The sequence below is a fragment of the Somniosus microcephalus genome, chromosome 13 (assembly GCF_052327205.1).
Source record: "Somniosus microcephalus isolate GS21.2 chromosome 13, FLI_Smic_1.0, whole genome shotgun sequence".
In the NCBI taxonomy this organism is placed as follows: domain Eukaryota; kingdom Metazoa; phylum Chordata; class Chondrichthyes; order Squaliformes; family Somniosidae; genus Somniosus; species Somniosus microcephalus.
The window spans coordinates 25,644,149-25,932,506 of record NC_140999.1 but is presented as its reverse complement, the minus strand read 5'-3'; the positions used below and the strand labels follow the sequence as shown (position 1 = coordinate 25,932,506).

At 44.7% G+C, this 288,358-nt stretch overlaps 3 protein-coding genes across 8 annotated transcripts; 2 read left to right on the top strand and 1 right to left on the bottom strand.

The window, feature by feature from the left end:
* Nucleotides 1-149,515: 149,515 nt before the first annotated feature.
* ap3d1 (adaptor related protein complex 3 subunit delta 1) lies at nt 149,516-237,223 on the top strand. Of its 5 annotated transcripts, none has more exons than XM_086004657.1 (35): nt 149,516-149,905; nt 178,337-178,432; nt 180,741-180,821; nt 184,551-184,631; nt 184,775-184,882; nt 184,989-185,118; nt 185,814-185,953; nt 187,559-187,632; nt 189,314-189,363; nt 192,870-192,919; nt 193,740-193,788; nt 194,689-194,834; nt 196,429-196,577; nt 196,773-197,003; nt 198,273-198,504; nt 201,196-201,341; nt 204,064-204,208; nt 210,421-210,492; nt 211,497-211,572; nt 212,356-212,543; nt 214,307-214,380; nt 215,744-215,767; nt 217,127-217,280; nt 218,920-219,051; nt 220,808-220,861; nt 222,312-222,389; nt 222,504-222,560; nt 226,243-226,383; nt 228,143-228,190; nt 230,936-231,125; nt 231,934-232,022; nt 232,110-232,195; nt 233,846-233,967; nt 235,217-235,296; nt 236,508-237,223. In XM_086004657.1, the coding sequence occupies exons 1-35, from the start codon at nt 149,810-149,812 to the stop codon at nt 236,604-236,606; spliced, it is 3,768 nt and encodes a 1,255-aa protein (XP_085860783.1). In that variant the 5' UTR covers nt 149,516-149,809; the 3' UTR covers nt 236,607-237,223. The 5 variants fall into 5 exon arrangements, with proteins under 5 accessions (XP_085860783.1, XP_085860784.1, XP_085860785.1 ...); XM_086004658.1 differs by having other exon boundaries at nt 149,517-149,905; nt 212,371-212,543; XM_086004659.1 differs by lacking the exon at nt 215,744-215,767 and having other exon boundaries at nt 149,517-149,905.
* Nucleotides 237,224-246,742: 9,519 nt separating this feature from the next.
* Nucleotides 246,743-258,451, top strand: LOC147108147 (uncharacterized). 2 transcript variants are annotated; one of them, XM_086004655.1, is made up of 5 exons: nt 246,743-246,928; nt 249,958-250,314; nt 252,979-253,299; nt 255,263-255,368; nt 257,425-258,451. In XM_086004655.1, the coding sequence occupies exons 1-5, from the start codon at nt 246,844-246,846 to the stop codon at nt 257,591-257,593; spliced, it is 1,038 nt and encodes a 345-aa protein (XP_085860781.1). In that variant the 5' UTR covers nt 246,743-246,843; the 3' UTR covers nt 257,594-258,451. The 2 variants fall into 2 exon arrangements, with proteins under 2 accessions (XP_085860781.1, XP_085860782.1); XM_086004656.1 differs by having other exon boundaries at nt 257,233-257,529.
* A 4,819-nt stretch (nt 258,452-263,270) lies between these two features.
* LOC147108146 (diencephalon/mesencephalon homeobox protein 1-like) lies at nt 263,271-282,367 on the bottom strand. The gene is made up of 5 exons (XM_086004654.1): nt 281,704-282,367; nt 278,315-278,553; nt 277,377-277,555; nt 272,158-272,437; nt 263,271-263,972 (listed from the first exon to the last, which is right to left on the bottom strand). The coding sequence occupies exons 2-5, from the start codon at nt 278,481-278,483 to the stop codon at nt 263,611-263,613; spliced, it is 990 nt and encodes a 329-aa protein (XP_085860780.1). The 5' UTR covers nt 278,484-278,553; nt 281,704-282,367; the 3' UTR covers nt 263,271-263,610.
* Between the last annotated feature and the right edge of the window lie 5,991 nt (nt 282,368-288,358).

Sequence of the window (288,358 nt, the reverse complement as noted above, 5' to 3'; positions counted from 1 at the left end):
GCTATTATGAGACAATTACACAGATGAAAGTTTGAAACTTCTTTCTTTGTATTTTTTAAATTAAATATTATGACTATCTGGTTTGCATATCCTCTCTAACTACTGCTCCATCTCTATCCTCCCTTTCCTCTCTAAGGTCCTTGAACATTTGTTGCTTCCCAGCTCCATGCTAACCTCTTCCAGAACTCCTTGATCAAATTCCTTCAGCTTGCTTTCCACCCCTCTTACAGCACTGAGGCCCCCCTGATCAAAATCACCTCTGATATCCTCTGTGTCTGCAACCGTGGCACATTGTCCATATTTGTCCTCCTTAATTGTCTTTGTGGCATTCAACGCAGTCAACCGTGCAATCCTAGCCAACCATCATATCCGGTCCTCTGTACCATTCCATGGCACCATCCTCATTGGCCAACATTGTAGCATGTCTGGTAGAAGGTAATGACAAGTTTCAAGCCACAGTTGACCATGACTGACACTGGATGTGGCATGCCATGCTGCGTGGTAGTTGCACGTGTCCTTGCAGCAGCTGGCTTTCTAATGACCTGGACTCCGTGAAGACAGTTCCCCATGGTCATTAAGTATGCCAAGGCCTGCAGATATTGTTGGTCACAGCTTGGTGGGTATGGTCAATCAGGGTAGGCTGTTGATCACCCTGGCATGGCTCTTTTCATGAAGTGGCAATGAAAGCATGACACACTGTAATTGGGATACTTCTAAGGAACTATATAATAGTACGGTTATTGGCCTTCACGTAATGCAGTGGCACCAGTAGGTCTGCTGTCTCAGTTTCCTTTGGGAAGAGGAGCCTCTGTGTACATTTATTGTCTATCAAAGAAAGGTATACTCACCGCTGTCTGAAGAAGTGGGGGTGTAGGTACAGACAGGCAGCATGACCTGTCTGCCATTATTTCTTTGGTCCTCATCTTCTTCCAAATACTGTATCTCAGATTGGAGGGGGTAGCCACAGTGGGAAAACCATTGGTTTGCTGGGAGTCAAATTTCTTTTATAGCTACTTGCACAAAGGCTCGTGAGAACCCCTGCTCCAGAAGAAAGAAATACAAAGTGGCTGATATATACTTAACGTAACTTTAATGTGCACTTTCCTTCTGTATACTTACTGCCGTCTAACAACCTGAAAGCCCATGTCATATAGGTGTGATTTACATGTGACATCCTGCATGATAGAACGTAGAGCAATGATATGGAGGATGTCTCCACCCCAAACTAATATTTAAATAAAACATCCACCTGTTTGAGGTGGGTGCATTCAATACCTCTGGCCACACCCTCCAGAAACTGCAAAGTGGGTGCCAATTTGACAGAATGGAACTCCTGCCTGTTTTCTGCTCCCAGCCACTTGATTTATGCTGGCAGAATGGGAGGCCAGGAATGGAAAATTCAGGTGAAACAGCGAGAATACAAAATAAATGGGAACAGTCTGCAGATAATGAGACAGGGCAGGACTCTGGGAGTTTTCGTAGAGAACATCTTTAAATTATCACCACAATGTAATAAAAAAAAGAGAAACTAGGACCTAGGGTGTATCGCTTGAGGGATAGACCACAGGTGCCAGGATCTGGTAGTTAATTTTCAAAAAGCCCTGCACCACTCGCACCTTGAGTATTGTGTACAGTTCTGAACATTGTACCACCTGAGGACATCCTGACCCTAGAGAGAGTACAAGGAAGGGTAACCAAGTTCATAAATATAATTGAGCATCTGAGATATGAGGAGAGACTGAAGGCTGGATTTTGCCAGCCTTGGGGAGTTGGGTTTGGAGGCTGGACTGCCAGGAAAATGGTAGAATTTGGGGGCGGGTGCCCATCTTGCCAGGAGGCGGGTAGCCGTCCCATGCCAGGTCCCATCTCCTTGAAAGGGGATTACAGCCCCTTAAATGCCTGTTAACAGATAAGAAGATTATCCCCATTTTGCCCACACAAGTACGGGCTTCCCAAAGGCTCGGATACCCACCAGGGTCACCGAGGCGAGTAGTGGGTCTGCGGGGGTCGGAGGGGTCCAAAAGTGCACTGTGGAGGTGAGTGATGGGTGCAAGTGTGGAGAGGTGAGTATCTGAGGTAAGTGAAAAGTGTTAGAAAAAGTGTATTTACCTTTGTTTCTTCCTGCAGCTTTCAATCGGTGGGTATGCAGAGAGTCTCGCACCTCCGCGGCAGAGATGACAGATGGCCGTTGCATTCTCCAATACAACAACCATCTAATTTCTACAAAAGAAAGAGGTTCGATGAGGCTTTGAATTCAAGAACTCATCAAACTACAGAGAATGTCAGTGTTTGACAGCTTCACAGAGCTGTCAAACGATGACAATTCATCTTTGACAGATGAAACGTCATACGTTGACGTTCTCTGTAACCGGCTTTCCCTTAATTGGCCTGCTAAACCCGCTGGGCGGGCTTAACAAGGTCAATCAAGGGAAAATAGCATGGGTTGGCCAGAAGTTGATGCAGACGAGACTGAAACCCGACAAGTGGGAAACCCGACAAGTGGGAGTCCCGCCTCCAAAAGCTGCCCATTGGCAAAATCCAGCCCTAAAGGTATCATGGATATTTACATTGGAAAAAAGGTGTTATAAAGGCGAGCTTATAACCTCCAAAACTGCAGGTCCCTGCTAATGGCTAGTCTGTATGCTTGCACAATGCAGAATTGTGTGAGATCCTTATTTGCACACACGATGGTGTTAATACTTCACCTCAATGTATAATTTACATCCCAGCAATTCAATGTACAAACAAGATGTATCGTGATTGAATCATTGTAAAATGATTATTTTCCAGTCATCAGCAAACATGTATCCTGAGTCAGCCCTGTGAGTTTATCAAACAACCCAGCCCAGAAATGCAAACAAGTTTTAAAGTCTGAAAGTTAGAACAATCCCACCTACTGGTTTCTGACACGTTCTCTCATGGGATTATGGGCTCTCTTGAGTTTTCAATTTGCAAACTATATAAAGTACAGGGATTTGCCCCTGCAGTTCATTGCCCTGGAAGATCATCATGGGAAATAACCTGAGCAATCGGTCTCACATTTCAAGCATGTGGGAGGTGCGGTGTGGGCGTAAAGTGGGAGCATCATAATCACAGTGGGAGGGTTGCATGAGGTTTAATTTAATCGTTTCTATTGAAATCAGCGGTTAAGAAAAGCAAAACATGCAGATCTGACCTGATCTTTAACCCTTAAAAAGTCACTACCGTTTTAGAAATAATCTGATTTAATTCAGTCATACATTCCTTGCCGTGGTTTATACTGATTTATATTGGTTTAAAGCCAGGTGATGAGTAGTTAGTGTGTTTTTTTAGTAACGTGTTTTAGTTTGTCCAAATGGACAATAGTGTCAGCTGTTCTCAGTGGGTAGCCTCTGAGTCAGAAGGTCGTGTGTTCAAGTCCCACTCCAGGGTCTTGAGCACAAAATCTAGGCTGACACTCCAGTGCAGTGCTGAGGGAGTGCTGCACTGTCGGACGTGCCGTCTTTCGGATGTGACATTAAACCAAGGCCCCCGTCTGCCCTCTCAGGTGAACTTAAAAGATTCCATGGCATTATTTCAAATAAGAGCAGTGGAGTTCTCCTCGGTGTCCTTACTAATATTTATCCCTTCACCAACATCACTATAAACAGATTATCTGCTCATTATCTCATTGCTTGTGGGACTTTGCTGTGCGCAAATTGGTAACAGTGACTACACTTCAAAAGTACTGAATTGGCTGTAAAGTGCTTTGGGGCATCCTGAGGTTGTGAAAGGTGATATATAAATGTAAGTCTTCCTTTTAATATATAATTTAAACAATTTCTTTCAATATTTTCTAACACCTGGCCGCACTGAGATTCATAAACATTGGTTTATTTGGCTTAATCTAATCTAGTACATACAAATGCACAAATTTAAGACATTTACGGGTATTTTGTAAGTATCTTGGGGTGTTTTACAACGTTAAAGGCACTACATAAATGCAAATTGTTGTTGTAAAGGTAAAAGTTGGTTGATCTGTTCCTTACATTTAATTTTTCCTGTTTCATCCCATCTTTCCTGTCTTCCTGCCATCACACTGGTCATTTTCAGCTGGGACGGTGGGACATTCTGAGCAGTTTTTCCAAGACTGCCATCAACATCATTCTGGTTTAATTTATGCAAGAACTGTCCTTTGTGGGTTGGCAGCAGTTTCCCAGCTGAGCTTTCCTCCCCCTGAGATGGAGCACATCACTTGTTTGTGGCACTCCTATTAACAGGCATAACAAGATCACTCGCAAGCATGAAACAGTTTTTATAATCGACAATGGTGAGATTCAAAGCTGGGTTTCCAACAAAGAGTGGGTGTGCAACTGTAACTTGCATTGAAGATAAATATTGTGAAATAATGGTGGTTGCTCTTCTGAGCTTGGAGCTGAGCAAGATTGGCGAGACCTTTATCTAACCCTGCAATAGCTGACCCAGGAGTACTTGATTTTGACACTGAAATGGGAACATTTTCAATTTCCCAGCATCAACTTCTCTCGCTTTGATGAACACAAGAATCACAATTTATTTCTTAGATTGCAATCAGGAAGATCCCAGATTTGACCAATGGTTCCTCGTCTAGTTAGTTGATCTTGAGCAGGGCAGTGGTGAGGTGTGACGTCTGGCCCATGCTCCTGGGCTGGCGAGAGGGCAAAATCAGCCGGTGTTCCTGCTCTTATTTGCTAGCCAGTGAACCCTGTCAGTACACGAATGTTGGGTGATGTCAGGATTGGGCTCAATTGTGATGCTTCCATTGTTAAAGTTGGCTTCCTACAGTCACTGTCTAGGCTCATGCATATCTGCTTGGGTGTGGTATCACAAGGCTGCTGACACCTGTAAGATTATACCCAGTACAGGACAAACCTTGTACATGCAATTCCTAACCCAGCTGGATTCATGTCCCCGAAGCATTAACCCTACTCGCTTGCTCTAAAGTGAGACCCACGGTCCCCACTACTCAGCAGTTTCATCTGCATATGCTTTACTTTGAGATTCTGCAACTCTTTTGTTTCCCATTCCCAGTGCTGGTCCAGCTCCTCTCCCAAAATCCCAAGCTCATCTTCTCCATATCCCCAAAGCACAAAACACTCCCGTTACCAGAAAACCGTAAGAAGCTGGAGAACAGTGACAGCTCCTCATAAGAACATATGAAACAGGAGCAAGAGTAGGCCAATCGGCCCCTCGAGCCTGCTCCGCCATTCAATAACATCATGGCTGATCCAATCTTGGCCTCAACACCACTCTCCCCAAACCCCTTGACTCCCTTGTAGTTCAAATGTCTGTCAATCTCCGCCTTGAATATATTCAATGACTCCGCCTCCACAGCTCTCTGGGGTAGAGAATTTCAAAGGTTCACGACCCTCTGAGAGAAGAAATTCCTCCTCATCTCCGTCTTAAATGGGTGACCCCTTATTCTGAAACTATGCCCCCTAGTTCTAGATAACCCCACTAGGGGAAACATCATCTCTGCATCCACCCTGTCAATCCCCCTCAGAATCTTATAAGTTTCAATAAGATCACCTCTCATTCTTCTAAACGCCAATGAGTATAGGCCCAACCTGCTCAACCTTCCATCACACGTCAACCCCTTCATCCCAGGAATCAACCTAGTGAACCTTCTCTGCACTGCCTCCTGATTGAGCCCAACAAAACACCTGACCTTGGATTCAGATCCATTGAGCACCACAGGTTGCTCGGGTGCAAAGGCTTTCAGGATTATGCATTAAACCTGAGATGAAGCGAATATAGTTATTTTCTTGCCTAATAGGACTTGCTAGATCCTGTCTCGTAATGCTTCAAATTAAACAGGCTCTGGTTCCTGGTTGGGTAAGCAGTCATTTTGATCCTGTGGTGTTGTTTTTGTATTGAGGCATCGCAACATGGTAAAATCAGTGGGCAGGATTTTCAATGGGCCGCTGAGGCGGGATTGGAGGCGTGTGGGGGGTTAAAATCTTGAAATCGGGGGGCACGAACCCATTCCACCCCCAACCCACCTCCATGCCAGTTTCAAAGGAGGCGAGTACCCGCCCCGCACTGGGACCCGCCTCCCCGAGGCGGGAAGGGGATTAGTGCCAATTAACTGCCTGTTAACAGATAGTTAACAGGCAGTTTTTAGCCTAATCCCTTTTTTCATTGTTGAAGTGTGGGATTCCCGACGGCTCCAAACCACGCCAAGTTAGCGAGGCGGGCCGTCGGGATGATGGGCTTGGAGGGGTCGAGATGTCCAGTGTTCAGGTGAGTGATGGGTGCATGAGTGCAGAGGTAAGTGTGTTTGGTGTGTGTAAAGTGTTTAAAGAAGTTTTACTTACCTTTACAGCCTTCCTTCCTTCAGGTCTCGGGAATCCCTCATCTCACCGGCACAGAAAGCAGAATGGCCGCGATCTGTCAAAAATTGCAGCATTCAGCTTTCTGTTCCGGAGAGATCTCTAAATCATCCTGAGAGGAAGGAATTAACCTGGAGTACAGATTGTCAGTGTTTGACAGCTTCAAACAGCTGTGAAATGCTGATATTTCATCTGTCAAAAGGTCTTGACAGATGAAATATCAATCTGTGACATCACCTGTTGCCGGGTGGCCCTTAATTGGCCTGCTGAGCCCGCTGGGCGGGCTCAACAAGGTCAATCAAGTCAAAATCGCATGGGTTGGCTAGAACTCAATGGAGGCGGGACTACAACCCCGAAAGTTGTAGTCCCGCCTCCTAACTGCCTCCTCAATGAAAATCCAGCCCAGTGAGTCCTTTATGTCCCTTCAATGGTTTATGTTATTGTTTATACTTAGGCGTTTTGGAGTGAAGCAAAGATATTAATGTTCTATTCTATTTAATTAGACAGATGGGTTAATTGTTAGCCAACAGCCAATTGGCATCTAGCTCATGGAGGGGGCCTGGGATTGTTGTTGTGATCCGAGCTCTGATATCTGAAGAGGGTCGGTTTCCTTTCCATGTTCCCAATAGCAATTAAGGTTAAATTAAATATTTTTAATGCTGACTACTGCTTTTGAGCACAAATTCATCAGTTTGGATGGTAAATTCAATTTGAGCCACCTGCTGCTGTCCAATCTGAATATGGGTCCGAATCCAGTTTGAAATTTCAACTCAAAGGGAGAACTCAGCATTAAAGTGATTCATTTACTGAAACTACTTTCACTATCTGGAGAATCTGACTGCTTCGTTGTGTTTTTCCATTTGCATAATCATTGCCACTGCTCAGGCATTAGGTTAAGCTAGTCACGCTGATGTGTTCTCATACTGGCTGCCTGTTGACAATGGAACCTGACTGCATCCACAGTGTGTATGTCAGCATATTGCATTCAGGGATCATTCCACATCACGATGCTGCCTCAGCATGAATCACCGTGTTCAGGAGAGGCGAGAAGAAAATTGGAAAAAAAGAACATTGTGGGTAGTGCACGATGTTGCTTTAGCAATGTAGTGTATCACCGACATGTAGCATGCAGCTTCATGTCCATGAGTCACCGTGCAATGAGCTTTCAATCGTGCCTGGCATTTGAAGAGGAGGGCTCTTGTTAGATAAATGCGTCCAGGTTGTTCTTGTGCACTTCCTCGTAGCTGGTTGCGGAGCAATGATTTTGGAGCAGTTGCCTGCCACTCTCCTGGCAGGGGAATAGTGCTATGTGTGGTGAGACCCAAAAGAAAAGAGAAAATAATAAAAACATAAAGTACAACGTGGAACCTTGCTGGACCCGAGCACAGGTTGAAGACAGGGCTATCATGCTGCAGCTCAATTCTTTGACCTGTGTCCGTTGGCGGTGTAGTCTTACAAAATTATCCTCGAGAGTCAACATCAAGCACTTGGAGGTCAGGTATAATATTGCTAAAGCTGCCCCTGCTCTGCCCCAACAATGTGCCTCAGCTGCAACCTCCGAACTACATCAGTATGACAATTTTCCATTTCCTACATCAGCCATCCTGCGACCTCTCTGAGTGAGAGTGCCAATTTATTGTCAATTTGAGCATTTTTGTGATACCCCTAGGAATTGGATTGAGTGCCCAAACCCATTTCAGGTATGATCCTACAGTTGCCAGAGGGGGAAGACTTTCATCACAACATCCTGGGCTGGAGTTTAATGCAGATCATTGTGTAACTCACAGCTTAGTCCTCCTATTTTATAATTGCATGTGAAACTATATAAAATATCACATTTTTGTGGGAACAGCATAAAGGGGAGATTTGCCCAAGTCTGTGGAATGGAGGGCAATAAGGTAGCTTCCTTCACAGGTATGCGCTTCAACCGGCCCAATTTTTCAATATTGTTTTTTAGATTTCTTTTTACTTATTCATTCTCGGGATGTGGGCGTCGCTGGCAAGGCCAGCTTTTATTGCCCATCCCTATTTGCTCTTGAGAAGGTGGGGGTGAGCAGCCTTCTTGAACTGCTGCAGTCCGTGTGTTGAAGGTACTTCCACAGTGCTGTTAGGGAGGGAGTTCCAGGATTTTGACGGTTTAGCAACGATGAAGGAATGCGATATATTTCCAAGTCAGGGTGGTGTGTGACTTGGAGGGGAATATTTGCTGCACCTTGGTGAGTTGGTGGACCTGGGCACAGACCCAGGAAGGTCTCCCCATAAAAACTATCATTGGGCCGGATTTTCCGATCGGAGGCTTCCTGCGGGCGGACGCCTCCGATCAGAAAAAATCTACGCACTTTCCTGCTGGCTCCGTAGGTCCCGAGGCTTGCGATCCTGGGCCTCTGCTCCATGAAATGCGCAGAGGCCCAGGTATCCTCGGGGCGCAGGCGGTTCGCAAGTGCCCCTGGGATCACATGGGCCATGAGGAACCAATCAAAGAAGGGAATCCCCCTTCACACTTTTGACAGGTCTCTGCGCACAGATCTGTCAAAAGTATGAATGGGGATCACATTTAAAAATACAGTTAAACATTAAATAAATTGTTTTAAAAAACATCACATATTTAAAATTAGTTAAAATTACATTAAATTAAATATTTTTAACAAAAATTTAATTTTTTGGAAAAAATAATTGAAGTTTTTTATGGGGCTAAAAATAAACGTACCTAAAAAATATAAATGATTGAAAAAAAAATATTTTATATTTTTTAAATTCTTATACCAGGCGTAAGATTTTTAAAGGTTTTCAGCGGGCGGAGGTTGTGCAGAAAGCGGAACTCCCTGCCCGCTGAGACCCTTTTCCCGGGCAGGAGGATTCTTGACAGATCGCAAGCGTCGGTTTTCAGCGCATGCGCTTCGCGTGCCTAAACCCAACACTTGTCCGGCCCCTACGGGCACGTACACACCCGTGGGGGGTCGGAAAATCCGGCCCCTTATTTCACAAACGTCTTTGAAATAACTGTTGTGTTTTGCGTGCCATTTGCAGAGCCAAAAACAATCCTCCAAAAACATAAGCAAACCAAGCATCCATGGAGCCCTCACTCACTTCATTCTTTATTTCTGAATAACTAAGTTGAGTCTTTCTTTCCTTTCCAAGTTCACATTGTCTTCAAGTTTAAATGTGTTTTGTGAAATCCTTTGACATATGGAAGATGACCGTGTCCATTTATAATTTCCTAAAATAGGGTCAAGGTATTTACAATATGTAGGCCCAGGAAATTACAGAACAGTGCACTGTGCCAGCATGTTTTCTTTTTAATCATCAGCAGTACTGCAGCTCCTCATCGGAAAGGTCAGTTTTCTTCTCCCCTATCCTCAGTCTAGTATTATAATCTTTCACAGGTTTTGGATTGGTTCCTGCGATCTTCTGAAACATCCAGTAGTTAATCTGAACAGTAAGCACATCACAGTTGCAGCATCTGAACCTGTATAAGCTGTGTCCTCCATTGTTATATCCCTAAGCTACATCCCTTCCTATGAAACAGCAGGCTATCCCTGCACCCATAGATTATTCCTCTTACAGTTTCCCTTAGCATATTGTTGCTGGTATCCTTGGGGTATCCCACATGATTTTCTTTGGCAGTTCGATACACAATCAATCCTCGGCATTTTAAATCATAGAATAACTTGCCAATCAAATAAAAAAAATGTTGGCCATGAAAGTATGTGTTGGTGCCGGCACTACAGGCTCCCTGAAGATTTATTTCTGGTGCAGATCTTTGTGTACTTGTTATGATGACTGAATAAAGGTTTTCAAACTGATATTGAGAAAAACAGCAGAAACATATCCAAGGTTGAGGGAAAAAAGGTACAACTATAGGTCACTAATCATTGAATTTTTGGAATGCAATTTTCATCTTATGCAAATATGTGCCGGTAGAAATACAATTGTGCACATCAGTGTGCACTGGCCAATATTTCACCACCGCCATTGTTTGTGGAAAACCTTATTATGCACTAGGTCATTTAGTATCACCAAAACAGTAATAAGGGTGATTGCTCACAGAAGAGTTACATTCCAACAACAACAACTTGCTTTTATATAGCGCCTTTAATGCAGTAAAATGTCCCATGGCGCTTCATAGGAGGTACTTTCAGACAGAAATTTGACACCAAGCCACACCAGGAGATATTAGGACAGATGGCCAAAAGCTTGGATAAAGAGGGAGGTCTTAAGGTACTCCCAAATCCCTCTGCTGATCCACAGCAGTGAGCCTACTTTCATTTAGTGCGTAATTACTGTTAGTTTATCAACCAAAATGCATCACATCACTCTTGATTTCTATCTACCACTTTTTAGCCCATTCTCTCATCTTATCAATGTCCCTTTGCAGCTTCCTTTTGTCTTCTAAGGAATTAACTATACTTCCTCTCATCTGCAAATTTCAACACCATTCCCGATAGGCCTATATCCAAATCCTTGATATACACAGTGAACAGAGGTGGCCCCAGAATTGAACCATGTGTAACACCACTACCCATTTCCAACCAGTCTGAAAAACTGCCCTTAACTCCAACTCTGTTTTCTCCCTTCTTACCAATTTTTAATCCAGTACGCTATCCTCCCCATAATTCCGTGCTTATGAATGTTCTCTAGTAATCTGCTATATGGTACCTTGTCAAAGGCTTTTCTAAAGTCCATATACACTGCATTCCTTCCCATCTACCATTTCTGATTCCTCCTCAAAGAATTCTATGAAGTTTGTCAAGCCCGTTTGTCCCTTTCAAAACCAGTGCTGGCTACTTCTAACTATTTTCTCTTTATTTAGATATACATGTTAATTTCATCCTTAATTAAAGATTCTCAAATTTTCCATACCACAAATTGGCCTGTAATTACCCAGATTAGCTCTCCAGTCCTCCAACACACATCCACAATCAATTGAGCCCTGAAATATAATTTCTAGGGCCTCAGCAACTTCCTTCCTCATCTCCCTCAGGATCCTAGGATGTATTCCATCAGGCCCTGGCTTTTTGTCTTCCTTTAGCCTAACTAACTTGTCTAAAATATTTCTTTCATCCATCATAATATTGCTCATCTCATTCTCAACCACTTCAGGATTCACCTCCTCTCTGATATCCTTCTAAACAGTAAAGTATGATGCAAAGTACTTATTAAATATCTCCACGTAGGTTCACAGTGGCAATGATTGTGGCATTCATTAAGTTGACAGCAATGTTCCTGCTGTGCTGCAAAAGAACATATACTTTTGTGCAACACTTGTATCCATAACAATGTCCATGTACCATCTTTTTTTTTAACCGAAAGGTCACAAGCTAAGGAGGTGGCAGCCAAGCTCCCAGGTCTGCAAAGCTAATCTCTGTACTTTATGTCATCCACAGTACTTGAAACAGGCTCCCAATCAAACATATCCAAGGCAATATTAATGAGTTTGAGGTGGGTACACAGACTGAGTCATTCATCATGGATGAGGAAGGAGTAAGCTTAGAGACTGAAATGTGATAAATCCATGAAGTGGAACAAGGACTCGAAGAGGCGAGGTAGTAGAATTAACACGAGTACTTTATTAACAACTGGGAAACACATACAGACAGGCCTGCATCCCGCATCCTGGCATTCCACCTTTGCTGACCTAACAGGAAGCAAACCCCTGACCTTAACAGGAAGCAAACCCCTGACCTTAGCAGCAGCATTGGCTACAGCACCACCTGGTGGATAACCTTAATCAGAACATCCCAGATTACTATATCTCTCCCCACTTAAGATTTCAGTATGAATTTCTTAACCAACAACCATTCCCAAGGGTCACATAAGAAGTCTCCATTCACCATGTTCCATACTTGACAAATCTAACAGGTCAGTATCAATCTCTCTGGTGGCTTGCAAGGCCTTTGTGAACGTCTGACAGTAAAGTCCCTGCTTGTTTGTGGTGAAGCCACCAGCTGCTCCTGAGCAGTGCTCGGAGTATCTGACTCTGCAACGATGGTTTTCTCTTGACAAATGGGTTCCTGTGAAATTGTCTCTGTCCCTGGTGGTGGCACCACAGATGCACTTGGATAACTGGGGGCAAACCTGTCCTCAGCCATTGCATCTGGAAACTTCATTTCAATTTCCCCTTGTCTGGTAAGTATCTGATCTACATGTCTGCGTACTACCCAACATGACCTTGTATGATACGGGACCGGTCATTGAGTCGATGAAGCCAGGAATCCACTTGGCTCCATAACTGAAATTTCTGGTAAGGACCGCATCGCCTTCTCCAAAACTTCGGCTCTTTGTTCTTTTGTCATGGTTCTCTTTTTGTTTGCTTTGTCTGTTTTCCATTTTCCTTTTTAGGTCTGGGTGGACAAGGTCAAGAGTGGAGTGTAGTCTACGACCTAATAACATCTCAGCAGGAGAGAGTCCTGTGGTGGATTGAGGTGTTATTCTGTAGCTGAACAGAACCTGTGACACTTTGGCTGCTAAACTCCCTTCTGCACTTTTTTTCATCATCTCTTTAAATGTTTGTACGGCTCTCTCCGCAAGTCCATTTGAGGACGGATGATATGGAGCCGAAGTCACCTGCGCTATGCCATTTTCCTCAAAACTCTTTTGTCTCTGCACTCACAAAACAAGTGGCATTGTCGCTTACCACGATTACTGAAGCTCCGACGCAGGCAGTCTATAGTAGTAATGGCGGAAGCAGAATTTACAGGATAAACATCCATCCATTTGGAATGTGCATCAATGATTATAAGGAACATCTTCCCCATGAATGGACCCGCATAATCTAAGTGCAATCTTCTCCATGGTTTATCTGGCCACTCCCAGGGGTGGAGAGGAGCTGCTGCTGGTGCCTTCCGGTGTTCCCGACAAGTGCTGCATGTCTTGACTAGATTTTCTATCTCCTCATCTAGCTTTGGCCACCACAAGTAACTCCTAGCCAAGGCTTTCATACGCGAGACCCCAGGATGACACTGATGTAGTTGCTCTAGGATAGACTGTCGTGCTGGCTGTGGAATAATCACTCGTGCTCCCTACAGCATGCAACCATTCTGCACACTCAGCTCTGTATTCCTGACACTGTAGGGTGTGAAGTCAGCCCCTTCCGGATGCTGTGGCCATCCCCTCACCACATATTCTCGAACTCTAGACAGTACTGGATCTTTACCTGTCCATGTTCTTACTTGCACTGCAGTCACAAGTGCTGTGTCAGTGTCCTCCAACATCAACACTCTGTCCTCTGGAGCTGCACGGATAGGTGTGCCTGGCAGTGGAAGACGGCTCAAGGCATCTGCGTTCCCATGGTACTTGCCCGCCTTGTAGACGATGACATACTCATATGCCCTCAACGTCACGGCCCACCTCTGGATCCGGGGTGACACCATCTGTGGAACTGCTTTCATTTCATTGAAAAGAAAGAGAAGAGGTTTATGATCAGTGCATATGGTGAACTTCCTGCCATATATGTACTTGTGGAACCTCTATAACCCAAACATTACTGCTAACCCCTCTTTGTCTAACTGGGAATAGTTTTTTTCCGCTGGTGTTAGAGTTCGGGACATAAACCCTCTTGGTCTTTCAGTTCCATCTTCCATGCAGTGTGAAAGAACTGCCCCTACCCCATAAGGTGAAGCGTCACAAGAGAGAATGATGTCTTTCTCTGCATTGTAGTGAACCAGCGCATCCGACGACAGCATCAGTTTCTTGGACTGTTCAAATGAAACCCCCTGCTCCTCTCCCCACTGCTACTGTGTCTCCTTGCACAGTAGTTTGTGAAGAGGTGCTAACACAGTTGACAAGTTTGGTAAAAACCTGTTATAATAGTTCAGCAGTCCCAGGTAAGCTTTTAACTCAGCCACATTTCTGGAGCAGGGGCGTCCTGCAGTGCTTGTACCTTCTCCTTGAGCGGATGGAGCCCGGTGGTGTCCACTCTGTGTCCCAAGAACACTGCCTCATTCCCCAGGAAAGTACACTTACTCCTCTTGAGCCGGAACCCTGCCCTCTCCAATCTCTGTAGTACCTCTCTAAGAGTGCTCAGATGCTCCTGGTTGGTTCTTCCCATCACCAGAATGTCATCCAGATAGATGGAAACATGTGGAATCCCTTGCAGTACACCTTCGATTGTCCTCTGGAAGATAGCTGGACTAGATGAAACACCAAACGGTAAGCGGTTATATGTAAACAAGCCCTTGTGTGTATTTATGGTGACATACTTCTTTGATTCGTCATCCAGTGTAATCTGCAAGTAGGCATGACTCATATCCAACTTTGTGAATTTCTTTCCTCCAGCCAGGTTTGCAAAGAGATCCTCTGCTTTGGGAATAGGATATTGCTCTAGTTTGGACACCCGATTGACTGTCAATTTATAGTCTCCACAGAGTCTTACCAAATTGTCCAGTTTTATAACAGGTACGATGGGAGCTGCCGATTCCGAACATTTCACTGGCTCCAGTATGTTCCCTCTCAATAGATGGTCAAGCTCAGCCTCTACCTTTGGCTTCATGGCATAAAGCACAGGTCGTTGTTTAAAAAACCTTGGCGGTGCCTCCTTGTCTACATAAATCTTAGCTGGGGGGCCATTAAATGTGCCAAGTTCCTCCTTGAACACATTCGCATGTTCACTCAACACTTCTTGCAAAGTCAACTGTTTGCCGCATCTATTTGATTTACTGCTCCCCAGTCTAATTTAAGTTCTTTTATCCAGCCCCGACCTAACAGGTTTGGTCTGGTACCTGATACTATAACTACAGGTAGCTGTTCCACTGTGTCCCTGTGTTGCACAGTTACATTAGCTGTACCTAATGTCACTACTCGTTCACCTGTATATGTTTTAAGATGCAGGGAGCAAGACTTTAACTCTGGAACTTTTGCACGGTTCCACAATTTTGAGTACTCTGCCTTGTTCATTATGGTCACACCACACCCTGTATCCACTTCAAAGTTCACCTTAGAGCCATTTACTGTCAGTTGCAATGTGATAGGAGCCACTTTTGGAATGTTCGCTAACATGCTATACATTATGAACATGTCCTCTTCTTCCTCAGCTTCCCCGCTGATGTGGTGTGCTCCATGTTTTTTCACTTCTCTTCCTTGGTTTTGCTTTCCTCCCCCTTTTGGTTTGGATTCCTCCACAGGTGATTTTGCCCTGCATGCTCGTTTTATGTGTCCTTGTTTCCCACACTTGTAGCACTTTTCCTCCAGAAACTGGCATTCACTCACCAGGTGATCGCCCTTGCATCTATAACATGCCTTCCCATGCTCATGTTGTGGTTTCTGATGCATGTTTAACTTGTGCACAACAACCTGACCTGTAACTTGCTTAGCATTAGCCCTGTCTGAACCCTGTATTTCTTTTACATCTCGGTTCGCTGTCTCTATGGCTTGAGCAAGTTCCAATGCTTTTTCATAAGTAAGCCCAGTCTCGGATAATAATCTGCGCTGTATTCGGTCATCCATTATTCCGCAAACTAGCCTATCTCTCAGCATTTCCTTCAGGTTGTTCCCATAATTGCAATCTTGTGCTAATTTACACAACACCGCTACATAGTTCATTACGCTGTCTTCCTCTTTTCTGTTCCTTGAATTAAACTTGAACCGCTGTACAATCTCACTAGGCTTAGGGTTGAAATGTTCTTTTAGCAAGGCCACTAATTCAACAAATGATTTGTCTCCAGGCTTTTCAGGATTGAGCAGATTCTTCATCAAGCTGTAGGTTTGGCTTCCCACTGAACTAAGCAGAATGGCTTTCCTTTTTCTGGCATCATTTATTTCATTTGCTTCGAGAGAAAAAAAACCCAACACTTCACAGTATTCCTCCCAGGTTTGTGCTTGAATATCAAAAGCAGAAACCGTTCCTACTGTGGCAGCCATGCTCTCTTCCAACTGGTAGCTAACCGTAGCTCGTGATTTTGTTGTTTAAGCGTCCCGGCAGACTTTTCTTCTTTATTCAGGGTCCTTTTGTTACCTCGTCGCCAAATGTGATAAATCCATGAAGTGGAACAAGGACTCGAAGAGGCGAGGTAGTAGAATTAACACGAGTACTTTATTAACAACTGGGAAACACATACAGACAGGCCTGCATCCCGCATCCTGGCATTCCACCATTGCTGACCTAACAGGAAGCAAACCCCTGACCTTAACAGGAAGCAAACCCCTGACCTTAGCAGCAGCATTGGCTGCAGCACCACCTGGTGGATAACCTTAATCATAACATCCCAGATTACTATACTGAAATAGGGCAGAATGTTTCTGGGCAATGTCCTGCAGGGTCACTGGCCCAGTTAAGTTGCTTTGTGATTACAGCCTCCCAGGTATGAATGTGGAAAATACTTCATGCGCACGATTGAGAGAAGTAGTACTCCGACTCACTGCAGAGCAAATTGATTGGTTGCAATTTCCACTGCTCATTAAGGACTGCTTGCCTGTTCTGATCAACAAGCAATATCAGCAGGATCTGCACTGGAGATCCCAGGCATGCAGGCAGCAAGCGTAATTGGATCATCTCTCAGAAGGGAAACCACTGATGATGTCGAGGCATTGGAGCCTAAAATCCAGGCTGCCTCCAACCATCAGGGAGGGATTCAAAGACCTCATAGAAATGCAATGGTCTGTGTTCACAAAGGCTGGTGGTGACCTTTGAGACTTAGCCTGCAGGAGTGGCATATGCGCGGAAGCACAGGAACAGACAGGTGGCTTTCAAGTCACTGCCAGTCCCTTGTCAGTTTCTGCCCCTGGACAAGAGACAGGAGAAATATATAGCATTAATGCCCCACAGTCAAAATAGAATAGGTGACATATGGCACACAGGCAGGGCCATCTAGATTTGTAACCTCTTGAGATAGGTGGCCAGTCAAATTACAAGCAGGTCCTCAGGAAACATCCCAGGAAGCCTAATCCTTCCAATAATCACTTAATGAACAAAACACAAAAAAGAACATGGCACACAAAAACACATAGGATAATGAATCAGCACAGTAGTGCACACAAGAATTCTTACATAAGAGAAGATGGTATGATATAAAGTCCCTTATAGTTTATATGGGGTAGCTTGTTGTGCACAAAGGACTGAATTGATACAATCAATGACCCCCTGGCTGTTGCGAAGCTCACAGAACTGTAGAACTGTGATACCCAGTCATGCTGTTGTTGCTGGTCGTGACAAAAGCAATACATTTGTTGGCCCTGTTGAATAATACACCTGTGACCTCCTTGATAGATCTATGGACAGCAAACTGGTTGACACTGCACCTGTCTCACTGGTGGCCCAGGAGGAGCCCAATGTATACAAATGAAGGAAAATGGACATTTTACAGAAGAAGCTGTTTATGTTTGGTGTACTTCATTGAAGGGACAGCACAACTCTGGTAAACTGTGTCCTTGAATCAGCCCAGCCTCCCGAGGAACTGCGCTTCAGTCATTTGCGAGAAGCTGTGACTGGGATGGTCGGCACAGCCTCTTACACTGACAACACTTTGACAGTGCACCTCATATACCACCTGTCATTAGGGGCAGTGCTTTCCGACTACTGCTGGTCCTTGGCAGCCAATTGCAGTACGAGTGGAGAAATGAATCCAGTACTCCATGTCAACAAAACAGGGTAATTGCAGATTAGCTATGCAACAGGTCACCTGTTTGTACATCCAAGTATCCTTTTATATCAATTCAGGATTGAAGTGAATGTTAGAAACAGGCAATAGAAACACGAGCCTTGGAAAACGGGATGAATCAAACTAAATAGCAGCAAGTTTAAAGCATAACTACAGCAGTATAGCTCCAAGAAACCACTTCCTCCCAGCAAGTATTTGACAACACCTTGGAAGTAAGCATGAAGTGTGGGCTACTTTGCCACCTGATATAACTGCAGTCGAACCCACAAATAATTCCAGTGTTCATTATAACGCCAACTATAATTTCCAGGCTTATAGATGTAGGCGTACACATATATGCCTTTACAACACTTTGGACCCTATCGCCAACTTAAATGATACAGTGTACCTTTATCACTTTTGTGTTAAACTGCATAACGAACAAACATTTAACTGTCTTCCAAGTATCTTGGCCAGATAATTGGGATTTATGGTGATGAGGAGATATACTCATTTACAACTGAAGAGACTGGTGAGTCCATTCCAGAGCCATGGCCCGTATTTTCCGATCGGATGCCTCCGATTTGGAAAAATCTACACCTTTACCTGAGGGCTCCGTAGGTCCGGACATTTCCGCTCCTGGGCCTCTCCTGGTGCGCGCGCACAGAGGCCCAGGTATCCCAGGGGCGCAGGCAGTTCGCAAGCATCCCTGGGATCACGTGGGCCATGGAGAACCAATGGAAGAAGGGAATTCCCCTTCACACTTTTGACAGGTCTCTCATCTTAGACCCGTCAAAAGTATGAATGGGGATCACTCAAAAAATACACTAAAACATGAAATACATTTTTTTTTAAATCACATTTTTAAAATTAGTTAAAATTACATTAAATTAAATATTTTAAACATTGAATCATAGAATCATAGAAAGTTACAGCACGGAAGGAGGCCATTTCGGCCCATCGTGCCCACGCCGGCCAACAAAGAGCTATCCAGCCTAATCCCACTTCCCAGCTCCTGCTCCGTAGCCCTGCAGGTTACAGCATCCCAAGTGCACATCCAAGTACTTTTTAAATGTGGTTAGGGTTCCTGCCTCTACCACCCTTTCAGGCAGTGAGTTCCAGACCCCCACAACCCTCTGGGTGAAGAAATTTCCCCTCAAATCCCCTCTAAACCTTCTACCAATTACTTTAAATCTGTGCCCCCTGGTTTTTGACCCCTTTGCTAAGGGAAACAGGTCCTTTCTATCCACTTTATCTAGTCCCCTCATCATTTTAAACACCTCAATTAGGTCTCTCCTCAGCCTCCTCTGTTCCAAGGAAAACAGACCCAGCCTATCCAGTCTTTCCTCATAGCTAAGATTCTCTACTCCCGGCAACATCCTTGTAAATCTCCTCTGTACCCTCTCTAGTGCAATCACATCTTTCCTGTAATGTGGTGACCAGACCTGCACGCAATACTCTAGCTGAGACCTAACTAGTGTTTTATGCAGTTGAAGCATAACCCCCCTGCTCTTGTATTCTATGCCACAGCTAATAAAGGCAAGCATTCCGTATGCCTTCTTAACCACCTTATCTACCTGGCCTGGCCTGCTACCTTCAGGGATCTGTGGACATGCATTCCAAGGTCCCTTTGTTCCTCTACACTACTCAGTGTCCTACCATTTAATGTGTATTCCCTTTCCTTGTTAGCCCTCCCCAAATGCATTACCTCACATGTTGTGTCGGTACCTTACTACCTAGACACAATTTAGGACTCAGAACTCAGAGATTCAAACATGAAGTGCTTTATTGGAAGGAAAGGAAGTTCTGGAAAGTTCCGAACAAAGAGAGCTAAACTTAACCGAGAACACCCAACCATTTATCTCCTGTGACAGCGCCACCACAGGTGGGAGGAGAACACACAATACATAACATTTCCTCCTCTTAAATGGAAGGTCCACATTATTCCTCAACAGGTAAGTTACTTTCAATGCACTCAACTAACCAAGGGTAGAGGTAGACTGCCTCAAACCCTGACTTTACCCTGGGGTTTATTCTGCCCCAGTCTTGTGGGTAAGTCGCTAAGCCTACAGATCCAAGCGTCTTGGAGGCCGCCGCTCTCTGACAGGATACCGGCGGTCATCGCTGGCTTCCACAGCAGTAGACATTGACACAGGCCTAGATGGAGAAGGTGCCTGTGTCAGTTGAAAGTCAGGAGTTTGCACAGGTGGAACAGTCTCTTTGACTTCCTGTGCTGGAGAAGAGCACTGTGGCAAGGGATGCTGGTTTGCGGTATCATCCGGAAACAGTTCAGGCCAACCAGCCATTGGAGCCTCTGTGGCTGTCTCTGCTCCTAGCAACAGTTGATCTATGTGTCTTCTCCAGACGACGTCCTCAGCAGTCTCAACCGTGTAAGACACAGGGCCCATCTGCGCGATCACCGTAGCAGGAACCCATTTCGGTCCAGTGTTGTAGTTTCGAGCTAGGACGTGCTCTCCCGGATGAAACCGTCTCTCTTTGGCTCTTTTCTCTCTCTTTTCAACTTGAGCTTGTTGTTGACGATGGACAACCTGCTCTGCCCTTAGAGGTTTGAGTAAGTCAAAACTTGTCGGCAACTGCCTCTTCATCATGAGCGAAGCGGGTAAAGTTTTGGTTGTGGCATGCGGCTCGTTCCTGTCGGACAACAGGAAGCTGTTCAGATGTTGGTGAATTGAGCCCTGACCTTGCGATGCCTTCAAGGTGTGCTTAAAAGTTTGCACGAACCTTTCTGCCTGGCCATTAGTAGAGGGATGATAGGGCGCAGACCTGATGTGTTGGACACCATTCACATGCAGGAAGGTTGCAAACTCCTGTGATACAAATTGTGGAGCGTTGTCACTTACGAGTTGTTCCGGTGAGCCATAACGGCTGAACATCTCACCAAGTTTCTCAATTGTTTTCTCTGCCGTGGTAGACTTCATCACAGCGACCTCCGGCCACTTGCTACGAGCATCTACAACCACCATAAACATCTTCTCTTTGAAAGGACTGGCGAAGTCCACATGTACTCGCTGCCACACTTCTGCAGGCCAATCCCAGGGGTGTAGGGTTGCCAGCTGTGAAACATTCCGGACCCTTTGACATGGGGAACATGTTTTGGCTTTCTCCTCAATATTCCCATTGAGACTTGGCCACCAGAAGTAGCTTCTTGCCATTTCCTTCATCCGAACCATCCCACTGTGGCCTGTATGAAGTTGTTGCAGCATAGGTTCCCTCAGAGGTGGCGGAATGATGACACGGCGTCCCCAAAGAAGACAACCTGCCTGGACGGAGAGCTCATTTCTTTTTGAAACGTAAGGTTTCAAACTAGGAGAATCTCCTATAGCTCTCCCTCGAATGACATCGTCCATTACCTCAGACAGGACTGGATTATTGCGGGTGTACCTTCGCACCTGAACTGCAGTGACAGGTGCTCCCTCCACTTGTCTAAAGTAGAAGATGTCTATCTGACGAGGCTCTGGGGGAGTAACAGGCAAGGGTAGCCTCGAGAGACCGTCTGCGTTGCCGTGCAAGTCTGATTTGCGATATTTGATGTCGTATGTGTGTCCTGACAACAGTAAAGCCCACCTTTGCATCCTGCTTGCAGCGAGAGACGGAATTCCGGTGTGGGGCCCGAAGATTGAAGTAAATGGACGGTGGTCCGTCAGGAGTGTGAACCTTCTCCCAAACAGGTACTGATGAAATTTTCGAATTCCAAAAACGATTCCCAAGGTCTCGCGCTCGATCTGCGCATAGTTACTCTCGGCCTTGTTCAAGGTGCGTGATGCGAAGGCGATAGGTTTCTCTTCACCCGAAGGCATGATGTGGGATATGACTGCTCCCACACCATATGGTGATGCATCACATGCTAGCTGCACAGGTAGCTTTGGGTCGAAGTGTGTCAGGACCTCCGATTTCAGCAATGCTTTCTTTGCTTGGGCGAAAGCTTCGTTGCACAGTTCAGTCCATTTCCATGTTTTGCCTTGACATAGCAACTGATGTAACAGCTTCAGCAATGTTGCTAAGTCTGGAATAAACTTCCCATAGTAGTTAAGTAGCCCCAGAAATGAACGTAACTGGCTCACATTCTGGGGTGCTGGGGCCTCCACGATCGCCTTGACCTTTGACGGCACCTTATGCAGGCCAGTAGCGTCAATCACATGCCCTAGGTACTCAACTGAAGACTGAAAGAATTCACATTTGTCTTTACGAACTCTGAGTCCGTACTCTTTCAGTCGTTGTAGTGTCGCATCCAAGTTCAGAAGATGATCCTCCTCATTTGTCCCAGTGACAAGGATGTCGTCCAGGTAGCACTGGACTCCTGGCAGTCCACTCAAAATCTGATCCATTGCCCTTTGGAATAGAGCAGGGGCCGACGTAATTCCAAACGGAAGGCGGCAGTACCTGTATAGCCCCTTGTGTGTCACAATTGTCAGCAGCTCCTTTGATTTGTCATCGACATGCATTTGTAGATAAGCCTGGCATAAGTCTATTTTGCTGAACTTTTGCCCTCCGGCCAGGCCCGTAAAAAGATCCTCAATGAGGGGAAGAGGGTACTGTTCCGCAGACAGCACCGGGATAATAGTCACTTTAAAATCCCCGCAGATTCAAACAGATCCATCCTTTTTCAGGACAGGAACAATGGGTGTGGCCCATTTACTCACGCTCACAGGCTCCAGGACTCCATTCTCGACTAAGGCCTCCAAGTTAGCCTCAACTTTTGGCCTAATTGCATAGGGTACAGGTCGGGCTTTGTGAAACTTCGGCTTGCTGTCAGGTTTAATGTCCAGTCTCACGCTGATCTTTTTCATGCTACCAAGTTCCCCATTGAAGAGTTCTGCATGTTTGTTTAACACTGCAGTCAGACCTGGCTCCCCTTTTGACATCATGCGGACTTCAGGCCAGTCCAGCGTGATTTTTTCTAGCCACGCACGTCCCAGTAGCGATGGGTAATTTCCCTTTACCACATATAGTGGCAGTTTTGCAGTCTGTCCGTTCAATTTAACTGTCACCTCAATGGCGCCTCTCATGGCCACAGGTTCGGTTCACCGGTATACGTCTTTAGCACAATGTTTGTTGGCTGAAGGGTAAGATGCTTTAGCATTTTGTTGTAGACAGTGTCTGAAACAAGGGGCACAGTCGCGCCTGTGTCCACCTCCATCCGCACTGATTGTCCCTCCACCAGTGGTGACACCCAGTAGCCATTTGAATCACCTGCAACCGTCAGTATGTGCACCTCTTCCTCCTCAGAGGTGTCGCTCCCTTCTGTTTTGCTTGTTCCATCATACTGCACTGAATGAACACTCTTTTTCCTCTCTTGTCCAAATACAGACATTTTGCTTCCATGCTTCCCAGCTCTGTCTGTTCTTTTTTTTACCTCTACAGGCGCGTTCAATGTGACCCTTTTTGCCACAATTTCGGCATTCCAGCTCCGTACACCAGCAGTCATCAGCGTGATGGCCCGTTTTCCCACAACGGTAACATGTGCCGTTCCGCGCACCTTTAGGCTCAGACAACACCTTGTGAACTCTCCCTGTTGAACTGAACTGGTGAGCCTTCTTTTCCGCCATCTCCATGGAGACACTAACTTCAATGGCCTTTTCAAGAGTAAGGTTGTCCTCAGTAAGAAGGCGCTTCTGTGTGGCTGCACTTTGCAGACCACACACAAGTCTGTCTCTAATGACCTCCTTGAACTGGCAGTGTTCCGACAACCTTTTTAAAGCAGCAATAAACATCGTCACTGATTCCCCCTCCTCTTGATTCCATTTGTGAAATCTAAATCTCTCAGCAATAACCAGAGGTTTTGGTGAAAAATGTGCTCCAAGAATTTCGACTAGTTGCTTATATGTTTTAGTTCCTGACTTATCTGGCTGCACAAGGCTGCGAAGTAAATTGAAAGTCTTCGGCCCCATTACACTCAAAAAGGTAGGCACGACCTTTTCGTTTGCCACCGCATTCGCCAAGACAAAATAGTCAAAACGTTCCGTATAAGCGCTCCATTGCTCCACATTTTCATCAAAATCACCGATGTTTCCTAATATAGTGGCCATCTCACATTTCAAATTTAAATTTCTGTTTACTCACTGCACCCGTAACGTACGCAGATTCATCCGCTCCTCATCGCCACTTTGTTGTGTCGGTACCTTTTTACCTAGACACAATTAGAACTCAGAACTCAGAGATTCAAACATGAAGTGCTTTATTCGAAGGGAAAGGGAAGTTCTGGAGAGTTCTGAACAAAGAGAGCTAAACTTAACCAAGAGAACACCCAACCATTTTTTTGCTGTGACAGCGCCACCACAGGTGGGAGGAGAACACACAATACATAACACTTACCTTTTTTTAAAGTATTTTAAAATTATAAATGAGTGAAAAAAAAATTATTTTTTATTTTTTTAGACTCTTATGCTGGTGAAAGCATGCCTTACACCTGCTTTTACCAGGCGTAAGATTTTTAAAGGTTTTCAGTGGGCGGAGGTTCTGCAGAAAGCAGAACTCTCTGCCCGCGGAGGCCCTTCTCCAGGACAGGTATGCGATCTGTCAAGAGGATTCTTGACAGATCGGAAGTACCAATTTTCAGTGCATGCGTTTCTCATGCCTGAAACCGGCACTTGCGAGGCCCCTACAGGTGTATACACAGCTCGTACGCACCTGTACGGATCAGAAAAACTTGTAAAGGTTATTAAAGAAGAATAGCACAGCAATAGCATTAAATGCGAGGTAAATTGGAGAGATTTTCCTGAGTCTGCACCCGGGTGCACTGGAGTGCTTGAGCACAGCACACTGAAAAATCGGGCCGGTTTCTTTACAGGCAAGAATATCGATATGTTTTTACTTTATTCTAATACAGAACAACGACAGAACTGCTAATATAAACAGAATTGATTTAAACTGTGTGCTTTTGCCTTCAATGACAATGATAGCATTGGAGAAGGATGAATTTCAGGGCCAAAGCCATTGTACTATAAGGATAGGCACTTATAGATTATTAAATAAAGAAGCTAGCTGGCATTAATGATAAAATATGGAGCTAAAAGGGTTGTTAGGTTAAAACACATAGGCCTAAAAATTGGCTAAAGCCCAAAAACGGGCAGTTTCACCACGGGCCGAGATTAACTCCCACTCCTAAAAAGAGCGCAGGGAGCACCGTTAGTTTGGTGCTGCCTGTTGATTTAAATGAGCGCAGTGCAGAACCTACCGTGCAACGCGCTCTTTCAGGCAGTACAATCAGCAGAAGGTCGAAGGTTTGGTCTAAACTATCTGTGCGGCGTTAGCAGGAAATCGCAATTTATGAAAGTGAAGTGTAATGTTTCCAGTTGCGTTTCTCGTGTTTTGTAGGTTGACAGAGTGGCTATGCAAGATAAATCGAAGCCTAAAAATACACTAAGCGGTCAGATTTTAAACAATGCAACCTGCCGTTTTGCTGAAATCCATGTTTAATTCAACTGCCGGCACTCTCAAATATTTAGCCGGCTAATTTGTCAAGTACAATTATTAATCAAAAAAAGTCATCGTTAACTGATTAAATGACTGCAATTTGTGTGGAATCATTCTAACAGTTTGAGGTTCCAAATACTTGGGAAGTTGTGAAAACTCCTGCTACATGTGCCATCAAATTCCTGATTACACAACAATGGCCCAGAAATTCGGGTCTCCACGCGTGAGTACGCATGGGGTACTCACCCGTAAGCCCAATGGAAGTGCCGGTTTCGTGCATGCACTGCGCATGCGCAGGAAACTGGCACTTCCGTTCCCCTGAAAGAAGGGGTTAAGAGGCGGAACGCGAGCGCGGGAGAGGCAGCGCGTGCGCATCGAAATTATGTTTTTTTTCCAGGTTTCTCCGGGAAGGTAAGTCTCCAGAAGTTAGACATGTAAAAAGCAGTCGTAAGGCCTGCTTTTAACAAGGTAAGTGGTGAATTAATTAAAATTAAAACATCTTTTCCACTGGTTTATTATTTTTAAATACTTTAAAGAAAGGTAAGTTTATTTTTAGCCCCATTAGAAAATGTAATTAATTTTTTCAAAGATTTAAATTATTGTTTAAAATAGTTATTTCATGTAATTTATAGTTTATTTTAAAAATGTGATTTTTTAAAACACATTTAAAAAAATTATTTGAGGTTTTAGTGATGTTTTGGGGCTTATAGTATTTATAGGTTTGACAGCCCTTCCTGTCAAACCTATGAACGAAGCATTCCCTGCTACCATGGCTCACGTGATCCCAGGGGACGCATCGAACTAACTGCGCCCCTGGGATACGCAAGTACTGCGCACCTGCAGTTGGAGCAGACCCAGGATCGCAATTCCATGGGGGCTCACAGCTCAACAGCCGGCGCGCAAGGTAAGTGCAGGTCAGAGGCTTGCACCCGCGGGATACCTCCAACCCGAATTTCTGGAATGTCAAAATTATTTGAAACAGTGATCAGTTAAGAATGCAAACCTGTCACAGATCCTGGGTTCAGTGAGGCTGCACATAATCTGCATAGTGATTGAAGACTTGTCAGAGATTTATAAAGCTCCTCTGCTTTCTCCTGGGTCTACGCGCTGGCAACGGCTGCATGCTTTGTGAGAGGACGTTAAAAAGAGTGGCGGCATCCAAAATCGCTCAGCATGCACCAATTTGGGTGTTGAATGCCAATTGACGTCATGCTCTTGATCATTAAAATATTTGAGGTGAGCGCAGGCAATGGCAGCGCTGCCGACCTGCCCAATATGGTGGCCGCTGCATTCCGTGCCAGGCGTAAGCGTAAGCGAGGCGGTCGCCATTTTTTCTTCAAAACTGGCCTTAATGGCCAGCGCTAAATGTTCCAATTTCTAGGTCATATGCTTTTAAAAGACAGGCTTTTTAATCACAGTAGGGGCAGTGTAAAAGAAGGAAATTAATGAAGTATTAATAAGGGAATAGGTTCCTTTTACTATAGAGATTGCAAGAGATAAGACATTAATGGATTGTACAACAATGGCTATAATTCAGGGAGTGCAAAGATAGGAAGCAAAAGTACAATGTCCCCAATCATTGTTCAGCAATCTGTTCAATGATGTACGGGTCATAAATGGGGCCATGATTAAGAAGTTTGCAGATGATACAAAAATTGGTCGTGTGGTTGATAGTGAGGAAGAAAGCTGTAGACCGCAGGAAGATATCAATGGATTGGTCAGGTGGGCAGAACAGTGGCAAATAGAATTCATTCTGGAAAAGTGTGAGGTACTGCATTTGGGGAGGGCTAACAAGGCAAGGGAATACTCAATAAATGGTAGGATACTGAGAAGTGTAGAGGAACAGAGGGACCTTGGAGTGCATGTCCACAGATCCCTGAAGGTAGCAGGACAGGGAGATAATGTGGTTAAGAAGGCATACGTGATACTTTCCTTCATTAGCTGAGACATAGAATATAAGAGCAGGGAGGTTATGCTTGAACTGTATAAAACACTAGTTAGGCCACAGCTAGAGTACTGCGTGCAGTTCTGGTCACCACATTGCAGGAATGATGTGATTGCACTAGAAAGGGTACAGAGGAGATTTATGAGGATGTTGCCAGGATTGGAGAATTTTAGCTATGAGGAAAGATTGGATAGGCTGGGGTTGTTTTCTTTGGAGCAGAGGAGGCTGAGGGGAGACTTAATTGAGGTGTATAAAATTATGAGGGGCCTAGATAGAGTGGATAGGAAGAACCTATTTCCCTTAGCAGGGTGATCAATAACCAGGGGGCATAGATTTAAAGTAATTAGTAGAAGGATTGGAGGGGAGTTGAGGAAAGGTTTTTTCACCCAGAGGGTGGTGGGGGTCTGGAACTCGCTGCCTGAAAGGGTGGTAGAGGCAGAAACCCTCATCACATTTAAAAAGTACTTGGATATGCACTTGAAGTGCTGTAACCTGCAGAGCTACAGACCAAGAGCTGGAAAGTGGGGTTAGGCTGGATAGCTCTTTTTCGGCCGGCACGGACACGATGGGCCAAATGGCCTCCTTCTGTGCCGTACATTTCTATGATTCTATGGGGGAAAGATTCGGTGTTGCCCCTTTTGGGGCACTAACGTCACCAGGGCACCCCAAAAAGATTAGCGCCTCTCTGCCTGAAATTCAGTTGTGGCACCCCAAGCAGAGGCGGAGCGTTACTGGAAACCGCTCCACCTCTTTCTTGGAGCGCTACAACTGAATATCGTGGCACTACGTGCAACAGCGCCACGCGCACCGGCACATAGCGCCGCGTCATTGCAGGCCTCCCTCCCTTAATTAAAGGGGAGGGGCTTAGTGCTGCACGCACCGGGGCCCTGCTGGACCACCGGGGAGCGGGGTGCCGTGAAAACAGCCCAGCACTCAAGAGAAGTGCTGGGCTGAGCGTCACGGCTGGCACTCCGAAGAAAAAAGGGGAAGGGGGCAGGTGCCCGACACCTGCCCTTTAAGTAGCGCCGCCGTGGCTGCAGAAATGCCACCCTGACCCTGTCGGACATATCGTCCAGTGATAGGTCAGGGGGCACAACCCAAGTTTGCAGTCAGGGTGCGAGCAGAGCGCTGCGCACGGTGATGATGTCATTGCCGGCGGCGCAGCGCTGCGGGGCGCTACCGGCTACCGCCGCCGCTAACCTCCCGCTGAATTTCGCAGGAGGCGTTAGCAGCACTGCGCCCGGGCGCCAGGGGATTTGTGCCCCTTGTTAGCGCCCCTGGGCAAATCAACCCAATTTTTCCCCCTATGATTCTATGATCAGTAAAATTGAACCCAGCAGGAACTATGAGACTGATATGAAACAAAGCTCTTTAGGAACTTTGGCTACCTTCAAGGCGAGGTAGTGTGAATAGGCTTGGATAAGCAACGCTTACGATTCCAGTTAAGTTCTTTACACATATGCTTTAGATGGGGGGCTAGCATGTACGGCTCTGTATGAAGTCTTAAGATGAATGTTTTGAAACAATAATAAAAGAAGTTAATTGTCAGACATATTACTGTCTCTAGCTTTTCGAATCTGTTGTTAAAAAGAGGGAGGAAGGAATTAGCCAACAGTGTGCACGCTGACCCACTGGAATTCCAAGATTGACTGTGCTCAGGTAATCCATTGCACCTGGGTGCAGACCCAGGAAAATCACCCCTAATAAACTCCGTTAGTTTTGTGTATAATTTGAGTATCTCACTTATCACTGCATCAGCTTCCTTTACACCACATGTCATTGTTTCTGTTAGATTCAGTCTCGAAGCATGTGATAACTTTCATAAAGCTAGTGGGAACTGTGGCCATACTGTCACTCCTAATATCTATAACTATAGATTCTTGCAGAATATCTGGTATCATTGTGTAACAATAAATAAGTGAACAAGCTAACAAAGCAAAACCCCAAGAGCCAAAAACTTGAAAATGATTAACCAAATAAATGACTTCAACATAAACCCTTGAATTTTGTTGTTGAATGAAAATAACAAATCCTGAAAGCTAAATCTAAACTATGAACATCCACAAATTCACAGTTAAGTGTTTGACAGGTTCTAAGGCTGATATATTTTATATTGCAATTCCAACAGAGCCCACCTCTATTATTCATAACCATCAGCGCAATCTCTGGGGGTTTCATCAGAATTTTGGCACTATTAATTGTCACTACGGAGAAGTTCTTAGCAGAGGCCCAGATGCTTCTCCACAGGCAGGGCGAATTAATGGAAGGGCTACCTCTGGGCCACTCTCACACACCTGTCAACCTCCTGTTCAAAGCAACATAGGTAGAAGATTTGTCTCAGCAACAGATGGCGTGTAGGACACAAACAGGGAAGAGGAGAAAATAATGGACTGAAAATGATGTTCAGTCCAGCTCCCGATGGATAATCTCAACAGTTTTCCGTTCCTGCTCCTCCTGGCCCCACAAAGAGAAGTGAAATCTTACCGTACGGGGACGTCACCTCCTGATCCTCTTCTGACTTGCTTTAGCCTGTCAGGAAAGTTGTAGCTGCTTCCCCACTTGGGCCCGAGTTAAAATGCCATCAGACCCCGATTAGCATAGTCAAAGAAGCATTCCGTTGGCTCAGAAGAGCTGGTTAAAATCAGAGACAGTGGGATCCAGGCAGCTTTCCAGCGGGTAGGTAGCCCAGGACATTTTAACTGCCCACCCACGTAGTTTCCGCCAGGCAGGAAGGGTTAAATTCCTTGTCAATGGCAAAAAGAAAGGCACAAAGTGCCAGCACAAAAAAGCTTAAAATCTCAATTCTCATATTGTGTTTTACATAAAGTTCACGATGGAAAAGGCAGTTTTTTTGAAACTCCAAATGGAAGACATCAAATGAATGAGGATGAGGGATTGTCATATGGAACAGATCACATGTGTAATGATATAGTACAGGATATGCATTAGGATTATAAATGTTCCCTTACTTCAATAAGTATCATTGGGCCCGATAAATGCGATGACTGATGTTATAACACTGTGGTGTATCGTATTATAGGTACATAAGAACATAAGAATTAGGAGCAGGAATAGGCCGTACGGCCCCTCGAGCCTGCTCCGCCATTCAATAAGATCATGGCTGATCTTCGACCTCAACTCCACTTTCCCGCCCAATCCCCATATCCCTTGCTTCTCCTAGAGTCCAAAAATCTATCGATCTCAGCCTCGGAATTGTGAGGAGTCAACGGCAGCAGCGGAGGAGGCAGATACAAATCCAGCCAATTCCAAAAGAACAGTAAAATCAAAGACTGACCTCACAGGACAGCAGGTCGGTGATTGGTGGGAGAGTATTAGCGTTCTATTCTCTCTAACTTAATTAGATAAACTAATTAATATAACTATAAATAATCGTGCGAATAAAGACTTTAACTAAGAGAGCGAGAGAAGCAGCCGGAGATAAAGATAGGCCCAACTTTTAAGACTCTGAGGGCGAGAAATTCATTATAGCCCAGGAATGGGCGGTATCATTAGGAAAGTTGGCGAATTCACGCCAGGCGCTAATGCTTTAGACGGCACACAAAATTAGTGCTCACTGCTCAAAGAAATGATTGGTGCGCTAACTCAAGTCTTTAAGCCCAAGTTTATTGGCGTTACACACAAAGGGTGGACCAATATCAGGTGCAGTCTAATCGCAAGACATGATTGCCACAGGATTTTTTCAGTTCTTAAAGGGGAGGTTCATTGCTGCTGCAGAACCTCATTTTCAGCATTGCTGGCTGTGCAGCTGCCTCACAAAGCAATAGCAGGTCAAGGAGAAGGAGCCGGAGGACTGAAGCAGCTGTACTCATGGCAGATCCACGCCCCAGGGAGAGAGCCCGCAGATTCTGTGACAAAGCTTTGGAGGCGTTGGTGTTCGCTGTGGAGAGACAGAGGGCGGTGCTCTACCCAACAAGTGGCAGGAGGCCCTCACCGCAAGTGTTCCACACCATGTGGAGGGAGGTAGCGCAGCACGTCTCAGGCAGCACTGTGGTCCCCAGGACCCACACACAGTACAGGAAAAAATTTAATGGCCTCACTCGGGTGGTCAGGGTGAGTCAATGCTTCAACAAATGCTACATATCACCATCTGTACCACAGTCTTCACACATCACCCAAAGCACCACACCCCCAGCACTCACCTACCAATAATCTCTACCTACCAACGCTCACACCCACATCTCACACCTTGCACATAATGACAGCTATTCAACTATGGCAGGCACATCACCCAAACACACTGCTCCACACTCACTCACACACTTTCCTTTCTCTTGCAGGCCAAGGTGGCTCACAACAGTGGGGAGCAGGAGCGCACAGGCAGGGGACAAGCCAACACCCAACAACTGTCTGCGCTGGAAAATAGAGCGTTGCAGATTATTGGGTGGTAGGCACCGCGGCCACCGATGACATTGACCCTCTTGGGGACAACAACGGTATGTTCATCCCTACTCCTTCTTCTCACATACCACTTCCCCCTCACCCCACAAACCTTTTACACTTTCCAGCTAATGATGCTGTATGCATGCATTTCTCCCTTTCTGCCCCCTTCCCCTCACCTTAACCTGACTCTTGTGCTTTTATGCTTTCAGATAATGAATAAGCACCTGAGCAGCCTGTCCCTGAGGGCACCAAAAAGAGCGAGGTGGGAGAAGAGGAAGAGGAAGAACACATCGCGTCACTGTATGTCTCACCCGCAGGCACCAGCTCAGATACTGGCACTATGCATTCTTTAAAGGCTAGGATAGTAGTGGGATCTGCACAGGGTGAGGCACCGGGGACAAGTGGGCTGCAGCAAGGCCAGGGGGAAATAGTAGCTCGGGAGCCAGCTCCCCGGAGGGTGAGTTCACACGAGTTCTGCTGCACAGGACTCAGATGAGGACCTCGATGAGGAGGCGTTTAGAAGAAGGGTGATGGGCATGCACACGGAGATGATAGATGCAATGCCAAGGGTGCGCGAGAGCCTCTCGGCAATGATAAGGAGTGTGGAGGAGTCCATCTCCAACATTGCACAAGGCTCTGTGCACACCATGGAGCCCATCATTTCCAGTCTGCAAAGGGTGGTAGACTCTCAGAGAGACCGTGGTGACCCAGACCTGGTGCCGCGTGTGATGGGCAAACTGGCAGCTTCCATTGCAGCACAGGTGGAAGCGACGCAACATTTTACTGCTGTAATGCAGTCTATGCTTGGTGGCATCCAATCTCAGATTGCTCTCATGCAGTCTCAGCTTGATGCCACTGCTACCATCATGGCTGGGTCTATGACCATCGACCGGGGCTTTCACAGTGTCACAGCAGGCCAACAATCTGTGCTCCAACAAGTAGCTAGGGATGCTGAGTTGCTACCCCGGGGGAGTGGCAGTGGGTCAGTGGAGCAGGAACCTGCTGTCCTCTCTCAGGATGGCAGCATTCCTGCTCCCACCGCTGCCACTCCGCCATTGCCCTTGTCACTGCCTGTCATCCAGCCAGCCCAGACTGCTGCCGCCCATGTTGAGGTGGTGCTGTATACAGCTGGGCCTTCCAGGCCCAGAGCTGGTCAAGGGTGTCCTGCAAGGCCATCTGAAGTCCCCCACATGGACATTCAGCGGCCTTCCACCAGGATGTGGTGCGCAACAGGGATCTGGGGTTTAAATAATTGGAACCGCAATCTAATGAGGCGGTCATGGACTGCTCTTCTGGAAGGCCAATAGAGTGGCTGCCTTCATCCCTTGTTCCTGTTCCTCCTCCTCCTCGTTGTCCTCCTCATCTTCCTCCTCCTGAAGTTGTCCCGCAATCCCTGGTGGCAAGGGCTGGGCCCTCATGATGGCCAAGTTGTGGAGCATGCAGCAGACCACCAAGAAATGGGACACCCGCTCCGCCGAGTACTGGAGGGCTCTTCATGAGCGGTCAAGGCAGTGGAACCGATGGTCTGCCCGATGATGTCCCTAGTGGCAGCATGGCTCTCATGATATGAGTGCTGGACAAGAGTGTTGGGGTTACAGAGGGAAGTCATGAGCCAGGTGGAGAGCGGATAGCCCTTGTCTCCGACCAGCCTGCCGCGAGCTTGATGTGGTGGCTGGAAAAGTGCTGGCACAGGATGAAGGCATCATGGCTGCTACCATGAGCGGGCATTGACATTGAGGATTAACTGTCTGTGGTCGCACACCAACTGTACATTAAGTGAGTGGTAGCCTTTGAGGTTACAAAGATCTCAGGATTGTTATGCAGTGCCCGCAAAGCCACATTGGTGCAGTGAATGGCACCCTGCACCACGGGGAAGCCCACTATCCTGACAAAACCACATGCAGGCTCGTCCTGCTTCTCTCTGGTGATGGGGAAGGAAATGTAATCCCTTCTCCTACTGTAGAGAGCCTCTGTGACCTCTCGGATGCAGCGATGGACAGCGAACTGCGAGATGTTAGCTATATCTCCTGTTGCAGACTGGAAGGATCCACTGATGAAGAAATTGAGGGCAACAGTGACCTTGACTGCCACTGAGAGAGCCGTGGTTGCCCTGATCTGAGGCTGGAGATCTGGTTGCAGGAGGTGGCAGAGTTCTGTGACCACCTCCTTGGTGAAGCGGAGCCTTCTAATACACGCTCCTTGCTTAATTGGAGGTAGGAGAAATGATCTCAGAATACCCTGGGAGGGTAAGGCCTCCTGTTGAGAACCCTGATGGCCCTCCTCCTCCCTCTGGCCACATGTTCCAATCTTTCTCGCTGCCTCCGCTCCCCATGCTGTAGATCCTGGAGGGTGAGGTCGACTACAAGTACAGCCCCTATTAATGTAACCAAGTGTAGCAGTTTGATTTTTTTAAGAATAAATGTAGCTACTTTTTAGTTGCCACAACACTCCTGATACTAAATAATGTTGAAATTACAGAATGAGACTATTGCAGTACGTGAAACTAACAAGAAAGCACTGAAACTCCACTAACCTACAGCTGTGACTCATTACTGATGATCTCTTTAAATAACGTCCCTTGAGCCGGCTTCCTGTTGCTTCATGCCAGCTCTCCCTGTCGCTGTTTCCTCCAGGCGCTAAGGTAGGTGGCAACAATCAATTTCGTAGATCGGGTGGTCAGTGAGCATTGCACACCCACTGACGTCACGATCCACCTAGCGTTGAGGCTCTTGGCGATAACTGTTAGCTGCGGTATTGCGGGGGGGGTAGGGATTTGGCGTGCGCCATTGGAGTCGCCTCGCCCTGGCGATAATGCTTTAGCTTCCCATTAGCGCCATCTGCTGGCGCCATCTGCTGGTGCTCAGGTACTGAATCACATGTGCAGGAAGTGTCGTCAGCTGGAGGAGCTCAAGCTCCAGGTTTTGGAGGTTGTGCAGCAGCTGGGGTCTCTGCGGTGCATCCATGAGGCTGAGAGCTACGTGGAGAACACGTTTCAGGAGGTGCTCACCTCACAGCCTAAGAGAGTGCAGGCAGAGAGGGAATGGGTGACCGTCAGACAGACTAGGAGAACCAGACCGGTAGTGTTGGAGTCCCCTGAGTGCATCTCGCTCTCCAACTAGCACTGAGTACTGGTAAGGGTGATGGTTCCTCTGGGGAGTACAGACAGAGCCAAGGCCATGGCACCACGGATGGCTCAGCTGTACAGGTGTGGGGGAAGGAGAAATATCAGGAAAGCGATAGTGGTAGGGGATTCGATAGTTAGGGGAACAGACAGGCGTTTCTGCGGCCGCAGACTTGATTCCAGGATGGTATGTTGCCTCTCTGGTGCCAGGGTCAAGGATGTCACTGAGCGGCTGTAGAACATTCTGAGGGGGGAGGGTAAACAGCTAGAGGTCGTGGTCCATATCGGTACCAACGACATAGCTAAAAAAAGGGATGAGGTCCTGCAGTCAGATTTTAGGGAGCTAGGAAAGAGATTAAAAAGCAGGACCTCAAAGGTAGTAATCTCTGGATTACTCCCTGTGCCACAAGCTAATGAGTATAGAAATAGGAGGATACAGCAGATGAATGCGTGGCTGGAGAGATGATGCAGGAGGGAGGGCTTCAGATTCCTGGGACATTGGGACCAGTTCTGGGGAGGTGGGACCAGTACAGGCTGGACGGGTTGCACCTCTAGAGAGCTGGAACCAATGTCCTTGTGGCGGGGGTTTGCTAGTGCTGTTGGGGAGGGTTTAAACTAATTTGGCAGGGGGATGGACACCAGGATGTACCATTAGAAAGGAGAAACAAAGTACACAAAGGATGGGGAGCCACAGATAGCACTAAAGTAAGAAATAGTAAGGTATTAGGTGCGGTCAGACTACGAGAGAATACAAGAAGGTCTAAGATAGGTTTACAGTGCATGTGTGTAAACACACAAAACATAGTAAACAAGGTTGGTGAGCTGCAGGTGCAAATAGCCACATGGGAATATGATGTTGTGGTGATGACGGAGACCTGGCTCAAAAAAGGAATTGGTTTTAAATATTCCTGGATATAAGATGTTCAGGAAAGATAGGGAAGGAAAGAAAGGAGGTGGGGTGGCAGCATTGGTTAAGGAGAATGTTACAGAGAGGATGTCCTGGAGGGGTCAAGGACAGAATCCATTTGGTTAGAGTTGAGAAACAATAGAGGTGCCATTACACAACTAGTGAGAAAGATATAGAGGAGCAAATTTGCATGGAAATTACAGAGAGGTGCAAGAACTATAGAGTAGTAATAATGAGGGACTTCAATTATCATAATGTAGACTGGGATAGTAATAGTGTAAAGGGCAGAGAGGGGTAGAATTTATTAATTGTGTTCAGGAGAACTTTCTTGATCAGTACGTTTCCGGCCCAATGAGGAAGGTGGCATTGCTGGATCTGGTTCTGAGGTGGGCCAAGTGGAGCAAGTGTCAGTAGGGGAACATTTAGGGAACAGTGATCACAGTATCATAAGGTTTAGATTAGCTATGGAAAAGGACAGGGAGCAAAGTAGAGTAAAAATACTTAATTGGAGGAAGGCCAATTTCAGTGGGATGAGAACGGATCTGGCCTGGGTAAATTGAAATCAAAGATTGGCAGGCAAAACTGTAATTGAACAATGGGCTGCTTTTAAAGAGGAGATGGTTTGGGTGCAGTCAAGGTACATTCCCACGAGGGGGAAAGGTAGGGCAATAAAAGCCAGAGCTCCCTGGATGATGAAAGAGATAGAGAGTAAGATGAAGCAGAAAAAGAAAAAAAGAGGGGAAAAGAGAGAGTATGAGAATAGATTGGCAGCTAACATAAAAGGGAATTCAAAAGGCTTCTATAGGCTTATAAATAATAAACGGGTAGTAAGAGGAGGGGTGGAGCCGATTAGGGACCAAAAAGGAGACCTACGCATGGAGGCAGAGGGCATGACTGAGGTACTAAATGGGGACTTTTGAATTCCCTTTTATGTTAGCTGCCAACTATACTCTCTCTTTTCCCCTCTTATTTTCTTTTTCACTTCCCCTCTGAAGTTTCTATATTCAACTTGACTCTCACTTGTATTCGCGACCTGACATCTGTCATACATGCTCTTTTTCTGCTTCATCTTACTCGCCATCTCTTTCGTCATCCAGGGAGCTCTGGCTTTTATTGCCCTACCTTTACCCTTTGTGGGAATGTACCAAAGAAGAAGATGCTGCCAAAGTCATAGTGAAAGAGGAGGTAGTGGAGATACTGGGTGGGATAAAAATTAATAAAGAGGAGGTACTAGAAAGGCTGTCTGTACTTCAAGTTGATAAGTCACCAGGACCGGATGGGATGTATCCTAGGATGCTGAGGGAGGTTTAAGGAGGAAATCGCGGAGGTACTGGCCATAACCTTCCAATCCTCCTTAGATACGGGGTGGTACTAGAGGACTGGAGAATTGCAAATGTTACACCCTTGTTCAAAAAAGGTTGTAAGGATAAACCCAGCAATTACAGGCCAGTCAGTTTAACCTCAGTAGTGGGGAAGCTTTTGGAAACGATAATCAGGGACAAAGTTAACAGTCACTTGGACAAGTGTGGATTAATTAAGGAAAGCCAGCGCGGATTTGTTAAAGACAAATCGTGTTTAACTAAGTTGATCGAGATTTTTGATGAGGTAACAGAAAGGGTTGATGAGGGCAATGCAATTGACGTGGTGTATATGGATTTCCAAAAGACATTTGAACAAGTGCCAGATAATAGGCTTGCCAGCAAAGTTGAAACTCTTGGAATAAAAGTGAGAGTGGCAGCACGGATACAGAATGGGCGAAGTGACAGGAAACAGAGAGTCGTGGTGAACGGTTGTTTTTCGTACTGGAGGAAGGTGTACAGTGGTGTTCCCCAGGGCTCTGTTACTAGGACCACTGCTTTTCTTGATATATATTAATGACTTGGACTTGGGAGTACAGGGCACAATTTCAAAATCTGCAGATGACGCAAAACTTGGAAGTATAGTGAACAGTGAGGAGGATAGTGAAAGACTTCAAGAAGACATAGACAGGCTGGTGGAATGGGTGGACATGTGGCAGATGAAATTTAATGCAGAAAACTGCAAAGTGATACATTTTGGTAGGAAGAATGAGGAGAGGCAATATAAACTAAAGGTTACAATCCTAAATTGGGTGCATGAACAGAGAGACCTGGGGGTATATGTGCACAAATCGTTGAAAGTGGCAGGGCAGGTTGAGAAAGCGGTTAAAAAAGAATACAGGATCCTGGGCTTCATAAATAGAGGCATAGAGTACAAAAGCAAGGAAGTTATGATGAACTTTTATAAAACACTGATTCGGCCTCAACTGGAGTATTGTGTCCAATTCTGGGCACCGCACTTTAGGAAGGATGTGAAGGCCCTAGAGAGGGTGCAGAAAAGATTTATGAGAATGATTCCAGGAATGACAGACTTCAGTTACATGGTTAGACCAGAGAAGCTGGGATTGTTCTCCTTAGAGCAGAGAAGTTTGAGAGAACATTTGATAGAGGTGTTCAAAATCATGAGGGGTCTAAACAGAGTAGATAGAGAGAAACTGTTCCCATTGGCAGAAGGGTCACCAACCAGAGGACACAGCTTTAAGGTGATTGGCAAAAGAACCAAAGGCGACATGAGGAAAAAAAATTTACGCAGTGAGTGGTTAGGATCTGGAATGCACTGCCTGAAAGGGTGGTGGAGGCAGACGCAATCGTGGCTTTCAAAAGGGAATTGGATAAGTACCTGTGGTGATTATTCTTGTTTTATAAGAAGCATTGTAATTGGTTGCCTGTTTTCCTGCCTTGAGATATATGCTGTCAACTTATTGGTTAGTTGATTCCATGTGACCTGTGGTGGCCATCTTAAATTCAGTTCTCTACAGTTTGGTTGAGACTGGGTGCTCAACATGTACTTGCTGGTTTTTTAAGGTTAATAAAGCCTAGCTTTTGAAAGGCAATCTACTCTTTATCTCAATTTATTAACCTTATATTGAGATACTTTATTGATAAGCTCACCAATCTTAGGTAGGGGGTACGCATCTAATTGAGTATACCTGTTAATAGTTTGAGAGTAGTCTATCACCATTCGCTTCTTATGTCTCTCATTAGTGGTGACAACTACCTGTGCCCGCCAGGGCGAAAAACTAGGTTCAATGATTCCTTCCGATAAAAGACGTTGAACTTCAGAATTAATAAATTCTTTATCCTGACTGCTATACCTTCTTGACTTGATAGCAATTGGCTTACAGTCCGGCATCAAATTGGAAAAAAGTGATAATGGAGAAATGAATAAAGAAGTTAATCCACAAATAGACAAAGGTGGCTTGGTTCCTCCGAAAGAAAGACTGAGGGACTCATGTAATAGAAGCACATCATGACCAATCAAAATGTCCGCACAGAGATTAGGCAGAACAGATAGGCGTATATCAGTATACGTATTACCTAGGAGAATTAATTTCACAAGGCAACAACCAGCTACTTGTGAGGTGAGAGTCGTCTGAGCCATACACACCTGATAAGAAACAGGCGAAATTTTCAAACGCTTCTCCCTCACAAACTGAAGACTTATAAAGCTCTCAGTACTGCCCGTATCTATAAGGGCCTTCACTTCTAACCCATTAACTTGGGCCATAACTATAGCTTTGTTTAGGCCATGGGAAAAGGCGGCAGAAACTGATGCAAATTCCCAATATGCTCTGTCTGCGCCCGGTGTAAACCGAATTTCTTTAAGCCTCAACGAGCTCATCTTATAAAGGCTACTTCTCCCTTTGAACGCCTGAGCATTGATTTTAAGGGGCCTCTTCCTTCAACGACTCAGAATCGATATATATTTACTGTTGTGGATGAGTTTTCAAGGTTCCCTTTTGCTTTTCCTTGTGCAGATGTATCAGCTGCTACAGTTATTAAATGTCTGACTCAACTTTTTGTCATCTTTGGGATGCCTGCGTATATCCATTCGGATCAGGGAAGTTCTTTTATGTCTTCCCAGTTGAAGGAATACCTCCAGAGTCGGGGAATTTCTACTAGCAGAACTACCCCGTATAATCCCCAGGGTAATGGATAGTGCGAACGATACAATGGGGTGATCTGGAAGGCAGTTATGTTGGCTTTGACATCCCGGAACCTTAAGAATACACAGTGGGAAATGGTACTGCCTGATGCCCTGCATTCCATTAGATCATTGCTTTCAACGGCTACTAATGTGACCCCCCATGAAAGGCTCTTCAACTATCCGCGGAGATCCACTACGGGATATTCGGTACCTTCATGGCTTACTATGCAGGGACCTGTGCTGCTCCGACGCCATGTTAGACTGTCAAAGTATGATCCTTTAGTGGAGGAGGTGGAGCTATTGGAGGCAAATTCCCAATATGCTCACATTCGATTCCAAGATGGGAAAGAAAGTACGGTTTCAGTTAAAGACTTAGCTCCTTGTGGTGGCCAGCCCTCTCCTGAGGACATTAACAATAGCCATAATTCAGATAATGTTGATGTCGTCACAGATACTACGAACATTTCCAATCCTATTGCAGATACTTACAATTCTCTTAGTCTGCCCCTGATGGATGTTCATGACCCTCCCAGTCTACCTTCTAATGGGACTTCCAATCTGGAAACCGTTGATAATCGGGATATTGATAGCCTCCCTGCAGAAGATATTTCTGTGTCTCCTGGTGTGGGAGGGCAAGGAACTCCACCAAGGCTAAGAAGGTCGACACGAACAAGATATCCGATCGACCGATTAAAAATGGACTTTTAAAATAATTAGTAATTTAATAGTAAAATTTTAAAATTGTTGAAGGCATTATACATGTATTGCTCTAGTCATAAATAACGAATTGTAAACTGTAAAGGCTACCTAGGTTGAAGTATATTTTAAAAGGAGGGGTGAATGTGGTGATTATTCTTGTTTTATAAGAAGCATTGTAATTGGTTGCCTGTTTTCCTGCCTTGAGATATATGCTGTCAACTTATTGGTTAGTTGATTCCATGTGACCTGTGGTGGCCATCTTAAATTCAGTTCTCTACAGTTTGGTTGAGACTGGGTGCTCAACATGTACTTGCTGGTTTTTTAAGGTTAATAAAGCCTAGCTTTTGAAAGGCAATCTACTCTTTATCTGAGTACCTCAAGGAAAAAAATTTGCAGGGCTACGGGGAAAGGGCGGTGGAGTGGAACTAGCTGAAGTGCTTTTGTAGAGAGCCGGAACGTGCTCAACGGGCCAAATGGCCTCCTTTAATGCTGTAACCATTCTATGATTCTATAGCCGTGATATTCCCTACCTCGGCGGGCAACTTTGGTGGTGGGTCTTGGCCCTGCTGCTGGCTCCATCCTGGCCTCTTACATGACTTCCCCCTGATTGGGCTTGCTAAGCCCGCCCAGCGAGTTTCCCAGCCAATTGAAGGAAGCGGGTCTGATGACATCATTTATGACGCGTCATCAGACGGTTTCCTTAAAGGGACCATGCGCAATTTCAGTTTAACATTTGTGCTGTCGGTGTTCTACAGCATTGAGGTGCTGCAAACACTGACAAGCACTGCACAAAGGTGCAATGGGCTGCACCGAGGCTCTCCTTTGACTCCCTCCATATGCTTATGGAGGGAGTCACAGCACACAGGGAGGTTATCTTCCCTTCCAATGGACAGAAGAGACCTCCCCAGGAGACCAACGCAGCCTGGTTGCACATTGCACAGGAGGACACAAGCAGGGATGCGGTCAGTTACTGCAAAGCCACACTCAACCTCATCCTGCTGTGCCACTCATCACATTCCCATCACTCTGCCTTCCCTACCCTACTCCTGCACATCCTTACTCACACCAACTTACCTTGCACCTTCACCCATCCCTCTCTACCTACATTAGCACTCCCCCAGCTCACTAGCCACCCCTCACGCTCACCCTCATCCTAGTCCAATCATACCAATAAACAACACACAAGGGTAGACACTTGTGTGTTTTAATCAATGTTCATGTGAAGTTTCTGTTAATGTGCTGTCAAACATTGGAATCTTTATTTTCAACGCTTTTCTTTCTTGGACAGATTTGTGTGCACCTTTGAAGGTGTGTTAGTGAGTTGCATTGAATGGTGAGACATAACGGTACCCCACCGCGCCCCCCCCACCCCCCGCGCGCCCCACCCCACCCCCGACAATGCAGTCAGTTGATGGGAGCAGCACCCATTAGGCTGTAAGTCTCTTTAAAGTGGGCCCTGCTAGATTGACCCGCTTCTTTATTTTTAAAGGGGCATTGCTACTGTTGCTTTATTTCTGAGCAGCTGATTGTTTCTGCACTGCTTTGGTCCTGTCGTATAAATGAAGTTATTGGAACCTTCCTGATTAGGTACTTACAGCTGTACTGCATCTTTTGTCATTGACTGTACAACTGTAACTGTTAGAGAACTTATGACCATCTGGCTGTGGGTATTCCTCTGGGCACACTTCTCTATTTACAGGTTCTAGAGGAGGAGAATTATCAGAGGCGACCTGCCAGACAGGTGAGATTGCATCTTAAAAACTCTATTTAGATACATCCTTACACTGACACTCATGTACACTGGATCAGGATTTCTTATCTGAACCTGTCTAAAGAAACCTGCTTGTGCTGACTAAGGTACCTGCAGGAATCCATCACTGAACACTGTGCACTCTTGCAGACTTGGAGACCAGTTCCAGCACAGGGATGGCTTTGTCACTTCCTATCAAGGATACAGCTGCTTTGAACTTTTATACAGCAGGCTCATTCCAGGCAAGTGCGAGAAGTCTCAGTGACATCTCAACCTTCGGTCCAAAATTGCCTCAAACAGGTAACTAGTTGCCGGGGTCAGGGATTACATAGTTTCTCCTGTGGAAAGCAGCCAACAGCAAGAGCCCTGCACTTCTACCGCTATGGCTGGATTCCCACGAGTGAAATGTATAATTGACTACACATGTGGCCATATGTGCTCCTAGCCCAAACGCAGCTCCATTCATGAATAGAAAGGCCGATTGTTCCATCAATGTGTAGCTGGTGTGTGACCACAGGAACTGGACCATGATGTGAATGCACATTCCCTTGACAGCTAGGTTGAGTCTGTATGGTTAGTAGATGCTCAGCCATCTACTCTCCATGAGCACCAACAGGAGGAGCAGAAGTGGAACTTGCAGTAATACACCCTTCAAAAAATAGCTGCACATGGCAAGGGATCACACTGAAATCCAATGATGTAGTCCTGTGTGTGAGGTAATAAATTAGCGAATAAATAAGGATATAAATATTGAAAAAGGAAAGGATACTAGCTATGAGCTTGGGGCAGGCCTCTCAATTCAGCCTCCTTCATTCCCTCTATAGCCTCCATGATCACGATGACCCTCTCCTCAGAAAAAACTTTTGAGTATCCTGATCTGCTACCTCTGCTTTAGGTGGACAGGTGGCAGATACAGGGCCGTCAGTAAAGCTGCAACCATTGACTCCTCCTGAGAAGAGGGTCATTGAGGGTCACGTTAAATGCAGCCTTCTCCTGCAAGCAGATATAAAAGTGGATTGTGACAGGAGTTGCACTGAAGTGCCCACATCAACAGCCACTTGATGTGAGTGTGTGAACATGCAGCTGTAAGAAAGCTTGTGCTGGCTTAGGCCTCGGTGCTTGATATTTGGCCCATTTAATGGCCAGTTGTGGCAGTACTGTGACATGGCAACACAGCCCAGTGAAACAGAGCAAAATGAGCATGCCTATGCATTAACAAAGATCAGTAGTTGGCAACAATCCCTGCACTCTCCCTCTCTGAGGCTGTACCAACTTCAGTGAGAAGCAATAAAGAACCTTGGTAAGGTAGCCTATTACAATACTGTCACATGTATACTCACTTACCTTGGAAATATTGTGTAAGCCATCAAATTTATGTACTCACCTGCTCCCAAATTTGGGCCATGGGTGAGGAATTTCGGCCTCAGAACTTTGTAATTAGAACTTGAACTCTTGAATGCTACTGAATATCGGGCTAGAAATTCGTTATAGCCAAGGAATGGGAGGTGTCAGTAGAAAAGTTGGAGAATTAGAGCCAGGCGCAAATGCTTTAGATTGCACGCAATATTTGTCTTCACTGCTCAATAAAATGATTGAAATCCTAAATCAAGTCTTAAAACTCAAGCGCATCGGTGTTAGACTTAAAGGGTGGACCGATATCAGGTGCAGTTTAATCGCAAGTCATGATTGCCAGAGGCTTTTTTTCACTACTTAAAGGGGAGGTTCGTAGATGCTGCAGCACCTCATTCTCAGCATTGCCGGCTGTGCAGCTGCCTCGGCAAGCAGAAGTAGAACCAGGAGAAGGAGCCGGAGGACTGAACCAGGTGTGCTCACAGCAGGTCCACGCCTCAGGGAGCGAGCCCGCAGATTCTGCGATGAAGCATTGGAGGCATTGGTTTTTGCTGTGGAGAGACGGAGGGCAGTGCTCTGCCCGGCAAGTGGCAGGAGACCCTCGCCACAAGTCTTCCGCGCCATGTGGAGGGAGGTGGCCCATCTCGGGCAGCACTGCAGTCCCCAGGACCAACACCCAGTGCAGGAAGAAATTTAATGACCTCACTCAGGTGGTCAGGGTGAGTGAATGCTTCAACAAATGCTACATACCACCATCTGAGACATAATCTTCACACACTGCCCAAAGCATCACACCCCCAGCACTCACCCAACAACATTCTCTACCTACCAACACTCACACCCACATCTCACACCTTGCACACAATGACAGCTATTCAACTATGGTAGGAACATTGCTCCACACTCACTCACACACTTGCCTTTCTCTTGCAGGCCAAGGTAGCTCACAACAGGAGGGAGCAGGAGCACACAGGCGGGGGACAAGCCGACACCCAACACTGTGTACGCTGGAGAATCGAGTGCTGCAGATCATTGGGCGCCAGGTGGTGGGCACTGTGGCCACCAGTGACGTTGACTCCCTTGGGGACAACAACGGTATGTTCATCCCTACTCCTTCTTGCATCCCACTTCCCCCTCATCCTACAAGTGTTTTGCACTTTCCAGCTAATCATGCTGTATGCATGCCTTTCTCCCTTCCTGCCCCGCTCCCCTCACCTTAACCTGACTCTTGTGCCTTTATGCTTTCAGATAATGAGCGAGCACCTGAACAGCCTGTCCCTGAGGGCACCGTAGAGAGCGAGACGGGAGAAGAGGAGGAGGAAGAACACACCGCATCACTGCATGTCTCATCCGCAGGCACCAGCTCAGATACTGGCACTACGTGTTCTTTAGAGGCTAGTATAGTAGCGGGATCTGCACAGGGTGAGGCACTGGGGATGAGTGGGCTGCAGCAAGGCCAGGGGGAAAGGGTAGCTCGGGGCCAGCTACCCGGAGGGCGCGTTCGCACGAGTTCTCAATGGGGAGGTGTTTAGAAGAAGGGTGATGGGAATGCACACGGGGATGATTGGGGCAATGGCAAGGGTGCCCGAGAGCCTCTCAGCAATGTTAAGGAGCATGGAGGACTTCGCCTCCAACATTGTACAAGGTTCTGCGCACACCATGAAGCCTATCATTCCCAGTCTGCAAAGGATGGTAGACTCCCAGAGAAACCGTGGCAACCCAAACCTGATGCCACGTGTGATGAGCAAACTGGTAGCTTCCACTGCAGCACAGGCAGAAGTGACGCAACATCTTAGTGCTGTAATGCAGTCTATGCTTGGTGGCATCCAATCTCAGATTGCCCTCATGCAGTCTTAGCTTGATGCCATGCAAGCTCTGACAGCTGCCATTGTGGCTGGGTCTACCACCATCGACCGGGGCTTTCACGGCATCGTAGCAGGCCAGCAATCTGTGCTCCAACAGATTGCTAGGGATGCTGAGGTACTGCCCCAGGGGTCAGTGGAGCAGGAACCTGCTGTCCTCTCTCAGGATAACAGCATTCCTGCTCCCACCACTGCCACTCTGCCATTACCCTTGTCACTGCCTGTCATCCAGCCAGCCCAGACTGCTGCCGCCCATGTTGATGTGGTGCAGTCTACAACCGGGCCTTCCAGGCCCAGAACTGGTTGAGGGCATCCTGCAAGGCCATCTGAAGTCTCCTGCAAGGCCATCTGAAGTCTCCTGCATGGACACTCAGCAGCCCTGCTGCAGCCACTGGGCCAACATTTCATAGGAGCATTAGAGTAGGCAAAGGCACAGTAATGACAGGCACTAAAAGATTGCACAAGGGTGAATAGTTAATATTTTTGGTGTAAATATATGTTCACTGATTTTTGATAAATTTATTGATTCATGTACCATTCTTTTGTGGTGCTAGTCATTTCAGCTTTACGTTGTGATACGGCCTGCGAGAAGAATGGAATGATGGGGATGGGCTTTAAGTCATCCTGGTGTGAGGCTGGAGGTCTGTTTGGAGGAGGTGGCAGAATTCTGTGACCATCTCCTTGGTAAGGCGGAGCCATCTAATACACTGTTCCTCGCTTAATTGAAGGTAGGAGAAGTGCTCCCGGAATACCCTCGGAGGGTAAGGTCTCCTGGTGAGAGCCCTGATGTCCCTCCTCATCCCTCTGCTCACATGTTCCCATATTTCTCGCTGCCTACGCTCCCACCACTGTAGATCCTGGAGGGCAAGGTGGCATGCCAGTAAAGCCCCCATTAACGTTAACAAGTGTAGCAGTTTGAATCATTGAAGAATAAATGTAGCTACTTTTTAGTTGCCAGAAGACTCCTGATACAAAAGAACCTTGAAATTACTGAATGAAACTGTTGCAGTGGGTGAAACTGACAAGAAACCATTGAAACTGCACTAACCTGATAGCTGCGAGTGATTACTGATGATCCCTTTAATAAACATCCCTGGAGCTGGCTTCATGATGCTACATACCAGCTCACCAAATCGGTGTTTACTCCAGGTGCTGAGGTAGGTGGCGACAATCAATTTAGCAAATCGGACGGTCAGTGAGCTTTGCACACTCACTGACGTCACGATCTACCTAGTGCTAACGTTCCCGGCGATACCTCTTACCAGCGGTGCTTCGGGGGGGACCAAATTTGGCGTGCGACGCTGGATTCACCGCGCCTACTGGCGCTAACAGGAGGCATTAAGGGGATGAATTTTTCCCCCATCATGTTTTAAAATCTTAATTAAATTTTTCTTTTTTCATTTATACTTGGATTACAAAGAACCCTTTTCCTGGGTTTTGCAATTTGATATGAAGAGGAAGAAAAATGAAGAACTCAAAAAGTACATTTTAGATGAAGTTAATAAAGCTTGAAGAATTGGTTGAGTGATAGGATTTTAAAGAGGTAGGCCTACAATTTCGATGGCACTCGCCCATTTTTCAGGCAGAGAACAGGTACCTAAGCATCCAATATGGCGGCTGGGGCTTGAGCATTCATTACGCGCTGGTCGTGCGCTGCCCGCCATATTGGTCAAGGCAGAAAAAGAGGCATCCAGGGTCTGTGCCTAAAACAAGCGTTAAGCCCTTTGCCTATGTAAATAAGAAACCTAACGACTGTTTTGAGGCCCCCTTTGCACAATTGGACTGCCCTGAACTCAGATTACTGCGCGGCCAGGCATGCACACAGCTTAGAGGGAGCATTAGGAGACAGCTCCTGGTTTTGATAACCACCGCTCCCATTGTTTCAGACAGCAGCTATTGGTAATGATTCTGCTATTGTCATATACATCTCCTCTAGACCCATCTTTTGGTTTTTTTATTTGTCCCATTACCATCTCCTTTTGCCTTGCACCATCATCCCTTATGTCATTCAATCTCATCTGCCTTCTACCCTATCACAGACCTTCCCTTTTGTTCTTTCCTCCCCTCCCCGCTTTCCCTGCCTCTGTACTTGCTTAAAACCTGTTACTTCGCCAACTTTTTCCAGTTCCGATGAAAGGTCATCCACTTGAAATGTTAACTTTGTTTCTCCCTCCACAGATGCCGCCTGACCTGCTGAGTATTTCCAGCATTTTCTGTTTTTATTTCAGATTGCCAGCATCCGCCGTATTTTGCTTTTGTATTCGTGATTCTTTTCTTGTTAGACTTCTTACGTACTGAGTGAGAAGTACTTCCTGACATCACCCCTGAATGGCCTAGCTCCAACAAACCAATTTCTAGGTTGTAGTATCCTTCTTGTTAGTCTGCACACTCTTCAATTCAACATGGTCTATATGAGAAATAGATTGGCAATGCAGTAGTCCCAAACAATTGTCCAGAAACATTGCAACTGATTGATCTTACCATGCGCTGTCACTCGATCTCATTAACTATTTTGCCTGAGTGGAACTATGACTGATGAAATGAGAATCAAGGCATGCTGGTAAACAAATGACGCAGCAGAAGCTGTGAAAATCTATGCACTTAATAGTATGTGGTTTAAAGCAGTGTTAATATTTAACATTAAGGTCATGGCTAAAGAATTGGGACCCTGAAAAAGTGCATTTAACCAGTATATGCATTTACCAGAGTTTGCTTAAATGCATTTCTCTCGATTTGCAATTTGTCCAGGGATGCTTCTATGAGAAACGTTGGGCAGGATTTTCATTGGGCCGTGGAGGCGGGATTGGAGGCGTGTGGGGGGGTTAAAATCCCAAAATCAGGGGTCCCGACCCCATCCCGCACCCAACCCGCCTCCATGCCAGTTTCAAAGGAGGCGGGTACCCGCCCCGCACTGGGACCCGCCTCCCCAAGGCGGGAAGGGGATTAGTGCCAATTAACTGCCTGTTAACAGGTGGCTAACAGGCAGTTTTTAGCCTAATCCCTATTTTTAATGTTGAAGTGTGGGATTCCTGACGGCTCCAAACCACGCCAAGTTAGAGGAGGCGGGCCGTCGGGATGAAGGGCTTGGAGGGGTCGAGATGTCCGGTGTTTAGGTGAGTGCATGAGTGCAAAGGTAAGTGTGTTTGGTGTGTGTAAAGTGTACATACCTTTACTTACCGTTACAGCCTTTCTTCCTTCAGGTCTCGGGTGTCCCTCATCTCACCGGCACAGAAAGCAGAATGGCTGCGAGCTGTCAAAAATTGCAGCATTCAGCTTTCTGTTCCGGGGAGATCTCTAAATCATCCTGAGAGGAAGGAATTAACTTAGAATACAGATTGTCAGTGTTTGACAGCTTCAAACAGCTGTGAAACGCTGATATTTCATCTGTCAAAAGGTCTTGACAGATGAAATATCAATCTGTGGCGTCACCTGTTGCCAGGTGGCCCTTAATTGGCCTGCTGAGCCCGCTCCTGTTGACTCTGTTTCTCTCTCCACGGATGTTGCCTGGCCTGCTGAGTTTTTCCAGCGTTTTCTGTTGTTATTTTGCTTCTATGGCTTAATGCTTTACTTATTGAGACTTTTAGCATTATTATTGACCTTCCAAATTAAGTACAGGGCATTTCATAATGACGCGGATCAATGATTCTAGCAATACTCTGCTACTTAAGCTATGATAAAGTATCTAAAAACCACTCTATTATTTCTGAAATATTGTCAGTGGCAACATTAGGGTAGTAAAGGACACACCTTCTAAATGATATGTTCCTACTGCAAAATGATATATTCCAATCTTAGCTTGGCATTATATATGGACAACCAGAGCTTAATTTTACTTGATATGTAGCAGGTATTAACTTAAAGGCATGATGTACTGGAATTTTGAATAGCTCGCATTTTCCCAGTAGTGATTCAGTCAGCACCTTGTGGCTAATATCTGTAACCATCAGGAAAATGAAATATCAAACCTTTCTGGCTCCCAAGACAGAGTGTTACATACTGTACTATGATGCACAGATACAAATTCCATTGTGTGATTATTCGGCTATTCAGGAGTATAAAGCTGACTGTACAATTACCTAGCTGGAAAAACCAATCCAGCGGCTTGATAGCCTGCGATGACTGGCACTCCTCTTGACTCCTCAAAGCCTCGCCATCAACTACAAGCCTCAAGTTTGACCAAGCGTGGCATCAAGGAGCCCGAATAAAATTGAAGTCAATGGGAATCAGGGGGAAAATTCTCCACTGGCTGAAGTCATACCTAGAACAAAGGGAGATGATTGTGGTTGTTGGTGGCCAATTATCTCAGCCCCAGGACATTGCTGCAGAAGTTCCTCAGGGCAGTGTCCTAGGCCCAACCATCTTCAGCTGCCTCATCAATGACCTTCCCTCCATCATAAGGTCAGAAGTGGGGATGTTCGCTGATGATTGCACAGTGTTCAGTCCCATTCGCAACTCCTCAGCTAATGAAGCAGTCCATGCCCGCATGCAGCAAGACCTGGATGACATTTAGGCTTGGGTTGATAAGTAGCAGGTAGCGTTCATGCCACACAAGTGCCAGGCAATGACTATCTCCAACAAGAAAGAGTTTAACCACCGCCCCTTGACATTCAATGGCAATACCATTGCCGAATCCCCCACCATCAACATCCTGGGAGTCACCTCTGACCAGAAATTTAATTGGACCAGCCACATAAATACTGTGGCTACAAGAGTAGGTCAGAGGCTGGGTATTCTGTGGCAACTGTCTCAGCTTCTGACTCCCCAAAGCCTTTCTACCATCTACAAAGCACAAGTCAGGAGTGTGATGGAATACTCTCCACTTGCCTGGATGAGTACAGCTCCAACAACACTCAAGAAGCTCGACACCATCCAGGACAAAGCAGCCCTCTTGATTGGCACCCCAACCACCACCTTAAACATTCACTCCCTCCACCACCGGTGCACCATGGCTGCAATGTGTACCATCTACAAGATGTACTGCAGCAACTTGCCAAGGCTTCTTCGGTAGCACCTCCCAAATCCACAACCTCTACCGCCTAGAAGGACAATGGCAGCAGCACCTGCAAGTTCCCCTCCAAGTCACACACCATTCTGACTTCTTCATCACTAGGTCAAAATCCTGGAACTCCCTACCTAACAGCAACCTGGAATACCTTCACCACACGGACTGCAGCAGTTCAAGAAGGCGGCTCACCACCACCTTCTCAAGGGCAATTAGGGATGGGCAATAAATGCTGGCCTCGCCAGCGATGCCCACATCCCATGAACAAATAAAAAATAGTCAGAAATTGATGGAATATTCACCACTCACCTGGATGAGTGCAGCTACAACATCTCAACACCATTCAGGACAGAGTGGTTCACTTGATCTGTAATACTGCCATTGGAGTCATTTTCCACCCCCTCCGCCACATGCACTGTGGCTGCAGTATGTATGGTCTGCAGGATGCACTGTAGCAACACACCAAGCTTACTTCAACAGCATGTCCGCCTAAGCCTGCATTTCTCTAACAAAATAATGCAACTCCTTTAAGCCTATCCTGATAACTGGGAGTCCTGAGCCTAGGTATCATTTTGCTCACTCTACTTTGTACCTTCTGCAGGGCTCTGATATCTCCCACCATGTATAGGGACCAAAACAGGACACAAAACTCCAAGCGTGGACATATCAATGCCTTGTGCAGCCTAAGTGAAAGAGGAGGTGTTGGAGTTACTGGATGAGATAAAAATTAATAAAGAGGAGGTACTAGAAAGGCTGTCTGAACTTAAAGTTGATAAGTCACCAGGACTGGATGGGATGCATCCTAGGAAGCTGAGCAAGGTTAGGGAGCAAATCACCGAGGTACTAGCCATAATCTTCCAATCCTCCTTAGATACGGGGGTGGTGCCAGAGGACTGGAGAATTGCAAATGTTACACCCTTGCTCAAAAAAGGGTATAAGGATAAACCCAGCAACTACAGGCCAGTCAGTTTAACCTCGGTACAGGTAGACTATCCTTTCTCCGAAAACCTCGGGACCAGCCGAGTTTCGGATAAAGGAGAATTTAGGATTTCGGAAGGTGGGTCGGCAGGGGTCCGTGGGGGGGGTCGGCGGGGGTCCGCGGGGGGGGTCGGCGGGGGGTCGTGCGCACGACTTACGCTGACGCTCAGCGTAAGTCAGTCGGGGTCGGCGGGGGTCGGGGCCGGCGGGGTCCGCGGGGGGGTTGGCGGTTGTCAGGGCTGGCGGGGTCGGCGGCTGTCGGGGCCGGCGGGGTCCGCGGGGGGGTCGGCAGGGGGGATCGGCGGTTGTCGGGGCCGGCGGGGTCCGTGGGGGGGTCGGCGGTTGTCGGGGCCGGCGGGGTCCGCGGGGGGGTCGGCGGTTGTCGGGGCCGGCGGGGTCCGCGGGGGGGTCGGCGGTTGTCGGGGCCAGCGGGGTCCGCGGGGGGGTCGGCGGTTGTCGGGGCCGGCGGGGTCCGCGGGGGGGTCGGCGGTTGTCGGGGCCGGCGGGGTCCACGGGGGGGGTCGGCGGGGGGTCGTGCGCACGACTTACCCTTTATCCGAACTTCCGAAACCGGAACCCTCTAAAAACCGAAGGTTTTTTCGTTCGTACGCACGACTTACGCTGAACGAAAAAACCTTCGGTTTTTAGAGGGTTTCGGTTTTCGGAAGTCCGGATAAAGGGTAGTCTACCTGTAGTGGGAAAGCTTTTGGAAATGATAATCAGGGACAAAGTTAACAGTCACTTGGACACGTGTGGATTAATTAAGGAAAGCCAGCACAGATCAGTTAAAGGCAAATCGTGTTTAACTAACTTGATCGAGTTTTTTGATGAGGTAACAGTGAGGGTTGATAAGGGCAATGCGGTTAACATAGTGTATATGGACTTCCAAAAGCTCATCTCTACACCTTTCCAACTCAGCTACATCCTTCCTGTGGTGAGAGTTCCAGAACTGCATACAATGCTCCTGGTGTGGCCTGCATTCTATCATTCTGTGGGACAATGCATCAATACGTCAACCCACTGTATATTCTTAAGTTCTTGCATTTATCACTTTAATTACAAATCTTGTCACAGCCTCTTTGATATCAAGATTTGTTCTTCCAATTTATGTATGGTAATCAGTTAAGTGATTTGTAACTAGGATGTCAAGGGAGAGCTAGAGAAATTATGTGATTTGAGACTGAAAATGGCAACTAGACCAAATAAATGGCATTTAGAATGCATAAACCCAGGACCAGAAAAAGTTAATAAAATAAAAGAATTGTTTATTTTATTTTAACCTGGAAATCTTCATGCTGATATATTACTGCCTTCAGGATAAAGAGCAAGTAATGCAATCAAACATTCATACATTTATAATTGTTGCCTGCACACAGAGACAGTAACAGTTTTGATAGTAACTTTAAATATGGAACAGGAATGGTGGTTATGTTACTGGACTAGTGATCCAGACCTGGACTAATAATCTCATTTGACTTGAGTTCACATCCCACCACGAGAGCTGGGAAATTTAAATTCAGTTAATTAACTAAATCTGGAATATAAAAGCTTGTATCAGTAATGGTGACCATGAAAGTGACTGGATTGTTGTACAAACCCATCTGGTTCACTAATGTCCTTTAGGAAAGGAAATCTGGCATCCTAACATGGTCTGGCCACAGCAATGTGGTTGATTCTTAAATGGCCTAACAAGCCACTCAGTTGTACCAAACTGCTATGACAAAGTCACTGGGGGAGTACCTTTACCACACAGACCACTGTGGTACAAGAAGGCAGCTCACCACCACCACCTTCTCAAGGGCAATTAGGAATGGACAATAAATGTTGGCCTTGCCAGCGATGCCCACATCCTATGAATGAATAAAATAAACTTCTATGGCACAGTAAAAGTACAGATTTGAAATGTCAATTAATCTTCACCAACTGCATGGTCAATATGTTTCTTGTTAATGTTTTAAAAATGTATTGAAAAGTCAATTTCTGAGGGAAGGGGAAGGTAATAATTAAACCATAGTGTTTTCTTCAGTGCTGACATCACTTTGTGTATAAATTATACTGTTACATTACAATCTGCTTGGGACACATAGGGAGGAGCGCTTGTTTGCAAAACTGCTTATTTAGGCACAAAAAAATTAAAGATATGAAAGACAGTAAGAATCTGTAATCAGATATTTCCTGACAATTTTCTTGTGGCCAACTTGAACTCTTAAGTCCGAAGAATAAGCAGCTAAACTGCGGGACAGGAAATCTGTTCCATTTGATGACATTCAGTAGAATGGGGAGAAGGGAAATGAGATTGTACTATGGCATTAATCAAAACAGAAGCACTAATAGTCAAATGTAGCAGACAATTGTATAAGCATGATGTGAATGTAAACAACATTGGTACCGTAACAAAAAGCTTATGAATGACTACCTTAGAATGAAAGCATTGTGACTGCTGCCTGGGAAGCAGGCATTGCCTTGCATAATCTAGAGTTCCTGGTTGCTGACCAACATAGCAACCCCGGCAGTTGATGTAGGCCGTGCTGTTGTGTCTAGGAGCTCATAAGACCACATGGTACCACCAATGACCCCATGGATTTTCGGGAATCCAGCACTGCAATGAAATTGGGCAGCTTGTTCTATTCATTGCGAAAGGAAATGAAAGTGTTGACCTTGCTCAACAATGTAGCAGTTACCTGTTTGATACATCTATGGACAGCAAATTGGTTGATACTACAGATGTACCTACACTAGCCTGGATGGAGCCAGAGGCATAACATTTGAGGGAGAAGCTAATCTTAATTGCCATTGCCTCCTTGCTGCCACTGAAGTACAAGTTGTCTGCTGTTGTCCTTACAGCAGATGGCACAACGCTGCCATAAAATCTTGGTTCTTGTGTCAATGGTCTTGAGTGATTCAGGAGTCTTTGGGGTTGATTTAGGGTATACCTGGGGTCTCTTCCCACCTGCATGGCCTGGGATTTCTCGGAGCTTCCCCAGTAAGTGCAACCACTCATTTGCCTGAAGTAGGTGCAGGCCCAGTGTACCTATTCTTATCAGGCAGGAGGGGCCATTCTTGGCCTCCCACCTTATTCTGTGATTCTATTACTCATTCAGCACCCCAGCAGAGGGGCCACTTGTAGAAAGGTGGTGCAAAGAATTGCCCACATTACAAAGAATCTGCAGCTGTCCTGGGAAAAACTCCTGGCTAGTTCAGGATCTATGAATCGACGCACCTGGGGCCTATTTCCACCACCGTAACATCGCCCGTCTCCGCCCTTGCCTCAGCTCATCTGCTGCTGAAACCCTCATCCATGCCTTTGTTACCTCTAGACTTGACTATTCCAACACACTCCTGGCTGGCCTCCCACGTTCTCCCCCCGTAAACTTGAGGTCATCCAAAACTCGGCTGCCCATGTCCTAACTCGCACCAAGTCCCGTTCACCCATCACCCCTGTGCTCGCTGACCTACATTGGCTCGATTTTAAAATTCTCATCCTTGTTTTCAAATCCCTCTATGGCCTCGCCCCTCCCTATCTCTGTAATCTCCTCCAGCCCAACAGCCCCCACCCCGCAGAGATATCTGTGCTCCTCTAATTCTGCCTCTTGAGCATCCCTGATTATAATCACTCAACCATTGGTGGTCGTGCATCTGTTGCCTAGGCCCTAAGCTCTGGCATTCCCTGCCTAAACCTCTCCACCTCTCGATCTCCCTTTCCTCCTTTAAGACGCTCCTTAAAACCTACCTCTTTGAACAAGCTTTTGGTCATCTGCCCTAATTTCTCCTTATGTGGCTCAGTGTCAATGTTTTTGTCTTATAACACTCCTGTGAAGTGCCTTGGGAGGTTTTACTACGTTTAAGGTGCTATATAAATCCAAGTAGTTGTTGTTGTTCTGGCTGTTGGTCTCCAGCAGCAGGGAGAAGGGCCCAATCTCGAAGGCCTAGTCGCAGCCGCACACCCGAGAGGCCTGCAGCTGCAATCACATTTTCTACCTGATTTTTAGGTGTAAGTCCCGGCCAGGGGTTAGGCCTGCACCTAGTGTTCCCCCGGGCCTTTTACATGTCCCAGGGGGAGGAAAAATGTGAGCAGCTGTCCCCTCACAGTTGTCCACATGACAGAAAGGAAAATCTCCCCATATAATTTCTGATTTACATTACAACAGTGACTACACTTCAAAAGCACTTCATTGGCTGTAAAGCACTCTGGAAAGTGAAAAGTGCCATATAAATGCAAGTTCTTTCTTCTTTCTTCTTTCTTACTTTGGTCAGTATACAGTACAATGTAACAACTTCCAAATGTTATTTTTATTTCAGTCAGCATTCCAGTTCTACAGTGGGTTTTGCCACTAAAAACATTCCAGTGGCTATCACTCAGAGTTATTGCAAGATGCCGTCAATGCCAAAGCAAATAATCTGGGCTATTTTCTGTCATTGGAGTGTTACATTCACAGCAACTCTCAAAACTATGTGAAAGTTCTAACCTTTGAACTCAATATGAGTGCAATGTCAAGACAATGACAATAGATTGGGAGAGGGGGAAGTGCAGCGAGACCTGGGTGTCCTTGTGCACCAGTTGCTGAAGGTAAGCACGCAGGTGCAGCAGGCGGTTAAGAAGGTATGTTGGCCTTCGTAGTGAGAGGGTTCGAGTACAGGAACAAGGATGTCTTGCTGCAGTTGTACAGGGCCTTGGTGAGACCACACCTTGAGTATTGTGTGCAGTTTTGGTCGCCTTATCTGAGGAAGGATGTTCTTGCCATGGAGGGAGTGATATGCCTATCAATTAGTCCAATAAAAGGCGACGAGTTAAGAACGTAACTGAAGGTTTTTATTGGCTAAATAACAGAGCCCACCCTCGTGGGTGATCCGATCCAACAGGGAGGAATACTAGCCAGTCAGCTACCTTTATACCTGGGCAGGTAATGGGCGGAGTCGGAGGTGGTCAGCCCAGGTATAACAGTGCGACAAGAGGCGACCTCGTGTAGTGATGTGACAGTGAGAACAGTGAGAACAATATACAGTGATAACTATAACAGTGGTTTACCACATTCACCCCTTGTTTAGATTAGAGTCCGGCGGGGTGAAGTGTATTACCAGCTCTGGTATGTCAGTCTGTCCGGAGGCTTCGTTAGCCTCTCCGATCGTCGCAGCGGCGGTGTTACATTATCCGGTGTTAAAGCTGGTGTCTGCGTAGTCGGCAAAGGCTCGTGGGGTTCCGGCATGCCGTCTACCTCGGCTGGACTCGGGGGGTTGGGAGGGGGGGGTGAGGGTGCGAGGTCTCGTAAGGAGACAGTGTCCTCCCGTCCGTCTGGGTAAGCCACATAGGCGTACTGGGGGTTGGCGTGCAGGAGGTTCACCTTCTCGACCAGGGGGTCCGTTTTATGGGCCCTCACGTGCTTTCGCAGCAAGACGGGTCCCGGAGAGGTCAGCCAGGTTGGTAGGGTGGTTCCCGTAGTCGACTTCCTGGGGAAGACAAACATTCGAGCATGGGGGGTGGTGTTAATGGCAGTGCAAAGTAGTGACCGGATGGAGTGCAGCGCAATCGGGAGGACCTCTTGCCAGCGGGAGGTTGGGAGGCCCTTAGACTTTAAGGCTAAGAGGGTGGCCTTCCATACCGTCGCGTTCTCTCTTTCCACCTGGCCGTTCCCTCGGGGGTTGTAGCTGGTGGTCCTGCTTGCTGCAATACCCCTCTCCAATAGGAACTGACGGAGTTCCTCGCTCATGAAGGAGGCGCCCCGGTCACTATGTATATAGTTCGGGAACCCGAACAAGGCGAAGAGTTTGTTCAGGCATTTAATGACCGTGTTACTGGTCATGTCTGGGCAGGGGAAGGCAAAGGGGAAACGGGAGTACTCATCAACGATGTTGAGGAAGTACACATTACGGTCGGATGACGGTAGGGGCCCCTTGAAGTCGATGCTCAGACGCTCGAAGGGGCGGGTGGCCTTGATCAGGCTTGCTCTGTCCGGCTTATAGAAGTGCGGTTTGCACTCAGCACAGATCTGGCAGTTCCTGGTCATGGTCCTGACCTCCTCGATGGAGTATGGCAGGTTGCGGGCCTTAATGAAATGGTAGAGTCTGGTGACTCCGGGGTGGCAGAGGTCATTGTGGAGGGTCTGAAGTCTATCACTTTGCGCGCTGGCGCATGTAATGCGTGAAAGAGCATCAGGGGGGTCGTTCAGTTTACCGGGCCGGTACAAGATCTCATAATCATAGGTGGAAAGCTCGATTCTCCACCTCAAGATTTTGTCGTTCTTGATCTTGCCCCTCAGCTTGTTATTAAACATGAAGGCAACCGAGCGTTGGTCGGTGAGGAGGGTAAATCGTTTGCCTGCCAAGTAGTGCCTCCAGCGCCGTACTGCCTCCACAATTGCCTGGGCTTCCTTCTCGACCGACGAGTGTCGGGTCTCGGGGCCCTGTAGGGTCCTTGAGAAGAAGGCTACCGGCCTACCCTCCTGGTTAAGGGTAGCGGCTAGGGCGAAGTCGGATGCATCGCTCTCCACTTGGAAGGGGATTGACTCATCCACTGCGTGCATTGTGGCCTTGGCTATGTCTCCCTTAATGAGGGAGAAGGCCGCGCACGCCTCTTCCGTGAGGGGGAAGGATGTGGTTTTCAGGAGGGGTCTGGCTTTGTCCGCATAATTGGGTACCCATTGGGCATAGTAGGCGAAAAGCCCCAGGGTTCTCCTAAGTGCTTTTGGACAGTGGGGGAGGGGTAGCTCCATGAGGGGGCGCATTCTTTCGGGGTCGGGGCCGATGACTCCGTTCTCTACTACACAGCCAAGGATGGCAAGGCGCGCTGTGTTAAACACGCATTTCTCCTTATTGTAGGTGAGGTTCAGCCGTTGGGCCCTGTTGGATCGGATCACCCACGAGGGTGGGCTCTGTTATTTAGCCAATAAAATTGATATGCCTATCAATTAGTCCAATAAAAGGCGACGAGTTAAGAACGTAACTGAAGGTTTTTATTGGCTAAATAACAGAGCCCACCCTCGTGGGTGATCCGATCCAACAGGGAGGAATACTAGCCAGTCAGCTACCTTTATACCTGGGCAGGTAATGGGCGGAGTCGGAGGTGGTCAGCCCAGGTATAACAGTGCGACAAGAGGCGACCTCGTGTAGTGATGTGACAGTGAGAACAGTGAGAACAATATACAGTGATAACTATAACAGTGGTTTACCACAGGGAGTGCAGCGAAGACTCACCAGACTGATACCTGGGATGGCAGGAATGACGTATGAGGAGAGATTGGGTCAATTGGGCTTGTACTCGCTGGAGTTTAGAAGAAAGAGTTGGGATCTCATTGAAACTTATAAAATTCTAACAGGACTAGACAGACTAGATGCAGGAAGGATGTTCCCGATGGTCGGGGAGTCCAGAACCAGGGGTCACAGTCTAAAGATAAGGGGTAAGCCATTTAGGACAGAGATGAGGAGGAATATCTTCACCCAGAGAGTGGTGAACCTGTGGAATTCTCTACCACAGAAGGCAACTGAGGCCAATTCATTAAATATATTCAAGAAGGAGTTAGATATATTTCTTAAGGCTAAAGGGAGCAAGGGATATGGGGAGAAGGCAGGGACAGGGTACTGAGTTTGAATGATCAGCCATGATCTCATTGAATGGCGGAGCAGGCTCGAGGGGCCGAATGGCCTACTCCTGCTCCTATCTTCTATGTTTCTATGTTTCTATATCTTATGATTACATTCTCTACTTACTCCATATTAAGCTTTTTTTTCAAATGCCAGCGATGAACATTGATGGGCTAGAATGTCACTAGATAATTCTCTCTGCAGTAAGTGTGCCATCAAATTTGAATATTTTATTTTGCTTAGTAAAAGTGATGCACATTAAACTATTTTGCAGTTGTTGTTAACACTGCAATAATGGGCTAGATTTTCGTGGAGCTGTCAGGCGGGATTTCAGGCGTGTCGGGGGGAAAATCCCGAATTTGGGGGTCCCGACACCATCCCACCCAAAACCCCGCCCCACGTAAGTTTCAGGGGCGGCGGGTACCCGCCCCGCACTGGGACCCGCCGAAACCAGGCGGGAAGGGATTAGTGCCAATTAACTGCCTGTTAACAGGTAGTTAACAGGCAGTTTTTAGCCTAATCCTTATTTTGAGGGGTTTCGTGTGGGTTTCCCGACGGCTCCAAACCACGCCAGGTTAGAGCAGGCAGGCCGTTGGGTTGAAGGAGTTGGAGGGGTCGCGATGTTGGCGCTCAGGTGAGTGATGGGTGCATGAGTGCAAAGGTAAGTATGTTTGGTGTGTCTAAAGTGTGTAAAGAACTTTTACTTACCTGTACTTACCTTCACAGCCTTTCTTCCTGTAGCCGTCAGGAGCGCATCACTCAGCCAGAACTGAAAGCTGAACAGCTGCGATCTGTGAAAAGTGACAGCCTTCAGCTTTGAGTGCCGGTAAGAGTTCTAACTGAGTCTGTGCAGAATGACTCATGGTAGAACTCAGACTGTCAGTGTTTCACAGCTTCAAACAGCTGTCAAACGCTGATATTTCATCTGTCAAGAACTCCTGACAGATGAAATTTCAGTCTGTGACGTCACCTGTTGCCGGGTGGCCCTTAATTGGCCTGCTGAGCCCGCTGGGCGGGCTCAACAAGGTCAATCAAGGGAAAATCACGTGGATTGGCCGGACGTCGAAGTAGGCGGGTCAAAAACCCGAAAGGGGAAGTCCTGCCTTCTTCCCAACAGGTTCGGGAAAATCTACCCCAATGTCTCACTGTCAAAGAGACAGCTGGATAATTAGGAGCAGATTAATGGAGTTACTCAGATGTCTCCCAATAGTTGGCAGATTTTTATATTTTATATATGTTAAAGGGAGCTTTTCCAAGTTCTGTGAATACTGATTAACCCAATTAATGGAGGGAAATTGAGAGGCTTCCTTTCCAGGCGTGCACTCTGACCTGCCTGATTTTTCAATAGTATCATGGGTTTACAGGGCGAAGCTGGGTGAATGGAGTTGAGGTACAGATCAGCCATGATCTCATTGAATGGCAGAGCTGGCTCGAGGAACTCAATGGCCTACTCCTGTTCCTATGTTCCTATTTTTTCCATAGCCACAGCATCCAGGAATTCAAGTGTGCCCAGGTATAGATCCAAGAAAATTTCCCCAATAAAATCCAATAACCTCGATTCTTATCCTTTTTGTTCTATGGAGTCCAGCCATGTGTTCAAATTAAGAAGGTTAGACGTTGCTCCTTTCGTCCAATCCACCACTCACACCCTCTTTACCACCCAAGCAGATTCTCTCCCCATTCCTTGTTGGGGGTGGTTGTTTTTTCTGGTATAATTTCCATCAGCACAGTAGCAGGTAATCTACTTGTTACTAGGAATTCTGTTAGATCCGTGGTTCAGTGGATAAATAATCACACGGATGCTGTACATTAACAAATAACATGTCTTGACTGGAGGAGGGTAATCTCTAGACTGGGGTACAGAGGCATGCGCACAGCTTATATTCCGGTGTGGTCACTGCCGGTACTACAGTATACAGGAGCTGTAAAAAGTAGTTCTGACTTAAAGGCACATACACTACAATTCCTCCCTTTTTAGATTAATAATACCCCCTTAATATTCAAATAACAATTACATTTTTACATGTACATCCAATAACAAAAGTCCATTTATAGATTCAGTCTTGGGGCGGCTTCCTGACCCTTTCGGGATAGCGCCTTTCCAGAGGTTCTTGTTCTTGGTGCAGAGGCGATTCTGACCCCTTTTCATCGGGTAGTTCATCGGGTTCCACTGCTACTGGGTCTGAAGTAGATGCTACCGGTATGTCAGGTTCATCCCCAGGTACTCGAGACATGGGGTTGACACATTCCTGTGATGCTAAGATCTGATCGACGTGGCGTCTCACAATGTTCTCCCCGACATCCAATGTGTACATTAATGGCCCCTGCCTTGTACATATCGTTCCGGGTTGCCACTTCTCTGTTCGATAGTCCCGGGCCAAGACTGGTTGCCCTACATTGAAGCTCCTTGTCGGCTTCTCGTTGATGTGCTGGAACTGTTTGTCCTCAACATTTCTTCGCACATTTGGTCTGAGCAAGTCCAGACGAGATCTCAACCTTCGGTTAAAGAACATCATGGCCGGGGTCTGGTTGGTAACTGCATGTGTCACGTTTCGGTAGGCTAATAAGAAATTGTCCAGCTTATGCTGCAGTGGGATTTCCTCATCGCACATGGCCTTTATCGCCTTCTTAAAGGTTTGTACGAACCTCTCAGCCAATCCATTGGTGGCTGGATGATACGGGGCAGATGTGTAATGCTTTACCCCATTCCTTTTCATGAATTTTTGGAACTCGTCGGACACAAACTGTGGTCCATTATCAGAGCAGATCTGCTCTGGCAACCCGTTTCTGGCAAATATGGTCCATAGGACTGCAATCGTTTTCTCTGTAGTGGTTGAAGACATCTTTATCACCTCAGGCCACTTTGAATGAGCATCCACTGCTATTAAGAACATTGAGTCCATGAATGGACCAGCGAAATCAACGTGCACCCGTTGCCATGGAGAGGAGGGCCACTCCCATGGGTGTAGAGGGGCATGTGGTGGTGCATTTTGGACCTTCTGGCATCCTAAGCAGCTCTTCGTTAGGTCTTCGATTTGTTGATCGATTCCCAGCCACCACACATAAGCCCAAGCAAGGCTTTTCATTTTCACTCCCCCCAGATGACCTTCATGTAGCTCATTTAGCACTCTCTCCCTTAACTTGGATGGAATCACCACTCTGGATCCACACATCACTGTCCCCTGGCATACTGACAGCTGTTCTTCTGGATGAGAATGCTGGCAACAGTGAGTCGCCATGTGTTGGCCATCCCCTCACCGTCAATTCATATACCCGTGACAGCGTCAGATCATTGCGGGTCTCCTTCTCTATATCCGCGTTTGTTACTGGCAATCGTTCAATTATCGACGAATAAAATATCTCGATAGGGTCCACTGCTGGTGCTTCCTCCACCGTAGGCAGTGGCAGGCGCGATAGCCCATCAGCGTTCCCATGCTGTTTCGTGCCTTTATATTCTATTTCATATTGATTCGCCCCTAGAAACAGGGACCATCTTTGTAACCGCTGTGCAGTCATTACTGGCACTCCCTTCTTAGGATTAAAGATGGAGACAAGTGGTTGGTGGTCAGTCAGCAAGGTGAACTTCTGCCCATGCAGATAGTGGTTGAATTTTTTTACTCCCCATACTAGGCTGAGGGCCTCCCTGTCAATCTGGGCGTAGTTGCGCTCGGCTGAGGTTAGTGACCGAGACGCAAAGGCTACTGGCCTCTCCAACCCGTCTGGGAATTTGTGCGACAGCACCGCTCCAATGCCGTAGGGTGATGCATCACATGCCAAATGAATTGGTAGTGCTGGGTTGAAATGGGCCAACACCTCTTTTGATGTGATCAATTCTTAAACTTCTGGAAAGATCATCTACGTTCGTCATCCCACTTCCATGGTACCCCTGTTTGCAGTAGGGTGTTCAGCGAGTGTAATACCGTAGACAAATTTGGTAAGAACTTGTGGTAATAGTTTACCAGCCCGAGGAACGACCTCAGTTGTGACACATTTTCCGGTGCTGGAGCCTTGACTACTGCCTCAACCTTGTCAGGGGACTTATGTAACCCCTCTTCATCGATGACGTGGCCGCAATACGAGATCTGTTTCTGGAAAAACTCGCACTTGTGGCGATTAGCTCGTAGCCCATATTCCTTTAATCTGGCGAGCACCTTCTCCAAGTTAGCGAGATGATCACCGTCATTTTCGCCCGTGACCAAGATGTCATCCAAATAACACTGGGTCCCTGGAATCCCTTGCAGGACCTGATCCATCGCCCTTTGCCAGATAGCCGGAGCCGAGGCAACTCCAAACACCAGCCGGTTGTATTGATAGAGACCTTTATGGGTGTTGATCGTAAGGTAATGTTTCGAAGCTTCTTCTACCTCCATTTGCGAGTACGCCTGGGCTAGATCGATTTTGGTGAAGCGTTTACCACCAGATAGCGAGACGAAAATATCCTCAATTCGTGGAAGCGGATATTGCACCGTGTGAAGGACTGGGTTCACTGTCACCTTAAAATCCCCACAGATGCGGACCTTCTTTGGTTCCCCAGGCGTATTACTCAACGACCTCTTCATTACAGGAATGATGGGTGTAGCCCACTCACTCCAGTCCACTTTGGACAATACTCCTGAACGTTCCAACCCTTCCAGCTCTGCTTCAACCGCTGGTCTGATTGCATAAGGCACTGGTCTGGCCTTCAGAAACTTTGGGCTTGCATTTTCCTCTATTTTAATTGTTGCTGTTATTCCTTTTAGTGTTCCTAGTCCCTCCTGGAACACTTCTTTTGCGTCAGTTAGCATTTTTGACAGTCGTCCAGGTGTGACGTCGTCATCCTTTTTGGCCTCAACCTTCAGTGCCTGTATGGAATGCCAATCTAATTGTATCTTTCGGATCCATTCACGTCCTAGCAGTGGTGGTCCTCCATTTGGCAATACATATATATCCATTTTAGGTATTTCCTGACCTTTATATGTCACTTTCACCCTTATTTTCCGTTTGGGGTCGACTTTTTGCCCCATATACGTCTTCAAGACAATCTCTGTAGCTTTCAAGGGTATGTGTGAAAATAGCCGCTTGTAGTCTCTTTAATTTATGACTGTTAGAGCTGACCCTGTGTCCAATTCTGTAGTGTATGTATCCGTCTACCTTTAAGAGAACCATTGTATGTAACCGTTCACCTTTAAGAGAACTATTTTAGGTGTGGTACTACTTTGTTGGCTTCTGTATACTGTAATACCGACGGTGACCACACCGGTATATAAGTGCTGTGTCAGGATTTATTTGGCAGATTCGCCCTGACCTTCGAATAGTAAAGTCCTGTTTTAAGTTACTCTGGTAGTCTGTGTATTAATTAACTAAACAACCCACAGACTTTACAGTGGCGACGAGTCCGATCGTACCCTGCGGCAACAATACTTCCGAAGCAGTTAACGAGTGTCGAGAAGAGGCAACCGCCCTCGTCGTTCTGCTGGGAGAAAACTCGAGGCTGCAGAACTAGAAAGGAAGAAGAAGTTAGAGACAAAGACTTCCATCAGCAACAGGCACTGACTGTCCCTTCTGCCACGGTGAGGAGTGAGCCGATCAGCACGAGAAGCAAGGCGGCCACGGTGACTGTGAGTAAGGGAAAGTAAAAAGAATAACCGGAGGATAAGGGCGGTGCACTCGACCACGGTCGAGGGGGAAAGGAGCCGGACAGAAGTCAGGTCCAGAGGCGCTGAGACTGGGGCAGCGTGGAGCAAGGAAGCCGCGGTACAGACAGGCTGGGGGACGCAACGGCATCGTGAGACAGCTAGACCGCGACCGGCGAAAAAGGCCGGGCAGCGACCGAAGCCACGAAGCGCTGCGACCGGGAGCGTAGGCGCGGGAAGAGATAAACTCAGCCGCAGCCGGGGAGGGAAGCACCGGACTGCGAGAGGGCTGGGAGGCGCGATTGGGAGCCGAGTGAGCGGGAGAGGCAGAGCCGACCAAGGGGGAACTGAGCGAGAGCCAGTCCAGCGGCTGAAACTGTTCTCCGTCAACGGGGTGTACCCAGCGCCGGTAGAGCCGAGCGAGCGGGAGAGAGACAGAGCCCGAGCAAGGGGAACCGAGCGAGAGCCAGCCCAGCGGCTGAAACTGTTCGCCGTCAACGGGGTGTACCCAGCGCCGGTTGCCCTGCCGAGAAAAGGGAAAGCCCTGAAGCCGACGCGCAGGCTGTGAACCTGAAAGCCAGCGGCCGTCGCCCGTGGGGAAAGTGTACCCCTCCCGCTAGGGAAGAAACGCGGGAAGCCGCCATTAGGCGGGGAAGAAGACAGAAGCGGGAAACCGCCATTGAAGTGGGCGGGGAGAGAAGATAAGCGCGGGAAACCGCCATTTTCGCGGGAACCGCCATCTTGGAAAAAAAAATAAAAGAACATTTAAAGAACTAATTCGTGGTGTTATCAGGAAGAGAGGAAGATGCCTAAGCGTGGTAACATCAACGATTTTAATTCCGAGGTAGAAGACTGGGCCACGTATGTGGAACGCATTGAGATCTATTGTGAGGCCAATAAAATAGAAGAAGATGACAAAGCTATAACCTTGCTAAACTCGATGGGTGCGAAGACATACGGGCTCTTGAAGCATCTACTAGCACCAGCTAAACCGGCGGATCAGACTTTCGATGATATTGTGACTGTTCTGAAGGATCACTTGAACCCCACACCGTTGATGTTGGCGGAACGATTCAAATTCTATGCGAGAACGCAAAGGAAAGACGAAAGCAACGCAGAATACTTGGTCGAACTGCGTAGACTAGCGAAACACTGCCAGTTTGGAGGGAATCTGACAGAGGCATTGCGAGACAAGTTCGTGTGCGGGTTGTCAAAGGAAGGAATGCAAAAGCGACTACTCGAAGAGAACGACCTTACACTTGACAGGGCTGTCCTTATTGCAGCATCGCACGAAGCCGCAGCGAAGGGAACTGCGGAAATGCAGCTAAAGGCAGCGGCACTCAGTGTGGATCAAATTACCTCGAGTACAACAAAATGTTATCGTTGTGGGAAGACAACACACGACCAGAACCAATGCTGGTTTAAGAACCAGGAATGTAGGAAATGTGGCAAACTGGGTCACATAGCTAAGGTATGCCGGTCAGGGAAGAAGACCAACAACCAAAGGAAGCCATCACAGGAAAAGTACAACAAGGTACACAAGGTGGCTGAGAAGAGTTCAGACGAACAGAATTCGGACTCAGACCCAAACGGCCAGGAGCTGGGCAGTCTGAGAATTCACAATGTGAGTAAGGAAGCTGACCTACAAACTATCTGGGTCATGCTAAAAATAGCTGGAGTCCAAGTGAAAATGGAGTTGGACACTGGATCAGCTCTATCAGTCATAAATCGAAGGGATTACCACCGGCTATTCTCACATATACCCTTAAGAGATACCAAGTTCGTATTGCAGACATACACGGGGCATAAAGTATACCCCATGGGGAAGATAAGAGTCAAGGTGAGAGATGGGGGTAAAGAACACCCAAGAATGAACTTATACGTACTACCTGAGGGAGGACCACCACTTCTGGGACGGGAGTGGATCAAGAAAATAGACATGGAATGGCACTATCTAAAAGCCATAACGAGTGAGGACTCGGTGCAGACAATCAGCTCAGATTCTGAAACGGATGACGATAAGACCAACCCAAATATGAAAGACAAGGCTAAAATGGACTTGCCGACTAAGGTTGGAAGAACGAAGGCATGCATAAAGGCTTATGCTCCAGAGAAGAACAAAGTTTCAGAACAGAACTCCACCGAACAACGACAACATAGTTTGACAGAGAATTCTGAGTCTGTTCAGTTTACGGACATATCCATGACTGACGAACACCGAGCTCGGACTCAACTTTATTTCAAATTACGACAGCAAGCAGAACAAGTGAGTTACCGTCTCGAACAAGAGATGAAAACAATGAAAAAGTTCTATGACACCGAATGGGAGAATCTGGAAAGACAACAGAAGCAGCTAGCTCAAGCAGAGAGCGACCATAGAGCCATTGTGACCAATTACCGATCACATCTCCCTTATGCTGTTCAGGAGTTAGAATATTTGCAGGAAGGAGCAAATGAAGAGGAATCTTCAGGAAGCCAGGATTTTATTCCCGTTCTTCTCTACGACTCCTTACAAGCAGAGTTTGAGAAGTTGAAGGAACAGTATGAACAGGCCCAGGCTACAATCCTGGAGGGGATTAACTCGGCAACCTCCGAAAAGTTAGTTTCAGTGGAAGCATATGAGCAACTAAAGGTTGAACATGAGCAAGAAGTCCAAAGGCTGCAGGAAATTCTTGATGAGCTCAAGGCCAAGACAGACTCATCGGTAGAAGTTCCATCCATAGATGAGAAATTAGAGGTGAAAGACATGGCAGAACATGAAAGACAAGATGTCCAAGAACTCATAAAAATATTGAAGGAAACCCAAGACAAATATGAGGTGGCAATGACCGAGGTTCAACAACTTGAAGAACAGATTCAACTGGGAATCCTTTCAGTGGAAGAAAAGGAAACTGTAAGAAACACAGAGACTGTAAGAATGGCCCCTGAACATGAGCTAGAGAGCATCAAGGCGCAATTTCTCCGAGCGCTGAAAGCCAAAGTACAAGAGGAAAAGAAGGTGAAAGCATTGGAGGAAAAGGTGGATGAAATGGAGAAGACTCTGATCCACAGTGTTCCCGTGGAAGAGTTAACGGTCAGCCAACTCCTTCATATGCTGAGGGACAAGACTCTGCAATGGGAACAATCTGAACACGAGCTTCAATCTTCAAAGGGAAGGAGTTCGGAGCTCTCAAAAGTTATGGAAATAGCTGAGGTTGCAACACAGATTTTACTGGGATGCCAAAAGTACACTGAATCACGTCTATGTGAACAACAGAATGTTGAAACAGCTGCTCCAGTAGAAGGATTGAATAGCCCGATCAATCAATCCCCGATGGAAGGGGAAGTATTGAAATCACAAATGAGGTCATTAGTGAAGGATTTGCAGGAAACCCAGGAAGAGCGGGATGAATATGAACGCATGAAGAAGTCTCTTCAGGAAAGATGTCTAGGGAGGGAACAACAGTCGGCTAACGTCCAGTTGGGTAAGGAAGAAGTAGCAGGCCCTCTCGCTAGACTAGTTCAGGACGACACCGAATGTTACCATGACCTGTTGAGTGACACGGAATATTACGAGGACTTGGTCTGCCCAGCTTGTGATGAAAACTCCCAAAGTGCAGAAATCAGGATGAAGCACTTAAAGTCTAAGGAACATAGGGAGATGGTGGCGCTACAGATGGCAGCTGATAAGGGATCCCTGAGAGTCTCCAAGAAGCAGAAAAGAAAAAGACGAAGCAGAAGGTGATAACCATCTAAATCATTATCACTTCTACCAGATCATGTACGTGGGCCCTACGAAGGGAGCCAAATCAGTTGGCAAGTAGGAAAAATTACCAAGGCAGTCCAGCTGTTTGTAAAAGTCAGCACTGCTGGTTCAGCAGGACGGAAGTTCAAGCTGTTAAGTCAAGGGAAAGACTATTGGATGAGTCACGCTAGCAATGTGAACCGGCTACACCACAGAGATGTTGTTCGGACCGAGTCAAGACCAGAGACTGAATCTGTGAACTGTTCCCGCAGAGACTGAATCTGTAAACTGTTTCCCGCATAGATTATACCTGTGAATTGTTTTACATGAAGTTGAATATATGTTATGTTTAATGGGGGACTAAGTATGTTGTAAGCTAAAAAGGGAGGATTGTAGTGTATGTATCCGTCTACCTTTAAGAGAACCATTGTATGTAACCGTTCACCTTTAAGAGAACTATTTTAGGTGTGGCACTACTTTGTTGGCTTCTGTATACTGTAATACCGACGGTGACCACACCGGTATATAAGTGCTGTGTCAGGATTTATTTGGCAGATTCGCCCTGACCTTCGAATAGTAAAGTCCTGTTTTAAGTTACTCTGGTACTCTGTGTATTAATTAACTAAACAACCCACAGACTTTACAAATTCCATTTCCACTTGGACTCCGTCTATCTTGAGTGTAACCCAGATAGTCTGGTGATCCTCCATTTCGGTTACATTATGTAGTTTCAGACAACCCAGCTCCTTGCTTCCGGAGTCTGTGTCACTTTTTTGTTCGTCTGAACCACTGTCCATCACCTGGTATACCTTTTTGTACTTCTCCTGTGGAGATTTCTTACTGTTGGTTTTCTTCCCAGACCTGCAGACTCTTGCTATGTGTCCTGCTTTCCCACACTGTCTGCACACTTGGTCCTTGAACCAACAATCTTTCTGGTCATGTGTTGTTCTGCCGCAGCGATAGCACTTCCCTGTTCCATAGGTCATTTCGTTGGTGCCATATTCGTGCGGTCTCCGTTGTATCTCTGCAGCGCCCCTTGCGGCTGCTTCGTGTGATACTGCCATACTGAAAGATTTGTCCAGCGTAAGGCTCTTTTCTGATAGAAGCCGTTTCTGGGTTCCTTCACTTTGTAGCCCACACACAAACTTGTCCCTTAACGTGTCTGCTAGTCCCGCTCCAAACTGGCAGTATTTCGATAGCTTGCGCAGTTCCGTTAGGTACTCAGCATTGCTTTCGTCTTTGTGTTGGTTCCTTTTATGGAACTTAAATCGTTCTGCTATCAGCAGCGGTGTGGGGTTTAAGTGGTCCTGTAGGATTTCTACTATGCTTTCAAAATTCTTGTTTACCGGCTTCTCTGGGGTTATTAAATTTCGCAGTAACCCATAAGTTTTTGCACCCACGGAATTTAACAGAACCAGTGCTTTATTAGCATCTGGCACGTCATTCGCCCTGCAGTACACCTCAATACGTTCCACATATGTCGCCCAATTTTCGACTTCATTGTCGAACGTAGAGATACTGCCACTCTTCGGCATCCTTGGTTGTGCATTAACTATCACTAATGGCGCCTCCCGCGCTTCCCCTTCTTCTCCGCTGGCACAAAATGGCGTCTCCCGCGCTTTCCTTCCTTCCCACGCTCGCCCGTCTTCTCCGCTGCGGCTTCACAAAATGGCGTCTCCCGCGTTCTTCCTTCTTCTCCACGGCTCAATGGTGCCTCCCGCGCTCTCCCTGTTTCTCAGCAGCTCAATGGCGTCTCCCGCGCTCTCCCTGCTTCTCCGCGGCTCAATGGCGTCTCCCCTTGCTTCGCCCCGTGGACCCTGATCAGCCCGTGATCCCTGGCTGTGCTCTGCGCGTTCTTCTCTTGATATTTGTCGACGCCGCTCAGTCTAGAACCTGGCTGTTTCTTCCCCTCTCTCTCTCCGGTTTGCAGTATTTTCCCTCGACGCCGCTCGGTGATCAACCCCCGGCTGCGCCCTGCTCTCTTCACCCTCTTTCTTACCCCGTCGACGCTGCTTGGGAAGGGTCTGCTCTGGACCTGTCGTCGGTCTCTTACTGCTCGTTGTGGCTGGGGAACCAAGCCCGGCTCTCCACAGCCTCCCCAGCGAAGTTGGATCTCTGCCTGACTGCTGGGCGGTTGCTCGCGGTCGACGCCCGTGTTCCTGGACTCGACTATTTTTTTTTTATGTTGCAGGTAGATTCGAATCGACACTCGTCGCCACTGTTAGATCCGTGGTTCAGTGGATAAATAATCACACGGATGCTGTACATTAACAAATAACAGGTCTTTACTGGAGGAGGGTAATCTCTAGACTGGGGTACAGAGGCATGCGCACAGCTTATATACCGGTGTGGCCACTGCCGGTACTACAGTATACAGGAGCTGTAAAAAGTAGTTCTGACTTAAAGGCACATACACTACAAAAACTACAAATTGTACCAAGCATTCTGCAGAGAGCTACCGCTGGTAGTAAGTAATCACTACCCACCAAGAGGAATATCCAGGCAAATGTAGTTAACAATTCAGTATTTAATTATAATCCACCTGTTTCTCATGTTCACTGAAGCCCTGTCTGGTAGTTGACATGGACATTTCAGATCCCGTGGGACTTTTCGAAGAAGAGTTGGGAATTCTCTGGAATCTGGGCCAACACTGCTCCTTCAACCAACAGATTAATAGGTTAACTGGTCAGTCGTCTCATTGCTCTTTGTGGGATTTTGCTGTGCACTAAATTACTTTCACGTTTGCCTACATAACAATCACTTCAAAGCAGTTCATTGTGTATAAAGAGCTTTGAGACGTATAAAGGCGCTGTGTAAATGCAAATCTCTCAAAGTTTTTTTTCTCCAAATAAGTTGCTTTATCAGACACGACACAGCGATGTTGCCAAATATTTACTTGAGGCATGACAAATTTGTAGAAATTTTAAAATCGTGACCAAAACTGAAAGTCTGTTGAAGCCACTGCTGATGAGTATAAAACTAATACTGCACCCACTCACTTTAGAACGTATCGAGCGATAACATCAAGTAAACCCAGCCAAAATCTGACAGAGCACATACTGAAGTAGTTACAGATCCTTCCAAATATTACTTGCTCCTTACCACAGAATTATTATTATGTGATGATAGATCTCTAACACACAACGTTAATGCGGTACCAAACTTCGACAATTAACACAGTTTATAATGCCGTTGTGTAAACAGCCATGTTGGCTATTCAGATCTGAAGTTACATGATGTAAATGCTTTCAAGGTTTTATCAGCTGTTTTCTCTTAAGCTCAATCAGTATACAGTTCAGATGGTAGAGCTATATGCCCAGTGATAAATTGGATCTGACAGAGTTTAGCTGTTAATGTGCTTTGACATTTGCTGAGTAGGCGGAGTGCTGCAGCTATACAGCTTCCTAATGTGTGGAAAAAATGAATTAATGTATGTCCCAAACAACAGACTATATTCTCCTCACCGAACAGGTCAGTTTAAATCAATGTTGTGCTTTGGGGAAAAAAGGTGGAATATACATGACAGGAAGATGTACTTAATAATCGCAATTCGTCTATGCAGTGTTTTCATTTCCGCACACTTATTGTTACCGTGATAACTGAACATACATTCATGAATGTAAACTGATACCAGAATTTGATGTTGACAAAATGCTGCACACATTTTTTTTAAGCAATTGTAGTTCATTAAAGCTGTGGATGGTTCACCCAATATTTAAATCTTTCATTGTATTACTATTCAATCTAATATAATTAATGCACAGCCCAATTTTCCCCATGTGGTTGCCAACATTACTAACATAAGCACACAACACCGTAATAGCTGGCAGCAATGGACATCTACTGCTGCACACTTTGTAGTGATCAGGAAGTGGCTTTACAGTGTCACACTACGCATGAAGGCTTGGGCTCAATCATTTTCTTACGTCCAGTCCAACTGGTTTAGTCTGGATTTTATATAATAGGTATAGCTGTGAGTCATCAATTAATTGTCCAGCCTCTCATTGGCTGGTCACTTGACATACCTCCGTCTAATTTAATTATCTTCACACAATTCAGCAGAATTGCCATCAAACAATTTCAAATGTTTCAAAGTTTGCATTTACAATTGTTTTTAGAATTAGAATACTGTAGCTATATGACTAGCAACTTTTGCTGTCATTTTTATTTTTATAAATTTTTAAAATATCCATATTTGAACAGTGTACATTACATGCATTAATTCAATGAAGTCCTATTAAGTCCTATTAATCATGGTCAATAGTTTAGCATATCCAGGCCAAAAACTCGTTTGACCAGGAAGGATTCAGATCTGTGATGCCTTTGCTGATCTCAGCTGAGGTGATGAGGTGATGCTCAATAGACATCAGCATTCCTGGGCTAGGAAACAGGGGGAAAAAATCAGCCAGCGTTCCCACTCTGGATCAATGTCCAGTGACTCCTGGCAAGTGCATGTTGTAGTGTATGTACCTTTAAGGGGAGAACTACTTTTTACAGCTCCTGTATACTGTAGTACCGGCAGTGACCACACCTGTATATAAACCCTGAGTAGGGATCTGTACTGTTAGTTTTAGAGTAACCCTCATCCAGTAAACACCTGTTGATTGTTCCTCTGCAGTCTCTGTCTATTTCTTGAAGGACACCATACATCAAGATTCACGGATTTAACATTGACGACGAGTCGATTCGAACCTACCTGCAACTCTGCAGAGGAAGGCCGATTCCAGAGGCACGGGTGTCGACCATCCGGCGGAGACTCCAGCGAGGCGGGCTAGCAACAGGCTAGAGCCGACCGACGGCACAGGAAAAGGCCGAGCAGCGTCGACGGGAGCAGAGAGAGAGGGTAAAGCACACAGGGCACAGCCGGGGTTCAGGACCGAGCGGCGTCAACGAGAGAGGCGCGCAGGAAAACGCGCAGAGTGCAGCCGGTGTTCAAGGGCTGAGCAGCGTCCGCGGGGGAAGAAAGGAAAGCGCAGGAGACGCCATTTGAGCCGCAGCAGAGAAGAAGGGAGAGCGCGGGAGACGCCATTTTTGAGCCGCAGCGGAGAAGAAGGGAGAGCGCAGGAGACGCCATTTTTAGCCACAGCGGAGAAGAAGGGAGAGCGCGGGAGATGCCATTTTAGCCAGTCTAACCACACCCAGGGATGCCGAAGAGTGGCAGTGTCACAGCGTTCGACAATGAAGTCGAAGATTGGGCGACATATGTAGAACGCATAGAAGTGTACTGCAAGGTGAATGAAGTGCCAGATGCCAGGAAAGCACTGGTATTGTTGAATTCCATGGGTGCAAAAACGTATGGCTTACTGCGAAACCTAGTAACCCCAGAGAAGCCAGTGGAAAAGGATTTTGAAAGCATAGTGGCAATCCTACAGGACCACTTAAACCCCACACCGCTGCTGATAGCAGAAAGATTTAAGTTTCACAAAAGGAACCAGCATAAAGACGAAAGTAATGCTGAGTATTTAACGGAACTGCGCAAGCTATCGAAACACTGCCAGTTTGGAACGGGACTAGCAGATACTTTAAGGGACAAGTTTGTGTGTGGGCTTCAAAATGAAGGAACCCAGAAATGGCTTCTATCAGAAAAGGATCTTACGCTGGACAAGTCGTTCAGCATGGCAGTATCACACGAAGCAGCCGCACGGGGCGCTGCAGAGATACAACGGAGACCGCAAGAATATGGCACAAATGAAATGTCATATGGAGCAGTGAAGTGTTATCGCTGCGGCAGAACAACACACGACCATAAGGATTGTTGGTTCAAGAACCAAGTGTGCAGACAGTGTGGAAAAGTAGGACACATAGCAAGAGTCTGCAGGTCAGAAAAGGAAACCAGCAGCAAGAAATCTCCACAGGAGAAGTACAAAAAGGTACAGAAGGTGACGGAGAGTAGTTCAGACGAACAGAAAAGTGATACAGATTCCGGAAGCAAGGAGCTGGGTTGTCTGAAACTACATAATGTAATCAAAATGGAGGATCACCAAACCATCTGGGTCACGCTCAAGATAGACGGAGTCCAAGTGAAAATGGAATTGGACACAGGATCAGCCCTAACAGTCATAAACCGAAGGGACGACAAGCGGCTATTCTCATATATACCCTTGAGAGATACAGAGATTGTCTTGAAGGCGTACACGGGGCAAAAAGTCTACCCCAAAGGAAAAATAAGGGTGAACGTTATATATAACGGCAAGGAAACACCAAAAATGGACCTATATGTATTGCCAGATGGAGGACCACCACTACTAGGACGTGAATGGATCCGGAAGATACAGCTAGATTGGCATTCCATACAAGCACTGACTGTAGATGCCAAAAAAGATGACGACGTCACACCTGGACGACTGTCAAAAATGCTAACTGACGCACAAGAAGTGTTCCAGGAGGGACTCGGAACACTAAAAGGCATAACAGCGACGATCAAAACAGAGGAAAATGCAAGCCCAAAGTTTTTTAAGGCCAGACCGGTGCCTTATGCGATCCGCCCAGCCGTCGAAGCAGAGCTGGAAGGTTTGGAACGTTCTGGCGTACTGTCCAAAGTGGACTGGAGCGAGTGGGCTACACCCATCGTTCCTGTAATGAAGAGGTCGTTGAGTAATACGCCTGGGGAACCAAAGAAGGTTTGCATCTGTGGGGACTTTAAGGTGACAGTGAACCCAGTCCCTCACATGGTACAATATCCGCTTCCGCGGATTGAAGATATTTTCGCCTCGCTATCTGGAGGAAAACGCTTCACTAAGATTGATCTGGCCCAGGCGTACCTGCAAATGGAGGTAGAAGAAGCCTCGAAACAGTACCTCACGATCAACATTCATAAAGGTCTCTACCAATACAACCGGCTGGTGTTCGGGGTAGCATCAGCTCCGGCTATTTGGCAAAGGGCAATGGATCAAGGCCTGCAAGGGATTCCAGGGACCTAGTGTTATTTGGACGACATCCTGGTCACGGGCGAAAATGACAGTGATCACCTCGCCAACCTGGAGCAGGTGCTCACTAGATTGAAGGAATATGGGCTCCGAGCTAATCGCCACAAATGCGAGTTTTTTCAGAAGCAGATTTCGTATTGTGGCCACGTTATTGATGAAGAGGGGTTACATAAGTCCCCTGAAAAGGTTGATGCAGTAGTCAAGGCTCCAGCACCGGAAAATGTGTCACAACTGAGGTCGTTCCTCAGGCTGGTGAACTACTACCATAAGTTCTTGCCAAATTTGTCTACAGTACTACACCCACTGAACACCCTACTGCAAACAGGGGTACCATGGGAGTGGAATGACAAATGTAAATGAGCTTTCCAGAAGTGCAAAGAATTGATCACATCAAAAGAGGTGTTGGCTCATTTCAACCCAGCACTACCAATTCGGTTGGCGTGTGATGCATCACCCTATGGTATTGGAGCGGTGCTGTCGCACAAATTCCCGGACGGCTCGGAGAGGCCAGTTGCCTTTGCGTCTCGGTCACTAACCTCAGCCGAGCGTAACTACACCCAGATTGACAGGGAGGCCCTCAGCCTAGTTTGGGGAGTGAAAAAGTTCAACCACTATCTGCACGGGCAGAAGTTCACCTTGCTGACTGACCACCAACCACTTGTCTCCATCTTTAATCCAAAGAAGGGCGTTCTGGTGATGACTGCGCAACAGCAACAAAGATGGTCCCTTTTTCTAGGGGCGAACCAATATGAAATAGAGTATAAGGGCATGAAACAGCATGGAAACGCTGATGGGCTATCACGCCTGCCACTGCCTACTGCGGAGGAAGCACCAGCAGTGGACCCTGTCGAAATATTTTATTCGACTATAATTGAACGCTTGCCAGTAACTAACGCGGATATAGAGGAGACCCGAAATGACCCGACACTGTCTCGGGTATATGACTTGATGGTGAAGGGATGGCCAACACATGGCGGCTCACTGTTGCCAGCATTCTCATCCAGAAGAGAACAGCTGTCAGTATGCCAGGGGACCTTGATGTGTGGATCCCGAGTGGTAATTCCACCCAAGTTAAGGGAGAGAGTGCTCAATGAGCTTCACGAAGGCCATCTGGGAGGGGTGAAAATGAAAAGCCTTGCTAGGGCTTATGTGTGGTGGCCAGGGATCGATCAGCAAATCGAGGACCTGACAAAGAGCTGCTCAGGATGCCAGAAGGTCCAAAATGCACCACCACGTGCCCCTCTACACCCATGGGAGTGGCCTTCCTCTCCATGGCAACGGGTGCATATTGATTTTGCTGGTCCATTCATGGACTCAATGTTTTTAATAGCCGTGGATGCGCACTCGAAATAGCCTGAGGTGATCAAAATGTCCTCCACCACCACGGAGAAAACGATTGCAGTCCTACGGACCATATTTGCCAGGAACGGCTTGCCAGAGCAGATTTGCTCTGATAACGGACCACAGTTTGTGTCCAAAGAGTTTCGTAAATTTATGAAAAGGAATGGGGTAAGGCATTATACATCTGCCCCGTATCATCCAGCCACAAATGGATTGGTTGAGAGGTTCGTACAAACCTTTAAAAAGGCAGTAAGGGCCATGTGCGATGACGACATTCCACTGCAGCATAAGGTGGACAATTTCCTGTTAGCCTACAGAAATGCGACACATGCAGTCACCAACCAGACCCCGGCCATGATGTTCTTTAACCGAAGATTGAGATCTCGTCTGGATTTGCTCAGACCAAATGTACGAAGAGATGTTGAGAATAAGCAATTCCAGCACATCAATGAGAAGCCGACAAGGAGCTTCAATGTAGGGCAACCAGTCTTGGCCCGCAACTACCGAACTGAAAAATGGCAACCAGGAACGATATGCACACGGCAGGGGCCACTAATGTACACAGTGGATGTTGGGGAGAACATTGTGAGATGCCATGTCGACCAGATCCTAGAGTCACAGGAACGAGTCAACCCCATGTCTCGCGTACCTGGTGATGAACCCGATATACAGGTAGCATCTACCCCAGAAACAGTAGCATCGGAAGCTGATGAACCAACCGACGACAGGGGGCCAGAATCGCCTCCGCACCAAGAGCAAGACACTCAAGAAAGGCGCTATCCAGAAAGGATCAGGAAGCCGCCCCAAAGACTGAATTTATAAATGGACTATTTTCAGTTAATGTTGCATGTTAAAAGTGTTAATTGTTAAATGAATGTTATGGTACTGTTAATCTAAAAGGGGAGGAATTGTAGTGTATGTACCTTTAAGGGGAGAACTACTTTTTACAGCTCCTGTATACTGTAGTACCGGCAGTGACCACACCTGTCTATAAACCCTGAGTAGGGATCTGTACTATTAGTTTTAGAGTAACCCTCATCCAGTAAACACCTGTTGATTGTTCCTCTGCAGTCTCTGTCTATTTCTTGAAGGACTCCATACATCAAGATTCACAGATTTAACACATGTATGTGGATGTTGGGTGAGAATCACATTGAGAAGACAGTCAACAAGCCTGCCAGCACTCGCTGCATAAATTCACAAATTAAGATTGGGCACTTGGACAGTAACCAGAGAATGAGTGACAACCATTAAACCACAGCCAGTGTCTGTAGCTGCCTTCAGGAGAGGAAAAAAGGAGCCTGTTGGTCTTGAAAGAAGAAAGAAGGAATTCGCATTTATATAGCGCCTTTCATGGCCTCAGGACGTTCCACAGTGCTTCACAGCCAATGAAGTACTTTTGAAGTGTTGTGGCTGCAGTAATGTAGTAATCTGAGCTACAGCCAAACGTTACAGCCAATTTGCACACAAGTTCCTACAAATAGCAATGAGACAAAATGTATCCCTTTGAGGATTAGGGCTCATTGACGGTCATTAACTGCAGCTCAAGCTTCTCATTATGGCTCAGCTGGTAAAGCCAGTATGTAACGGAGCCATACAGACCTAAAGGCGGCAGGGGTGCCTCCCAATCTGAGCTCAAGTTGGTTGATCTCAGTTGAAGAGACAGTAATAAAACCTGGAGTAGAATTGCCACAGAAGATCTGCGGAAGCCCCAGAGAAATGGCCTTCTACTCTTTCCCTGGGATTTCTGCTGATCTTCTGCCAAAGTCATGGCAGGAGATTGGGAGAACCCATCTGAAAATTCTACATCCTTGTCTTTTCTCTTTGCAAACGTTGAGCTGAACTGCTGTGTATTTGTAACATTTTTTTCTTTTCAGATTTCCAGCATTTGCAGTTTTCAACAAAGTATTATTTCGCTGAGGCGGCAAAAGCAGACTCAATGCTAGGGAGGGGAATATCAGTCAGGGTTCCTGATCCCTATCCACTGAGCCCTGCTGGAAACTGCACGTGTGCGAATGCAAGGGGAGGACAGGATCAGACTCTGCTGCGAGGACCCGAAGAGTTAAATGGCCTGTCAACATTCAATATCCAGATTCACTCAGCAAAAAAATGTCCACAATGTCAGAGGGCGACCAGCACACGTGAAACCATACAGCAGCATCCACCAGGACTTTTAGAAGGGATGGTGGGGGCTTGGGGCACAGGGAGAAAATTGAACAGGGAGGAAGCCAAACAAAAACCAACCCAGTAGGTCAAGGCATCGTATGTAACGAGTCTTTCAGTACCCAACTCAAGTCCTTGAAATAAGCCTATCAGAATTTTGAGGGTATGATTTGCAAATTACTAGTCATTCTCCAACTCAAACCTTTCAGGAATTGTTCCTCCTGTTGTCCAAAACATCCAAGTGAATACCCACATATTCACCCCATTGAAGGAAGCGCTGAAGGCGTGCTTCAGCTTAAATGAAGAACTGGTCATGCTCTCTAATCCAAACGTTGGTGCCGACAGCCCTCTGCTCATCTGCCTCAACATAGTCTGTTAGTACCTCATGCCTGTGCTGCTTGCTTTCATATCGCTGTCCACTACCATACTTTCTGTCGGCCTGATTGTTTGGCTCTTTGCTTTCTTTGCCAGCAGGTGTTATAGAGTTTCCATGGAATGGCGGCACCAGGATTGCATTTGGGGATTTACAGGAGGGGTTTGTGCTTTTGAACAGTGGAGTAAATGAGAAACCCTGCTGATGAGTAAATGAGAAACCCAAAGGTAGAGCAGAAGTATGCTGGCGCACTGTTATCACTAACAAGGATGTCACTGGAACTACACTGTATTTGAATTCATTCGAGTGTTTCAATATTGAATCATTTAAGTTCCACTACAAGGTTCAAAGTTGAGCTCTGTTGATCAAATCATTTTGATGTTGTGAACAGAAAGCAAGATGGTGAGGCAGGATTTTAATGACCATTTTAAATACAGACTGTGAACTTTCACAGGTATACAAATTAGTAACTCAAGGAGACAATTTGCAAATAAACTCTAAACTTGTTCAAACCCGCACATACTATGGCATTTTTGGAAAGCTCTGTTATCCAATTGCGATTGTTCTGTTGCCCCAGCTTACTTTTGTCTTTGTTCTTTTGTCACTGAGTGTTTCTGTTGTTATGGGAGGATGTTACTGTAACTAAATAACAATGGACCTCAAACCAGAGAATGGTGAGCTCAAATCCCAGTCTCAACTGACATTCATGATCTCTTGACCTTTATTGAACAGTTTCTGCCGGTTCCTGGCTGAATTGTGTGACAGCAGAAGCCTTCATCTGGGGCTGGTGAGAAAAGTAAAACTGTCACAACCTGTTGTGCCTCAGAGAAACACAGGTCCTGCCAACAGATTATTGAAAAGAATAGAAAAAAGAAAGACTTGCATTTATATATAGATTACATAGATTACAGAGAAGATAGGAGCAGGAGTAAGCCATTCGGCCCCTCGAGCCTGCTCCGCCATTCAATGAGATCATGGCTGATCATCCAAACTCAGTACCCTGTCCCTGCCTTCTCCCCATATCCCTTGATCCCTTTAGCCTTAAGAAATATATCCAACTCCTTCTTGAATATATTTAATGAATTGGCCTCCACTGCCTTCTGTGGTAGAGAATTCCACAGGTTCACCACTCTCTGGGTGAAGAAATTCCTCCTCATCTCTGTCCTAAATGGCTTACCCCTTATCCTTAGACTGTGACCCCTGGTTCTGGACTCCCCGGCCATCGGGAACATCCTTCCTGCATCCAGTCTGTCCAGTCCTGTTAGAATTTTATAAGTTTCAATGAGATCCCCTCTCATTCTTCTAAACTCCAGTGAGTATAAGCCCAATCGACCCAATCTCTCCTCATATGTCATTCCTGCCATCCCAGGTATCAGTCTGGTGAATCTTCGCTGCACTCCCTCCATGGCAAGAACATCCTTCCGCAGATAAGGCGACCAAAACTGCACACAATACTCAAGGTGTGGTCTCACCAAGGCCCTGTACAACTGCAGCAAGACATCCTTGTTCTTGTACTCGAACCCTCTCGCTATGAAGGCCAACATACCATTTGCCTTCTTAACCGCCTGCTGCACCTGCATGCTTACCTTCAGCGACTGGTGCACAAGGACACCCAGGTCTTGTTGCACTTCCCCTTCTCCCAATCTATTGCCATTCAGATAGTGCCTTTCACAACCTCAGGGACTTCCCAAAGTGCTTTACAGCCAATAAAGTACTTTTTTTTTTAAGTGTAGTCACTGTTGTAAGAAACGCGGCAGCCAATTTGCACACAGCAAGATCCCACAAACAGCGATGTGATAATGGCCAGATAATCTGTTTTAATGATGTTGACTGAGGGATAAATATTGGCCCCAGGACACCAGGGATAACTCCCCTGCTCTTCTTTGAAATAGTGCCATAGGATCATGTACATCTACCTGGGAGAGCAGACAGGGCCTTGGTTTAATGTCTCATCCAAAAGACGGCACTTCCGACAGCGCAGCATTCCCTCAGTACTGCATTGGAGTGGCAGCCTCAATTTTTGTGCGCAAAATTCTGGAGTGGGTCTATGAACCCACAACCTTCTGACTCATAGGGGCAATTTTGTGAATTGAGGTGCGTTGGAGGCGGGACTGCTGCTTGTCAGGTTTCAGTCTCGCCTCCATTGAGTTGTGGCCAACCCACACTATTTTCCCTTGATTGACCTTGTTAAGCCCGCCCAGCGGGTTTAGTAGGCCAATTAAGGGAAAGCCGGTTGCAGAGCATGTCAATGTATGACGTGTCATCTGTCTAAAATTTTTGACCGATGAATTGTCATCGTTTGACAGCTCTGCGAAGCTGTCAAACAGTGACAATCTCTGCAGTTTGATAAGGTCTTGCATACAAGCCCTCATCAACCTTCTTTCTTTTACAGAAGTGAGATGGTTGTTGCATCTGAGAATGCAACGGACATCTCTTATCTGCAACACAGAGGTGCGAGACTCTCCGTATAGAAACCGACTGAATCCTGCAGGAAGAAACAAAGGTAAGTACACTTTTAAAAACACTTAGGACTTACCTCAGATACTCACCTCTCCACTTTTGCACCCATCACTTACTTTCACACCACAGTTTTTCACCCCCCCAACCCCCCGACCCCCGCAGACCCAGTACTCACCTCGCTGAGCTGGCGTGTTTTGGAGCCGTTGGGAAGCCTGCACTTGTGAGGGCAAAAAGGGGATAATCCTATTTTCTGCTTGTTAACACGGCTGGTCCCGAGGTTTTCGGATAAAGGATAGTCTACCTGTACCACAGAAGGAGGCCATTCGGCCCATTGAGCCTGTGCCAGCTCTCTGCAAGAGCACTTCAGCTAGCCCCATTCCCCCGTCCTTTCCCCGTAGCCCTGCAAATGTTTTTCTTTCAGTTACTTATCCAACTCCCTTTTGAAGCCACAATTGAATCTGTCTCCACCACACTTTCAGGCAGTGAATTCCAGATCCTGACCACTCGCTGCGTAAAAAAGTTTTTCCTCATGCCGCCTTTGGTTCTTCTGCCAATTACCTTAAATCTGTGTCCTCTGATTCTCGACCCTTCCGCCAATGGGAACAGTTTCCCTCTATCTACTCTCTCTAGACCCCTCATGATTTTGAACACCTCTATCAAATCTCCTCTCAACCTTCTGGGTTCTAAGGAGAACAACCCCAGCTTCCCCAGTCTATCCACATAATTGAAGTCCCTCATCCCTGGACACATTCTTGAAAATCTTTTCTGCACCCTCTCTAAGGCCTTCGCATCCTTCCTAAAGTGTGGTGCTCAGAATTGAACATGTTAGCCATTGCCTATCCATGACAGTGGATAGGCAATGCTAACATTTAAGGAATGAATGCATGAATTAAAACAGTTATACATTCCTTTCTGGTGCAAAAACACAAAATGAAAAGCAGCCAACCATGGCTAACATAAGAAATTAAGGATAGTATTAGATCCAAAGAGGAGTCATATAAAGTTGCCAGAAAAGGTAGCAAGCCTGAGGATTGGGAGCAGTTTAGAGTTCAGCAAAAAAGGACCAAGAGATTGATTAAGAGGGGAAAAATAGAGTATGAGAGTAAACTTGCAAGGAACATAAAAGCGGATTGTAAAAGCTTCTACAAGTATGTAACAAGAAAAAGATTAGTGAAGACAAATGTAGGTCCCTTACAATCAGAAATGGGAGAATTTATAATGGGGAACAAGGAAATGGCAGAGCAATTAAACAAATACTTTGGTTCTGTCTTCACGGAAGAGGACACAAATAACTTCCAAGAAATGTGAGGAAACCAAGGGTCTAGTGAGAAGGAGGAATTAAAAGAAATTAGTATTAGTAAAAAAATTGTGCTGGAGAAATTAATGGGACTGAAAACTGATAAATCCCCAGGGCCTGATAATCTGCATCCCAGAGTACTAAAAGAGATAGCCATGGAAATAGTGGATGCATTGGTTGTCATCTTCCAAAATTCTATAGATTATGGAACAGTTCCTGCAGATTGGAGGGTGGCAAATGTAACCCCACTATTTAAAAAGGAGGGAGCAAGAAAACAGGGAACTACAGACCGGTTAGCCTAACATCAGTAGTAGGGAAAATGCTAGAGTCTATCATAAAGGATGTGATAACAGGACACTTAGAAAATATCAACGAGATTAGACAAAGTCAATATGGAATAATGAAAGGTAAATCGTGTTTGACAAACCTACTGGAGTTTTTTGAGGATGTAACTGTAGATTAGATAAGGGAGAACCAGTGGATGTGATGTATTTGGATTTTCAGAAGGCCTTTGATAAAGTCCCACATAAGAGGTTAGTGTGCAAAATTAAAGCACATGGGATTGGGGGTAATATACTGGCATGGATTGAAAATTGGTTAACAGACAGGAAACAGAGAGTAGGGATAAATGGATCTTTTTCAGGGTGGCAGGTGGTGACTGGTGGGGTACCGCAGGGATCAGTGCTTGGGCCCCAGCTATTCACAATATATATCAATGATTTGGATAAGGGAATCAAATGTAATATTTCCAAGTTTGCTGTTGACATGAAACTAGGTGGGATTGTGAGTTGTGAGAAGGATTCAAAGAGGCTTCAAGGCGATTTAGACAAGTTGAGCGAATGGGCAAATACATGGCAGATGCAGTAGAACATGGATAAATGTGAAGTTATCCACTTCGGTAGGAAAAACAGAAAGGTAGAGTATTATTTAAATGGTGACAGATTGGGAAATGCTGATGTACAAAGGGACCTGAGTGTCCTTGTACACCAGTCACTGAAAGCAAACATGCAGGTGCAGTTAGGAAGGCAAATGGTATGTTGGCCTTCATTGCAAGAGGATTTGAGTACAGGAGCAAGGATGTCTTACTACAGTTGTACAGGGCCTTGGTGAGACCACACCTGGAGTACTGTGCGCAGTTTTGGTCTCCTTACCTAAGAAAGGACATACTTGCCACAGAGGGAGTGCAGCAAAGGTTCACCAGACTGATTCCTGGGATGGCAGGACTGTCGTATGAGGAGAGATTGGGTCAACTAGGCCTGTATTCACCAGAGTTTAGAAGAATGAGAGGGGATCTCATTGAAACGTATAAAATTCTGACGGGGCTAGACAGACTGGATGCAGGGAGGATGTTTTCCCTGGCTGGGGGGTCCAGAATGAGGGGTCACAGTCTCAGGATACGGGGTAGGACATTTAAGACTGAGATGAGGAGACATTTCTTCACTCAGAGGGTGGTGAACCTGTGGAATTCTCTACCACAGAAGGCTGTGGAGGCCAAGTCACTGAATATATTTACGAAGGAGATAGATAGATTTCTAGACACAAAAGGCGTCAAGAGGTATGGGGAGAGAGCGGGAATATGGTATTGAGATAGAGGATCAGCCATGATCATATTGAATGGCAGAGCAGGCTCGAAGGGCCGAATGGCCTACTCCTGCTCCTATCTTTCTATGTTTCTATGTTTCTATGCTCCAGCTGAGACCGAAACAATGTTTTATAAAGGTTCATCATAACTTCCTTGATTCTGTACTCTATGGGCTGGATTTTCATTCAGGAGTCGGGTTGGAGGCGGGACTACAACTTTCAGGGTTGTAGTCCTGCCTCCATCGAGATGCAGCCAATCCACACAATTTTCACTTGATTAACCTTGTTGAGCCCGCCCAGCGGGCTCAGCAGGCCAATTAAGAGCCACCCGACAACAGGCGACGTCACAGATTGACATTTCATCTGTCAAAATAACAACAGAAAATGCTGGAAATACTCAGCAGGCCAGGCAACTGTTAACAAGCTGTTAACTGGCAGTTAATTGGCACTAATCCCTTCCCGCCTCGGGTAGGCGGGTCCCAGTGCAGGGCGGGTACCCGCCTCCTTTGAAACTGGCATGGAGGTGGGTTGGGGGCGGGATGGCGTCGGGACCCCCGATTTCGGGATTTTAACCCCCCGCATGCCTCCAATCCTGACTCCACAGCACACTGAAAATCAAGTATACCTCTATTTATGAAGCCCAGGATCCCGTATGCTTTTTTAACCGCTTTCTCAACCTGCCCTGCCACCTTCAATGATTTATGCATATATCCCCCCAGGTCTCTCTGTTCATGCACCCACTTTAGAAATGTACCCTTTAGTTTATATTGCCTCTCCTCGTTCTTCCTTTCAAAATGTATCACTTTGGGAAAGACAGCATAGCAGGGGAGGTGGCAATGGGATCATAAGAACATAAGAACATGGAGCAGGAGTAGGCCAATCGGCCCCTCGAGCCTGCTCCGCCATTCAATAAGATCATGGCTGATCTGATCCTAACCGCCAATCTACTATCACTGAACCATCTCCTGAATCTAACAGAATTAGACACACGAAATAGGAGCAGGATCAGGCTACACGGCCCCTGGGCCCGCTCCGCTACCCACAGGGCCATGACCGATCCGAACCTAGACTCATGTCCAAATTCCTGCCCGTTCCCCATAACCCTTTATTCCCTTTACTTCTAGGAAACTGTCTATTTCTGTTTTAAATTTATGTAATGATGTAGCTTCTACAGCTTTTTGGGGCAGCATATTCCATGGACCTACCACCCTCTGAGTGAAGTAGTTCCTCCTCATCTCAGTTTTGAAAGAGCAGCCCCTTATTCTAAGACTATGCCCCCTAGTTCTAGTTTCACCCATCATCGGGAACATCCTCCCCGCATCCACCCGATCCAACCCCTTCACAATCTTATATGTTTCAATAAGATCGCCTCTCATTCTTCTGAACTCCAATGAGTAGAGTCCCAATCTACTCAACCTCTCCTCATATGTCCATCCCCTCATCCCCGGAATTAACCGAGTGACCCTTCTTTGAACTGACTCGAGAGCAAGTATGTCTTTTCTTAAGTATGGACACCAAAATTGTATGCAGTATTCCAGGTGCGGTCTCACCAATACCTTGTACAACTGAAGCAATACCTCCCTATTTTTATATTCTATCCCCCTAGCAATGAAAGCCAACATTCCATTGGCCTTCTTAATCACTTGCTGCACCTGCATACTAACCTTTTGAGTTTCATGCACCAGGACCCCCAGATCCCTTTGTACTTCAGTACTTTCCAGTTTCTTGCCATTAAGATAATAACTTGTTCTACGATTTTTCCTGCCAAAGTGCATAACCTCACACTTTCCAGTATTGTATTCCATCTGCCAAATCTCTGCCCACTTACTTAGCCTGTCTATGTCCCCTTGCAGGTTTTTTATGTCCTCCTCACTCACTACTTTCCCTCCCACAAACTTTGATATGTTACACTCAGTCCCCTCCTCCAAATCGTTAATATAGATTGTAAAGAGTTGGGGACCCAGCACTGACCCCTGTGGAACACCACTAGTTACTGATTGCCAGTCTGAGAATGAACCATTTATCCCAACTCTCTGCTTTCTGTTAAATAGCCAATCCTCTATCCATGCCAGAATATTACCCCCAATCCCGTGATTTTTTTATCTTAAGCAATAATCTTTTGTGTGGCACCTTGTCAAATGCCTTTTGGAAGTCTAAATACACTACGTCCACTGGTTCCCCTTTATCCACCCTATATGTTACTTCCTCAAAGAACTCCAGCAAATTTGTCAAACATGACTTCCCCTTCATAAAACCATGCTGACTTTGTCCTATTAAATTATGATTATCCAAATGTCCTGTTACTGTCTCCTTAATAATGGACTCCAATATTTTACCTACCACAGATGTTAGGCTAACCGGTCTATAGTTTCCAGCCTTCTGTCTACTGCCCTTTTTAAATAAGGGCGTTACATTAGCAGTTTTCCAGTCTGCCGGGACCTTTGCTGATTCCAGGGAGTTTTGGAAAATTATTACCAATGCATCCACAATCCCTACCGCCACTTCCCTCAAGACCCTAGGATGTAAGCTATCAGGTCCAGGTGATTTATCTGCCTTGAGTCCCATTATTTTACCGAGTACCACTTCCTTAGTGATTTTGATCGTGTTTAGCTCCTCCCCCCCTTTAGCCCCCTGTTTGTCCAGTGTTGGGATATTCTTAGTGTCCTCTACTGTACTGATACAAAATACTCATTCAGTGTTTTTGCCATCTCCATATTTCCCACCATTAATTTCCCGGTCTCATCCTCTAAGGGACCAACATTTACTTTAGCCACCCTTTTTCTTTTTATATAACTATAAAAACTCTTACTATCTGTTTTTATATTTTTTGCTAATTTACTTTCATAATCTATCTTCCCTTTCTTAATCAATCTTTTTGTTACTTTTTGCTGTCTTTTAAAGTTTTCCCAATCCTCTATCCTCCCACTAGATTTGGCTACCTTATATGCCCTTGTTTTTAGTCGAATACTATCCTTAATTTCTTTACTTAGCCACGGATGGCTGTCTTTTCTTTTACACCCTTTTCTTCTCAGTGGAATATTTTTTTTTTGGAAGTTGTAAAATAACTCCTTAAATGTACACCACTGATCATGTATCGTCTTACCCTTTAATCTATTTTCCCAATCCACTCTACTCAATTCCACTCTCATACCTTCATAGTCTCCTTTATTCAAGCTTAGCATGCTTGTTTGAGATCCAAGCTTCTCACCCTCTAATTGAATATGGAACTCAACCATGTTATGGTCACTCATTCCAAGGGGATCCTTTACTAGGACATTTTTAATTAATCCTGTCTCGTTACACAGGACCAGATCTAAGGTTGCTTGCCCCCTGGTCGGTTCAGTTACATACTGCTCAAGAAACCCATCCCTAATACACTCAATGAACTCATCCTCAAGGCAGCCCTGCCCAATTTGATTTGTCCAATTAATATGATAGTTAAAATCCCCCATAATTATAGATGTTCCCTTATTACAAGCCTCAACTATTTCCTGATTGATACTCCGTCCAACAGAGTTGCAACTGTTCGGAGGCCTATAGGCTACGCCCACTAGTGTTTTTTTCCCCTTATTATTCCTTACCTCCACCCAAACTGTTTCATTATCCTGATCTTTTGACCCAATATCATTTCTCTGCATTACAGTGATTCCTTCCTTTATTAACATAGCCACCCCATCTCCCCTTCCTTCCTGCCTGTCCTTCCTGATCGTTAAATAACCTGGTATGTTTAATTCCCAGGCATTGTCACCCTGCAGCCATGTTTCTGTAATGGCCACAAGATCATACCCATATGTAGTTATTTGTGCCATTAACTCGTCTATTTTGTTACGAATGCTACGTGCATTCAGATAGAGAACTTTCAAATATGTTTTGTGACACTTAGTTCCTGCTTTTGCCCTTTTTATTACTTTACCTTTTACTCCATACCTTCTGCCCCTTCCTGACACACTCTGGTTTTTAATTTCCCCACTGCTACCTAAGTCTATGACCTTCTCTGTTGTCATTTTTATTATTTGCTCTCTAGGAACCTCCCCCCCACTAGTTAGTTTAAAGCCCTTTCTACAGCCCTAGTTATATGATCCGCCAGGACTCTAGTCCCAGCACTGGCCAAGTGAAGCCCATCCCAACGGAACAGCTCCCTCCTGCCCCAGTACTGGTGCCAGTGTCCCAGGAAGCAAAACCCATTTCTCCCACACCAGTCTTTGAGCCATGCATTTAACTCTCTAATTTTATTTGTCCTAGCCAAATTCGCTCGTGGCTCAGGTAATAATCCAGAGATTATTACCCTTGAGGTTCTGTTTTTTAATTTGACCCCTAGCTGCTCATACTCCTTTAACAGAACCGGCTTCCTAGTCCTATCTATGTCGTTTGTACCAACATGGACCACGACAACTGGATCCACCCCCTCCCACTGCAAGTTTCTTTCCAGCCCAGAGGAGATGTCCTTAACCCTGGCACCGGGTAGGCAACACAGCCTTCGGGACTCTCACTCTCGGCTGCAGAGAACTCTATCTATCCCCCTAATAATACTATCCCCTACCACTACAACATTTCTATTTACTCCCCCCTCTTGAATGGCCCCCCGTTCCACGGTGCTGTGGCCAGGTTGCTCATCTTCCCTGCAGTCCCTGCTCCTGTCCCCACAGGGAGTAAGAACCTCGAACCTGTTGGTCAAGAGCAAGGGCTGCGGCTCCTCCAGCTCTACCTCCTGGATCCCCGTACCTGCCTCACTCGTAGTCACATCGTCCTGTCCCTGACCATGGGCTACATCTGAATTACTTAACTTCATAGGTGTGACCACCTCCTGATACACAGAGTCCAGGTACTTCTCCCCCTCCCTGATGTGTCGCAGTGTCTGAAGCTCAGACTCCAGCTCATCAACACGGAGCTGGAGTTCCTGTAGCAGCAGACACTTGTCACAGACGTAATCACCGTGAGCCTCAATGGGGTTCACCGGCTCCCACATCTCGCAACAGTAACACATCACCTGCTCCATTCTATTTAATTAATTACATTTTTTATTGTTAGTTATGGACACCCTCTGCCCGATTTTAGATGCTAGTATCCCCTTTAATTAATTGGATTTAAATTAAATCAATCCCTCTAGTTACACCAGTTAAATGGTTTACCAACAGTCACTCTGCACCAGAAAGGCCTTGGTACACCACAGCAACCTTAAAAACTATAAACCACAGACTTAAAGTTTTAAAACGAGAGAAATACTCCAACCAATCACCAACCTGTTTTGTGGTGACGTCACACCTTGAATACTTTTTACCTCTCTCCTTGCCTGAGATTGGAGATTGGTGAGGCCTACCTGAGCCTCTGGGGCCTCTTGTAGTCGCTCTGCCGCGCTGCTCCACCTCCACCCGCTGCCGATGCCGCACTGAGGCCTACCTGAGCCTCTGGGGCCTCTTGTAGTCGCTCTGCCGCGCTGCTCCGCCTCCACCCACTGCCAATGCCGCACGGAGGCCTACCTGAGCCTCTGGGGCCTCTTGTAGTCGCTCTGCCGCGCTGCTCCACCTCCACCCACTGCCGATGCCGCACTGAGGCCTACCTGAGCCTCTGGGGCCTCTTGTAGTCGCTCTGCCGCGCTGCTCCGCCTCCACCCGCTGCCGATGCCACACTGAGGCCTACCTGAGCCTCTGGGGCATCTTGTAGTCGCTCTGCCGCGCTGCTCCGCCTCCACCCACTGGCAATGCCGCACGGAGGCCTACCTGAGCCTCTGGGGCCTCTTGTAGTCGCTCTGCTGCGCTGCTCCGCCTCCACCCGCTGCCGATGCCGCACTGACGCCTACCTGAGCCTCTGGGGCCTCTTGTAGTCGCTCTGCCGCGCTGCTCCGCCTCCACCCGCTGCCGATGCCGCACGGAGGCCTACCTGAGCCTCTTGTAGTCGCTCTGCCGCGCTGCTCCGCCTCCATCCACTGCCGATGCCGCACTCCAGGGAAAGGAAAAGGAAGGAGTAATAGTTCGCACTCGAAATCTTGAATTTGATTTGTAACTTTTGATTGTTATTTCCAAACAAATGAGAACAAAAAATAAATGGAAAAAAAATACATCTGCACTGTTTAACCAGTGATAAACAATGTTTGCTGCCCTCTAGTGAATTGAATAACTGCAGTTTCTTGCTCTGACATGAACATTTCTGGTGATCATTCAGTGGGCCCGCAAGTAAACAACACCTTGAAACAACAACAGAAAATGCTGGAAACACTCAGCAGGTCAGGCAGCATCGTGGAGAGAAAAACAGAGTTAATGGGCAGGATTTTCATTGGGCCGTGGAGGCGGGATTGGAGGCGTGCGGGGAGTTAAAATCCTGAAATCGGGGGGCACAAGCCCATCCCGCACCCAACCCGCCTCCATGCCAGTTTCAAAGGAGGCGGGTACCCGACCCGCACTGGGACCCGCCTCCCCGAGGCGGGAAGGGGATTAGTGCCAATTAACTGCCTGTTAACAGGTAGTTAACAGGCAGTTTTTAGCCTAATCCCTATTTTCTTTGGTGAAATGTGGGATTCCCGACGGCTCCAAACCACGCCAAGTTAGTGAGGCGGGCCGTCGGGATGAAGGGCTTGGCGGGGTCGAGTGTTCAGGTGAGTGATGGGTGCATGAGTGCAAAGGTAAGTGTGTTTGGTGTGTGTAAAGTGTTTAAAGAAGTTTTACTTACATGTACTTACCTTTATAGCCTTCCTTCCTTCAGGTCTCGGGAGTCCCTCATCTCACCGGCACAGAAAGCAGAATGGCCGCGAGCTGTCAAAAATTGCAGCATTCAGCTTTCTGTTCCGGAGAGATCTCTAAATCATCCTGAGAGGAAGGAATTAACCTGGAGTACAGATTGTCAGTGTTTGACAGCTTCAAACAGCTGTGAAATGCTGATATTTCATCTGTCAAAAGGTCTTGACAGATGAAGTATCAATCTGTGACGTCACCTGTTGCCGGGTGGCCCTTAATTGGCCTGCTGAGCCCGCTGGGTGGGCTCAACAAGGTCAATCAAGTCAAAATCGCGTGGGTTGGCTTGAGCTCGATGGAGGCGGGACTACAACCTCCTACCCACCTCCTCAATGAAAATCCAGCCCAACGTTTCAGGTCGATGCCCCTTCATAAGTTCTGACAAAGGGTCACAGACCTGAAACGTTAACTCTGTTTCTCTTTCCATGATGCTGCCAGACCTGCTGAGTGTTTTCAGCATTTTCTGTTGTTGTTTCAGATTTGCAGCATCCGCAGTATTTTGCTATTGCAACAACACCCTGACTGGAACAGCATGGTCGCCAGTGCTTCATGCCTTTGATGTCAGCTTTTCAACTCTGTTTTCTTCTTACGATTTCTATCGGGATCCAGTGCAGGAGGCCATCACAAATGGTGAAGGCAATGAAGACACTACCAACAATGAGCCGTATTTTCCGATCAGAGGCTTCCTGCGTGCGGAGGCCTCCGATCTGGAAAAAATCTATGAACTTACCTGAGGTCCCCCGAGGTGCGTACGCTTCCGCTCCTGGGCCTCTCCAAACTCGAAATGCACAGGGCCCACGTATCACAGGGGCGCATGCAGTTCGCAAGTGCCCCTGGGATCACGTGGGCCATGGGGAGCCAATAGGAGAAGGGAATCTCCCTTCATACACTTGACAGATAGACCTGTCAAATATATGAATGGAGATCACCCCAAAAACACAGTAAAACAGAAAATATTTTTTTTTTAAACCATCGCATTTTTAAAATAAGTTAAAATTACAATAAATTAAATATTTTAAACAAAAATTTAATTTTTTTGAAAAAAAATGACTTACACGGCTAAAAATAAACTTACCTTTTTTAAAAGTATTTTTAAATTATAAATTATTTTACTTTTTTTCAACTCTTATGCTGGTAAAAGCAGGCCTTACGCTTTTACCAGGCGTAAGATTTCTAAGGGTTTTCAGCGGGCGGAGGTTCCACCAGAAAGCGGAACTATCCGCTCGCAGAGGCCCTTCTCCAGGGCAGGCGTCTGATCTGTCAGGAGCATTCTTGACAGATCAGAAATGCTGGTTTTCAGCGCATGCGCTTCGCATACCTGAAACCGGCATTTCCGATGTCCCTCCGTGTGTGTACACAGCTCGTACACACCCGTAGTAGGAATTGATGCAAACATCTGGAGAAACGGGAGGGGTCTAAACAGGTAATTGTGCTGCCAAGTGGCAGGAAGATATATTAAAGTGCCTCCACAGGCCTTTCTCTGGGTTCTGCAGAGCAAGCTGAGCTTTGGATATAAAGCTACTGTGGACAGTTTAGTGACATTAACTTCATCCATTTTTCAGCAAACTGCCACCACCCTATTTTTGACTCCTCTGGAAACCATCCAAGCAGAGGATAGTCAACGTTGTGCGAATTTAACATGCGTAATCTTGCAATTGAGTCAGTTATCCTGTGCTGGGGTGTAAATGCACACAAATGCGGCCAAGGTGTGATACCCGAGACCATGCTTCATTTGTGTAGTTCACTGAGATCCTTTATACGGGCTTCAGTATTGCTTATGGAGGATCCTCTAAGTGGAAGGATTGCAGATAATCACTGGACACATTCATTGTTTCAAAGTTTCGCTGAAGTTCCATATTGTTTTCTTTTATAACTTTAAACTTGCCACATATATTTCAGATTCTGCAAGGTTTCTATTGTTTCTCGTGTCCATGTATTTCTGTGAATAATAACAGTGGCTGTGGTCACTATGTTGCGGGATGCTGCTCTTACATTAGGACAGTACAAGCCTCTCATGGGAATATGTGTGGCAAGTTGAAGCAAATGGATTTGTATCCACCCATCATCAGCTTCCTGTGGTTTCCTGTAATCATTGGCTTGCTATCGCTGTTTTTTCTGTTGCTGTGTATGTGATAAAGAACATTTTCTGCAATGATTGTATAGTTCTGCTGGGGTTGCTGACTCTGCCTTTTAGAACGCTGTGCAGGAATGTGTCAATATTTGCAGAGGGTCGCCGACACAGAAAACTTTGAAAACCACTGCTCCCTTGAAATATGCAAAATAGGAAGCTGTATTGCCCATTATAGTGGAGGGGAGCCACCTAGTGGTGCAATGAAGAATCGCCAAAATATGTTTTTTTAATCAAGGCACCAGAACAAAGGCAAAAATAACAAAATAACAAAAGAAACATGAAATAAAAACAGAAAATGCTGGAAACACTCAGCAGGTCAGGCAGCACCTGTGGCAAGAGAAACAGAGTTACTGGGCTGGATTTTCTCAGCCCCGAGGAGGTGGGTATGGAGGCGGGACTGCCGGGAAAGTTGCAGAATTTGGGGGCAGGTGACAAACCGTCCTGCCCCGGGTCCCATCTCCTCGAGACGGGAAAGGGATTAAAGCCTATTAACTGCCTGTTAACAGGCAGAAAATAGGATTATCCCCATTTTTCGTTCCGAAGTGCGGGCTTCCCGACCTCGGGGAACCCCGCCAGGGTGTAGGAGCCGAGCAGGATGTCTGCGGGGGTCGGAGGGGTCTGAATGTGCGATGTAGAGGTGAGTGATGAGTGCAAGTGTGGAGTGGTAAGAATGTGAGGTGAGTGTAAAGTGTTAGAAAATGTTCACTTACCTTTGTTTCTGCCTACAGCCCTCAGCCGCTGTGGAGCCGGAGTCCTGACATCTCCATTGTAGAGATCACAGACTGGCTGTTGAATCCTCTGATACAACAGTCATCTGATTTCTACAAAGTAGAAAGGTTTGATGAGTCCTGAACACAAGGGCTCATCAAACTGCACAGAATGTCAGAGCTGTCAAAAGATGACATTTCTTTCAAAAATTCTTGACCGATGACACATCATACGTTGACGTGCTCTGTCACTGACTTCCACCTAATTCGCCTACTGAGCACGCTGGGCGGGCTTAACAAGGTCAATCAGGGGAAGATCCCGCTGGGTGGCCAGAGGCTGATGGAAGCGGGACTGAAACCAGGCAAGCAGCAGTCCTGCCTCCAACACGTCTCCATTGAGAAAATCCAGCCCAACGTTTCAGGTCGATAACCTATTGTCAGAACTTCTGAGCAATGTTCCCTGCAAATTTTTTTGGGGGGTGTGCGCGGTTCCGTGCATGTGCGGTTTTTCCATTGAGAAACCGGCAAGCAGCCTGTGGGGGACCTCAAGGCAGCTGCGCGGCCACCTGGCTAACCGGAATCATTGCTGCTGAGTATTTTCTGTTTTTATTTTGGATTTCCAGCATCCGCAGTATGCTGCTTTTGTAAAAGAAAGGTGATGTTGTTTTATTCATGAAGCAAAGGAAATGAAATGCAAATAATAAAAGGAACACAGGTGCACTGTACAATGTGGTTCCATCCTGCTCAAGATTTTGACCTGGAAAAATTTCAGCAAATCAGTCTCTCAAGATGTTACCACAGTTTAATCCTCAAGTTAGCGTTTGACCACCAGAGGGCACTCTTTACATTATATGTTTGAAAAAAAAAGTCGTGTAGATTTCAAACAAATTGCTGCAAAATTTGCATTTGAATGGTTTGCCTTTAAAGTGCTTTCTTTCTTTCCGGCACACCCTCCAGTGCACCACAACGTTTGAACATTACATTGCATAATGAGCAGTATTTGCTGATGCTGAAGTGACACATGAACATAATGGAGTAGAGTTTCCGCTTTGGACACAATCGGCGATCCGGGCGCAAATTGCACCCAAAATTGCGCTAGTTTTGAGAAGTGTTTTTCCCTCCAGTCTCTGCTCAAACTCATTTGCTTATCGCCGAAGGCAAAATCTGCCATGACCCAGCGTAATCGGGCAGCCTTTTAGAATGCAATATTTTTTTTAAATTTTGCTTTAAAAAATAATCCTTGATATATTTAAGAGTGGTAATTTGGTGCAGTTTGAGTAATACAGCTGAAGATGGGTTTATCACACAAAAATGAGGATTTTAATCACAGCGTCAATCCACCAGCTGTGAGTAACCCGATTTTAAATATCTGAAAATGACTTAAGAAAAACTATACAGAACCATTTGTTAGTTATATTGGGGTACAGTAGTCAGTTTCTTAGCAAATTTTTTAAAAATTCAAAAGTTTTTAAAACATGTCTATTAGTGTCCTTGCGCCTAAAAAAAAAGCTTCATTTGTAGCGCCTCCTCGAATTAGCCGAAACTCGCCATGGTGATTAATTCGATCGGGGGCGTGGCCAGTTTTACGGGTGGGGCCGGCTTCGAGCACGATGTTTTTTAAACTAGCGCAAAAGATCATGGAAACTCGAGTTGCACCGAACGTAATCTGTGTTTAAATTCTGCGCTCTTTTGCGCTGGTTTGGCCAATTTCGGGCGAATTGCGCCTAAAAAAAATCAGAGCAACCTAGCAGAAACTCCAGGCCATTATGTTTATGAGGAATTGGCTGCATGAAAAAGAGTTCGCCAAATCATTATTCGTTTGGGGACAGAAAGGATCTCGAAGAGTTGTGTGTTGCTTGTAGAATTTTTAAAAAATCTTTCTGTCCGCGTGTCACCCACGATTTAATTCTTTTTGTCTCTCTCTCTCTTTCGCACACTATCTCTTGTTTTCATCCCAACATATATGCTTGTCTATGACACTTTGGGCTAAAAGTTCTAGTTTCTCATTCATCCAGTTCTGCTTTAATCTCCCACTCCGTCACTCCGTTTCTCTCACTTTTACTTTCCTCCTGTTTCATCACATTCACAGAAACCCCACAGTGCAGATAGAGGCCATTTCGGCCCATCGAGCCTGCACCGACACATATCCCACCCGATCTCCGTAACCCCTACACCAACACATATCCCACCCTATCCCCGTAACCCCACGTATTTAATCCCCCTAACACTAATGGTCAATTTATCATAGCCAATCAACCTAACCCGCACATCTTTGGACTGTGGGAGGAAACCGGAGCACCCGGAGGAAACCCACGCAAACACGGGGAGAATGTGCAAACTCCACACAGTCACCCGAGGCCGGATTCGAACCCGGGTCCCTGGCGCTGTGAGGCAACAGTGCTAACCACTCCTTTGCTTCTTTTCTCCCTTCCACCTCTTTTTATTTTCCCTTTTTCTCTTCTATTTTATCTTACCAACAATTATTGCGCCGGTTTCTTGCCACATTCATGATGTCACATTATATATATAAAACAGTATGGCCTAGAAATTCAGTATAGCCACTTTTGGGGTGGTAAAGTCAGGCGGGCGCTAAAGTTAGCGCCCACCGGAAAGTGGAGGCCACTTCGCCGAAATTCAGTAGCTTTGGCCAAGGTGTTTGGGCGAGCGCTGAAACTGGCGTTGCACTCCTATCTTTAGGCGCTAAGCCGGCGGTGCGGACTGATAACGCCGAGGCCGGGCGCAGCGCAGGTGGGGTCATGTTTTGATTGACAGCAGACACCCTGACGCCGGCCAGCTCTTAAAGGGGGAAGGGTCGACTTTGTCTGCAGCCACGCCCTGGATAGTGGAGCCCTGCAGCTAGGCCTGAACACTGCTGGTGGACCCAAATAGCGCCTGAAGCCATGCAGAAGGCCCGTGAACGAGCGCAGCGCTTCTCAGAGCATGCTTTGAGGGTGCTGCTTAGGGGGTTGGAAAAGAACAGAGAGATCTTGTGCCCGGACAGTGGCAAGAAGGCTCCCAGGAGGCAGTACAGGAGAGCCTGGAGGGAAATCGCCCTGAGGGTGTCAGCCAACAGCAATGTCCCCAGGACTGCTGACCAATGCTGCAAGAAGTTCAACGACCTCAGTCGGTTGGTCAGGGTGAGTACCCTTTCCAGTGTCCTCCTCATCCTTGCATGTGCACTTCACATTATGGGCAAAGGGACCTCAAAGGCCTAATGGCCAGCCCTCCTCCCGCAGCTATGGCACTGGCATGATCATCAATAGCACTCTCTGCACTTAACACACTGGCCAAGCTATTCGACCATGGGAGGCAGTGCACACAACAACAGGGCACCACACTGTACTTAGAGGCCGTCCTTTCTCTTGCAGGCCAAGCTGGCGCGGAATTTGAAGAGCCAGACTGTCACCGGGGGAGGCCGTCCCCAGTTCCAGCAGCTCAGTCAGCTGGAGGAGAGCGTGGCTCGACTCGTGTGTGGCCGGGTGACTGGCCCCGTTGCTATTGGAGATGCCGACCCTGTGCTGGGACCCAATGGTAAGGACATGACCGTTTGGACCTCTCTGGTTCCCCTTGCACTTCAGATCTACATCCTTTGCCACTGTCCCACCAATGCGCATAATGGCACCACTCATGCCTCCCTCGCTGACGCCCTGTCCTCACTCTAAAGCTACTCTTGTGCCTTCCTGCTTTCAGCTGGTGAGGAGGAGGTCCCTGAAGCTGAGAGTGCCAGTCCCTCGGAAGAGGAGGACGACGAGGACCAAGAGGAAGGTGGCACATCGGGGGAACCCTCATCCGCGCCAGGGGATGGCAATGGAGGGGACACGTCTTGCCTGGAGGAGAGCCAGGGGGAAGTGTTGCAGGGGGGTGTAGCTCCTGGGCCCAGTGGCGTCCAGGCACGCGGGAAGGGTCGGGCAGCACGGCTGCCTTCTCCCCAGAGGGGGGAAGTGTTGCAGGGGAGGGCAGTTGCTGGGCCCAGTGGTGTCCAGGCACGCGGGAAGAGGCGGGCAGCTCGGCGGCCTTCTCCCCAGAGGGAGAGTCCGCCCTCCAGTCTGGAGACGGTCCTCGCCCAGGAGGTGCGCCTCCTTGATGAAATGTCCGCGGCCTCGGAGCGGCGCCACAACGAGTTCATGGGGGTTGTGGGACAGTTGCCTCAGGCCATTGAGTCCCTGGCTCATAGTGTGGCCAATTTCGGGGACTCACAGGCCAGGGGTGTTGAGCAACTCGCGGCAGCACAGGCCAGGGGTGTCGAGCAACTCGCGGCAGCACAGGACGCGAGTCGCGAGTTCATGAGTGGTGCCGTCCAGACACTGGCTGATCTGATGCAGGCACAGACCAGGGCAGTTCGCGCACTCACTTCTGCCACACTCGCTGTGTCACGGAAGCATCGCCAGGGCACCCGCCGCCCTGCTGCAGCACAGCGGTCTGGCCTTCACCAGATTGCTGCGCTTGCTGCAGTGCCAGGCCGGCCGAGTGCCAGTGCCTCTGGCGACCAGCAAGCGCCTGGCATCAGCCAGCTTGCCCCCATTGTTGCAGCTGCCACTGCCACTCCCCCAGCCAAGGTGCGACGAGCTGCTGGAGAGACTGATGCTGGCCAGCCACAGCTGCAGCAGTCAGCAGCCGGCCCCTCCAGGGCCGGACCTCGTCTAGGCCGACCCCCAAGGGCATCTGCCGTCACGCATTGTGCCCCTCAGGAGCCTTCCCCCAGCCTTGCAACACCCACAGGGCCCAGGTTGAAGTGGAGCAACAGGTCGGGCAGGGGCCGGAGAAGCCTGCACAAGGACTCGCCCTCTCGGCACACCAAGTAGAGTGTGTTGCCAACTGTTTTTTTTATATGGGGGTGTTTGTGTTCTGGAGGGGGGGGGCTTATTTTGGTAAGGCCAAGGATGAAGGCCAATTGGAAGGATAATTTTTGTTATTCCTCCCCAGGTTGTGGGAGTGAGATATGTTTTTGACTGTTTTTTGGGGGTCTTGTCTGTTTTTCTGTTTCATGTGGGAAGGGCCCTGAGTTTGTTAAATAAAGCTTTTTATTTATTCAGCTTGTCCAGGTGTCATGTTTCAAGTGGTTGTTGCGTTAACCGGCTGAGGGCTTGCGGAGCGGCTGCATTCAGGTGCGTTCATTGCCACAAGCCATTCCCTGACAGGGGGCCTAGAAGTGTCGTTCAATAAGCAGCCGGCGGACGGCCCTTGGACCTTGTGGCTCCCTCCTGGGCTGGTACTCCTCCTCCTCCTCCTCCTCCTCATGGTCCTCCTGCTCGTCCTCCTGAGGTGGTGGTCCAACGCGAGGTGGCAGTGCCTGAGTCCTGCGGATAGCCAGGTTGTACAGCATGCAGCAAACGACGACGAACTGGGAGACTCTATCCGGCGAATACTGTAGAGATCCGCCGGAACGATCCAGGCAGCGGAACCATTGCTTGAAGACGCCAATCGTTTGCTCTATGATGTTCCTTGTGGCTTGATGGCTTTCGTTGTATGCCTCCTCCGCAGGGGTCCTGGGCACGCGGAGCGGGGTCATGAGCCATGTACACAAAGGGTAGCCCTTGTCCCCAATAAGCCATCCCCTTGGTGGAGGCTGTGCCTCGAACATGTCAGCCACAGTAGTCTGGCGCAGGATAAATGCATCGTGGCTGCTTCCTGGAAAGCGGGCATTGACAGCTAGGATGCGCTGCCTGTGGTCACACACCAGCTGTACATTGAGGGAATGGTAGCCCTTCCGGTTGCGGTAATCCTCGGCATTGTCGATAGGTGCCCGCATAGCCACATGCGCGCAGTCAATGGCGCCCTGCACCATGGGGAAGTCGGCGATCCTGGCAAATCCGACTGCACGCTGCTCCTGCCTCTCTAGGGTCATGGGGAAGGAGATGAATTGGTGTCTCCTTGCGAAAAGGGCATCGGTGACCTGCCGGATGCAGCGATGCACGGCGAACTGGGAGATGTTCGCTATGTCCCCAACAGTGGCTTGGAAGGAGCCGCTTGCATAAAAGTTCAGAGCCACCGTGACCTTCACTTCCACCAACAGAGACGTCCTGCACATCAGCTGTGGACGCAGATCTCTGTGAAGCAGCTGGCAGATCTCTGCAACCGCCTCCCTTCTGAAGCGCAGCCTCTTAACACAATGCGCGGCAGTCATGGTGAGATAGGACACCTGCTGCCGGTATTCCCTGAGTGGGTAAGGCCTACGTTGCCGACGCCTGATGGCCCCTCTGCGTCTAGGCATGGCTGGCCCTCTCACACAGCGTCTGCGAGCCCTTCGCACATAATGCTGGAACTGAGGGTTGGAACCCCATGCAGCCCCCATAATAAACTTGCAAACAGTGAAATCACAATGAGTCTAATTTCCAAGCTCTGGCCAGAAGCCAAAAATACCTCTCCTATGTTGTCCCAAATCAGTAAGGTCTGTTCCTTGGTCTCTGTCCAGAAATCCAAAGCACTAAAGTCATTGCAGCAAAATGGCTGGCCTTTATAGTTCAGTCTAAATGCCCTTTAATTAGCGCTCCCCGAGGCCCGCAGGGCCTCTGCTGCGTTCCAGTTCACAGTTCTTAACAGTGCCACGCCCACATTGGGCGGGCGCCACTGAATTTCCGGTTTGGGGCGCACAAACAGCGTTGCACGACGAAATGACGTCATAAGCTGCGCGCGCAGCTGAGCGGGCGCAAACACTTTGCGCCGGCGCTAAATGTCAACTGAAGTTGGGCGTAGGTGCAGATCGGACTGCGCCCGGGCGCTAAGTGCCTAGCGCTGGAAATCTACCCCTCTTAAGGCGTTAACGGCTGACGAACGCTACTGAATTTCTAGGCCTATGTCTCTCTGTCTGTCTGTCTGTCTTTCTGTCTGTCTGTCCGGCTATACAATCAAAAGTTATAGAGCGTACCTACACATATGTTATATCAAAAGAAAGCTTATCATTAGGGGACTCTCATAGGCATATTTACTTTTTGGTTGGGCAAAAATTGTGCCAACGGTATCCAAAAAATGTTCAAAATTCCGCTCATTATCCACTCATTAGCATCAAGTGACGTGAAGGTTCATTGCGTGTGCGGGCGGGCCATCCTAGAGTCGAGTGACGTGACAATTGACCAATCCTACAGTTCAGTGACCTGAGGGTTGACCAATCGGTGCGTGTGTGGGCGGGCCTAATGCTTCTGAGTTGAGGTGAGTGGCCGCCATCTTGATTCCAAACTCTTCATTTCTTTTTCCCACTTTCTGCGTGTTTCTTTTCAAATCTAGATTTCCAGCACAAAAACAGTTGCTTTTAAAACACAAATTGTTTTTTAAAAAAGTTAATTAATTTGTAAATCTTTTTTCTAACCTCTATTATTTTCCTACCTTTCACCGTTTTTGCAGGCAGGCCTCGAAGCCTGGGCCTCTGTTGCCCAGCCACGCCCGAGCTACGCACCTCCCGTCCCGCTCAACAAGCGGCCTGCGATCGCCGCCATCTTTCTAAAGGCTGGCGGCGCGGGACTGAGGCGAGCGTAGCCATCGCCGCCATCTTAGTAAAGGCGGGCGGGGCGGGAGTCAGCGCACGCGTCAACATCGGCCCGGAGCGCGAGCGAATCGGCGGTCTTGAAGCCGGCTCGGGCGGGGGGCGGGGCTCGGGAGGGCGGAAAGGGGGGGAAGGGTTACCCCGGCAACCGGGCCCAGCCCTCTTTCACAGCCTCAAGCCGGCTCACGCCCGTTCCCGGGACTTGGCTCCAGTGCAGACCCAGCCGCAATCGGCGGTCTTGAAGCTGGCTCGGGAGGGCGGGGCTCGGGAGGGCGGAGAGTGGGGCTCGGGAGGGCGGGAGGCGGGTCTCGGGAAGGGGGGGAAGGGTTACCCTGGCAACCGGGCCCGGCCGTCTCTCACAGCCTCAAGCCGGCTCACGCCCGTTCCCGGGGCTTGGCTCCATTTGCGGCCGCGGGCCACTCACCCTCTCTCTCTCCTTCCCTCTGTCTCTCTCTCTCTTCCCCCCCACCCCTCTCCCCCGTCCCCTCTCCCCCTCCCTCTCCCCCCTCCCTCCCCCTCTCCCCCCTGCCCCTCTCCCCCCTCTCCCCTCTCCCCCCTCTCCCCCCTCCCTGCCTCACCCTCTCTCTCTCCCCCCTGCCTCACCCTCTCTCTCTCCCCCACTCCCTCTCCCTCTCTCTCTCCCCCCTCCCTCCCCCTCTCTCCCTCCCCCTCCCTCCCTCCCCCTCTCTCTCTCTCCCCCTCCCTCCCCCTCTCTCCCTCCCCCTCCCTCCCTCCCCCTCTCTCTCCCCCTCCCTCTCTCTCTCTCCCCCTCCCCCTCTCTCTCTCCCCCCTCCCTCTCCCTCTCTCTCTCCCCCACCCTCCCCCTCTCTCTCTTCCCCCTCCCTCCCCCTCTCTCTCTCCCCTCCCTCCCTCTCTCTCCCCCCTCGCTCCCCCTCTCTCTCTCCCCCCTCCCTCCCCCTCTCTCTCTCCCCCCTCCCCCTCTCTCTCTCCCCCTCCCTCCCCCTCTCTCTCTCCCCCTCCCTGCCCCTCTCTCTCTCCCCCTCTCTTCTCTCTGCCCCCTCCCTCCCCCTCTCTCCCCCTCTCTCCTCCTCTCTCTCTGCCCCCTCCCTCCCCCCTCTCCCCGCCCCCTCCGTCCCCCTCTCTCCCCACCCCCTCCCTCACACTCTCTCTCTCCCCCTCTCTCTGCCCCCTCCCTCCTTCCCTCCCTCCCTCCCTCCCTCCCTTCCTCCCCCTCCCTCCCTCCCCCCTCCCTCCCCCTCTCTCTCGGCCCCCTCCCTCCCCCTCTCGGTCCCCCCTCCCTCCCCCTCTCCCTCTCTCCCCCCTCTCTCTCTCTCCCCCCTCTCTCTCGCTCTCCCCCCCTCCCTCCCTTACTCCCCCCTCCCTCCCTTACTCCCCCCTCCCTCCCCCTCTCTCTCTGCTCCCTCCCTCCCCCTCTCTCTCCCCCCTCCCTCCCCCTCTATCTCTCTCCCCCTCTCTCTCTCCCCCCTCTCTCTCGCTCTCCCCCTCTCTCTCCACCCTCTCTCTCTCTCTCCCCCCTCTCTCTCTCCCCTCTCTCTCTCTCCCCCCAGTCTCTCTCTCCCCCCAGTCTCTCTCTCCCCCCAGTCTCTCTCTCTCTCTCTCTCCCCCAGCCTCTCTTTCTCTCTCCCCCAGTCTCTCTCTGTCTCTCCCCCTGTGGTGATTATTCCTTGTTTACTAAAAGTATTGTGATTGGTTGTTTGTTAACTGCCTCGGGATATATGTTGTAATCTCATTGGTAGTTGATGTCACATGATGTGTGGTGGCCACTTTAAATTCAGTTCTTTTCCAGCTTTTGTTGGGACTGGATGTGGAAAGATGTGCTGCAGATTTTAAAGTTAATAAAGCCTAGTTTTGGAAGGCAAATCTATTCTTTATTTCAATTTATTAACTTTATGTTAGAATGGAGCGATATCTTCAACCAGAACGATTCAAGGCTGACCCCAATTCTGCTGTGGTGGATGATAAATGGAAACATTGGTATTGTACATTTAAAAACTTTTTGGGCGTGTTGGATCAAGAGGCTCTAAATAAGCTGAATATGCTGATCAACTACATTGCTCCGGATGTATATAAATATATTCTGGACTGTAAAACTTATGAAGTGGCTATTTCTACATTGGAAAAGATTTTTGTTAAACCAAAGAATGAGGTATTTGCACGTCACCTTCTATCTGCCCGTAGGCAGCAGGTGGGAGAATCTTTGGATACTTATTTACAAGCACTTCAGTGCCTTAGTGTTAACTGTAATTATAAGGCCGTGACGGCTGAAGAATATAAGGAAGAATCGGTACGGGATGCTTTTATTAATGGATTACTGTCTAGATCAATTCATCAGCGGTTGTTAGAAAATAAGACTTTGGATCTTAAAAGTGCTTTTGAGCAAGCTTCTACATTGGATGTGGCTCAGAGAAGTTCGGATTCTTATGCTCTTTTTAATCGGCCTGCGACTATGGTTTCGGCAGTTTCGGATGAAAAGGAATTATGTGGACTTAATGGGAGTGGTTTACTAGATTCTGAAACAGTTTCTACCTTGGCGGCTGTTGCCTCTAGGATTCAGAAGTGTTATTTTTGTGGGAATATCCGGCACCCTCGTCTGAAGTGTCCTGCTCGGGAGGCTGTGTGTAGTAAATGCGGAAAGAGAGGTCATTATGCACGCATGTGCAAATCATCAGGTTCAATTACCTCCTCCTCTCCTGGTGTGGGAGGGCCCTCCTCTACCACCTCCTCCTCTGTGACTATTCAGCCTTTAGATAGGGCGTTTATTGCATCAATTTCTGCTGCATTTGCTCATGGCCTAAACAAAGCTATAGTTACGGCTCAAGTTAATGGGTTGGAAGTGAAGGCCCTTATAGATACGGGCAGTACTGAGAGTTTTATAAGTCTTCAGTTTGATAAGGAGAAGCATTTGAAAATTTCGCCTGTTACGTATAAGGTGTGTATGGCTCAGACGACCCTTACTTCACAAATAGCTGGTTGTTGCTTTGTGAAAATGATTCTTCTAGGTAATACGTATACTGATATACGCCTATCTGTTTTGCCTAATCTCTGTGCGGATATTTTGATTGGACATGATGTGCTTCAGTTACACGAGTCTCTTAGTCTTTCATTTGGAGGGACTAAGCCACCTTTATCTATTTGTGGATTAACCTCTTTATCCATTTCTCCATTATCACTTTTTTCCAATTTGATGCCGGATTGTAAGCCAATTGCTACCAAGTCAAGAAGATATGGTAGTCAGGATAGAGAATTTATTCATTCTGAAGTTCAACGTCTCTTATTGGAAGGAATCATTGAACCTAGTTGTTCGCCTTAGCGAGCACAGGTAGTTGTCACGACTAACGAGAGACACAAGAAACGAATGGTGATAGACTATTCCCAAACTATTAATAGGTATACTCAATTAGATGCGTACCCTTTGCCTAAGATTGATGAGCTTATCAATAAAGTATCTCAGTATAAGGTTTTTAGCACTATTGACCTAAAGAGTGCTTATCATCAGATTCCTATTGTTAAGAAGGGTCAACCATATACGGCCTTTGAGGCTGGTGGAAAGCTGTATCAGTTTTGCCGAATACCATTTGGTGTTACTAATGGTGTTGCTTGTTTTCAATGGGCAATGGATGCTTTTATAAGTGATAACTCCCTCTCTGACACCTTTTCATACTTAGATGACATCACAGTGTGTGGCAAATCAAGGGTGGAGCATGATTCTAATTTTAAAAGATTCCTTCAAGCTGCGGAAAAAGTTGGTTTAACTTTTAATAAAGAGAAATGTATCTTTTCGACTACTGAGGTAAATCTATTGGGGTATATTATCTCGGGAAACAAGATTAAACCAGATCCAGAACGTCTGCGACCATTGATTGATTTACCTTGTCCTACTAATTCTAAGGCTTTGCAACGAGTTGTTGGACTGTTTTCTTATTATTCTAATTGGATTGCAAATTTTTCACAGAAGATCCGGCCTCTTATTCGGGTTACGACATATCCTCTATCATGGGAGGCCAGGACATGTTTTGAGAATTTTAAAAAGGATATTTTAGGAGCAGTTGTGCATTCTATTGATGAGCAGGTTCCTTTTGTGATCGAGACGGATGCTTCTGATTTTGCAATTGGGGCTACTCTGAACCAAAATGGAAGACCTGTGGCCTTTTTCTCACGTACTTTGAACAATAGTGAAAAAAGACATTCTTCAATAGAGAAAGAGGCATACGCAATAGTAGAAGCATTGCGTAAATGGAGACATTATTTATCGGGGCGACATTTCACGTTGGTAACTGATCAAAAATCTGTGTCCTTTATGTTTGATGTTAAACATTTTGGAAAGATCAAAAATGATAAAATAATGAGATGGAGGATTGAGTTGGCATGTTACCATTTTGACATAGTTTATCGTCCGGGGAAGGATAATGTTGCTGCTGATGCACTGTCGAGGGCTTATTGTTCTGTGATTCACGGAGATATGCTTATTAATCTTCACAATGCCTTATGTCATCCTGGGGTTACGAGGATGATACACTTCGTACGCAGTAAGAATTTGCCCTTTTCAGTTGAAGACGTCAAGCGGATGACTTCATCATGTTTTATCTGCGCTCGGTGTAAACCGAATTTCTTTAAGCCTCAACGAGCTCATCTTATAAAGGCTACTTCTCCTTTTGAACGTTTGAGCGTCGATTTTAAGGGGCCTCTTCCTTCAACTACTCAAAACCGATATATTTTTACTGTTGTGGATGAGTTTTCAAGGTTCCCTTTTGCTTTTCCTTGTGCAGATGTATCAGCTGCTACAGTTATCAAATGTCTGACTCAACTTTTTGTCATCTTTGGGATGCCTGCGTATATCCATTCGGATCAGGGAAGTTCTTTTATGTCTTCCCAGTTGAAGGAATACCTTCAGAGTCGGGGAATTTCTACTAGTAGAACTACCCCGTATAATCCCCAGGGTAATGGACAGTGCGAACGATACAATGGGGTGATCTGGAAGGCAGTTATGTTGGCTTTGACATCCCGGAACCTTAAGAATACACAGTGGGAAATGGTACTGCCTGATGCCCTGCATTCCATTAGATCATTGCTTTCAACGGCTACTAATGTGACCCCCCATGAAAGGCTCTTTAACTATCCGCGGAGATCTACTACGGGATATTCGGTACCTTCATGGCTTACTATGCAGGGACCTGTGCTGCTCCGACGCCATGTTAGATTGTCAAGGAGGTGGAGCTGTTGGAGGCAAATTCCCAATATGCTCATATTCGATTCCAAGATGGGAAAGAAAGTACTGTTTCAATTAAAGACTTGGCTCCTTGTGGTGGGCCAGCCCTCTTCTGAGGATATTAACAATAGTCATGATTTAGATAATGTGGATGCTGTTACAGATACTACGAATGTCTCCAATCCGATTGCAGATAATTTATACTTCTATTAGTCAGCCGTTGATGGATGTTTATGGACCGTCCCAGTTTACCTTCTGATGGGATTTCTAATCCAGAAACCGTTGAAAATCGGGATATGGATAGCCTTCCTGCTGAAGATACTTCTGTGCCTTCTGGTGTGGGAGGGCAAGGAATTTCACCAAGGTTAAGAAGGGTACGAAGGTCGACACGAACATAGATATCCGGTTCGACCGATTGAAAATGGACTTTTAAATTGATAGTAATGTTTTAAAATTGTTGTAATATTATATTATATTGTTTTAGTTGAGAGATACTTAATACTTATGTGCAATGTTATTATTTGTTGTTGTTCACTTAGTATTGTGTCATGTAAAACAGTTTTACTCTTGTTGTGCATAGTTTAAGTTGTAAATAATTAATTATAAATTGTAAAGGTTATTTAGGTTGAAGTATATTTTTAAAAGGAGGGGTGAAATGTGGTGATTATTCCTTGTTTAGTAAAAGTATTGTGATTGGTTGTTTGTTAACTGCCTTGGGATATATGTTGTAATCTCATTGGTAGTTGATGTCACATGATGTGTGGTGGCCACTTTAAATTCAGTTCTTTTCCAGCTTTGGTTGGGACTGGATGTGGGAAAGATGTGCTGCAGATTTTAAAGTTAATAAAGCCTAGTTTTGGAAGGCGAAATCTATTCTTTATTTCACCCCCCCCAGTCTCTCTCTCTCTCTCCCCCCAGTCTCTCCTCTCTCCCCCCAGTCTCTCTCTCTCAATTTTTCAATTTCAATTCAAATCGCTTTATTGGCATGACAAGTTACATCTTATGTTGCCAAAGCATTGGAAAACATTCATGTTTGTTCACAAAAAATACAGATCTATCCATACAGTGTATAAACAGATATATCCCTGAGTGTATAAATATATACTTTCATATAATTTATATATACTCTTTTTCTTATATTTACTGGTTTGTCCCTCTGTTTATGACAAGCTGTAACATAGTGTGCCGCTAGTGTTATGCAATTTCTCTCTTCCCTAGTAGGTATGGGAGTTTTTGGTCGTCAATTCAAATTTCTGAATTCCGGGCATATTTTTGTGAATTTTGGGTAGAAATTCTCCCTTATGCCCTGATCTTTTCTACAAGCTGTGAGGAAGTGCATCCCTGTCTCCACCACTCCCTGACTGCAGTGAGAGAGCATATCCTGTCCTCTCTTGGTAGCCGGGTCTGTCTGTGTCTACCTTTTTCGATCGCCAGGTTATGTTCACTAAGTCTGTACATTGTCAAAGTTTTTCTCAGTTTGCTATCCTTTACCATGGTCAGGTAATCAGCCATGTTGTATTATCTGTTTAGGGCCAAGTAGCAAATGAGTTTGCTTTGGGTTTTTGTTGTTTCTGCCCAATATGACAGATATTTTTCCTTTTGCTTAGCGACGATTGTGTTGGGTCGAATTCTTTGTGTTACGCTGTCACTGTCCTGGTTTCTCTCCCCCAGTCTCTCTCTCTCTCCCCCAGTCTCTCTCTCTCTTCCCCCAGTCTCTCTCCCTCTCTCCCCCAGTCTCTCTCGCTCTCTCCCCCAGTCTCTCTCTCACTCCCCCCAGTCTCTCTCTCTCTCTCTCCCCAGGCTCTCTCCCTCTCTCCCCCAGTCTCTCTCTCTCTCTCTCTCCCCCAGTCTCTCTCTCTCTCCCCCAGTCTCTCTCTCTCTCTCTCTCTCTCCCCCAGTCTCTCTCTCTCTCTCTCCTAGTCTCTCTCTCTCTTCTCCCCCCAGTCTCTCTCTCTTCTCCCCCAGTCGCTCTCTCTCTTCCCCCCAGTCGCTCTCTCTCTTCCCCCAGTCGCTCTCTCTCTCTCCCCCCAGTCGCTCTCTCTCTCCCCTCTCCCGGTCTCTCTCTCTTCTCCCCCCAGTCTCTCTCACTCTCTTCTCCCCCAGTCGCTCTCTCTCTCTTCCCCCCAGTCGCTCTCTCTCGCTTCCCCCCAGTCGCTCTCTCTCTTCCCCCCAGTTGCTCTCTCTCTTCCCCCAGTTGCTCTCTCTCTTCCCCCCAGTTGCTCTCTCTCTTCCCCCCAGTCGCTCTCTCTCTTCCCCCAGTCGCTCTCTCTCTTCCCCCAGTTGCTCTCTCTCTTCCCCCAGGTCGCTTATCTCTCTTCCCCCCAGTCTCTCTCTCTCTCCCCCAGTCTCTCTCTCTCTTTCTCCCCCACTCTCTCTCTCTCTTCCCCCCCAGTCTCTCTCTCTCTCTTCTCCCCCCAGTCTCTCTCTCTCCTCCCCCCAGTCGCTCTCTCTCTTCCCCCCAGTCACTCTCTCTCTCTTCCCCCCAGTTGCTCTCTCTCTTCCCCCCAGTCCGCTCTCTCTCTTCCCCCAGTCGCTCTCTCTCTTCCCCCCAGTTGCTCTCTCTCTCTTCCCCCAGGTCGCTTTCTCTCTTCCCCCCAGTCTCTCTCTCTCTCCCCCAGTCTCTCTCTGCTCTTTCTCCCCCACTCTCTCTCTCTCTCCCCCCAGTCTCTCTCTCTCTCTTCTCCCCCCAGTCTCTCTCTCTCCTCCCCCCAGTCGCTCTCTCTCTTCCCCCCAGTCACTCTCTCTCTTCCCCCAGTCGCTCTCTCTCTTCCCCCCAGTCGCTCACCCTCTTCCCCTCAGTCACTCTCTCTCTTCCCTCCAGTCGCTCTCTCTCTTCCCCCCAGTCGCTCTCTCTCTTCACCCCAGTCGCTCTCTCTCTCTCTCTCTTCCAACAACAACATGCCCTCAAAAAAACCCTCGACACCGCCCGGGCACTTCCAGCTAGCCTATATATATAAAACAATATGTCTGTCTGTCTGTCGGTCTTTCTGTCTGTCTGTCCGGCTATACAATCAAAAGTTAAAACAGCGTACCTACACATATGTTATATCAAAAGAAAGCTTATCATTAGGGGACTCTCATAGCCGTATTTACTTTTTGGTCGGACACAAAAATTGTGCCAACGGTATCCAAAAAACGTTCAAAATTCCACTCATTATCCGCTCATTAGCATCGAGTGACGTGAAGGTTCATTGCGTGTGCGGGCGGGCCATCCTAGAGTCGAGTGACGTGACGATTGACCAATCCTACAGTTCAGTGACCTGACGGTTGACCAATCGGTGCATGTGTGGGCGGGCCTAATGCTTCTGAGTTGAGGTGAGTGACCGCCCATCTTGATTCCAAACTCTTTATTTCTTTTTCCCACTTTCTGCGTGTTTCTTTTCAAATCTAGATTTCCAGCAAAAAAAAAGTTGCTTTTAAAACACAAATTGTTTTTTTAAAAAGTTAATTAATTTGTAAATCTTTTCTCTAACCTCTATAATTTTCCTACCTTTCACCGTTTTTGCAGGCAGGCCTCGAAGCCTGGGCCTCTGTTGCCCAGCCACGCCCGAGCTACGGACCTCCTGTCCCGCTCAACAAGCGGCCCCGCGATCACCGCCATCTTTCTAAAGGCTGGCGGCGCGGGACTGACGCAAGCGTAGCCATCGCCGCCATCTTAGTCAAAGGCGGGTGGGGCGGGAGTCAGCAACTCGCGGTCAACGTCGACCCGGAGCGCGAGCGAATCAGCGGTCTTGAAGCCGGCTCAGGCGGGGGGCGGGGCTCAGGAGGGCGGGGAGGGGGGGAAGGGTTACCCCGGCAACCGGGCCCGGCCCTCTCTCACAGCCTCAAGCCAGCTCACGCCCGTTCCCGGGGCTTGGCTCCAGCGCAGACCCAGCCGCAATCGGCGGCCTTGAAGCCGGCTCGGGGAGGGCGGGGCTCGGGAGGGCGGAGAGTGGGGCTCGGGAGGGTGGGAGGCGGGGCTTGGGAAGGGGGGAAGGGTTACCCCGGCAACCGGGCCCGGCCGTCTCTCACAGCCTCAGCCCGCTCCACGCCCTTTTCCCCCGAGCTTGGCTCTATTTGCGGCCGTGAGGCCACTCACCCTCTCCCTCTCCTTCCCTCTGTCTCTCTCTCCTCCCCCATCCCCTCTCCCCCCTCCCTCTCCCCCCTCCCTCCCCCCTCTCCTCCCCTCCATCCCCCTCCCCTCTCCCCTCTCCCCCTCTCTCTCCCCCCTGCCTCACCCTCTCCTCTCTCCCCCTCTCTCGCTCCCCCCTGCCTCACCCTCTCTCTCTCCCCCTCTCTCTCTCTCCCCCCTCCCTCCCCCCTCTCTCTCTCCCCCTCCCTCCCCCTCTCTCTCTCCCCCCTCCCTCCCCCTCTCTCTCTCCCCCTCCCTCCCTCCCCCTCCCTCCCCTCTCCCCCCTCTCTCTCTGCCCCCTCCCTCCCCCTCTCTCCCCTCTCTCTCTGCCCCCTCCCTCCCCCTCTCTCCTGCCTGCCCCTCCCTCCCCCTCTCTCCCCGTCCCCTCCCTCCCCCTCTCTCCCCACCCCCTTCTCCCCCTCTCTCTCTCCCCCTCTCTCTGCCCCTCCCTCCTCCCCCCACCCCCTCCCCTCCTTCCCTCCCTCCCCCCCTCCCTTCATCCCCCCCTCCCTCCCCCTCCCTCTCTTCCTCCCCCCCTCCTCCCCTCCCCCCTCTCTCCCTCTCTCTCTCTGCCCTCCCTCCCCCTCTCTTCTCTCTGCCCCCTCTCTCTCTCTCCCCCTCTCTCTCTCTCTCTCCCCCTCTCTCTCTCTCCCCCCTCTCTCTCTCTCCCCCCCTCTCTCTCTCTCTCCCCCTCTCTCTCTCTCCCCCCTTCTCTCTCTCCCCCAGTCTCTCTCTCCCCCCAGTCCTCTCTGTCCTCCCCCAGTCTCTCTCTCTCTCTCTCCCCCCAGTCTCTCTCTCTCTCTCCCCCAGTCTCTCTCTCTCTCTCTCTCTCTCTCCCCCAGTCTCTCTCTCTCTCTTTCCCCCAGTCTCTCTCTCTCACCCCCAGTCTCTCTCTCTCTCTCTCCCCCAGTCTCTCTCTCTCTCTTCTCCCCCAGTCTCTCTCTCTCTCTTCTCCTCCCAGTCGCTCTCTCTCTTCCCCCCAGTCGCTCTCTCTCTTCCCCCCAGTCTCTCTCTCTCTTCCCTCCAGTCTCTCTCTCTCTTCCCCCCAGTCGCTGTCTCTCTCTCTTCCAACAACAACATGCCCTCAAAAAAGCCTCGGCACCGCCGGGCACTCCAGCTAGTACAGTATATAGCAGCGGGGAGTGGGCTGGGCTACTGAAGGAATCGAGAGACCAGGAAAATGTTCTGAGATGTCATTGGATGAGCGGAGAATGATCAATCGCTTTGGTCGCAAAGACTGTTATCTGATCACTGAAGCAGCTTTACAACAAAGCAGCACAAGAATAAGGGGTCGCCCATTTAAAACGGAGATGTGGAGGAATTTCTTCTCTTTGAGGGTCGTGAATCTTTGGAATTCTCTACCCCAGAGAGCTGTGGAGGCGGAGTCATTATTGAATATATTCAAGGCGGAGATAGACAGATTTTTGAAAAACAGGGGAATCAAGGGTTACGGGGAACTGTCAGGAAAGTGGAGTTGAGGCCAAGATCAGGTCAGCCATGATTTTATAGAATGGTGGAGCAGGCTCGAGGGGCCAAATGGCCTACTCATGCTTCTATTTCTTATGTTCTTATGTAACTGTACTCTTGCCACTGACTCCATCCTTCTCCCCGGCCACTGTCTCAGGCTGAACCAGATTGATTTTCAGCGTACTATTTGACCCAAGCTGAGCTTCTGACCCCATATCCTCTCCATCACAAGGACCACCTACATCGACCTTTGTAACATCACCCATCTCTGGCCCTACCTCAACCCACCTGCTCCTGAAAACCTCCCTCATGTGTTTGTCCCCTCCAGATTTACTTACTTCAATGTTCTCCTGGCCAGCCTTTCATCCTCCACCATAAACTTCAGCTAATCGAACACTTTGCTGCCTCTATTCTATCCTGCACCAAGTCCTGTTTGCCCAAATCTTCTGTCCTAGCTGACCGATATTGGCACCCAGCCCCTGAACAGCCTTAAATTTAAAATTCTTATCGTTGTATTTAAATCCCTCCGCGGCCTTGTCCCTCACTATTTCTATAACCTCCTCCATCCCGATGAACGCCCTCCCCCACACTCTCTGTTCCTAACTCAAGTCTTTTGTGCATCAGCCTTCTTTAACCCACCATTGGCAGCTGTGCCTTCAGCCTGGCTAGGTCCAACTCTCTGCAATTCCCTTCATAAACCCCTCTTACTCAGCGCCACCCTCTCGGGCTTTAAGGCCCTCCTTAATACCCACCTCTGACCAAGCTTTTGATCACCTATCTAATTTCCCCTTCTTTGGCTTGGCGTCCATTTTTCCTCACAGACGCTGTGAAGGGCCATACAAATGCAGGATGTTGTTGCTGTACATCATACATCACCGAAACACAAAAATTGTAATGATATAAATTAATTTATTTAATAGTGCGTTTTGTTTAGTAAGTTTAGAGTTAATGGCCCTGGAATTCCACAGGGTTTCTACTGGGTTCTACTGGTGTCCTGCCGTAACTCTGTCAGAAGACCGGTGGAACTCCTAGGGGTATGGCGTAATTAACTGAAAACAGAGCAGGGGGAGACTGGTCGAACCCCTGTGGAATTTCATGGCCAGTATTACAGCAGTACAATTTGGACAGGTTAGGTGATTGGGCAGAAACATGGCAAATGCACTATAATGTGGATAAATGTGAGGTTATCCACTTTGGTGGCAAAAACAGGAAGGCAGATTATTATTTGAATGGCAATAGATTGGGAGAAGGGGAAGTGCAAAGAGACCTGGGTGTTCTTGTGCACCAGTCGCTGAAGGTAAGCATGCAGGTGCAGCAGGCGGTTAAGAAGGCAAATGGTATGTTGGCCTTCGTAGCAAGAGGGTTCGAGTACAGGAAAAAGGATGTCTTGCTACAGTTGTACAGGGCCTTGGTGAGACCGCACCTTGAGCATTGTGTGCAGTTTTGGTCGCCTTATCTGAGGAAGGACGTTCTTGCCATGGAAGGAGTGCAGCGAAGATTCACCAGGCTGATACCTGGGATGGCAGGAATGACGTATGAGGAGAGATTGTGTCGATTGGGCTTATACTCACTGGAGTTTAGAAGATTGAGAGGGGATCTCATCGAAACCTATAAAATTCTGTCAGGCCTGGACAGACTAGATGCTGGAAGGATGTTCCCGATGGTCGGGGAGTCCAGAACCAGGGGTCATAGTCTAAGGATAAGGGGTAGGACATTTAGGACTGAAATGAGCAGGAATTTCTTCACCCAGAGAGTGGTGAACCTGTGGAATTCTCTGCCACAGAGGGCGGTGGAGGACAGTTCATTAAATATATTCAAGAAAGAGTTGGATATATTTCTTAAGGCTAAAGGGATCAAGGGATATGGGGAGAAGGCAGGGACAGGGTACTGAATTTGGATGATCAGTCATGATCTCATTGAATGGCGGAGCAGGCTCAAAGGGCCGAATGGCCTACTCCTGCTCCTATCTTCTATGTTTCTGTTTGATTAGCTTTATTTTTCTAATATTGGTATTATTTTCAGCATGACAGTGTGTGAGCTGAAAATAAACACAATCTCTTGGCCCAGGGAGACGAGAACTTCCCTGGAACCGTCAGCAGTCTAAGTGTTAAGCTGGTGCTATATTCGCTGCAGTACTCTGCATCTCTCAGCACTTTAGAAAATGCGTTACCTCATCGTACAATGATAGCCAGGATCTTCCAACATTTTTGCATTTGATGCACAATTTTATTGATACAAACTATTCAGCTTTAGATGATGACCTCCTGTGTGACTTCTCCTTCATTATTATTTTCCATTCCTTATCATCAGTCACATTCATTTGCGTTGGTCAAATTTCTGATTTCCACCCCTTACAGCAATAAGTTTAAATAATTTAGGCAAACATCTGATTGGATGTCTTAGTTTACCACAGGCGTAAGTTAACATGCAGTGGATTAGAACATGCAAAGTTATTTGCTTTCCAGTAATTATATGTGGCTACCACTGGAAGGCTGTCTAAAATGCCTTTATGCCCAACAGTCTGAAAATAGGCCTCTTTAAACCTTGCTGTGTGAAGCTAAGCTTTTTATTTTGCAATGTTTTAAGATGTTCCTATGCAACATGAGTGAAGTGTAGCAGCTGCAACATATTTTTAGTTTTAATTATCACTTCTCTAAACTGTTGTTCCCAGAACGTGTAAAGTCACAATCAGGATCGTTTTCAAATGAATTCAAGCTGTGCATATATTTACAAAAAAATTCAAATCGGAAATCATTATAAATGATGACTGTGCACTGTAATGGGTTTAAAAACTAACCTTTCACCACTAGACGCAAGCTTCCTTCCCTCTCTGCCCAACCCTCTCTGCCCAACCCTAGATATACTTGCCATAGAGGGAGTACAGCGAAGGTTCACCAGAATGATTCCTGGGATGGCAGGACTGTCGTATGAGGAGAGATTGGGTCGACTAGGCCTGTGTTCACGAGAGTTTAGAAAAATGAGAGGGGATCTCATTGAAATGTATAAAATTTTGACAGGGCTAGACAGACTGGATGCAGGGAGGATATTTCCCCTGGCTGGGGGGTCTAGAACGAGGGGTCATAGTCTCAGGATATGGGGTAGGACATTTAGGACTGAGATGAGGAGAAATTTCTTCACTCAGAGGGTGGTGAACCTGTGGAATTCTCTACCACAGAAGGCTGTGGAGGCCAAGCCACTGAATATATTTAAGAAGAAGATAGATAGATTTCTAGACACAAAAGGCATCAATGGGTATGGGGAGAGAGCGGGAATATGGTATTGAGATAGAGGATCAGCCATGATCATATTGCATGGTGAAGCAGGCTCGAAGGGCCGAATGGCCTACTCCTGCTCCTATTTTTCTATGTTTCTATTTAATTTCTGCTCTGTGCCTCTTCCTCCTGCTCCCCCTACCTTTGGCTTATTCCTAACACTCCCTACTGCCTCCTTTTATCTCTGGACTACTGTACATACTATCCTCCTTCCAGTCCCCTACTGATGTCCTTCGGCCATCATGGTCCCTCAATCTAGAATTCTCTTCCTAAACGTCAATGCCTTGTCTCTCACAACCCTCAACTGCCTCCTCAAAAGCTATCTTTTCAACCACACCTTTGGTCACCTCCTCTAGGTCTTCTAATCCCCACTCTGTGTCCAACCCATCCCCTCTGTGAAATATCTTTAGATGTTTTTCTAAATTAAAGACTGTATAAGTTGCATTGGGGGTAGTTTTGACTTTGGGCGTTAGTGTAAAACGGGTGATATCGGATCAGCCGACCATTGTACATCTCTCCCGGCTGAAGTCAATGGAAATAAAAATCAGGAGAGATGTATAACGGGTGGCTGATTCACTATCACCCGTTTTACACTATCACCCAAAGTCAAAATGACCCCCATTGAGTTGGAATCCAGCCCAGATTGATAGGACGAATATCGTTTCCCACTACTAACGGTAAGGGTCATTTGATATGAGGCTGGGTGATTTCAGTCCAGTTCTCTGCAGCTGCAGGTTCACAGCACAACATTAATTTGTCACTAAGTTAGCAGTTTCAATCAGAAGTCAAAAATGTAAATATCATACTGGTTCATTTGAGGTTGGCCTTAAAGCAACTTGTTGGACAGTATTGTGGAACTTAACTCTGCATTTAACTCATGCTGCACCTGACCTGTGAGTGCAAAATGGTGAAAATGTTTGATTTCACAGTGTTGACTGCCTTTTCCCCGAAAAGTACAAAATTCCCCTTCTCCAGTTCATTACTCAATGAAAACTCACCACAAATACAGAAATTGTTCCTAGATTTTGCTGCGAACAAGGTGATAATGGCAGCAAATGTTAAATTGATTGATTTACCCCCACACGAATGTGGCATTTGCCTCTTTCATTACACTGACAGCAGTCCAAATGTCCAATTTCTTTGCCTTTCTGAGTCACTCGGATGTCTACCACACAACCTCAGGGGTCAAGTGTAAAGGTTAAATCCATGTTACCTTTAATTTGCTTATATTTCATAGGATTACGCAGGATATACGGCACAGAAACAGGCCATTCGGCCCAACCAGTCCATGCCGGTGTTTATGTTCCATTCGAGCCTCCTCCCGTCTTTCCTCATCTAAATCTATCAGCATAACCTTCTATTCCCTTCTCCGTCATATGTTTATCCAGCCTCCCCTTAAATGCATCAATACGATTCACCTCAACCACTCCCTGTGGTAGCGAGTTCCACATTCTCTGGGTAAAGAAGTTTCTTCTGAATTCCCTATTGGATTTCTTGGTGACTATCTTATATTGATGGCCTCTAGTTATGCTCTTCCCCACAAGTGGAAACATTCTCTCTGTATCCGCTCTATCAAAACATTTTGAGTTAATGTTAATAATAGAGCAAAGTGTTTTGATTTAGGATTTATCCACCATTGAGGATACAGAGCTGAGAAAAAACCCTTTCCAAACCTCACGGCCCACAAAATACAAATAGAACAAACCAGTGTATATGAAGTTTAAGCACAAATTGGATTACATTGCCTGGTCTTTGGAGACCACATTACCATGTGACCCCAGGGTTACAGTTTGGGCACCCCCTAGATTAGGCCACACCATCAAATACAAACTGTAATACAGCAAATTAATAAATCTGAGCTAGAATTTAGATTTTTGACTGATAAAAACAAATCTGGTGGCAAGCACTTCAAAATGTAGGCTGCCCCTGCAAAAATCAAGAAATCCTGGAAGAAGTAAGATTTATGTTGTCACAGAGGGTCTAAAAACAGCATAAAACCACACCTGGTACCACACAAAGCCCTCCTAAACCGAGGGAGACAAGGGGCTGACTCTACAAGGTCTTCTCCTTGTGTATTTTAATAATATGAAAATTCAGCTGTTTTTCCATTACAAGATGACTCCCATGTCCATGAGATTTCTGACCTTAGAGCTCTTCTCTTATCTCAGCTCCCAACATCTCCAGTCTGCATTGAAAGCCTGTCCTTACAAAGAGGATGAGGATGTAGGCCCTGACTGGAAGCCCAGCACCTTTCTATTTAAATCAGATATTTTTTGGGAACCAGACTTTAAAAACACCGTGCAGTGTAATATGTCAGGAAAGGAGGTGGCAAGTCCTCACGCTCCATTTTAACTGTCCCCTTGACTGGTTTCTGCCAGGCTGTCGGGGGAGGGGGGCGGTGGTGGGGGTGGGGGGTGGTGGGGAGAGGGAGAAGCTAAAATGGAATCCATTATAACAAGGACTATATTTTCCCATGAGCATGTTCAGCAGGGAGGATTTAATCACTTTTGCTGTATTTATCACCAGTTCTACATATCTACTCGGTACAAATGATTGGAGATAATTGCAAAGTCAGAACAGTGGATGTGAGAAGCGCTGACATCACAAGTAGAAACAGTTGGCCTTCCAGGAGTTTGTGCCAATAGATATTAACCGGCGGGGTCCTCTTTAATTATGCTTGGGGCTCCGATGATGTCACTGGGGCCCAATCTGCTTAACTTAACTTGAAGCCTGAGCAGTGAAGAAGAAGTGCCTTCGCCGCCAGGCAAAACCTGCGAGTAACCCGGGCCGGCCACTCACTTTGCCTCGTTTCTGCCCGGGAATTAAAATTGAGCCTTCGATTTTGCCTTTGAATGGAACATACATGTGAAACTGTCTTACTTGCTTAATTTGTTTTACAATATAGTACAGAAGCACTTCTCTTTTTCTAACTTCGGTCAAAAGAACCAATAAATAAATAAAGCAGGGCAGCAGAAGGCCCAGTTACATTTTCAAAATTCCACACTGGTGGTTGACGTAAGAAAACTACTAACACTTGGTTTGAGTATAAAACAAGGCTTTAATCAACTGTTTCACAACCATGAGATTCTAGTTACATCACTAGTTCCTGGTTACAAAAACATCCTGAGCAAGCTGGGCCCACGCCCGAGTATTTATACTTTCCCTGGACGGCGCCCCCAGCAGGCCGCCCAGTGTTATCCCATGAGTCATTTCTACATGAATGGCAAGATTCATGACATTGGTATTAAGGTAAACTTACTGTCACGCTGGTATTAAACTGCTCTCACAATCACATTTACTCTGATACAGGAACACTTAGACCTGGGCTTGATATGCATTTGGTGCACTATATATTGAAGCAGCATCTGCTCCACAACTACTGAAAAATAGGAGGAGGAGAAGGTTGAAAAATTACCCAGCTGGTAGAATTGATATGTTAAATTCTAATTATATCTTTTTTTGAAAGATAGTGCCTGAGCAGAGTTAGGCTATGCAGACAGATGTTCACTGACCTAGATACCATGTCACAATTCAGAGCGATTTACAAACTCCCTCTGTAATGGCATCTGCATTAAAAATGGATGTCCGCCTTTTTATTCAGTCTCAAAGTTTTCTCCCATTTTTCTCCGCTCTGGTCTCCCTGGACCATGGACCACCCATGACCAAGAGCCAGCACAGGCACGGCAGGCCGAATGGCCTCCTTCTGTGCTGTGAGTTTCTGTGATTCTTTCTATGAGGATGAGCAAATGATTCCCAGGCTTCATGCAGTCCAGCTTTGAACCAGCTACCTGAGGTGCCAGGAGTGGCCAAGGAATGACTCTTTACCGAATGTTTCCTTTCTCCTGGATTCTGCTTATCACCTTTTTAAAAACAATACATAACATCATAAACTCACTGGAGTCACGTATCGCAGTTAAACCCCACCCCTCCAGGGCCCATGGTGTTGGATATGCTGGGCCTCCCACACCAGCTGTTATTTTCTGTGCTACAAAAAAATGTTGCCTCCGTCCAGTAGTAAGTGTTCTTCTGAGATTGGTGCAGAGGTGTTTTTTCATGGAGCAGAGTAGAAGAAGATTTTGTTAGATCCGTGTAACTTAATGTTGTGTCCTTCAATAATCAGACAACAGACTGCAGGGAACGATTCAACAGGTGTTTACTGAATGAGGGTTACTCTAGAACTAACTATACAGATCACTACTCAGGGTTTATATACAGGTGTGGTCACTGCCGGTACTACAGTATACAGGAGCTGTAAAAAGTAGTTCTCCCCTTAAAGGTACATACATTACAATTCCTCCCCTTTTAGATTAACAGTACCATAACACTCATTTAACAATTAAATATCAAACTAATTACAATTAACACTTTTAACATGCAACATTAGCTGAAAATAGTCTATTTATAAATTCAGTCTTTGGGGAGGCTTCCTGATCCTTTCTGGATAGCGCCTTTCCTGAGTGTCTTGCTCTTGGTGCGGAGGCGATTCTGGCCCCCTGTCGTCGGTTGGTTCATCAGCTTCCGATGCTACTGTTTCTGGGGTAGATGCGCCCTGTACGTCGGGTTCATCACCAGGTACGTATGGGCGAGGCATGGTGTTGACTTGTTCCTGTGACTTTAGGACCTGGTCAGCATGGCGTCTCACGATGCTCTCCCCAACGTCCACTGTGTACATTAGTGGGCCCTGCCGTGTGCATATCGTTCCTGGCTGCCATTTTTCTGTTCGGTAGTCGCGGGCCAAGACTGGTTGCCCTACATTGAAGCTCCTTTTTGGCTTCTCATGGATATGCTGGAATTGCTTACTCTCAACATCTCTTCGTACGTTTGGTCTGAGCAAATCCAGGCGAGATCTTAACCTTCGGTTAAAGAACATCATGGCTGGGACCTGGTTGGTGACTGCATGTGTCGCATTCCAGTAGGCGAACAGGAAATTGTCCACCTTGTGCTGCAGCGGAATGTTGTCATTGTACATAGCCTTTGTTGCCTTCTTAAAGGTTTGTACGAACCTCTCAGCCAATCCATTTGTGGCTGGATGATATCTGCTCTGGTAAGCCGTTCCTGGCAAAAATGGTCCGTAGGACTGCAATAGTTTTCTCCGTGGTGGTGGAGGACATTTTGATCACCTCAGGCCATTTCGAGTGCGCATCCACGGCTATTAAAAACATTGAGTCCATGAATGGACCAGCAAAATCAATATGCACCCGTTGCCATGGAGATGAGGGCCACTCCCATGGGTGTAGAGGGGCATGTGGTGGTGCATTTTGGACCTTCTGGCATCCTGAGCAGCTCTTTGTCAGGTCCTCGATTTGCTGATCGATCCCCGGCCACCACACATAAGCCCTAGCAAGGCTTTTCATTTTCACCCCTCCCAGATGACCTTCCTGAAGCTCATTGAGCACTCTCTCCCTTAACTTGGGTGGAATTACCACGCGGGATCCACACATCAAGGTCCCCTGGCATACTGACAGCTGTTCTCTTCTGGATGAGAATGCTGGCAACAGTGAGTCACCATGTGCTGGCCATCCCTTCACCGTCAAATCATATACCCGAGACAGTGTCGGGTCATTTCGGGTCTCCTTCTCTATACCAGCGTTAGTTACTGGCAAGCATTCAATTATAGTCGAATGAAATATTTCGACAGGATCCACTGCTGGTGCTTCCTCCACAGTAGGCAGTGGCAGGCGTGATAGCCCATCAGCATTTCCATGCTGTTTCGTGCCCTTATATTCAATCTCATAGTGGTGCGCCCCTAGAAAAAGTGACCATCTTTGTAGTCGTTGCGCAGTCATCACCGGAACACCCTTCTTCGGATTAAAAATGGAAACAAGAGGCTGGTGATCAGTCAGCAAGGTGAACTTCTGCCCGTGCAGATAGTGATTGAACTTTTTCACTCCCCACACTAGGCTGAGGGCCTCCCTGTCAATCTGGGCGTAGTTACGCTCGGCTGAGGTTAGTGATCGTGACGCAAAGGCTATTGGCCTCTCTGAGCCGTCCGAGAATTTGTGCGACAGCACCGCTCCAATGCCGTAGGGTGACGCATCACATGCCAACCGAATTGGTAATGCCGGGTTGTAATGGGCCAATACCTCTTTCAATGTGATTAGTGTTTTGCTCTTCTGGAAAGCTCGTCTACATTCGTCACTCCACTTCCATGGCACCCCAGTTTGCAGTAGGGTGTTCAGTGGGTGTAGTATTGTAGACAAATTTGGCAAGAACTTATGGTAGTAGTTTACCAGCCTGAGGAACGACCTCAGTTGTGACACATTTTCCGGTGCTGGAGCCTTGACTACTGCCTCAATCTTCTCTGGGGACTTATGTAACCCCTCTTTATCGATAACGTGGCCACAATACGAGATCTGTTTTCTAAAAAACTCACATTTGGGGCAGTTAGCTCGGAGCCCATATTCCTGCAATCTAGTGAGCACCTGCTCCAGGTTGGCAAGGTGATCACTGTCATTTTCGCCCGTGACCAGGATGTCGTCCAAATAACACTGGGTCCCTGGGATCCCTTGCAGGACTTGTTCCATTGCCCTCTGCCAAATAGGTGGAGCTGATGCCACCCCGAATACCAGCCGGTTGTATTTGTAGAGACCTTTATGGGTGTTGATTGTGAGGTATTTTTTTGATGCTTCTTCTACCTCCATTTGCAGATACGCCTGGGCCAGATCAATCTTAGTGAAGCATTTCCCTCCAGATAGCGAGGCGAAAATATCTTCAATCCGCGGAAGTGGATATTGTACGGTGTGAAGGACCGGGTTCACTGTTACCTTAAAGTCCCCACAGATGTGAACCTTCCTTGGTTCCCCAGGCGTGCTGCTCAACGACTTTTCATCACAGGGACGATGGGTGTAGCCCACTCGCTCCAGTCTACTTTGGACAGTACACCTGAATGTTCCAGACTCTCCAGCTCTGCTTCGACGGCTGGGCGGATCGCATAAGGTACCGGACTGGCCTTAAAAAATTTTGAGCTTGTGTTTTCTTCAATTTTAATCATCGCTGTCATGCCTTTTAGTGTTCCGAGTCCTTGCTGGAACACTTCTTTCACGTCAGTTAGGATCTTTGACAGTCGCCCAGGTGTGACGTCGTCATCCTTTTTGTCAGCCACAGTCAGTGCCTGTATGGAATGCCAATCTAGCTGTATCTTCCGGATCCATTCACGTCCTAGTAGTGGTGGTCCTCCATCTGGCAATACATATAGGTCCATTTTAGGTGTTTCCTTGCTGTTATATATAACGTTCAACTTTATTTTTCCTTTGGGGTAGACTTTTTGCCCCGTGTACGTCTTCAAGACAACCTTTGTACCTCTCAAGGGTATATGTGAGAATAGCCGCTTGTAATCCCTTCGGTTTATGACTGTTAGGGCTGATCCGGTGTCCAATTCCATTTTCACTTGGACTCCTGCTATCTTGAGCGTGACCCAGATAGTTTGGTGATCCTCCGTTTTGATCACATTATGTAGTTTCAGACAACCCAGCTCCTTGCTTCCGGAGTCTGTATCACTCTTCTGTTCGTCTGAACTACTCTCCATCACCTTATGTACCTTCTTATACTTCTCCTGTGGAGATTTCTTGCTGCTGGTTTTCTTTCCCGACCTGCAGACTCTTGCTATGTGTCCTACTTTTCCACACTGTCTGCACACTTTGTCCTTGAACCAGCAATCATTATGGTCGTGTGTTGTTCTGCCGCAGCGATAGCACTTCACTGTTCCGTATGACATTTCATTTGTGCCATATTCTTGCGGTCTCCGTTGTATCTCTGCAGCGCCCCGTGCTGCTGCTTCATGTGATACTGCAATGCTGAAAGCCTTGTCCAGCGTAAGATCCTTTTCTGATAGAAGCCGTTTCTGGGTTCCTTCACTTTGAAGCCCACACACAAACTTGTCCCTTAAAGTATCTGCTAGTCCTGTTCCAAACTGGCAGTGTTTCGATAGCTTGCGCAGTTCCGTTAAATACTCAGCATTACTTTCATCTTTATGCTGGTTCCTTTTGTGAAACTTAAATCTTTCTGCTATCTGCAGCAGTGTGGGGTTTAAGTGGTCCTGTAGGATTGACACTATGGCCTAGAAATTCAGTTGTTTGCGCCAGCCGTTAGCGCCAGAAAAGGGTATATTTCCGGCGCTAGCCACTTAGCGCCCGGGCGCCGCCGGATCTGCGTCTACGCCGAAATTCAGTTGGGATTTAGCGCCGGCGCAAAGTGTTAGCGCCCGCTCAGCTGCGCGTGCATCTTATGACGTCATTTGGGTGTGCAACGCCGTTTGTGCGCCCCAAACCGGAAATTCAGTGGCGCCCGCCCAATGTGGGCGTGGCGCTGTTAAGAACTGTGAAGTGGAACTCAACAGAGGCCCTGTGGGATTCAGGGAGCGCTAATTAAAGGGCACATCCACTCACCCATAAAGGCCAGCCATTTTGCTGCAATGACTTTACTGCTTTGGATTTCTGGACAGAGAGCAAGGCACAGAGATTTCTGATTTCGGACAACATAGGAGAGGTATTTTTGGCTTCTAGCCAGTGCTTTGACATTTGCATCCTTGTGATTTGGCTGTTTGGAACTTTATAATGGGGGCTGTATGGGGTGCCAACCCTCAGTTGCAGCATTTTGTGCGAAGGGCTCGCAGACGCTGTGACAGAGGGCCAGCCATGCCTAGACGCAGAGGGGCCATCAGGCGTCGCCAACGTAGGCCTTACCCAGTCAGGCAATACCGGCAGCAGGTGTCCTATCTCACCATGACTGCGGCGCATTGTGTGAAGAGGCTGCGCTTCAGGAGGGAGGTGGTTGCAGGGATCTGCCAGCTGCTTCACGCAGATTTGCGGCCACAGCTCATGTGCAGGACATCTCTCTCGGTGGAAGTGAAGGTCACGGTGGCTCTCAGCTTTTATGCAAGCGGCTCGTTCCAAGCCGCTGCTGCGGACATAGCGAACATCTCCCAGTTCGCCGCGCATCGCTGCATCCGGCAGGTCACCGATGCACTTTACGCGAGGAGACACCAATTCATCTCCTTCCCCATGACCCAACACAAGCAGGAGCAGCGTGCAGTCAGATTTGGCAGGATCGCGGGCTTCCCCATGGTGCAGGGCGCCATTGACTGCACGCATGTGGCTATGCGGGCACCTATCCACAATGCCGAGCATTACCGCAACCGCAAGGGCTACCATTCCCTAAATGTGCAGCTGGTGTGTGACCACAGGCAGCGCATCCTAGCTGTCAATGCCCGCTTCCCAGGAAGCAGCCACGATGCATTTATCCTGCGCCAGACTACTGTGGCTGACATGTTCGAGGCACAGCCTCCACCAAGGGGATGGCTTATCGGGGACAAGGGCTAACCTTTGTGTACATGGCTCATGACCCCGCTCCGCGCGCCCACGACCCCAGCGGAGGTGGCATACAATGAAAGCCATCAAGCCACAAGGAACCTAATAGAGCAAACGATAGGCGTCCTTAAGCAACGGTTCCGCTGCCTGGATCGTTCCGGAGGAGCTCTTCAGTATTCGCCGGATAGAGTCTCCCAGTTCGTCGTCGTGTGCTGCATGCTCCACAACCTGGCGATCCGCAGGACTCAGGCACTGCCACCTGACATTGCCCCACCACCTCAAGAGGATGAGCTGGAGGACCATGAGGAGGAGGAGGAGGAGGAGCAGCCTAGGAGGGAGCGACAAGGTCCAAGGGCCGTCCGCCGGTGGCTTATTGTTCGACACTTCTAGGCCCCCTGTCAGGGAATGGCCTGGGCCAATGAACGCAGCTGAAGGCAGCCGCTCCGCAAGCCCTCAGCCGCTTAACCCAACAACCAGTTGAAACATGACACCTGCACATGGTGAAAAAATAAAAATCTTTATTTCACAAACTCAGGGCCCTTCCCACATGGAACAGCAAAACAGAGAAGACCTCCAAAAAACAGTCGAAAACTTCTGTCACTCCCAAAACCTGGGGAGGACTAACAAAACTTCCACATGCAAATGGCCTTCCTCACCGGCCTTACAAAAAAACGCCCCCCCCCCAACACAAACACCCCCATAAAAACAAACAAGATAATGCCCCCCAGAACAGAAGCCCCCGCATGACCAAAACCCGCGCTCGCCACACTCTACTCGGCGTGCCGAGAGGGCGAGTCCTTAGAGAGCGTTCTCTTGCCCCGGCCCAACCTGCAGCTGCGCCTCAAGCTGGGCCCTGAGGCTGGGGCAAGGCTGGGGGAAGGCTCATCAGGGCGACAATGCGTCTCGCCAGATGCCCTTGGGGGTCGCCCTACACGAGGGCCGGCCCGGGAGGGGCCGGCTGGTGGCTGCTGCAGCTGTGGGTGGCCATCTTCAGTTCCTGCAGCAGCTCGTCGCACCCTGGCTGGGGGAGTGGCAGTGTCGCCTGCACCAATGGGGACAAGCTGGCTGATGGCAGGCGTGCGCTGCTCGCCAGAGACACTGGCACTCGGCCGGCCTGGCAGGGGAGCAAGCGCACCAATGTGTTGGCCGCCAGACCGCTGTGCTGCAGCAGGGTGGCGGCTCGCCTGGCGACGCCTCCGCGCCAGTGCGAGGGTGGCAGAAGTTAGTGCCCCAACTGCCCTGGCATGTGCCCGCAGCTGCTGTGCCAGTGTCTGCCCAGCACCTCTCATGTGGCGACTGGCGTGCTGCGCTGCGGCGAGTTGCTGCACCCCCCTGTCATGCGCTGCCACAAGTAGGTCCACCCCCCTGTCGTGCGCTGCCACAAGTAGGTCCACCCCCCTGGCGTGCGCTGCCGCGAATTGTTCCAGGCCCCTGGCCTGTGATTCGGTGAAAGCCACCACACTATGTACCAGGCTCTCCATGGCGCGAGGCATCTGCTCCACCACCTGCATAAACTCCACGTGGCGCCGCTCCGACGCCGCCGACATGTCGTGCAGGAGGCGCACCTCCTGGGCGACGTCCGACTCCGGACTGGAGGGCGGACTCGCCCTCTGGGCAGAAGGCTGGCGTGGCGCCGGACCCTTGCCGCGTTCGGCCACCCTACTGGGACCAGGTTCTCCCCTCCCCTCCACCACCTGCCCCCTCTGGGCAGAAGGGCGGCGTGGTGCCGGACCCTTCCCGCGTGCGTCGACGCCACTGGTACCAGGTTCTGGCCTCCCCTCCACCGCCTCCCCCCTCTGGCCAGAAGGCTGCCCTGCTGCCGGGCCCTTGCCGCGTGCGTCCACGCCACTGGTACCAGGTTCTGGCCTCCCCTCCACCGCCTCCCCCCGGCTCTCCTGCACGCCAGACGTCTCCCCTCCATTGCCATCTGCTGGCGCGGAGGAGGGTTCCCCGGAGGTGCCACCTTCCTCCTGGTCCTCCACGTCCTCCTCCTCCGAGGGCCTGGCTCTCTGTGCTTCAGGGAGCACCTCCTCCTCAGCAGCTGAAAGCAGGAAGGCACAAGTGTAGCTTTAGAGTGAGGACAGGCCGACAGCCAGGGAGGCCGCAGTGGTGCATTATGCGCATTTTGCGGTCAGTGGGGAAGGATGTACATCTGATGCGCGAGGGCAAGGAGAGAGGTGCACCCGGTCATGTCCTTACCAGTGGGTTCCAGTACAGGGTCCGCATCGCCGATCGCGACAGGGCCTGTCACCCGGGCACGCAGGAGTCGTGCCACCCTCTCCTCCAGATCAGTCAGCTCCTGGTAGTCGGGACGCCCTCCACCAGTCGCTACCTGGCTCCTGGCGTTCCTCGCCAGCTTGGCCTGCAAGAGAAAGGAGGGCCTCTAAGTACAGTGTGGTGCCCTGCTGCTGTGTGTGAGGCCTCCCATGGTTGAATAGCTTGGACAGTGTGCTGCCCTGTTGCTGTGTGGGAGCCCTCCCATGGCTGAATAGCTTGGACAGTGTGCTGCCCTGTTGCTGTGTGGGAGCCCTCCCATGGCTGAATAGCTTGGACAGTGTGATAAGTGCAGAAAGAGCTTTGATTAACATGCAAGTGCCATTGCAGCGGGAGGAGGGCTGGGCATTAGGCCTTTGATGTCCCTTTGGCCCTAATGGGAGGTGCACATGCAAGGATGAGGGGGACAGTGGAAAGGGTACTCACCTTCACCATCCGACTGAGGTCATTGAATTTCTTGCGGCACTGGTCCGCACTCCTGGGAACATCGCAGTTGGATGAGACCCTGCGGGCAATTCTGCTCCAGGCGTTCCTGAACTGGCTCCTGGGAGCCTTCCTGCCACTAGCCGGGCACACAATCCGTCTTTTCTTGTGTACCCCATGGATGAGCACACTCAGCGCATGCTCAGAGAAGCGCTGTGCTCTGTCACGGGCCCTCTCCATTCCTCCAGGCGCTGTTTTGGCACACCACCAGTGCTGAGGCCTAGTTGCAGTGCTACAGCATGCAGGGCGTGGCAGCAGTCAAAGTTGACCCTTCCCCATTTAAGAGCTGGCCGGCGTCAGGGTGTCTGCTGACACTCAACACATGACCGCACCTGCGCTGCGCCCGGAATCGGCGATATCAAGCCGCATCGCCGGATTAGCGCCTGAACACTGCATTGCAGCGCCAGTTTCAGCGCTCGGCCAGAATCTGGTCCAACTTCACTGAATTTCGGCGAGTTGGCCTGCAGTTTCCGGCGGGCGCTAAATTTACCGAGCGCCCGACTTTAGCGCCCCAAAACTGTGCAAACTGAATTTCTAGGCCTATGTTTTCAAAATCTTTTTCTACTGGCTTCTCTGGGGTTACTAGGTTTCGTAGTAAGCCATACGTTTTTGCACCCATTGAATTCAACAATACCAGCGCTTTCTTGTCATCTGGCACTTCATTCGCCTTGCAGTATACTTCTATGCGTTCGACATATGTCGTCCAATCTTCGACTTCATTGTCAAACGCTGTGATACTGCCACTCTTCGGCATTTTTGGGTGTGGTTAGACTGGCTTAAAATGGCGTCTCCCGCACTTTCCTTTCTTCCCCGCTGCGGCTTAAAATGGCGTCTCCCGCGCTTTCCTTTCTTCCCCGCTGTGGCTTAAAATGGCGTTTCCCGCGCTGCTGCCAACGCCGCTCTCGGCGGTCCTCGCGGCAAATGGCAGCACCTCACGTTTTCCTGCACGCCTCTCTCCCCCATTGACGCTGCTCGGCCCTTGAACACCAGTTGCACTCTGCTCTCTCTCGTCTCTCTCCCCCGTTGACACTGCTCGGCCCTTGAACACCGGCTGCGCTCTGCGCTCTCTCGTCTCTCTCCCCCGTTGACGCCGCTCGGTCCTGAACACTGGCTGTGCCCTGTGCGCTCTGCCCTCTCTCTCTCCCCCGTCGATGCTGCTCGGCCTTTTTCTGTGCCGCTCGGTCGGGCTCTAGCCCGTCGCTGTCCGGGAAGGGTCTGCGGAGTACCTGTTGCCAGCCCATTTCGCTGGACCACCATGACTGGAAAGCCAAGCCTGGCTCTCGACAGCCTCCCCTGCGATGCTCAAACCTCCGCTGGATGACTGGGCGGTTGCCCGTGGTCGACGCCCGTGCTTCTGGACTCGACCTTCTTCCACTGTTCTCCAGGAGCGAATCCCTGGGAGGTGATGCAGAGTTGCAGGTAGGTTGGAACTTGCTCGTCGCCACTGTTAGATCCGTGTATCTTAATGTTGTGTCCTTCAATAATCAGACAACAGACTGCAGGGAACGATTCAACAGGTGTTTACTGAATGAGGGTTACTCTAGAACTAACTGTACAGATCACTACTCAGGGTTTATATACAGGTGTGGTCACTGCCGGTACTACAGTATACAGGAGCTGTAAAAAGTAGTTCTCCCCTTAAAGGTACATACATTACAGATTTACTCAGCACCAGGCCTTGTTAAGTTGAGAATGCTTGGTGCCAATGAAGGGGAAGTGTTCCATTCCCCACTCCTTGCTTTAAAGAATGGAAAAATTATAAAAAATATTAAAAGAATGCTGTGATTATTTAGTTACCCTCAATAAAATATTAAAGTCTGCTCCCTGAGAATGTGAATATCTAGAGCATTTTTTGTCAGTCATAAGGTCGTGGGTGCAAGCCCCACTCCAGAGACTTCAGCAAATAATACAAGTTCACACTTCAATGCAATTACTGAGGGAGTGCTGCACTGCCGGAGGTGCTGTCTTTCGGATGAGACGTTAAACCAAAGCCCCGTCTGCCCTCTCAGGTGGATGTAAAAGATCCCTTGGCAGTATTTCGAAGAAGAGCAGGGGAGTTCTCCCGGTGTCCTGGCCAACATTTATCCTTCAACAAATATCACTAAAACAGATGATCTGGTCATTTATCTCATTGCTGTTTATGGTACCTTGCTGAGCTCAAATTGCTGCAGCCTTTCCTACATTACAACAGTGACTACACTTCAAAATATACTTCATTGGCTGTAAAGCACTTTGAGTCACCCCGAGGTCATGAGAGGTGATATATAAATGCAAGTTCTAGCGTTCTAAAATTCTAACAGGACTTGACAGACTAGATGCAGGAAGGATGTTCCCGATGGCAGGGGAGTCCAGAACCAGGGGTCACAGTCTAAGGATAAGGTGAGCCATTTAGGACAGAGATGAGGAGGAATTTCTTCACCCAGAGAGTGGTGAACCTGTGGCATTCTCTACCACAGAAGGCAGTTGAGGCCAATTCATTAAATATATTCAAGAAGGAGTTAGATATATTTCTTAAGGCTAAAGGGATCAAGGGATATGGGGAGAAGGCAGGGACAGGGTACTGAGTTTGGATGATCAGCCATGATCTCATTGAATGGCGGAGCAGGCTCGAGGGGCCGAATGGCCTACTCCTGCTCCTATCCTCTATGTTTCTATGTTTCTATGTTCTTTCTCTTGTCTTGTGTGTAGATCTGCTAATCCCCATGTATTGAATATTATGCACAGTAAATGGATGTGAATGAGGTGCTGCCCTTTGCTTGTCTAGCTTCAGATATATTTCATTGTTTGCTCAGGTGAGGAGGAGTCACTGAGGGTGAACACTCGAGCAAATGCTCTTTCCTCTCATTTTTCAAATGGAGCTTTTTTTTCCCTAAGAACAAAAATAAGCAATGGCGATGGTTTGACTTTTTCCCCAGCAGGCATTGAACTGTTTCTCACATTTATTTTCTTTGCAAATTAAGGCCAACGGTCTGTGTACACAGTCCTGTTACAAGCATGCTGTAATTACTCAGATACCCACACGTGACTGATGCTGAGATGGGAAAGATAGCTCGTTCACATACAGCATTCAAATACCAACCTGATTCCAGCAGGCACTCCTCCAATCCTCCCTCCACCCCCACCCTCCCTCAGCCCATCTGGAAGCACGAGCCCCTGCTGTGGAGGAGGCCAGAATGTGTGCCATCTAGCTTTGTATGGCTGCACCGTACACATGGGATAATTGGCATTTTTCCTTCCACTTGCTATGTTGAATATACCTTTAGTTTTTTTTTGGAAGAGTAATGAAACGTGCCCTTCCTCTGCAGGGCTTAATAACAGTATTTGAACAGTGTTTGGAATCTGTCATAAGTCTGTCGAGCCACTTACATTTTGTTTTTTATATCTGAACAGACAATCTTTAACTCACGCCAAGGGACAGCAGGTGCCTTGCTTAGATGATTCTTCTCCAGAGAAGTGTTCAGATGTTAGTCGTTAATAAGAGGGTTTTATAAGCCTGAAAGACCTATCTAGCAAGAGATTACTTTCTCACAATTGAAATATTCCAAATATCTTACAATGTATAGATCTGCCTTTACTTAATGGCCAGAATAAAATAAAACAATAACTCTATCAGGTGGATTTTCTGCGTGCGCTTGTCACATCATTTTTTTAAATGTGGAATATAATTCTGTTTCCACTGGCAAAAAACAATAATGTGCAAAGCCATAGCTGATTGATACAGCAACTTAATAAAAATGCAGCCGCCAAAATGAGATCTTTATCACTGGCAGCATGTTTATAGAGTGAAATATTGAAGCACCAGGCCTGAAACTGCATACTCTCCTCGCAGTAAGCTCACACTCCTACACTTAGCCGTTTGGTTAAGTTCAAAATACAGTTATTAAGCTCTGCAGAGGAAGGGCAGTTTATTTTTTATTTAATCAAGATGCCCAGATTTAAACCGCAAATCAGAATATTAGAAGCTTAGAGATCTCACTTGTTCAATGAGGCAAATCATTTTACAGTATATAGTGAACAACACTTGAGTTGGAGCGACGCCAAATCGTTAATTTCTTGACAAAGGACCAAATCACTGCTGACATTTCAGGCACAAAAGTCACTCTTCATTTTCTGCCACTTAAAAGAAATTGACCCCCCACCGCCCTCCCATTTTAACCTAACCCACCTTGTTCGGGAAACAGGTCGGACGCCGGTTTTAAACCCCGTCTGAATTTCGCTGTCCATTGCCTTCAATGGAGAGTAAAACCGGATGGGATGTATAATGGCGTCTGGTCTGAACCCGCTCTGTTCCTGCCGGTGGGGTTCGGTTAAAATCAGGGCTCCGCTGCTTTCCTCTTCCCGTTCTTTTTCCTGCTTTCAGAAACTACTTTCTTCCCGGATATACTGTAACAGAACTACAAGCGTTTACTCAAAGGCACCTTTTGTGCTTCCTTTTCGCCTTGCTTTCAATCCAATGGTTCTAGCAGCAATTTTTCAAATGGGTCTACTGTACATCATGTATGGGATTTGTTTGCTCACCCCATTGTGACACCTCCCTTTAATTTTCCATGTTCCTTTAAATTTCACTGGCACACAATCTTCTGCTCTCACCTGTTACCTGGATCTGTGAACAATTATGCAAATGAGCTCAACCAGGAAATTTGAGTGCTATCGCATTTTGACATTCTGGCAGGAGTAGTACCAGTTCTTAAACCATTTGGAACTGACTTATACCAGTAGACAAAAGTTATGCCCTTTGTTCATGGGAAAGCAGACGAGGTATTGTTAGGTGTCAGTAGGCTCGAGGGGCCGAATGGCCTACTCCTGCTCCTATCTTCTATGTCATTATGGAGAACCTTGATGACTTTGTTTTGGAAAATGGCTTGTAAGTTTTATAATCTAGTGAATTCTGGTGTATTTACTGTTTCTTCTGCTACATTAGCAGTTATCAAATAGGAATGGGTGCTGAGCTGCTCTGCAACTTGCCTGCAGACATCATACCTGCACATTTCTGAGACAGTGATGGCATATGGAACTCGGTTAATTCAGCTTCTAAAAGGTGTTCATGTTTAGTTCATTCAATATAGGGGAAAAATGTGGTTGGTATCATTAGAGAGAGGGAAAGATACAGATTTCACTTAGCAACAGCCGGTGTTCACAACCAACCAGCCTTGGATATTTTCATGATAGAACATTTAGATTAGAAATGTTCTGTTATGATAAGAATGTCTAGAGACTAAAAGGTTTATGCTTACCACAGCAAGGCCACCGTGTTTTTACGTGCTTCTAACGTTGTTGATGTATGTTGAAGAAAATGTAGACTTGTGTCTCTGGACTATGCAGTAGCCAGAGACTACCATATTAGGCAATACCAGCTCTAGTTTGATAAGAAAACACTGTATAAATATAAGCTTTTTCCTTTGTTGAAGCAGCACGAAAAGACCCATGCCTAGGATCGCGTGTCTATTTGTTACTATACTCTGCTTGTAAATTGATTTTTATGCTGAAGTTAAATAATAAAATGATTGTAACCAGAAGACTAAATTTGTTACTACTCAAGTGAGTAACAGAACACTGTTTTAAGATAACAGACAGATGAATGGTTCTCCATAAGAAGCACATGCTGTAACTCTAAAGCAGGCAGCAGGTCTGCGCAACTACTCACTGACATAAAGCAGCACTCTTCCACGGAAAATACTGCTTCCATTCTCCACAGTACAGCAGCACCATTGGATATTATGCATCATTCCCCATGCCACATACGATCCTCCATTAGTCACCATCAGTCTCAATTAAATTATGTTACAGCAAATTCTTGGGCGAACCTGATGTGTAGTCTGTAATCCATGAGGTGGACCAAGAAGCAATCAGTGATAGTTGCTCCGTGGGTTGGATTATATTCAGAAGTGGACTCAATTCATTACATAGCCAGATGTTAAGCAGCCCAGCAATAAACAATTATATTCTCTTATATTGAGCCATGAGGAGAATCCATTATTGGAGCAAAATTCTATCTGGGGAAATTTATGAAGGAAATGGCAGTTTCCAGCCTCTATTCACAAGGTGTAAAATGTGTTAAACTCTCAGTTTGTTTACTTGAAAAGAAATGGCTGTAATGTGAAATGAGACCAATAGCATCAATCACAGTTCTTGTTGGCATCTAAACTCCTGGGGCAGATTGGAAAGTGCATTCTCCACATACAACATTTTGGCCCTTAGATTATGTCTCTATTCCTTAAAATAACATATACCAAAACAAGTTTCATTTTTGCCAAAAATGGTCAGCCACTCCCAATGAGAGATTGCTGGCAGGTCTGCTTCTTCCCTTCTCCTTTTCCTTTTTACTTCACTAATAAATAGTAAAAAGCCTTAAAGAGAGAGAGAGCACTCCCAAGGATGTGCTTTATTCCCAGGTTTAAAGGAACAAAATTGGACAGTGTAAATGTTAGGAGGACACAGAAAAATAACCTTACAAATTGTGGCATTTCCAGCTCCTGGGAAATCATGGGGTTCTACTGATATTTTATGAGTTGTTCAGCTGTTAGTGTTGGCTTGTGTGCCTGTCTATGACACATTCATCACTAAAATATCCCAAATATTAACAAATAGAAGGATGTCACATAGACATAGAATGTTATAGTTACTGGTCATTTGTGTTTTTTTTCATGTAAATTTGTCAATAAATACAGATTCCAAATGACTTTAGCTCAATCAGGACCTAATTTTTGTAATTATGCTTAACTCCATTTAACTTCACTCACAAAAAAAAGCTCCTAGCTTATTTGGAAAGAATTGATGTAGAATGAGCCGTTTGTCTGAGCGAGGTTTATGGTAGACGGGCTATAGAATTGGTTTGAAGATATCTTTGATTGGCAGCTCTTTTTGAGGTTAACATACAAAATCATCTGCTATAAACTCCACCTTCATGCGCTATATAGAATAAAACAGGATGGAGTCTGCTTTAATGATATTAATATTTCTTGTGACGCAGAAGACATTAATAAATGTTGAGAGATACTCTATTGTAACACATCCAGTCTATCTTTTACCCTTGATAAATATTTCAATTTGCAAGGTGAGTATCCCTCACCTTAGACTTTGTAAGTCAGCTGATCAGCCTCACCTGTGGAAATACTTATGATATGACATGGCTGACCATAACATATCGCTAAAGGGCACAGTCTTCATAAAGTGCTTGACAAACCTTTTTTGGTGGATCATCTTAGAACAATGTTGTTGCAGTACTTGTGTGGTGGTACAACAGTACAATTTTTTTCTTTTAATGTTAGTTATTAGCAAAAAAAAACTGCTCTATTTAATGTTTGTGTCATGATGATGGCTGCCTTCACTGTTCAGATTAACTATTGACGCTTTCAATTTGCGTGGGTGCTCTATCGGCTCAGGAGACTGGCGCGTAAGTTATAATTAAACTCACACACAGTTGTAATGGGCCAGAGCTGGTTATATTGGTGCAACTGATTTTCTGAGAACTCTCTCAGCTTTTGCACCCTGCGTTCACTGATTTTCAAAGTGTTGCACCTCTGCCATGTAACAATACACTAGTGGTTTCTGTTTTCATGCAATGGTTTCCCAGGAGCTGGAGATGCCACAATTCTCAAGGTTTTTTTTTCTCTGTGTCCTCCTAACATTTACACTGTCCAATTTCTTTTCTCTAAACCTGGGAATAGCGTGCATCCTTGGGAAGTGCTCTCTCTCTTTAATGTGAAAGCTTTTACTATTTATTAGTGAAGGGAAAAGGAAAAGAAGAGAAGAAGCAGATCTGCCAGCAATCTCTCATTGGGAGTGACTGACCATTTTATGGCAAAAATGTAACTTGTTTTGATAAATGTTATTCTCAGGAATAGAGCCATAAAGACAAATACATGGAGAAAATGTCTGGGTAGATGATGGAGATTTTGCAAACACTAGAACCCCTGGAAATAGCAGTGCTGCACAGTTTGACATACTCACCCATTAGGGATGGAGGTTAAAAACTTGACACATTCCTATAACATTTGAATCAGGTTGAAAAGTTGTTGGCAAACACCAATTAAATTCATTGGATAAAAAATTTGGTTGCCTAGAGCCCATTGTTTGGGCGCTATGGGTGTCAATTTGACTCAAAAATTGCGTCTGAGCAGCGTGTGCACACTTCTGGTGCGGTCCGCGCCTGACGCCATTTTGGTGAGGGCATTCGCATTGGCACTGGGAGCATGCGCCATAAATATGCAGAGTAGGCAGATTGTGACGTCAATCAGCGTGTAATGCCGATTTGACACCAGCGCTGCCATTTTTGACCTCAACGCTGGAGTTAACGCCCTCTCGTAACATCGCACAGCTGAACTTGCGTTCAGCAGCAGGAAGGACTCCCCACCAGCGCCATTTAAAGGGATCATCACCTACTTCCAGGTTAGTTGCTGATTGATTTCTACTAACTGTTGCTGAGTTTATAGAAGGGTTTGGTGCTTTCTGGACCTCTTTGAAGTTGCCTAACGTCTACAAGGAGTGGTGTGGCACATGTTAAAGGACTTGGTACTGACTTGCAAGGTTTCTGCTCAGACCAGTTGCTCCCAGACATGAGTGCAGTAGTTTGTATCTCCCTTGGCCTGCAGCATGACAGGGAGAATGATCACATACGACACAGAGCAGGACAAGCTGCTAGAAGGGACAGGAGGAGGAGGGGGAGAAGCAGCCATATCCTCTGCAAGAGGCCATATCCACCCAGGGCTTTCAGGGAGCAATTCTCCTACCTCAGCCTCAGCGAGGAACAGTGCATGCGACATCTCCATTTTACTAAGGAGGTGATCACTGAAATCTGCCACCTGCTGCAGGCAGACCTGTAGCCTCAGCCCAAGGCGAGGACGAAATTGTCAGTGGCTGTAAAGGTGACCGTGGCTTTGAACCTTTTCGTGTCGGGCTCCTTCCAGGCTGGAGCAGGTGACATCTGTAACATCTCCCAGTGCGCCGTTGATTCCTGTATAAAGGAGGTGATTGAGGTATGCAAAGAGAGCTGAATACATTTCATTCTCTCTTGCCAGAGAGAAGCAGGCGGAGCGAGCGTGCGAGTTTCCCAGGATAGCAGGCTTCCCCATGGTGCAGGGTACCATTGACTGCACACATGTCGCTTTGCGGGCACCGCATCTCAATTAGGAGATGTATCACAACCGGAAGGGATTCCACTCCCTCAATGTCCAGCTGGTGTGCGACCATACTCAGCGCATCATGCAGGTCAATGCCCGGTATCCTAGCAGAATGATGCCATCATTCTGCGGCAGTCCGCTGCACCATCAGCACTTGAGCAACCACAACAATCCAGAGGGTGGCTACTGGGCGACAAGAGTTATCCGCTGACCACCTGGGCTCATGACTCCGCTGCGCAATCCACGCACAGGTGGGCAGCGTGCATATTTATTTTATTTTATTTTTTTAATTCATTCACGAGATGTGGGCTTCACTGGGAAAGCCAGCATTTATTGCCCATCCCTAATTGTCCTTGAGAAGGTGATGGTGAGCTGCCTTCTGAACAACTGAATGGCTTGCTGGCCATTTCAGAGGGCAGTTAAGAGTCAACCACATTGCTGTGTGTCTGGAGTCACATATAGGCCAGACCAGGTAAGGTCAGTAGATTTCCTTCCCTGAAGGACATTAGTGAACCAGATGGGTTTTTACGACAATCTGGTCGTTACATGGTCACCATTACTGATACTAGCTTTTTATTCCAGGTTTATTTATTAAACTGAATTTAAATTCCCCAGCGGCCATGGTTTGAATTCCTGTCTCTGGATCATTAGTTCAGGCTTCTGAATTACTAGTCCCGTAACATAACCACTATGCTACCGTTCCCATATAACGAAAGCTATGCTGCCACATGGAATCTGATAGAGCAGACCATTGGCACCCTTAAACAACTTCTTCCTTCTTAGGCAGTCCCTCGGAACCGAGGATGACTTGCTTCCACATTAAAAACGAGCTCGCAGGTGGCTGATTAGTCCAATGCGGGAGCTACAGTCTCTGTCACAGGTGGGGCAGACGGTGGTTGAAGGGGCGGGTGGGTGGAGTGCTTGGGTTGACGTGTGCTCCTTGCGCTGCCTGCGCTTGGCTTCCGCTTGCTCCCAGCAAAGAGACTCGAGGTGTTCAGCGCCTTCCCGGATGCATCTCCTCCACTTTGTGTGGTCTTGGGCCAGGGATTCCCAGGTGTCGGTGGGGATGTTACACTTTTACAAGGAGGCTTTGAGGGTGCCCTTGAAATGTTTCCTCTGCACACCTGGGGCTCTCTTGCCATGCCGGATCTCCGAGTAGAGCGCTTGTTTTGGGAGTCTCGTATCGGGCACGCGGACAATGTGACCCGTCCATCGGAGCTGATTGAGCATGGTCAGAGCTTCGATGCTGGGGATGTTGGCCTGAGCAAGAACACTGACGTTGGTGCGCCTATCCTGCCAATGAATTTGCAGGATCTTGTGGAGGCAACGTTGGTGGTACCTCTCCAGTGCTTTGAGGTGCCTGCTGTACATGGTCCATGTCTCTGAGGCATACAGCAGGGCAGGTATCACTGCTGCCCTGTAGACCATGAGCTTAGTGCCGGGTTTGAGGTCCTGGTCTTCAAACACTCTCTTCCTCAGGCGACCGAAGGCTGCACTGGCACACTGAAGGCGGTGTTGGACTTCGTCGTCGACGTCTGCCCTTGTTGACAGTAGGTTCCCGAGGTATGGAAAGTGGTCCGCGTTGTCTAAGGCCTTGTCGTGGATTTTGATAATCGCGGGGCAGCACTGTGTGGCGGGGGCAGGTTGGTAGAGGACCTTTGTCTTACGGATGTTTAGTGTAAGGCCCATGCTCTCGTATGCTTCGGTGAAGGTGTTTACGATGGTTTGGAGTTCGACCTCTGAGTGAGCGCAGACGCAAGCATCGTCTGTATACTGTAATTCGACGACAGAGGATGGGACGACCTTGGGTCTGGACTGGAGGCGACGGGGGTTGAACAGTTTCCCATTTGTTCTGTAAATTAGCTCCACTCCAGTGGGGAGCTTACTGAGGGTGAGATGGAGCATTGCAGCAAGGAAGATTGAGAAGAGCGTTGGTGCGATGACACAGCCTTGCTTGACCCCAGTTCGTACGTGAATTGGGGGTCTGTGGTGGAACCGTTGGTCAGGATCACGGCTTGCATGTCGTCGTGAAGCAGGCGGAGGATAGTGACAAACTTTTGAGGGCAGCCGAATTTGAGGAGGACACTCCATAATCCCTCACGGTTGACAGTGTCGAAGGCCTTTGTGAGATCAAAGAAGGCCATGTACAGTGGTTGGTGCTGTTCCCTGCATTTCTCTTGTAATTGACGTGTGGTGAAGATCATGTCCATTGTGCCCCTTAGTGGGCGGAATCTGCATTGCGACTCTGGGAGGAGCTCTTCGGCCACTGGGAGAAGGCGATTGAGGAGGATTCTTGCGATGTCTTTCCCTGTGGCAGATAGCAGGGAAACTCCTCTGTAATTACCGCAATCGGACTTGTCACCTTTCTTGAAGATGGTCACAATTCCGGCATCTCTGAGATCCCCTGGCATGCTCTCCTCCTTCCAGATAAGAGAAATGAGTTCATGAATTCGCACCACTGTTGCTGCCATTATCATTCACACCTCATCTAGAGCCATCTTTTGTTTCTTAACTTGTCCCATTACCTCTCCTTTTGCCTTACACTATCATCCCTTTTGTCAGTCAATCTCTCCTGCTTTCCACCCTATCACAGACCTTCCCTTTGTTCTTTCCTCCCCTCCTCCCTGCCCCTGCTTAAAAATCTCTCCTCCCTGACCTTTTCCAGTTCTGACGAAGGGTTCGACCCGAAACGTTGACTGTGTTTCTTTCTCCTCGATGCTGACTGACCTGCTGAGTGTTTCCAGCATTTTCTGTTGTTACTTCTGCTACCTAGACTGCTCTGGAGGATTACATAGGGTTACATAGGATATACAGCACAGAAACAGGCCATTCAGCCCCGTCTTTCCTCATCTAAATCTATCAGCATAACCCTCTATTCCCTTCTCCCTCATATGCTTATCTAACTACCTCTTAAATGCATCTATACTATTTGCTTCAACCACTTCCTGTGGTAGCGAGTTCCACATTCTCACCACTCTCTGGGTTAAGAAGTTTCTTCTGAATTCCCTATTTGATTTCTTGGTGACGATCTTATATTGATGGCTTCTAGTTATGCTCTTCTCCACAAGTGGAAGCATTCTCTGTGTATCCACTATATCAAAACCTTTCATAATTTTAAAGATCTCGATTAGGTCACTCCTCAGCCTTCTTTTTTTCAAGTGAAAAGAGACCCAGCCTGTTCATCCTTTCCTGATATGTATACCCTCACATTTCTGGTTATCATCCTTGTAAATCTTCTTTGCACCCTCTCCAGTGCCTCTATATTCTGCCAGGACCGGACAGGCTAGATGCAGGAAGGATGATCCCGATGGTCGGGGAGTCCAGAACCAGGGGTCACAGTCTAAGGATAAGGGGTAAGCCATTTAGGACAGAAATGAGGAGGAATTTCTTCACCCAGAGAGTGGTGAACCTGTGGAATTCTCTACCACAGAAGGCAGTAGAGGCCAATTCATTAAATATATTCAAGAAGAAGTTGGATATATTTCTTAAGGCTAAAGGGATCAAGGGGTATGGGGAGAAAGCAGGGACCGGGTACTGAATTTGGATGATCAGCCATGATCGCATTGAATGGCAGAGCAGGCTCGAGGGGCCGAATGGCCTACTCCTGCTCCTATCTTCTATGTTTCTATGTTTCTATATCCTTTTTATAATATGGCGACCAGAATTGAATGCAGTACTCCGTGTGGTCTAACCAAGGTTCGATACAAGTTTAGCATAACTTCACTGCTTTTCAATTCTATCCCTCTAGAAATAAACCCTAGTGCCTGGTTTGCTTTTTTATGTCCTTGTTACTACTTTTAGTGATTTGTGTATTTGTACTCCGAGATCCCTTTGCTCCTCTACCCCACCTAGACTTGCACCCTCCCTATTTTTCTTACCAAAATGTAATACCTCACATTTATCTGTGTTGAATTTCATTTGCCAATTATATACCCATTCTGCAAGTTTACTAATATCTTCCTGTAATTTATTGCAGTCCTCCTCAGTATTAACTATCGTCCCCAATTTGGTGTCATCTGCAAATTGAGAAATTGTGTTTTTGATTCCAAATTCTAAATCGTTAATATAAATTGTGAACAACAGTGGTCCCAGAACTGATCCTTATGGAACACCACAACCCACCTTCTGCCACTCTGAATAACTACCCTTTACCACTACTCCCTGCTTTCTGTCCTGAAGCCAGCTAGCTATCCATTCTGCTACTTGTCCCCTGACTCCGCATTCTCTGACATTATTCATTAGTCTATTATGTGGTACCTTATCGAAGGCCTTTTGAAAATCTAGATAAATTACATCTACTACATTACCCTTGTCTATTCTCTCTGTTGCCTCTTCAAAAAATTCAATGAGGTTGGTCAAGCAAGACTTTCCCTTTTGAAATCCATGCTGACTATTCATTATTATATTTTTGGCTTCTACTTGTTCTTCTGTTTTCTCCTTTAGTAGGGATTCCATTATTTTTCCTACCACCAAAGTTAAGCTGACTGGTTCCCTGGACGTGTTCTATCTCCCTTCTTAAATATAAGTATTATGTTAGCTGTCCGCCAGTCCTCTGGCACTACACCTTTTTCTAATGAATTATTAAATATATGTGTAGTAATGCCTCTGCTATCTCTTCCCTAGATTCTTTTAAAAAGGTCTTTTACAAGATCTTGGTTTTTTGGGGGAAAAAAAGCTTTTCAGCCGAGACACCCACTTAACAAAATGTACCTTTCTCTGGATAAATATAAATATTAAATATCAAAAAAGGAGTAGGAACCCTAACTGAACTTTTTGCCCCTCCCTAATTCAGGAGCATATGAAGAGGAGTAGGCTACTCAGTCTACTCAAGCCTGTTCCGCCATCCAATTAGATCATGGCTGCCTGATCTGCAGGAGCTCTGCAGTACTCACCAGAGCACTTCTCAAGATTCATCATGGTCTGCTACATGCTCCACAACCTCGCCAGCAAGAGGGCACAGCCCTTGCCTCCAGGCATACGGTTACCAGCTGAGGAGGAGGAGGAAGAGGAGGAGGAGAAAGTGAAAGGTGAGGAGGAATCGCAAGAGGAGGAAGCGGGCTGTCCATGATTGTGATCATCCAACTGCGGTACCAGTGAAAGCAACCCCAATTCCACATTCAAAAGTAGTCCCACACCTTACATTCCCCTCTGTTACTGACCATCACAGTGTCCTCTTGGCCACAATACTGCAATAAAAGCCACCACAAAACAAACATTCCAAACCAATTTTATGAATCAAGCCATTACAATATTTCATTCAGAAGTCAATTAATCACCCTTGTGCATTTTCTTAGTGCCTGTCTTCAGCGTGCCATTGCCTGTCCTAGTGCTTCTACGCAGTGCTACCCCATTGACTGCAGCATGGCTGGTGGAAGACTTTCAGTGGGAGAAACAGCAGATGGCCTTGAAAGTCGACCTCTAACAGCTCTGGGCCTAGTAGGCCCGATTTATGACTGCACCACCTCGGCATGGGCGGGAGCAGTCAGAGCTGGCTGGCTGACAGGCAACAGCAAGGGCACTGGTAGAGTGGCAGTGGTGGGAGGACGAATGCTATCCTGAGAGAGGATGGCAGGTTCATCCTCTACAGAGCCACTGCCACTCCCCCGGGGCGGTGCCACAACAATCCTAGTAATCTGCTGGAGGACAGATTGCTGGACTGCTGTGACATCCTGCAAGCCCCCTTCAACACTGGTAAACCCAGCCATGATGGCAGCAGTTGTGCTTGCGCAGCAGCAAGCTGAGCTTGCATGATTTCAGTCTGAGCCTCCATTGTGGCACTCAGACGTTAGGTGGTTTCTGCTTTTGCTACAATGGAAGCTGAGACATCGGCCATCAGACGTTGCATGATGGTTGGGTCCACAAGTGTGATAATGGATCTGCCCACCCCTTCCACGCAGGAATGGATGGGCTCCAAGCTCTGAGCAAAGCCGTTTGGAGCTGGACTCCTCCGTGAAACTTGACATAGCATTCAGGCTTTCTGGCAGGCCTGCCAATGCACCAAGCATTTTGTTGTGCATACCCATCAGCTTTCTTCTGTAGGCTGCTCCATCGACATCCTCATCTGAGCCCTATGCAGCAGAACACATGTGCGACCTCGCTCTCTGGGGAACTGACAGCTGCACTAGACTTTCCCCCTGCCCTGGCTGCAGCCCACTCATGCCCGGTGACTCACCACATGCAGATCCTACATCTAAGCTGCCCTCTAAAGTCCGCACAGTGCCAGTATCTGAGCTGGTGGCTGCAGCTGTCAGATCGAGTGACGGTGTTTCTTCTTCATCATCACTCTCCTCTTCCTCTTGCTCTTGCACCACTGCCTGGCCAGGTTGAATTTCTTGGGTATCTGAAATGAGAAAGGGAGAAGGGTGGGGTTGTGGTGAGGTTGGGGGTCGAGGAGCGGTGGGGGTGGTGGAAAGCAAGAGGCGCATGCTTACACCATCTGCAGCTTGTAAATCAGAAGAGATTGTGGGATGAGGGAAGTGGGATGTGAGAAGGAGGATTAGGTATGAGCATACCATTTTGTTCAATGGTTTCAGTGCCACTGCTGGCCACAGCCTCAGTTACAGCCATTCCAATTATAGCGAGCACCGTCTCCTCGAGTGGGATCAGGATATAGAGGTGCACCTGTCCCACTCCGGTTAGGTGCCACTGCCAATGATTGTGTGCCACCTTGTCCTGCAAGAGAGGGAAGTGAGTGTGGTTCACTCTGTTTGGCTGATGTGGCTGTCATGGTTGAATAGCTGGCAGTGTGTGTAAGGTGTGAGATGTGGGTGTGAGGCTTGCAGCAATGGTAGGTGTGTGAGGATGAGATGAAGCATATGAATGTGAGGCCTGAGTCATGATTGGTAGAGATTGTTGGTAGGTGAATGATGGGGGCGTGGTGCATTGAGCAGTGTGTGAAGCTTGTGCTGCATTTTGTGGGATATGGGATTTGAAGATGAATTCACTGACCTTAACCACTTGTGTGATGTCATTAAGCTTCTTCCTGCACTGCATCCAGGTCCTCGGGACTACACTGCTTGCATTAACAGCGATGGCTATCTGCTCCCATTCCCTTCACAGCGTCTGTCTGGAGGGCCTCCTTCCCCTCCCTGGACAGAGGACACCTCTCTTCCTGTCCACCTACTGCACCATGGCCTTGAGCACTGCATCAGAAAATCTGGGGTCCTTCTCTCTGCCATGTTGCGCCATCTTCACTCTTCTTGTAGATCACACACTCTACAATGACTTCCAGCACCTGTTCTCGTCAAACTGCACCTCCCCTTTAAGAGGGGCAGGCTGGCTTTAAGAAGTGCAGGCTAGCTTTAATTGGTGCAAGCCGCACACAAACTTGGGCCCCCTGCTGAGCGTGCAGCCACTCAGCAGCGCTTTTAGCAGTGGGCTGCATGCCACTATCATTATAATTAACAGGCAGCACAAAGGTCGCATGCTGCCTTCATTCATTTCAACGGGCGTGGGGCAATCGGGCATCGCAATCCCCGCGCCCATTTTCAGGAACATGTTTAGCACTGGGATGTATGGCATTATCATTATAATTAACAGGCAGCACGAAGTTTGTGTGCTGCCTGCATTACATTGAAGGGGCGCGGGTTAATTGTGCATCACGATCCCCGCATCCATTTTCGGGGGCTATCGAATTTTTAGCCCATTATCTGGATGGGGCAATCCAAATAAAGCGGACCACAGTCCAGTTTTTATATTTTTTCTTTCCTGTCTTTATGACATTGACTCTCACTCCAGCATGGTTCCATGGGTACCAGCAACATTCCAGTATATCACTGAAATCAGAGTTTTCCATGTGTGAGCCTTGGCAGTGAGTGTGGCAGATTATTTGTCTGTGGAGGGTATCACAGCTGAGCCTGATCCTGTCCTCATCTGATATCCAAACAACAACATCAACAGGGGGTCGTTCAGCCAGATTGCCTGCCTCTCTTCCGCGGCCACGTTCGCGGCCGGGTGGCCCTGGAGATGGAGCACGCGGTGTCCGCCGGCACGCTTGAGTACTTCCGCGACCAGTGGGCGCCGCGGGGACTGGAGTGCGTTATCAACCCGGACAACACGATTTTAATTTAAGTTGTTAAGGTTCATTTAAAGTTTTATTAGTTACAGTTTATTTGTTTATTTTTCTTGGTTCACCAAAAGAGGAACAACAACATCAACTTGCATTTATGTAGCACCTTTAATGTAGGAAAAAGTGCACTTTCCCGCAAGAGTCACTTGATTGGAAGTGGAAGAAGAAACCCTGGATGATTTTTGGGACATTTCTTAGCCATGGGTCTGCAGTGTCCAATCAGCATATCTCTATTAGTAAGTAATTTGTTTCCTGCAGAGCTGAAGAGATTTATTTCCTGCTTGTCAAGATGCTAAACTGTGATAATAACTGGTCTGCTGTGATTGGTTCCATACCGTTCTCTGAAATTCATCAGCATCAAACAGTATGGGGCAGTTGAGAGAGAACATCAACATTTCTGTGTTTGTACATTCTTCTTATTGCAGTTTAACAAGTTGTTCAGTTATATGCTGGAGAATGGTTGATGGCATCCTAAAACTGCTTCCTTCCTCTTGTGTTCGCAATCTACGTCAATCTTGTTGATTATAAATCAAGGCTGACAAAATTGAGGAAATGTTGAATGAAATTCATGATTATGAAAAATACCACCAATTACAAACCCATAAGCTTAATTGTGTTTACTTTTAAGAACCACTACCTTTTTAGGCTTTTCACCAGATATTTCTCTCGTACCAAGATCATTCCTGCGAATCAGAGTTTGACTTTCACAGAATCACAGAAACCCCACAGTGCAGATAGAGGCCATTTCGGCCCATCGAGCCTGCACCGACACATATCCCACCCGATCCCCGTAACCCCTACATCAACACATATCCCACCCTATCCCTGTAACCCCACGCATTTAATCCCCCTAACACTAAGGGTCAATTTATCATAGCCAATCAACCTAACCCGCACATCTTTGGACTGTGGGAGGAAACCGGAGCACCCGGAGAAAACCCACGCAAACACGGGGAGAATGTGCAAACTCCACACAGACAGTCGCCCGAGGCCGGATTCGAACCCGGGTCCCTGGCGCTGTGAGGCAACAGTGCTAACCACTATGCCACCGTGCTGCACCGTCTTTATACAGACAATATCTGTCTTGCAATGTTGTGCAGTGGTTGTACAGAAATCCTTGCTACTGTAATAGCTTAGTGAAATTGACATGAGTCCTTTGTCTTCAGATAGCAGATAATAACTACTCTGCCACACTGAATGACTTCTGCTATAAATAATGAAGCAGCTTTATTAAAAGTAATGGTTAAACTGTAGCATAAAGTCACCCAGTAGGTTTCGCTCGGTTAAATAATTTCTAACTTATTCCTCCTAACATCCATAACATAATTTATACATCAACACAGAATCTCCATCATCTATCGTGATAGGCTCTGAAAGATTGGAAAAATGCTGCCTAGGATATACATCTCATACCCATTGAAGTCCAAAACTGGGATACGGGATATTAGAAGATATCTTCCGTAGTTATAGAAATCTTAGCCAATTAAAGCGATCATTTGTGGAATTCCACCCAGATGCTCAACTCAAACCCAGTTGCATGTGTTAACAAACCCTTTACATTAAATTGATTGATTTCAGGAAAGAAAGACTGACTTGCATTTATATAGCGCTTGTCACAACCACCAGACATCCCAATGAAGTAATTATTGAAGTGTAGTCACTGTTATAATGTAGGAAACACAGAAGTCAATTTGCACATAGCAAGCTCCCACAAACAGCCATGTGATAATGACCAGATAATGTGTTTTAGTGATGTTTTGATTGAGGGATAAATATTGACCAGGACACCAGGGAGACCTCCCCCGCTCTTCTTTGAAATAGTGCCATGGGATCTTTTACATCCACCTGAGAGAGCAGACAGGGCCTTGGTTTAACATCCCATCCGAAAGATGGCGCCTCCGACAGTGCAGCACTCCCTCAGTACTGCACTGGGAGTGTCAACCTAGATTTTTGTGCTCAAGTATCTGGAGTGGGACTTGAACCCACAACCTTCTGACTGAGAGGCGAGAATGCTACCCAAAGGACAAAGGAATCAGTGTGTGTTAAGTGGTTTCTACCTGTGTTTGCAATCAAAATGTATTTGAGCTAAGTGAATTCTCTTCAACTCGGAGAAAACAAGTCAGCAGAGATGCACAGGCAACTGAGAAATTATTTCCCAGTGTGCAGTAACCACATTTAAAGTGACCAGCCACATCTTATAAATAGATAGTAAGAAATGCAGACTTTATGATTTGAAAATGAGTGTGTGTCACCATAAATCTCAGTCATAAGAACATAAGAAATAAGAGCAGGAGTAGGCCATTCGGTCCTTCGAGCCTGCTCTGCCATTCAATAAGATCATGGCTGATCTTCTACCTCAACTCCACCTTACCACACTATCCCCATATCCCTTGGTTCCCTTAGTATCCAAAAAGCTTTTGATCTTTGTCTTGCATATACTCAACGACAGCCCTCTGGGGTAGAGAATTCCAAAGATTCACAATCCTTTGAGTGAAGAAATTTTGCCTCATCTCAGTCCGAAAACGGCCGACCACTTATTCTGATACTGCAACCCCTAGTTCTAGACTCCCCAGCCAGGAGAAACAACCTCCCAGCGTTTACCCTGTCAAGCCCCTTGGAGAATTTTAAACGTTTCCAGTACGATTTGGACAGGTTGGGTGATTGGGCAGATGCATGGCAGATGTAGTATAATGTGGATAAATGCGAGGTTATCCACTTTGGTGGCAAAAACAGGAAGGCAGATTATTATCTGAACGGCAATAGATTGGGAGAAGGGGAAGTGCAATGAGATCTGGGTGTCCTTGTGCACCAGTCGCTGAAGGTAAGCATGCAGGTGCAGCAGGCGGTTAAGAAGGCAAATGGTATGCTGGCCTTCATAGCGAGAGGATTCGAGTACAGGAGCAAGAATGTCTTGCTGCAGTTGTACAGGGCCTTGGTGAGACCACACCTAGAGTATTGTGTGCAGTTTTGGTCGCCTTATCTGAGGAAGGATGTTCTTGTCATGGAGGGAGTGCAGCGAAGATTCACCAAACTGATACCTGGGATGGCAGGAATGACGTATGAAGAGAGATTGGGTCGATTGGGCTTATATTTGCTAGAGTTTAGAAGAATGAGAGGGGATCTCATTAAAATTTATAAAATTCTAACAGGACCAGACAGACTAGATGCAGGAAGGCTGTTCCCGATGGCCAGGGAGTCCAGAACCAGGGGTCACAGTCTAAGGATAAGGGGTAAGCCATTTAGGACTGAGATGAGGAGGAATTTCTTCACCCAGAGAGTGGTGAACCTGTGGAATTCTCTACCACAGAAGACAGTTGAGGCCAATTCATTAAATATATTCAAGAAGGAGTTAGATATATTTCTTAAGGCTAAAGGGATCAAGGGATATGGGGAGAAAGCAGGGACAGGGTACTGAATTTGGATGATCAGCCATGATCGCATTGAATGGCGGAGCAGGCTCGAGGGGCCGAATGGCCTACTCCTGCTCCTATCTTCTATGTTTCAATGAGATCACCTCTCACTCTTCTAAACTCTAGGGAATACAGGCCGAGACTACTCAATCTCTCCTCACCGTCATAAACGTTCACCCACACTCACAGCCATTCTACCGTTCAACTGTCCCACTCGCAATGTCCCAATCTGAGCCCCACACAATCCAGCCAAGAGATGGCAAAAAAAATCAGCCAGTTCCACAGAAAACCGCACTGTGGCCAACCTCCCCATTTAGCAGGATAAGGTTGACAGTTCTGGAGAAAGGAAGATTGGGTGAGGCTGCAAACATTTTAAAAGGAGTTAACACACAGCCCAGGCTCCCACTGCCCTGTGCCGATACTGTGTGTGTGTGTACTTTTTTGAACAACCCATAAACAAATATAGTGTAACAAAAACAGCATTAAATGAAACTTAACAACTTAAATTAAAATTTGGTTTTCGGGGGTGATTATGCACTCCAGTCCCTGCGATGCCCACCGGTCGCGGAAAGCCTCAAGCGTGCCGGCGGACACCACGTGCTCCATCTCCAGGGCCACCCGGGCGCGGACGTGGCTGCGGAAGAGAGGCAGGCAGTCCGGGCCGAACGACCCCCTTGACCGCCCGCTGCCTGAACCAGTTGATGGCTACTTTGGCCAGGCCCGGGCGCAGTCCCACGACGAGGGGGTCCCCCCGGCCTGCTCCCCCCCGCACCGGGTGACCAAAGATCAGGAGCGTGGGACTAAAGTGCAGCCAAACATCGAGGAGCAGCCCCTTCAAATAATGGAAGAGGGGCTGGCTGCAACCTCTCATGTCAACTGTGGCCCAGTGAGTAGCACACTCACCTCTGAGTCAGAAGGTTGTGGGCTCATAGTCCCACTCCAGGGACTTGAGCACATAAAACTAGGCTGACACTCCGCTGCACTATTGGAAGTGCCGTCTTTCGGATGAGACGTTAAACCGAGGCCCCGTCTGCTCTCTCAAGTGGGCGTAAAAGATCCCACAGCACTATTTCGAAGAAGAGCAGGGGTGTTATCCTCAGTGTCCAGGCCAATATTTATCCCTCAATCAACATAACAAAAACAGATTATCTGGTCATGATCATAATGCCGCTTGTGAGAGCTTGCTGTGCGCAAATTAGCTGCCGCGTGTCCCACATTACGACAGTGGCTCCACTTCAAAAAAATAAGTACTCCAGTGGCTGCAAAGCACTTTGAGACGTCCGGTGGTCGTGATCAGGCGCTATATAAATGCAAGTCTTGCTCACACATTCCATATAAACATGGAACAGGGACTGCTCCAGGCTAGGCTGTGCGTGCGTGAGATGGGCTGAACCATCCCCTCCCCCTCTTCCTGTCCCGCAGTCGGTCAGCTGACTCCAGCCTGGCCGCCGCCATTTTCTGCCGCTCTCGGGCGACTGTGCGAAGGTGAGAGCGGCCCAGGGGCCGCGGGAAGCGCACTCGTTGGCTTACCCTCCCCGTTCTTATGTGTGGCCTATATCACATTTGGCATGTTTTAACAGCGTAGGGAGACGGGATTTAAAACGAACAACAAACAAAAAAAATCATATACAGAAACGAAAGCGGGGGGGGAGACTGGAGCGGCGATCATGGCTCTGAAAATCGTGAAAGGCAGCATTGACCGAATGTTTGACAAGAATTTGCAGGACCTGGTACGTGGCATCAGGAACCACAAGGATGACGAGGTGAGTTTGAGCTCGGCTGCAGCAAAAGCGTGGCCCCGCACTTCAGAGAGAAAAGAGGGCGAAGAAAACGCCACAAAAAAAAAGTAATTGCAATGAGATATGAAATCCGGCCGAGGCCTAGTCATGATAGCAACGGGACAAATCCGGTCTCTTCTCACCCTCCCTTCCGGGCCCGGCACTCGGGATAGTTTCTTTCCGCCTGTAAACTGAGCTGTGGGCTCGGCGCTGCTGCTCTCATTAACTCGCAGGAGTCTGCAGCTCCTCTTCCAACCCACATTTATTGTACGTGGCGTTTGGTTTCCTTGTCACAACAGGCATTGTTTTCCTTCTTTAAAAAAAATATGCTTAAGACTGCTGTAAAATAGTTCCACCCACCCCCCGCAAAGTAACATTTAATTTTGATTGCATTTGCAACTGACAATTCAGGGTCCAAGTGTGTTTTGGTCTATCAGCTGATGCTTTTGCTGACACTCAGGCGTTTGGTAACCCGATAGTCCAGGGACATGTGTGTTCAGCTTCTGACTTTGCCCTCGCCTCATTGCTCACCCAGTAATGCAAGAGTGTGCTTTAGATTTTAAATATTCTACATTTCTAAACAGGGTATGAAAGTGTATTCAACATCTTGAAGTGGTGTTGCACTCTTGAGTTTACATTTCAATTTGCTTTTGTCACAAATTCTGCAGATATATTTGTTCAGTGTATAAAAATGAACATGGTAATAAACACTATTCTGGGGTGTATTTGATATAGTTGTAAAACCCTTGTTGATAGCCTGATTACAGACTGGCGGATAAACATGGTGTGAGTACTGGAGTGTTTGTTTCCACCAGTGAAATTAAATGAATTACTCTCATAATCGTTGTTTGATATGCTGGTACTGTACCTGCAGTTGTTCTTTTTCACATTGCTTCAGCTACCAGCCAAATTAACCTGGTTGCCCACTTTATAATGCAGCATACAACAGTGGTTATCAACAGAGAGTTTCTGTACCTGCCTGAAAGCTTAAGCACTTAACAATGAGGTAAATAGCTCCCATCCACCCAAGCTCAATGAAGTTTAGCGCAGTGAGTCAAGCACATCTCTACTTGATCTGGATAGGCAGCCACCTTGTGCTCACTCTACTGTTACTGAGTTTGTATTTCAGTTTTAGGATCAAATGTTTTTTAAAATGGTGAATGGAATATTTATAATTTAATGTCTTTTGACGTGCCATTTGACTAAAGCATACAAATTTCAAGTAATCTTATTTATAATCTATTCACACCCATTGTATGTCAAGTCCCAACAACAATTACAGCATTCTTTGGAACACTGGCTGAAGGTTGAACCTTATCTATTCATTAAGGATTGCAGACTTTCAGAATAAGTACTTATGGTTTTCCCATTTTTGTCTTTCCCAGGAGGTTGTGACACACCATAGGGAAGGGTGAGGTGGGTTTAATGGTTTGCATAGTTTGCTCCATGTTGAGATGGTGGACCAGCTGGTCTTTTCCTGTCTTTTCTCGTATTTTTATGTTGTATGTAAGTTTGACAGGAATGTTTTTCATTATAGTCTATGTGTAATCATCAGAGATGGAAACATTCCATAGCAGTGTAAGGCAAATGCTTTTTGGGAGTTGGGGATTGGTGAATTTAATCAGAGTTGGAGAAAAGATGTATGAATGCCAGAAAGAGAGTGCATGTCTAGCAGCACCAGTGAAGATGAGAGGGGGGGTGTGTTTGGAAGAGGAGGAGAGAAAGAAAGATGGGCTGTCTTTCTGGAGCTTCTGCTTATGTTAATTTATTAAATAACAGAACAACAATAATATGCAAGAGATAACATACAAATTGTGTAGGTCAAGTCAGAACATACTAATACTGTTATGAAAATCAGTATATGTTGTAGTCCAAATTAAAACGGAATTGCCAACAATAAATTGATATATAGGTTTCCAGTCATAACTTTTGTTGATGAAATAGCATTGCATTTGGAGTAGCTGTATTCATCTGAATTGTTGTATGATCCTAAAAGTTATAAAGTCACCAGCAGCAGCGATATCCAAATTGCAGCCCTTAATCCCCAAGTCCTAGTAATCTAGCTTCGAAGCCAAAGCAATTCAATCCTAGTAGCACTTAGATTTCTTATTTGCTGGTGTCTTCTGTTTCAATTTTGTGGGCCTGGAGGTTTGGAAAGGGTGGTTTTTAGTACTTTTGCTTTATCCGGTGAATAAATTCTACAAATTGAAATATGCAAATGATTTGGAATATAAAGTTTGAAAGCATGTAGGTCTCTGTAGCTCCATGCACCAATGGTTCTACAGAGCAGAGGGAAATACAGGGACCTGCAGAAAGGAAAAGGCAGTGGGGTTAGCTTTTGATTGCTCTTGCAAAGCACCAGCTGAAACGCGATGAGCCTGTGCTGTGAAATTCTGTGGTTCTTTGCAGCCTACAAAGACAAAAAAAAATCCTGGATACTACTGACCAACTGTAACATTAAACTCTACTCTGAACAAGCAGTATGCAGTTGCATCAGCTGTATTGAAAACCGTTTAAATTTAATTGACATTCTGACTGCGAGTTGTGTCCATAAGAAATAGGAGCAGGAGTAGGCCATTCGGCCCCTCGAGCCTGCTCCGCCATTCAATCTTGGCCTCAACTGCACTTCCCTGCCTGCTCCCCATAACCCTTGACTCCCCTGTAGCTCAAACATCTGTCTATCTCAGCCTTGAATATATTCAATGACCCAGCCGCCACAGCTCTCTGGGGTAGAGAATTCCACAGATTTACAACCCTCTGAGAGGAGAAATTCCTCCTCGTCTCTGTTTTAAATGGGCGACCCCTTATTCTGAAATTGTGCCCCCTAGTTCTAGGTGCCCCCACGAGGGGAAACATCCTCCCTGCATCGACCCTGTCAAGCCCCCTCAGAATCTTGTATGTTTCAATAAGATCCCCTCTCATTCTTCTAAACTCCAATGAGTATAGGCCCAACCTGCTTAACCTTTCTTCATCAGACAACCCCTTCATCTCAGGAATTAACCTAGTGAAACTTCTCTGAACTGCCCCCAATGCAAGTATATCCTTCCTTAAATAAGGAGACCAAAACTGTACGCAGTACTCCAGGTGTGGTCTCGCCAACGCCCTGTACAGTTGTAGCAAGACTTCCCTACTTTTATACACCATCCCCCTTGCAATAAAGGCCAACATTCCATTTGCCTTCTTAATTACTTGCTGTGTCTGCAAGCTAATTTTTTGTGTTTCATGTACGAGGACACCCAGATCCCGCTGTACTGCAGCATTCTATAGTCTCTCTCCATTTAAATAATATTTTTGCTTTTTTATCCTTCCTACCAAAGTGGATAACCTCACATTTTCCCACATTATACTCCATCTGCCAAATTGTTGCCCACTCACTTAACCTATCTACATCCCTTTGCAGACTCTGTGTACTCCTCACAACTTGCTTTCGTGTGAGTACCTAGCACGTACTCACCCATGGGGACCCGAAGCTCTGGCCCATCATCTACTAGTTCTCCTTCAACCACCTTGCTCGTTACATTCTCAAAGAGCTCCAATCAATTTGTCAAACACGATTTCCCTTTCATACAATCAAGCAGAGTCAACATGGTTTTATTATGATTTTCTAAATGTCCTGCTATTACTTCCTCTAATAATGGATTCCAGCATTTTCCCAATGACAGATGTTAGGCTAACTGACTGACTTAGTTTCCTGTTTTCTGTCTCCCTCCTTTCTTGAATAGGGGAGTTACGTTTGCGGTTTTCCAATCTGCTGGAACCTCTCCAGAATCCAGGGAATTTTGGTAGATTACTACCAACGCATCCACTATCTCTGCAGCCACTTCTTCTAAAACCCTAGGATGCAGGCCATCAGGTCCAGGGGACTTGTCAGCCTTTAGTCCCAATAGTTTGCCTTGTATTTTTTCTCCAGTGGTAGTGATTTGGTTTAAGTTCCTCCCTCCCTATAGCCCCTTGATTATCAATTATTATTGGGATACTTTTAGTGTCTTCTACTGGGAAGACCGAGACACGCTATTTGTTCAAAGCCTCTGCCATTTCCCTGTTTCCCATTATTAGTTCCCCAGTCTCATCCTCCAAGGGACTAATGTTTACTTTAGCTACTCTCTTTTTTATATACTTGTAGAAGCTCTTACTGTCTGTTTTTATATTTTTTGCTAGTTTGCTCAATCTATCTTCTCCCTCTATTATTTTATTAGTCATTCTTGACTGGTTTCTAAACATTTCCCAATCCTCTGGCCTACCGCTAATCTTTGCAACATTGTATGCCTTTTCCTTCAATTGATTTTTTTTCATCATTCATGGGATCTGGGCAGGCAAGGCCAGCGTTTACTGAAATATTCTAGGACTGCAGTTACACTACAACTTCTCCGCCTCTCCACTTCTCTCTCAGGTTTTAAGTCGCTCCTTAAAACCTATCTCTGACCAAGTTTTTGGTCACGTGTCCCAGTAGCTCCTTATGTGGCTCGTTACTAAATTTTGTTAACGCTCCTGTGAAGCACCTTGGGACGTTTTACTATGTTAAAAGCTGGGGGCCACCTTTCTAAAGGAATGGGGCAGTTTGCCACAGAGCAATGCCTACATGACTTGTGAAAGGAATAGGCTTTCCATGCTAAATGACCTTTTCTTACCATCTCAAGTTCTGCATTACCATCTGTAGTTCTGCATTACGTGACATTCAGGCAACTTTTTTTTAAAGCTCTTTGGTTAGAACATGGGAAAAGTTGCTATTTATTGTCCTTTTTAACCATGTCAGAGGTGACATGAAGAAAGACTTTTATACCACAATTGGTTAGCATTTGGAATGCACTGCCTGATAGAGTGGTGGATGCAGATTCAAAAGGGAATACTTGAAGGAGAAAAAAATTGCAAGGGAGTGGGACTTACTGCATTGCTCTTCAAAAGAGCCGATGCCGACTCGATGGGCCGAATGGCTTCCTTCTGTGCTGTACTATTCTATAACTTCTATGTCAAAGCAAAAGTGGTAGTAGCCAGATTGGCAGCCTGATACACCAAATGCATTTTAACCCTGAGGAGTGCAATTCTTTCCAGTAGATGGTTTAATGCCCAATGTGCTGTGCACCATCTACAGCACTCTTCAGCTGCCCTTAGAATGCAGGCCTCCAACCTGCTGTTCTGCACTCAATCATGAAAACTCTATCAGACTCTGCATTGTAGGTTACTGACTGATCAGGTTCTGCCTCTGTCACTTCATCAGAGAAGCACCTAATGTTGGATGCTGGTTAACTTCAAAGTTGAGCCTGAAGAAGCTTCTGGTAGTGTACCAAAATCTTGTGATTTGGAATACTTGTAAAAATCTGTGGCTGTGGGACGCATTCCCCTTTCATGACATTTTAGAAGGAATTCTGCTTAAAAAATCTGTTCCCAACTTGTGATTTGCAGTTTTAAGGAATTCAGTTACCTTTCTTATGTATTGTTTGAATGCCTGAAATGCCGAATTTTTTAATAGATGTGATATACTCGGGAGTTCAATTTTATATTTTTAAAGCGCCATTAAACCGTATCCTTGTGTGCTGAGTTTTTTTGTATTGATTCCAGGTACTTCTAAAATTATACTTTGACATAAATCCTTCTGTGTTGACTGCAATCGATGTGGACTGTTGCCTGAGTACCATACATTGTTTGTGGCTACTGTGTTTTTTTTATTGCCCAATCCAGCTCTAACTCCAGGCCCAATGTAGTTGGGTCTTGCTCCAGAATGACACTGATCTCTTGCTGAGTTCGCTTCAACTTTCTGAAGCCCAGTGTGCTAGAACTTGGGGAAGTAAAACTTGGAAGTAGAACTGAAAGAAATAGTAGTCGGTTAGCTTTGAGATTCAGGCACTTTGAACTGTTTTAGATGTAAGCTTTAAGTTCTACATATTATTTGGAAACAAATATTTGTGTTTTGTTCAATTATGGCATATTTTGATGACAGATCAAAATATTGATGGCCATTCTCAGCAGTGCCGCAATTGTAGTAACTTGGTTATTTTTTTTTCCAGTCGCACTTCACCTTTTGGGCTTTTTTCTTTGCTATATTGCAGAGTGGGATCACACAGACTGACAGTTAAGTGCATTAAGGTTTATAAAGATGGTACTGTTTTTCATGATAGTCACTTCAAGTTCTGTAAGTATAGCACTACATTGTGCGTGAAATATTGCACCCAAGAGTACCTGAACTGGTGTCAGCATTTGTCTAAATAGAGTAATGAAGTAAACATGAGACGGTACATGCCATTATGTGCTGTTCATTTTTATTGTAAAGTGAAAGCCTTACGGTGAGATACTTGGAAGAAATCGTAATATATTTCTGTGAAGAAATTAGAATTAACAGGCATTGAAAGCATCTGAAGGGGGAAATTTACTTCCAGCAAAGGTCAGTGCTCGCTCTATAGGGAAAAATAAGTTCATTAACTTATCTTTAGCTTGCATTCATCACTGACATTTTTACCAGGTTCAGCATTAATGATGAGCTTTGTAAGTGTATGTATGTGACGAGTAATTTTTGGAAAACATGTATAACCTGAAGGTAAATTTCCAGAATGAATTTCAATGAGCTGACTCACTCCTTTCTCACAAAATGAAAATAGATGCTGCAGGTGCTTTTTACAAATCTTATTGGCTGATATCTATAGAAAAATGCCTGAATTTTATGCATATTTTTCTTAATGCGACATTGTAACACAGGCTGTGATTTAAAAATAAATCAATCAGTTTTTACATTTTCTATGAGCTTGTGATATCAGGCCTTAACAGATGCAGGGGAATAACATTTGCAACAATTTAGTCTGGTTTTGAATTTTTGGTCAAAGGAATGTGTATATTGGTGCGTGCAGCTTAATCTGCTTGAATATTTAGGCGTTTTAGCACATTGCATTCATTTTCACCCTCGCGGCCATGTTGCCTAATCACTCTCATGATTTATCTCTCAATTCTTCTTTTCTCCGCCTTGATCTCGCACACTATCACCTTGCCCCTTCATCTTAGATTCTCAATTTTTAAAAACTGTTCAACATTTCTGGAAGATGCTTGCACAGGTCAAGAACATGTAGGACAAGGATAAGTAGGGGTGGAGAAGAGAAAATATAGCTTATTTTGTTTTTATTTACTCTGAAGCTTTGTAACATCAAGACCCTTCCAGTTATAAATATGATGAAATGATTGCAAAGTGCACTGTAAATTCTCAGCTCCATCTTGCGTTGCTGTGATTCAGACAATAAGCATGCGTAGAAGTTACAACATTGAACAGGCCGTTTGGTTCAGCCTGCACATGTCAGCTTTTGCCCTGCACATGAGCAAATAGTTTCAATTAATCTCTCCTGTTGAGAGCTTTTGCTGTGGCATTGAGGATGTGTAAAAGTTTTGTTGGATGCAAGTTGAGGTTTACTTGAGACACTAACCAGTTTTATACTTTTGAACTTTGAATGGCACAGCTTCTTAATGTGTGCACTGTACCACTTTGGAGGGAGTAAATGTTTACTATGCAAACAGGGTGTAGATTTTTCTATTGGGTAATAACAAGATATTTCTTGATAAAACTGCTGTAATGATGTCAGTTGCAACTTTGAACTTCAGTGTGCAATAAGACGGAGTAAGTGTAACACCAAACTCTGGGCAAATAAGTACTCAAAACTGGAAATTTTGGGCTACCAAGTACAAATCCGATGTATTAAGTGAAATTAAAGAGAAGCAAGACTAAATTAGTTTAAAAAGGTTACTATAATCTCAGTGCCCCTTTCAAAACTGAAGAAGGGAACTGGTGAACAGAGAAAAATGTGCCACGATTGTACCTAGATTGGGCAGCTTCTGGCTATAGCACTATCAATCAAAAAATAGTTACAGGCACACAGTCTGGCTGACTAGTTTTCCTGATTTACAATTGTAGAACAAAGCACCTCTTGTCCGATATGATAACTTTCCCCAGTAGCTCAGCAACCCCAAATGATGAGCTCTGCCCACAGCCCAGTATAAACACATTCAAACACCGTGGTCAATGTTTGTTAAGCAGTCCACCTAGACACAGGTGATTCATCGGCATTTCAAGTGGCACCCAGCAAAATCAACTCGGCAGATTTCCCTTTAAAATCAAGTCTGTAGAACTTTTTTTTGAAGTGGCCACAAAGTTGTCGTGCTAGACTCTTAGGCGAGTCTATTTTAACACAACTTCATTATGATGCACAATAAAATGGATCCATCACATGGCTGGGTGCTAATGGCTTTGAATATCACCCCTTTTTAAAAGCTTTCATAATCATGAATTCTAATCAAGACCTAGAATCTATATCATGAGGCAGAACTTGTAATATCTCATAATTACTGCTGCCTTCCATTACAATGCTAGTTACTCTGGTCAAGAGAAGGCGATTAAGTTCAATGGGACCACTTTTTATAATCATGTTATTTGAACTTCATACACCAGGACAGTTAAGAGACTTTTTGAGGGGAAAAAGTACTATTGTGCATTGTCACACTAACCACTAATGCAATGGAAGGATATAATTCATAGCAGTATCCATTAACAAGTTTGAAGTAAGTTGTCGAGCTTGAACGCTGATCTATTCGTACTGTGTGGGCCCATTTGTGCATACTCAAAGATGCTGTATTTAAGTGACCTGATATTGTGTGGGACTGATAATTATAATGGCAAAGAAAACCATGCTGTCACAATTTAGCACATTGGATTTATCCTGATGTGTAAAATCTACAGTCCTATCATATATTTTCTTACTGCTATTGTGAAGGGGTTCTGAAGAAGACAAGCCTCTCTGGTTTGGAGAAGGATAAGTCTCTAATGTCTATTGTGACTTGCAATATGATCAGAACCCACTTTTTTTAAACTAATGGATAATATTGAACCCAGTTTTGAGGTTCATAACTAGATACAACTTAGAATTAAACTTGGTTCAGTAGTGCCAATAGTTCCATTAAAAACAGCTGAAAATGCAAAAGTTATCTTAAGGTTTTAGTTTTACACTTAATTTTTGGGTAAGATCAAGTAATGAGAAATAATAGTTGAATTATTGCATGAGAAAATAGGCACATCCTAATTTCAGTTAACAATCTTTTCTAGAGTGGCCAGGTAATCAAAGCAACATAAATGAGCAAGAAATGATTTGGCTTTCTCTCTCTTGTATCTGTTTTATAAGATCACATCTTGGCCTCCTCTTCTCCTACCGCCTCCCCCCCCGGCTCTCAACTTACCCCACTGGCACTTTCTCCTTCAACCTTCCCCCACCCACTCCATCACCCTCCAAGCCAATGTCTCAGGCTGAACCAAGGTGCTGGCCTCTGTTAGGGGAGTCAATCCCAAGCTGAGCTTCTGATCCCCTATCGGCTTCATCACAAGCACCACCTATTTCCACCTCCATAACCTCTGACAACCTCTCTCAATCTGTTAGTGAAACCCTGTTGCATGCTTTTGTCACCTTCAGCATCAATTACTGGATACAGTAAACTTCAGCTATTCCAAAACTCTGCGGCCCATAACCTAGTCCTCAACAAGCCCTGCTCGCTCATTAGTCCATCTTAACTGAGCTGCGTTGGCTTCCAGTCTCCCAATGGCTCAATTTAAACTTGTCACCCTTGTGTTTAAACCCCTCCACAGCCTTGTCCATCTGTATTTCGGTAATGTTCACCACTGCTACAACAGCCCCAAATTTTGTATCCCTGGCTCCAGTCTCTTCTGCAACACCTCTTCGTCCGATCATTAGCTATCCCTTCAAGTGCCTATACTCCACAGTCTGGAATTCCCTGACTAAACCCCTCTTCTTCTGTTTTAAGACCTTCCTTAAAACCTACTTCTTTGACTAAGCCTTCGGTCATCCTTCCTAATGTGTCCTTTAGCCTGGCATCAGTTTTTTTTCCCCATTAGTCCTCTGAAGCACCTTGGAGCGCTTTTCTCAGTTGAACGTTGCAATATAAATACTGGCTGTTAAATTGTTCCGTTATAGTTGGTTGGGTTTTTATGAATGGCTCAAAGATCAATCAGAAGTGACATAGCCTTTGCCATGAACGTGCTTTTATTCTATGGATAGAAGGATTGTGTTTTATTGGCACTGAAATGAATTTGTAGCAAATAGTGAAGAACATTTTCTTCTGACGGTTTGTTAAGCCACTCGTTCACCAATCAGGGTTACAGTTTTATTCTAAAGGTGCAAAAATCTCAGGAAAATCCATTTGATTTTTGCCATTTAACTATTTTCCTACTGACTTCTTTTATATTGTAAGTTCCTGCTGTGCCAATAATAATAGCAAAAAATGGCAGCAGAAGATAAAAATTAACACTAGTTCAAATGGGAAACCAAATAGCATAAAATATACTGGGAGCATATTAAAATCCTAGAGATTCAAGGCTCCTGCTCTGTTAAAAGGGAAAGGTGCTGATATTTTTGGGCTCCATGAATTGAGCCATACCCTTGTTGCATGTTGTCAGCCATAGTCTATTGGGACATTTCTGTTTGAAGTTGAAGCCCAGTATTAAACAGCAGTTTGGTAATTAATAATTTCAACTTGATAAAATGAAATCGGCTCCAAAATCTTTTACCTTGGGTCTTCTGTTGCATAATACTGAGTTATTTTGATGAATTTCATGTTGAAGGTGAGGCGTGTCAGTGGTGAATGGTGACACTGTCACATATTTTGGCACCAAGCATCAAAATGGAGTCCAGCAGGTATCTTTAGTAAATTATAAAATCTGCAGCAGCGTAGTCAGTGACTGACTGACTGACTTTCTTTCATCAAATTCTGACTTGGAAAATTAGACCATCTGCGTGGATCCTACTTGTCTCTATTGAAGCAGCAACTTCTGGTTAATGCAAGAACCTTTGGTCATCCTTTTTTTGTTATCTTGCCTCAAGATAGAAAGATCAAGATCTGCTAATATTCCAATAAAGATGTACTTTTTAAACTTGTGCTTTGGCTAAGGAAATTAATTTTCATCCTAAAGCTCGAAAAAGATAAGTGGCAGAATAATATGTCTGGGGAAAAAACAGTGACCTCATCTGTGGAAATTGGATGCCTGCCTGTTGCTATCACAGTTTATTCTTTCATTGTATTGAGTTAGGCAATAATAGGCCAAATCCTTAAACTGATAGGGCCACCTTGAATTTCTTAAACTTTTTTCCCCCTTTTTTACAGCAATGGGCTATTGAATTCATGTGTTGATGTTGGGAGGAACAAAATTATTTTCTGTTTCATCTATTTATTCTTCTGATCTTGGACAAATTCAATTTCTTAGTTATTTGAGTGGGTAGATACCATAATTGCAGGTCTTTGTAACACTATTGTGTCCCTTTTGGAGATACATAATGAGGACAGTTCCCTGTCTCTGCTCAGTGACTCCCTGGTGCTTTGGCAGCAATCGGAATCATACATTGGGGAATGGTTAGGGTGAACCTACATCCTCACTGTGGAACATTGTTCTTTTATATAGGCCAAGGGTCATTCAAATAGTACAGTATCTGCACAACCCGAGCTTCGAAAAGAGAAAATTGTTGTAAACCCCCCCCCCCCCCCCGCAAAACTGCAATCAACATTGGTTAGTTGGTTTGTTTTTGACAGGGCTGTGAGATGGAGCCTCTTTACCTGGAGGGGAAGAAACGGACAGAAGGTAAAGACACGATTAACAATGTACAGTACCCAGTTAAGCAACATTAAAGAATTTTAATGGAGACAAGTTTTAAAAATCCCCACATTCCCAAATATGGTCCCTATTTATTTGGGGGGGGGGGGGTGGGGGGATGTGTGCGTGCGTGTTCAAGTTGAAGAAAAAAAAATGAATTTGCATTGTCCTAACCTTCAGTGTTGTCTTGGACGGGCTGGAAATCAAATGCTCTTAAACTTGCAACATAAAATTACTTTAAATTGTGAAAACCTGTTGGAAGTCTCCTATTGTACCTGTCTTTAAATGTTGAAATTGTGAACTGAATCAATTTGCAGCCACCTTTTGCGAGTAAGTTGCTGGTTTGTCACTGTCCTTGCAGAAATTATTTAACAAATGAATGGAACCCTGACAAAATAGGGAGTTGAATTAAAAAGCTAGTTGTGTAGCTCATTCCAAGAATTCTTTCTGATTAATTTGTATTGTTCACTTTTCATTAATCTACCAAATGATTTTTCCCAAATCCAAGTGCAGTATTAAAAGTCGAACTTCAGAAGCCTGATAAAAGCCCCATTGTAGAGATTACTTATTATCGACAACAGCAGGTTTCTAATGTTCAGTGAAAATAAGCAAAAGGCTATATAAAGATTCAGTGCAAGGTTTGAGTTTTCTCTCAAATTATATTTAGACCAAAACATCAATTCTTCAGGGCAACCTCGAATGCTGCTTCAAACGAATGTAATTGGCTTCTGTAATGCATTTGACTTTTTGTGTGCGAGAGAGATTGATTCAGGCAACATACAGCAGCACTGATATTGCATCTAGGTGTTGCCCGTAAAACAAATGAATATCATTGCGTCGTGAGATTGAAAGAGCAGTTTGGAAATGGGCCTTTTAATATTTTGTTCAGTCGTTGTCTTCATTTTCTTCCTGTAGTGTTCTCATTGAAATGCTGCCACTGAAGTGCTTGTTTCTGGAAGAATGCACACTAGATGCTGGAACAGGACACTGCAGCAATCCAATTTGAGGGGTGGGGTTAGATGAAGTGATAAATCACAAGCAGTTTGTATATCCCTCCAGGATATTTGGCTCTTCTGCATGGTGAATTGTATAAATATTCACTCTTTGCTGTTATACAGTGGGTCAAGAAATATCCTCCACTTTACATTATGGTACTCTATTGGTTTAAGAAAATTGGATAATAGAAATCATCCAAACCAAGTCTCCCAACTGGAGAGACCCCATGTCTGACTGCTGAAGAGATGTGCTTCACTTCGCACCTACCAGTGCTTCCTGAATGCAATATCCTTTGTCTCTCACTCCCTGTACCCAACTAGGAGTGGTTTAGGATAGGAAGACTCCGCTCTGTCACATAGTATTGCCATCCTAATGTCTAGAGCTATATAATTATACATGACTCTCAATGCACATATCTGCAAATATTATGAAATTTATAATCTAGCATGTACTCTTTATTGTGCTATGACACACAAGTGTTAACTTCTGTAACCAATTAAAATAAAATTACCCTGTTTTTCATTGTCTAAGGTTTTTCCAATTTTAGAGGTTCTCGATATTGCCGTTGTTTGAATTGTAATACATGTCCTAGACGTGACCTACCTTCCGTTAAAAATACATCATGGGTGGCTCACAGAGTGCTTCTGAATTTCATGAGGGTTGAAATGCCATGGTTACGCTTCCATGCAACTGCAACCTGAGCGCTCTTGTTGGCTTAGCTCGTGCTAATGTTACTGTCGTATCAATTTCCTTTCATGGTGGGTGAGAGAGATTTGAAGTAAAATTGTAGCTTAATTTTGAAAGTTGGCTTCCTAGTTGACCACCTACCAACATAAATATTTGAAAGCTCCATGAAAGAGGAGAGGAAAAGAAATGCTTATTTTACTTAACTGGCGTGAGCTGGAGCCAACCTTAATGGGTCATTGATCTTAAAAGGATTTTTGCGATGATGCTTCAGTGTTGTGGTTTGATAGATGAGAGATTCAGGGTTTCAAGCATTATGCACAGGCTGAAGTATTCATGTTTGGATATCCCACTGTATATCTTTTTGGTGGGTGGGGGTGCGAGGGAACATTTTTAAAGCTTACATGTGATTTATTTTCTCTTGTAATGTAGTTAGAATACTTGGGAGAAGTAATCAGGACCTAAACTATTTCAAAGGCATGAGTTTAGATTCTGTGTAATAGGTTTACTTAATTTATCTTCACTGTATTCTACTGACTGGCATCAAACCATATTGAGCCACGTCTATTCTGGGGCAATGGGATATACAGGTTGCTTGTACGTATACACTCGGCTGGTATAATCCAAAGGTTCAAACTAAATTGTTCATAGCCATACATTGGATGGTGGAAATCTAACATGTGCAATGGAAAAGATGGGCCAAGTGCTACATTGAACACAGACTGGTGATGTGTGGGTTTGCTGTTGAAGTTGCCTATGTACCAAGTATTTGGTGTCCTAACTTGCAGGAGGGTGGGTGCTCTTTGTGCTGCTATGACAGGATGGGTGTGCAACCAGAATTGCTTCAATTTAAGGAACTGCAGACATTGTTTTAGCTTAGGTTAGTGTGCTTAAAGTTGAGTGCTGTTGAAACCAATGCCACTTAGTCTAGAGTGTTAAAGGAAAGGATGACTAATATGTGAGCTATTGGCTCATTCAGCAGCTCACTGAAGCCCTGGGCTGGTTCTCATGGATTGGAGGGAGCCTCATGTGGTTTCAATTATTTGAGAGGGGGCGGGGGGTGGGGGGGCGGTACCTCTAGGTGATGGGGCCTTTCAGTGGTTTTAGAAACTTCGATCCTGCCTCCCTAACCTGATTGACTTTTTTGAGGAAATGACCAGGGTGGTGGTGATGGTAGTCCTGTTGATGTATACCTTGATTTCCACAAAGTCCCACATAGAAAGCTATTGACCAATGGGATTATCACACAAAAATTATCTTGAATAAGGAACTGGTTAAAAGCTCTTAAGCAGGGATTATTAATGGGAGTAGATCTGAATTGGGACTGTTTGAGTTGCGTTCCATATGCTTCTGTATTGGTATCATTGCTGTCCATTATTTACATTAATGGTTTAGACAAGGGCATCAATGGAACCATTCTTAAATTTGCTGATGACATAAACATATACACAGGGTTTAGTGACTTAAGACTGAACCAGTGGGTTGTAGGCTTATTTAAACAAGTTGAGGAAATGATATTGATTGTGGCTGGTGTTTTTGAATGTGGACAAATGCAGTGTCATGCTTTTGGGGTTAGGAAACTCGGACAGAATAATAATGCCTAGTTACCATTGCTAGCCCCAAGAGTTAATGATTTACTTCAGAGAATGCAGGCTTAAAAGGTATGACTTGAGGTTTTTAAAATGTTGAAGGGATTGGACTCTTTCTGATTTGGATGCGCTATTTGAGACTGATGGGCATTGTAGGATTGGGGGGAACATACATATAAAATCTGTAGATGGAGATTTAAGTTCAGTGCAACAAGTATTCATTGCCCTCTGTAACAGACCAATGTGCAGTGGGTGAGGAATTGTAGTCCTTCAACAGAGAAATTGACAAGGTTCCTGAGCAGAGAACAGTTTTTGTTGTAGTGGGTAAAGTGTGATTAAGTTGGAGAAGAGTTTCCCAGAACATTTCTTGAATTGGGTACAATATTTTTTCTGGCTGTTGGTAGGAAATTATGATTTTGGGGGTGGGTCAGTAGTGCATGAGCTTGTCGCTTTTTTCTGGATGGCATTACTGGTCGTCTCTCACTCTTCATATGTTCATATTTCCCTGTTCTCCTCTCTCCTTTCCCCCACCCCCAACACGCGCACACACCTCGTCATTGCAAGTATGGGTCAATTGGTCCAATTGGTACTTGCAACTATACTCACAACTTGCTGTAAGGTGACACTTGTAGAAGACTGACGGACCCTCTTGTGCCCAGCATTGTCCATGGAATAGGTTATGTGGATGGGAAGAGAGGAGAATCTAAATAAGGAATATTTTATCTTGTGGATGATGTCATAACATTCTATTCACTGGAATTACTCCTTCAAATATCACTTGCAGCGAATATTCAAACATAAAACACTTAATACAGGTACTTAGACTAGAACCAAATAGGAATGTATGTGCATCATGAAACCAATTTTTAACTTCTAATTTTTAATGTATGTTAACATTATGCAGACTGGTGGAGGATATGATTTATATCCAACTTTGGCACTGACTTCACTTGAGAAATCTGAATTCAAAGTTGGTTTTTGCAGTAAAAAATTTGAATTATCCAGTAATTTTAATTAAGCAATGTAAATAACCCAGCAAATTGGGAGTTCAATGCTGAACAATGTGAATTAAGTGACTGAGGTGTAGAGCAACAACATTAACCTTATTGTCTCTGCAGTAGTTAAATTGGTGGTTCTGAATTTTTTTTATATTGTCATGCCTTTTTCTTGAAGATAGCTGAAGCCACTCCCTGCGGAGGAGCACAGTTGGAAGTTATACAGTGCAAGGACAAACTTCTTTTTGTTTTTGGTAAATGTTCCAGGTGTGTCCCTGTTTGTATTGCTTGATACACACGGTGAATGTGTAAGGAAAAACAGCAATTTTGAGTGAAAGATATCGAACCCACAATTTAATAACCTTACAAGAGATAGTCAAAATTAATTAGGGTGATTTTATGAAATCACTTCAGTTTGTCACATGGGGCTTACAGAAGAGTGCATTGGGGTAGTTTGTGGACTGTACAAGTTAGGAAGTGTGTTGTGGGGTGGTGATGATTTGATGATGGTTCCTAGGTTTGACTGGATCAGAGGTTGGCAGAGCAGTCTTAAAATATATGGTAATAGGCCTTGTAAGGTTGCGACATTATCTGTTCCATCTGTAGCATGATTATTTCAGATCAAATAGCAGCCCAGAAAGCCTTAAAGGAACCTTGGAGTGAGACCCGGAAAGGAAAAGTGAAAGTATGGAAGCAGATGATCAAATGCACCACGTGCAGCAGAATGTGCAAAGGTCAGCACAAGATAATACATAGAACCTACTGAACCCCACAGTTAGTCCACACTTGCCACTGAGGAACCAACAATGGATTGGTAGGAACCAACAATGGATTGGTTGAGAACATAATGGTACTCTTCTGTACAGCTTGTCCTGCACCTTTTTACAGCCGATGACAGGCTCATAACATAGTCCCTTTCAATCTGATCCTGTGCTTGCAGGACCTACTCAATAGTGAACAACCCCCTCCCCCCTCACCCACACCCCCCAGCATATAGGCTTGTACAACAATCACTGCAAGCTAATGTACCCTCACCTCACTGCTTGAACACAACCCAGAATGAACATGAATGAAACATCTGTGGAATGTATGCTGGTTGGAAAGTGTACGAGCCAACAATCACTGCTAACTGCAAGCCAATGTACCCTCGTCCCACTGTGTTTGAAAACGACCCAGAATAAACGTGAATGAAACATCTGCGGGATGTCTGCTGGTTGGAAAGTGTAATGTGCCGACTCCACCTTGAATCTGCTCAATGAGGCAGTCTGGAACCCGTTCCTGTAAGTTAATGTGACCCAGGGACCTCCTGGACCACCTTTCAAGGAAATCAATGGAGCCACAAAGTAATCAAGTTGTTTATTATTATTTGGAGTATCCTATAATGGTAGTCAAAGACCAAGGCTGTCCAAAATTTAACCTAAAACAAGTGTGCAAAGTTTAGTTTTGGAGGGAGGTACAGTAGTACAAAATGCAGCTGGCAGGAATTTAATTGGCTATACCAAAATCTGAACTGTTGAAGTCGGCAGTCCATTCAATGCTTGGAGTATCCATATTAAAGTACCTTAAAGCAAACCAGCATTTCTACACGTAGAATGAAAAGGCATTTAATATACACTAACCGATTCGCCTTAACGTTGGTGACCGAGTTGCAGCAGTGGGCGCTGGATGTAGAAATGAGCGAGGCATGCGTACCTTCCACTGAAGATTTGGAAAGAAACTTGTAAGAGATCTCCTCAGATAGTGAACTAACTGTTTATTTTTTGATTGGTTCCAGGAAAATAAGTAAATGGTGTTTTCCTTCCCAACTATATTGTTAAATGAATTTGTTCTCCTCAATAAAAGACTTGCATTAGTAATTCTTTCCATTAAAAATGTGGAGGAGCAGATATTCATTACTGCCCATCTGTTTAGAGTGTGGGTTTTTAATACATGTCCCAAGTTTTATATATTCCTTGGTGTTAAGATTATAATTGGTATTTTTCTCTGTCAACAATTCTTGCAACAATATTGAATGTTATCAAAACTTTCTATTTAGATCAGGACTTTTACTCAAACTTGAACAATGACACCATCCTTCCAAAAAGTTGCCACTTGTTTATATGGGGTTGATTTTATCAATGGGGACGTGATGATGGCAGGACTGCTGCTTGTTGGGTTTTAGTCCCGCCTTTATCGACATCCGGCCAACCCACGCTACTTTCCCTTGATTGACATGAAGCCCGCCCTTGTACTCAAGACTCCCCAAACCCCTCTCCTGAGCAGAAATCTGATGGCTGTTGCATCGGAGACTGCAGCAGCCATCCAGTCATCTCTGCAGCCTAAAGCGATGAAGCCTGGAGGAAGAAGCAAAGGTAAGTAATCTTATTAAAACACTTCAGACTCACCTCACACACTTGCCTCTCCACACTTGCACCCATCACTCACCTGTACACTGGACATTTCGGCCGACCCCCGCAAACCCACGGCTCGCCTCGCTGACCCAGGCGAGGTTTGGAGCTGTCAGGAAGCCCACACTTTAGGACTCAAAATAGGGATTAGCCAAAAAACTGCCTGTTAACTAGATGTTAACAGGCAGTTAATTGGCACTAATCCCCTTCCCGCCTTGGAGACGGGATCCGGCGTGGGCCAGGTACCTGCCTTCTGGGAAGATGGCACAGAGGCGGGTTGGGGGTGGATACCCACTCCCAGATTCTGCCATTTTCCCAGCAGTTCCGCCTCCCCAGGGCTAGGAACATTGCCCCCTATGAGTTTGTCTATCTCCCACCATTTATCCATTGGGCATTTTTTTTTTCTTTTTCAGCCTATAGCATTTCTGTTGCTGCCAGCAACTTAACTAAAGTAATACATTTGAATGTCCTACAACAGACTTCCCCCTCATTCAACATACGATGTGTTTTTAGATTAATGAGATTTTTTTTGAGGAATTCTAACTCCGTCCGCCTGGCAGAAACTGGCATTCAAATCTAAAGATTTAGCACTTTCTTCTGGCCCCGTGGCTATGTTCAAGTCCAGGTTCCTGGGGCTCCTACCAGACTCCTGCAGTAGCCTCAAATTTATACTAATCTGGGGCCGGTCTTGTTATATAGATGGGACCCCAAAGCCGTTTTACAACCTACTGGGTGGAGTGTCCACTCCGCTCAGTAAAATCCAATGGACCAGAAGAGGCCCTCCATGTATTTCTTTTAAATAACAACTTGTATCTGTGGGGCTAAGAGGAACAGGAGCCCTGGGCTCCCATCCTTCCGTGTTCCTAAAATCCTCCCCCGCCACCGATGACTTGCCCTGCTGTTGGCCCGGTGGCATCTGGTGCCTGATAATGTGTTGCCCTGAACCCAGTGAGCTGCCCCTGGATGCCTGCTTGCCAGCTCCCAGTTAACTGAGGTCCAACCATTAAAATGGTTTCTTGCTGCACCTGTTGAAATGTGATTTTAGTTTGCAGTATACTGTCAAAATTGAATATTTTCAGCCTGCCTAATCAAAATGATTGTCGTGGTGACGGTTGCAAATTTTGGGTCTGCACTAAATGGTGTCTGGGTTCATTGTCATTGGTCACTCCTGGAAGAACATAAGTAGGAGGAGCAGGAGTAGGCCATACGGCCCCTCGGGCCTGCTCCGCCATTCAATAGGATCATGGCTGATCCGAACCTAGACTCGCGTCCACTTCCCTGCCAGCTCCCTGTAACCCCTAATTCCCTTATCAGCTAGGAAACTGTATCTTCGTTTTAAATTTATTTAATGTCACGGCTTCCACAGCTCTGAGGTAGCAAATTCCATAGATTTACTACCCTCTGAGTGAAGAAGTTTCTCCTCATCTCAGTTTTGAAAGGGCAGCCCCTTATTCTAAGATTATGCCCCCTAGTTCTAGTCTCACCCATCAGTGGAAACATCCTCACCGCATCCACCCGATCAAGTCCCCTCACAATCTTATATGTTTCGATAAGATCGCCTCTCATTCTTCTGAACTCCAATGAGTAGAGGCCCAACCTACTCTACCTTTCCTCATACGTCAACCCCCTCATCTCCGGAATCAACCGAGTGAACCTTCTCTGAACTGCCTCGAGAGCAAGTATATCTTTTCTTAAATATGGAAACCAAAACTGTACGCAGTATTCCAGGTGTAGCCTCACCAGTACCCTGTATAACTGAAGCAAGACTTCCCTGCTTTTATACTCCATCCCCCTTGCAGTAAAAGCCAAGATTCCATTGGCCTTCCTGATCACTTGCTGTACCTGCATACTAACCTTCTGTGTTTCATGCACCAGGACCCCCAGATCCCTTTGTACTGTAGCACTTTGCAGTTTCTTTCCATTTAGATAATAACTTGCTCTTTGATTTTTTTCTGCCAAAGTGCATAACCTCACACTTTCCAACATTATATTCCATCTGCCAAATTTCTGCCCACTCACTTAGCCTGTCTGTCCTTTTGCAGGTTTTTTATGTCCTCCTCACTCACTGCTTTCCCTCCCATCTTTGTATCGTCGGCAAACTTGGATATGTTGCACTCGGTCCCTTCCTCCAAATTGTTAATATAGAAAAGAGTTGGGGTCCCAGCACTGACCCCTGTGGAACACTAGTCACTGATTGCCAACCTGAGAATGAAACATTTATCCCAACTCTGTTTTCTGTTAGATAGCCAATCTTCCACCCATGCCAGTACAGGAGACTTTGGTTTATCCGGAGGTTGTATGTCCAGAAACCTTGATCTACTGGCAGAAATCGGGAGCCATTCTGTTAGTTTGTTTTTCTCCTCGTGGCTTTTTTTCCCCCAACAGTCAGGCTTTGGAAAGTCTCTCTGAAGCTGTTGCTAAGCAACAGTGTTTGTTGTCAGATATGGAGATGAAAATCTCAGTATGCTTCAACATTAACTTTGTATGTCCAGCAGTTTTGACAGATCGGCAACAGCTCGGTCCCGTCGGTGCCGGATATAACAGTTTCCTGTATATTACCCCCAATCCTGTGGTTTTTTTTATCTTGTGCAGTAATCTTTTGTGTGGCACCTTGTCAAATGCCTTTTTGGAAGTCCAAATACACCACATCCACTGGTTCCCCTTTATCCACCCTGTATGTTACATCCTCAAAGAATTCGAGCAAATTTGTCAAACATGACTTCCCCTTCATAAAACCATGCTGACTCTGACTCTGTCCGATTTAAATTATGCTTATCCAAATGCCCTGTTACTGCTTCCTTAATAATGGACTCCAACATTTTACCAACCACAGATGTTAGGCTAACTGGTCTATAGTTTCCAGCCTTTTGTCTACCTCCCTTTTTAAATAAGGGCGTTACATTAGCAGTTTTCCAATCTGCTGGGACCTTTCCTGAATCCAGGGAGTTTTGGAAAATTACCACTAATGCATCTGCAATCCCTACCGCTACTTCTCTCAAGACCCTAGGATGTAAGCCATCAGGTCCAGGGGATTTATCCGCCTTTAGTCCCATTATCTTACCGAGTACCACCTCCTTAGTGATTTTAATCGTGTTTAGCTCCTCCCCCCCATAGCCCCCTGTTTGTCCAGTGTTGGGATATTTTTAGTGTCCTCTACTGTAAAGACTGATACAAAATATTTGTTCAGCGTTTTTGCCATCTCCATGTTCCCCACCACGAATTTCCCGGTCTCGTCCTCTAAGGGACCAACATTCACTAGCCACCCTTTTTTCTTTTTATATAGATGTAGAAACTCTTGCTATCTGTTTTTATATTTTTTGCTAGTTTACTTTCATAATCTATCTTCCCTTTCTTAATTAATCTTTTAGTTGTTCTTTGTTGGCTTTTAAATGCTTCCCAATCTTCTATCCTCCCACTAGATTTGGCTACTTTATATGCCCTTGTTTTCAGTCGGATACTATCCTTTATTACTTTACTTAGCCACAGATGGCTGTCTTTTCTTTTACGTCCCTTTTTTCCTCAGTGGAATATATTTTTCTTGAAAGTTGTGAAATATCCCCTTGAATGTACACCACTGCTCATGTACTGTTTTACACTTTAATGTATTTCCCAGTCCACTTTAGTCAACTCTGCTCTCATACCTTCATAGTCTCCTTTATTTAAGCTTAGTACGCTGGTTTGAGATCCAACTCTCTCACCCTCCAACTGAATTTGGAATTCAACCATGTTATGGTCACTCATTCCAAGGGCATCCTTAACTAGGACATTTTTTATTAATCCTGTCTCATTACACAGGACCAGATCTAAGATTGCCTACCCCCTGGTTGGTTCAGTAACATACTGCTCAAGGAAGCCGTCCCTAATGCATTCTATGAACTCTTCCTCAAGGCTGCCCTGCCCAATTTGATTAGTCCAGTCAATATGAAAGTTAAAATCCCCCATGATTATAGCTGTTCCCTTATTACAAGCCCCAACTATTTCCTGATTTATACTCCGACCAACAGAGTTGCAACTGTTAGGAGGCCTATAGACTATGCCCACCAGTGACTTTTTCCCCTTATTGTTCCTTACCTCCACCCAAACTGTTTCACTATCCTGATCCTTTGACCCAATATCATTTCTCACTTATTGCAGTGATTCCATCCTTTATTAACAGCCACTCCACCTCCCTTTCCTTCCTGTCTGTCCTTCCTAATTGTCAAATACCCCTGGATGTTTAGTTCCCAGTCATGGTCACCTTGCAGCCATGTTTCTGTAATGGCCACCAGATCATACCCATGTGTAGTTATTTGTACCGTCAACTTGTCTATTTTGTTATGAATACTGCGTGCATTCAGATGAAGAACTTTTAAATATGTTTTGTGACAATTTATTCCTGCTTTTACCCCATTTACTACTTTACCTTTTATCTTTATACATTCTGTCCCTTCCTGACACGCTCTGGTTTTTAATTCCCCCACTGCTACCTTGCTCTATTGCCTTCTCCGCTGACATTTTTATTTTTTGTTGTCTTGAAACCTTCCCCCCCCCCCCCCACTAATTAGTTTAAAGCCCTCTCTACAGCCCTAGTTATTCGATTTGCCAGGATTCTAGTCCCAGCACTGGCCAAGTGAAGCCCGTCCCAACGGAACAGCTCCCTCCTGTCCCAGTACTGGTGCCAGTGTCCCAAGAAGCAAAACCCATTTCTCCCACACCAGGCTTTGAGCCACGCATTTAACTCTCTGATTTTATTTACCCTAGCCAAATTTGCTCATGGCTCAGGTAGTAATCCAGAGATTATTACCCTAGTGGTTCTGTTTTTTAATTTGGCCCCTAGCTGCTCATACTCCCTCAGCAGAACCTCTTTCCTTGTCCTAGCTATGTCGTTGGTACCAACATGGACCATGACAACTGGATCCTCCCCCTCCAAGTTTCTCTCCAGCCCAGAGGAGATGTCCTTAACCCTGGCACCGGGCAGGCAACACAGCCTTCGGGACTCTCTCTCTCGGCTGCAAAGAACCCTATCTATCCCCCTAATGATACTATCCCCTACCACTACAAGATTTCTTTTTACTTACCCCCACTTGAATGGCCCCTTGTTCCACGGTGCTGTGGCCAGGTTGCTCATCCTCCCTGCAGTCCCCGTTCCTGTCCCCACAGGGCGTAAGAACCTCGAAGCTGTTGGGCAAGGGCTGCGGCTCCTCCAACACTACCTCCTGGATCCCCGTACCTGCCTCACTCGTAGTCACACCCTCCTGTCCCTGACCACAAACTACATCTGAATTAGTTAATCTAATTGGTGTGACTACTTCCTGGAACAGAGTCCAGGTAACACTCTTCCCTCCCTGATGTGTCGCAGTGTTTGAAGCTCGGACTCCAGCTGATCCACACGGAGCCAGAGTTCCTCAAGCAGCCAACACTTACTGCAAATGTGATCACTGTGAACATCAATGGTGTCCACCAGCTCCCACATTGCAGCAGTAACACATCACCTGCTCTGCCATTCTATGTAATTAATTACATTTATTATTATTTTTAAATACTATTATTTTAAAAAGCGGGCCATGAGTCCCCTATGAAGTAGAGAGACTTTATTGCCAGATATCTAGCTAAACGATCACACAACCTTGGGCTGTAAGAATAAGGCCCCTCTTTGTGTGTACTGGATACTGTGAGACCACACCTGGAATACTGCATACAGTTTTGGTGTCCATACTTAAGAAAAGATATAATTGCTCTCGAGGCAGTACAAAGAAGGTTCACTCGGTTAATCCCAGGGATGAGGGGGTTGACATATGAGGAGAGGTTGAGTAGATTGGGACTCTACTCATTGGAGTTCAGAAGAATGAGAGGCGATCTTATTGAAACATATAAGATTGTGAAGGGGCTTGATCGGGTGAATGCGGTGAGGATGTTCCCAATGATGGGTGAAACTAGAACTAGGGGGCATAATCTTAGAATAAGGGCCTGCTCTTTCAAAACTGAGATGAGGAGAAACTTCTTCACTCAGGGTGGTAGGTCTGTGGAATTTGCTGCCCCAGAGAGCTGTGGAAGCTACATCTTTAAATAAATTTAAAACAGAAATAAATAGTTTCCTAGAAGTAAGGGGAATTAGGGGTTACGGGGAGTGGGTAGGAAATCGGACATGAGGCTAGGTGCGGATCGGTCATGGCCCTGTGGGTGGCGGAGCGGGCCCAGGGGCCGTGTAGCCTGGTCCTTCTCCTACTTCTTGTGTTCTAATTCTGTGTTAGATTTCAGGAGATGGTTCTATTCACAGGGATTAGTGAAGACCTAGGGAACAGGCTGCCAGCTAGGAGTCCTTCAAGAGTAAATTGGGCCTGTTCCTGGCTGGGGTGGAGATCACCTCTTACAGAAGGTAAGTACTGCAGGAATACAGGGACAGAGTGATCTCCTGGACGAGCTTTGATCGCCTAGATGGTGGGTTCGGGTGGGATGGAGAGTGCAAGTAGATTTGAGGTTAGGATCAGATCAGCCATGATCTTATTGAATGGCGGAGCAGGCTCGAGGGGCCAATTGGCCTACTCCTGCTCCTATTTCTTGTGTTCTTATGATCTCTCTCATGCTGCCAAGTGAATTTCTTGTGTCTCTCAAAGTGGAGTGATGAGCACTCCAGTGAGATGAGGCCCAATTGTGAGCTGAGAAACTGATTTATTTTACATAGCCTATAAACAAGCAGAATAGTTTTCAGTGATTTTTTCAATCAATTCCAATTGTTCTTCACAACTGGGAAAGTAATAAAAAATACAGGACTGAGCCTTTTGATGTTTACTTAACTTGCTTTACGAGTTAACAATCTCTGAATTGACTGGCACTATCTTAGGAAGCAAGACCTCAATGTCTCACTTGCTGTTTCAGTCTCTAAGTGATCTGGTATGAGAGTACACAATTCTGAGCTGGCTAGGTATATTCTGTCTAATTTGTCCTAAACATCCTAGATAGCTTGTCTCTCTCTCTGGAAATTAGCTGCTTATTAAGTGAATCTAACTTTGTAACAGGAACCTAATGGCTCGTATATTTCAATGCCTATGTGTGTGTACGGCCTGTGTACACACCCGTAGGGACATCGGAAATGCCAGTTTCAGGCGTACGAAGCACATGCTCTGAAAACCGGCATTTCTGATCTGTCAAGAATGCTCTTGACAGATCAGACGCCTGCACTGGAGAAGGGCCTCTGTGGGTGGAGAGTTCCGCTTTCTGCAGAACCTCCGCCCGCTGAAATCCCTTAGAAATCTTACGCCTGGTAAAAGCAGGCTTGCTTTTACCAGCATAAAAGTTTTTTAAAAAGTTTATAAAAAAAAAAAAATTTAAAAAAAATTTCACTCAATTTAAAAATGCGCTTAAACTTTATTTTTAGCCCTGTAAAAAGCTTTAATATTTTTCAAATTTAATTTTTGTTTTAAATATTTAATGCAATTTTAACATTAAATAATTTTTTTTAAATCACATTTTTAATGTTTTGATGTGTTTTTGGGGTGATCTCCATTCATACTTTTGACAGGTCTATCTGTCAAGTATGAAGGGAGATTCTCTTCTATTGGCTGGCCCGGCCCACGTGATCCCAGGGATGCTTGCGAACCGCCTGCGCCCCTGCGATACGTGGGCCCGGCGCATTTTGACTGGAGAGGCCCAGAAGCGGAAGTGTCCGGACCTCGGGAGCCCTCGGGTAAGTGCGTAGATTTTTTTCCAATAGGAGGCATCTGCACGCAGGAAGCCTCCGATCGGAAATTACGGGCCATGATAAATGAAACCAAAGGCCAAACTGGTAAGGAATCTCCACGTTACAGTGCCTCAAGTATCATGATAGCCTACTGTCCCCAAAATGTTTCAAGCTCTAAGAGGCAGTTCTGGTGAATGAACAAATGTACAAGTCGCCGTACCTGAACAAATTATATAAATCTGACAATTGAACAAGCTATTAAATAGGTGTAGCATCAGATTTAATTACTGCATTCAACTGAAAATGTAATACGTCACAGTAATTCTCAACATGAGGAATTGGCTCACCTATGATTTTTAGTCTATTCTTTCAGATCTATTCTTTGACTTGTTGCCTGTAATCTGATAACAAAATGGACTTTAAGTGCCATATCGTGCATTTATTTTAATCTTATTACTCTCGAATTAACAGCGCTGTAAAGCGCAAGGAAGCTAATGTACCATTTATACTGCGGTTAATGCCACACTGTGGTGGTTTGGACTTTGCATGGGTGCTAAACGTATGCAGTATATATCCGGTCTTGGGGTCCAAACTGACTGGCGTGTCCATTTGGCAATGTTGGATTGGACCCTGACTCTGAACTCAGGCAGCATTTTCACTACAACTGCAGTGTCAGTACAAAGCTCGACTGTAAATGCACTTCAAGTGAGACCGATGATTAAAAATTGTGACACAGACTCATTAACCTGCACATTTATACTCCAATTACTTGTGGAACAGTATTTAGTTTTTTTAATGTGAAATCAAAATAGGTTAAACTTTCAAACTAAAATCATGTCTCGTTCCAAATGAGTGTGGGTTGTCTGTACTACAAAATGTGTTATTTATTCTTGTCTATACCATGTGAAAATTCTTCCAGACTTTTTCAATTTAATGGTATTTTGTAAGAATTTTCACATGCAGAAAGCAAAAATAAGGCAAAAACCTAATTAATTACAAGGATTTACTGTTCTGCTCTTCGCATAAAACAGTGAACTTCCTTAATTTGTCATGTGAGTAAATTTCCCTTATTTTATCACCACTCCAATAATTTAAGAAACAAGTACATATTGCTATATAAATGCGCGTTGTTGTGGACATTTTTACATTTTTGTGCTCTTCCAAAGAACATAACTCTGTCTAAGAAATTAAATCTAACATTTTATTTGTAACTAATTACCATTGTTCTTGGGTTAGTTTTATTCAGTATCAAGAAGGGGTGTTGGGGAACAGTATCTCCCAACATGTAGTCTCAGGATATGAAAGTAATTTTCAACATGCAGCATATGACGTTCAGTATAAAGCCATTACTGGAAATGATTCATCATTCTCACTGCTGCCTGAAGGACTTTTTTTTTTAACATGGTGAGTCATCTTTTGAGAGAGGTAATTTAGAAGTGGTGTGCAGCAGTAATAATCACAACCCGAGTTCCAGATTGTCACCACATTTCAAGGATCATCATGGCTAACAGTGGACTGAGGAGGCTGTCACACAGGTGGCAAAATAAAAATAGGGTGGGTGGGAGGGGGTCTTGCTTTGCTCCCTTCCCGACTATGTATCCTGCAAATTCAATGTGAAACTGAAGATTCTAAAATGGGGGAATCCTTTTTTTAATAGAGAATTGTCTCCCAGAGGAAGCTTCATCTCCTCATATGTATATGTGATTTTTCCCACAGTTGATTTTTAAAAACAATTCCAGATGTAGATTAACTGCCAATCCTTTGCATTCACTTCAAATGATGTTTTTTCTTCTTCGTCTCCCATCGCTCTCCTCCCGGGCATAATCCACTCTGCATTTATCCTTTGGATGGTGGGTATCTGACTAACTAGTTTGACCACCAGGCACAAGCCAACATTGCACACTTCCTCATTCTGCGACCTCTTGCTTCAGCTGAAGTCAAAAGAGGAAGAATTACAAATGTGAACTTGTGTCCCACTCCCCTGCAAATATTGATAGGCTGGGATGCTTTTCCAGCCTTATGTGGCGACCGTGGTGTTGGGTCTGGAACGTGAGCTGCAGAAACCCAGTAAACATGGACTGAAAATCTTTAATTGTTGCATCTTGAACTAAAACAAACTTCACTTACGGATGGCCTTAAGAATACAGTTATACATTACAACAGTGACTTCAGTAACCAGTGCCCGCCACAGAATATCAGTTGTTTCATCATGTTTCCCTCATAAATCAGATTTGTTTTTTTAGTCCCTCTCAATTTGGACTTCTGTCTCTCTCGGGATGGATAGTCGTGCCCTTAGATTGCACAAGCCGTGGTTGGAATGGTCACATGCGGTTCGCTAATGCAAATGCGTCATTTTATAATCTGTGTACTTCAAATAAAATAATCACTCTTGGTAGCTTTTCCTGTTTTATTTTCAAAATAAAACTGGAAAAGCCCCGAGTTTTGTTTAACCGCTCAGTGGTTGCTGATATTTCTTAATTGTTTTCAGGCCAAATACATTTCACAATGTATTGATGAAATAAAACACGAGCTGAAGCAGGATAATATTGCTGTCAAGGCCAATGCAGTCATCAAGCTTGCATATGTAAGTACACTGTCATATATTTGACAAATGTCCTACGCAAATAAAATTGAATAAATTGTACCAAGAGCTTGGTAATATGTATTTTTGTAAAGTTAATGTCAATGCAACTGGAATAAATCATGTCCTTTGGTAAAGTGTTTGCACTTGTGTGCCACTTCTAAGATTATTATAGCATAGCTGTGTTATGTTTTGTACACCTTGAGGTGCAATTAGCATTCAAAATGTTGTTTAAATATCAACTATTTGAAATTGTTCTACTCCCCCCCCCCCCCCCCCCTCCACCCCTCCACAAACGCGCCAGCACCTGCTAAATATTACAAAAGCAGAATACGATGGCAAAATACTGCAGATGTTGGAAATCTGAAATAACAACAGAAAATGCTGGAAAAACTCAGCAGGTCAGGCAACATCCATGGAGAGAAATTTGAGTTGACATTTCGGGTTTTTCTGATAGTCATCAATGTATCGGTGCCGTTTCCTGCTCTCGCCCCGAACTTGACAATTTCATTCACTTTGCCTCCAATTTCCACCCTTCCCTCACCTTCACATGGTCCATCTCTGACTCTTCCCTTCCCTTCCTCGACTTCTCCGTCTCCATCTCTGGGGTTAGGTTATCGAGCAATATTCACTACAAGCCCACAGCTACCTGGAGTACACTTCCTCCCACCCCGCTTCCTGTAAGGACTCTATTCCATTCTCCCAGTTTCTCCGTCTCCGCCATATCATCTGCGACGACGCCACCTTCCACACCAGTGCTTCAGACATGTCTTCCTTTTTCCGCAACCGAGGATTCCCCTCTACCGTGGTTGACACTGCCCTCGACTGTGTCAGTTCTATCTCCCGCACTTCTGCCCTCACCCCTGCCCCTCCCTCCCCGGAACCACGATAGGGTTCCCCTTGTCCTCACCTTTCACCCCACCAGCCTCCACATTCAACGGATCATCCTCCGGCATTTCCGCTACCTCCAAAGTGATCCCACCACCAAACGTATCTTCCCTTCCCCTCCCCTTTCAGCATTCCGTAGGGACCGCTCCCTCCGAGACACCCTAGTCCACTCCTCTATCACCCCAAACAGTTCTTCCCCTTCGCCTGGCACCTTCCCGTGCAAGCGGAGGAGATGTAACACCTGCCCCTATACCTTCCCACTGTCCAGGGCCCCAAACACCCCTTCCAGGTGAAACAGCGATTTACTTGTACTTCTCGCAATCTAGTATACTGTATTCGCTGCTCACGATGCGGTCTCCTCTACATTGGGGAGACCAAACGCAGATTGGGTGACCGCTTTGCGGAACACCTCCGTTCAGTCCGTAAGGGTGACCCTGAGCTTCTGGTCGCCTGTCATTTTAATTCACCGCCCCATTCCCAGTCGGACCTCACCGTCCTTGGCCTCTTGTATTGTTCCATGGAAGCTCAACGTAAACTCGAGGAACCGCACCTCCTCTTCCGATTAGGCACTCTGCAGCCTTCCAGAGTCAATATCGAGTTCAACAATTTCAGATCATAACCTCGGCCCCTATTACATTTTTTCTTGTAATTTTTCCACTCCTTTTCCGCCCCCCCCAGCCCCTTTCCTTTTGTTTCTCTCACACCTGGCAGCTATCTCTTGCGCTGCCAGTACACTTCACACCTAATCTCAGCCTATTACCATCTCCTCTAATTCTGAATACCTTTTATTGTCTCTTTTACTTCTTTTGTCCGATCGCAGCCCTGCCTTCGATCTATTTTCTTTTCTTTCCAGTTTTGAAGAAGGGTTCAACCCGAAACGTCAACTCCAATTTCTCTCCACGGATGTTGCCTGACCTGCTGAGTTTTTCCAGCATTTTCTGTTATTACCAAAGCAGATCCTGTCATCTTATCTTCTGCTTTCATGCAGTGTTGGGGGTTTTGCTTTGTACCATCGCCGTAATTATACCATAAATGCACCGAGTCTAGAGCTAGGGCTTGAAGGTAACATTAATGAAGCAGAGTGACCCACCCTGGAGGAGGGAGTCTCTGCTCGTTTTGCTCTGGAGTCAATTCGAGGCTCGACACCTGATTCACATTGAACAAGTTTATCATTGGTGCAAAGCTGAGACTGACACTGAATTGTAGGATTCTGGAGAGGAGCCTTTTGGCAGGCTGTTGCTTCGTGTAGTTTTTTCTTTTTCAAAAAAGAATTCTGTAGGAAACCTGAGGGAATTGAAATATATTGAAAGTATCCCCTTGTTGTTTCCTTCTTAGGTATTCACATCAATGAAAACCTCTATCTGATAAATAACACAATTATAGTACAGTTCTGTTTTTAAAATGTTTTTTCCCCCCACTACAGCTGCAAATGCTGGGTTATGACATCAGCTGGGCTGCGTTCAACATTATAGAAGTAATGAGTTCATCAAAGTTTACATTCAAGGTAGGGGTGCCTTTTATTCTATTATCTATACAGTGGTTTGGTAGATGAATGCACAACCTAAGTAGTATATTATATTGATATAAATTGCAGTTCTCTTGCCAATTAGACAGCTAGGAACTGCCAAAACATTGTATTAGCATGTGTTTTTATGCTGGGAATTCGGCTTGAGATTTACAAATACTGGCAATGGGGAAATTTTATATACACCGCCATACGTATTTTAACTTTATTTTACCACATTGATCCTCGCTTATTTATCCTCCTACATGTCTCATTGTCCAGTGGTGGGGGGGGGGGGGGGGGGGGAAGAGTAGTTCAAAAGGATTGTTGCTAGTCCCATACTGTTGAAATCCCAGTCTCCCCCCCCCCCCCCCCCCCCCCTTCATCTGTTAGCAGCAGCAGCAGTACAGCTGTTGCTTTCCCATTTGGAAGAGTTGTTTGTGCTGTTAAATCCGCTTGTCAAATTTTGGCAGTCATCCTCTTGATTTGGTTATGTTTTGAGATTGACTCAACACCACAGGTTAGCGTTCCCGCTTTGAGTGCAATCAGCAATCCGGGCACAAATTGCACTGTTTTTCTCCAAGTGAAGTTATGGTTCAAGTTTCTGCTCAAACTCATTTGCATAACCACAAACGTAAAATCTTCCATGAACCTGCACAGCGTTTTAGAACTTAATTGATGTTTTTAACTTGTGTTAAAAAAAATTCTTGATTTAATCAGAACGTTAACCTGGTGCAGTTCTATTAATACAGCTGAAAATGGATTTATCACAAAAAATAAGCCTTTTTAAAGAGTCTCTAGTCCAGCACGTGGGTAACACGATTTCAAATAATTGAAAATGACTTTAGAAATCTATACAGAAGCACTTACTAGTTTCACTGGTGTACACTAGTTAGTTCTTTAGTAAATTAAATATTTAATATTTAAAAGATGCCTTTTAGTGCCTTTGCGCCTTAAAAAAAAACTCGATTGTAAGAGCCTCCTCGAAGGGCTGCAAACGAGTGCAATTAGCAGAAACTCGCCATGCTCATTAATTCAATTTGTGGGCGGGGCTGGCTTCCAGCACCATGTTTTTGAAACCAAAGGGAAAATTGCGGAAACACAACTTGCGCTTGAAATTCCTTGATCTTTTGTGCTGGTTTGGCCAATTTTAGGCAAATTGTGCAGCTAACCAGCGCAATCTAGTGGAAATTCTTCCTCCATATCTCTAATATTAAAAGTCTGGCCTATTACATGCACTTCTGGTACTTCCAGCAAGTAGTAGTTACAGTCACGTCATGCCTAGCTTTCACCATATATATTTTAAGCTCCGAGTCTTCCCAGCTCCTGATTTATATCCCCAAGGTACATAGTGCTATGCTCCACCAGAGTGAGGTTTATTAAACTGGCATCTATTGCCTCTTGCAACTCCCTCCAAAATTGTTGGTTGGTCTAAATTTTCATTACATTTCTATTTTTTTGTAGTTATTTCAAATTATGCATCCATCATGGTGCATGCTGCCTTGCCTCTCTGTCATTGCCTGTGCTCATCTGGTGCCTGCAGCCTTGGCTGGATATCCACCTACTTCCCAATGCCAGCCTGCAACCCAGAACCTCTCGCAGCCTTAAAAGACCAAAATATAGAGAAGGGGAGAGGGATGAAAACTGAAAGGGGAGAGAAAGATACAGATAGTGAAACTAGACAGAGGCTACGATAACTGGCCTGTGACTGGCTAGATCTACCCTTATTCCCATGATGCTGGCCTGTGTATCTTGCTGGGTGAGACCAAAGAGGACGTAGGTAAAGGAGCGAAATCAGAGAGCAGAGAAGCAGGAAAGGAGAAAGCACAAGAATTCAGATCATGTGGTTGGGTGGGAGAGAGAAATAGGACAGAAAATGTTGGCAGTGGGAGGTGGCAAAAGGGAGTTGAGAGACTGAGACCAAGCGAGAAAATACCATCCATTGCAATATGCAAGTCTACCCTTTTTCCCACCCTGACTCGTATCTGCCAATTTGTCCGACCATTCCTGGCCATAAACTGCCAGCACAAGCCACGATAATGGTCCATTTCTGGTCATTAGCTGTGCCCTTCCCTGACCCTCCCTTGCCCTGGACACTGGCTAGAATCTAGTTTTTAAATGCAAAAATCAGTACAAATGCTGTACTTGCCAGCAGTGCCCCTCACCCTAGTGCCATGAAACTCTGGGGCTCCCTCCCCAGTGTCATCAGACTCTCCGTTGCTTCCAGTCTCGGCGTTTCCCTTTGGTACCTAACCTGAATGCTCCAGTAGCTCTTGCCCCTCCTCCTCCTCCACTCCCCTGTGCTTCTAGATCCTTAGAACTCTGCACAGTGCCCTACCTCCTGCCAAAAATTAAGGATTGAAGCACAGAACATGTTAAAAGTTGAGAATAGTTTAGCTAGGTGAATGAAGGGATGTGGGACTAGAGTGGGCGCATGGGATTAGGACTACAGCTTGTGTGGTAGATAAACATCAAAATGGGTTATTGAGCTGAACAGCCTGTTATGTTAAAATTTCTGTGTAATAGCCCTTACATTGTGTTACATCCAATTTACCCCTCTGCATGTAAATGGAAGGTACTTAGATATGTATTTTAAACCAGCACTCACTTTATTCCTGAATTTACAGAATATGCAAACCTAGAATCTAATCTAACTTTTGCATTTATTTGTTTTCAGTTTCTATATCTAATGTAATATATTCACTATTCATTTTTCAAGTATTTCTTACTTACCCAATGATATACCATAGAATAATCTATTTTGCATTACATCAGATATATTACTCCTAATAAAGCAGCTCATACGACGACTCATGAGCAAGACTCAGGTCTGCCGGTATGTTTGAAATCTCTTCTCGGTACAGTACCGTCCTGTTACACAAATTATAAGTGCTCCGGTCATGTTGGGCTTCATGTTCTGGCACTTCCTGTCATGGGGAGGTGCTGGTTGAACAGAGGCAAACAGTAATGGGTCTTGATGCTGTTTGGTAGGAGTCCTGGTGGAAATGGGATCTGTATCATAAGATAGGAGAAAATTGTCTATTTTGAAGCTTGTAGTGTAAGCCTTCAGTATTTGTTGACACTAAGGGTGCATATGTTGCCTTGCACGTCCAAAGTTCTGACCGGCACCCTTCATTAAGTGGATATTTTCCAACCTAGGGTTAGAGTTTCTCTGGCATTCAGGGTTCCAAACAGATATGTTGACTTTGGGCAATTTAACTTCCCAATCTAGGCCTGGGTTTAATGCTCAATTTGCTGCTGTCTCAGCATGATCAGTCATGGCTCAATGCTGGGCCTGTTGTAGTTACTCGCCCCTTGGACAGTATCGCTTTAAGGCTCAGTGAATTTTTCAACTTGACTATTTCAGCGTGTGTAAATGATGGGAATTTGCAGTTGTGCAGTTTTCTTTTGAAACTCTAAATTAAAACCATTTTGGTCAACAGGATTAGCACAATTTTAACAAGTTGCTGTCTTAATCTGAGCCTTTATTTAGATCTGTAAGTTGCTTCTCCTCACTGGATATCTAATTATTTCCAGCTTGACTTTTCTTGAAAGAAATTCATGTTCTGTTTGTGTTCTTCTAAATTGATCTAAACCATGAGTTAATTGATGATTTGAACATGGGTATCACTGCAAGAAATGCTGATTTGTACTGATGTGAAATACACTGAAATCTTTACTGTGGATTGTCTGTGATTCTGTTAATTCTGTGTTTCTCCTTTGTTGCAGAGAATAGGGTATCTGGCTGCCTCTCAGTGTTTTTATGAAGGGACTGATGTAATCATGTTGACAACCAATCAGATTCGTAAGGTAAGTTGAGAGATGGTTGATATGTGGGTTTAAAAAAAAATTTTAATTGTAAGATGTGGTGAAAAATCAAAACAAAATTGTACCTTTTTTTCATTTGTCACATTACTCTTAATTCTAATGGAAAGTTTTTACCATTTTTACAGGACCTCAGCAGCCCGAATCAGTATGATACTGGAGTTGCTTTGACTGGTTTGTCCTGTTTTGTTACCCCAGATCTTGCCAGGGATTTGGCAAATGACATCATGACACTGGTGAGTTGTTTTCGATTTGAAACTTGCTTGTGCTTGAGAGGAATTCCTTTTTGGATCTCTGTACTTGCATTTGTACACTAACAACATGCACTGCTTTGGTCCACAGATGTCTCATACAAAGCCTTACATTAGAAAGAAAGCCGTTCTTATTATGTACAAGGTGTTCCTTAAATACCCAGAGTCCCTACGACCTGCCTTCCCACGCCTTAAAGAGAAACTGGAGGATCCAGATTCTGGTCAGTTGTTTTTTACAGGACATGATACCAAACAGTGCCCATGTAATTGCACAAGTTATTTTCAGATTCTGTTATGTAGCAATATTTTACTCACCAACAGTGTAGATAAAGGAATCCATAGCAATGCAACTGTATTTTAGAGTTCAGTTGCTGGAATAGTATTTGAAAACACTATTGTATCTGCTGTTATTTATTTAAAATGCTAGAGGAAGATAAGGCTGAATTATGTATTTTAAGGAATGTATTGATTCTATTAAAAATTTAGTCCCAACTTTAGCTTAAATTTAGAACAGTGACTCATTCTGATTTATTAAATCAGCACTTCATAAAATTGACTTCAAACTACTTGAGATGGATAAAATTTATACAGCATTTGCATTGATCTCTAATACTCCCCTAATTCTGCAATGCTTGTAGTATTCCCAAGTATGTATTAGCATATGGAAGTAATTTTGCATTGATTTCATATTGCACACTAGTTTATATTTTTTTAAATGTCTCAACAGATACTTTATTGATCCTTTTTAATAAATAAAAAAGTGCTGCACAGAGCCACAAACTGTTGAGTTAGCACAGGGCCAAGAACATATTCCAAGGGACAGGTTAAAGGTGATGTACATCAGAACTGGCCACTATTCAAGTTGTTGCTTGCTATGGTCATTCAGTGTAGACTGTTACCTCTGTCTGTCTTGCAGGTGTTCAGTCTGCTGCCGTGAATGTTATCTGTGAGCTTGCCCGACGCAATCCGAAGAATTATCTTTCCCTCGCTCCATTGTTTTTCAAGCTAATGACATCATCAACTAATAACTGGGTCCTCATTAAAATAATTAAACTAGTAAGTTTCTATGAACTGTTCATCAAAAAAACTTTTTGGAAATGGATTAGGTAAAATAGACCGAATTTGATCCAGCCCAGTTTTACTTTGAGGTTTTCCCATAGGATTTGATGGAATATTTGTTTTTTGTGATGCTGTGGCCATTTGACAGTTGTTGTTTTGGTGGTTAACTGGTGGATCTGACACAATTGTTTTTTAACCATCGATTAAGACTTTACTATATTTGGCTTGTGACTGCATCAGTAATTACAAGTTGTTGTTGTTGTAATGTACTAGTTCTACAATTACTGATGCAGTAAAATGTAATTTATTAACTTGTAGTTAATCGAAGTCATTATATTGTAGTTTAATTTTGTGCATTGCACTTGCAACATTAATTAACTATAGCAGAACTTATTTCATTCTAGTGAACTATGGTACTTCTTGAGTAGGTCAGAAGTCATCCATTGTTTTCTTGCTTGCTAAATTTTACAACATTATGAACTTTTTTATCCTGTTAAGTTGATGATTAACTTTTCAGAAAACCTAACTCTTCAAGGTGTTGGAATTTAGTTAAATGCAAGATCTGTTTAATCTAGTCAATGGGAGTTTGAGTCTTGTTTGAGATCATGGTGGAGTATATAGAGGACATGTCTATAGTATGTTTTTTATCGGGCACAGATTGTGTAAGGTTTTAGATAGTTCATTACTATTTTCTGTTCATAATTAAAAGCGGATCAGATTGAGATAGTTATAATTTATGAATGTGGGAATTTTAGTATTTGGCTCCCCTTGGGATTCACTGAGGCAGGGTTTTCACGTGGATAATTAGAATTATTGCCCCCACAAAGGTGTGACTTATCTCAATCCTGACAAACTTGGAAAAATGGGCAACGTCCGCATCCTGCAGAAAATATTTTTCTGTGCCGATTTCAGAACTTGGCATGAACAATTCTGAAAATGTGAAGTTGGGGACATGCGCCACAGTTCCAAAAAGGGTTTTTGGGTTGAAACCCTGGCTGGTGTCACTGGTTACATGGTAATTCAAAATTTGTTTTGGGTTATGTGTAAGGAGGGTCGGGAACAGCCAACTATGATGCACAGTAGGTCAAATTGGAGTGTTGTGGCAAAAACTGCTCTTTATGCAGCTCATGGAAAGTCGTCTTGTGGCAAAATATGAATACGATAGCAGTCCTCAACGAGAGGATTCCTGATGGGGCCAAACCGTCAAAATATCAGTAAAGAGAGAAAATGCCAGCAAATCTGATTCTGCAAAGCAAACTGAAAATAATATAATTCCAAAGGAATTGTGCTGAAGATTCAGTTCCTTTAGCAATCGCAATTTAATTTGTCAGATTTTAAAATGAGTTTGATCCAATTATTTATGGACTGTTCAGCTCTTTTTGGTCCTGTTATATTGGTGACCTTGAGTTTTATTATGGAAATAAACCAACTGGATTGTAGAGCCGTGTGATATTTGATGCTGAACTGCTCAAGGCAGTACTTAGTACAAGACTTGTTAGATTTTCAAATTGTCTGATAATGTTAAGTCACATTGTGAATGCTGATTATATGTACAGCTATAGTAAGCTTGTCATATTGTTCTAACACCTACTTTTCTGTTAGTTTGGAGCCCTTACCCCGCTTGAGCCACGGCTGGGGAAAAAACTCATCGAACCACTGACAAATTTAATACACAGGTTAGTAGTTGCATATCATGGTCACTTTTTCCACTTGGGTGGTGGTATTTGTCCACCTAAGTGTGTGCAGATAAGTCGCATACTTTAAGTCTCACGATGTGCAGAAGACTAAAGTGGCATTGTTCCGTGTGCTTGTCAAGCTTGCTCCGTATGAGTAATTATCTTGAGCTCAGCAAGATCAAGTCTTGCAGTTATACATCTATTTCCAAAAACTCCAGTATAATCTCTAAACATCAAACTCCTGTTTGTAGTGCAATGGCGGAATCCTAAAAAAACATTGATTTGCAATGGGACCTCTGAAGATTTACTGAAGGAATTCTTTGCAGAAGTTGACAAGATTCCTTGAATGCCATGCCTGTCTTTCAAAATTAGATCTTGTCATGTGATTTTGAAAAACCGCCATAATAAAAAGCTAGTTGTACAGACACAGCTTCATTTGAGGATAAGATTTGCAAAAAGCATTTTGGCAGTCGTCATATTCTGATTTCAACAATCTTTATTTTTGCATAAAGCTCCAGTCTGAATACTGTAAAGCTTTGTAACTCTTCATTTAGAAGCATTTTGTAATTTAAAGACATGTTTGTCATAAAGCAGTAACATGACCACAAGCTCGTTGTATATTTATAGAATTTCACCTTCACGTTATTCAGATAACTTTATTCACCTTCCTCTCCCTGCCCCAGCAGAAAATGTTGAAGGTTTCTTGACTTGAGAATTGTTCTCATGATAGAAATTTTAAATTACTAGTGGCTTGATTTCTTGAAGTGAATTTAATTTTTAATGTGATGAGTGGAGAGAGATTATAAGGCTTCTTATAGTGAGGATTAGTCATTGCTGCCACATTTGGGAATTGCTGCAAAAATTTAGCCAACTCGTGGGCTGGGAAGGCGTTTTATTAATCAGTAATCTGGTTATTTACAATCACTGTTAATATAAGGAGTGGTGCTTGCCCTCCTTTTCAAAGGTGGAACCTGTGGCTTTTCTGCAACAATAGCTTTCTAAATTTACTTCAGCTTGTATTGTGGCCAGAGGATGGTGGGGTGGGGTGGGATGGGCAGAGACAGTGAGGCCAGGAAAGGGACGGAAATACGTATTATGAACATTTAAAATTATCAGTGGCCTGTCACAAGTTACAAATATGGGTATGTAAATTCTGAGTATCCACCCATTGTGTGCAGTATCATTCAATTGCTTCAACTGTAAGCAGCACTTGGGTGATGGCTTGATGCTGTGCCGAGGAGTGAACAGTGCCAGGAAGAAAATGGAGGAGGAGTCCCATCCAGGCCTATCTGAAACTGCGGCAGGAGGAGTGAGGAACTTTCGGCATGAAATTGGAAGGGTGGATGGCAAAAGTGGTAACGTGACATTTGCAGCTGGGCCAGCATGACATTGGAGAGGGGGAATAGTGCCAGCTTGAACTTGCAAGGAAGGGGGAGAAACCTGACCAATCATCAAAAGAATAAGAAACCTGCACCATCTCAAACAGGGCGGTCTTGTATGTATGCCTCCAGGCTATATCGTGAGAAGTTGAGTGACCCATGAAGAAAAAAGTTTGACACCTGTTGTATTATAAATACAACAATTCTGCAAAAATGCATTGATCCTACTTGTATGAAATCCAAACTGATCTCAAATCATTCATGTATTAAGAAGTGAAGAAAATACTTTCTTTTCTTTGCAGCACCTCAGCCATGTCCCTTTTGTATGAATGTGTGAACACCGTAATAGCTGGTAAGACATCCTCTGGTGATCTGGAGTATTTTTGCTTTGCAGTGCAAAACAGTTGTTAAATGAGCAGTTTTAATGGTGGTATGTTAGGAAATCAAATGCTTACGTGTATATTTAGTTGTCGTACATAAACTTTGCAAAATCCTATTGTACAAGATGTTTTTTTCAAGTTTAATAATGTATGTAAGAGATGCTGCAACATTGTTAGAACTGTCAAACACTGAATCATGGAGTGAGTCGACTTCTAAGTTAAGAAAGCAAATGTATACTGGAAAACAACGAGAAATAAAACATAATGTTTATGAAGAAAGCATTAAATCTTGGGCAGAACTGAACTAAGAACTGAAAAATACATATGAAGAAAATTAGATAAGAGCCAAATTTAAGACACAAGACAAATATGTCATAGTGTAACAGGTTCCAAAATGTGTATAATCATTATTTCGGAAAGATCACTGTTCCAGTTTGCTTTAATTTTGTGAAAGTCCCTTCAGCTAACTTTATTGTGGCTTATCTTAAACAGATGAATGTAGATTTAATGTAAATGGTTACCAGCTGCGCAGTATTTTAGCAGAAGTGGGAAGAAATTTTGCGGAACTTGGTGCTAGCTTGGTTCACTTGTTGGCGTTCTTGCCTTTGAGGGAGGTCAGGGGTTGAGGTCCCACTGCAGGACTTAAGCACACTTCTCCACTGCAGTGCTGAGGTACCTTGTTAGAGATGCTGGGGGAGAAATTGGGTGAGTAGCGCCACCTGCAATATTCAGCAGGCGCGAATGGTGGCATTAGCCTTTTGCGCTGCGCCGCCACCGATGACGTCATCGGTGTGCGCCGTGCCCCGATCAATATTTGGTAGCAAACGCCGCTGTAGCGCTGTTCGCTACCTGCGCCGGCAGAGGCGCAAGTTAAGGTGGAGGTGCGGGGCGGCTGCTTTTTCGGCGACCGCCTGCCAGCACCTCCGTCCCCGGCCTCCTGGCCGTCTCCCCCCCCCCCCCCCCCCCCCCCCCCTCTGCGGCATTGCCGGCTGTTTCCCGAGAGCCCGGCACTTCTCCTTGGTGCCAGGCTCTTTTGCCGGCACTCGCGATCGGGGCTCGCGCTGTTGCAGGCCCCCCCCCCCCCTTAACAGTGGGAGGAAGGCCTGCAGTACCGCAGCGTGCCGTGCCGCAGCGTAACTCACTTTCAGCGCCCTAAGAGGGACGCGGAGCGCCTCGAGCCGCGCCCCGTTTCCCTCTGGGGCACTTCAACTGAATTTGCGGCGCAAATTCCAGCGCCCAGGCGAACTTTGCGCCGCTTGGGCGCCTCAAGCCAATTTCTAGGCCTCTGTCTTTTGGATAAGGGGTTAAACCAAGGTCCTGTCTGCCTATTGAGGCGGACTTGGAAGATCCCATGGCACTATTTGAAGAAGAGCAGGGGAGTTCTCCTGGCCAGCAATTATTCCTCAACCAACACCACTGAAACAGATTCTGTTCATTCATCTCATTGCTGTTCGTGGGATCTTGCTGCTTGCAAATTGGCTGCCAAGTTTGCCTACATAAGTGATTGCACTTTTTGGACATCCTAAGCATGTAAAAATTGTGTTTTTCTCCTCTACCAACCATCCCATTTTACCCTTCTCCTCTGACCCCTCCACCATAGACTCCAACAAATGTGATGAGCTCATGGACTTAACATGCATTAAGATAGAGACCATCTGTTTAGCTGCCTCTGCTGCATCTCTACCTTCCCCTTGCCTACCAAGTCAAACCTCCTCCAAGGGACTCCCTGCCCTAGCCTTGAATCTACGTCTGTCTCTAGTTTCACTCCTGTCTTCCTTTGTACCACCTCCAAGCTCACCTTGCCCATGAAACCTGCCTCTCTTGACCCCATTCCCTTTAAACTGCTGACTACCTGACTTCTCTCCCTGGCCCTTTTGCTAGCTAACATTGTAAATGATTCCATCTCCTCGGGTGCTGTCCCCCTCCTTTACAAAACCACCATTACCACCACCTCCCCTTGGAAAACCCCACCCTGAACCCTCTGTCCTTGCAAACTGCCGCCCATCTACAACCTCTCTTTCGTCTCAAGTCCTTGAACATTTTGTCGCTTCCCAAGTCTGTGGACAGATTTATACATAGGCAATCAGCTTTCAGCCACTGCTACAGCACTGAAGGCGCGCTAATCAAATTCACAAATGACATCCTTTGTGACTGACCGTGGCGCATTACCCATCCTCATCCACTCGACCTTTCTGGAGCCCTACACACGGTCAATAATGCCATCCTCCTCTAATGTCTGTCTTCCGTTGTCCAGCTCAGTGTACATGCCCTCGATTCCACTATTAGCTTTCAAATTGTAGCCAGAGCATCTCCAGCAATGGCTTCTCTTCCTACCCCTGCACCTCAGGACTCCCCAAGGTTCTAACTTTGGCGCCCCTCCGCATCCTCATCTACATACTGGTAACCTCATCTGAAGATATTGGGTCATCTTCCACATGTATGGTGATGACACCCAGGTCTACCTTTCCTTCACCTCTCTCGACCCCACCGTTGCCTCTGTTGTGACGCTGCTTGTCCTGGATCAGCCACAGTTTTCTCCAGTTAAATACCAGGGAGACCAAAGCCACGTTTCGGCCACAAACTTCAAACTCTTGCCAGCGATTCCATCCCTCTCCTGCCTCCGGTTGAGCCAGATTGTATGCAACCTCGCTTCCTGTTTGACCCCAACTGAGCTGCTAACCCCGTATCCTCTCCATCACCAAGGCCGCCTACCGCCGCCACCATATGGGATCCTCTGGTTTATAAATTATGCAAAAGTAAAGAAGCAATGGCAAACATAGATCATTGGTTAGGCCACAGTTAAAATTGTGTCCAATTTTGGGCGCTTTAGAAAGGGTATCGAAGCCAAGGCGTGAAACTGGGACTCTTCATTAAAACAGATGATTAAGAGGCAAACTGATGGTGTTCTGCTAAAGAGAGAGAGGAAAAACTGTTTTCCCCTAATCGGTGAGTCTGTAACTGGAGGGCATAAATTCAAGATAATTAGCATAAGAACAAAAGTAGAGGTTAGGAAAAATGTTACCACCCATTCTGTTAGGACACGATGTGATGCAAGCATAATCTGTTCTAGGTTTCAAGGGGGAAGTGGATATATATTTGGAAAGAGAAGAATTAGAAGGGGTGTGGGGAAAAGGTAGTGGAATTAGTTACTGGATAGTTCTGCCATTGAGCCTGCACGAGCCCAACTGAACTTGTGGTGTAAAATTCTAAGTTTCTTAATGCTTTTGGGACCCCTACTGTTCATAATTCATATTTGTGCACTTCCGAATTGAGACAGTCCCATCTTTCATTTTAATGGTATATTCTCAATTGTCTAATCAGTACATGTACAAATAATTTACACTATTTGAAGCAGGTGTCTTGGCCCAATATTTCTCCTTCAACTTAAAGCATTATAAACTTTATGGGCTATTGAATTCATTGTTTTTGTCGGAAAAATGCTTTCCCGATTAGGGCTAATATTTTATTTCTTCTGCAGTCCTCATCTCTTTATCTTCTGGAATGCCGAATCACAGTGCCAGCATCCAGGTAACAACTTTTCTCATAACATCCTGTGTCAAAATGCATTGTTTTGTGTAGGTATTTGTTTGTAATTCTTAAACCAATAATTTCTCTCAACAATACAATTTTTCATTCGAGGCTCGTTTTCTCGGGTACCATTTGACTTGGTGCATTTAAGATAGAGTTTGAGTTTTAGACTGAATTCAATAAATTAGTTTCACTGCCCTTTCAGTGATTTTTTTTTATATCGAAAGGATACGAGTTAACATTTAGATGTTTAAGTTCTTTGCAATGTCTTAAGGGCATACTGTAGTTTTATTTAAATTCCTCTAATTTATAGAAAGTAATAATTGATGTAAGAACATAAGAATTAAGAGTAGGCCATACGGCCCTTCGAGCCTGCTCTGCCATTTAATAAGATCATGACAGATCTTCATCCTTAAGTCCACTTTTCTACCCGATCGCCATATCCCTTGATTTCCTCAAGTCCAAAAATCTCTCTCTCTCTCTCGGCCTTGAATATACTCAATGACTGAGCGTTCACAGCCCTTTGGGGTAGAGAATTCCAAAGATTCGCAACCCTCTGCGTGAAGAAATTCCTCCTCATCTCAGACTTAAATGGCCAACCACTTATCCTGAGACTATGCCCCCCTAGTTTGAGACACTCCAGCCAGGGGAAACAACCTCTCAGCATCTACCCTGTCGATGTTCAGTTGATCGCAATGCCTTGTAACAAGCAAATATTGTAGGATGTGTTTTTGCTGCATCTTTCTGCTTGACAGTTACAGGTCATTGTTGGTATGCGTCTTAGTGCTGCAAACTTGACATACTTTTTTTTTCTATTCAGCTTTGTGTGCAGAAATTGCGAATTCTCATTGAAGATTCTGACCAAAACTGTAAGTAGGTAGTTGTGCAGTTATATTTTATTTCTTTGTTTGGATTTTTAAATAACCCCCCCCCCCCTTTTTTTTTGAATCTTTAAATATCCCCTGGCGCCATCGGTTGATCAGCATCCGCAGCCAACATTTAATTTTGGTAATAAAATTGATGCACTATCAATTGCTACAAAAGACTGGAGATTGAGAAAGTAATAAACAGGCTTTTATTACCGAAGAACAGAGCATGCCTCTTGTGGTTGCCTGGTATCCAAAAGGGCCGAAGGCTGCCGAGCAGCGACCTTTATACCCAGCCATGAGGGTGGAGCCAGGGGTGGAGTCAGCTGAGGCATGCACAGACAAGTACAACAATATGCAAGAGTGAACAACAGTACTAACAACAGTGGTGAACAACAATACTAACAGTGGTTTACCACATCCCCCCCCCCCCCCCCTTTTTTTTTTTGAATCCTTGTCACTCTTTCATTTTCTGAGATGAAAAAGCTGCTGAAACTGTGCACTTCAGCCCATGGGCTTCACTGTCATCCATGCCAAGCCATGGTTGGCCAACATTCATGTTACTTTGGTGTAGACACATGCTGGCCTTTTCTCTGGTGATGAGATGATTTTCCATCAAAGTGCTCCTACCTACTGGCCCAGGCATGAATTGTCAGATGTTACCCATCGCAGATGATGAATTTGAAATTGTGCTCAAGGCTTGGCTCTGAGATTTGGTCCCTTAACAGGAACCTAATGCTGTTTAGAGAGAGCTTCCAGGATTCAGCACTTAAGTACCTAACTTTATAAAAAAAAAAAAAAACTTCTTGCCATTATAGGTAATATTTAAATAATTTTCCTACAGTATTTGTTTATATTGTAATTATTCTGACCAGTTGTCAAGGATTCTGAACTGTCTTGCAGTGAAGTACCTGGGTTTGCTGGCCATGTCGAAAATTTTGAAGACTCATCCTAAGTCTGTACAATCCCACAAGGATCTTATTTTACAGTGTTTGGATGACAAGGATGAATCTATAAGACTCCGAGCTTTAGATCTTCTGTATGGAATGGTAATTTAATATCGTCTTTTTGTGACTTGATGTATTTCTGTCAAGTTTTTAATGAAACAAATGAAAATTTCAGTGAACAGTGCTAACCAGGCACTTCTGTTAATCTGTTCGGCTTTCTAAGTAATAAGTTTGTTGATTTTAAGACTGGTGCATTGTCTCAGATTTTGAGTTTAATTAATCAATCATAGTCCAGTAGTCCATCCATGTTCACTGTGTAGCTCACGCATGATAAATCAGAAGGCTGCAAGCACCTGTAGAACTGTACCCCAGCATAAATTTGCACTTTCAAGAGACGAGCAAAGCAGAGAAAATTGGTACTTTTACTGTTGTGGCAAGGTAGTTAGAATGTGTTCCACTGAATTTTCCTAGAATCCTACATGTTACTTTGGGAAATATCTACACATTTTATGGTGCACTTCAGCCATCTTTTTAATACAGGGCTTCGTGCTTAAGCGCTGCTGATTAAAGGCAGCCTGGGTATAGATTTGTTGTGGAACACTGCTTTAGTTCCAGTCCTGTAGGGTTCATGTAAATACCAGCTGTCACATGCAGCCAGTTAGGGTAATGTTAGGTCGGCATCCTAGTATTTTTGCTGAAATATATTTGAGGGTTAGAATGAGATTTCAGAGTTGTTCTTCACAGGGATATTGTGCACTTATGCACTTCACTCGGTTGGTTGCAACCCACACTGCCATGGACTCTCTCAAACTTAATTAATTAATTTGTTGGAAATGGTCGCCATTATGAGCTAAATTGTCATTTCTTGTTTTCCAATTGTGTAATACCATAGCTGCTCTTCATATTTAATCCAGTAAAAGTTTAGTTGGCATGCACTTGAAAACCTTTGTATTTTTCTGTAAATATTGCAGATACATCTCTTAAAACCAACATTTTATTTCTTCAACTTTATTCTAAGCTGTATAAATGTACAAGTACGATTCTATTTTTGATTGATGTCAATTTTTTCAACGGTGGCGCTTTCGAGTCATGATGTATACATAAAATAAATTATTAATTTCAATTATGGACAGTATGACTGGATACCCCGCTGACTGAAGTCATTAATCAAACTATAAATATAACTGTCCTTAATGTCAGGGCTACCATCTATAATCAGTTAAAGCTATAGACAAACCATTGAAAATTAGCAGTTGTATTGTCTAATTCTAGAAAAGCCAACATGCTGGCTGATGCAAAACTTTATCCTACTTTCTGGTTTCTCCGTTATTAATAATCTTGAATGTGCTAAATTGATTTTCATATTTTTACTGGTAACAGGTCAAGCCCATCTTCTTCGTAATCTGTTCTTTCTTTCCAATCTACAAATTTACATTTTGTAATAGCTAGTTTGGGGTGGGGAAGCAGATTTCGCCAGCAGAGGAGTAAGAAGCAAAAATCAGACTTTGGATTTGAACAGCTCTGGACTAGAAATAAAAATGTAATTCAGTTTTCATTTAAAAATATTCTATTTTGGTATAATTTTGGATGTTCACAACTGGCTCTATATACTGTATATTGTGATTTAAAAACTGTGGCACTTGATGGTTTATAATTTATTTGCACTTAAGATTTTCTTATTAACTCATGTTGGTAGGTTTCAAAGAAGAACTTGATGGAAATAGTTAAGAAGTTAATGATTCACGTAGATAAAGCAGAAGGCACAACGTACAGAGATGAACTCCTCACAAAAATCATTGACATTTGCAGCCAGTCCAACTATCAGTACATCACCAATTTCGAATGGTGAGTTTTCAGTAGTCACCATAATACATTTTTAACATTAACTATCTCAATCTAGAATATCCTTTTCAAGTTTTATGCTATTGTTTAAAAATTGTCCTAAGGCTTTGCAAATGTTGTTTAAATTGTTAGCCATGTTGTTTTGCTCCCAAAACAAATTTCTTAGAATGTTGATGTGCTTCATATTTTAAAACACAGGTATATTAGCATCCTGGTGGAACTGACTCGACTGGAAGGAACGCGACATGGCCACCTAATTGCAGCACAAATGCTTGATGTAGCTATCCGAGTGAAAGCTATCCGAGCATTCGCCGTGTCACAGATGGCTATGCTGTTGGATAACGCCCATCTGCTTGCTGGCAATATGCAAAGAAATGGTATCTGTGAAGTTCTGTATGCTGCTGCGTGGATCTGTGGTGAATTCTCAGAGTACGTACTGCCTAAAATAGCACTTAAATTTTCTTTTTTTTTTTTTTAAGATTGCTTTGTAGTGGTTGCATTTATTTCTGTGCTCAAGATGAAGGATTTTAGTACTGGCAAATGGAATACAGGAAACTCTTTGGTATACGGGACTGGGATGGTGCTGGTTGATTTAAAAATTCCGGATGATGGAGAGCGTTAACTACCGAGGCTATTTGTAACAAACAAAAATTTAAAAAATCAAGAAATGTGCAGTATATAGTAATTGGGTACTCGCCTACAGAATGTTGTGTTAAATGGATGGTGGAAGATGCTTGATTAAGTACAGTACTGCCAGTTGAGGGTAATCCATAACTCTTTAATTAATTACTTAACAGTAAAACAAAACTCATACAGTAAACAGAAAAATGGCGGATTGGAAGAGACTCCCGGCAGCGCGGGAGAGTCAGACTCCTGTTATTGAGGTCTTCCGACAGCGCCAAGAAGCCGAGTAGTGGCAGTTTGGAGAACTACCCCCCCCCCCCCCCCACCCCACTGACTAACTCGGGCGCTGCGGGAGACTCGGACTTGGCAATATTGCCGGTTATTGAGGTGGTGTTTTCGGAGTATGAATTTTGCTGGTTAATGGAGAATTCTGAATATTTAGGTGCCGTTTAAACAAGAGTTTCCTGTACTTGCATTTCAGGCCCTCATATCCATATCCTGCATTCCCAGGCCAGGTGCACCAACCAGATGCAGTTTCTTTATGCTGTGCCCTAACAATGTTCTTCAGCTCCAACCTCAAAAGAGCCCCCGCCCCCTCCCATCCACTGCACCAGTCTGATATTTTACCATTTCCCACATCAGCCATCCTTAGGCCTGTCTGAATGGCATTGCTGAATTTGGGCCAGTTTTGTCCTGTAACCCCAGGAACTGCACAGACTCATTTAATTAAAATTGTGCAAGGTTTTATAAAACTGAAATTTGGTCGATTTTTGTTAGAGACATTGATCAACTGAAAAATTGCATTCGAACTATTTCACAGAAACATTGGAATAGGAGTAGGCCATCCAGCCCCTAGAGCCTGTTCTGCCACTCAGTCAGATCTTGGCTGATCTGTACTTCAAGTATTTACTTGCCTTTGTTCCATATCCCTTGATGCCTTTGCCTAACAAAAATCTTTTGATCTCTGCCAGAGAACATTCCCTTTACCCCTACTCTGTCTGAAACTTACCAACCAATTAACAACCAATTTCAGAAATTCAGTGTACTTACAGTTCTTACTTGTGTGTTTTTCAGACATCTTCAAGAGCCTAATCAAACATTGGAAGCTATGCTGAAGTCCAAAGTCACAACACTGCCAGGGCATATCCAGGCAGTTTATGTGCAGAACGCTGCAAAGCTGTACGCATCAGTATTGCAACAGAACGAGCAAGCGGGCAACAAGGAAGCTGCTCGGGAAATAACACAAGTGTTGATTGACAAGCTACCCCAATTTGTTCAGAATGCAGACCTTGAAGTGCAGGAGCGGGTATGTGAGCAGCCTTTACTTTCACCGCAGAGTATGTAATAATCCCGCTGTACCATTGTTGTAGTGTTATTGATATACAGGAAACTTTGTGCTATCCGGCACCGACGGGACCGAGCTGTTGCCGTTCCCTCAAAACTGCCGGACAAACCAGCGCTGATGTTGAAACATACGGAGATTTTGAGCTCCGTATCTGGCAACAAACCCTGTTGCTTAGCAACAGCTTCTAAACAGTCGGCCCTACCTTGCAAGCATCTCTGTAGCGTCTCTGTAGCTTAGCAACAGCTTCAGCGAGACCTTGCAGAGCTTGACTGTTGAGAAAAAAGCAACAAAAAGAAAAAAAACCTAACTAAACAGCTCCTGATTTTTGCCAGTGGCTCGAGCATTCCGGACAGTTAACCTCCAGATAATCCAAAGTTTCCTGTATTCATTCCTTGCAGATGTAAATCTGCTTTGAGTGTTATATTAACTTGCCTTTGGGTTGTCTGCTCTCTTTGCTGCCTCCACCCCTACAAAATCCATTGAATAAATGTTCTCTTTTTTTCTTGACAAATTTTCCCATCTCCTTTGAAAACATTGATCTATTGTTGGACTCATGGGAACTAGTCATCTAGTACAGGAAACTTTGTGCTATCCGGAAGTTGAATGTCTGGCAACTTTGATCTAACGGCAGAAATCAGCAGCCGTTTTGGTTAGGTTTTTTTTCTGCTTTTCACAGGCAGGCTCTGGAAAGTGTTTTTGTCGCTTAGCAACAGCTTCAGAGATGCTTCCAAGCCATTGGGCTGAGTGTTTACAAGCTGTTGCTGAGCAACAGTGTTTGTGGTCAGACACGGCAGGCTCTAGAAAGCCCCTGTATCTTAGCAACAGCTTCAGAGACGCTTCCAAGCCACGGGCCAAGTGTTTACAAGCTGTTGCTGAGCAACAGTGTTTGTGGTCAGATACTGCGATGAAAAGCTCCTATCTGATAACATTGACGCTGGTCTATCCGGAGCTTTTATAAAAAAAAATTTTTTTAAAAACGGCAGTAGCTCACTCCCATGGGTGCCGGATAGCACAAAGTTTCCTGTATATTGCTTGAACTCCTGTTACTCATGCATGATTCTTAACCATGATTGTTGAGCGACTACTCGGTCACTACTGGCATTATAGCCAAGCACTCCATTCCTCCTCCTCCGACATCCACACGTACCTCCAGCGAAGGTTGCTAGTTAGTTGGAACCCTGGAAAAAAATGTTCTTCCTTAATCCAGAGGCACTGAGGTGTTATGTAGCATCCCTATCGTTCCTTTGGTTGACTGGACACTGAACCTCAGACTTTCTGACTCCATTAAGTTTTAAATATATGAGAGAACGCAGATTCACCTATAGTCGAGTGTAATATCGATAGTGTTTACTATTTATTGGCGTTATGTATTGTACAATCTTGGGCTCCAGATGATGTTTGAAGTTGTTTTCTGATATGTTGACATCTTAATGAGGAATATTGTGATCACTGATCTGTGTTAATGAGAAATGTACAGCAAATGTTCTGACCTGTATTACTTTGGGATATTTTGGTATCTTCAGAATCATACTGTTAGTTGCAGTATATTTTGTTTAGATTCATTAGTTCCCCCTATTCACTCCATCTTTAACATAACCTTGGTTGACAATCTTGCGGTGAATCAGTGGGGTAGTTGACCTTTTGAAGAAGCTTTCATACTTCGCCCCGTGGGTTCATGTAGTCGATCGTCCAAAAATTCTATTTCTATTCTTTCATCAAACTTTCTGCCAACAGTACAAAATCTGTGTTTTGCACGGCTAAAATTTTATTCTTCATTATTCTAACTAGAAAGCATAAGTGCAGCTTTAGCTTTGAGAACTAAATGGTTAAGTTCTTTAGAAAACAACCATCACTTTTTCTGCTACAGTGGCATCCATAGCTTGAAGCTTCTGAATATATTTTATCAGCTGCAGAATGCAGGAAGTCTGGAATATATCCATTACACCGCGTCCTCTCCTGCACAAAATCCCATTCTTTTCACCGCCCCCCACAATTATTTCTGTCGTTGCCAAGGTTAACCTTTTTACCTGCACCACTATGGATAGATTTGAGTCCCTCATCCATGTGTTTAAATACCTCTTTGGCCTTGTCCCATCCCTCCCTCTGATTGTGATCAATGAAACTTGTGTCCTAAGTATATGGTGGTAACCATTGCCCATATTTGGAGCTTTATGCTTCAAGACAATGTTGCTGAACACAAAATTTAAAAAATCAGGAAATTGGCCCTGCCTGTTCCTGACAGCAATGCAGTGGATAGGTTCAGCAATGCCCACAATCAACAGTTTAAGGTGCAGTTCCCCTGAATTGCAGGAAAGTCATTTTTGTTCCTGCTAGGAATTCAAGCAGGGTCGTGAAGCTAGTTATGATAGCTCATGTCTTTGACCTGAAAATTTAGTACTTTTGAGCTATGTTCATTTTAGACACACTCATTTTTGTGCTTCATGAGCAGAAGTCTGCTCTGATACCTTACTGTTGTTAATTGACGACCAACACTAAAATCATTTCGCTTGTGAATTCCCCACAGCCAGTGGTTCAGATCTTATATATATATATATATATATATATATTTTGATAATATGAATATGAATCTTACGGTGTGAATGTTCTACAAATATCCTTCAATAAATGTCACCATTGACTTTTATTTTCCAGGCTTCCTGTATTCTTCAGCTGATAAAATATATACAAAAGCTTCAAGCTAAGGATGTCCCTGTAGCAGAAGAAGTGATGGCTTTGTTTGCTGGAGAACTTAACCCTGTCGCTCCTAAAGCACAGAAGAAAGTTCCATTGCCAGATGGGTGAGACCTCTATTTTCAGCATTTCAAGAGCATTTAACAGTACCTGTACCAATTTAAAGAACTGACCTTTTTATAGTTGTGATATTTTCTGTGATTTAAGTAAATGGCTGTCCAAACCAAACTGAATTATAATTGGAAAACAAATTTTGCTGCATTACTTGTTAAGTAAGAAAAGAATGAACTTTTACCACTTCCTGGTTCATCCTATTGCCTTGGTGCCCTACTGATCAAGTTTACAAGTACTGTGCATTGTTAACATTGAGTTACAGCCTTGCATTGTTAAATGTTGTAGCTCCTCTCCAGACCAAATGGACAAAGGCCAGTTAAATACTAAACCAAACAGATTAGCAAATTCCTAAGTTCAATTCTGAGTCTTCACTGAGTTAACTGACCTCTGGGAGATCAGCCAAAATTCCTGCTTCTGACAACAGTTTAGTGAGCCCTATTGGAGAGAGTGCACATATGGGCATCAAGTGACATCAGACTGATCTTGGCTTTGATGCCCCCATAATTGAATAGCAGCTGACACTCCCCCTCCCCATCTAGGTTCACACATGAAAAATTATCACTTTGGTCAAAGTACTGGAGACAGCCAGTGTCTGCAGAACTGTACCCCGGCACCTTCAGGAAACGAGGGGAGAAACTTTAGTCGTAGGTAGAGTGGGGTAAGTCTTCTGTACACAATGGCCACTACATTTAGACCCCTTCATTTTTTCTTGCAGTCGTGTGAACTGGCAGCACTTAACTATCTTTCCCCAGTGCTCAATGATGTAGATGGTTACTTTTGCATAAACATATTTTCTTCTCCATTTAAAAACTGCCATCGTCACCTCCCTCAAGACCAGCCTTGACCCCTCTGTCTTTCCAACAATTCTAACTTCAGTTTTCTCTCCAAGGTCCCTGGTTTGATTTTTGACCTCAACACACTCCTGTCTGGGGATTGGCCAAACAGGGCTGACAATTAAACCAGTTTATCTGCCCCTTCTTCCCAGAGCAGTGAACTTGGTGCTCTGTGCATTAATTCTCTCCCAACACATTCATGTGTGAATGGCCACTGGGTGTCAGAATGTGATAATGATCCACCAATTGTTCAGACTGTTGACAAGCACTTTCTATGGCTGGCCCATTAACTTCTAGGACATAACTATTTCCTGTTGCTCTGGCCTGCTTTCCTCAGTCAACAGAAAGAAAAGGATGATGACCCTTTGGGAGTTAACCCCTAGAATTCTAAATCTGACGTTCATATTCAAAATATATAACTTAAATCAAAAAGCCTTTCTTGGCCAAATAAATGAAAATCCCTAATGTGACAGATGCTAACCAATGTGTGATAATTCACACATCTAGATAGGCTAGGTTAGTAGGCAGAGAGAAATAAGTGCAAACTTCTGAGACTCCGGGAAAAGTAGGATGAGGAAAGTTTTATTGAGGTCTTCAAGCTTTATGTGGGTTATGGATCTCGGTAAATTTTTCTTTTGGCACAGGATTCTAAGATAGATGGTTAGATATCAAAAGAAAATAGGAAATTTAGGCTACATTTTTGTTTTAGTGAAAGGGTGATAAGATTGTGGAACAGTTTGCCAGCAGAGGTGCTTTTTAATACTAATCAATGAATTTGTATTGGGAAAGAGAATATAGTGTGATCAGTTCCAGAGTCACAGTAAGGATGCTGATTGGAAATGGTCAATGTGCAGAAGGTTCACTAGAATTTGGTTAGTGCCTTTGAGATACAAGACAGATGAATTTGTGGAAAGCACATTCAGCGGCATTCTTGCCCTTAAATTGAGATCCATGTATCTCTGGGAGTATCAGGAATTGAGTTTGGAGAGTAGTTTTGGAAAAACTTGTAAGAGAAGAACTAATTCTGGGGCCAGTTTTTTTTTTTTTTTTTTTTTTTTGTAAACTTCAATTAGGAAGCCATCAGGTCCAGGGCCCCAGTTAATCTGAAAAGAGTCTATGGCTTGGAGAAACTCCTCTGATGGCACAGGTGCAGCCAAATCCTCCTCCTCCTCATACTCCAAAATCACCAGCCAAAGATGATGCTGGTTACTGCAAATTGACCTCGTGAGCATCCCTGGATTCTGACTTGGAGAATTTAGAATAAAACTGGTTAGATTCATTGTTAATCTTAGGATGACTAAATCAACCATTCCCTGAATTCACCACAGGAGTATTGCCACTTTTTTTGTTCCCTGAAGGTGTAGCCAGAAGATATCTTTGTTTACTTCCATTCTCCCAGTATAGAATTGCTATGAATTTGAATAAGACACTCAGGTACTTCCTACATGAGAAATCAAAATTGAGTCTGTTTCCTATTGTACCTCCGACAGGGCATGCAGGATCTTAAATCTGATGAGCCTTGTGAGCAGATTCAAATTGCGAAATCTGCTCCTCCAGTTGCTTCTAGGAAGCCAAAGCCTCCTTCCTCTTAGTGGAGACAATATTAGCACCTTGATCAATTTTTGACAAAAAAAGGTCCGAAGGAGATATTTGTACTCGAGGAAAATTATGGAGTCCCAAATCCTAGAGAGAAACTACAGAATGCCATGGAAGATAGTAGATGCTCTAGCTCCTTCAAAACTTGCCATGTCATTGTGGTAGTATATACATGCGTATGCAGTGGTCTTCCAGGTTGGAGGAGCCTCTTAAGATGCCAATTGTGTCCACATGGAGTTTATATATGTACTTGAAAATGTGTTTTATTTGGCCTCTCTCTCTCCAGGTTGGATCTTGATGCCTGGATCAATGATGCACCTTCAGAAAGCTCTTCAGATGATGAAAGCACTAAGAAAACAATATTCCATGAGGAGGAACAAAGAACTGTCAGACATAGACAACCGGAAATGGATGAAGATGAGCTTGCTAGGGTAAGAAACCGCAAGGGGCAGAAAACACTCGGAGTTGTTTATAGGCTCCCTAACAGTAGTTGTAGTGTTGGGCAGAGTATAAATCAGGAAATTAGAGGTGCATGTAACAAGGGTAATACAGTAATTATAGGGGACTTGAATCTTCATATAGACTGGTAAAACCAAATTTGCAGTAATAGTGTGGAAGATGAGTTCATGGAATGTATTCAAGATAGTTTTCTAGATCAGCATGACGAACCAATTAGGGAACAGACTATTTTAGATCTAGTATTGTGCAATGAGACAGGGTTAATAACCTTGGAGCAAAGGAGCCTCTGGGGAAGAGTGATCATAATATGAAAGAATTTAATGTTGAGGTTGAGTTTGAGTGTGACTTAGTTAAGTCTGAAACTAGGGTCTAGCATCTGAACAAAGCAAACTATGTAGCTATGAGGGCTGAGTTGGCTATGGTAGATTGGGAAACTAGATTAAAACATATGACTGTAGATAAGCAATGGTAAACATTTAAAGTTAATTCATAATTCGCAACAAATATACATTCCCCATAAGAATAAAAACCCCATGGGATTAGTAGTCCAACCTTGGCTAATGAGAAGTTATAAAGATAGTATTAGATTAAAGGAAGAGGCTTACTACTCTTTATGGAAATATTATAAGCCTGAGGATTATAGAATTCAGCAAAGCATGACCAATACATTTCTTAAAGAAAAAGAAAAGAGAATGAGAGTAAACTAGCAAAAGACATAAAAACAGATTGTAAAAGCTTCTATAGATGTGTAAAGTGGAAAAAGATTAGCGAAAGTAAACATCGTCCTTTAGAGGCAGAGACAGGAGAAATTACAATGGGGAATAAGGAAATGGCAGAGACATTAAACAAATACTTTGTATCTGTCTTCATTAGAAGGCACACAACATTCTGGAAATAATGGGTAACCAAGGGTCCAGCGAGAATGAGGAAGATTAGTATTAGTGAAGAAATAGTACTGGACTAAGTCGACAAATCCCCTGAACCTGATGGCCTACATCCTAGGGTTTTAAGAGGTAGCTACAGACATAGTGGATGCATTGGTTTTGATCTTCCAGAATGCCTTAGATTCTAGAACGGTCCCCGTGTATTGGAAGGTTGCAAACGTAACCCAGCTATTCAAGAAAGGAGGGAGAGAGAAAACGGGGAACTATAGACCAGTTAGCCTGACATCATTAATAGAGAAAATGCTAGAATCTATTATTAGGGATGTGGTAACAGGGCACTTAGGAAATCATATGATTGGGCAGGGTCAACATGGATTTGAGTGAAATTGTGTTTGACAAATCTAAGAGTTTTTTGAGGTTGTAACTAGCAGGGTAGATAAGGGGGAACTAGGGGATGTATTTGTTTTTCCAGAAATATTCGATAAGATGCCACACAAGTTACTGCACCAAATTAGGGCTCATGGGATTGGGGGTAATATATCAGCATGGATTGAGGATTGGTTAATGGACAGAAAACAGAGGGTGGGAATAAATGGGTCATTATTGGATTGGCAGGCTGTAACTAGTGGGATACCGCATGGATCAGTGCTTGGGCCTCAGCTATTTTATAATCTATATCAATGACTTTGAGGGGATGCGAGTGTAATACATCCAAGTTTGCTGACTATACAAAATTAGGTGGGAAAGTAAGCTGTGAGGAGGCTGCAAAGGGATATAGACATTAAGTGATTGGGTAAGAACATGGCAGATGGAATATAATGTGAAGTGAGAAGTTAACCACTTTGGTAGAAAAGTAGAATATTTTTTAAATGGTGAGACTGGGAAATGTTGGTATTCAGCGGGACCTGGGTGTCCTTGTACACGAGTCACATTGTTAACATACAGGTACAGCAAGCAATTAGGAAAGCAAATGGTTTGTTGGCCTTTATTACAAAGGGATCGGAGTATAAGAGTCAAGAAGTCTTACTATATTTATATAGGGCCTTGGCGAGACCACACCTGGAGTACTGTGTACAGTTTTGATGATCTTGCCTAAGGAAGGAGAAACCTGCCTTAGAGGGTTCACCAGACCAATTCCTGGGTGAGGGGATTGTCCTATGATGAGTGAGTAGACTAAGTCTATGTTCCCTAGAGTTTAGAAGAATGAGAGGTGATCTCATTGAAACATATAAAATTCTTAAGGGGCTTGACAGGGTTGATGCTGGGAGGATGTTTCCTCTCGCTGGGGAGTTTAGAACTAGGGGTCACAGTCTCAGCATAAGGGGTCGGCCATTTAGGACTGAAATGAGGAGAAATTTCTTAAAGGGTTTTTAATCTTTGGAATTCTCTACCTCAGAGGGCTGTGGATGCTCAGCCATTGAGGATATTCAAGACCGAGTTTTGGATACTAGAGGAATCGAGGGAGATTGGGGGTAGTGTAGGAAGGTGGAGTTGAGGTAAAAGATCAGCCATGAAATTATTAAATGGCGAGCAGGCTCGAAGGGCCGAATTTCCTGCTCCTTTTCTTATGCTCTTGTCTAACTTCTGTCTTCACATTCTTCTAAAAAGAAAACATCAACCCTTATCCCTCTGCCCTGTCCAGCTATACCTTATCCCAATCTCTCCTCCTTCGCAAATCTTGGAATGCATCGTTGCCAGCCCGTTCAGTAAACTTTATTCCCATCAATCTGAAGTCCGCCCTACCCACAACAGTGAGACTGCCCTGGTCAAGGACACCAATGACATTCTTTGTGTCACTAAGCATCAGTGGTAAATCTCCGATCTTTCAAATCGATCATTCAATCCTCCCCACCATCTCTACTTTATGGTCTACTTCTATGGCACTTCACTCCTTTTCTTATCTATATCTTACCCATGGAAATATCATTTGGAGGCATGGGGCAACTGTCATGTGTGTGCTGACAACACTTGGCTTTACTTCTCTGCTACTGCTGTGGACTCCTCAACCACCAATGTATGTGGAACTGCCTAGCCATATCAAGTCTATTGACTAATCTACTGGAATTTTTTGAGGATGTAACTGGTAGAATAGATAAGGGAGAACCAGTGGATGTGGTGTATTTGGACTTTCAGAAGACTTTCGATAAGGTACCGCATAAGAGATTAGCAAAGTTAAAGCACATGGAACTGGGGGGTAAGGTACTGTCTTGGATAGAGAACTGGTTGACAGACAGGAAGCCAAGAGTTGGAATAAACAGGTGTTTTTCCGAGTGGCAGGCAGTGACTAGTGGGGTACCGCAGGGATCGGTGCTAGGACCCCAGCAATTCACTATATATAAATGATCTAGACAAGGGAACTAGATGTAATATCTCCAAGTTTACAGATGACACAAAGCTGAGTGGGCGTGTGTGCTGTGAGGAGGATGCAGAGAAACTCCAGTACGATTTGGGCAGATACATAGCAAATGCAGTATAGTGTGGATAAATGCGAGGTTATCCACTTCGGTGGCAAAAACAGGAAGACAGATTATTATCTGAACGGCAATAGATTGGGAAAAGGGGAAGTGCAACGAGACCTGGGTGTCCTTGTGCACCAGTCGCTGAAGGTAAGCATGCAGGTGCAGCAGGCGGTTAAGAAGGCAAATGGCATGTTGGCCTTAGCGAGAGGATTAGAGTACAGGAGCAAGGATGTCTTGCTGCAGTTGTACAGGGCCTTGGTGAGACCACACCTTGAGTATTGTGTGCAGTTTTGGCCGCCTTATCTGAGGAAGGATGTTCTTGCCATGGAGAGAGTGCAGCGAAGATTCACCAGACTGATACATGGGATGGCAGGAATGACGTATGAGGAGAGAGTGGGTCGATTAGGCTTATATTCGCTAGAGTTTAGAAGAATGAGGGGGGATCTCATTGAAACTTATAAAATTCTAACAGGACTAGACAGACCAGATGCAGGAAGGATGTTCCCGATGGCGGGGGAGTCCAGAGCCAGGGGTCGCAGTCTAAGGATAAGGGGTAAGCCGTTTAGGATTGAGATGAGGAGGAATTTCTTTACCCAGAGAGTGGTGAACCTGTGGAATTCTGTGCCACAGGGCAGTTGAGGCCAATTCATTAAATATATTCAAGAAGGAGTTGGATATGTTTCTTGAGGCTAAAGGGATATGGGGAGAAAGCAGGGGCAGGGTACTGAATTTGGATGATCAGCCATGATCTCATTAAATGGCGGAGTGGGCTCGAGGGGCCGAATGGCTTACTGCTGCTGCTATCTTCTATGTTTAAGTCCAAAATAAGCAAGGATTTCTTTCAACTTTGCACTGACAAGCCCAAAGCCATCTTGTTCAGCTCTTACTTAAAACAACACACCTTGCCACCTGATTTGTTAATTTTCTCTGGGCATTCCTTCAGACCAATCCCCATGGTGTTTAATCTTGGTGTCTTGTTTGACCTTGAACTGAGTTCCAATCCCCAAATCCTTGCCACCACCAAGATTGCCTATTTCCACCTCTGCCCCAGCCTCCGCATGCATTACCTCCAGTCTGGATTATTCTAATGCTCTCCCCGTCAGTCTCCTGAGTTTTGCCCTTTCTCAAATTACAACTTGTACAAAAGTCCTGCACTAAGTCACATTTCCTTCCGCTCTTCAAACTTCATTGCCATAGGCAGATAGGGAACCAATTTCTAAATTTGGTACTGAATTTGGATGATCAGCCATGATCGCATTGAATGGCGGAGCAGGCTCGAAGGGCCGAATGGCCTACTCCTATCTTCTATGTTTCTAAATCCTTCTCGCCTACAAATCCCTCCAAAGCCTTCCCTCTTCCGATCTCTGCAACCTCATTCAGCCCTATGTTTGTCTCCAAATCTTCTGCTGTTCCAACACTGACCTCTCCTGTAGTCGCCTTTTTTAATCACTCCATTACACTTTCGGGTGCAAAGCACTAAGCACCATACCCCACCACCTCGCTTGTGCTCTCCCCTCTGTCAAAACCTACTTATTCGATCTTGCTTTTGGTCACCACCCCAATCCTCTCCCACCAATTCTTGATTCTGATTGTTTTCACCTCTGTAAATTGCTTTGAGAGATTTTATTATGGTGAAGGTACTACATAATAAGTGTGAATTGTCTTTTGGAAACCCACTTTGACAGAAAAGGTAATTGATGACCTGCCTCAATGTTAGGCCCTTAACCCCAGATGTGTATTTTTTTCTTAAATTGCTGTTTTAGATCCAGTGCTAGCATATGCAGAATTATATATTTTTTTCAAAAACCTGTGATCAGTCTGAAAATAGTGCTACCAGTGCGATAAAGTAAACTGCCAGAAGTGGGGATAAGATTTTAGTGTCACTGGAGTACATCTGTTTACTTTTGTACCTTATCAAGTTATTTACTTGTGATTTTATTTATATTTTTAGGTTGAATTTTTTTTTTTAATGCACCTTACATTGTCTGTCTTTGTCCCTTTTGTGATCTATGTTACTGCTGAAACTCTCATCTGAGTGTTTCTGCTCCAAGCTTGACTTCTCCAAAGCTTTTCTTGCCAGCCTCCTGAGCTCCACTCCACTTAAATTCCAACTGATCCCAAACTATATTGCACACAATTTTCTTCCATGCTGAGTCCAGCTCACCTATCATCCCAGTCCTCACTAACCTTTATCTGGTTCTCCATCCCTCTGCATTGACTTCAAAATCCTCATCCCCATTTAAAATTCCCACCATCGCATTGCCCAACCCTACGTCCAAGTTCACATCATCTTCCAAGTCTAGCCTATTGTGCATCACCCCCTACTTTGCTACACAGTTGGTTGCATATCTTTATCCATCACAGCATACCATCTGGAATTGTCTTCCTAAACCCCTCTGCCTGGCTGCATCTTTTCTCCCACCATAAAAAGTTTCTTTAAAAACTCACTCTTCAAACAAGTCCTCCTTATCATTCTTAACTGTTCTAACACTGCTTGGTGTTTGTTCCCCTCCCCTTTTTTTGTTTAGTGTCTTGAAGTGCTTCACTATATACTTTTGGGTGATATTCTTATGCACATGTATTAGATTAAGTTCTTAATACTCAAAACACTTTGCCTCTTCTGCGTTTCCTTTTCTTGTGTATATATGCCTTGTTACATAAATATGTATTTATTTTATAATGACCTTCTGGGAAAGCAGGCAGTTTTTTTTTCCTCCAGACTACTTTGCTGTGATCAACCACTTGTTGCCTGGGGAATCGTAGGTCTTCTAACCTTTAAGCTGATGTGAAGTTTCAAATGAAATGTAATTTGTGATTTTATATAATTTGTTTCCATCCTAGCGGCGAGAAGTAAGAAAACAAGAACAGGCAAACAATCCATTTTACATCAAAAGTTCTCCTTCTCCTCAGAAGGTGAGTTGACCACATGTAATTTTATGCCTGTTTCTTGTTGCATTTTCTCCTTTCAGTATTGTGACTACGATGTATCTTCATCTCTTCGTTGGGCAGGTATGTGGAGAAGGGAATGCCACTTTTAAATTTAGACTGGACACGCTGTATGTGGCTTGCCCAAGTGTCTGAGTTACCTGACCAGAAAAAAGTGTGACAAGGGAGCAAGTAGATAAAATGAGTGGCTTCCCCAGTGGCTTGCTGGAATAAGACACAGAAGTGTAAGCCTAAGCCATGTAGCTTGGAAGGCTCAAAGATAGATTCCTTGTCTGCATTGTGTTGGCTCATCTATAAAGCAGCATTTGGGGTGCCATATTTGCCATTGGTGTCCTTAAGCTGAAAAGGGTATAAATCAGCAAGGATTTCCACCCCAATTGCTATTCAATGACTGGATAGAAAATGCACAAATATGGGTGTTGGCTATGAACAGGATTGGACTTGTCTCCCATAACGGCTGACATCCACAGCTGCTGGCAGTTACTACCTGGCCTTGTACATGAAGAATAGGAATTTGGGCAAGGGGCTGTAGGGTTGCTAGTGCCTGTGGGGCCATTCCTCAACAAGAGTCAATGCCTGTAGGAGGAAAGGGGTGAAAATTGGAAAGGGCAACAGCCAAAATAGTAAATGTAAACATTTGCGTTAGTCCTGTAGAATAATGTTTGAAAGAAATGTTTTCAACAATAACTTTATAAAGTGAAGATGCATGTTTTAGCTATTGGAAATAAATTCAAAATCACAACAGATAAAGATGTCAAGTGTGCTTTAATTAGAATACCTGTTCTTGGAGCAGTTCCAGAGTTATAACCACACACAGGCTAAAGTGAGAAATGTATTGCATTTGATAGGCATGTGAAGCTTTTCCATTTATACCAATATTTTAAAAGGCAGAAACTCAGTGTAAACCATGAATATGAGAACGATACCGATTGATTAATTTGATGAGCAGCTGCTATTTTGTTTGATTTCAGAATTACCAGGATGCCAGTGGTGTGGAACATATACCTGTGGTGCAGATAGATCTTACAGTACCATTGAGAGTACCAGGTAATTGATGCAACTATTACAGTTCTCTAGCTTCTATTTATTGCATGTAAAAGTAGTTGCTCTCCATTCTACTCATTGGCGATGTTTTTTGTAGCCCGAGAGTCCTAGTGAAGCTGCTTTCCCTCAAGTCCAAGCTCCCACAATAGCTGATCATTGCAAGTGTGATGTGTTGGCTAAATGTATTTGCCTGGGAAGAGCACTGCTGTTTTTACTCTGCTATTTCTGTGCTGTATATCCTATGTATGTATAAGTACCATTCTGCCTGCCATGCTATGAGTAGCAACAGTGTTGGAACTTGCTGTCACCAAGTAAAAGAAATGTGTGCAAATCACAAAGATTCTTTGGGGGACAGCAGAGACCGGCGGTGATAAATCTGCAGCAGTTTTTGGCCAGAATATTATGTATTAATTAACTCACCCAATCATCTGTATACTATTTGATCAGAAAGTTTCAGAGAAAATGGGTAGCTGTTGCCAAAAGCTTGGAGATGGTTACATCAGAGCTGGCAGTTTTCTGATTTGAGTAATTGTGGGCTAATTTCTCCAAATTCCAATTTTCTTCAGTCTTGATCGCAGTGGATTTTTTTTTTTTTTGTTGCATAAAATCTAGCGTCTAGGTCACACCTCGATGAACTGTAAATGAGTGAGAGCATTAAAAAAATTGCATGTGCGATGGTGCACAAGGATTTATGCAGTTGCCCTTTTTACTGAGTTTCTCTGTAAGCAATTGTAGTATTTGTAGGCTGTTTAGATGCAGTGATCTATGTTGTATTGATGTGCACAGGAATGCCTTTGTCAGATCAGTATCTAAAACTGGAAGAAGAACGTAGGCAACAGCAGAAGCAGGATCGAGAGAAAAAGAAGAAAAAACAGAAGAAAGGCAAACGTCGTCATGATTCACTTCATACGGAAAGTGATGAAGACATTGCTCCCGTTCATCACGTTGACATTATCACAGAAGAAATGCCTGAGGTTAGTAGTTAAAAGTTCTCCTTTATCACCCTGTGCTGCTAAAAGCAGATGAATTTAAGTGGTTGACAATCCTGGCAGTTGATCCATTTGACAGGCGATAGAAGAATTTATTCTGTCCAGCAAGATGATGAAGTATGGACACTGAGTAGGCTCTTAAAACTCGCACTAAAAGCAATTTGAATGTCAGTCATCTGAGTAATCAAGCAAAAAGTTCACAAAATTGACAAATCGCTCCTCTGGATGTGTCCAACGATATTACTGACATGGTTTAAGTAAATTGGCAGGGCACAGAGGGCTATTACTGGCAACCCATGTTCACCCTTGATTGCAATATTGCATATCTTGGGGGTCATTTTAATGCAGTCTTGAGGGAGTACTGCACTGTTCCATCTTTGGATGAGATGTTAAACCAAGGTAGTCTCTGTGCAAGCCGATATTTAAGATTCCGTTCCACAGAGCCAAGAGTTCAGGTGTTCCAGCCAACCATCGTCCTTGATCCAGTATCATCAAAGAAATAGATTAACTGGTCATTTATCGTGTTTCTGTTTGGGGGATTTTGATGTGTGCCGATTGGCTGTCCCATCTGCCTACTTGAGTTACTGCACATCAAAACGCTTTTGTATGAAGTACTTTGACTGACTTCTCAGGAAATGATATAGCCCTATATAAAGGCAGATCCTTTTTCTTTTCCTTTTCTCTCTCTCTCGCATACTTTTGATCTCGCTCTCTTGATGTCGGTCTCTTGTCACTTTTTTTTTGCCTTCTTGCCTTGTCTCTTACTTTTTCATGCTCTCTTGTACACAGTTAAGCACTGTCACAAGTGTGCTCTGTCATGCGCTCTCTGGTTACTCTTACTTTTTCTGTCATGTGCATGCGTTCTCACCTTTTTTTTTCCTCAAGTTTTATCATTCGTGTTCTCACTTTTTCTCTCATTCTCTTGTATTTTGCTGTTGCGCTTGCTCTCTCTGAATTTTGGTAATGTTAAGAAAGCTTTTTAAAATTTCCAAAGTATTTTTCCAGATACCAAAAATTTAGCATTTTTGGTTCTTTAAGTATTTTAGTTTCTAAGTCAGCATGTATAAAATGGTGTGAATTATATAGACCGGAAGGCTGTAGAGGTACTGGATAAATACAGTAGGCACATAGTGAACCGTTCAAATGCTTTGTTAAAGTCAAAAATTATTATCCATCACTTCCTCTCTCATGCTATTAATGTACTCAAAAGTATATTCCCATAAATTAGATTGTTTATAAATCAGTTAGGTTGAGTTTATTAAATTAATTTATTGCAGATCCCTTTCTAGCTTTCATTGTAATGGATTTTTTCCACAGTGGATGCCAAATTAATGAACATAACATTTCAAGGGCTATGGGGATAGTGCAGGAAAGTGGAATTGAGGTCGAAGATCAGCCATGATCTTACTGAATGGCAGAGCAGGCTCGAAGGGCCGTATGGCCTACTCCTGCTCCTACTTATGTTCTTATGTAAATTAATTCATGTTATTGCTATAACATGGTATTTGGCTGGACCCCAAGTAGTACACTGGTACTTCACATTGAGATGAAATGAATAGTGGGGAAAAATCCAGTGACGACATAATTGCAGTGAAGGGTTATGTGTTGTACTTTTTTTAATCCCTATCGATAATCCATCTATACAATGCTTTCTACATCTCTAGCAGAAGGTAACACTTAATGCTACAAGTTCACACTGAACTTTAAACACCACAGTATGGTATTCAATGTTTTTGGGTTTTGTTTAGAATGCCTTGCCTAGTGATGATGATGATAAAGATCCTAATGATCCATACAGAGCACTGGACATTGATTTGGATAAGTAAGTATACATTTGTTATTTGTTAGTATTGTCACAAAGCCAAGAAACTACTGTTTTTGAAACGATTAGCATTTATTTTGTTTGCAGCTGACATTTACACAAATTGCTTAAAGCAAATTATTAGTGGTTCTGGTAAATGTTCAGGTGATTTATAAACTAGTGCTGTACGAGTATGATCATAAATGGGTCATTCTCAAGTACTGGGGGCTCACTGCCATATACTTTGCATGAGTGCAAGTACATTTTGTACGCTAATGTTTAATCACCATTTTCGTGCATTGTAATTAATAAATTAACCCAGTTTTTTTCGCAGATAATTTGAGCCTTTTCCCCTTACGTTTGCACATTTGTAAACAAAAATTATTGGACTTTGCTCTTTCATTCAGTTTATCAAATTTAGATGCTTTAGAAAAAGCCAATTTTAGACGTATTCTCCCATTTTTTGGATGTCTTCTGCCCCTCTTTAGATCAAGTTCTCTCTTTCTCTTCCTTTCCTTGCCATTTTATCACTTCTAACAGAGGGCTTTGAGTGGCCAAGTTTGCATCCTGGAGCTGGCTGTCTGGTCTTCCATTTAAATGAGCCACGTGAACCGACTCTCTATTTTTGTTTGCTTCTTCTTATCTCCCCATCTATTTAAACCCTTGCTCAGCATCTCCCCAGACAGTCCAGTCATGATCAAATGTTTGCCATATGGGAAATTGCAAAGCACACAAACAGCATTAAGTGGCACACTCAATAAAATCTTTCAGTATAGTTATATCCGTTCAAACAGGTTGACAAAAGTCATTTTAAATTGGTGTAATGTTGCCTATGTAAACTACATATAATTATGACCAATTGAACTTGAAATACTTAAAGATGTGTGGATGCATTTTAAACTATATTTAATATCAAATGCATTACTGTACTTTTGAACAGGAGTTGGGTTTACATGAATGCACATACAGGATTTGATACAGACACTAAGATTCCTTCCCCCCCCCCCCCCCCCCCCCTTCCCCTCAATCTTAATGTAAAATCACAATTGTAACAATATTGCACCTCTGGCCATATGGCCTTTCTTCATGATAACTATTCTGATTCTAGATGTAACTACAGTAATAGCAAAATGTGTTATGGTAACACAGCAATTTTTAACATCAATGCTTAGTTTTATAATTGCTCCAAAATGAATATCACTAATTTATGGCTGTTTAATGAGTTCTGTGACTATCTCTCCTTTTCTCTCTCTCTCTCTCTCTCTCTCTCTCTCTCTCTCTCTCTCTCTCTCCATACTTAATACGCCACTCCATTTTTTTCCTGTCATTCTTTCTCTCTCTTTCTACTGCTTGCACAACCATCATCTTTGTGTCCCAACAAAAGTCTAAATCCTATGAAAAAAGGAAGGTATGTAAAATGTAACATTTTGTGTTTTTATTCTTTGTGATCTTTCATCAATCAATTTGACTTGGAGATGGGTTTGAGTGTCTTTTTAAAGATTTATCCCTTTGATATCTACCCAGTACACTTTCATATGGTAAAAATGGCTTTGTTTGTTAAAGCTGAATATTGACACATGCAATAAAATTTCAGGCTATTCAAAATTTTCCTTAAATATTCAAATTTGCAATTTCAGTCATCAAAGGGTTAAACCCAGATGTGGTGTGGGCATGATGCCATATAGTTATTGACGTTCAGTTAAAATTACATCAGAGTTACATTAGAAAGCTGTGAAAAGGTTGAAATTCTTATACTTCTCTAACTTTTTTTTTAATGCTTCTCCCAACATCTCAAAATAGGCAATTTATATTGTGCTTGTATCTATCCATTACTTGCCTTACAATTGTTGTTGGGATACTTGATAATGGGCTTTGTCTATTCCAATTCTACGTTGTTTGTGAAATGGGCATGCTGGTATTCTGAGTAGAATGTTTCTCATACTGACTTGTTTAAGAACTAAACCTCTGCTTTCAGATTTTCTCCCAGTTTGATAAACTCTCCTCAGCATTCTGACTTCCTCCGAAATTTGTACATGCTTTGCACTATTTGTGCCTGATTGTGTGCATTAGCAAGTTGCCTGTTGCTTTCTGATCTTAACCAGCTTTCTCATGTTCTGAAGTTTCCCCAAGAAAACTGGCCATTCATTACCTTACAATACTTGTCAGTAATTTTGAAATGCTTTCTCTTTCTCTCTTTCTCTCTTTCTCCTCCCCCCCCCCCCCCCCCCCCAAATCCTCTAATGCTTTGGTAATAACTACACTCAAACACTAGTGTTCCCTTTTTAATTATACAATGATGTTTCAGATTGTGCAAATAGACTTTAAATTGCCTGATTTGTGTTTTGGCTTGTTCTTGGAAGTAGTCTTGTTGGAAAACTGTATTCGCTAGGAAAACATTTAATTCTCACTCAGTTTTATATATATATATATATATATATATATATATATATTGGCCAAACTTGATCAGCAACATGTTTTCAAAAGGTTCAAGCTTTCTTCCAAATGTGGATGTGCTGAGAATTGTCTATCAAATTGTTTTGCGAGTATTACCGTGGATTTTCCTACTTGCATGACAATGAGTTGTGTTCACCTTAACACACCTGGTTTGTTCTGTGAATGAATTGTTGAAACATTTTTTTTAATGTTTGGTGAAACTAAAATTATGGAGCAGTGAGTGGAAATCCAAACCCTTTGCACATCTGTATCATTTTATTAAACTAATAATAGCCACTTAATTGTAAAACTTTATTTCTATGCAATTTTAAAGGCCTTTGACAGATAATGAAAAACTGCCTGTGAGGACACACCGAGTAACTGAAAAGAAGTCGCCAGAAGTTGAAGCTGCCCCAGTAGAGGAAAAAAGCAAAAAATCTAAGAAGGCAAAGAAAGAAAAAGACAAAAAGAAGGATAAAGAGAAAAGGGTAAGCTAAACTGTTCTGAATTTGGAGTTTATGGAACTCTGTTGGTCCCTGTCACTGTTTAGGGTGACTTAATCGAGAACAAATCAGACTGTTGCCAGTAGTAATATCTAAATGGTGCCTCTCTATTGGATGGCATAGCACAGTAGGATAACCAGATATTCTCTCAACCTCTGGAATCCAGTTCAGATCCAGGCTGGACTAATTGCTGCAAATGTGGCAGTAAAATACCTCAAAACTAGTTCAAATTGAGTACAAAACTACAACACGAACTTAACTATGATTCAGATCTTAATTACGACTAACTGTCCATCTGGCTCTCGATGGCTGGGATAGTTAATGTGCAAGTTACGTTGGTGTGGTGGGGGTGCTTGTCTGAGGTTGAGGTTCGGGCACGTTGTTGGAGGAGAGCAGAGGGAAGAGCTTTACATGGCCCCTAGCCTGTGTTCATGGTCTGAAAATGTTAGATGCTGATAATGTGAAAGTCAACAAAATTACAGCTTTTCTCCTGTGATGTAACTAGCATTTTACACACTGTTCCAGCATAAAATGACAGTCTTACGATTATTACACGGTGTCATTATTTACTGTCGACACTCTGGATGTTAATTCTAGCGGTGTATCGTTTCAGTTATTTCAACAGTGGTTCTGGCTCTTGGACATATAAATAAGTTATAATGGTTTTAATGGCTAGTCCTGGTTACTTGTGTTACAGTAGTGAACTACAAGCTTAATAAAGCATGAGATGCAGTGGTGTGCTTTTAAAATGCTCTCAAAGTCCCTGCTTCCTTTTAGCCATGTTGGAGAATTCATTATCGTTGATGATGAATGTTGCCATTTTTAGAACAGTAAGATTCTACTCTTAATTCTTAGTCATTTGGCTAATTGTTACTGAACCATTGTTCTCTTTAAGCCGCGCAGCACCCTGGAGCTCCTGTACAGCCGGCTCACCGGCTTTTAAATGGGAAAAACCATGCATGCGTGGTATTTTGAATGGACCACGCACCCAAAAAAAATGAAAGGGAACATTGTACTCAACAACCATAACTTGCATTTATATAGTGCCTTTTAACATAGTAAAATGTCCTACAGTGCTTCACAGGAGTTCCTTTTAAGACCTTGTGTTGTAGGAATGTGTTGCTGTTTAAGAACTACTCGCCCTTATCATTTCCCTTCCTGAAAGCTTGGTACATCTTTTTCCTTGTGTTGGTTTGGTAAAAGTTGTTGCACAACTTGTCATAATTAATTGGAAACACATGCAGTAGGTATTGGTTAATACTCCAAGTGCTAACATTTACAGTAACCATCCTAGTCATGCCCTGGTTAAGTGCAAGTATTTTTAGATTTAAAAAAAAAATACATGACCAGGAATATTTACCACCTGGAAATAGTTTTACAGCAAATCACCAACTCTTGTTGAGTAAGTTTCACCTGATTAAATTAGGTCTGACTCTAGCAGTGTAGCCTTCCAATTCAAACAGCAGGAAAGGTAGGCTGGGCTGCGCACCCTGCAGGAGTGCACTTCCTGTTGATCAGGTGAAGTTGTGTTGGCAGTCCTGGCCTGCTGGCTGGGGAGAATTCAATTATATTCTTCACATGTGATTAATGCTTTGTTTCTGTGCTATCTGTTCTCTTGGTACAGAAAGGTAGAGAGAAAGTTAGCAAAAAACACAAGAAGTCTTACGAAAATGCAGAGAATGAACATGCTGCCCCTAAAGAAGAAATTATTACACCGACATCCAAAGAGGAAGCAAATGAAAAATCCACAGGAGAGGTGAGTACTGTGCTGTACATTTGACAAAAAATAGCCTTCCTTTGAATCTGTTTTTATTAAGCAAGTAAATATTAAACATAATAACTTCTTCCTTCATTGGGTGAACTTGATTATCAGCTAGGTTTTCTATTGGAGCTCTCCCCTCTGATCCAGAAGGTTCATGTCCTACTCCAACATTTTGGCACATATACTAGGCTGACACTTCAATGCAGTACTGTTGGAGGTCCCATCTTTTGGATGAGGCATGAAATTTGAAGGCTGGTCTGCTCATGCAGGTGATTGTAAAAGTTACCCTGGCAGCATATGAATCCTTCAGCCTGACAACCCTCCGAACTCTTTGTTCCTCCAATTCTGGCCTCTTGTGCATTGCCTCTCCTCCTTATCCCACCATTGGCTGCCCTGCCTTCAGTTGTCTGTGCTCTGGAATTCCCTGCCTAAACCTCTTCAACTCACTCTCCTTTGTTAAGACCCTCCTTAAAACCCACATCTTTGAACAACCTATTAGGCAGAGAGGTACAGGGAGAGAATTCCCAAGTGTAGGTCCTAGGTGGTTTCAGGCACGGCTGCCAATGATGGGGCAAATGGAGAGGAGAGGCACGAGGCCATAGTCAGGAAGGGAGAGTTTGGGGAGTGGTATGTGGTTCTGCTGGAGTTTGCGGAGAATACAAAAAGGCCCCTGACAGAATCCAAAGAGAATGAGAATTTAAAATTTGAGGCACTGGGGGACCTGGAACCAGTGATCTGCAAGGGCAGTAGTGATGGGTAAGTGGGACTCTGTGCAGGATCGGATACTAGCAACAGAGCTTTGGATGAGCTAAAGTTTATGTAAGTTTGAGGCTGGGAGGCTGGCCAGGAGAGAATTGGAATGGTTGAGTGTGGAAGTAACAAAGGCATACATGAGGGTTTCTGCAGCAGATGGGCTGAGGTAGGGCTAGAGCCAGGTGATGATATGGAGGTGGAAGTAGGCAGTCAGTGTAATGGAGAGGATATAGTGTCAAATTCAGCTCCAGTCTTATAGGATGCCAATGTTGCAAACAGTCTGCTCCAGCCTGAGACAGATGCTTTGGAAGGGGATGAAACCAGCGGTGAAGGTACGGAGTTTGTGGCGGGGGTCAAAGACTGTGGCTTTGGTCACCAATGTTTAGCTGGTGGAAATTGCAAGACTGGATGTCTGGCAAGAAGCCTCTCAAATCAGAGAGGTTAGAGAAGTGGTGGTGGAAAGGGCGAGCTGGGTGTCATTGGCGTACACATGGAAGCTGACCCCATGTCTGTAATGTCTCCAAGGGGCAGCATTTACATGAGGAAGAGGTGAGGGTCAAGGATAGATCCTTGGGCAACTCCAGAGGTAATGGTGCAGAGGGGAAAAAGCCGTTGCTGGAGATGCTCTGGCTACGATTAGATAGGCAAGAGTAGAATTGAGCGAGGGCAGTTCCACTGAGCTGGACAACAGAAGAGCGATGTTGGTGCAGGATGATGTTGTCGACTCTGTCAGGATACAGATGGGTCGAGGAGGGAAATGGAATCACGTCCACAGTCACAGAGCAGGTTATTTATGAATTTGATTAGGGCCGTTTTAATGCTGCGGCAGAGACGGAAACCTGATTGAAGAGATTCAAACAGGGATTTGCAGCAAAGTGCCCCGCTATGTTTGTCTTTTGTGTTCTCTACATCTATCTATGTAATTTTTAATCTGTTCCAAAATGAGAGATCTTGATTACAATCTTGCTGGAATTTTTTTCTGCTTTTTCCTGTTAAGGGATCAGATTTGGACTTCTGGCTGTCTAATGATCCAGTACAAAGCAAATCACAGGTCAGTATACTTGGGTTCCATTCACCCATTAACCAGCTATTCATTTTAGATCGTGCTCCCTAAGCTGGATGGTTTGCAAAGGATTCCATGCAGCTTACAACAAATTTCTCAAACATAGGTAGCTAGTTCCTATTTATATTAGTTTTCAGACTGGAAATAGTGTGTGTGGGGTCTGTATTGATATGTTATAAGAACATAAATAGGAGCAGGAGTAGGCCCTTCAAACCTGCTCCGCCATTCAATGAGATCATGGCTGATCTCCTGCCTCCACTCCATTCACTGGCCCTATTGCCATATCCTTTTGATGCCCTTGCTAGTCAGAAATCTGTCGACTTCTGTTTTGAATATACCCAATGATTGAGCCTCCACAGCCCTCTGGGGTAGAGAATTCCAAAGATTCACCAACCTCTGTGAAGAAATGTCTTCTCATCTCAGTCCTGAATGGCCTTCCCTTTATCCTGAGGCTGTGGCCCCTGGTTCTAGGCTCCCCAGCCAAGGGAAACCGTCTCCCAGCATTCACCCTATCAAGCCCTGTAATAACTTTGTATGCTTCAATGAGATCCCCCCCTCATTCTTCTGAATTCAAGAGAATACAGGCCTAGTTTACTCAATCTCTTCTCATAACGACAGTCCCCACCATCCCAGGAATCAATCTCGTGAACCTTCGTTGCACTCCCTCTATGGCAAATATTATACAAAAATCATTTGAGAGAACAAGAATGTCAACTTGCCTATTTCTTGTATTTTTTGAAATATGAGGGTAAAGATGCATTTGAATTATTTGTGTATGTATTTGTATAGTTAATAGTTGAAAATCAAAAATATAACCAAGAACTTTACTACCAGTGTTTTGGAGATGTTTGCTGGTCTTTATGATTGTTCTATGCTGTTTGAAGTACTTGTGTCTAAATTGTTTAATACAGTGGGCTTCCTTGTGCTCCTTTAAAATTGTATAACTACATGCAAGTGGAGGATTTATACTCTAGAATTAACATTTCTGGCACAGAGTGCAGTGGTGTACTAGTCATGGCACTGAACTAGCTGCTCTGAGGTTGAGAGTTTAAATCCCACCATGACTCGTTGTGAAATTGAATTCAATATATCTAGTAACTAATCTAATGATAGACAAAATTACCATGAAAGCTGTTGGGTTGTTGTAAGAACCCAAATGGTTTACTTATGTCCTTCAAGGAAAGGAACCTGCCAGCCTAGTAAGCAATACTAGGGGCACCTAGGAATGGGCAACAGATATAGCCTTGCCCACAATCTGAGAACAAATACTTTTACAACTTAGTCCTGTGCTGACATTAATATCATAATTGCAATGCTGGTATAAGTTTGCAGGTGTGCTGGCTGACTTCCGGTGAGAACTGAAATTAAGTGAAGAAAATTGTTTTGTTGTCGTGCAGATGACATTCAGCAGTTGAAAAGTTTTGATGTCTTTTTGCAGCCAGAACCACTTAGAAATGAAGTGGCTTCTGAACCAGAAGAGACATTAAAAGAAAAAGAAGATAAGGAAGAGGATGCAGTAAGTACCAATTTCTATGGAGACTGATTTGGCAACTCGCTGTTGCGTAAAGCAATTTTGTGCTAAAGCACACGTGTTTAAAAAAAAAAAAAAAAAAAAATTTTTTTAATTCAGCAAGCGCAAAATTTCAACGAGGGAATTGTTGCTGCTCACTCAAGTATGCTTGCTGCAGTAAGTGAAGTACTTCGTCCAGTTTATCAAACTTCGCAAATCACTTCCCCGAGATCCTTTTGGTAATGTTGGGATTTGTCATTCTGTCCTTTAATAATTGCCACTTAAATAATTTAACCTTTGTTGGTTTTTCACCTTGGAGTTGTTTCCTGTTATCTTCAGTTCCTTTTGAAAATTGTTTGCTTGAAAACAGTTGTTGCTTAAGGCATACACTCTTCTGTACGTTACTAAGTGACTGTTAAAGTATCTTGTTCTACTTAAAGCACAATTAGAATTCCGTGCACATACAACGTTACATTCAGCAGCACAACCCTTGAATTGCTATGATCATGTATTTCAAAAAATGTTAGTTAAATATTCTGAAGTATAAACTATTACTGAAGATAATTTGCAAGTAAGTACATGTTGGTCATTATTATAATGGCACCCTAGTTTTATTTAGAAAATTAAGGGCTTAAGCACAATCATAACCCATTGATGTTTGCTGGGTAATCAAACAAGCACACACAGCTTGCATTTACTGTATATAGAAAAACATCCCAAGGTGCTTCATGGTGTTGTAATCAGAAAATTAACACTGAATCAAAGGAGCAGATAATAGGAGGGGTGACCACAAAGGTTTAGTCAAACAGGTGGGTTTTAAGGAAGGTCTTTAAGGAGGAGAGGGGTGGGGAGACAGAAGGGTTTAGGGAGGGAATTTCCGAGCATAGGGCCTCAATGGCTGAAGGCATGGCCAGCAGTGGCGGGACAAAAGGAGTGGGGGCAGGAACAAATGGCCAGAGTCAGAGGAACAGTGAGTCATGGGGTGGGAGGGCAGGGGTTTGTACTGCTGTAGAAGGTTCTGGAGATGGGGCCATGAAGGGATTTCACAGGAGGATGAAAATGTTATATTGGAGGACCGGGACCCAAAGTCTGTCTCTCTCTTGGGCAGTCCCTCGGAACCGAGGATGACTTGCTTCCACATTAAAAATGAGTTCTCAGGTGACTGAGTCCAATGTGGGACCTATAGTCTCTGTCACAGGTGGGGCAGACAGTGGTTGAAGGGGTGGGTGGGTGGGGTTCTTGGGTTGACGTGTGCTCCTTCCACTGTTTGCGCTTGGCTTCCGCTTGCTCCCGGTGAAGAGACTGTGTTCCGCGCCTTCCCGGATGCTTCTCCTCCACTTTGAGAGGTCTTGGGCCAGGGATTCCCAGGTGTCCGAGGGGATGTTGCACTTTTTCAAGGAGGCTTTGAGGGTGTCTGAAGCATTTCCTTTGCCCACCTGAGGCTCTCCTGCCGTGTCGGAGCTCCAAGTAGAGCGCTTGTTTTGGGAGTCTCGTATCAGGCATGCGGGCGGTGTGGCCCGCCCATCGGAGCTGATGAGCGTAGTCAAAGCTTCGATGCTGGGGTTGTTGGCCTGAGCGAGAACACTGATGGTGCGCCTATCCTGCCAGTGGATTTGCAGGATCTTGCTGAGGCAGCGTTGGTGGTACCTCTCCAAAGTAGGTCAGCGAGGACAAGGGTGATGGATGAGTGGGACTTGGTGCAGGGTAGGGCAACAGAGTTTTAGATGAGCTGAAGTTTACAGAGAATGGAAGGTGGAAAGTCGACCAGGAGTGCATTGGAATAGTCAAGTCTGGAGGTGACAGAGCTACTCTGGCTCCGATCAGTTCGCTAACTGGGACCATGCAAGGGCATTCCTGCTGAGCTGGGCAACGGAAGAGGTCCTGGAGGGTAAGAAGGATTACATAGGATATACAGCACAGAAACAGGCCATTTGGCCCAACCAGTCCATGCCGGCGTTTATGCTCCACTCAAGCCTCCTCTAACTCTATCAGCGTAACCCTCTATTCCCTTCTCACTCATGCTTATCTAACCGCCCCTTAAATGCATCATTTTGGCAAATCCATCATGGATAATGCAGCATAGTCACAGGAGACACCTGTGGCTTTGGTTTGGATCTTTTCAATGCTGTGGCAGGGGTGAAAAGCTTTCTTGGAGAGATTTAAACAGGGAGTTGCAGGAAAGATGGGTACAGATTTGGGAAGTGACGACACATTTGAGCACTTTGAAGAGGAAAGGGAGGTTGGAGATGGTGGTAGTTTGCAAAGACAGAGGGGTTGAGGATTCATTCTTTGAGGTGGGGGGTGATCGTGTAGATTTAAAAAAGGGGAGAGGGACTGTACCTGAGGGAACAGAGTGCCATTTACAATGTCAGCTAGTATGGGTGTCGGGAACGGAAGTTAGGTGATTCGCTTAGTGGAAATAGGGACAAAGGAGCGGGAAATGGATCTCGTGGACAAGATAAGCTCGGAGAACACTTGAGGGGAGATAGAATAGAAACTAGAGAAAAATGTGGGTTCATGGCTAGGGCATGTAAATTAGTAAAAGGCTAATTTGTGTATCAGAATATGGGGATCAGAAACAATTTGATTAGAATTTAAGAAAAGTCCTCTCTTCAAAGGTTCATATCCCTTTTTGTATTCCATCTTAATTGTGGTACCAAGTTGTGTTGGATATTCCAATATATTTAAGTAATATATGCCTCAAAATATTTGGTATGCCAAAATGTTGTTTGTATGTGCACGTCGCAAATTTGTGAGAAGTGTACAAATGTAAATAAATAAGACCCAGGGCTACAATACAATAGGGACTGCAGTTGTATTAAGTTCAATTAGTGGTGTAGCTAAGCAGTGATGTCTATTAACTCAACAGTGCCACCAACAGGAATTTTATTATTCTCGTTGGTTATAAAGTGCACATCAAAACACAAGCCCAAATTGAATGGCACTTTAGTACAATCCCCACCACTTATAGCAGGCGCGTTCATGCGAACGTGATTTGCCCGTTGATGGCCAGTATAATGGGAAAGAAATACATATTTGAAATATACTTATAAGGGACTGCGAGTGTGTTCGAATCGCCCAGCTTTGGGACACCTCATCTAAATTGTTTCCGGGCTGTCTGGTCAGGAGATAGACTCAAGTTAAACAAACTTGACACAGTCTGTGAATTTCTCCCAAACTTTATTCCTGGAACAGATTCTGTCTTTCAGGGAGCAATAAATAGTTTATCTAAAACTCACATCAGGCAATGCTTGTGCTCCTCTTGCCCATTAATTCTAATCTGCAATCAGTTTATAATCTCGGGACAGAGTTTCTGACATCAAACCGCACAGTTCAGATGCTGACCACTGATATTCAGTGTAGTTGCAGGGTCAGTGTTAATGTTTATGGCAGGCGATCACCACTTTCAATAAAGATGTTATTGCCTGAAGCGCATTTAAAGTCTTGAACTAGATGTTGCCGCAGCTGCCAGAGCTTTCTGTTTTGACTCGAGAACCACTGTTAAGTGCTTGGAGCAGACAGCATAATTAAAGAAACCGCACATTTCCAGGCTGAATCCGCATTGTGCTAATTATGCCAGCTACAATTTGCAGAGCATGATGCAAATAAAGAGACTGAACTTAATTGCTGAAAGAATTGCTTTTTGCATTTCTTGGAGGGCATCATATTGAATAAAAAAGACAGCATTTCTGTTTCTGCCTAAACTAAACTGAGCACTTAAGACACTATAACCAGCCACTATAGAAATTGACGTTAGTGCTTTTTGCTTGAGCATGAGCATATAACGTGTTAAACAGACCTTTTTAAGTAGCGGGGCCTGTAATAAGATTTTCTGATTGCTGTGCCACTGCTGCATTAGAAGTCGTCAAAACACAAGAAGAAGAAACATAAGAAAGACAAGTCAAAAGAAGAAAAGAAATCAAAGAAAAAGAAACACCACAGTGACGAAGAGGCTCCAGAGTCTGTTCAGAACGGCAGCTTGGACGATGAGCCCTTACCGGTATGTTCATTTGTACACTAGCAGGTATTGAGATTCAGGGTGATGGTGGTCCTTTTTATACAGAGCGAACTGTTTCAAAATAAATGCTATTGAATAAAAATTGTGGATATTTATGTTGTGCTTTTATTGCTGGTCCTTTGATGCACTTATTTTCTGTAAGATAATGTGATAGATGAGAAACCGCTTCAAAATGTTTAAATTTGCAGACCCTAATGAGAAATCATTTAATTAAGTCGAGCAGCATTGTGTATTAAATATTGCCAGTAACCTTCAGGTTCAAAAGCTAATTTTTTAAGTTTAAATTTTTATTTGAGGCGTTCCCCTTTTTTCCCTCCCTTTCCTGCCCATTGAGTCTGTCTGAGCCACACACCAGCTACAGGTGAGGGGTGGGAGGGTAACTTGTTCTCTGGCATTCTTTAATGGCCATTGGTAAGTCTGGCCTACTAACGATTTTTCTGCCTATTTAATGCTTGAATTAAAAAGCCAGCAAATATGTATATGCATGGGACATGTGAAAGAATATACAGTATAGGAAACTTTTTTGATTTACCGACACCTAAATAACCGGAAATCTCGGTTAACAGGCAAAATTCAGGAGTAGGTTCAAGTAAGTTTTATTACTTGCCTTCCTCGATCTGTTGCTGTGCAAGGGTGTGGCTGCAGCTGTTGCTAAGCTACAGAGACGCTTGGAACTTGTGGCCATTGTTCTGAACCTGTTGCTAAGCAACAGGGTGTGTTGCTTTATACGGAGCTCTCCACTCCGTATCTTTTACTATAGCTTTCGGTTATCCGGAATTTTTGATGAACCGGCGTCCCGTCGGTGCCAGATTAAAAAAAAGTTTCCTGTAGTTGACAGTTTAAATCTAGCAAACCTAACCCAAGAAAAAGGTGAACTATCTTTACAACCAGTCACAATTTGAAAAGCTTCCCACTGAAGACTAATCTTTAATACGTATAGCAACGAGATTTCAAACACACATGTCTTGGTTGAATGTTTTGTTCTGAACATGCTTCAATATTTGGCCATTTTATATAATCCTGTGTTCCCAGAAATACTGCGACAAATCTAACTCAAGAATTAAGTGTAAAGTGTTTCTGAAAAGCTCACATGATGGGGGTTATTGAAGCTTTAGAAAGGGTCCAGAGAAGGGCTGTAAGATAATTCCCAGTTTAAAATACCAGTTTCCCAGATAGGCCCAATGAGCTGGGTCTCTATATTTTAGAGAAGTGCAGACATATGGGTAATTAGATTGAGATGTATAAAATAATGAAGGGACTAGCTTTGTTTATGTAGGCCTATTATTTCAACTGGATAGGTTAGGGAGGACCAGGGGTCATGCTTATACCAGTTATGTAAGGACAGAGCTAGGTTGGATGTTAAGCTGTTCTTTTCCCACAGAACAGTGGAATAGATTGCCAGCTCGTGCCAGGAATGATTATTTGCTGTATTCCTTCAAGTGATAGCTGGGCCTGTTTTTGGTTGGGGCAGGGTTCATGTACAAGAAATAGGTATCCTGCAGGGTCTCACTGACCTCCTGGAATAGTTTCAATCGCCTAAGGCGATTGGAGAGGAATTTTGCTATTTCTCTTTTTCCACCGCCCCCACCCCCTGCCAAATTGGCCTGTGCTTTTTGCTCCTCCCAGGAGATTACATGGCTCCAACTGGATGCATCACAACTGTGTTGGATAAGCTGGATGGATCAGTGGGTCATTTCCTATTTGTCTTTTTTTATATTCATATGTTTTTAATATTTTACAGCCAATGTCCAGCTACTACCTTCTGGCAGAAAATTCCTATATTAAAATGGTGAGTACCATAATACTTCAGTATAAATTATTACAGTTTTTATGTAAGTTACAATTTTTATGAAGCATTGCATTTTTTAAATAGCTCCAGAATATTTGTTCTTCAATTTTTCCTGCGTTATTTAATCCCCATTCATACCTGTTTCCATTTCTTGCACCTTCCTCGAGGTGGAAAACTATATGGTCTTGGGTATGGCTTGTACTACACATCTGTGATCAGATTCCATACAGTTGTAGCTAGCAGATTTTTTTTTTTTTAATACAGATGTTTCTGTAATTCTCAGTTTACAACACAAATATGTAAGATTGTGATACACTAATACAATGGTACAACAGGTTAGGGTCACACTGGTAATTATAGATCAAGCGGATGTGACCATCTATTTGCAAACAACAGCATTACCATCGGCAAATCCCCCACCATCAACATCCTGGGGAGGGTCACCATTGACCAGAAACTTAACTGGACCAGCCACATAAATACTGTGGCAACAAGAGCAGGTCAGAGGCTGGGTATTCTGCAGTGAGTGTCTCACCTCCTGACTCCCCAAAGCCTTTCCACTGACTACAAGGCACAAGTCAGGAGTGTGATGGAATACTCTCCACTTGCCTGGATGAGTGCAGCTCCAACAACACTCAAGAAGCTCGACACCATCCAGGACAAAGCAGCCCGCTTGATTGGCACCCCATCAACCACCTTAAACATTCACTCCCTCCACCACCAGCGTACCTTGTCTGCAGTGTGTACCATCTACAAAATGCAGTGCAGCAACTCGCCAAGGCTTCTTCAGCAGCACCTCCCAAACCCGCGACCTCTTCCACCTAGAAGGACAAGGGCAGCAGACTCATGGGAACACCTCCAAGTCACACACCATCCTGACTTAGAAGTATTGCACCGATGCGTCATTGTCGCTGGGTCAAAATCCTGGAACACTCTCCTTAACAGCACTGTGGAAGTACCTTCACACTGACTGCAGCGGTTCAAGAAAGCGGCTCACCACCACCTTCTCAAGGGCAATTAGGGATGGGCAATAAATGCCAGTGACGTCCACATCCCATATACAAATTTTTTTTAAATGTACAATTGATTAGTGTACCAACTGTAGGGAGGTGTATAAACCAACTGAAACATGTCCTAAGAACATAAGAAATAGGAGCAGGCCATTCGGCCCTTCGAGCCTGCTTCCCCCATTCAATACGATCATGCTGATAGTGCGGGAAGGTGGAGTTGAGGTACAATATCTCCATATCCCTTGGTTTCCTTAATATCCAAAAATCTATTGATATCAGATAGGTACCTTACTGGAACAGACTGATTGCAAGATTCATAGACCTGGAGAACATCAAGTGGGGATGTACTCGCATGTCTGTCATTCTATATCAAGCAGTAGAAGGCCACACATTGAGAAGGAGCCGTAGCAGAGAAAAATAATTTCATCAAAGACTGAGTCCTTGATGATTGGAGTATGAGAATAGCAGGCAAAAGGATCGTTCCTGAACAGCATAGCATAAGAAAACAGGCCCTTAGTCATCCACTCCTGATTTTTTTCTCTTCTCCTCCCAGCATGTTTCACCAATAACTGAAGATGTTTGTTCAGGGAAATCAACAATGTTTTAGAAAGGGAGCTTTGTATACTCTTAATTTGATAAATAAATTCATATTTAGTTCTTCACCTTGTGTATTTTTTTGTAAGTGCCAGCAGTTGCTTGCAGTACCAGTTGTGCCTGTAGGTGGTGCCATGATAAGCATTTGCTACTAAAAATGCCCGTCCTGTGATGGGTGCAAAGCACTCCCCTAGCATTTGGTTTTGGCAGCGAAACTTCCCATATAGCTCCATAATAAAGACACAGTATTTTCAAGAGTGCTGTGGTATATCCAGTTTTCTACAGTCAGTCTGTTCCAGTAAGATTGACAGTCTGAAGAAACACTTAAGCAACCTGCCAGTACAGCAACCCCTCGATACTAATCACCTGAAAAAGCAATCTCCAAAAGTATTACTGGAATTTTAAACGGCATCATATTCAGCATCCCTTTCTCCGCCCTCCTCCGCCCCATACCTTTAAAACTTCCAAACGATGGAAAGTGCTACAGGCTCGACTAGTGGAACCTCAATCGTTACCAGCATTAACAGGCAAGCTAGATCCCCTGGAAATGCAGGAAACTCGACTCCAAAAGACAAAGTCGGAGGCCTAATTAGAATGGAAAACCACTTTTGCCCATCACCATTGAGTGGGGGAAGTCCAGTGATTTCATTTTCGTAACCCACCCCCAACAGCACAAAGTTGCTCCCCTAGTAGTTCAATAAACCCGATGCAATTCGCCACAACTTAACTTAAAACCACATGATCAACACCATGTGACACAGTCTGAGCTGGGGAGAGGAATGAAGCTTATGTGAAATTCCCACCACTAATCTGAAAGGCCACCAATGCCTTTTCTCCACCTCCCTCCCCCCCCCCCCCCAAAACCTGTCAAGAAAAGACAGGCTTAGCAGTGACAGCTGAACCACCCCAACCCCTGTGGCTAAGAATGTTTGCTGCCTTGTCTTTCCGCCATCCAGTCCTGTCTTATTTTCTCTCCTTTGCCCCTCCCATTGTTCCTCCTTGAGCTGCATACTATACTTGGTCTTGATTCCCCGTGTGCAATGCCATGGGAATTTGACTAGTGTATTGAATGCTTTTTTTAGTGTAAAATGATTATTTAAATACATAAACGTGTTTCATTTTTTTTTAAACTGTTTACTAGATGTGTGATATTCAAGGAAATCTTCAGGATGGAAGTCAAGTGGTTGTATCGGTTATCTTTGAAAACCAAAGTAGCGGTTATCTCAAGTCAATGGAGTTCAATGTTTTAGACTCTCTCAACACTAAACTGGTCCGATCAGAAGGGTCCTCCATACACGATGGTATAGCGGTTCCTTTCCAGCTTCCACCAGGTAAGACGCTTCATTGATATGGCATGATCAGTAATTTTATTTGCTTCTAGGATTACACTGAGATAACTCCTAACTATTTGAGCATTGCTCTAGAAATTGGTTTTAAACTTCTTGAGCTTTACCACAAATTAAATGCCTGAAGAATAAACTTAATATTGTACAACTACAAAGGGGAATAAAAAAAAACTGCAGTTGCTGGAAATTAAAGTGCTGGAAATAAGAAACCGCTCAGTCAGCATCTGTGGAGAGAAAAGGCAGGTTAACGTTTCGGGTTCCCGGGGAGGGTCTTAGTGCTTTATGGATTTTGACTGACCTATGTATTTCTCATTTTCTGGTTTCATTTTACAATATCTCGCCAAGTTGTACATTTTCTTACACTTGCTCAAATAAGTTTTTCACCGTGATGGACAAATTGCTATCATTCACTTATTCTCGTGTCACTGCCTCTATGTAACATACATGAACAGTAACCTTCCTTTTGGTGGTAGTGCACTATCTTCAGCCACACGGTCTGTCAACATTTGGTTTTGCCATGCTTGCTTTGTTCCCTGACATGTCCGTGGAGGAGTTCACACACCACAGGAGAAAAGGGACAGCAATCTGTATAAACTCAAAACAACAGTGGAACTGTGTGTATGCTGGAAGGCTGCAACACAAGCTTTGGGTTCTGATGAAATTGTGAAACCATTTGGGCATTGTATATTTCTGTGTGCCCAGTAGAATTACTTGAACTGATTGCTGTTGAATTATATTTAACTGTTGCATGTCTAAGAAGACTAACCTATTGAATTGCATTTTGTTTCTGAAGAAGTTTCAAATGAAGCTCGGTTTGTGTTTACTGTGGAAAGCATCGTCATGCCACAGAAACTGAAAGGAACACTTACATTTATAATCAAAGTAAGTTCAGTCAGTGGCAAGTTTTTCTGTTTCTGTATTTTCTTTGCATTATATTCAGTCTTTCATATTTCTATTTTTTTCCCCCAGACAGATGATGGATCTTCTCATGAAAAACTTGATTTTAAGTTACACTTCACTTGCACTTCGTACATGATCACAACGCCTTGTTATAGGTTTGTTTTCAAATTCTTCTGTTTTACTGGGAAAGTTCTGCTTTATGAAAACTTCAGGGGATCCCAAAACAGCTCAAACAAGAATGATACTTCATTATATAGTCATGAGGTGATGATACCGTTAATATGAACTCACTGAAGTCAGAATAGAAAACAGTCAAATGTGCAATCAACATCTGAAGTGAAAGACAGGTTAACATTTTAGGTGAGATCCTTCATTAGAAGTCTGTACTAGCAATTTAGTTGCAGCTTACTAAAGACAGACCTGCGGTACTTTGCATCACCCGGTTTGTTCGATGGTCTTGGGTAAATGATGTACATTTATTCTGTTTCCAGTTATTTGCAGCAGAGTACTTTATGCAATTGAATGTGCACACATCCTAGATCTTCAATTCCTGTAGTGGGCGGTATGATGTGGTGGCATGCTACTTCAGTTTTACTGGTAAATGAGTAAAGCAGCTAGTGGTTCTTGTTAATTTGTGTAAAGCTATGCTTCTGTAAAACCATAATCCTTCAATAGGAGCATCCTGTTCTTCCCCTTGTTCTATCTTTTCAGTTTAATTCCTGGTATTCGTATCTGGAATAATTGCTCAACATCGTAATGATATTGGGTTGGAGTGTCTGCAGCAATAAAGTGGCTCCAATGTTTCTTGTACACAGCAACCTCAGTGTTTGAGAGCTGTTGCAAGTTTTGTTTTTAATATATTGGACAACTGATTAAATTGCAGGAATTGACGAGACTTTTCTCAATCAACAGACCTTTAGCACTGAACAAGCGGGAACTTGCACCGTTGAACTTTGGTCAGGGTCTTTCATGTGTTTAGCTCCTTGTGTAGTACTTGTGACACAACCGCAACATAAACAATAATATAAATAAACCTGACAACTTGTTGAGCTTATGACCAGTAAAAGCAGGCATGATGTGTATTAACTGGCGTATGCCAGCAAATACAGCAATGTAATTTAGTGCTTGTGGTACAGGGCACGCAACCCCTGACCAGTTGTAATTTCAGTAAATCTTTTAATTTGTGGACTGACAGCAGGTGAAAAAATCTCCATGTAAGCTGCTAATATAACCCAACTGGTTCACTACAGTCCTTCGGGGAAGGCAACCTGCCACTCCTTTCTGGCCTGGCCTATATGTGACTCCAGTTCCACTGCATAGTTGACTCTTAATGCCCAATGAAGTAGCCTTGCCGGCTTCTTGGTTGTAAAAACAATTACTTCTCCAGAAGGTGCCCCCAACCACCTTGGGGAACCCAAGGATGGGCAATAAATGTAGCCTTGCCAGCTACTGAGAACAGCAGCAGGAACTCCGCACCATTCCTGCTTCATGTTTTTTAAGTGTTCTTTAAACTGGAGCATGGCAAGAATCAGCGGGCACAATGATTCCAATGTATGGGATAGGTCATGGTAAATTGAGTAAGTGCAGATAAACTTTACTCCTGATGAGGCTAGTTGTTGGGAAGGTTTGAGACCTAGTAAAACAAATTTTGAGCTTTTTTCATTCTCAGTCTGAGCTCAAGTTGTGCTTCTTGTGGCTGTATTGACGTTCTCACACTGCCTTACAAATTGGTCCTTTCTTCCTTTTATTGAAAGCTTCTTGATTGCATAGTACCATTTCTAAATGCTTCCTCTTTACTTTTGCAGTGACGCATTTGCAAAATTGCTAGAATCTGGTGAACTAAAGATAAGTTCAATAAAAGTAGATGGAATAAGTATTTCCTTCCAGCTCCTTCTGGCAAAGATTTGCTTTCATCACCATTTCTCAGGTACTTGTTTCTAGACACAGAGGGTTGTTTGCTGTACTCGCACATCTGCTTGAGATTCATTTGAATGTTTAAGAGTTGATTGCAAATAGACTGAATGGAAATCACAGCTCTACAAAGTACCAGCTGATCAATTCAGAGCCATTGTGGAACATTCAAAGCCCATAGAAAATACACTTGGTCTTTCACGTGTGAACATTGTAGTGGAATCTGAAAAAAACCAAGAATTATAATGGCTGAATGCTGTTTTCTGCCATCAGTTTATTTCATGTGGACAAAATGTTTTTGGAATACCAATGGCTCTGGCCTGTGTTTTTTGTCTAACCCAGTGTACCCTCTTACTGGCAATTTGATTTCAACAATGCATGTTTATTTGACACATTCAATTTCCAGCGTATGCAATGGTTGTACTTATTGCATCCAAGCTCTGCTTCCCCCTGTAATTGGCTGAATCCAGTGTATCTTTTGTGTCGTACATTTGACACTTACCCTAATTTTTAGTGCCTATGATTCCCAACGTAACCTGTCCATTGTCACGTAAAGATGCATCGCAATAAATCTCGCACTAAGCAATTGTAAGAGTCACATAATGGCATTCTTTGTATCGTGGGTTGAGGATTGCCGACGACGACTCTTTGCCTGGAGCTGACACACTGCTCCTGTGAGATTACGGTCTCATTCTTGCCAAAACGGTGAAGAAAAAAGCTGCCCTAGCAGTTTGAGTGTTAGTGATGCATTTACAATCGTAGCAATGTACAAATTACTAATGGGTATTGCGTATATCCAGCATGCATCAGACCAGCACTGTATTCAATTCATTCTGCTTTATATGCTCAGTGTGTTTTCCATTTACATTAGTTACACTGACAATGATTTTTTTTTTTTTTTAAACCTATATGGGCCAGTTTTTAAGTTGCTACTCGTAATTGATTTTAAAGGCTACTTCAAAATTCTGTTTAGAATGTACTTCATTCTGGCACAGTTACAGAAATCGTACCTGAAGTATGTCATTACTTCTAGACAGTGTAGAAAATTAACTCTCTCAGCTTCTGGATCTGCCCTCCAATTGCATGTATATTCAGAGATCCATCATTTCAGTAAAAGGATGACAGAAAAGTGCAATGAAATAGTAACTACATTTTTTTTTTAAAGTGGAATTTCGCTTCACTAGAACATGTTGAGAGTTAGTGATTTTGAAATAGTACATTGTGGCAGTATATGTGAAATAATCTGTTTCGTTTCATCTTCCCAGTTGTGGAACGAATCAATTCATGTGCATCTATGTATAGCCGTTCTATCCAGGGTCATCACATGTGTCTTTTGGTGAAAATGGTGAGTATGAGCCTAAAACTAGAATATTGTGATGCATCCTTGTCAGAAGCCTTTTAGTTGTGTCTCATCCTTGACCGCCAGCAGTTTCTGAAAACAAGCATGTGACTCCAATAGTTTAAGCCCATCCTGTTTGTGTGTATCATGCTTATCACACGGAGTCTTGCTTTGGTTGGAGATTGCAGTGCAAGACTTCTGCAGGATGCCACCACTATCTTCACTCTTTTTGTAAGGTTGGTTGATAGCAGGGAGGAATCTAGAGATTTATACTGTCGTTTCCAAATGTGCTGCAGAGTAAAACCTACCCTAATGTTTCTTGGCCTATTTATGCTCTAAAATGGGTTGGTTTGTTTCAGGATCAAGAGGATAGTGTAAACTGGGTTAAGAAAATTCATATATTCTTCAGTAACTCAAATTCATTTGATTGAAAATTTGCCTGGAAACTGCGATTTTTAGGAGTGTTCAGTGTATGTTTTGGGGAGTCTGGAGTACCCATTTAAAATCAGAATTTTGAAGTTTGTATAATACTTTGTACTGTTCTAACCTCCCCAATGCACTTGATTTGAAATAAGTGATCTGTTCATTCTACTATTGGCAGATATCAGCATGTTGCCCCTAGCTGGAAGCCTGTATGAGGCCAGCTGTGTTTGGTCTCCTGGTCGTGAGTGAGGCAGACGTAGGCAACTTGTCTGCCAGTGAGAGGCTTCATTGTGGGAGCGAGGATCAGTGTCCCACATGCCAATCCTCGTCTTATTCCCACTATTTAAAAAAAATAAATGTTCAATATACTCCCCTCTTATCCTGACTTATACTGGAATAAAGTTCCAAAGCAGTCAGCAGCCCATCAGTATCTCACCCAAGTGGCCATTCTTAAGTCTAGACAGTTAAGTTTTAGGCATTTCGGCCACAAAGGGCATCACAGCTGAACAAGCACATCAGTCAGTAGTGCCGAGGCTGATTGTAGTACTCCTGCCATTGCCTCAGCACCAGCTCACTCAGCACAGACAAATGATAAAACTTGGTCTTAATAGCTCAGGGTCACACTGGGCATTGCATTTGCCAGCTTAGTTAGGGGAGCTCAGGATTTCGCCAAGTCCTTTCAAACTGGAATATTGAATTTGGAAGCAGACTTTAGAAGATAAACTCTATTTTGATAGTGAACTGACCTCTGCTTTTAAACTAAGTGTGATGAATTACAATTTTATTTTAAATAGGGTGATAACTCCATCTCTGTGGATGGGAAATGCAACGATTCTACCCTTCTGGGAAACCTACTTGATGAATTGAAGCAGACATTGACAGAAAAGTGCTGAGCTGTTGTAAATCGCACTAGAACTGTATTATGTTTTCCCCTGAAAGCATGAACTACATAACACAAGGCATGTGCATTATTTATCTTCACAGTCATTTACAGTTAGACATCCTGATTGCGTGTTCCAAGGTTTTTTTTGTTTTCTTTGGCCACTACTCCACGTACAGTTTCACCAGAACCTCCTAATGCAGCCACGTGTATTATACTGGTTACCGAGACCAGCAGACATTCAGCTATCCAGACTCCTCGAGTGTATTGAACTGGTTTGTGTATTTCAAATTGATCCTGCATTCCTGAAGAGTTGAACTGTAGTGATGCTGTGCAAGCAGCTGTGAACCCAAAGTAGTCTGCCAGTCTGTGTCAGGGACTGAACATTTACTTTAAATTTGTCTTAATTAAATGTTTATTCCAAAAAAAATAGTGGTGTTTTGTTTGATGGTCAAAACTGTCAAATTAGCATGTAGAGTTCTCTTGTAGAATCCTGTGTGTTGATTCTAGGATTTTGAACAATGTGTTTAAAATAATTTACTATCAACATTCCCTCTTGGAGAAAAAAATTGACAAGCTGCTGTATCTTTTGTGTCGATAAACCAATAAAAATGTAAAAACTTCTGTTGACTTTTGCCTTTCTTCGTTTATTTTTCATCACATTCCAGCAGGTGCCTTCTGTCCTTACCTAATTAGCCGGGCGGTCAGGCAAATGGTTTTTGAACTTGTTCCATTGCATCATTTCCTGGTCTTGGCCAAGTCTGACCGTGGGGCTCGAGGGACACGTCGGGTTTTTTCCTTTTATATGAAATCTTTTACCGAAGGTAAAAAGCCACACATGATCAAGAACAAGCTTTATTTGTCTGTCTACCTTGTTTATATAGTGTACAATACACACTTCCTTGCTACAAACCTTACTTTTGTCACTTTGTAAATTGCTACCTCCACATTTGCTGTGCATCAGTCACCATCTGACCACTAGGTTCTGTGGAATGGGTTTCTGAAGTAACTCTCAATTCCATCACCATCTTGTATATTTTTTTAAATATCTTCAATTCATCATGAACAGCACCACAGGCAGATTACTTTTTTTTTTAAATCCTTTTGGGTCATGACAGGGTCTTACTAAAAGCTAGTGTTCATAAATCCCCAGGGCCTGATGATCTACATCCTAGGGTACTTAAGGAAGTGGCCCTAGAAATAGTAGATGCATTGCTGATCACCTTCCAACATTCGATGGAACCTGGAACAGTACCCATGGATTGGAGGGTAGCTAATGTTACCCCACTATTCAAAAAAGGTGGTAGAGAGAAAACAAGGAACTACAGACCGGTAAGCCTGACATCGGTCGTGGGGAAAATGCTAGAGTCCATTATAAAAGATGTAATGGCAGAGCACTTGGAAAACAGTGACGGGATTGGACAAAGTCAACATGGATTTGCAAAAGATAAATCGTGCTTGACTAATCTACTGGAATTTTTTGAGGATGTATCTGGTAAAATAGATAAGGGAGAACCAGTGGATGTGGTGTAGTTGAACTTTCAAAAGGCTTTCGATATAAGGTCCCGCATAAAAGATAAGTATGTAAAGTTGAGGCACATGGGATTGGGGGCAAGGTATTGACTTGGACAGAGAACTGGTTGGCAAACAGAAAGCAAAGAGTTGGAATAAACTGCTCTTTTTCCGAGTGGCAAGCAGTGACTAGTGGGGTACCGCAGGGATCGGTCCTTGGACCCCAGCTATTCACTATGTATTAATGATCTAGACAAGGGAACTAGATGAAATATCTCCAAATTTGCAGATGACACAAAGCTGGGTGGGCGTGTGTGCTGTGAGGAGGATGCCGAGAAACTCCAGGATGATTTGGACCGGTTGGGTGATTGGGCAGAAGCATAGCAGATGCAATATAACATGGATAAATGTGAGGTTATCCACTTTGGTGTCAAAAACAGGAAGGCAGATTATTATCTGACTGGCAATAGATTGGGAGAAGGAGAAGTGCAACGAGACCTGGGTGTCCTTGTGCACCAGTCGCTGAAGGTAAGCATGCAGGTGCAGAAGGCGGTTAAGAAGGCAAATGGTATGTTGGCCTTCATAGCGAGAGGATTTGAGTACAGGAGCAAGGATGTCTTGCTGCAGTTGTACAGGGCCTTGGTGAGACCACACCTTGAGTATTGTGTGCAGTTTTGGTCGCCTTATCTGAGGAAGGATGTTCTTGCCATGGAAGGAGTTCAGCGAAGATTCACCAGGCTGATACCTGGGATGGCAGGAATGACTTGTGAGGAGAGATTGGGTCGATTGGGCTTACACTCGCTGGAGTTTAGAAGAATGAGAGGGGATCTCATTGAAACTTATAAAATTCTGACGGGACTGGACAGACTAGATGCAGGAAGGATGTTCCCGATGGTCGGGGAGTCCAGAACCAGGGGTCACAGTCTAAGGATAAGGGCTAAGCCATTTAGGACAGAGATGAGAAATTTCTTCACCCAGAGTGTGGTGAACCTGTGGAATTCTCTACCACAGAAGGCAGTAGAGACCAATTCATTAAATATATTCAAGAAGGAGTTAGATATATTTCTTAAGGCTAAAGGGATCAAGGGATATGGGGAGAAGGCAGGGACAGGGTACTGAATTTGGATGATCAGCCATGATCGCATTGAATGGCGGAGCAGGCTCGAGCGGCCGAATGGCCTACTCCTGCTCCTATCCTCTATGTTTCTATGTAATTGACATCCTAAGTTTAATTACTACACTGTTTCGCTTTATATAAACTGTTCCACTGCATGATTTCAAGGGTTATTCAAGTGCAAGAGGTAGGACTTGAAATTCAGCCCCTAAAAAGAATGGAAGAAAACAAAAGTTGACAAAATTGGAAGCGTAAGTTTAGCACTTCAATTTTTTGAACATTAAACTTCTAATACAGGATTTATTACTTAACAGAATTTTAAAAACTATGCTGTTAAATCAGTCATTTAATGCTCAGTGGCTTATAAGTAGCGAACCTGCCAGAACCCTAACCGACAAGCTAGACTCCAGAATCATCATTCTGATCTGGCTGACTCCCCTCTGTGCCACTCTCCTTCCAAACTTCAGCTACCTCGGTCCAACTACCCCGAGAGCTGCCGCCTCCTCTTCCCTCCCCAAACCCCCCCCCCCCCCCCCCCCCCCACATACCTAGTTTCTCTCATCTGTTACAGTTCCTGGTAGCCTGTCCTGATCCGATTCCAGTCCTCACCTCTAACTTGCTATGTACCTTGGATTTTAACAAGGCGAGATATGAAAATGCGTGTGCATTCGTAAAGGAACGTGCAAGAGTTTTAGAGCTTTTGATAGACATAGAGAAGACTTGTTTAAAAAAAACTGTTGGAGACAGACATCATAAGTGACATCCATACAGAGAGGGAAAAGGGGTGTAGAAAGATGGAGAGAAGAACTAAGAATTAGATTGGAAAAGAGAAATAGTTACAGAAATAATTTATAGCACCTTATCAGGTAATTTCACACTGAATTATTTTTGAAGCCTTGTGCTGGCAACCATGACAATTATTCTGTGCCAGTAATCTCTCATAAGCAGCAGTGAAATTAATGACCAGTTAATTCTTTGTGATACTGTTCTAGTGGCTAGGATACCAGGAGAAATCCCTACACCTCTTCGAACAGTGCCTTGAGATCCATGTCCACTGAGGGGTGCAGATGGAACCTTGGTTTAATGTGTCCTGACAATGCAGTGCTCCTTTAGCACTGCATTGGGAATGTCAGCCTAGGTTATGTGCTGAAGGGAGAGTTTTCTTTGTTCATGAGCAGTGCCAACAGGAGGTTGGCTAACCTGGTGTAATTCTCCTGTTAGGGAAAGGGTGTAGGTGTATTCTCTGATCTATTGTGAACAGCATTAAGATCAGCTAGTATATTTTCAATTTTCTCCCTCGCCTAATTATTTGGGATTAAAATGAGGATTTTTTCTAGATGTAGAGAAATTTGTTCCTACTTCTCTCGACATTAGTAGCATAGATCTGCACACTAGAGAATAATTAAATCATTGCACCAATATTATTTTGAGGTACAGGAAACTTTTTTTTATCCGGCACCAAAAGGACCAGCGTGGTGCCGGTTTATCAAAAAGTCCGGATTAGAGTTATAGTTAAAAGATACGAGAGCCCTGTACACAGCAACAAATCCAGGCTTCCCTGTTGCTTAGCAACAGGTGCAAGAAGCCTGGCCACAGACTAAGCGTCCCTGTTGCTTAGCAACAAGTGCAGGAACCCCCGATTACACAGCCAAGAATCAAGAAACGGCCACTAATATGAAGAAAAACTTAACTGAACCTACTCCTGAATTTTGCCGGTTGTTTGGGTGCCGGTAAATCGAGAGTTTCTTGTAGTTGATTAAATACTCAAGACTGAAGAGTGCTATTTTCTGTTGAACAGTTGTCCACACAGTTTTTTGGCAACTGAGGGACATAATTGGGAAGTATTTGGGGCATGCTTCCATAATCACTGGCAGTTAGCTGCATTGGCTTTCAGACCTCTTTCTGTGGTGAAACCCATGCAAATATTAACACGGTCCCAGAGACCCCATGTCCTGAGTTCCAAAAGACCGTGTCCTCTACTCAAAGGATAGTTGTCGTCATTGCAGAAAATGTTTGTGTACAACGGAAGTAATGAGCTAGTAAGTAGAAAGTACAGAAATGTTCTGACTGCTGGTGACCCCATTTTAAAAACATGGACTGAAACATATTTGTCAAATCTCCTGTGTTTTTAAAAAAAAAAATGTTTTAAAGCTATGGGGTAGATTTTCATGGAGCAGTCAGGCGGGGTTTCAGGCGTGTTGGGGGGGGAAATCCGGAATTTGGGGATCCCGACACCATCCCGCCCAAAACCCGCCTCCACGTAAGTTTCACAGGAGGCGGGTACCCGCCCCGCACTGGGACCCGCCGACCTGATGTGGGAAGGGATTAGTGCCAATTAACTGCCTGTTAACGGGCAGTTTTTGACCTAATCCCTATTTTGAGGGGTGTCATGTGGGATTCCCGACGGCTCCAAACCACGCCAGGTTAGAGCCGTCGGGTTGAAGGACTTGGAGGGGTCGCGATGTCGGTGTTCAGATGAGTGATGGGTGCATAAGTGCAAAGGTAAGTGTGCAAGTTTAAATTACCTGTACTTACCTTAACAGCCTTTCTTCCTCCAGGTTTCGGGAGTCCATCACTCAGCTGGCACTGAAAGCAAAATGGCTGCGATCTGTCGAAAGTGACAGCCTTCAGCTTTCATTGCCGGTGAGACTTCTAACTGAGTCTGTGTAGAAGGACTCCGGTTAGAAGTCAGACTGTCAGTGTTTGACAACTTCAAACAGCTGTGAAACACTGATATTTCATCTGTCAAGAATTCTTGACAGATGAAATTTCAGTCTGTGACGTCACCTGTTGCCGGGTGGCCCTTAATTGGCCTGCTGAGCCCGCTGGGCGGGCTCAACGAGGTCAATCAAGGGAAAATTACGCGGATTGGCCGGACATCGATGTAGGCGGGACTAAAACCCAAAAGTTGTAGTCCCGCCTCCTTCCCGACAGCTTCAGGAAAATCTACCCCTATGTCTTTATCTTCCCTTTTTTCTTTGCACGTGAATTTCAGTGGAAAATTTGCATCATGAGGGTGAGACTACTGGCATAATTTTTCTGTTAGATTACGAAGTATTTAATCGCCGACAATCGTGTCGTGTTGGTTGCAGGTTCCACTTCTAAATGTTAGAGCTAATCACTAGTAGACATGCAGCATGGTTGTATTTTACAGCTGTTGGTGGAGGTTTAGATCATTATATTTCATCCTTCTGTAGGATTTATTTAACATCCATCTACATAACACTTGGTCTGATATTTCTTGTGAAACTTGATAAATGTGTACTATTATGACCAGAAACAACATATTATTTCTCCCCTGCTCCCTCCACACATGCATACCCTGGCTTAGAGGAGCTTTCTACACTCAAAATGGATAATTTTATAGCGATAGTCATGGAGCTGGGGTAAGGCTATATCTTAATGAGTCCATATAAAAGAAAATTTACAGTAGTTTTTTAAATTGCTTTTAATTTCATAGTGTCCAAATGCAGACTTTTTTCTGTGGAAACTAAAGTTCAAATGGAAATATCCTGGTTGCCTGCTTGCTGCAGTATGTCTTTTCAGTTCCAGCTGGTCTATGTGTTTAAATTCTTAATTATATTAGAGATTTTCTGGATGGCAATCATTCACCCGGAGAACAATGAAAGACCACTCGTATGACAGAATATTGAAGTGTGTGCTCTTGTAATCAATAAAGATTACTAACTTGAATTTAAAAACGAATATATATGAAAATATTTTTAAAATTTGTATTAGAAACATGTATTGTCCACAAGAAGGAGGAACTTGCATTTATATAGCACTTTCATGACCTCCAGATGTCCCACAGCGCTTTACAGCTACGTATCAAGCAGGGTAGATAAAGAGAAACTATTTCCTCTGCCGGGGGAATCCAGAACAAGGGGGCACAATCGTAAAATTAGAGCTGGGCCACTTAGGAGTGAAATCAGGCAGCACTTTTTCTCTCAGGGTAGTGGAAATCTGGAATTCTCTCCTCCAGAAGGCTGTGGATGCTGGATCAATTGACATTTTCAAGACCGTTCCATAGATTTTGTTTTTGTTAGGTAAGGGTAGCAAGGGAAATGAGAGTTGAGGTACAGATCAGCTGCAATCATTGAATGGTGGAGCAGGCTCAAGGGGCTGAATGGTTTACTCCTGTTCATATGTGAATTGAAGCTGGACACCTTCCACCGGCTCTGATGCTCTTATTTCTGGTCTTTCTACCCTTATTCACTAACTTTCACACAGGCACAGACAGCACTATGACAACACAGTACATTACTATGCAAGTAGTATTTGACGGGATGCTTTGGAGCCACCATTCTAACACGTTCTTCAGTTTCTGGAAGAGTTCCCCCAGCACCAGCCAACGCTCCCAGTGTATAGAAGAAGCTGGCAGCACGCAGCATCTTTCATCCCACCTGTTGCAAGAATTTGGTATTAGCTGCGTCATTTGTACCTGTTCATAACACCCTACAAAGTCTAGTGATTTGTGTGGGCATCCAGTACTCACAGCACAGATGTGTAGTTCTGCATAACAACTCCTTGAAACTGCAGTTTACAGTGGAGCACTTGGCAATCTTGTGGCCTTTTGCAATGGAGCACCCAGGTGGCAGAGATCCTTTGCATGGGGATGTATGGTGCTGATGGGCTCAAGTGTGCATCAGGCTCTTTTATCTAGCTTCAAAGTGTTAGGGTATTGAATGGAGACAGCCATAATCCAGGGCTTCACAAACCTCTAGGCTGCCCACAGGCTTGCTTCCCTTGTAGATCAGTGGACATGCTGAGGGAGTGCCCAGCAGGAGCATAGCTGGATAGACATGAATGAGGCAACTGCTTCTCGGGTTGATGCTACACCTGCTGTTCCTACTCCACCATCATTCAAATGGCAAATGTACCAAATAGCAGGCAAGATCAGCCAACCACTGATGGCATTGAATATGATGAAACCAGTGCAGAATCACCTCATGACCCAGCACAAGGAAGTAGAGAGTCCCTTCAATTCCAAGAGGCTCCCAGTAGTCAGACACCAAAGTTACTCCTGCCACTGGCAAAGCACCTTGGGAAGAGCACTAGCTTAGGTTCTCAAAGACATTTAACATACACTGTTGCAAGGCTGAAACCTTGCCATTTTTGCAGCATTATATTTGGTTGTAGTTTATTACAGCTTAGTCTAGAAAGTTGTTTTTTGCCCTGATGGTGCAGAATAAGGTAACAGCAGGTAAAAAGATGGGCATCCATGTTAAATGAGCTAGTGCAGAGGATGCTTTTGTGAGGGTTTATTGAGTTACTACATAATTCACGTGCACACAACTGTTAATACACAAGGCCTCAGGCACTTAGTTGAACGTCCTGTCTGAGAACCTGGTGTACGACTCCTGATGCCTGAAGAACACTTTTGGGGGGTAAAATCTCTGTTAATTCTCAGTCCTGCAGCTGGACACCATCCACTGGGTTAGGCCTGTCAGAATGACAAAAGTTGTGTAATATGTTGCAGACAACAATGGCTTCTTTACAAATAACCCAGGCACCTTAAAATGAAAGAATCATGATTGCTGTCTGGAAAGAAGGCATTCACCTTTAATACTCAATCTAGTAGCCATTTTAAGAAGATAGCAAAATACTGTGGATGCTGGAAATCCAAAATAACAACAGAAAATGCTGGAAAAACTCAGCAGGCCAGGCAACCTTCGTGGTGATCCCACCACCAAACGCATCTTCCCCTCCCCTCCCCTTTCAGCATCCCTCCGAGACACCCTAGTCCACTCCTCTATCACCCCCAGCACCCCTTCCCCTTCGCCCGGCACCTTCCCGTGCAAGCGCAGGAGATGCAACACCTGCCCTTGTACTTCCCCGCCCCCCTTCCCACTGTCCAGGGCCCTAAACACCCCTTCCAGGTGAAACAGCGATTTACTTGTATTTCTTGCAATCTAGTATACTGTATTCGCTGCTCACGATGTGGTCTCCTCTACATTGGGGAGACCAAACGCAGATTGGGTGACCGCTTTGCGGAACACCTCTGTTCAGTCCGTAAGGGTGACCCCGAGCTTCCGGTCGCCTGTCATTTCAATTCACCGCTCCATTCCCACTCAGACCTCACCATCCTCGGCCTCTTGCATTGTTCCACAGAAGCTCAGCGTAAGCTCAAGGAACAGCACCTCATCTTCCGATTAGGCACTTTACAGCCTTCCGGACTCTCTATCGAGTTCAACAATTTCAGATCATAACCTCGGCCCCTATTATATTTATATATATTTTTTATCCACACCTTTGGTTTGTGCCTCTCTTTTTTCTCTCCCACATGGCAGCTGTCTCTCATTCTGCCAGCGCATTTCACACCTCATCTAGAGCCATCCTTCGTCTCTTTACCTGTCCTAACACCATCTCGTCTCGTCTTGATGTCTCTTCACTTCTCAGACCTTCCCTTTTGTTCTTTCATCCCCTCCCCCATTTCCCAGCCCCCAAACTGGCCTTTTTTAATCTGTTTCATTTCCTGCTTTTTTCCTCAGTTCTGAAGAAGGGTTTCAACCTGAAACGTTAACTCTGTTTCTCTCTCCACGGATGTTGCCTGGCCTGCTGAGTTTTTCCAGCATTTTCTGTAGCCATTTTAAGAATATAGGTTGCAGTAATGAAAAGTTGTGCAATTTAGCTTTTAAGAACTTGCGTTCTGAACAGCCTTTACTGTCTTCCCTTTACTGTCCATCTAATATTAACAAATTGTGCCCAGCCTTATCTCAATGTAATTTGCATATGTTATAATAAAATTAGGCTTATGAAGATACAAGTGCACTTTAGGCCAGTGTGAAAGGCTAGTTGGAAGGCTCAACGTTGTGTGATTCAGATAGGTATCTGGTGATGAGGATCTCTGCTTGATTTCCTGACCCCAGTCTCCTCTCCTGCACCAGGGCCAGTCATCCTGCCACACAGATGGTTTGCCCGAGTGTCAAACATTAGGGAGGTACTGAAGCTTTTACAGCAGAAGTAAGTTAGAACTTGTGGCTCCACACTTCCCCTAATTCCCTTTCAAATGTAGCACGAGGATTTAAAGAAAAAGTCCAGAGGTGATTTCCTACATTACAACAGTGCCTACACTTCAAAAGTATTTAATTGGCTGTAAAGCGCTTCGGGACGTCCTGAGGTTGTGCAAGGCGCAATATAAATGCAAATCTTAAGTCTTAATTTCACAATCTCACACACCATGAAGCTCATCTCCACCTTAAGCACCTTCACAATGAGTGGCACTAGCAAGATATTTTAACAGTTGGCTTATTTTTAATTCCAGTCTGTATAACTGTGTGAATACTTTTTTCAGAAACTGCAATTAAAAAGATGACCACCTTCTACCTCTTTCTGAATGATATTGGTAATTAAAATTTAAACGGAAAGCCTACTGTAGTTATGGAAAGATCACATTCATTGTCACCTACTGACGATACAAATAGATTCAGTTTTATTGGTGCCTGGCTGTTTCTTTTAAAACAAACCACTTCCTGCTAACGGATAATGCGTAGTTAAATACTGTGCTTTGTTCCACCTTTCAGTATGGGACGGAAATCACAGGGCTTGTGAGGGCTGCTTTAGAGAATGCAACATTCACTTTGAAAAGTTTATATCGAAAGCAGTACTTTGAACACACGCTGGGATGATCCGTCAACACCCTAGACGTGTAACGGTGCCTCTTGGAAGGGCATTTTTATTAATTACTTGGTGGATGGCCACAGTACAAGGTGGGAACAATTTTACAATTGTCAATTTTTTTTAACACCTAGCAGTGTGAAAGATATTTTTATAAATAGGTTATCAAAACTATAGAATCATAAAAATTTCTGCTCAGAAGGAGATCATTTAATCCTTCATGTCCGTGCTTGCATTAGCGCCACATTTGTAACTTCTGTTCTTCTGTTTGATGTTAGAATAATCTTTGCTAATACATGGTAAAGGCCTTGTTTTGTGGCACTCAAACAAGTGTGTAGAATTATGTTGTGTGAATGATTAATGAAAACTAATTGATTATGCTATCTCATATTTTGTGTTTTTTGGTGTATAGAAAATATTTCAACTGATTAATTTTGTGTTCACCCCTCTTTCTGAATATGATAGTGATTAGTCTAAGCTTTTATAACAAATAAATCGACTTTTATGAAAATGTTGAATCAACACTTGTGTTCCACTAAAGTATCCGAACTAAGTTGTAGAATCATAGAATATTACAGCACGGTGGCATAGTGGTTAGCACTGTTGCCTCACAGCGCCAGGGACCCGGGTTCGAATCCGGCCTCGGGTGACTGTCTGTGTGGAGTTTGCACATTCTCCCCGTGTTTGCGTGGGTTTTCTCCGGGCGCTCCGGTTTCCTCCCACAGTCCAAAGATGTGCGGGTTAGGTTGATTGGCTATGATAAATTGACCCTTAGTGTTAGGGGGGATTAAATACGTGGGGTTACGGGGATAGGGTGGGATATGTGTTGGTGTAGGGGTTACGGGGATCGGGTGGGATATGTGTCGGTGCAGGCTCGATGGGCCGAAATGGCCTCTATCTGCACTGTGGGGTTTCTGTGATCTGTGATTTCTGTGATCAGAAGGAGGCCATCTAAACATTCACTCCCTCCACCACTGGGTGGCCGCAGTGTGTACCATCTACAAGATGCACTGCAGCAACTCGCCAAGGCTTCTTCGGCAGCACCTCCCAAACCCACGACCTCTTCCAACTAGAAGGACAAGGGCAGCAGGCACATGGGAACACCACCACCTCCAAGTTCCCCTCCAAATTACACACCATCCTGACTTAGAAGTATATTGACAATCCTTCATCATCGCTGGGTCAAAATCCTGGAACACCCTCCCTAACAGCACTGCAGCGGTTCAAGAAGACGGCTCACCACCACCTTTTCGAGGCCAATTAGGGATGGGCAATAAATGCTGGCCTTGCCAGTGACGCCCACATCCCATAAAATAATATTTTTAAATGTATTTTTAAGTTGCAGCTGTACTGGCTCTCTAAGATCTGTACAATTAGTTCAATCCCTTTCCGTTTCCCTATACTCTCTTCAAATTTTCTATTTCAACAATGTATCCTATAGACTCTTTCACTACTGCTTCTAAAGGACATTCCATTTCCTAACACACTTCTGCGTTTAAAAACAAATTGTTACTAACCTCTTCCTTTGGTGCTGATCTTAAATTTATGCCCTTTTAATTACCAACTCGCCAAACTTTGAAATTAATTTTTCCCTATTTATCTCATCAAAACCTTGCATAATTTTTACCACCAGCAGACCTTCTCGACCTTTTTCTGTACTATTGAAAAGAGCCCCAGTTTCTCTCGTCTCCCTTCGTAACTAAAGACTCTTATCCCTGGTATCATTCTAATGAAACTCTGCTGCACCATATCCATGGTCTTGACATCAGTAAAGCGCCCAAAACCGGACATTACATTCTAAATGTAGTCTAACCAGCGACTTGCATATTTTTGGCATTACATCTTTGCTTTTGTATTCTATACCCCTTTCTATAAAAGCTAGGATCTTGTATACCTTTTCAAAGCTTCAGCAACTTGTTCTCCCACTTTTAAAGATTTGTGCTTCTGAAAATCTAAGTCTTTCTGCTCCTCTACTCCTTTTAAAGTTTTGCAATTGAGTGTATAGTTCATCTCCTTACTCATCTTCCCAAAATATATCACCTCCCATTTCTCATTTTCATTTGAGCTCTATCTGCTCAACGTGCCACCCCGTCTGTCTTTCTGAAGTTGCTTCATGGTCAAACGCACACTCTCTTTTTGTGTTGTCTGCAAATATTTTCATTGTGCCACGATACCCAAGTCCAGATCATGCATATATGTTGAAAAGAGCACTGACCCAGGGGGACACCATTGTTTGCATCTACCAGTTGTAAGAAACCTTACCTTTAGGCCTCTTTTACTTGTCCAATAGGTTAGAGCCGACACCATTGGGTTACAGTAATAATTTTATTTTAAGAAGTGAAACAAAGGTCGATATATGCAAGCATCGAAGCAGTAATTAACAAAACAGAGCAAATTATATTACCTGGTCTGATTTAGGTAGGGGTCATAACTATGGATGCCAGTTGCCTCTTCCTGTCTATGACTGTCGTCTTCGCCTAGTGAATGCCTCTACGCTAACAAAAGCCCAAAACACGTATTTGTCCAGATGCACAGTTCCTTGTGACTCCCCTTATCTCTCTCTCAGTCTCGACACAATGTTTTTCTGTTCATGCAGATGATGACTCACTGTATGGACCTTGAAGATATCAGCTTTAACTGTAAGAAATTTCTGTTTCAACATCATCTTTTCATGCATTCTAAAGAGTAAAATAAAATTATACACTAACAAAACTTAATACTAAACTGCAATCTAGCTTAATACTGAAAGTAAAAAAAGAGATCATATTTACACACACTCTTAAGAATATCCATTAACCACTTCTTTGTTTTCTGTCCTTTAGCCAACTTTCTATCCTTGCTACCCATTCCCTTTAATACCATGTGTTAATTCTATTAGCAAACCTCACTTTATCAAATGCCTTTTGAAAATCCATATGCACAGCAATCCACTGCATTTCCTTTATCAATTTGCTCCATTATTTCCTCAAAGAACTCATTACTTGACATTTATCCAATGAAAAAATCTAACCAGTATATAGTAAAATATTACAACTAATTAACCTTCACCCAATAATTTATATTTCACAAAATATCCAATAAATACAGTCAGTTTTATTCATGTTTTTCTCCTCCATTTTAGGGCAGAATCAAAACAGATGTGAACTAAAACTCTCTTATTCAAAATCCACAATCTACGCTGTGGAAGGCAGCACGCTTTCTCTCTCGTGCAAAGCTATCTACTGTGAGAACAGTTCCTCTGAACCAGAATTGAATTGGTGTAAGGTAACATCAAAAAGTTGCACGTTGCTGGCTCAGCTGGATGAATATGTCAATCGGACCACGTACATCCTACGTAATGGGCCTGGTACAATGACTTCTTTGCTTCGGATATCTCCTGCTCACATTAGCCACAGTGGACATTATCAGTGTCAGGGCAGGCTCCCCAGCTACAGCCTAGGCACTGTGATGGGTCACATAATAACAGTTTTGGTGATTGGTAAGTGTCAAAACATTGGGCATAACAAGTTATAATTTTAAGCTAGTTTTAAAATGTATAGTATTAAATATACAGCATAGTATTTAAAAATTACACGGTATTGTGCAAGGCTACAAATCTACTCCCTGAATATTTCCTTTTAAACTCTTGCCAATTATTGTTGCAATTTTCAACCTAGAATATACGGTACAATACAACCTTCGTTAATAGCTTTCAGTTCAGCCATATCTGAGACTCATGTATGCCTCCTGCACATATCTGCGATGTAACCACCAGAACAAAGGTGTCCATGTTTAAGAGCTTTGTTGGCAATGCAAGAGCCTGTATTTCTCCATTTAGCTAATATCTGACAGCAGTCATATATGTGGCTTAATTTCCTGTACATTATTTTAGAAATGGAGTTCAGATCACATGTGATGCATCTGTGAAATGAATATGATGGGTGTAGTATTGGCAGCTTTTAGATGGTGTATGTTGTACCTAGGCAATGGTCATATACTCATTTAGTTTAAGATGTGAGATACCCTTACAAAGTCAAATTGAGATGCCCGTATTTGTGTTTGAGTATGTGGAGTGATTTAGCACTTTTAATGTTTATAATGATTATCTGGATCAGTTAATGCAGGAAGTTCCCCTTTAAAATCAATTCCCTTTAAAAGATAATTAAATCTATTATCACAGTTTATTCAGTAACTGGTAAGCATTCATGAACCTATGACATCATTATCAAAGTTATAGATGAGTCACACATAAATTAGAATACAAAAGCAAAATACTGTGGATGCTGGAAATCTGAAATAAAAACAGAAAATGCTGGAAATAATCAGCAGGTCAGGCAGCATCTGTGGAGAGAGAAACAATTAACATTTCAGGTCGATGACCTTTCATCAGAACTGGAAGAAGTTAATGTAATAGCTTTTAAGCAAAAACAGAGGCAGAGAAAGGGGGGAGGGGAGGAAAGAACAAAGATTGAGGTCTGTGAAAGTGTGTAAGGCAGGAGTGATTAAATGACAAAAAGAGATGATGGTGCAAGGCAGAAACAGGTGGCAATGGGACAAGTAAAGAAACAAAAGATGAGTCTAGAGGAGGTGTAAACCCTATCATGGGTCTGGGAGGGAGGGGAAGGGGTGAGTGCAGAAGTGCAGGAAATGAGATGGACATGGTCGAGGGCCATGTCAACCACGGTGGAGGGGAATCCTCAGTTGAGGAAAAAGGACATCAGAAGCACTGGTGTGGAAGGTGGCACCATCCGAGCAGATGCGACGGAGACAGATAAACTGGGAGGCAGGAATAGAGTCCTTACAGGAAGCGGGGTGGGAGGAAGAGTCATCAAGGTAGCTGTGGGAGTCGGTGGGCTTATAGTAGATATTCGTTGACAGCCTATCCCCAGAAATAGGAGATAGAGAAATTGAAGAAGGGTAGGAAAGAGTCAGAGATGGACCATGTGAAGGTGAGGGAGGAGGGAGGGGTGGAAAATGGAAGCAAAGTTGTTGATAATTTTCCAGTTTGGGGTGAGAGCAGGAAGTGGTACCAATACAGTCATCAATGTACCGGAAAAAGAGTTGAGGGAGGGGATGAGTAGGACTGGAATAAAGAATGTTCTACATATCCCATAAAAAGGCAGGCATAGCTAGTACCCATACAGGTTCCCATAGCAACACCTTTTATTTGGAGGAAGTGAGTGGAGTCAAAGGAGAAGTTGTTAAATGTAAGAACATGTTCAGCCAGACAGAGGAGGGTGGTGGTGGATGGGGACTAGTTGGGCCTCTGTTCAAGGAAGAAGCGGAGGTCCCGCAGGCCGTCCTGGTGGGGAATGGTGAAAAGGAGATGGTTTGGGCCAGGAAACTGTTAAAGGGCTAACCCTAATTAGCCCTGGCATCCTGCTCAAGCTTGAGCTGAGGTTTGTTAACCTCATCTGATCTATAACCACAAACATTGCCTGCTTCGTTCTCTGCCTCTCCCCTAGCACTGTTGAGCCCCTAATCGAGGTCTTTATCACCTTGAGGCTTGACTGCTCCAGTGTTCTCTTTGCTAGCTTCCTAACATCCACCCTGTACTAACTGTAACTTATCCAGATCACTGCCTCCCATGTCCCCTCTCTAATGATTTCCTGCACGCCGGTCGCCAACATCCTTGCAATGTCCCGCTGTCTTCTCGTGCTCTAGCAGACTGATTAGAAGATCCACATTCTCATTTTAAAATCCTTCATGGCTTTGCCCCACCCCACATTTGTGATTTCCTCCAGTTTAATGTCCCTGCACGTACCCTAAGCTCCTCTGACTGGATTAATCCTCATTCCCAATATCTTTGTTCCAGCAACAGCAGCCATTCTTCCAGCCATACTCTCCCTGACTTCTGGAACTGCTTCCCCAGAACCCTCCATCTTGACGCCTCCCTCCGCCCTCTTAAACCATTCCCTTTGAATTGACTGGCTTCATTCCCACCCAGCTTCTATTTTCCCCTTTTCCTTCCCTCTTCCCTAACAAGTACTGAGACATTTTCTATGCAAGAGGCACAACAGAAATAAAAGTTGTTAAATTCAATAATTGCTGGTATTTTCTCCAATACTTAGTTCCTGTTAATAACCTCCTGTTCTCGGACACAAAACAATGCACATTTTATTTAATCTTATGATCACAAATAGTTTTATTTTTGAATCTTAAGATTTCAAGCTGGTTATTCCCAATTCCAAAATGAGAGGACTAAGAGGAGGCTCCCTAAAGCTTCAGTGTATTGCAAAATTTGATGAGCATTTGAATAACACACTCAGAGTATTTTGGACAAAGGATAATGAAAACTGTAGCCAGTTGATGTCAATAAACAGAGGCAACATCAGCAACCAAACTGTGGCAGCAGACAGACATGATTTTACACTTACTCTCTCCAACCTCCAAAATGAAGATGCTGGCGTTTACTACTGCTGTGCTACCACATATTTGTCATCACAGATCATTGCAATGGGTTCGATAAATGTGCAAGTTCATGGTGAGTTGCATCAATTTTACTAGTACTTTTAAAAATACATACCTTCCAGTTCCATGTATTAATATAATATTGTTGTCAGTCACTCGGGTATCTGTGCTTTCAGTTAAGATTTCTATATATGAGCAACATCATGTCTCGTCTAGTCTCACTTCTTCATTTGTTATGCTATCAATCACTTATATTTGACCATTGATTAGAATGTAGAAATATGTTGCGTTCTCTGTGATCTATGCGTACATTTTATATTGACTTTTCATAGCATGAAGCTATTTTTTAAAGTATAAGTTTGAATGATAGAGGAATAAATCTTCTTACATCCAGAATGTACAACAGCACCATCGACAGAAACAAAGCTTAATCAGTGTGAAGCAATTGAGTACGAGAGCAGCTCATTCAGGAGCAGTGCTTCAGTTAGAAGCAGCAGTTTGGTTTGAGTGGTTGGCATCCAACCATTCCTGTTCATCTTCTCTTCTCCAAGTAGCTCAAGTATATTGAGACCTCAGAGTGTCCAGTGTTTAAGGGGAATGGTGGCAAGTAAAAAATGGTACTCCAAATCACTTAGCAAAATCACTTGACAATTGGGTGAAGCAGAGAAGCAAAGAATAGTTGTGCTTGGTGCTGGATTGGCTTGCAAAGAGGCAACACATGGGATGCCTCCAGGAGCAGTGCTGGGTCCATTGATGTTTATATAATGTACATAAATTACTTGGCTGAGGAAAGGGCGGAGGTGGGCAATGTTGTGGAGGTCGAAATAAGTAATCTTGGTAATGGATGCGATGCAGGGTTCGAAGCTAATACTATGGTTTCTGAAAAAGTGACTGGGGCAGAGGATGCAGTCAATGGCAAAGAAATGGAGTTTGTGGTGAGGGCTGAAAACAATGGCTTCAGTCTTCCCAATGTTCAGTTGGAGGATGTTGTGACTTATCCATGACTTAACATCAACCAGGTAGTCTGGCACCATGGAGATGGACATGGGGTCAAGAAAAGTGGAGAGATAGACCTGGATGTTATCGGCATACATATGGAATCTGTCACCAAAGGATAGCATGTAGATGAGGAAGGGGGTGGGGCCAAGGATAGATCCTTGAATGACTCCAAAGGTGACCATGCAACTGCAGGACTAGAAACCATTACTGCAGAAGTACTGGTTGCATTCAGACATCTAAATTTCAATGATTCTACATGCAACTCCCAGTCCCGTCTGTACTTCTGGGAGTTATTTGGCTATGCCATTTCCATCTTTTTCACGTCTGTTTCTCTTATCTCCATTTCTGTCTCTGCTCACCCATTACTTCAGTTATTTGGAGACAGTTTCACTCAGCCAGGACTAGGGTTGCCAACTCCGGTTGGACGTATTCCTGGAGGTTTTGTCACGTGACCGCCTGACTCCAACCGTTGCGCTCCTGGCATTGGGTGCCTGACGTGCATCCTCGCGGAGCACCACCTACCCACGCCAATTCAGAAATAAGAAGACTCTTCATTACCCGATTGATGATTCTTGACTCTCGGACAAATAGCCTTTTTACCACATCTCCAATATTTTTATAACTAAAAAGCAAAAGTGTTTAAAAGAAAATGGAAAAAAAAAAACACTTTTTTTAATGCCCCCAATGATTTTTTTTTCCTGGTTGCTGGCAGCAGTGTCCTGGAGATTAATCCTCAATTCCTGGAGATTCCAGGACAATGCTGGAGGATTGGCAACCCGAATCAGGACTCTCGATTGGCAGGCCTAGCAGGGTAAGGCATTGCACTCCCCGCCCACCCTCCAGAGTTGGTTGGCATGATGAAAGGGAGGTTAAACCATTTGTGCCGATTCTACCTTAAAATATGCCATCTATGGAGGCAGAAATGACACTGGACATCATTCATCACAACTTGAAACCATGCTAAGTCTCAAAATTTAAAATGTCTTTACCGATCATTTTTTCACCTTTACGTCATTACTATTTTCTTATTTTTCCAGCATTCAACTATGACCTGTTAAACTTTTTTCCACTCATCATCTGCAAAGCTATTGCCTTGGCGGTTATTATGGCAGTTGGCCAAACTCGGGTTTGCAAACAGAAATGGTAAGAGCAATACAAAGTCTGATATTTCTTAAAGGACTCACAACTGTCAGAGGGACTTAGCCTATAATTGTTTTGTTTATGATTTTTAAAAATTATAGCACCTTTCACAACCTCAAGATGTCCAAAAGCACCTCACAGCTAATGAAGTACTTTTTAAACAGTGGTCATTGTTGTAATTTAGGGAAACACAGCAGCCAATTTGCACACAGCAAGGGCCCACAACCAGCAATGAAATAAATGATTAGATAATCTGGTGATGGTTAGGGATAAATGTTGACCAGGACTCCAGGAGAACTCCTCTGCTCTTCTTCCAATAGTGCCACAGGATCTTGTGTATCCACCCGAGACAGGGCCTTGGTTTTACAGCTCATCCAGAAAGCAGCACCTCTGACTGTGCAGCACTCCTGCAGTACTGAACTGCCAACATAGATTATGTGTTCAAGTCTCTGGAGTGGAGCTTGAACTCACAACCTTCTGACTTGGAGGCAATCGAGCTGCCAAGGCTGACGCATTGGGGGGTCACAAAAGGAAGATTTTATATACAAGTTATATTGGTATAGTTCTAAAATGGATTTCAGTCTCTTGTCTCTGAACAGCCATTTTAAATTTGAGAAATGTTGTCTAATTTACAGCGATCCACAACCATGTCAACTTGACGTTTTTAAAGTGTCAAAGCATCACTGCATCTGCCCTGGGAATATATTAATTCCCTGACAAGATAACCTGTTTGCTGAATAAAAAGGGCATTATTAATATACCCTGGCCTTTAATTAAAAACTTAAAAAAATTCTATGTATTTTTTCAAAGCAGAGAGCTGAGGATCCAAGAGAACTTAGTCCAAAGTTGGTGGATTTTATTAAAGCTCATTACAAGAAAATTGAAAGTTTGTAGAGGTTTTACTATGCTTACAAAAATTAAAAGTTAGTTGAAAATGTTGTCTCCAATACCATTGGATATTCCATTTTCAGCCTGTCTCATGTAAGCACATTGCCAGTGCACCCATGGAGTACACCGTGCTAGATTTTTACTCCTGTTTGCCCTGCCCTGCTTTTTAGTGACATGTACAAGGCATTTAATTTTATCTTGAAGGCTTAATCGCCCTTTATTTAGCTGATCCAGTACTCAACTCTCAGCTATGGGCAAATTGAAGATGGGAAATGAATTCATTCAGATCTTAATACAAAAGGCAAAATACTGCGGATGTTGGAAATCTGAAATATAAACAGAAAATGCTGGAAATATTCAGCAGGTCAGGCAGCATCTGCGGAGAGAGAAATGTTTCTCTCTCCACAGATGCTGCCTGACCAGCTGAGTATTTCCAGCATTTTCGGTTTCTTATATGTGCCCAATGACTCAAATCTGGCAGTTTTTATAGACTCTGTGTAGCAGAGAGACAGATGTGAGTTCCTATTGAGGCAACCACTGAATATAATTATACGTCTTTAAAAGCATTCAACATTTTTTTTAAATTCTGAAATGCACAGGATTCTTAGGTAGTGAAGACACTCTGATTTCTCCCATTCTGTCGAATCGATTTTGTAATGATCACAGAGGCAGTGACAGTACAATTGGCCCCATGCAGCTTAAGATATTAAATTGTGGACAGCCCTAATACTAGTGCACACACCAGGTGCACGAGCACATATTCACCCACAGATGGCTTAGTGGCTTTTTTTAAACCAAATTTTGTAGTCTTTGTTATATAGAAATGTTGGTGTTATACACACCACGCTAATGAATCCATTTTGATTTTTAATTTTTTAAAACATTTTTAGCAATCGGTATATTTTAGTATCACCTGACACCTTAAAAAGTCTTACAATTAAATGGAGAAAAAGGAATAAAATATATTCATTTGTTTCAGACAATGGCAGACATCTGAAGATGCAACACTGGAGTTCTGTGAAGAAGGAAATGAATAAAAACCTTGTCTATTAGAAATGCTGCAACACTTGGCATAGATCCCAATTGGGATTATATATAAATTGTTTCACACATTCGCTTTAACACCTGTGTTTTATGCATGTTTTATAATCTGCTGTAAATCTCTTTCCAGTCACTTTTGGAATATTCTCAGTCAAAGAAAGAAAGTAGGTCACAAGATCACAAGACAAACACAGACGAAGGAGGCCATATCCCCATTTCAATGGAATGGAAAATCTGTCGGGGTGTATTACAAGTGGCCAATCTGCTACCACCTATTTTCCATCACCGCTGGAAGTTAGAATGAGCCATTAAATCTCAAAAATATGTATGTGTGTGTCACGGTCAATTTTGCAGGCAAAAAATGCATCAAGTTAGGCTAATGTCACTCCAAATATCAAACAATCTGCTTTTGCAGTGAATAATAACACCATATATTTATATATTCCCAGATCACAATCATTTTCTGCCAATTTGCTCCCATGCCACATGACAACAGCTCTGCGATAACTTCCCACTTTGGGGGGGCCACCACTAGGCATACAGCTGAGCTCAGGAGTTCAGTCATGGTTTAGTGGGTAGAACTCTCGCCTGAGTCAGAAGGTTGTGGGTTCAAGTCCCACTTGAGCACAAAATCTAGGCTGACACTCCAGTGCAGTACTGAGGGAGTGCTGCACTGTCGGAGGTGCCGTATTTCAGATGGGACGTTAAACCGTGGTCCCGTCTGCCCCCTCAAGTGGATGTAAAAGATCCCAACGCACTATTTGAAGAGCAGGGGAGTTATCTCCGGTGTCCTGTCCAATATTTGTCCCTCAGCCAACATCACTAAGAAAAACGGATTATCTGGTCATCGTTACATTGCTGTTTGTGGAACCTTGCTGAGTGAAATTTGGCTGCCGTGCTTCCTAAGGACTTTATTGGCTGTAAAGCGCTTTGGAATGTCCTGAGGTTGTGAAAGGCACTATATAAATACAAGTCTTTCTTTCTTTGTGATAAATGGCAGTTGGAAACATTACCTGTAAACATCTGACATGATTCTCTGACTATATAAGCTGTGTCTTTATGCATTTCTCCACTTCACCCGACGAAGGAGCAGCGCTCCGAAAGCTTGTGATTTCAAATAAAGCTGTTGGACTATAACCTGGTGTTGTGTGACTTCTTACATTTCTTTCTTTCAGCAGTGTTGGGCTTCAAACTTGTACTCCTCTCTGCCATGACTTTGTATATGGGTACTGTGACATACTGTGCTACTTAACATTTTTGCTTTTATTCATACTTTAATGTCGGTGTGTATGCAGGTTAAGTAATGCAATGTCAGTAATAATGAAATACTCAAAGTTTGCAATGCGCTGCATTACAGTACAGCAAAGTAAATGTGATTTTAAATTAATTGTTTCTGGATTTGTTATGATTCTGAAGAATGAGACTGAACCTATGTATTTCTGTTAGCACTGAAATTCAGGAAGTAACACCTGTCTAGAAGCAGCTTAGTTACACCTGGTGCTTATTACTGTAGCTGTTGTCTGCCAGCAATAGCTAAGCACACAAGACAAGTTCAAATAAAGCTGAGGCTTGCAGCAAAGGTTGTCCTTACAGGCTGTCCCCACTTACAGGCACAAGGCCTATTAAAATAATCTAACCACAGAAATACAGGCTGTTTAGGTTAGGCAAATGCAACTTCAGGCACCCAGGTAAGAGAAGGGGAAAGAAAAATTGGTCATAAGGTTTTTGTCTGAATTGCTAAACGTTTGTTGCCGGACGGTCCAGAAACACTGTCGTCAAAGCACTGGATTCCCAGCAGAGAATTGTGATTAAAAAGTAGAGTCCTAAGCTTGCTTTCCCATTTAAGTCTTGGCAGTATGAACTGATAATGGAACAGACTACAGCATCCAAATAATGCCCTTGCTAACATGCATCCTCCTCCAGCCTGCACAGTTTGTGGGTCACAAATCCACATCATCATGAAATATAATTCAATTTTCACGCCATTTTAATGTCATTATTATTATGACAGCCAATTCCGTAATATGAACTACGGTGGTGTTTAGTCCGGATCGGAACTGCTCACGACAAAAACATGTGCAATGTCTCAAAGAATATATTCAAAACATACCTTTAACAATTATTCAGGCTAAGTAAAGTAAGGATTGAAAGATGTAAATAAAATCCAGCAGTCAGAGAGTTAACTGAGAAGTTCTCGATTTTCCTGTCACTGAGCAATTTATTGGAAAAAGTGTAACAGCAGAGTAAAGATGACCAAATTGAACAGATAAACAGTGTAAGCTGTAAAGTAGGTCATAGCACACTGCATGTCCAGCATGTAAGGATGCTAGAGATAAGATATGTGTTGGGCTTTTTTTTAACTCATTCATGGGATGCGAGCGTCGCTGGCAAGGCCAGCATTTATTGCCCTTGAGAAGGTGGTGGTGAGCCGCCTTCTTGAACCGCTGCAGTCTGTATGGTGAAGGTACTCCCACAGTGCTGTTAGGGAGGGCATTCCAGGATTTTGATCCAGCGACGATGAAGGAATGGTGATATACTTCCAATGTGTGACTTGGAGGTGACTGTAAAGTGAGAACGCAGCCTGGGTCTGTGGTTAGGAAACTACATCTACAACTGGCTGCAGATTAATGTTCATCAGATACTGAGGGTGTAACTAACTCCCCAGTCCAGTATAAATAACAGATTTAATCTTACAAATAGACCAAAATGTTCTTTAGAATTTGTGACTGTACTCTTTCAAAATTAAGCACTGTTTATTTTTCACCCCAAAATATCACACCTGATATCAGTTATTTAAAAAAGAACTAGCGTCATCTCCTGTGGCACCACTCACAGTAAACTGGAGCAGATGTTGTTTTAGAATGACGGGAGGGTTACAACAGTAAATACACAGTGTTTAATATTACAATTGATCTTCTGTGGCATTACTCACAGGCAAAAACAATAGAAAAAAATTCTCTCACTTCCTGATATTCTGTCTCTCTCATTTGTTCTGGCTCCCTCTCTGTCTTCCACACTTTCTCTCTTGCTATGCCTCTCACACATTTGTTCCTTTGGTATCTGTGGGTTGGTCCCTGACTGTCTCTCTCAATCTCTATCTGTGTCTGACTCCTTTTCTGTATGTTTCTCGCACCTTTTCTCCTGGATGTCTGTCTTTTCTTTCCTGTATATTTCATATCTATTTCCTTTTCTTCTCATCTGCCCAAGACCTTGACCCGGACTCAGCTCTGACAATCGCAGAAACGATTTGTCTCGTTCTGTAAGTGTGAGGATTGGTGGGTGGGTGTGTGTGTGTCGTGTGGGGTGTGTGTGTGTTTTTTGTCTTGCTGCATTTGCAGGAAGCTAGAACACAAGGCCTGACTTTGGAGATGGTGAAAAAGTGGGTAGGAAAGATGTGGGGTGTCCTTCAGCTCTGGCTATATTATTAATATTGATTCTGTATATATTTACTAATTATCAATGGGCTGCAGTTTTAGCTGTATTTATTGTATTGTATTATTATTGCTGCTGTGCTCCGTTAGATACAGACACACACACATACAGACATAGAAAACTATTGGTGGGATACGGTTTTATTTGTCTCCTTCTCTACACCCCATCATTGGCGGCTGTGCCTTCAGCCTTCCAGGCCCCATATTCTGGAATTTGCTCCCTAAACTCTTCCCACCTCTCCACCACCCCCTCCTCCTTTAAGACTCTCCTTAATCCTTATTTGGCTTGATGTCCATTTTTGTCTGATTATGCCTCAGTAAAGCACCCTGCAACGTTTTTCTACATTGAAGGCACTATATAAATGTAAATTGTTATTGTTTATTATTATTCAGTGTAGTCACGCATCCACTTCCATACAATCTCCATTAAACTTATTGCCCAGAGTGTCTCAAGACTCAAGTAACATAAGTTGGCTGAACATTGCCTGCCAATAAGCTAAACATGTCTCATGGTCCACAAAGCAGCCGATTTCCTTCAGCGGTGAAAATTTCATAAATAAATAAAGTTGGGCTGCACAAATTCCTAACTTTATCTATCACAGCATTGGAAAGTACAACTTTGCTTGATGTAAAAATGGTAGACTCCCAGCTGCCACAGGCCATAATTACATTTTGCAAATGGATGGAGCATTCTCAGGCCCAGGAAATATTGGCAAGAAAGCCTACTGCAAATATTGGGCAGATCGGCCACATAGCTGGGGTCTGGCCTGTGCAGAGGGATGTCTAAGATAAAGGAATAATTAAACCGAGCCATATTTTGAGTTTTTTCTTTATGATGTTATAAATTTAGTTTTTGGATATAGTCAAATTGCTTGAAAAACATTAAGTTGAAGCAATTTGATTGTTCTATTTTATGCTGATTACTCGTTCTTCATTGTTCATTGGCATTTACCCTTTAAATATTACTGCTTCTGAATAACTCACACTTAAGTCAATTGGATATTTGATTAGTACCCATAGAGATCAGGAATGTTAAAGGTTCAATCCATTGTATGTGAATGAGTTGATCTCAGTCAGGGCAGTGTTGGAATGACTATAATTGACATCACCTTCCCTCCTGCTGTTTAAGCCTGCTGACACTCTCTATCTGGACTTACAGATGCAGAATAGCCACTTGGGTGAGGTATTGGAGGACTGTTGCCAATGTAATTGTACCCAGTATGAGCCATTTTCTTCAGGAGAGTAATTTGAAGGAAATAAATAATAAAATCACCAACTCAGCTATTTGAAGAAGGGTTTCGACCCGAAACGTCAACTCAAATTTCTCTTTCCAGCATTTTCTGTTGTTATTCAAAGTTCTGCACCTCAGTTGTGGTGGGTCTATAGCATACTGAGTTTGGAACGTCCAGCTCAGGAGTAAAGGTTCTTGAGCTGAGTGGGTCACACTGCAACATGCACCTCTCGTACTGACAGGTCATTAAGCAGTTTTTAACGTGACTGTCTTTTGTTGGTAACTGTTGAAAGGGATGTAATTCTTTTAATATAAATCTTTAGAAGTCTCTGTGAACACCAATATGTTCTTAAATGGAGGCTCTATTTGCATTCTCATAGAATGTATCTCAATGCCTAGAATTTTTTTTTCTGGTTTCTTTTACAAGGTGTAGCTTATTTATTTAAAAATGATGCCTAGTTTTCTGTTTAATAAACTATATATAGTTTGGCTGGAGACTGCTCACCTGTCCTTATGGTGAATGATTGGTGCATGAAGGAGAACACAGATGTATAAAGACACAACCAAATAAAGATATGTATAGAGTACCACGGCACCTTATACCTTCGAGAACCAAATTAATGAAACTCAATCCATAGAAGAGCTTATAAACATAAACAGTTAACTTATATTTAACCTCACATTTAATTTTTTGAATATCATACTTGGTTGATATAAAGTACAGACTCTGAGGCCGAGGGTCTATGGGGGCAGCATCCCAGAGTAAATGCCAGGATGTGCCAGTCAGGAACCCCCTGTGCTGACCCTGGCAGACTCTTCAGTGTCAGAAGGGGGTTTCCTAATTTTAACTAATTGAGGTGGGTGCTCCTGCCACTGGAGGCACACTTCAAGTCCCTGCAATGGTGGACATGCTGCAAAATGTGGCTTTGGATGCCCGGTCAAGAGGTGACCGCAAAACTGCCTCCCATTCGGGAGTCCAGGTCTAGAACCCCAGATGGAACTGACTTCTGCCATTCGATGGGCTGGTACATTAGGTCTCGCTACGAGTCTTGTGAATCAATGATTCATCTGCTGTTTTATAGGCCGGGGACGTGGAAACTCTGGGCTGGGAGTCCACTCCCCTATTCCTGTCCCGATCTACACTGTTGGCCTTGTTTGGGGTGGGTGGAGGCTCCACTGCACCCCGCCCCATCAGAAAACTTTGGCAGGAGGCTGAGACCCAATCTCTCTGGATCCCGGCCTAATTTGCCTCTCTTCCACAGCACTCCCACTGGAACCACAGCAGAAGTCGTCCAAAAGGGCTGCAGATCTTTGGCCCCATTGACAATTTTTAATTCTTTTGTTTGATGGCTCTTAAATCATGCAGATGTTCCAGAGCAGCAGCCTAAACAGTGACCTTTTATTTAGTGTACCAGTATTTACAATTATTATACTTCTTTAATGGGGAGATTGCATTCAAAAATGCATGTTTCAGTTAAACGTCACTTATCCTGTATGTAGGCAATTTTTTTGGGTGATACAAGTAAAATAATTAAATAAAGCGAAGGAATTAAATTTCAATGTAAACTCATTTTATTTTTTTGTTCACTTTCAAATGTTCTACTATATAAAGCACGTGGACATCCACATATTCGATGATTAATACAAAAGCTCTTTAATATTGGAGGTTAAGGCCCAGCAAATTAGCATGTTGTTTGGCATGTCGCAGGCTCCCCATGCTACTGGGTTTTTGGATCAAGTCTGATAATTTATGGGAATGGTGAATGAGCGAGGTGGGACGAGCTGCCAGAGTATGGGAAACCCTCTGGCAGTACGTGGGGTACAGGGCAGGTGCCTGATTAACATTCGGGTTTGGAGCAGGGATTCCATAGTGGGACTCTGGCAGGAAAAAACTTGCCAAAGCCATGTGATGATGAATTTGATCCTGTAGACCTGCTCTATGTTGTTGCAGAGTGGAACAGTCTGGTCTCTGAATGTTGATGTTTTCATCAATTAGTCCAATCTTTGCAATGGAACCTGCAAGAAACATATTATAGAAGTTATGATGATTTTTGAAAGACAAAGTTCATATTGTGAAATAAATACAGGCAATCGAAACACTCTGTGCCGCAGAAAGATGAAACAGGGGTTCATGCATAACCAATCCCCACAAATTCCCAATCTTAAGCTAGCTGTGTGGGAAGGTTCTAAGTGAAAGCCACACATTTCAGCATAATTAGTTATGGAATAATTAATGGAAGGGGTGAAGGAATTTATCTAGGTTTTTCTTGCAGACATAATAAGAACATAAGAAATAGGAGCAGGAGTAGGCCATTCGAGCCTGCTCCGCCATTCAATGAGATCATGGCTGATCTTCAATTTCATTCACCGGCCCTATCGCCATATCCCTTGATGCCTTTACTAGTCAGAAATCTATCGACTTCTGTTTTGAATATACCCAATGACTGAGCCTCCACAGCCCTCTGGGGTAGAGAATTCCAAAGATTCACCAACCTCTGTGTGAAGAAATTTCTTCTCATCTCAGTCCTGAATGGCCTACCCTTTATCCGGAGGCTGTGGCCCCTGGTTCTAGACTCCCCAGCCAAGGGAAACATTCTCCCAGCATCCACCCTATCAAGCCCTGTAATAATTTTGTATGCTTCAATGAAATCCCCTCTCATTTTTCCGAATTCAAGAGAATACAGGCCTAGTTCACTCAATCTCTTCTCATACGACAGTCCCTCCATCCCAGGAATCAATCTCATGAACCTTCATTGCACTCTCTCTCTGGCAAGTATATCCTTCCTTAGGTAAGACCAAAATTGTACACAGTACTCCAGGTGAGGTCTCACCAAGGTCCTATATAATTGTAGTAAGACTTCTTTACTCCTGTACTCAAATCCTCTTGTAATGAAGGCCAGCATACCATTTACCTTCCTAATGGCTTGCTGCACCTGCACATTCACTTTCAGTGACTCATGTGCGAAGACACCCAGGTCCCTTTGAGCATCTGCATGCCCCAATCTTTCACCATTTAGGAAATACTCTGCCTTTCTGTTTTTTCTACCAAAGTGGATAACTACACATTTATCCACATTATATTCCATCTGCCATGTTCTCGCCCACTCACTGAGCCTGTCAAGATCCCCTTGAAGCCTCTTCACATCCTCTTCACAACTGACACTGCCACCTAGCTTTGTGTCATCAGCAAATTTAGAAATGTTACATTTAGTCCCCTCATCCAAATCATTGATATAGATTGTAAATAGCTGGGGCCCAAGCACCAATCCTTGCGGTACACCACTAGTCACAGCCTGCCATCCTGAAGAAGACCCGTTTATCCCTACTCTTTGTTTTCTGTCTGTTAACCAATTCTCAATCCATGCTAGTATATTACCCCCAATTCCATGTGCCCTAATTTTGTTCACCAATCTCTTGTGTGGGACCTTTATTGAAGGCCTTCTGAAAATCCAAATACACCACATCTACCGGTTCCCCTTTGAGGATGTAACTAGTGGAGTAGACAAAGAACTCCAATAGGTTTGTTAAACAGGATTTCCCTTTCATAAATCCATGTTGACTCTGCCCAATCTTACTATTAGTTTCTAAGTGCCCAGTTATGGCATCCTTTATAATAGATTCCAGCATTTTCCCAACTACTGATGTGAGGCTAACAGGTCTGTAGTTCCCCGTTTTCTCTCTCCCTCTTTTCTTAAATAGCGGGGTTACATTTGCTATCCTGCAATCTGCAGGAACCGTTCCAGAATCTATAGAATTTTGGAAGATGACAACCAAAGATGACCTGGGATAGTGTCGATCTCTAGTCTGGTCTCTTTACTAGGGAAGGTGCATGGTGCTCCTAAATGGGAAGGGAAAAACCACCCAGGGTTCCCAGCCTTGATTTCTGTTTACTGATATTTTCTGGAAAATACGTGTGTAAACTTTAAATGCATAGCTGGGATGCCCTCTACTGTTTAATAGTCTACCAACACACTCCATTCAGGTTCACACATCAAGAATGGCCACTTGGGCAGGGAACCAGAGAGCTTAGGCAGTCGAGGAACAATTTGTCATGAAGACAATGTCTTTGTCCTGTATCAAATAGGAAACATCTATGTACTTTATGACAAGCAATTTTGAAATAACTAGAGTTAAAATGGAAGTTGACTACAAATGTCCAGCTTCATGATAGAGGCCTGGAGGCAGATTGTCTATGGGGCCAGCCAGGTTTTTAATCTCTAAATTAGTCTAGATACAGAGGCTTTGCTCTAGGTGCAAATTACATTATATATGGTCATAGCATTAATGGATGTGCAAGACCTGAGGTGGTAACAACCTGCTTGTCAAGTCATTCTTACTCTTGATCAAGATTAATCAAGATCCTTAATCTTGATTAATTGACAGCCTTTGGACTTGATAACTATTGGAGATTTTTCTGGAGTCTTTAATTCAGTTCATTTTGGGAAGCTAAAATTTTCTATTAAGAGTTTCTTATTGATTCTGTGGATTATCTTATTTGTAAATAAATCTGACCCATCTACTCTTGTTAATTTACAGTTGCTCAATTCAAATTATGGGATAATTTTATTTTTTAGTGCTTAAAAAAAAACTTCTGTGCTGCGTTATTCCAATTGCTTACTGGATAACTTGATTTTTAAGTTCAAAACACAATTTGTGAATTGTCATGGGTAGACTGTATACATGTCAGCCTGAAAGTAATGTTTTAACTGTGTTATTTACCACCTTTTCAGAGAAGATAGGAGAACATAGTGAGCATTCCATGTAACCTCTGGTATGTTGTATTTTAATTAAAGGATAATTGCTATCCTTCTCATAATACGTATAAAGGTGCAGGATCTGGACCAATAGAAAACTTGGTTATGGAAACTGTCTCTCTGCCATGAGCTCAAGGCAAATCTTTTGGGTGAAAGTCTACCTTGTGTCCACACTTTGTTGCTATAGTTTGTAGCACTGCAGCATAAGCCAGCGCCTTCAGGAGAATAATATGGTAGGGCGGTAAGGGTAAGGGACAGAGGATATTCAGATATTTAATAGTGTTGACATTAAAACTATAGCAACGAAGTGCGGATACAAGGTAGACTTTTTTTTTTAAAAGGGGACCAATAGAATGATAAAGTCACCTTGTGTAAGATTTTTAAGCTTGTGCATTCTATGAACTTCAGTGGGGTCTAAATTCAACATTATTGTGCCCATTTTCCAGGCATGAATTGGGCGCAATGATAACTAATTTAGCAGGGCAGAGGCCTGTGCCCAATCTTGTTTTTAGGCAGCCCTGGCAGCCGCCTGAAACGAGCACAGTGTTCTAGATTTCAAGGACTGCCTGCTTGTCAGAATGGCTTCATGTTCATGGGCTGGCATTAAATTTAGTAACCAAACTTAATTACATTTTTGCCTGGATTAAATAGAAGGGCATGTTTTACTCTGTGTCTACAGACACTGCTTGCATCTGGCCCCTTGGCTCATTTCAGGAGGGTTACACAATATTGGAGACAGCAAAAAAAAGAGGACTCAGTCGCTTGAAATGTGATAGCATAATGAAAGAAGTCCATGTATATGCATTCTTACTAGCATTGAGTGTGATCCCTAACCTGAGCTAAAGCTTTTGTAGTCATCTCGGGTTTGGCTTATTCTTTTCTAAGTGTGCATTCAAGGAGCTCTCCACACATTCAATTGCATTGTTTTTGGAGTCAGAAAAGTTCAGATCTTTTTCCATCGCACATACAGGCCTAGAAATTCAGTTTGCACAGTTTTGGGGCGCTAAAGTCGGGCGTTCGGTAAATTTAGCGCCCGCCGGAAACTGCAGGCAACCGCGCCGATATTCAGTGGATTTGGCCAAGAGTTTTGGCGAGCGCTGAAACCGGCGTTGCAATGCTCGGAACCGGCGCTGCGGCCTGATAACGCCGATGCCGGGCGCAGCGCAGGTGCGGTCATGTGTTGCTTGACAGCAGACACCCTGATGCCGGCCTGCTCTTAAAGGGGGAAGGGTCAACTTTGACTGCTGCCACGCCCTGCACACTGGAGCCCTGCTGCTAGGCCTCAACAGTGCTGGTGGGACAAAATAGTGCCAGAACAGATGGAGATGGCCCGTGAAAGAGCCCAGCGCTTCTCAGACCATGCACTGAGGGTGCTGATTGATGCTGTCCAGGAGAGAAGACCCATTTTGTGCCCGGACAATGGCAGAAAGGCTCCCAGGAGAGAGTTCAGGAAAGCCTGGAGGAGCATTGGACGCAGGGTCTCCTCAAACTCAGATGTGCCCAGGACTGCGGACCAGTGCCGCAAAAAGTTCAATGACCTCTGTCGGCTGGTGAAGGTGAGTACCCTTTCCACTGTCCTCCTCATCCTTGCATGTGAGCCTCACACTATGGGCAAAGGGACCTCAAAGGCATAATGGGCAGCCCTCCTCACGCAGCAATGCCACTGGCATGATCATCAGCAGCACTTTCTGCACTGACCACACTGGCCAGGCTATTCCACCATGGGAGGCAGTACACACAGCAACAGGGCACCACACTGTACTTAGAGTCCGTCCTTTCTCTTGCAGGCCAAGCTGGCAAGAAATGCGCGCAGCCGGCTGGAGACCGGTGGTGGACGGCCCCACTACCAGGCTCTAAGTGCTCTGGAGGAGAGCGTCGCTGGACTCCTGCGTCCCCGGGTGACTGGCCCTGTAGCCATCGGGGATGCCGACCCTGTGCTGGAAGCCACTGGTAAGGAGATGACCGCTTGCAGCTCTCTCGTTGCCCTAGTGCTTCCGACCTAAATCCTTTCCCACTGACGGACAAATGTGCATAATGCCACCGCTCAGGCGTCCCTCGCTGACGCCCTGTCCTCACTTTAAAGCTACTCTTGTGCCTTCCTGCTTTCAGCTGCTGAGGAGGAGGTGGTCCCTGAGGCGCCGGGTGCCAGGCCCTTGGAGGAGGAGGACGTCCAGGACGAGGAGGAAGCCGGGCCATCGGGCGAGCCCTCAGCCGTGCCAGGGGATGGCAATGAAGGGGGGACGTCTGGCATGCAGGAGAGCCAGGGGGAGGTGTTGCAGGGGAGGGCAGATCCTGCTTGCAGTGGGGTCCAGGCAGGCGGCAGGGGTCGGCCAGCTCGGCCGGCTTTTCCCCAGCTGCAGAGTCCTCTCTCCAGTCCGGAGAGTGGCCTCGGCCAGGAGGTGCGCCTCCTGCAAGAGATCTCAGTGGCGTCTGACCGGCGCCACCATGAGTTCATGGGGGTTGTGCAGCAGATGCCGCACGCCATCGAGTCCCTGGCTCGGAGTGTGGCAGCATTCGGCCAATCACAGGCCAGGGGGGTGGAGCAACTGGCCGCAGCGCACGCCAGGGGGGTCGATCTACTCGCGGCACTGCAGGAGGAGAGTCGCCAGAGAGGTGGTTCCCTCGAAACACTCTCACAGCAGCTGGAGGCACATACCCGGGCAGTGCGGTCACTGACTTCTGCCACACTCGCTTTGACGCAGAGGCGTCGCACCCGCACCCGCCGCCCTGCTGCAACACAGCGGCCTGGCCTCCAGCACATAGCTGCGCCAGCTGAACTGCCAGGCCGGACGACTGCCACTGTGTCTGCTGAGCCTCGCGCGCCTGGCAGCAGCCAGCTTGCCCCCCTTGGAGCATCCGACACTGCCACTCCCCCAGCCAGGGTGCGAGGAGCTGCTGCTGCCACTGATGCTGGCCAGCCACAGGCGAACCAGTCAGCAGCCGGCCCCTCCCGGGACGTGCGTCGTGTTGGCCGACCCCCAAGGCCATCTGTCGCGACGCATGGGAGCCCTCATGAGCCTTCCCCCAGCCTTGAGGCCGCCACAGGGCCCACGTTGAGGCGGAGCAGTAGGCCGGGCAGGGGCCGGGGAAGGCTCTCTAAGGAATCGCCCTCTCGGCACAGCCGCTAGAGTGTGGTCTCTGCGGCATTGTATATATGGGGGGGGATTGTGTTTTGGGGGCTGATTTTTGTGGATGGCCGAAATTGAAGGCATTTTGTGTTTTTATGGGGGTCTTTCTGTTGGCGAGGGGGGCCCTTTTTTTGTTACGGCCAATGTTGAAGGCCATGTGGATGGCCAACTTTTGTTAGTCCTCCCCAGGTTGGGGGAGTGACATATGTTTGTGACTGTTTTTTGGGTGTGTTCTGTGTTTTTGAGTTTCATGTGGGAAGGGGCCTCAGTTTGTTAAATAAAGGTTTTTATTTATTCAGCTTGTCCAGGTGTCATGTTTCAAGTGTTTGCTGCGTTAACCGGCTGACGGCTTCCGGAGCGGCTGCCTTCAGGTGCGCTCATTCCCACAGGCCATTCCCTCACAGCGGGCCTAGAAGTGTCGAGCAATAAGCCCCCGGCGTACGGCCCTTGGGCCTTCTGGCCCCCTCCTGGCCTCCTCCTCCTCCTCCTCCCCCTCCTCCTCCTCCTCCTCCCCCTCCTCCTCCTGATGGTCCTCCTGCTCGTCCTCCTCAGGTGGTGGTGCAATGTCAGGTGGCAGTGCCTGCGTCCGGCGGATAGCCAGGTTGTGCAGCATGCAGCACACGACGACGAACTGGGACACTCTATCCGGCGAATACTGTAGAGAGCCACCGTCACCTTCACTTCCACCGAGAGAGACGTCCTGGACATGAGCTGTGGCTGCAAATCTGCGTGAAGCAGCTGGCAGATCTCTCCAACCACCTCCCTTCTGAAGCGCAGCCTCTTTACACAAAGTGCTGCAGACATGGTGACATAGGACACCTGCTGCCGGTATTGCCTGGGTGCGTAAGGCCTACGTTGGCGACGCCTGATGGCCCTTCTGTGTCCATGCATGGCTGCCCGTCTCTCACAGCGTCTGCGAGCCCTCCTCACATAATGCTGCAACTCAATGTTGGCCCCCCATGCAGCCCCCATAATCAAGGTCGCAACAGTGAAATCAGCAAGAGTCAAATGTCAAAGCACTGGCCAGAAGCCAAAAATACCTCTCCTATCTTCTCCCAAATCTGGAATCTCTGTTCCTTGGTCTCTGTGAAGAAATCCAAAGCAGTGAAGTCATTGCAGCAAAATGGCTGTGCTTTATAGGTCAGTGGAGGTGCCCTTTAATTTGCGCTCCCCGAGGCCCACAGGGCCTCTGCAACGTTCCATTTTACAATTCCTAATAGCGCCACGCCCACATTGGGCGGGCGCCACTCAATTTCCGGGTTGGGGCGCTAAAACAGCGTTGCGCGAGGATATGATGTCATAAGCTGCGCGCGCACCCGAGCGGGCGCTAACACTTTGCGCCGGCGCTAAATCTCAAATGAATTTGGGCGTCGGCGCAGATCGGTCTGCATTCCGGCGCTAAGGCTTTATCGACGGAAATATAGCCCTTTTTTGGCGTTAGCGCCTGGCGCAGCCAACTGAATTTCTAGGCCACAGTGTGGAATTACCATTGCGTTTGTGATTTACAATTCTTTTACATGTACATAGCTTCAGAGGGGGAAGGGGGGTCATATGAACTAGAGTTGTCTTGTTCAACCTAATGACTTTCATATTATTCAAAACGAAGTAACATCATAATGATAAATAGTAGATGGTCAGGAGGAGCGTCCCTGCTTCTCCTGGCTCCACAGAAACATTAAAAAAAAAACTTACCTTTTTTTTGCCGCTGAAGAATCCTGAGCCGGGCATTCCCAAGAGCTGGCCCACTCATCACAGACCAATTTCAGCAAGGTGACCTAAAACGCATTAGACCCCTCGCTTGCATACGTAAGAGGCCCAATGCCTGTTTTAGACAGCCACCAGGAACACCTGAAAAATAGCCTGACTCTGATTCAGGTGGGGCGTTTTTCAGGCTTCCTTGGGGGCGCAGGTAGTCAGTCCCCAAAATTAAGTCTCATCGTGCTCATTTTATACCCATAAAACAGACGCAAGGTCCAATTTCTACCCTACTGAACCCAACAGGAGATCCACAACAGATCTAAAATTGGTAACCGCAGTTTTCTAGCCATTTTCATCACTTTTGGTTCGTACGTTCCCTAACTCTTCACTTCTGATTTGCTGCTATCTTACTATAAGGCAATTGACAACATGTAGCAACAAAAGTGGTAAAATATTGACGGCAAAAGTGTGACTGAAAATCATGACAACGGGAAGTAAGGGGAATGTACACAGGAATTGCATGCTATACGCAAAATATTTAATATAGACAGATATGCATGTACAGACACAAGAACTGAGCTGAAGAGAGAACCTGAGACTTTGTAGTTTTCAGTTTCTTACCTGTCTTTGTTGTAACTATACACTTTGCTTGTTTTTCTCTGCTAGCCTGCTGTGTAGCTAGAGTTGTGGTTCTTATTACAGATGTTGATGGGATATCTATGGAGCCACAGAATTCCAACGAGTCTTTTTGTTGGATGTGATGTTTGTCTTTTTCCAATTTGATTTTTCTTTCTCTCCTGTCACCCTTCTTCATCAGTTTGTGTTCTTCCATCAGAAGCTCATCTTTCTCTACACCGCGCTGATGCTTGCGATACTTGGCTCGTCTATTTTTGAACCACACCTAAATTAGGTGAATAATTAATATTTTTGTTTAAAGGCATGGACTTATTCAGTAGATAGTGTACCTCTTTCCAATAATCATTTTGGAACTGTGAAGCTCATTTGCACCAAAATTCAGAAACAATCACAAACCCACATCGCTGGTGAATCAGGAAACAATTCAATTCATTTTTCAAGGGCTCCACTAGATCAGAATTTACTGCACTAGCAAGCTGTCTACTCCATAAGACAATGGCTCTGAGCATGAAGAATTTATTTCCTCAGTTGAGAATTAGGTTCTTCTGTCGTAGATTTGCATAAACTATGTTTCAGATTTTCTGTTGATTCACAGAAGAGTGCTAGTGATTTATAGTTATTGGTGTAGTGGGTATACAGTACATCATGTACAGGATTTATTATCTGGGACTGGGTTTTTTTATTTATTCGTTCATGGGACATGGGTATCGCCAGCAAGGCCAGCATTTATTGCCCATCCCTAATTGCCCTGGAGAAGAACCGCTGTTCTTTTATTTGTACAACTGAGCGGGCATTTCAGAGGGCAGTTAAGAGTCAACCACATTGCTGTGGGTCTGGAGTCACATATAGGCCAGACCAGGAAAAGACGGTAGATTTCCTTCCCTAAAGGACATTAGTGAACCAGATGGGTTTTTACGACAATCCGGTAGTTTCATGGTCACCAGTACGGATACTAGCTTTTTTTAAATTCCAGATTTATTTAATTTATTGAATTTAAATTCCCCAGCTGCCGTGGTGGGATTTGAACTCATGTCTCCAGAACATTAGTCCAGGTCTCTGGATTACTAGTCCAGTAATATAACCACTACACTACCGTTCCCAACACTGTTTGGGGCATAGCTTCCTCCAAAAATGGTTGACACTTTATTATGTGCATTTTGCAGTAAAGTCATAAACATTGGGGTAGAGTTTACGCTATGGGCGCAATCGGCGAAAAGTGTTTTTCACCCGAGTTTCGGCTCATTCATTTGAATATTGCTGAACACAAAATCTGCCACGAACCAGCCCAATCGGGCGGGCAGCATTTTAAAACTTAATTTTTAAAAAATTGCTTTAAAAAATATTCCTTGATATATTTATGAATGGTTACTTAACAAAGTTTGATTAATACACCTGAAAATGGGTTTATCACAAAAAATAAGCATTTTTAAATCAATGTCACCTGCGAGTAACTCAATTTTAAATGACTGAAAATGACTTTTAAAAGGATATACCAAACTATTTTCTAGTTAGATTGGGGTACAGTAGTCAGTTCCTTAGCCCTTTTTAAAAAAAAAAATCATGAAAAACCTTTCAAAACATTCCTATTGGTGTCCTTGCGCACAAAATAACCACCTTTATTTTTGGAGCCGCCTCAAAGGCCTGCAAACGAGCGTAATTAGCGGAAACCCCCAATGGTGATTAATTCATGCTGGGGGCGCGGCCAGTTTTGTGAGCGGGGCTTGCTTCTAGCGCGATGTTTTTAAAACTAACGCAGAAGATCACGGTTTGTGCTGCATTCAATTTGCGCTTAAAATTCTGCGATCATTTGCTCCCATTATGCCTATTTCGGGTGAATTGAGCCGAAAAAACCAGCGTAATGGAGGGGAAACTATTTTGTGAGGCATACGTTAGTTCATATAAGAGAATGTAGCCAACTGCGCTAGACAGAAAGCAACTGTAATGATGAATTATAGGTGTTGTGCTAACCTATTATAAATAAATTTGTGTCTTGACTCTTAAGTAGTTTCTTGCCACACCGACTACACCTTGAGCCTAGAATTGCTTGCTGATATTAGTGGCTGTCTACATGCTCCTGTTATATTCCCTCGTCTACTGTTTGAATGTAGGGGTTAATCCACAGTTTTGTTAGACAAGTTGACATCTCTGTTAAAATTTCTATCTCACTGAGGCAGTAGATGTAGTCAATCAAGCCATTTTCTTCCACCACAAACATCTGCCTATCCCAATGCAACCAACACATCTCCAGCAGTGACTTCTCCTCCTGCCTCTGTACCATCACCTCTGTTGTACCCAAAGGTTCTTTCCTTTTCCTCATTTACATGTTGCCTATCTGTGGCATCATCCATAGACACGGAGGTCAGTTTCCAGCGGTGTGCCAACAACGCCCACTTCTACAGCTCGACCATTTCTCTTAACTGCACAGCCACCTCTATTATCACGCTGCTCATCCAACATCAAGTAGTATATGAGCCAGAATTCCCTGCAATTGAATATCGAGAAGCCAAAGGCCACCTTATTCAGCTCGCATTTAAAAACTCTGTACCCTTACCACTGACTGCCTCCCTTTTCCAATCTGCTCACTCGGGCACAACTGGACTATGCACAACTTTGGTATTATATCTGACCCAGAACTGAGCTTCAGACCCCACATTCCATTCATTACCATAACCTCTTACTTGCACGTCCACTACTTTACCTAACTTCACCTCACTCCTACTGCTGCCAACACTCTCACTAACGCTTATATTACCTCTAGATTTGATTTTTTTTATTCGTTTGTGGGGTGTGGGCGTTGCTGGTAAGGCCAGCATTTATTGCCCATCCCTAATTGCCCTTGAGAAGGTGGCAGTGAGCCGCCTTCTTGAACCGCTGCAGTCCGTGTGGTGAAGGTGCTCCCACAGTGCTGTTAGGTAGGGACTTCCAGGATTTTGACCCAACGACGATGAAGGATCGGCAATATACTTCTAAGTCAGGATGATGTGTGACTTGGAGGGGAACTTGGAGGTGGTGGTGTTCCCATGCACCTGCTGCCCATGTTCTTCTAGATAGAAGTGGTCATGGGTTTGGGAGCTGCTGCCGAAGAAGCCTTGGTGAGTTGCTGCAGTGCATCTTGTAGATGGTACACACTGCAGCCACGGTACGCCGGTGGTGGAGGGAGTGAATGTTTAAGGTAGTGGATGGGGTGCCAATCAAGCGGGCTGCTTTGTCCTGGATGGTGTCGAGCCTCTTGAGTGTTGTTGGAGCTGCACTCATCCAGGCAAATGGAGAGTATTCTATCACACTCCTTACTTGTGCATTGTAGATGGTGGAAAGCCTTTGGGTAGTCAGGAGGTGAGACACTCACCACAGAATACCTAGCCTCTGACCTGCTCTTGTTGCCACAGTATTTAGGTGGCTGGTCCAGTTAAGTTTCTGGTCAATGGTGACCCCCCAGGATATTGATGGTGGTGGATTCGGCGATGGTAATGCCATTGAATGTCAAGGGGGAGGTGGTTAGACTTCACTTGGAGATGGTCATATGTGCCTGGCACTTGTGTGGCGCAAATGTTACCTGCCACTTATCAGCCCAAGCCTGAATGTTGTCCAGGTCTTGTTGCATGCGGGCATGGACTGCTTCATTATCTGAGGAGTTGTGAATGGCGCTGAACACCGTGCAGTCATCAGCGAACATCCCCATTTCTGACCTTATGTTGGAGGGAAGGTCATTGATGAAACAGCTCAAGATGGTTGGGCCTAGGTCACTGCCTTGAGGAACTCCTGTAGTGATGTCCTGGGGCTGTGATGATTGACCTTCAACCACCACAACCATTTTCCTTTGTGCTAGGTATGACTCCACTTCACTAAATCCTTATTGCCAGTCTCCAAAGTTCCACAATTCCAACTTGTCCAAGACTCTGCTGTCCACACTGAGTCCCGCTAACTGATCAGCTTATTCCTAGCAGACCTCTGCCATCACCCTGGCCCCCTTTGCATCGAATTCAAGATCATCATCCTTATTTGCATTAATAATAATTAAGTTTGAGAGGAACATTTTTATGCCATGAATTTAAGGAATATATAACTGCGTTTTAATCAAAGTAAGCAATGGTAATGGGAAATGTATTTTGTACAATGATAATGAGGATTACACGTATTGGGTGAAATTTTCTGAGGCTCTGCAGCACCTGCACACTGCGGGTGGCTTATCAGAAAGTCAAGGGTGCACAGACCATGATTTCTCTAAAGTATCAGATCTCAAGACAGTAAATAACAAATCTTTATGCATAGATCCAATCAAACATAATCAGGACTACATTAAGGTGACTGGAAAAATGTCAAATCCCATTTTAATTAGGTAGGATTCAGGGACTTTTACCAACATTTTGTCAATTACATTCTGCCTGTCTGTTTCTAGTTCACTGGTTTAAAGTGACTAAATAGTTCAAGTTCCATTTTCCAATACTTGGGTTTCCAATAGCTTTATTGGTGATTTGGGAATCAGATTCTGTCCATTTTTCTGTGAAAACTATAAATGCGTAATATTTTTCTTTAAATAATGAGTACAGGTGACATCATCACAGGAACTGGCTTGGAGGAGATACTCTGCCCAACAATGTGAGGGAGGGAAATTTACAAATACAGTTAAAGTTGCACGGTTACTGCAGCAACCTGGGCTGACTACTGGAAGCTGAAGATGTGAGATTTCCAAAATATTTTAGCATGCCAACAGAATTTGACTGATAAAATCAACATTATCATAATTATTTGCAACTGTTCCCCATGTATGAATAAGACTTAATTTACAATATTCAATGTATTCTGCGTATCACTTTATAAAAGCACTAATGGAAACTATTGGTTTCACCGGGTACTTAAAAATAATTTCTCAGTTTCCTTTAGCTGGAAGGATCAGATGGTGTCAGATGTGGCTAGTTCCACAATGATCAATAGCCCTTTTTAATTGGCTGACAGGAGTCCATTTTCACTGAAAGGAAGGGGGGTAATATTAGATTTTCCTTTCAATCCACCCCATTGATAATATGGAGCTTCACATAATGTGGTGCTTTAGCCATCTGTCTGGTGCAGAACTGGCAAAGTACTTGCCCAACAATGGCCAGTTTTGGTAATGGGCAATCTTGATACTCAGATGTACAACCATCTGTCCAGAAGGCTGACCCATAGAAATCAGTCATACTGTAATCTCTGGCCACCCCTTAATATACCTGAATTCTTGCCTCTGGAAGGTTGACATACATTGCAAGCCTCTCCCTCATCTCCACATCAGGATAGTGTGTTTTCTGAAAAGCTCTCTCCAGTGCCTCCAGTTGCTGGGTTGTAAAGGCTGTCCTGCTCCGTCTCTGTTTCTGATGACAACTGCCATATCTCGCTTCTAGGATTATTTCTTCAAAACATTAATAAACATCTGTTTAAGTAAAATAAGTCTGAATAATTCACTTCATATACAATGTAAGCACTGTCTTTTACACCCTGTAAGAACTATGGTAATACTTTTATAACTTTTTTTAAAAATGTGTTCTTGGGATGTGGCTGATCCTGGGATTTATTGCCTTTCCCTGGTTGATCCATGTGGGTGGGAGTGGCCGCCTCCTAGCGATAATTTTCCTTTACACTTAAGTGTCTTCTAGGCCACTTCAAAAGGCCATTAAAAGTCACCCACATAGTGTAAACTAGCATTATGTGTAGGCCAGACCAGATAAGGGTGGCAGGTTCTCTTCCCTGAAGGAATTAGTGAACCAGGTAGGTTTTTGCAACAATCTGGCAGCTTTCATGGTAATTTTTCTGGTGCCAGCCAATAAATTACCAAATTTATGGCATTGAATTCAATCCATGTTGAAAGTTGTACTCTTCTAGGTTCCTAGTGCAGTACCATAATCACTACACTACCATGTAGAACATTAGGTACGGTAGTGTAGTGGTTATGTTTCTGAACTAGTAATCCAGACACTATAAAGATGGTAGGCAAATATATCCTTGGTTATCTCCAAGCTTTTGACTTGGAGGCAAGAGTGACATCATCTGAGGCTAAGCTGATCATTTAAAGTTGCAAAGCACAAGTATTAATATATCAATGGAGCAGCAGTCACCATTTCCTCTGTCATTACCGTCTCTTTTACTCAGTGCCAGAATAATGAATACTTACCAGCTAAGTGTTCAGCCACAGTGAGGGTTTGAATAAATGGCTGCTGCCCTCGTGATTGTGTTTGCTGCAACTGTTCATTCACTTGCTGGTGCAAGTAAAATCCTGCAGCCAGGGAATTCATGCTTTGTAGACAATGGCTGTTCCCTCTATAATAATACACCGTGTTCATTTTCTTTGGGAAATTTTGCTATATGTAGAGTTGTGAACTTTTTTCTTTCTATTTTTCAAATTAATAATAGCTAAAAGAGAAAAAAATGGTATTATTGTGCTAGATATTAGATTTTTTAAATGTAAAAGTGTTTTGTTTGGTATTTTCCCACCCCCTCCTTGTACCTTCAATGTCTAGAAAGGAGACAAAATGATAATTCGTTACTGTACTGGAGAATGTTGAAAATGTTTGCAATTGACAGGGCATTGATTAACAGACATGAACTCTATGCAAGTTCATAGATCATAACTCAGTGGTTGCACTCTCACCCGAGTCAGAAGGTCATATGTTCAAGCCCCACTCCAGAGACTTGACCACATAACCCAGGCTGGCACTTTAGTGTACTGAGGGAGTGCTGCACTGTTGGAGATGCTGTCTTTCGGATTAAATGTTAAACTGAGGCTTTGTCAGCCTCAAGAATGCAGAAGAGAACCTATTGCATTTGTATTGTTTTCAAAGAGAAGACTTTCTGTTGCCTATCAAATATAATCACTGCATTAACAGTCCTGTCTGTATCTTTGCAGAGAGAAAATGCAATCATCTACAGGCCTTCTCTGTGCTCCTCCGCTCACCATGCTCCCATTCATGTTATCTTAGGAAAGCAACTTTTCCACTTTTCCAAAACAAAAGTCTGCACGAATAACTTTAGTACCACCATCGTTTTATTGGCACTCCATACTGAGTGTGCGGTACTGATGATGTGCAGTAACACCCAGATGTCTGCATCCAGCCCAGAATGAGGATTATTACAGATGAATGTAACAAGCAACTACACACCATGAAAGGCTTTTTATGGGGTCAAAGCACAAAGTTGTGAGTGAGGAACACTTCCAGATGGAGGCTAGGGCTGTAAAGGGCATTGACTCACAAAATAGAGAATATTTCCTTCTCGGGGATGAGACACGCTTTGTGACTTTTACTTTCTAAATAAAAGTCACAAAGCACGTCTCCTCCCCGAGAAGGAAATATTCTCTGTTTTGTGAGAATGTTTGGGTCAGAGCGAGGTTACAAGTACTAAAGTATTATTATTGATTTGATTTGCATCTGAAACTACCCGCCTGACGCCACACTGCCAAACATGGGCATCAGACGCATGGGAACATCACCACCTACAAGTTCTCCTCCAAGCCACACAGCATCCTGACTTGGACCTGTATCGCTGTTCCTTCACTGTCACTGGGCCAAATATTTATTTTAAAACTTGGTTTCTAATTATTTCCACTTTTATAAATATTACATTCAAATGTTGTTTCTTCCTATTGAATACTGATGAAATACTTGGAAGAAAACTAACTAGGGCCCAGCTTTCTTAATCCCTATCTTGAATGTGAAAACCTTACTTTCTGGGACAGATAATTTAACAAAATTATACATTATTGTATGAAAAATATCCATCTCTGGTTCTGAAATATAATACAATTAACCGAGCTATTGTGCTTTATACCAGATATTTATAATACTGTCAGAAGTCAGAAAAGCTAGGGACAGTGGAGATCCAAAGAGATTTGGGGTCCATGTACACACACATCACTAATGTAGTGGTCAGGTACAAAAATAAATCAAAAAGGCTAATGGAATGTAGCCTTTGTAACTAGAGGGCCAGAATATAAAGGGGAGAACGTTTTGCTACAGCTGTACAAAGCCCTGGTTAGACTACAGCTGGAGCACTGTGTACAGTTCTGGGCACCGCACCCTAGAAAGGATATATTGGCCTTGGAAGGAGTGCAGTGCAGATTCACCAGAATGTTACCAGGGCTCCAAGGGTTAGGTTATGAGGAGAGATTACATAAACTAGGCTTCCATTCCCTGGAATATTGAAGATTAAGGGATAATTTGATTGAGGTTTTTTAGGATTTTGAAAGGAATTGATCGGGTAGATAGAGAGAAACTTTTGCCTCGGGGGGGGTGGGAGTCTTAGAGAGGGGTCATCACCTTAAAACCAGAGCCAGGCCATTCAGGAGAGAAGTTAGGAAACACTTCTTCACGCAAAGGGTGGTTGAAGTGTGGAACTCTCCCCCACAAAAAGCAGTAGAAGCTAGCTCAATTAATAATTCTAAATCTGAGATTGATAGCTTTTTGCTAGACAAGGGATATGGAACCACGGCGGGCAAATGGAGTGAGGATACAGATCAGCCATGATATCCCCGAATAGTGGAACAGGCTGGAGGGGCGGAATGGCCTACTCTTGACCCGATGTTCCTAAATCGCCGAGAATGGGACATCCTGGACTGTTGGGTGACAGTGACAGAGAGCCTTGTTCATTTACGCGATTCAAAGCAAACCGTGCGCTCCTTTCCAACAAAACGCTTCATCTTCATATTGCATTTTAGATTACAAATTACAGGAATTAAAACGCAACACAAACCTTTCGGAACTCGGCGCTACTTCAAATCTCGGGGAAAGGAAAGGAGAAGCCTAGCTCTTGACTAAAAGCAATTTGAAAAGCACGTCTAGCCGATGCGAAGACTGAATTGCGGGTGCAATCAGGAATTTATGAATAACCCTGGATCAAACACGGCAAAGGTGGGTGGAAGACCCCTTGCTCACTTCACTGTTCCTACTCAATGGAACACAACCTCTTTACTTGGCCTGGGCTTTGCTGGCTCTGGCAATATGCTGTCCAGATAGAAGGGGGGGGGGGTGGGGGTGGTAGCAGATGCCAAGAATTGTGAAACACACCAATCCCAACCGTACAACATTTCAGTGGCGAAATGGTTCTGTTCAATTCGTGCTCCCTGTGATAGTTCTTCAGGGTTATATCATTGGCAGACACGCAACACAAAGGTGTTCACATGTTTCACATTCAATTCTGCAGAACGGTTCAATAACTTTTAAATCCGTTTGAGAATCTGGTGCTAAAAAAAAATCCCCCAGCAAATCAGATCAGTCAAAACCTGTGGAGGGAGCAGATAAATTAACATTTTAGGTGTCAGGGCTGGGAGAAATGACAGATTTCCAGCATCTGCTGTTTTTCCTCTCCCCCCATCACTTCCCAGCACAAATTCTACTCCAAATATCAACTCTTAAAGAACGGTTAAAATCCGAGCACTCGGCCCCTGGGTTATATATCTTAAAACGATTTAATAAAACTCTCAACTCGATGGCTTTAAAATCTGATTGCGACCAAATCTCTCATTCCAGTTATTTAATCGGGAGCAGTTTGATATCAGGTTTTACTCACGGTTTTAAAGGACTCTCAGCGCGTTATTAAACTTCCCACCGAGCCCGCTGTTTTGCGAGGAGTCGGTCTCTGGCGGAGGTTATTTATAGTTTGACACTCGGTCACTTGCATGTCAATTACAGCGCGCTCCCGGGGTTACCGCCACCCGCCAATGGGCGGGGAGGTCTGAGGGAGGATGCAACACCCATAAATGGCCTTTTTGAACCAATGAATGTGAAGGGTTTGCGGAGAGATTGGCAGTGGATCCGCCTCCCATTGATAGACACTCAAACCTAATCTGGGATTAGTATCCGGGGTCGCTCCTCTCCCACGTGGCAATGTTATCCCAAAAGCATTTATGGACAATGTTTCTGGTCATCGCAACACAGTAAGACAGCATCAGCTGTGCATCTGATTGTAGTTACAGTATCTGATAAAAGGTGAATTTCCTTGGTTACAGTCACTGTTCAATTTCATTTACAAAACACAAATGTAATATGCAACAGATCTGAATGAATCAATTCATGTGATGCTCTGTGTCTTTGTCTCGGCCCTATGAGAACAGGAGCTAGTTTGTTAAAAGCAGGTTCCAACTTTGTCCCATGACACCCTGTAATATTCGATTGTTTTAATATTCAAATCCCAGAGAGTTAGGAAAGGGATTTACCCAAAGTACCAAAGCTGGCCACAAGTATCCTGGTCAAAACTCTACTGTCCTTGTCTTGTTCTGCACGAATTCCACTCGCCCATCACTGATTGACCATCACCACTGGCTTGGCTGACCTACATTGGCGCCTCACATCTTCAAATGTAAAATTCTCATCCTAGTGTTTAAAATCCTTAATAGGCTGGCTCCTCCCTATCTCTGCAACATCCTCCAACTGACCATTCCCCCCAACTCGAACCCTCAATTCCTCTTAATGCAGCCTTTAGTGCTTCCCCCCACCCCCTCCTTGCCCCAATATTGGAGGGGGGGGGGTGCCTTCAGTGTCTAGACCCCATCGCTAAACATTCCCTCCATAAATCCTTTCATCGCTTCTCCTTTAAGACCTTCCTAAACATCCACCTTTTCACCAAGATTCTCGGCATGCCTCTTAATCTATCCCTTGGCTCAGTGTCCATTTTTTTTAATATTCCGCTCTGAAATGCTTTGGGACTTTACCATGAATACTCCATATCAATGCAGTTTGTTCAAATTTGCTGCAAGTGCACAACATCGGGAAAGTTAATCCTTCTTACACACAGCAAGGGTGAATCGGACTTCGCTCGTTACAGAGGCTGATGGAACTGTTGTGTATTTCCAGCACTTTGTGCCTTTATTTCACAGGTGCAGCATTTGCAGTTTATATTTATTTTAACTTAGTGTGTTTATAAGAACACTCCTATATCCCAAACCCCTCTCGCGTCAGTTTACCCTTCAAGGTGAAATATATTGAAATTGCTTTAAGCACCCTGTGCTTCACTCGTCCTTTTTGTTTGTAATTTCACTAGAAAACATTGATAATATTACACGTGGAAATGATACGAAATCAAATTATACAATGGTCTGCATTAATACGTTTGAAAAACTGCAAATAGTCAATTCTTTTGATAAATTAATCCCCAACAAATCCATGTGTTTTACTGTATGCAAAAACGTATTTGGCAAAGATCGAATTGTTCACGCCAACGCAAAACGTGGCGTCACATCGAATGAAGTGCCATACATACAAGGCGTTTAGATATATATTGGTTTTAACGGAGGGAGGGGAATTTACCTGCAGATTATTTCTACTCTGTAATCGGTCTTTACAGATCGCGAGCACCCAGAGCCGACAGAGTGTCTGCTGGTCGTTAACTGCACAAATTACAATTACTCGAGTTCCCAGACAAATCTGAAATACAAAAATACTTCAGAACATCCGAACAAAGAAAAGTGCCAAGGATATCCGACTGAGGCAGTTTTTCAGATTAAGAAAACTACACGTGCTCATATTTAAAACAATGGTTTCCCTGTAGAGTTCACGACTCGATGCTGTAATGATAAATTGGACGGAAGTAGATAGTTTGAAATTGGCTTGGGGGGGGGGGGGGGTTTCATACTTTGATGTGATGCCAGATATCGAGTGGGTTAAATAATCAATTGATTTCAATGTTCGTTCATTTTTTTTTAAAGAAAAGTATTTATAATAATTATTAAATCACTGCGGATTATTGTTACAATACAGCCCAGTAACACTTTACCAAACAGACACTTACTCTGAGCAGCAACATTTGAAGCCGCATTAAACCACCTCTCGCTTAATCGGGACGCTCAGTGTGTTCATTATAAAAAAGGACAGGTCAGTGTGACCTTGAATTAAACTGTTTGGCGGGGGGTTGTCAAACTAATCACAATATTAAAACTGGCTTGAACTTTATTTTTAGTTGGGAAAAAGAGAGTGGCATAATTCGTTCAAACTAACATTGCTTTTAAACCCGAATACGGCAGGGATAACGTTCGAAAATAAAACTTAAGACAATTTTACAGAGCTAATTCAAAGTTCGGACAGACAATGCATTCAGCCAGGAATTGGAGAATGAGGAACATGAACATGGGAATCGGTTGCAGCATTCAACAACCCTGTTTGACCAAAGTTTAATGCCCGTAATTCTAGGCTAAAAGTTTAGATCAAGATTCGCTGAGATCCTTCTACTCGTTGTAAAGTGAATATTGTCATTGGTCATTGAAAAGGGCCGAGAAATATGGAAACAAATTGAAAGCAGGAGTTGGGAGCTAACAATGACACCAGGCAAATCTGCAGAGATCCCTCTCACTTGAAACAAACAGGGGAGTTTTCTCCCATCAGTTTCTTCTGCACAAGGCCTTGCTTTGTGTGGAGCTAATCCGCAACCAGCACAATTTTAGGAGGTATTGAGGGATAAACGTGCGATTAAATCGCAACTTTCCTAGCGGCAAATCTTTCCTAATCCCCCCGTGTGGCAAAACAAAGACCCTTGCTCTAATCTGCTAGATTTAAAAGACTTGGGGATTTGGGTAAAGGATGATCTAAACGACTTATTTTGTTGGAAACTAATGTATTTTGACAGCCAAAAAGGGCTGGCGGGCGCCCAGCTAGGGACAGTTATTGATCATGTTACAATAGTTATTAAAGAGAAGGCGAATTTACGCTAAACTGAAGATCCAAACACTTTGCAAATTCGCTACATTTTACATCCCCTGCACATATTTCCAAGAAGAGTGTTTAAAGTACCGGGAATGGGATTTATTCCAAACTTTGTTATTGATAGAGACAGATACCTGCACTTGCCAACACAAACCCATTATATTATTTTGTGCATGCCTCTGTTCCTGCCCACACCGCGTTCTCGCCAGCTCAAATGGAAGGGAACTAACCTCTCCTGTGCGAGTTACTAATTATACTGCAATAGCATCAAGACAAAGTCAGCCGGCTCAGTTGGTAGCACCCTCGCCTCTGAGTCAGAAGGTTTTGGGTACTAAATCTAGGCCGACGCTCCAGTGCAGTGCTGAGGGAGTGCTGCACTGTCGCAGGTGCTGACTTTCAGATGAGGCATTAAACCTAGGCCCCGTCTGCTCTCTCAGGTGGATGCAAAAGATCCCACTGCATTATTTCAAAAAAGAGCAGGGGAGTTATCCCCGGTGTCCTGGCCAACATTTATCCTTCAATCAACATCGCCAAAACAGATGATCTAGTAATGATCACTTTGCTATTTGTGGGAGCTTGCTGTGCGCAAATTGGCTGCCTTCCTACATTACAACAGTGACTACACTTCAAAACTACTTCATTGGCTGTGAAGTGCTTTAAGACTTCTGGTGGTTGTGAAAGATGCTATATAAATGTAAGTCTTTCTTTTTCAAAGGAACTAAATGCAACTTTGCTCAAGTCTTACCCTGCGGCAGTTTATATCCACGGCGGCTTCGTCCACAGAACGGGCGTTGAAGAGAGGCATCCACCCTCATCACCCTGCTGGAAGACACGTTGCGCGGCAGGCATCGAGAACCCGGAGTGCAGAAGACATCCTGAACTCAAAGCCTCCATCAGCGGCAGTCAGCTATCTTCTTTCTACCTCGGTGGTGGGTAAGCCGGTCAGCGACGCGAGCAGAAAGTCGGCCGCGTTGGCTGTACAGACGGGGGGAGGAAGACGGAGGAATAAGGGCGGTGAGATCGATCGCGACCGGAGATAAGGGCCGGGCCGCATTCGGGCCGAAGGGCGCAGCGCGGGGACATCGATCGTGGCTGGTGATAAGGGCCGGGCCGCTTTCGGGCCAAAAAGGCGCAGCGTCTGGGGCGACTGAAGGCGCGAGAGCCGCGGTGAAGGCGAACGCAGCCGGTGCTAATAACCGGGCTGCAAGAAGGGCTGCGAGGCGCGACATTGGGGAAGCGCGAATGCCCGAGGGAGCCGCGGTGAAGCGGAGACAGCGTCGGGGGCGTTACTAACCGCTGGGAAAGGGGAGCAGCAGCGGCACGCCAAACGCCATTGCAGCCAGTGGGTGAAGACCGCCAAGCGCGGGAAAACCGCCATTTTGTAGGCGGAGGACGAAGACAAGAGCGGGAAGCTGCCATCTTGGGATAAAATTAAAAAATAAATAAATAAATAAATAGCAACGATGCCTAAACATGGGAACATTAATACCTTCGATAGCGACATCGAAGATTGGGCCATGTATGTAGAACGCATACAAAATTATTGTAAAGCAAATAAAATCCCAGATGCAGAGAAAGCACTAACTTTATTGAACTTAATGGGTGCGAAGACATACGGGCAATTGAAACACCTTTTATCACCAGATGAACCGGTGGAGAAGACGTTCGAGGAGATTGTTACTGTCCTGAAAAATCATCTAAACCCCACGCCGCTGATGCTAGCGGAATGATTTAAATTTTACAGCAGAAGGCAGCTGAAGGATGAAAGCAATGCTGAATATTTAATGGAATTGCGTAAGCTAGCAAAGTACTGTCAGTTTGGAACGGGATTAACAGACGCGCTAAGAGATAAATTTGTGTGTGGATTATTAAAAGAAGATACACAAAAGCGACTGCTCGAGGAGAATGAGCTGACGCTTGAGAAAGCGGTCACTATGGCAGCAGCACACGAAGCCGCAGCGAGAGGCACGGCAGTAATGCAACTACGGTCACCGGAACTCAGTGCAAATAAATTGGGTTTGAGTACTGTAAAATGTTATCGTTGTGGAAAGACAACACACGATCAGAACCAGTGTTGGTTTAAAAACCAAGAATGCAGAACGTGTGGCAGGCTTGGCCACATAGCTAAAGTATGCCGGTCAGGAAAGAAGACCAGCAACAAAAAGTCACCGCAAGGAAAATACATAAAGGTGCACAAGGTGACAAAGACCAGTTCGAACGAACAGAAGTCAGATTCAGACGCTAGCAGTAATGAACTGGGTAGCTTAAGAGTACACAACGTTGGTAAGGATGCAGATCTCCAGACAATTTGGGTCACTCTTCAGATAGCAGGAGTCCAAGTAAAGATGGAATTGGATACTGGATCGGCATTGATGGTCATGAATAAGAAAGATTACAAAAGGTTATTCCAACATATTCCCCTATGGGATACGGAGATTATATTGAAAACATACACGGGGCAAAGAGTGTACCCCATCGGAAAGATAGAGGTAAAAGTGGTCCACAAGGGCGAAGAAAGCCAAGTAATGGACTTATATGTGCTACCTGAAGGAGATCCACCACTACTGGGACGGGAGTGGATTAGGAAAATGAATATGAACTGGCACTCCTTAAAAGCACTAACGGTAGATTCCGGGGAAACAGATGTCAAACCTAAACGATTGTCCAAAATATTGGATGATGCTAAAGAGGTGTTCCAGCAAGGACTGGGAACACTGAAAGGAATTACGGCAAACATCAAGATTGATGAACATGCACAACCCAAATTTTTCAAAGCCAGACTGGTACCCTATGCAATACGACCTACTGTAGAAGTGGAACTGGAGGTGCTAGAACGTTCAGGTGTACTGTCTAAAGTAGATTGGAGTGAGTGGGCTACGCCCATTGTTCCCGTTATGAAACGTCCTTCGAGCAACAAGCCAGGAGAACCAGGGAAGGTTCGCATCTGTGGAGATTTCAAGATCACCGTTAATCCGGTGCTTCACATGGTGCAGTATCCGCTTCCGCGGATTGAGGATATTTTTGCTTCGTTGTCTGGTGGGAAACACTTCACCAAGATAGACCTGGCGCAGGCGTACTTGCAGATGGAGGTTGAAGAAGAGTCACGCCAGTACCTCACGATCAACACGCATAGAGGTTTGTACCGGTATAATAGGCTGGTTTTTGGAGTGGCATCGGCTCCGGCAATTTGGCAGAGGGCCATGGAGCAGGTATTACAGGGAATTCCAGGCACACAATGTTACCTGGACGATATTCTGATTACAGGTGATGGTGATGAAGAACACCTCGCAAACTTGGAACTGGTGCTCAACAGACTGAAAGAGTATGGACTTAGAGTTAAATCGGCAGAAATGTGAGTTCTTTCAGAAGCGGATCTCGTACTGTGGTCATGTCATTGACCGGGAGGGGCTTCATAAGTCTCCTGACAAGATAGAGGCAGTTGTAAAGGCTCCCGCTCCTGATAATGTCTCTCAGTTGAGGTCGTTTTTGGGATTGATTAACTATTACCATAAGTTTCTACCGAATCTATC

Bases quoted from the DNA above. Each gene is read 5' to 3' on its own strand.
- LOC147108147 (XM_086004655.1), top strand. From the start codon at position 246,844: ATGATCCGTCAACACCCTAGACGTGTAACGGTGCCTCTTGGAAGGGCA. The intron at 246,929-249,957 runs GTGGGAACAATT...CCTCCATTTTAG, and splicing joins GTGGATGGCCACAGTACAAG to GGCAGAATCAAAACAGATGT. The intron at 255,369-257,424 runs GTAAGAGCAATA...ATCTCTTTCCAG, and splicing joins CGGGTTTGCAAACAGAAATG to TCACTTTTGGAATATTCTCA.
- ap3d1 (XM_086004657.1), top strand. From the start codon at position 149,810: ATGGCTCTGAAAATCGTGAAAGGCAGCATTGACCGAATGTTTGACAAG. The intron at 197,004-198,272 runs GTACGTACTGCC...TGTGTTTTTCAG, and splicing joins ATCTGTGGTGAATTCTCAGA to ACATCTTCAAGAGCCTAATC. The intron at 222,561-226,242 runs GTAAGTGAAGTA...CTGCTGCATTAG, and splicing joins ACTCAAGTATGCTTGCTGCA to AAGTCGTCAAAACACAAGAA.
- LOC147108146 (XM_086004654.1), bottom strand. From the start codon at position 278,483: ATGAACACGGTGTATTATTATAGAGGGAACAGCCATTGTCTACAAAGC. The intron at 277,556-278,314 runs GTAAGTATTCAT...AATGTTTTGAAG, and splicing joins TGTGGCTGAACACTTAGCTG to AAATAATCCTAGAAGCGAGA. The intron at 272,438-277,376 runs GTATATTAAGGG...CACCTAATTTAG, and splicing joins TTCCAGAGGCAAGAATTCAG to GTGTGGTTCAAAAATAGACG.